This window comes from Tachysurus vachellii, chromosome 15, assembly GCF_030014155.1.
Source record: "Tachysurus vachellii isolate PV-2020 chromosome 15, HZAU_Pvac_v1, whole genome shotgun sequence".
In the NCBI taxonomy this organism is placed as follows: Eukaryota; Metazoa; Chordata; class Actinopteri; order Siluriformes; family Bagridae; genus Tachysurus; species Tachysurus vachellii.
The window spans coordinates 15658972-15945709 of NC_083474.1; the positions used below are offsets into that span (position 1 = coordinate 15658972).

Consider the following 286738-nt stretch of genomic DNA (forward strand, 5'->3'; position numbering starts at 1 on the left):
AAGATTTCTTGACTGCATGGGTCATAAGTGCAATATATCAAATCCAAAATAGTCTGACCCTTTAAAGCTTGGCTTACAAATCCTGGCCTTTTATCACACATTCCCCTTTTCCAAACAAATCTGTTCCATGGGCTAATTTAGCATAACAGTGGAAATGAATACAGGGCAAACATGGTTTACCATCAAAACCAATTGAGACAGAGTCAGCAAACTTGGCAACACACATTGACATTTTGAGTTTTGGCTGTGGTTAGAGGTCTGACAACAATAGAAGCGGTTTCCATTATACTGACAGGAAGCTGGTTCTGAAACTAGCAGAAAACAAGCTGTCAATGCAGTGCTGTATAAGATGTGACAATGTAGTGGAGAATACACATTAGAAATTTGGCAAATTCTGCTTTCTGGATTGAGGAGAGGTGGTTGCGTTCAGGGAAACGCTTTCGCTCCTTGAAAGCAAACACAGAGAGAATGAGGAGAAGCTTCTTCCCGCAGGCCATTCGGAGTTTAAACCAGGAAACACCAAGATCTAGTACTGGACCTCTCCTTCCATCTTTTTTTTCTGCACAAACTTTTTATGTATATACATTATTTTTCATTTATTTTCACATATATCTTCACACTTTCATATTTTATATAGGTTTTATATAGTTCATTCATTCATTCATCTTCTACCGCTTATCCGAACTACCTCGGGTCACGGGGAGCCTGTGCCTATCTCAGGCGTCATCGGGCATCAAGGCAGGAGTTTTATATAGTTTATACTTTTTATTTATCTATCTCCTTTTGGTTATATTTTTTATCCCAAATTGCATTCCTTTTATGTTTGAATACCGGACAGATGCAAAAAGCATTTCACTGCATATTGTACTCTGTATGTGTGTATGTGACAAATAAAATTTGATGTGATTTAATTTAATGACATGGGTTATTAACATAGTGAAATTTTGGTGTAAAAATACATTTCACAGGAAGTATAAATAGGAAGTGAACCTGACTAAAATAAAAAAAGGACTTGAGCACTCTAGACAACAGCGACAGCATTTCACTGCTGAGAGGTAAGTCACCAGTTTTGCATTTTAAAAATTGCACTTAGTTTACATAAAAAAATATATTTACTCTCTTCTACATACACGAAACATGTCAGAAATAAAGTGCAGTCTATCTGAAATGCTAAATAATAATAAATGAGAGAATCATATTTTCAGGTACATAAGAGACTAAGATGTCATTTAGTTGCTGGTTGTTGTGCATCTATTCCCTCTGGCTTAAAGGTGGGTCATGTAAATTCTTATGTATATTTTTGAGAAACTACAATAAAAAACATTTATTTTCATTGTAATTTATTGCTTGAACCTGGTGGCATGTATTTAACATTAATGTGCATCTGATTAGCTTCAGCATGATGTTTATGTGCCTCTCAGAAATAAAACTAGTTTAACTGTTAATAATTAAGTGTTATAAAAATTTATTTTGTCTTTGTAAAGTGAATAAGTAATAAGAAAATATATGTAAATATGTTAGTTTTATTTACATATTAATATTAATGTATCAAAAAAAAAGATTTATTACTTACATTTATTATTATTTTTATATATATTTATTAATTTATATTTATTATGTAATAATATTAATGTCTAATTCCATGCTATTGTTTGTAAATAAGGGTAAATTTGTAAATGTAAATCTTTGTAAATTTGGCTAGCAAATATTTCATCACAGGATTTGTGGCTCTATGTTTGTGTGTTTTTGACCAAGAATAATTTTCTGGTTATTGTTTATTATTGTTATTATTAATAGTAGTATTATTATTAGTAGGATTATGATGTACTTTTTCCTCAGTGTTGCATTCTTAATTGCCGTAAATTAATTCCTCATGTTAGGGTGGGCAATCAGTGCAAACTCATTTTGGTCCAAAAACCTTCTTGTATCCTGTTAAGACCATTTTAGCACCTAAAACAAAGCGATACTTTAATATTCTAAAATATTTCAGAAGAGAGTTGCGGAGATAAAAACATGAATCCAAAGTCACCTGAGGATTACGGGCTGTCTTTGTCAGAGTCTGGGTCTAAAAACAATTCACAAATAGTAACACTGGAAAACTGTTCTTTACTCATACTTTGCCACTGCAGTATCTCCAGCTGAGAGCAAGTCATGGGATGCTGAGGTTCCTCAATCTGTGATTGGCCTTGAGGGCTCATGTGTAGTGATTCCCTGCCTGTTTAATTACCCTGGTACAGACAGGCAAGCTTCACAATTCACAGGAATCTGGTCCACAGTATCTAATGAAAATGTCTACCATTCCACTGCCTCCAAAATTAGCAAAACATTTGAGCATCGCACGAGCCTCTTGGGCAACTTAAACCAACGAAACTGCTCTCTGAAAATCGACCATTTGCGTCATGCTGACAGCGGCCAATTAATGTTCCGGGTTGAGATTGCAGATTTCGACAAATACTCATTCCATCAAAGTAAAGTGTCTATTACAATAAAAGGTGAGTGTTATACTTTAAAAATGTGCTTGCATATATGAATTTGTAAACTTACCTTGTACATATAACTGCAATAAATGTAAATAAAACTCCTGAGAGGAGCATTTAAATACATGCAAATCAAACTAATGAATGAAATATATGAATATATGACACACTGTTTCAAATGATTCATCATGATATTATTGTATATTTACAAATGAAACATTATTATATGTTCAAAATATTTCTGCATGAGATTCAATAGGTTTTTGTGGCATTTTGCTATAAATTCTGTTTGATACTTCAACTGCAGATTCTCCAGGTCAACCTACTCTATCCATCCCAGAAGAAATTAGTTCACGGAAAAGGGTGACTGCCAGCTGTATAGTGTATCACTCATGTCCCTCTAATCCACCCAACTTTACCTGGAGCCACAAAGGAACAGTTAGCACCCAATCGCTGCAGCAAACCAATGGCCAGTGGAAAATGACATCGTCTCTGAACTTTATACCCTCAAAAACAGACCACAAGAAAGCTCTCAGCTGCACAGCTGTTTTTCAGGGAGGCAAGAAAGGTACCGACATGACAACTCTAGAAGTAAAATGTAAGTGAAAAAAAAATTTATATATATATATATATATATATATATATATATATATATATATATATATATATATATATATATATATATTTACAAAAAGTATGCTGGTAGATGAGATTTGTGTATTTGGCAGATGCCCTTATCCAGAGCGATGCACAGAATGCTCTGTCAAAGAATACATTAACACTGATTCACTGGGTTAGTGACTTTGGATGCCATCAACCTAAAACTCTGTTCAGGGTTTTTGCTTTTTCAAACTATGCACATAAAACAAACAACTAGTTTAATCTAGTCTAAGTGTTTCAGGAAGAAGTAGAAACCAGTGTAGCTACTTGTCATTGATGGCAAGTCTTAAGAGAAAGACTTGACTTGACTTGAAACCATGACTTGAGTTTAGGTCTTGCCTTGAGAATGGGTCCAGTTTTGGTGGGATGTTTTGAGTAGTGTCTATCTATCCATGTACAAGCATATTCAATCTCAAAAGCCAGTTAAATATTGTTAAAAAACACTGTCTCTGTGTAGCTGAATCATACTAGATTTTAGATTTAAAAAAAATAGTATAGAGTAAAGGAAAAAATTCCTTTAATTGGTGTGGCGTATATAAGCTATTTTTTATTCTTTACTGGTAGAAATGTTAAACCCCTGGGCTTTGAACAAACACAGTTTATTTTCTTTGAACACTACTAGAGGCCTGCAATGCTTCATTAAGCATCATTTCCCCAGTAGAAACCACTATTGAGTCTCTGGGTTATTTAGTATTTAGTTTTATTCTGTGCAGAGAGCTAATCCAGATTACAAACAAGGAAATACATCATGTGATTGAGTTTATGTGATTACCTTTTTTTTTCATGTGATTACATTTTTTTTAATATTATTTACCGTCACCTTTCTTCTGTGAGTGTTCATGTTCTATGAGCACAGGGTGGTTCTAACCACTGAACCCCCAATGATGGAAATGTGCAGCAAACATGCTAACCACTAAGCCAGCAAACACTCCACAAAAGTACATAATAGATGAACTCTGACATTAATAATACTTCATTTATTTAGTACTACTGTTTAGCACCATGTATCATAGCTCTATTGTTTTATCCTGTTATATTATTAGATAGAGGGCTAAATAATAAATGTTAACAGTCATCTATTTCAAACACATAAGCAACATGATTTAAAAAATTTAAAAACCATTAATTACTTTAAAATACCTTGCTTTACATCGAGTAAATAACGATACATATAAATATCACCATCTCAGTCACAAACTAATTTTCCAGTTATTCAAGGCATGTCTAATACAAATTCTGAGCTATTTCTCGGTACTTTATTAAAGTGTGAGTTATTAACAGGTGTGTGTTTATGATAGATCCTCCAGAAAATGTTTCCGTCATTTCAAAGGACTCAGTGGCCGAGGGCAGCACAGCGAACATGACCTGCTCCAGTGACAGTAATCCTGCTCCTCACACATACCACTGGTTTAGTGAGGCTGGGATCTTGCTGTCAGAAGGACACACATTCATACTGAAGAATGTGTCCAGACACATAGGAACCATCTATTGTGCAGCCATTAACACAGAGGGACACACTAACTCCAGTCCAACACAGCTCAATGTATTGTGTAAGTAAACTTACAGATATAATGGATAAACTGTATGTACCACGGAGCTGGAAATGCTGAAAATGCTGCATAAAGGTATATCGTATCTTATACAGTTCTCCCAAGTGATCTAAATGTAGAAGTTCTGTAAATGTTTCTTCTCAGATCCTCCTGAGATTAAAGCTGGCTTATCTTGTACTTTGGGAGCCTCAGGAATGACGTGTCAGTTTGCAATAGATTCTCATCCTGCCAGTGAAATCAAGTTGTGGGGTGCAGATCCGTCATCAGAGCTCCAAACCCGCGAAGAAAAACACGGCACTCTGACTATAGTGACCCTACAGGTGGCGCTAGGCTTCTCTGACACTGTGCACTGCCAAGCCACTAACAGCCAAGGGAACTACACCCTGAATTTACAAGTGCCATACAACCCTGAGCCAAACAACAGTGAGAAACATTATTAAAAAATATATTGTTTCAACAATGTGAATATTCTGTGAATGATATTTAAACCTGATGTTCATGTTAAAATGTCCCATTTTACTACAAGTGGATGAAGTGTCATCCAGTTGGGCAGTGTAGAAAAGCAGAGCAATGCAGTAAACCAACATGCTCTTAAAATTAGATTATGATATAGTATCTCACCCCTCACATTTTTGTAAATATTTTATTATAACTTTTCTTGTGACAACACTGAAGAACATTTCACTTAGGTGTGTACTCACTTTTGTGGCCAGCGGTTTAGACATTAATGTCTGTGTGTTGAGTTATTTTGAGGGGACAGCAAATTTACACTGTTATACAAGCTGTACACTCACTACTTTACACTGTAGCAAAGTGTCATTTCTTCAGTGTTGTCACATGAATAGATATTTCAGTCAGGACCACTTTGTCAAAAGAAGATTTATTGAGCGATATGCATACAGTTAGTGTTGGCGGTATGGTTCTGTTCTGGGCGAATTTTCCCGCGCGCCTTCCGTGCGCATGCATGGACGGAGCGGGGAGAGCGGCGGCTGGAGAATCGAAGAGACCCCCCGGAGCAACAGAAACAGAACCATTGTTTCTGATTGAAAAGTTGAAAAGTAATTGAAAAGTTTTTTTTTGTTTTTTTTTTGCTTGCAGTTGGAAAAGCATAGATTGGTGAATAGAATAGGGGAGAGAGGGGGAAGAGGGGAAAGGGGAATGGAGAAGGAGAAGGGAAAGAGACGCGAATACGTGAAGGTAACTTAATGGACTGAATGACGGGTTCTGGCTGGGAGGAGTCGGGGTTGGAGGGGGGGTTAGAAATGCAGCAGCAGCAGTGCGTGAGAGCGGCTCGAGAGAAGGGAATTTAAAGGGTCGTAAATTACAGAAGTCGTACCTGATTGGGCGCACCGGAATGATTAGCTGATTAGCAGCTGATGCACTTAACTCCGAGGCCTGCCTGAACTAACGCGAAGCTTAATAATAAAATATTTACAAAAATGTGAGGGGTGTACTCACTTCTGTGAGATACTGCATATTTGCCATTTTTAAATCAAATTTTAAAATGATATTACTATAAAATACACCATAAAACTGATTTTGTGTTTTATCAGGCATGCTACTGTACATATCATACGCTGCCACTTCCATTTTTGTGATGATCATGATCGTGGGCTTCTCTGTGTGGATAATAAAACGCTGGTAAGCATGCATGATGATGAATGACATTCAGACATATTGTGTAAATATCTAATATATAAAAGAGAGAGAAAAAGAGACATATTTTTTCATTCAAAGTAGGAGGACTGAAGCTCCCTTAACACTACAGCCAAAGATGGAAATGAATGCGAGCAGCCAGTATGAGCCAAAAAGGTATTTCTGTTCTTGTTTTTACACTTGTTCTAACTACATTTGAGTGTGCATGTGTCACCATAGACCATAGAATATACCCTAGGGAGTTGACTTTTCAGCTATTTTCGGGAGTTAAATCTAAACTACGGTGGAGTTAAAATTCTACTAACATATAGAGTAAAAATTCACTCCTAGTTTATTTAAATAATAACAATTTCACAGTCTTAAAATATCTAAAACACTAAAATGGTTTCAGGTACTATTAATTACAAAAAAAAAAAAACACACACACATAAATGTTCAACCTTTGGTAGACATCCAGAATGAATTACATTTATTCAACTAACCAATTGAGGGTCAAGGGCCATGCTCAGGGCCACAGGAAAGGCAGCTTGGTGGACATGGGATTTAAACTCACAACCTTCTAATTAGTAGTCCAACACCTTATCCACTGAGCTACTACTTCCAAACAAGTGCTGTGTTCCCTGAAATCCCTCACAGCATAAAAATAGTTTAATAAACTAAAATGGCACTATTCATATAATGGAAGTCTAAGATAATGCAGCTGGGTCAGGAAAAGATGTAGACCAAACAACAAAAGATGGAGTTGAAACGGGCTCCTCAACATCCAGTGTATGAACACCAAAATATTATACCACTTTAGAGTACCCTTCAACACAGGCTGTTAAAAAAAGTTAGAAAATAACTCACAGCTCCCAATAAGTTTCAAACTCCCAACTCTTACACAAATCTATGTCTAATTCCAGAATATTCAACTCCAGAAATTTGCTGTGTAGTAGCATTAGTATAAACATAAGTATTTTAGCAACTGTACATGAATGTAGTTAAATTACATGTCATTCTATCTGCAGGAAATGTACAGATCTGAACCCAAGCTATGACGGAAGTGAGCATGTGTACGGCAACATGGCAGTAGGTTCACTGCAGCTTTTCCCTTTTTGCAGTCTTCCGTTAAGTACATAAAATATAAATCAATGGGATTCATAATGTTATTTATTGTTTAATAAATACCTTTTGATTAGATATAAAAATAAGGAATATGGATTACTGCTTTTGTTTTTGACAGTGAGTAAGCATAAACACGTTAATATGCAAAATGTCTCTGTATATACTTAAAATATGTTATGCATAAAATGATTGCACATAGTACAATGTCTGGAAGCTTGTTTCCACCTCATTTTGAAAAATAATAAAAGATAATTGTGACTTTATATCTCAGAATTCTGACTTTACATCTTAGAATTCTGACTTTGTATCTCAGAATTCTGACTTTTCCATGAAGTTCTTGTATTGCATAGACTTAGACGACCTCACAACCTAAGGTCCACACTTTGTCCATCTAAAAGTCTCATTAATTGGCAGACAGTTTCTCTGTCTGTAATAACCCCAGACATCCAACATTTCTGGTGCATCCACAGATAATCAGAATCAGATTTATTGGCCAAGTGTGTTGACACACACAAGGAATTTGGTTCCAGCAGTTTGTGAATCTCAGTGTTACAGACATAAATAACACTATACTATACAAGAAAACAATGCAGACGATGAGATACAATAAAGACAGAATGAGTATAAAATATGGATATAGAATGAATAAAATATATAAAATATGAATATAGAATATGAACGATCAGTAATGTGCATAAAGTGTGGGAGTGCAAATAACAATATTGTGCAATATGCTTTTTGTGCAATATATAGCAGCAGTAGTGTGTGTAATATATACAGATGATTTGATGATTGACAGTCCTGATAATGCAGTACTTATGATAAGAAGCAGTGAATACAATTATGGTGAGTTGTTGATCAGGGTGATTGCCTGGGGAAAAAAACTGGTCCTGTGTCTGGCAGTTTTAGTAAGCAAAGTCCTGTAGCACCTGCCAGAAGGGAGGAGCTGAAAGAGGTTATGTCCAGGGTGCGAAGGGTCAGTAGTGATTTTCCCTGCCCGGTTTCTGGTTCTTGTATCGTACAAGTCCTGGAGAGTGGGAAGCGGGGTGCCAATTATTTTTTCTGCTGTTCTAACCATGCCTTGTAGTCTGTTTCTGTCCTGTTTTGTTGCTGCACCAAACCAGATGGTGATGGATGTGCACAGGACAGATTCTATGACTGCAGTGTAGAACAGCATCAACAGCTCCTGTGGCAGACCATACCTCCTTAATTGACGTAGAAAGTACATCGTCTGCTGGGCCTTTTTGATGATAGAGTTTATGTTGCACTCCCATTTCAGGTCTTGGGAAATGGTAGTGCCCAAAAACTTGAAGGCTTCCACAGATGACACCGGGCTGTTGGAAATTGTGAGGGGGAGTAGTGTTGAGGGGTCTTTCCTAAAGTCCACTATCATCTCCACAGTTTTGAGGGTGCTCCAGACTATTCTGATTGCACCATAGCACCAGCCACTTTACCTCCTGTTGGTATGCAGATTCATCGCCATCTTGGATGAGACAGATGAGCGTAGTATCATCTGCAAACTTCAGGAGTTTAACAGTTGGGTCACTTGAAGTGCAGTCATTAGTGTATAGGGAAAATAGCAGTGGGGAGAGGACACATCCCTGTGGAGCGCCAGTGCTGATTGTCCGAATGCTGGTGATCCACTGACAGATGGAAGGGGGTATAGTGAGCCTTAGGAGTTTGGAGTGAAGAATTTCCAGAATTATAGTATTAAAAGCCGAACTAAAGTCAACAAACAGAATCCGGGCGTATGTCCCTGGGCAGTCCAGGTGTTGCAAAATGTAGTGCAGTCCAATGTTGACTGCGGCGTCCACTGACCTGTTTGCACGGTAGGCAAACTGTAGGGGATCCAGCATCTGTTCTGTGACAAACTTTAGGTGGGCCAATATCAGCTGTTCAAAGGTCTTCATGACAACAGATGTCAGAGCGACAGGCCTGTAGTCATTTAGTCCAGTGATGGAGGGTCCAGTGATAATCATGTTGACGTTCTAATGCCTGAAGCTGTTGGTGTATAAAATATACCACTTCTGCATCATCTGGTTTTTTGGGTCTATGACACAACAGATTCCTATGTAATGTTCTTTCAAGAGTCCAAAGAAGACTTGCAAGAAAAAAAATCAGAATTCTGAGATATAAAGTTGCAATTCTTAGATATAAAGTAATACATTATTTTTTTTAAAAACAAGGTGGAAACAAGCTTCCATAACAATGTATACACTGTAATGTATATAATATAATCCTAATCTTTATTCACCCTTTTCAGCTTGATGATCCATATGCAGAGGAGTATCCCTATGAATATGCTAGTGAATACGAAGAAACGTATGCTAATGTGTGAACGCCAAAGAATTTTGTTCGGTGAAGGAGTAAAAGATGATATGATGAATTTTTTTAAAGTATAAATTTTTTAATTATAAGTAAGTATTTGAATTTATCCTTGAACATAATATAATTTATTAGATTACAATAACATAATATATATTATACATTCATTCATTCATTCATTCATCTTCTACCGCTTATCCGAACTACCTCGGGTCACGGGGAGCCTCAGGCGTCATTGGGCATCAAGGCAGGATACACCCTGGACGGAGTGCCAACCCATCGCAGGGCATATATTATACAGTAACAATCTAATTATAGTACAGGTTCAATAAATAATTTTTTAAAAAACAAATCTTACAAATACAGTTTTCATATAGTCTGCTTTTAAATTCTGCATATCCTCACTGTTAGGCGGAATCCTCGTATCTCCAAAACTGTTATTTTTCAGGAAATTAAAAAAACACCCGTACACACGTACCTTATCTGCAGTGCACAGGGTTTAGTCCGCGTTGCAGTGGATTGTCTTGCGCTAAATTCCTGTCTTCAGACGAGCACCAGAACTAGCGGGGGGTCAAGATTTTTTTTTCTTTGAGCCCAGTGTTTTGAAGACATTTACCTCAAAAGACGTGTTGATTCGTTGTGACTTTTATTTAGGAGAAATATGCCGCGAAGCTCTCCCGCGGAGTGAGGAAGAGGTGGACAGTTGAAGTGGAGATTTGCGCTCAAGCTATTTTCAAGACTTTAGATTGGTTAATAACTTGTAAAAATAACAGACCCACGTGGGGACTGACCAATAGCATCGATATGTGAAAAAATATGAAATTGACCAAATTTGGACATACGAGGTTTCCGCCCGACAGCGACGATATATACTTTTTTGTATTTCAAGTCTTATAGTAAATTATTTCAATATGATTATTTTTTGTTTGCATGAATTTAACCATAATTTTGCCATAACTAATCTAATGGTTAATTGCATTTAATGTTCTGAATGACTAAAACAGGATTATTAAGAATGCATTGCTAAGAAGACATTGCACATTTCTAAAATAAATACTTAAATAGAGAAGAATTGTTGTTTTTTTCATATTTACTGTCAGGAGGCACATCAATAAGGAAACATCAAGCATAAACCGTTGTTTGGGCAACAGCTTAAGTTTAATACAGTATAACACTTTTTAGGGTTTTTTCCCGATGCACTGACCAACATAAAAGCATTATTTAACATAAAGACCTTCTTTTTGAATGCCTTGTTTATCCTGTGATCTGACCTCTTTCTTCAGTAACAACAATTACAAAGAAGGTGTTTACAGAGAGAAAACAATTTAATAAAAAATAACACATAGCATAGTTTCCATTTTCCAAAAGCAGAGTTCATTATCATTATATGTGAATTTCCATTTCAGGGTAATTTGTTGCAAAACACTGGTTTGTACTTAATGTTTTTTTAGAACATGACATTTTGCAACATAGAAAGAGAAAGAGGAAATCAAATGCAGAACCTGATAGATCAGAAAAAAAAATTGTTATATATATAGTAATAATACTAAATGTGAATGTAATATAAATAATACAACACAAAATTGCTTTAGCTTTTATTTCCTGATGAACATTTAACAGTCATCTAATAAAAATTTAATGCATATGCTGATTTCTCAGTATCATATTCATAATTTTCTTTTGCAGCTAATAAATAAACCATTTAAAATAGCATGTTTTTCATGACTTTATACGTACCTTAGAGATGTGAGGGAAAGGCTAATGCAATTCAGTTACATTCCATGATTCATTTAAGCTGTACATAAAGAATAATATATTTATAATATCAAGTCTTTCAACAAATGATGTGATGATACTGCCATGATCTTAATGTATGATCGTTTGTGTCCTACTGCTGCGTATCATAGCCAACATTACAGTAGATATTTTCAGTTCGATCACCAGCCACATTTGGCTCCACAGAACATTTACCCTGTAGGGTAAAAAAGCAGAAGAAAAAGCTCAGGAATAACAGTAGTTCACTGGCTAATCATGTGCATACATTACAGGAATTACATTCACATAAAGAAACTTTAGTGATTCATATACAGAACGTGGTAATAGTGTGCCTCTCACTTTGTGATTATCTGTACTACAGCTTAAAGAGAAAGTTATCAGAACATTCAAGTATACAGTATGTACTGTATATGACAAGTTCTAAGAAGCTAGAGGTAAATCATTTGCTTGGATCTTATAATAATACTAATAAATGTTTTAGTTTTTTCTTAGAATGATACTTGCACAACATTCCCAGTTATACAAATTAGAAAACAAGAAATTATAGCTGGGATACAAATATGATGATATTATTTTTAACTTCATATTTTATTGCACTGTATTGCACATCATTACATTAATGTAGTGCACATCATTACATTAATGTAGTTCCTAAAGCCATTCTGGAAGCCTTTATTTTTATCCAGGGAAGCAGTGACAGATTGAATAAGTCTTCAGTGAAGAGTATTATTAAACAATAAAATAAAAGAACATTATGATAAACACAGAGAACTGAGCAGAATCAATTAAATATTTTTTATTTGTCTGTGCAATAGCTACACTACCTGGACGTTGATGTATATTGGCTCCTCTTTAGTTGTTAAAGGTGGCTTTGATCCATAGTCGTCCTTTTCCTTTTCTTTTGGTTTGTACCTGTATAAAAATGGCAGTGTAATAATTCTCATAATTGGTGTTTTTTGCTTGTAGTGGTGATAACATTTAGATAAGTCCCAGCAGAGTGATATCCAGCATAGGCAGTGTTTGTGGGTTTTTTAAGTTACATTTTTAGTGTAATCTGCATCATGTCTAGCAGTGTTCATTAATGTCCAAATGACTGAGATGGCGAATCAAACTGAAGAAGGCAGGATTTAGTGTTCACAGAAGACAGAACAACGCTTCAGCTACAACTGTAAATGAGTATTTAGTTTAAACTACCAATATTTAAACTACCAACATGTAATGTAATGTATTATTGTTAACACAATGAGCCATTTAAAGATTACTTTTGTGTTGCTAGCTAACACTCATGGTTTGTAGACAAAAGTGAAGTTGCAAAAAGATAATTTCGCAAGTTCAGGATATGTTACAAGCTACAGTTACTTTGAGTTCAGAGGTTCGGGATGTGGTCATCAGTATGTTTTTCAGTGTCTGAGTCTGAATCTGTTGTATCAAAGACATGTCTTACACATTATGATCCACTTCCATAGACACATTTCCAGCATTTCCATAGAAGATTGACTCCTGATGTAAACAACCCCGTCCCCTGTAAGTCAGTTTTTATTTCTGTAAACACCCATCTGTTCTTTTGTACTCAAATGCAGCAACATTATATAAAAAATATATTAGAAAATATAAAAAATAAAACATTCATGACATGAATTAAAATACAAACCTATAACGGTTTTTATATTAAAAGTAATATCAAGTTCTGTATTATTTACATTCTGAAATCTTAACATGTAATAATAACAGTTCTCTTACTGAGGTGAACATGAACAAGGGGGACTCAAAAATTCTGATAATACAGTCTGGTAAGTCAGTCTACAAAGTGATGTCATACCTTGTGGAGGATACATGTGTGGTGTTTGTGTCATTTTCTTTCTATGGTCCTGCTCAAAAATGTAATGATTTTTGTTTTTTAACCCCATGGCAGATGTTAAAGAGTAATGAGTTTGTTTGCAAATGTAATTTGCAAATGTTGCTTGATAAAACTTTATGCTTCTACAAGATTCTTCAAAATCAAAAGAAGCACGTCAGCCCAAGACAATGTAGATCTTCTTTATGTTAACAGACTTGTTCATGGATTAGTTCCCCAGGACAAATTGTTCATCAGCTAGTTTACATCGAAGCTTAGGCATTTATAGGAAAACTTAAGGAAAAATATCCCATGGTTATGCAGGAGCAAAAACAATTGACAAGGAGTGAGAACTGGAGAATATGGTGGATGTGAATTGCTACACATTGATTTAGTGTAGTTTATGCAGGCGCGTTATAACAGTGCAAGATCAAGATCATAACATTGTCTTGATATGCTGTTTTAGGACACAGTATGCAGTGCTTTTGAAACGTTTTCCTTAGCATAGTCCCTGCTTCGGCAGCAAAAAAATACAATTTCAGAAAAATCCTTTGCTCTTTAACATCTGCCATGGGAATTAAATAACAAAAAATGTCACATTTATATATACAAGCTTAGAAAAAAACACAAATACCATGTGTATGACACCCCTTAGGAGAGAGTAAGCACATATTAGCAAAACCTGCAACTATAGCAAATTATTGGGTCCCCCTCATAGTTAGATAGTTAGTTAGTTAGCTGGTTGGTTGATTGGTTGATCGTTAGATTAATTAGTTTAACAAAAAATCAGCCATCAAATTAATATTGCACAAAACAGTCCAAATAAAACTCACCTTTTTCGTCTGTAGATAAACACTAGCACTATTGTAATAATAGCTGCTAGCAGGACAACAGCTAATGGAATGCAAATGCTAATGTATGTGATTTGTGTGGAAGTCACTGTTTAAGAGAAAAAACAAAGAAAATAATTGGTAACAAGTTAAATTAAGAATCATGTGGTATTGCCTAACTTACAGTATTATTTGACATATCAGTGTAAAGTTTTCTATTAATTGCAGTCTTTTGCTAAGCAAGGAAGTAAATGGTTCTCCTTGTTTTAAGGAACATTTATGTGCTGTCTCTAAATTAGAATGCATTTAAAAGAAAGCCCTATTTTCAGGTATTAAGCAGTGCAAGCTTTGTTTTATCAAGGTACAGTGGGACATTTTTTTATACAACTGAGCAATTGATGGTTAAGGGCTTTGCTCAGGGGCCCATCAGTGGTACTGTAGCTTGGTGGACCTGGGATTTGAAATCACAAGTTCTCGATTGGTGAACCAATACCTTAACCGTTAGGCTACCAAATCAACTTTGGCAGCTACATTGCTCAACTTTACATCAACTTTTATTGCTCGCTTGATGCTGATCACATCCTGTTTGAAATGGCAATCTTGACAAACTTGCAAGCAGGCATCAGTAAACATCTTTGTTATCTTCATCTTCTTTTTATTCTTCCTCTTTTTATTCTTCTTCTTTAGAGACACAAAACAACTTTGGACTTGCTGTACCATTTTTTTTTTGCCTTGTCACAGAAAGTACTCTCAAAGTATTTATGGTTTATAGGATACATTTTCTGTCTTCACCCTGCCAAGTTTTTTCAAATTTCCTTTTTACATGATAAAATTTCATTTTTGTGCTAGTTCTCTGGTAGCAAGTACCACAAGTAATAAGTACCACCAGCAGAACACTCTGACTATGCAGGGTCAAAAATGTGAATAATTATTGATATTTATTGTCAATTTTTCTAGCACTATCTATATCTATATTTTATTTATTTATTCAATTTAATCTTTTTTTTTGCGGTGGCCTGTGACATTAGCACAATAAGCAGATCTATCTATTTATCCATCCATTTTCTACATTGCTTATTGTACACATGGTCACAGAGAACCTGGAGCTTATCCCAGGGGACTCAGGGCACAGTGTGTGGGACACCCTGAACACAATCACACACACAATCGACTTAGTGTGTCTCAAACTCTGCACGCACAGAATTATAAGATTATGAGGCAAATGTGCTAAAAACTAAGTAAGCAAATTCCTTTATCTACAATTAACTGTCTTTCCTCTTTGATACTTACAGCCTGTATTTGTTGGTTCAGTGGTTCCTGTAATAAAGAAACATAAACATTACTAACTACTTTTTAAATAGCTGTATTATATTCTGATAGATTTTCCTTATACTTAGCCCCATACTGCTGAGAATACTAAGAATTGCTCATGTACAGTGTACATGATATAATGATGTAAATAATGAGGGATATGATGACACAAACCATTAACAGTATCTGCTGAAACAGAAGTATCACCTACAACTACAAAAAAAAACAGGGTAAGGTTTTCGAATTTTTAAAAGCATTTCAAAGCAACATATTAGCATGTTCACGTATGGAGACACGTATGGAGTGGAGAAAGATTGACCTTTTTGCTTTATGACATAAACATGAAAAAACACAAATGCATACACAATGAAGTTAATCTGAGAGGGACTTTTACCTGATCTGACAAGTACAGGACAGTGAAACTGTCTAAAACTGCTGAATTTCTCAAAGAAGCAAATGTCTAAGAGAATTATTCAGTACAGTGACCAGACTTTATTCTAAAATAAAAAAATATTTTCAGAAGTTTCCATGAAATTCTGTGAAACTGTATGATGCCTTCACAAGTTACCCACACAATTCTGTTTCAATCTCAAGGTGTCATTGCACACACGTTTTTTTAGAGCACATATTCAGAATTTCATATTAAATCATGTTTAAATTGTTTGTCTTCTACAAAAATGTCTACCAGGCAGAATTCCTGTGCAATAAGCTTGTAATCTTAAAGATCCAGTCTCCCCTCTCTAGGGTAGTATTTACCAATACCATATACTGTAGATAAAGATAGAGAGAGAGAGTGTGTGTGTGTCTGTGTGTGTGTGTGTGTGTGTGTGTGTGTGTGTGTGTGTGTGTGTGTGTGTGTGTGAGAGAGAGAGAGAGAGAGAGAGAGAGATTAGTGAACTAAAAATTTGAAATTAGAGAACTGTCACCTTAACTGATACAGTTAAGCAGTTTCTTTTTTGTTAGTCTGCAATCCCAAATGAGTCATCATGAAGCAAAATAAGTATTTCTTATCTTGAAAGTCTATTTTCAGTTGGCCTTCTAGAGCTTATCAGTAAGCCTTAATGCATCATCTCTTACTGTTTCAGTAAGAGATGTTACTGTTACTGTTTACATAATAGTTTTATGTACATTATTATTATTATTATTATTATTATTATTATTATAATTATTATTATTATTATTATTATCGTTGTTGTTGTTGTTGTTGTTGTTGTTGCTGCTGTTCTACAAATTCAAACTTAAAACGTGTTTCATAATTAAGTTCATTCATTCATTCATTTTCTACCGCTTATCCGAACTACCTCGGGTCATGGGGAGCCTGTGCCTATCTCAGGCGTCATCGGGCATCAAGGCAGAATACACCCAGGACGGAGTGCCAACCCATCGCAGGGCACACACACACTCTCATTCACTCACGCAATCACACACTACGGACAATTTTCCAGAGATGCCAATCAACCTACCATGCATGTCTTTGGACCGGGGAGGAAACCGGAGTACCCGGAGGAAACCCCAGAGGCACGGGGAGAACATTCAAACTCCACACACACAAGGCGGAGGTGGGAATCGAACCCCCAACCCTGGAGGTGTGAGGCAAATGTGCTAACCACTAAGCCACCGTGCCCCCCCATAATTAAGTTATTAATATTAAATATTTTTATACCACAGTGCTGATGAATGTTTACATGCTGGATAGCCGCAGCATAAATGGCTGTCCACTGCTCCGTGTGTGTGTTCACTGCTGTGTGTGTGAATTTGGATGGGTTAAATGTGGAGAAGAAATTCTGAGTATGGGTCACCATACTTAGCCGTATGTCACGTCACTTTTATATATAGTATTAATGTTCACAGGGACATGCATGGTTACTTTTAATGACTTTAAGCAATTTCTGAAGAAGTCTGCAGTTTTCTGACATGTGTTACAAATGCATATTTGTCATATTAACTTCAGCAAAGAAAAAAGGATAATTTGTTAAAGGAATGACTTTATAATGACTGAGATTATTTCATAGCATTTGGTAAATTGTTGTGGTATAAAAGAAATAAAACATTTTAATTACAGTAAAGAAATTAATTTCAGAGTTTTAACCATAACATTTCTTAGTGTCTGGCCACATAACACAATGGTGCATTGTGATTTAGTTTTTATTTAATATTATATGTAAATTGTCTTACCTGTACTGGTGACTTCGGAGTACATACAACATATGCTAATAATCGTTATCCACAGTGAAAGTGCCATCTAAGGACAATAAAAAATAAAATAAATAAGGACATTAAAAAAATAAAATAATTTTAAAAAATGAGATGAGTGATAATATATAAAATAATTTCAGGAAAACATGAACCCTGGCTGCTTTCTAATATTCAAACACTCTTTATACTGCTGTTGGTGTCTATTTAAAACTTTCAGAGGTGCATGCAGAAATATTAGATGTTAGTAATAAATGACAATATGAATAATATACTTTATTTATGGTTAAATTAGAAACTCACACTGAAGAGATGTCCAAAGCTGAGCAGACACAAGCCCTGTATATTGCAAGATTTACTTGAAAAGGTTTTTCTGTCTTTTCTTGCTGTAAACTTCCTGTTTCTCCATAACCACATGGGTTAAGAAACACCCAGGAAGCGTTTGTTAGTGTAGAAGTGTAAAATAAAAATCACTAAAATGTTAAGATTTCACATCACATGTAGCTGAACCTGCTCACAAGAAGCAAATAGTGTTTGTGTGATGATGCATGAAACATACATTCCACACATCTCTTCTTCATTATATGTGGCACAACAGTGAGACAGATTTATGACATGCAGCTTGACGAGGAAATGCTAGCTTACTCTTAGAGAGGAGTGAAAGGCCCCATCACATGTGACATTTGCTCCCTCAAAGCACTGGTTTTAAGCAGCGGATAAAAGTTTGCAACAGAGAGCATTGTTTTTGGACAGAAAATAGGTAAGTCACAACTTTAAAATAGTCCTATATACATATAACTTAGATTAAACATGTATCTTAGCAACTGGGTTTTCAAATCTAAATTATGTTAAGCTCATTGTTTAGATGAATGACACTGAAGCAAACATGTACTGTATTTGTGTATTCACAGTTAAAGTTGTGTTTGAGTGTGACTTGTCTGCAGTTAGGAGATAGCACATTCTGCTGTACTTTAGCTAATAAACTAGTGCTCAAAGGTGTGAGGTAGATAAGTGACACAGACAAACAACTGAAACCTATAATATATTTAAACCTTAAGTGAAACTTTTGCTTAATGTAAAACTTTGTCATTTATATTTTGCTTAGAATCATGCATTACAGCACCTAGGCTACTCTTATTCAGTATTAAATATGGGTAAATATGTAAAGGCTTCATCAAAGTAAAAGTATGATAAGCTGATGTAATGTTTATTATTTGCATATTGTTCGACAGTTGTTTTATTGCAGTTATGACCTCAACATAAATGTGTGATTTTTATTTCTAATGTGTGCCAACCAGAATTTGCAGAAAATTATCTCACATGTAGTCAAAGAGCAAGATGTTATAATGCAACATGATAATAAGATGATGTTGACTCTTCTTCCGTTTAGGAAGAGATGTTACCTAATGAGTTCCTTTTTGCTCTAATCCATCTTTCAGGTAACATGTTTGACTATATTTGAAGTTTTAAATACAATATTGCTCTATAAGTTTGTAACAGCTGATTTACAAAAACAGCGTACAAATTTTACATGAAGGATGAAATGTGTATGCTGAAATGTGTATTAGAGGATCACATGAAAAATAAAAATAGGGCAGACGTGAAAAATTCTATATTTTTAAATATATTTAAAGATATGAATTATCTGGAAAAATTAAAATGCACTACATATGAAAAAGATCAGATGAGAGTATAATCATTATGTGGGTAAATAATGATTGACAGCTTACTATATAAAGCTTAGTTTGCTAAGAGGAAATGCTAACAATAAGCATACCTAAAGAGTCAGAAAGTTGAAAATTATTTATTTAATTACTTGAAATATTTTTTTAAATGACAGTTCTTGCACTCTGTGCCCATCTACAGCATTTGTCAGTAGTCACATATATGTGGAACAGCAACCAGCCTCTGTACATCTCTCTGAAGGGGAAAATGTTACCCTGTCATGTCACATGCGTGCAGATGAAGACATGAAAATTTCTCATTTCACTGTAGAGTGGCACAGGGGAGATGAGCACAGACAACACAAGGTCAAAAACATTTCCCAGCTCAGAGGACGGTTGCAAGAGATCACTAATATAAACCAGCACAGTGCAAGCCTTTCACTCTCCATGCTCAAGCTAAATGACACTAGCAAGTACTTCTGCATTTTCTTCATCCGGATTGATCAGAAAGTATTGCAGCATTATACGAACGGCACAAACCTTGTTGTCCAAGAGGAGTTGACTACAGCAATGTCCATCCTCAGTACCACAGTTAATACTAATAATAACACTGGTAACAATACTGGTAAGTTATACCGTATTATTTATTTTATTATAATTAGGAGTCAAATACACAAGGTGATGGAATCTTCAGTTTTTCATATTCTTATTTTTCTCTCATACATTAATTCTACACTGTAAACCATAAGCTGTAGACAAAGAGCACTTGGTTAGTGGACAATACTCCCTCCTGCAAAAGATAGTAGATAGTTCTCTTTCTTCAAAGACCAGCAGCATCTGTTCCTTAAGAATACAAACAGAAACATTTGTCACTAACATGGACATCACCTGCCAAACAGCTCTAGCCAATTAATGGCAATATATTCTTAATTTACTGAAAAAGCTATACTTTATTCTGAGGTGATGTACAAGGTCAGGGAGTTTCTCAAGATTAGTTACATTTAATTAAAATTGTTGTACTGCATCTTTGCACTAAACGGTTTAAAAGAAAAAAAGACCAATGTCAGCCAATCAGCAGGAGTTTTACTTGGTTGCATTGAGTTAAGAACACAAAGCTTGATAATTCTGTACATTATATCTATCTGTACTCTGTCTATATTTTTGTAACTGTGCAACAACTTGGCATTTTGAACACTACTTACACTCCATTTAAGCCATCCCTAGTTATTACTACATCCTTTTATTATTATTATTATTATTATTATTATTATTATTATTATTATCATTATTATTATGCTTTCAATTTTCAGATGCTGATACTGAATACGAGAATGTGAATATCCTTCACACTTTTCTAATTTTTCTTCCATTATCATTAAAGTTTGTGTCAGCTATGTTTATATGCTTTTATACTTTGTTTTCCTATACATCCGTTATTATTTTCTGTCCTGGTTAGGTTTACCTAAAACTGTAACATGACATGTTGCTAAACATCTTAAAACGTCTCCTATTTTTTTGTGGGATGTGGTAGCCTAGTGATTAATTTGTTGGGCTACCAATCGGAATGTTGTAAGTTTGATTCATATGTCTACCAAGCTGCCACTGCTGGGCCCCTGAGCAAGGCCCTTAACCCTCAATTGCTCAGTTGTATAAAAAATGTATATAAAAATGTAAAAAGATAAAATTTAAATTGCTCTGGATAAGGGTGTCTGTTAAATGCTGAAAATGTATTTTTCACTTAACCTAAGTGACTCTTATGACTCATAAACACCCACAGATAATTACTACAAAAAGTCCGTTCATGCATATATTATATAATTATGACAATGTGTGATGTTTTTTCAACGTGTGACTTTTCTAACATGCCCTCAATTGTAAAAAAAAATAAAATAAATAAAAATAAAAACAAAAGGTGTCAAGTGTGTGTCAGTGCATGAAGGTGGCTATAGGCAGAGGAATTATTCATTCATTCATTCATTCATTCATTTTCTACTGCTTATACAACTAGCAGAGGAATTATTTCTTATTAAAAAAAGAATGCATTAGTAGTCAATTTGGATAGGACTGGAACTGTTATTTTAACTCCCAGGACATCACCAAGAGCGTGAAGATGCGTCAAGATGAAGATGTTTAAGCCATTAGGAAGGCTCGACAGATAGAAGATTCTTTACTTCATAAATAGTTGAGTCTGTTTTACATTTTTAAATGCTGTGATGTTTTTGACAGTGTCTCAGAAAAATGCTGATATTGTCTCTATGTGAGATTATTGATACTAACAATAAACCTTATTGCTTTTTAAGAATATAATCAAACTGTATTTAAAAGAAGAGTATAGAGTAAATAAAATGAATTTAGACTTTGATTTGATTTGCCAATGATTTTTTATGCTCACTTTTTTGTTTCTGTATTTTTATTCAGGACTGTGAATGTAAAATCACTGAGTAAAACACTGAATGGTTAAATTAAGGAAATAATCAAATGTCAATTATTTAAATCTTCAAGAATCAAAATATACAAGATACATACAGTGGGTTCTCCCACTCTCTCTCTCTCTCATTTTCTACCGCTTATCCGAACTACCTCGGGTCACGGGGAGCCTGTGCCTATCTCAGGCGTCATCGGGCATCAAGGCAGGATACACCCTGGACGGAGTGCCAACCCATCGCAGGGCACACACACACTCTCATTCACTCACACAATCACTCACTATGGACAATTTTTCCAGAGATGCCAATCAACCTACCATGCATGTCTTTGGACCGGGGGAGGAAACCGGAGTACCCGGAGGAAACCCCCGAGGCACGTGGAGAACATGGAAACTCCACACACACACAAGGCGGAGGCGGGACTCGAACCCCCAACCCTGGAGGTGTGAGGCGAATGTGCTAACCACTAAGCCACCGTGCCCCCAGTTCTCCCACTTCAACAGACAAAATGAGAAAAAAAAAATCCAGAAAATCACGTCTGATTTTTAAAGAATTTATTTTAAAATTATGGTGGAAAATAAGTATTTGGTCAATTACAAAAGTTCATCTCAATACTTTGTTATATACCCTTTGTTGGCAATGACAGAGGTCCAACATTTTCTGAAAGTCTTCACATTTTTTTTTACACACTGTTGCTGGTAGTTTGGCCCACTCCTCCATGCAGATCTCCTCTAGAGCAGTGATGTTTTGGGGCTGTTGCTGGGCAACATGGATTTTCAACTCCATCCAAAGAGTTTCTATGGGGTTGAGATCTGGAGACTGGCTAGGCCACTCCAGGACCTTGAAGTGCTTCTTATAAAGCCACTCCTTCGTTGCCAGGGCGGTGTGTTTGGGATCATTGTCATGCTGAAAGACCTAGCCATGTTTCATCTTCAATGCCCTTGCTGATGGAAGGAGGTTTTCACTCAAAATCTCACGATACATGGCCCCATTCATTCTTTCCCATCCTTTCTTCTTCTTCTTCTTCTTCTTCTTCTTCTTCTTCTTCTTCTTCTTCTTATTATTATTATTATTATTATTATTATTATTATGCTTTCAATTTTCAGATGCTGATACTGAGAACAAGACAGAAAATATCCTTCACACTTTCCTAATTTCTTTTCCATTATCATTAAAGTTTTTGTCAGCTGTTTCAATTCAATTCAATTCAAGTTTAATTGACATTGTCTCAAAGCAGCTTTACAGAACATAAACATAGAACAAAATGTTAATATAAAGAATAATATAAAGATTAATAGAATACAAAATTCAAGATTAATATTAGATATATTTAGTTCAAAATGTGTATGTATTTATCCCCTATGAGCAAGTCTGAGGTGACTCAGGCAGCAGTGGCAAGGAAAAACTCCCTTAGATGTTAAAGGAAGAAACCTTGAGAGGAATCAGATTCAAAGGAGAACCTGATCCTCATATGGGTGACACTGCTAGTAACAGTACATCCCTCTAAATTGAGGTTGAATTGTGAGAGTTTCTGTGTAATGGTTTTTGGACTGATAAGTATTATTTCTGTCTTATTGGAGTTTACTCACTCTCTCTCTCTCTCTCTCTCATTTTCTACCGCTTATCCAAACTACAAACTCAGGTCACGGGGAGCCTGTGCCTACTGTATCTCAGGCGTCATCGGGCATCAAGGCAGGATACACCCTGGACGGAGTGCCAACCCATCGCAGGACACACACACACACTCATTCACTCACGCAATCACACATTACGGACAATTTTTCCAGAGATGCCAATGCCTACCATGCATGTCTTTGGAACGGGGGAGGAAAGTACCCGGAGTACCCGGAGGAAACCCCCGAGGCACGAGGAGAACATGCAAACTCCACACACACAAGGCGGAGGCGGGAATCGAACCACCAACCCTGGAGGTGTGAGGCAAACGTGCTAACCACTAAGCCATTGTGCCCCTATCAGAGTTTAACAACAGAAAATTACAGCTCATCCAATCTTTTATCTCTCTAACGCACTCAGTTAATTTGGACAATTTAGCTATTTCATCTGATTTTGATGAGATATATAACTGTGTATATCGTCAGCATAACAGTGGAAACTAATACCATGTCTTCAAATAATGTTCCCTAATGGTAGCATGTATATCGAGAAAAGCAGAGGTCCTAGGACTGATCCTTAAGTGACCCCATAATTAAATGGCAATAAACTGGAGGATTCACCATTTAATTCTACAAAATTGGTATCTAAACCAACTTAAAGCCTGTCCATGAATACCTGTGTAATTTTGTAAGCGATCTAGGAGAATGTTGTGATCTATAGTGTCAAATACAGCACTATGGTCAAGTAGAACTAATAGGGACATACAGTCTTGGTCGGAAGCTAGGAACAAGTCATTTGTAACTTTCACAATTGCAGTTTCTGTGCTATGATGGGGGCTGAAACCTGACTGAAACTCTTGAAAGATATTGTTCTCCTGTAAGAAGGAGCTCAGTTGAACAGACACAACCTTTTCTAGTATTTTAGACATAAACGGCAGATGTGAAATAGGTCTGTAATTTGATAGTTCATTAGGATCTAATTTCTGTTTCTTAATGAGTGGCCTAATAACTGCCAACTTGAAAGATTTAGGGACGTAACCTAAAGATAGTGAGGAGTTAATAATATTAAGAAGAGGCTCACCAGCTTTATGTAACACTTCTTTCAGTAATTTAGTTGGAATGGGGTCTAGAGAACAAGTTGTTGGTTTAGCTGTAGTAATAAGCTTATCTAGCTCTTCTTGTCCTGTACTTGTAAAGCACTGTAGTTGTGAGTGTAGAGCTTTAGATGAGACTGGGTCACTAGGTGCCCTCACATGTTGAACATCAACTATATTGTTCCTGATGCTTTCCATTTTATCAGTGAAGAATCTCATAGTCAATCTCAAGTCCTCACTATTGAACTGTGATGGAATAGTGTGTTCAGATTTCTGGATTTTTATTAATCTAGCCACTGTGCTAAATAAAAATCTGAGATTGTTCTGGTTATTTTCTGTGAGTTTGGTCAGGTGCTCAGCCCTAGCAGTTTTTAGAGCCTGTCTATAGCTGGACATACTGTCCTTATACGCAATTCTAAAAACCTCTAATTTAGTTTTTCTCTACTTTCACTCGAGGTTACTGGTTTCTCTCTTCAGGGTGTGAGTATGACTATTATACCACAGTGCAGGTGTTTTGTCTCTAACTTTCTTTAATCGGATGGGGTCAACAGTGTCTAATGTGCTAGTGAATATAGCGCCTATGCTGTTGGTCATTACATCTAGATTGTTGTGTTAAAGGTACAGTAAGAAGTCCAGACAGATCAGGTAGGTTATTTGTGAATCTCTCTGTGTTTATATTCTTTTCTATTTTGTTTTCCTATTAATCCGTTATTATTTTCTGTCCTGGTTAGGTTTACCTAAAACTGTAACATGACATCTTGTTAAACGTCTTAAAATGTCTCCTATTTTTCACTTAACCTAAGTGACTCTTATGACTCATAAACACCCACAGATAATTATTACTAAAAGTCATTTCATGCATATATTTTATAATTATGACAATGTGTGATGTTTGTTCAGTGTGTGACTTTTCTAACATGGCCTCAATTGTGTAAAAAAAAAAAGTGTGTTTCAGTGCAAGAAGGTGCCTATAGGCAGAGGAATTTTTTCTTATTAAAAAAAAGAATGCATTAGTATTAAATTTAAATAGGACTGGAACTGTTATTTTAACTCATGAAGAGCGTGAAGATGTGTCATGATAAAGATGTTTAAGCCATTGGAAAGACACAGCAGATAGAAGATTCTTTACTTCATAAAAATTTGAGTCTGTTTTACATTTTTAAATGCTGTGATGTTTATGACAGTGTCTCAGAAAAATGCTGATATTGTCTCTATGTGAGATTATTGATACTAACAATAAACCTTATTGATTTTTAACAATATAATGTGTATCAAACTGAATTTAAAAAAGAGTTTAGAGTAAATTAAATGAATTTAGACTTTATTTGATTTGAAATGACAATTATTGGATATTTTTATGCTCACTTTTCTGTATTTTTATTCAGGACTGTGATTGCAAAATCACTGAGTAAAACACTGAATGGTTAAATTAAATATGAATGCGTGTTTTCCTACACATTGAAAAGCAACAGACATTTATCACCCACTTATGAGTCATTGTCTCCATCATCCTTGTTGACCACTTAAAAGGAAAATTACTGTTAAGCAGCATCATTCACTACTAAATTCATCTCTGAATTCACCTCTCTGTACAGAAAGCTCACTACAATTCAGTTTGTTAAAAAAACCCATTCCATGTACCATAAATATATCTATCAAAAATAAACTCTAAAAACTACTGTCAAATGTTATGTTGTAGTTTGTATTTCTATTACTATTACAAATACTTTGGCAAACAAAGAGATGTTTATTGACAGGATTAATTCTTGTCTGTTAAGTGTTAATTTAAGAGATTCCCACCCTGCCCCCCTCTACCAATTACAAAAAATTTTAATAACAGACAATAAAGATGTATAAAAAAGATGATTCTTAGCTTTTTTTTGCTAATGGTTTTCTGCTATACACTGAAAACCTTCTTTGTATGCTAGATTCAGCCCCATGAAGGCATGAGAACTTATGCCAGCACAACTTATGTTTGCAAAATTGCATCTGAACAAACCACAGAAATTCTGGAGCAATATCCTTTAAATATGTTTGGTTTATTGGGTGATACATTTGAAAAATGGGTCAAGTACACCAGCAAATCAACATCTACTGTAGGCCAAGGAATAAAAAATGAAGCTGATGGCCACTTGGTGCCCAAGTCAATGTCCAGGCCCCAATCCCACTGAGATGCCGTGATGGGATCTTAAGAAAGCTGTGTATAAATGAATGCTCTAAGACATCGATGAACTGAAGCAATGTTATGAAGAAGAGTGGGCCAAAATGTCTACAGTGTGATGCATCAAGCGTTATTACTTATTCACTGCTCCAGAGTCCTGAGTTTAATCCTGACCCCAGGTTGCCATCTGTGTAGTTTCTTTGGATGGTCTTCCCATATCCGTGTGGATTAATGTACATTCTCAGGTTTTCTCCTGTCACATGCAAGCGGTTGGATCTATTATGCCAAAATAATATGAATAATATTAATAATAATAATAATAATAATAATAATAAATTAAAAAAAGTGTTCCTAAGAGTGACCAACTGATAGTGTATTCTGGCCTCATATCTAGTGTTAAATTAATAAAATAGTGCACTAGCCTCACAGATACATGTCACATATATTCTTACATTAGTATGAAGATGAGAGAGACAGAGAGTGTAGGGTTAATGGTGTGGTACTGGATTGGCCGATGATCATATGAGCACCACACCTCAGGCTAAATACAGTACAAATAAAAGATCTCACCAGTAGAGGGGGTGCCATTGTTTTTCTAATGAGACTCTGAGCTCGGAACACTGGGGAGATCACAGTTTTGGTGTCATGTGACAGGAGGAGTGCAGAGTTTACTTTACTGTGCCAGGGGATCAGCACTGTTATAGCTTTAAATATTATGCTGATTTGACCATGCATGTGACTAAAGACTCTGTATGCCGGTTATTTTAATGAGCTTCCCTTCTGTTAGGACCTGTTCGGACTGCATATGGAGTGCACGGGTTCAAACACGGTCAACTTACCCCTTTATGCGTCTCCGCTTGTGGGGGAAATTACCTTCGGCTCCGCGTGGGAAGAAAACACAGACAGAGTAAGTTGCATTTCTCAGATTGGGAAGTCACTGCCAACTGACAGCGAGATGCCTCACGTGTCACGTGTCGCCCCTGTGACGTCACCCACGTCCGCTTCCCAGCGCGTGAATCTGCCCGGTGTTATGGACGCAGAGGGGAGAGTGGACGAGACCAGACTGCGGATGTACATATTTAAAAATGGTAACATTGGACCAGTGATCATGTGTTCTATTGTTGAATTCTCTTTATTTCCTATTTCCTAAAAACTAGTAGTTATAATCACAGTCCCAATGCAAACTGATCACCTCATCAGGAAGCAATGACCTAATAAAAGCATATATAACATCTAGTAATATTTATTTATATCTAAATCATTGTATCAGACTCAATACTAAATCTACTCTCACTAACATTTTTTTATCATATATATCTTTTGCCAGGTCAAAATCTCCTTAAGATCCAACAATTAGCACCATATCATAAATATGTTTCTTCATCTTCTTCTTGCAGATTGTGTAAATTAAATGAATACACAAAGTACCTTATTAATTCAGGCCTAAGTTTCTCTTCCAGCAGCTGAAAGTATTAAAAGTGTTCCATTATCTGAGATCATTAGTTTTCATCTCAAGAAAATATTTCACAGTCACATGACAGATGTTTGGCCTTTGATGGATGGTGTGTACTCCAGTGAAATGCTAAATTTGTGCCTTCATAAAGGTGTGCTAGTATGACTGCTGTGCCCATACACGAGTATAGTCTACAACACGTGTCACTTTGGCACATGCACAAACTTATTGAAGAAATTTGTCAGCATGCTGACCACAGAACCAGTTATTAACAGATTGGTTTGTACCCACCACGCACGCTGTCCTCCGTATTGCAAACTCACATTAGTAATACTGGACATAGTAATGTTAAAGCAAGATGTCCAGTATTACTAATGTGAGTTTGCAATACGGTGTTAATCACTGCTGTGCTGTGTTTGCAATACGGTGTTAATCACTGCTGTGCTGTGTTAATCACAGCATACACTACCTCATATAATTTAGGGCAAATCCAGTCATTTAAACATGACTGCAATGAATATTGCCCAGAATAATTGTCAAATAAAAAGTGAAATGAAGAGTCATAATTATACAACTGACAACATTCAACATGGACTTTGTGCAGTATGTTTATCTTTAAACTGCTAAAAGGGCTCACAGTGCACTTTATGAAGGAACGCTTGTTTTGCTTTAAATCTGCTCATTACACTGTAGTGGCATTTTCCTAAAAAAAAAAAAAAAAAAACTAAATAAATCAGTGAAATGCTGACTCAGATCAAAGTCTCTATAAAGACTGAAATGATCAATATGTTTATTCATAAAAAAAAATCTCTATGCTGCATGTGCACTTGAACATTTCAACCCAGTATTAACAGCATTTTATATATTTTAGTTTGTATTCATTAATCTAATGTGACTGTGTCCATTTTTTCTATATATCTTTAATGAATTAATCTGATATTATTATTGCTTTCTATTTTCCATTAATTAACTGCATTAATTAAGGAGCAGTTTGTAATCTTTAGATCCCTTACACAATACATGAGGTCAGTTTTAGTGGCAATGAAAACTTTCACAAACCTTTGTGGTTACCTACAATATTAAAAACTTCCTCTGGTGAAACTATGTATGCCTCATGAGCTGTGTTCTTGGGTGCTTTAGCTGTAGCTGGTTCTGGTTCTGGTCCAGAAAACAAAAGTCACAAAAAATCTAGCTAAATCTACAATGTTGGAACATTGAAATATTGGTATATGTTTTGACTTTATGATAAAAAACTTTTATAAACACTTTTAAAAATGACAAATTATCTTATTTACAGATGCACTTATTATTTATTTACCTTTTTTCACCTATAGTCAAATTTCTTACTTTAGTAAGTTCAGTACTTCACGTTGTCATTAAGAATTCCCTGTAACACTGGCAAAGCCAAATGCTCTAAATCTAAATCTAAGACCAAACCGGCACAGGAATTGCACTAGAGGCATATAAAAACTGCTCAGTGTGTTTAGGTGGTGTTAACCCGGAAGAGCGAGGCCTGGTATGGCGCTTCTTGTTTGGAATGTATCCTTGTAGCTCTACAACTCTGGAGCGCACCCTGCTGCTGGAAGAGATGTCAGTACGTTACCATGTTATGAAGAAGAAGTGGCAACATCTGCTTCCTGGAGCTGTTCGTCTGTGCCTTAATGGCACTGATGGTAAACCTTGTTCTAATCAAAATGCCACTTTGCAATTATTGTGAGGGACTAACTGAGTCTTTTTACATAACTCGATAGCCCTTTCAGGTGTAACCATTTCCTCTGGGTTTTTTCTTTCTCCTCTTTTTCTCAGCTGAGCTGGTGGCAGCAGTTCAGTATTTTGAGAAGAGACAAGAGAGAGTAAGAGAAACACATCAGTACCAGTACAAGTCGAAAGAGGTCAAAGAAAGAATTTCCTTCCTAGAGCTTCAGGCACAGGTACAACTAATATCCCCTGCAAGCTAAACTCTAAAGCATCCATATTTTTATGTTAACGAAACAGAAAGTAAAGACTCAAACAGAAAGCTTACATATATATCTTTTGTGATAAAAATATCTTTATTTTTGTGACATCTGTGTTACAAAGCAGTCACTGAAGATTCTTCCACAATTTACTAACAGAAATCTTTACACAATTACAAAAAATGCACATTATTTTTAAATGTGTTTATACAAAGTAAGCTTTTAAATGTGATCACTATATAAAGAATTCAATTCCAATTTCTGTGGAATAAGATCAGATATATAATTGACATGATCTCCTAGGCCCTTTAAATGTGACAATGCAATTTATATTACTTACAAATATAAAGTTTTACTCAATTTATAATGTCATTGTCACATGTTATGAGATTTACCACCTGTGTTATGACTGCTTTATGTTTGTCTTTCATAGCAGCTTTAATAAACACATTTTTTAGAGTTTTGGGTGAAAAAGAAAGCTAAAATATAAAAACCACAGTGACCAACCCTGAAGCTTACAGTAATCACAGATGTTACTTCTTTTATTAACACATTTGTTCATAACACATTTTCCACAGTGTGTGAAAGAAGAACTGATACTTCCTGTGTCGGAGTTGCTGAAACTGTAAACTGTTTGTTACAGCAGATCAAAACAGAAGAAAAACTGTTTGTGGAGAATTGCTCTGTGATGCATCTTAATTTAGTTGCATACTTTTTCTACATTGGTACCCTAAAACCAATTTAAAAAAAGCATTAAACTCAATTATATACTATTGATAAATCTTAAAGCATTCTGCACAATTTAGATTTGCTAAAACTTTAAGAACTTTAATGGTTGAGACTGGAACTGAGACACTTTTAGTTCATTTCTCTAGTAATGTCCTGTTTGTGGGGGGCATGGTGGCTTAGTGGTTAGCACGTTCTCCTCACACCTCCACGATTTGGGGTTCGATTCCTGCCTCTGCCTTGTGTGTGTGGAGTTTGCATGTTCTCCCCGTGCCTCTGGGGTTTCCTCCGGGTACTCCTGTTTTCTCCCCCGGTCCAAAGACATGCATGGTTGGTTGATTGGCATCTCTGGAAAATTGTCCGTAGTGTGTGATTGCATGAGTGAATGAGTGTGTGTGCGCCCTGCGATGGGTTGGCACTCCGTCCAGGGTGTATCCTGCCTTGATGCCCGATGACGCCTGAGATAGGCACAGGCTCCCCGTGACCCGAGGTAGTTCGGATAAGCGGTAGAAAATGAGTGAATGAGTGAGTGTCCTGTTTGTATCGTTCTTACTTCTTCCACTTTTAGTACCACACATGAGAGTTTAAAACATGATAAGACTTTTTTTTTTAAATTTACTTTTACTCTATTTTCATATTTTTATTTTTAGGTCCTGTTTGAACGGGTGACTTTTGACCTGGAAGAACTTCAAGAGGCAATACGCATCATTGACAAAGATGTTCCGAGAACTGATAGAGTTCTGGCCTACTACACGTATGCTATATCAATAATTCTTTTTTTTTTTATTTTTCAATTCAATTCAATTCAAGTTTATTTGTATAGCGCTTTTTACAATGGACATTGTCACAAAGCAGCTTTACAGAACATAAACATAGAACAAAAGATAAACATAAGGAGAAGTATAAGGAATTAGTATAATAAAAATTCTAGATATATACAGATCACAGTGTGTATGTATGCATGTATGAATTTATGTATGTGTGTATATGTATTTGTCCCCAATGAATTGTCCCCATAGTTTTTAAAGACTATGTTGTGCCTTAATGACAGATTTATGTTCTGCATGAGTTCACTGGTGACTCTCACTGAAGAAGGCACAAAGCCTCTGCTATCAGCAAATGTATTAGAGCATCTGCACTTTGTTCTGAAATACAAAATAAGAGTTTCCATATTGAGTTAAAAGTCCATAATGACTACAGAGATAAAACAAACTTTCTCTATTTTGTGAACATTGGGGAAATAAAAAAGGTTACCAGCCTCGCATATAGGCAAGAAAGTTTTCCCAACCATATCAATGACCCAAAATACTGCCATGAAAGAGTTTTTGAATTAGTTTTTTTTTACTAATTATATACAGAAACATTAATTATATACAGATATTTAGGAAAGCCACAAAAGATTATTTTATAAAAGATAAACTTTTTTATTATGGTTTAACCAGTTGAACCATAATATTGTATGTTTACATTTTGCCAAGTAATAGGATGACATCTAGTGGTAAAATCTTGACTTTCTGTCCTTTGATATAAGTTATAAAAAAGTGTGTACAATAATGGTATCTAGAAACATGCAAGATAATACATTACACCTGACAAAAGCCAGTGAAAAGGAAATGGAGAAAAAAACTGCACAAAGGAGAATAAATAAATAAAAACATTTACAGTTATATACACTATGTCTTTGGTCTGCTTGGGTTGCTTGTCATCTTTAAGGATGAATTTTAATTCCTGTATTTGTATCATATTATGTAATGCCAAATATCTGAGCCTCGACGGAGAATTTCTTAAATTAAAGAATGGACTGTCTATACACATATGTTTATGTAAAATAATACTACGAATTATTGTCTTAGTTATGTGTGTGTTTTTTTTCATAGGGATGAAGGCCTGGGTAATCTTCTGGTGCTGAGAGATATTCTGATCACATATGCTGCTTTCCACCCAGGCAAGAACAAACATCTCAAACACTGGCCCTACTTTTATTTAGTCAGGAATAATGTGCAGATTTCTGACCTCTTTCATTTTATGTAGACTGTTTGTTTTTTGTTGAAATGTTGATGAATGTGAATGTTTCTTTTGTTTTTTCTTTTGCTCTGTCTCTCTCTCTCTCACTCTCTCCCTCTCTCTCTCTCTCTCTCTCGCTCTCTCTCGCTCTCTATCTCTCTCTCACTCAGATGTCAGTTATGCCCAGGGTATGAATGATCTGTGCAGTCGGTTCCTGGAGGTCCTAGACTCAGAGGTGGACACATACTGGAGCTTTTGCTGTTATATGGAAAAATTTTCGCGAGACTTCTGTGCTGATGGACTGTATCGTAAAATTGGTGGGTTTTGTTTAGAGGATCTTCATTCTTATAGCGTAATATGATGGTTTTTTTTTTTTTGTATAACTGTACTATAATATAACTGATTGGTCAGAAAATGGTGATTATCTTTCAGGAGTAGTTTTAATATATAAATAAAACACTGGCTTTAAATGTGGAGTGACAGCATAAAGTGATGTATTAAAATGTGTAATTATTTATATGATGAAGTTTTCTGTACAGAGACATGTATTAGCATTTTTGGCAAGTTTTCTCTTGTAACAGTCACAGACATTGGAAAGTCTTCAGGAGGGAGGATTTTGTGCTTCGTGGCTAGATATTTGCTGTTGTGTAAGACCAGTAAAACACATTGTGAGTTTCTATATAATAAAATAAATCTAAGAAAATAATCAACTTTAAGGTGGTAAAACTAACTCTGAGTCCTGTTTGTCTACATCACACCACCCCATTATTGATCATTTTTCTATAATGGACCACCCTGAGGAGCTTAATGCCCTGCTTATAAAATAATAAAACTTTTACCTGTGAACCTGCATAATATATTTCAGAATTAGAGGCAGCTCTGCTAAAGGAGTTGGACCCTCATCTTCATGCTCATCTTGTAACCGACAATACAGACAGACTGACATTCTGTCACAGGTGCAGTATATATATTGGCTTTTCTCCCTCTTCTGTCTCATTTTTGTTTTATTCTGTCTTACTAGCACTTCCTTCACAAGCATGCATAGTGACACTTTATTATCTGTACCTGGATCACTCTCTGTTTATCTCCTTTTTCTTAAACGTGCTGTCCATCTCTGTGGTTGTGTTGTTTTACAGGTGGCTGCTGCTGGGTTTCCAGCGCGAGTTTGAACATGGTGATGCTCTCCGGTTGTTTGAGATTCTCAGTTGTGATCATCTGGAGCTAATTTCCCAGCAGGTGGATCGGGCACTCTATCAGGAGAGACTGGCCTACAAACACAGACTTTGTAAGAGCTTTCAAGTGCTTGGTAGAAGTTTTTCCTTTTGATAGTTTTGATTTACGAATTTTCGTTGAGTTTCATCATATGTAATAAATAAAATTTTGTGTCAGTCCATCCCCATCCATCAGCGGGCAGGGACCTCAATAATAAACAACAGGCTATTCTTTATCTTTATCTCATTGGTGGCTCATTAGTCATTAGCATTCTTAGTATAAAATACTGCAATGGTTGTGTGTATGTCTGTGCATAGGATGGTTTATCACAGCAGTGTAACTTGACTTTCAAAAAAACATCTACAGCCAAAAAACCTACACTGATGCAGGGTAGAGGATGATTAACATAAATTATACACACAGTTGAGCTCTTATTTCTTCCTATATGCTTACAAGTGATAAGGTACCTGTGTCTACTAAGGTACTCATTAGGCATAATATTAGTGGCCATCATATAATACTTAAGAGTAAGAAAATTAAAATACAAAGCGTACAAAGCAATGAAAATGTGTTGAGGTTAGAAAATAATAATGCATACCATTAAAACAATCTAGTGATTTGTTCCACATAGAATTTTCCTTATTCTACTTGTTCACACTAAGAACCTATAATTTTAATGACCATTATTTTTTTTTATTTTTTTTTGGATCAAACATAAAAGTATAAAATTAGCTGGTTAAATCCTGCATAATGCTGTATAATCCTTGCAGATGATGAACCGGTAACAGAACCTCCATCTGTTAACAGAGAGTTCACATTTGAACTCTTCATCTGTGCCACCATTCTGCTGGAGAACAGAGATTCACTGCTCAGCTGCAGAAATGAGGTCCAGCTATTGCAATTCACAAACAGGTGCTTATTCTCGTCTTTGTGACGTCTGACATCTGACAAATAAACCTTAAATCTTAAATCTTTGTTTTATTATTTAAAATGAGGTAGGTAAATCATTGTAAGCTACTCCATATAATTCATGTTTGCTAATGTACCATCCATTCAAAGCAAGCAGTCCAACGTGACAAACTCATCCTAGTCGTTTTATTCCTTTTTGATTCTTGTTTACTTTGAATTTTCAAGCAGGAACAAACTGTAACACACACAGTATGGAACAATGATCAAAAACTATTGTTCAGTCACTTGCTGCACAACTAGACAGATATGACGACTTGATCACCTCATCAGGAAGCAATGACCTAATAAAAGCATATATAATGATAGTATAAGCATTCTTAATATTTATAAAAATGCAATAAATAATCATTTAACAACACTCCAGTTTTCTTATATTTACACTTGTATTATGACGCAAAAACATTTGTTTAATCAGCTATTTTAGTACTATATACTTTATGTACTCATAATTGTGATACACTACTGACCTTAATGACCTCTTGGGTACATGTAAATGAGGTCTGCAATTGCTTATTTTTGGACTGATGGATTGCTTTTACTAATTGCACTACTTTATTGATTTTAATAGTTATTGCAAACAGTTTTTAATAATAACAATAATAAAAAATAATGACCATGGTGTTTGGCATATTTGAATTATTATACTCTATACTTTTTTAAAATTTATACTTTTAACATATAGGGCTTACATTTCAGTCCTTATCTCTGTGTTGTTTTATGTAACTCTGTGTTTCTATGTAGCACCAGGGTCCTGAAGGAAGGTTTTTCATTTCACTATGTACTGCATCAGCTACATATAACTGAAATGACAATAAAAGTCTTGACCTTACTTCCAGCCTGCAGGGGACTCTGGATTTGAACAGCAGTCTGAAGAAAGCTGAGGAGCTTTTCTACAACTATTGTAAACGTTCAGCCAAGGATTGTCTCAGTGATCGCTACCAAAAACACAAGAGCAAAGAGGAGCCTTTCCTGTACCTGCTGCGCAACCTGTTCTCCTGAGCTAAAGACTTTCTGGATATTTCTGGATGATATGTCTAAATTCAGATGACTGATAAGTAAAAGGTTGTTTTTTATGTTTTATCATATTCTGGGCAATTCTGAGGAAAGAAGTTTGTTGTACTCCACAAAAAATGTTCACATGGCTTTAGACTAATTAGAATAATGCTGCTTACATAACTGACTGGTTTATGGAGATGCTGATTGTTCATGTTTTCTGTACTATAAGGAATATTTAAATGAACAGCTCATTTTCTTGTTGAAAATGTGTATGCATTAGTCCAAAAAAGTGACCCCTAATCCCTGTCCTGGTTAGTCCCCAGAATTAAATGAACACATACAGTTAATTTAACACTGGAATTTAACTGTGACTAGCAGAGCATTCAGTATGCTCTAACACATTACACATTAGGGCACACAAAACAAAAAAGACTTTTATGGTCCAAACACTAAAGACCTGGTGTGTATAATGTAAGAAAAATAATTTGTGATTACAAATATTCTGTTATTAAGGTTTGTATTTTACAAATTGTTAACTAGCTATTTAAAGTTGTCAGTGAAATCTAATTAAATGGAGCATTTGATCAGTTTCTAGATAGGGGACTACTGGACAAAATCACACTAACCTGGATAAACTTTGGATAAACTTTTTACATTTATTTATTTATTTATTTATTTGTTACTAAAATAGCACAGAGTTTAATATAAATTTGAATAGCAAAATTTTAATATTCAATTGATTAATGAAAAATCTTTTTTAAAAATAAGGTCATGTTGAGTGTTACTCTTGTAAAGGCATTTTGTTTTCTTTATTATCGTATACTGCGTATAACAGTAATTTTAAAAACAGATGTCTGTATTACTATAAAAAATGTCATATGATATATGATCATGTCCATATATGCTGCTGATTAATAGAACATCCATTGCTAAATATAAAATGTATTCTATTTGTTTTATGATTGTTTTGAAGAATATATGCTATACAGATTTGATGTGAAGGTTTTTGCCAGACCCCTCTGGCTATATTAGAGTTTGGTACTGAAAATATACAGCTGCTTGACTTCTAAGTTAGATTAGATCAGTATCCAATAATAGAAACATTTGTACATTGAGCTGATGTTGTACTCATGTGTAAGTTGACCACTGCACTGCTCCTTCTAGAAAAGCCTCTGTGACGAATCACAGTCAATAGTTAGCAATGCTCAAGTGTCAGTGTGTCAGAAATGGACACCCACTGGGACTTTGTCTTATTTTGGAAGGTGTGTCCTGCTAATGCAAACTACAGCTCAACTTGACATCAAGGAAATTGGAAAATTCTCAAATGTTCTGGAAGGATCTTTTTTTAAAATAATATCCAAAACATACATTATTGTACACAAAGGGTTTTTGTGTGACTGTGCTGTTGGTGTTGTGAGGGAATGGGGAACTATTTGTGATTTATTTTAAGATTGCTGTGGTTTTCAAGTAACCTTGTGAGTCATGTGAGTCAAGGAATCATTGAACAGAGTCCTCTTAGTGTAAGCTGCTCTGCTTTTCTGTTCTGGAATTAATAAACTGTTTGTGTAATGTAATATTTATTTTATATCTGATCCTCTTTTTCCTTTTTTCCTTTGAAGTTCAGATAATTTTAAGTTTTAGATTTTCAGTGGTTCAGAGCTTATCAATTCTGAGCAAGACTTTATCTAGCCTCCTGCAGCTGAGCTAGACAAGTATACTAAATGATCATGCTTAAAAGAAGATTTTAAAATGTCATAACAACTGCATCCGTACATGTTATTAAAAAACATTTAACAAGAGATATCTGGTCAAAAACATTTAGTGCATTATTCTTTCATAGCAGTGAGTTGTGCAGTGTGAATGTGTTTCAGACAGTTGGCCTGAGGTACACACACATGAGCAATGCAGTCTGGAACTTTCTGTGTGTGGGGGGATCAGGTGACGCTGGAATCTCTCTGGCTGCTGTGGCTATATACACAGAAGCGTCTGGATCCTCTGTCTCTGATTCCAGCGGGACAAGAGTGTGAACAGGCCAGCAGTGTTCAAACAGGTCTAAAGCCACCCAAATACTCCATACAATTATCTCTGAAGCTACCAGGAAAGGTAAAAGTTTTTCTCGGAAGTGTTGCAAACAGCCAGCAAACGTGGCTTTGATTTATGTTTTAGTCTGTTATGTCCTTTTGTTTTTAGTTTGATACTGCTGTTTTTGGCTGTTGGCTTCTGCTTTGCCACCTGCAGAATTTCAGCGTTCTTTATGCCTTACCGTTCTATGCTTGTACTAAGTGTTTAATAAAAATTATGCATAAAATGAACAATACTCACAATATTAATGTATTTGATTCATGTAGTTCATTGTTTACCCATGTAAATGAATAACATGGATTATATGTAACTGTCAAACCAATATGTATTGTTCTATATTTATTACCATAATATCTCTCTCTCTCTCTCTCTCTCTCTCTCTCTCTCATTTGTCCATCCTGTTGGAATACTCCTTTTACACTAAAGAGCAAAGATAACAGGCTTTGGTACAATGAGAAATGAGAAATGATCAGTAGAAACCATAATAATAAACCAGGATAATACCAGATTAGACCGGTGTGAAATTGACTTACTATGGCAGTTATATATTACATTTAAATTAATGTAGTTTCCTACATGAAGTTCGTAGGTTATAATGGTTAATCTGTAAATTGGCTAATAACAGTCCAATACAATCTAATACAATCTCGCAATTATCTCTCCCCTACTCCCTTTTAAACATTTACATTTAGTATATTTAATTTTATTAGTCTTTTTAATGTGCTGAAAAAGCATGAAGCTGTTGATCATGTATAAATTTATTACAGCATTGCAGTTTTTATTAAACAGTCTTCAGAGGCTGGTATCAAGTTGAAGAAAGAGAATAATATATCAGTTTTCTGCAGTGCTCACTTATTGCTTTAGGCTGCTCTGGGAAAATAACCTGCTGCTGAATTTTTATCAGATAAATTTCTTTCCCTAAAAATATCCCAAGACTGTTCTAGGTCTATCTTATGTTTAGAGTACAGCAAAAGATCAGCATATGGTTTCTGTATGTTGAGACTGGAAAGCTTTCTAAGATCATAAACAGTAGTTCATGAAATAGGCAACTTCGGTGGGTATAGCAGCATATATGGACATAATGGATAGACACATTAATATGGTTATTCCTACTACATAGTCAAATACTATTACGCAGGTGCTCACTAGCACTTTCTAAATCTGTTGACATCTTTAGGCAGTGTGCCCATTTTGTGTCCTATTTTTAGACTACAGCTGGACCTGAGTTCTCTCTTTCTCTCTCTATTCCAGAAATAATGTCTAAAGGTCCAGCAGTAGGCATTGACTTGGGTACCACCTACTCATGCGTTGGCATTTTTCAGCATGGTAAGGTGGAGATCATAGCCAATGATCAAGGAAACAGAACTACGCCCAGTTATGTTGCCTTTACAGACACAGAGAGACTGATTGGAGATGCTGCCAAGAACCAAGTGGCTATGAACCCTAACAACACTGTGTTTGGTAAGACTGTGTACACTGCAGTTAACCATCATGGTAACGAAAATATATAGCCTCTATTGAATATCTCAGGCAGCCAGGAAAACAAGATAATGTATAGTGTGTACCTGGCAAAATAAAAAATGCTAAACGTAATTACATATTTTAAAGTCCTGATTTGCTGTAAATATATTGATTACCATCTAAAATGTTTAGATGCTGTAAACCTCTTCACTGCAATAGCTCTCAATGTACCACATTTTTTATCATCACATTGTTTCTGCCAAGATGCCAAGCGTTTGATTGGTCGGCGATTTGACGACAATGTGGTGCAGTCAGATATGAAGCACTGGCCTTTTAAGGTGGTGAGTGATGGAGGCAAACCCAAGATGGAGGTGGAGTACAAGGGAGAGATAAAGACCTTTTTTCCTGAAGAGGTGTCCTCTATGGTCCTCACTAAGATGAAGGAGATTTCTGAGGCTTATCTGGGCAAAGTAAGATGAATCACAGAAGCTGTTTATTTCATTTTTCTTTAATATTTACATATTAAAACCACCAAAATTAAAGTAAGAAAAAGGGAAAAAAGGGTGCAATTATAATATAGTAATAGAATGCAGTGTGAGGGACCACAAAATATTACACAGTTACAATATGTGGAGAGAACTGAGAACTACTGTACTGAATTTTTGCAGATGTCACAATAATGCCCACAGAACAGTCTCAGTGAATATAAGCCTATCCACATTCCTTCATTACTCCTCACTTTCTTGACTCTTTAGACTGTAACAAATGCTGTTATCACAGTGCCTGCCTACTTCAATGACTCCCAAAGGCAAGCCACAAAAGATGCTGGCACCATTGCTGGCCTGAATGTCCTTCGCATCATCAATGAGCCAACAGCAGCAGCCATTGCCTATGGGCTGGACAAAAAGGTATACTGATATTTTAACAGCTGTCCAGGTGAAGAATTTGAATAATAGCATTATGTTTAAAAGACCATTTCCACTGCTAAATGTGTTAAAGAATTTATGTTCTGAATGAATTCATCTGAACATTGATTACCACATGTGCAAAGAATAAATTGTTGTCCATTCCCCAAGGTTGGTTCTGAGCGTAATGTCCTTATTTTTGACCTGGGTGGTGGCACCTTTGATGTGTCCATTCTGACCATTGAGGATGGCATCTTTGAGGTCAAGGCGACAGCCGGTGACACTCATCTTGGGGGTGAAGATTTTGACAACCGCATGGTCAACCACTTCATCACTGAATTTAAACGTAAATTCAAAAAGGACATAACAGGAAATAAACGTGCAGTGCGTCGTTTGAGGACAGCTTGTGAACGTGCCAAGCGTACACTGTCCTCCAGCACACAGGCCAGCATTGAGATTGATTCACTTTATGAGGGTGCCGACTTCTACACCTCCATAACAAGGGCACGCTTTGAGGAGCTCAATGCCGACCTGTTCCGTGGCACTCTAGAGCCTGTTGAGAAGGCCTTGCATGATGCCAAGATGGACAAGACCCAGATTCATGACATTGTCCTTGTTGGAGGGTCCACTCGCATTCCCAAGATTCAGAAACTTCTGCAAGACTTTTTCAATGGTCGTGAGCTCAATAAGAGCATTAACCCTGATGAAGCAGTTGCCTATGGAGCAGGTATTTGAATCTCATTCTCAAGTTGTCTAAGTAGTATATATTCATTGATGAAATCAATCTCAAGTTTTCTCAATTTTTCCACAATTATTCCTTTCCATACAGCTGTCCAGGCAGCAATCTTGTCAGGTGATAAGTCAGAAAATGTCCAAGATCTTCTTCTGCTGGATGTAACACCTTTGTCCCTGGGGATTGAGACCGCTGGAGGTGTCATGACTGTGCTCATTAAAAGGAATACAACCATCCCTACCAAACAAACCCAGACATTTACAACCTACTCAGACAACCAGCCTGGTGTGCTAATCCAGGTAAACCCTTCTTGTTGCCGATGGTATCCTAACTATAAGTCAGTCAAAACTTTACTTATCTGATGTCTGATTTTAGCTGGTCACCCTTTATCATGTATTCTACTATAATAAAGTGTACTTTGTTGGGCAGGTATTTGAAGGAGAACGAGCCATGACAAAGGACAACAACATTCTGGGCAAATTTGAGTTGACAGGAATTCCCCCTGCCCCCCGAGGTGTGCCACAGATTGAAGTGACCTTTGACATTGATGCCAATGGCATTCTCAATGTGTCTGCAGTGGACAAGAGCACTGGCAAGGAGAACAAGATAACTATCACTAATGACAAAGGTATCAATGTGAGCATCAGAAATACAGCTAGACTTTGTTTTTCTCCCACTCTAATGACCTCTGGTTCTTTCAGGCCGTCTATCCAAGGAGGACATTGAGCGAATGGTGCAGGAGGCTGAAAGATACCGTGCAGAGGATGATGCTCAGAAAGATAAGGTCACAGCTAAGAACACTCTTGAGTCTCTGGCCTTTAATATGAAGAGCACAGTGGAGGATGAGAAGCTCAAAGATAAGATCAGTCCTGAAGACAAAAAGACAATTTTGGATAAGTGCAATGAGATTATTGCTTGGTTGGATAGGAACCAGGTAAATAAACCAAACCAAAATTCATTTTACAAATTCTGATGTCTGTGAATTTTAATAAGGTATAGGTGTCTTGTGATTTGCAAAAAAAAAAAAAAAAAAAACCTAGGTTCTGTGTTGAGAATATTTTTCTATTTTTTTTATATTTCCTGAGAACCAGCCTCAAAAAAATCTTTTATACTTTAAATTTCATTAGTGGTTCAATAAATGAAAGAGATTTACTTAACACATAAATATTTTATTTGTTTTCTCTCTTTTTGTCTCTGATCTTCTGCCAAAGACTGCAGAAAAGGAAGAGTACGAGCACCAGCAGAAAGATCTGGAGAAAGTGTGCAATCCCATAATCACCAAGCTTTACCAAGGGACTGGGGGTATGCCTGGTGGGATGCCTGGTGGCCCTGGTGGGTTCCCTGGAGGTGCAGGTGGTGGTTCTTCCTCCGGCCCCACCATTGAGGAGGTTGACTAAACTTAAAACTTCACCAGGATAAGAGAGAGAAATCCATGCATCAGCCTCGTACAAATAGGAATTCTTTTCTCCAACAAGTTTCACACTACACTCTTATTAGAAGTTATTAGACCAACATATGTGTTTGGTAAGACAACTGAGACCAACATATAGCCTGTGACCAAATCTGGTACTCCTGTGAACATATGAAGCTTAACATGCTTTTTTTGTCAATAAACTTAAGTGCGTCTTCTAATAATGGGTCATAATATATTCTTTAGTTTGGGCGAGATTGTGTCATTACTTACATGTTTGTTACCATACAGATTAACTACTTCTTTCTCAGTTCTCAACAGTTCTTTGGTTGCACTTCAATAAAATACAATGGATTCTCTTCATCATTGTATGTGTGTGTGTGTCTGCCAAATGCTAGAAATGGAATTTGTGTGTGTGTGTGTGTGTGTGTGTGTGTGTGTGTGTGCGCGTGTGTGTGTGTGTGCGCTCTCTTTGGGCCTGAAAACACTTAAATCATAAAACATGAAATAGAAACAATCAATACAAATTATCTGTATTGTTATCTTTTCTCCAAAATATTCTAAAGTTCTTTACATGCAAAAGACAAAAAGTAAGTTAGCAGGTAAGATTTATTTAAAACAAACTTAAAACAAGTCTCATTCGCCAAAGAGTTGCACATTGAATTGGCAAATAATTCTAAAATAAAGTAATAAAAGTAAAATCAAATATAGAAAAATATATCTAAAACATACAGTATGTGTCAGACTAACACCTATCATTGCAACCAGGCAGAAGATTTCTACATTAAAGATAAACAGGACAATAAGGACTGATTGACTCCTCTGTAATATAAGATGCTATAAGATTAGATTGAAGCATAAACATTGAACATTTGAGCTTGGCAATCGTTGTGATGAGGTGAAGCCTCATTCTTTTATATGTAGAGTAGATAGACAAGAAACCTTGCAATGTATCCTCTCAAAATAGGCATTTTCTTTCAGAGGTAGCTTTGGACTTTTGTTTGGGGACATTTTCCTTTTGGAATATGAATCATTTGGGAAAAAATGTTTGTGATCCAGTGACAGGACCCTATGCTTTCATTGCTGCAGCCCAGATTTGCGGGCAGGGAACCAACCCAGCCAATGAGGGGTTCACTCTCAGTTCTGGTCCATCTGGCATAAAACCTGTGCCAAATCAAATATGCAGAGGCAACCCCGAACAGGAAGGAAGCCGAAGGACAACAAAATTTGTATATAAATAATTTAGAACTATTAAATCTATTTCTATTAAAAAATGTTGAAATATATTACATATATTGTGTATTGAATATTTAAATTTACATTTATTCATTTTTAGTACTTCTTTAACCCTCACAAGTCTGTATGGATCCTAAGTTTTGGATGAAAAAAATCTAAATATCAAGCAAATATTTTGGATCACACATGAACAGATGTTCCACATCCTGACTGATAATTTGTGGTGTATTTATTCTATAGAGTCTATGAGTTATAAATATACCAATGTTGTGGGATTTCTACAGGTGAGCTGGAGCACATGGACATTTTCCCAGCTATATCAGCTTCTACAAGTACTATAAATCCAGTATCAGGTACTCTGGGGAACCATAGTAGTATATCGAGTGCACAATGCTGTGGATCATTAGTTGCCTTGCACTTGTGGCTTCCACATTAGGCAAGTTTCCTGTGAGCTACTCAGCTGTTAAAAATATAAACATACAAATACGCCTCAAATACGCAAGCTCTCAACTTCACTTGTGTGTTTCTGTTTATTTTTCTCACAGGATGTGGAGTGCCAGCAATTAAGCCTCAAGTTAGTGGCTACAACAAGATTGTGAACGGTGAGAATGCAGTGTCTGGATCATGGCCCTGGCAGGTGTCACTTCAGGTAACATGTTGTTTCAGGAATTAAATAATATCAAATTTTTTCAAATGTTATTTTAGTTCATTAGTTTCAATAAGTATCAGTTTTGTATTAGATAATTTTATCCATTTATAAATGTTATTATTGAAGATTATGAGTAATGTGTAACTTTTCAAACTAGGATTCAACAGGCTTCCATTTCTGTGGAGGATCTCTCATCAACCAGTACTGGGTCGTCACTGCTGCCCACTGCCGTGTGACGTAAAATACATGGACCTTATTACAGTAGTAAATGATGTACCACATTTTAATATGCTGTACTTTCTTTAACTTCATTCTTACCTCTTTATGTAGACCTTCAAGGCACGTTGTTGTCCTTGGTGAGCATAATCGTGCATCTAATGCTGAGCAGATTCAGACCAAATACATTTCCAAGGTATTAATTTTTATGTTTTTGTGACTTTATTACATATACAAACTTTTTGGAACATTAAAAGCATTTATTCTTTAAAGAAAAAAAGTTTCTTATACTCAGTTACTTGAGATTTCTGATCTTTTGTGATTTACTGTCCAAATCCCTAATTTATGCCTGTTTGTTGTATTTCAAACATTCGTAGGCTATCACCCACCCCTACTACAACGGTCAGAACTTCAACAATGATATCACCTTGCTGAAGCTGTCCACTCCAGCTCAGCTGAACAGCCGTGTATCTCCTGTGTGCTTGGCTACTTCTAGTACCAATGTCCCTTCTGGTACACGCTGTGTAACCACCGGCTGGGGCAAAACCGGGTTCACATGTGAGTGCATTGCATGGCTTGAAGGTTATAGAGATCTAAAATAAAACCACTTATTTGTAGGAGAATCTGAATGGTGGTGATATCTGGTTATGGCTGGAGTTTTAGACACACCAACAGATAGATCCATACTACATTTTAGACTAATTATTCCTGTGTGTATTAGAATAGATTTTTACTGTATGTAAGACATTACTGTATACTGTGCATTGCCAACAAAGAGGAAAACTGATCAAGGTGCTGTCATATCAATGTTCACCAAATGTCTAGAGTTTCACAACAACATGCATTACAAAATGCAGCTTTACAAAAATTCCAGATAATCAACAGTTGTTTCGGTCAAATTATGAATGCCTACTTTAACAATTCAACAATTTTTTTCTAGAACCTAAGAGAATTGATTTAATTCTGCAATCACCCTTCTAATGTACTGTGTGAGCCAATATGACTACCTTTTCATAATTTATCAGTTATGAGCCTGTAAATTAGTTCCCTTGTCGTCCAGTGTCATAAATCATTTGCTTACAGTTCCGCAGCTTGGGTTTGATTCCACTGGGGAGGTGTTGCTCAAGTCAGTGAGCTCACAGTGCTGGTCCCAAGCTAGTATCTGGTGTAAAACGTGTGCCAAACCAAATTTACAGCTCAATTATTTGGTTAGAAAGGGAGCAGCCAAAAAAGAAACATGAGACTATGAAAAATTTACAATTAAAATAAAATAATTAATTTAAAACAATTGTATGTACTTTCTGAATAGTCTACAGTTAGACTGACATTTCCTGCATCACCATTGGCCACCTACTCAGACTAGTCATATTACCTGGTTGTGCTGAGACAGCAGGAAGAAAAGTAGGATGTGACAGGCTCAATAGAAATTATAAGTATTTTCTATTACTCCAATTCCTGCACATGCTTTGATGATTTCTTATACATACTCTCTGTATTTGTGCCTTTGTTTAGCAAGCCCCAGTATTCTGCAGCAAACTGCCCTACCTATACTAAGCTTAGCACAATGCCAGCAGTATTGGGGCAACAGGATCTTCGATTCTATGATTTGTGCTGGAGCTTCTGGTGTCTCTTCTTGCCAGGTGAGCTGAATTGGACTTACAGATTTTGAAACATATTGATCAGCTAGAAAACTTGGGAACCTTTGTAATAATGTGATTTGTAACTCAACATATATTACCACAGAATTACTTTAGTATGGAAGAGAATTGATTCTGTAAGACTATTCAATGTTTTTGTTTCTCAGTATTACTGTATTGTATTGCCATATAATTCATATGCTGTATGAAATATAGCAATGCCACTTCTTCATACATCTGATGTTCGCTTTGGGTGATATCTGTAGGGTGATTCTGGTGGCCCTCTGGTCTGTCAGAGTGGTGGTGTCTGGCATCAGGTTGGAATTGTGTCTTGGGGAACTACCAATTGCAATGTCCGTGCCCCTGCAGTCTATTCACGTGTCTCGTACCTGCGTAACTGGATTGACCAGATCGTTGCCTCTAACTAGAATGCCAGCAGCATCATGTGAACCTGGAGGATCTCATTGGCTCATACATGGTCTTGTCAACAACCCAGTTTACTTTCCAACGGTAAACAAATTCCTAATAAAAGTTTAAGAGGCAATCCATTCCAGACTTGTCTTTTTTTTTAGGCACTAATAAACATACTGTATACTACATACTGAAACTATCAAAATTTAATCAAATTTAATCAAAGTTTATTGGGTCCTATATAATTTAACCATAAATATATGTGTGATGTGAAGCTCATAGCACCTCAGACAGCTGTGCTAGTGCTTGTTAATGCTAACAGTTATGTTAACTTAGATCATTTAAAATCTTTCTAAGAAAAAGCTATTTTTGAAAAAAGTAACTTGCAGATTGCAGTCTATGCTCTGAAATATTTGACAGACTAATGATAAAAAAATACTATAAAAAAAACTTAGGATTCATAGGTTATAAGATATATAAGTAAACAAGCAACAGCAACATATGTTGGGCAACATCAAAAAAATGTGGCGTTTGAGTTTTATTTTTGGTGCAAGACAAATTAATATATAGTATATATAGGAGAATTTATATATATACAGTATATATATATATATATATATATATATATATATATATATATATATATATAAATATATATATATATATACAGTATATATATATATATATATATACAGTATATATATATATATACATACAGTATATATATATATATATACATACAGTATATATATATATATATATATATATATATATATATATATATATGTGTATATATGTGTGTGTGTGTGTGTGTGTGTGTGTGTAGAATAGTTAATAACTGGAAGTGTGCACCTCTGTGAAAAGCCCTTAGCTTGCTTTACAACAGTGCTGCTGCACTACACATACTTCTTTATTGCACTGTTTGAATGTTAAATGATATTATGGACCATCTATTGTAGTATCAGTTGATTTAATCTTCACAAAACCATTTAAGTTTTTATTGAGGTAATGCAACAGGTGCTGTGGATATACTACCTAAAATTATATTATGCATATAATATAAATTTATATTTTAGGTTTGAGAGGTGTACGTTATGATTCATTTTGTTATAAAAATTCTGTTTATAGGAATTAAGATGCAAGTAAGTAGAATAAAAACATGTGTAGGCAGTTGAGAAGGAAATATAAAATTATATTGGAAATTTACAAAATATTTTTTGGTCAAATGCATTGGTACAACTGGTTTGAGTGTAAAATCCACAAACTGTTAAAAACAAACAGAACAAACAATTTGTCTAGAAAGAAAGATTTAAAAGGTACATATTTAAACCTGCATGGAAAATGTTTATTTTGTTCACAAAATATTTTTTTTTGTGGTTTCAAAACTGCAGAACAAACATGCATTTGTCAGACTCTACTGACCTGCATCAAAAAGACAAAAAGTGAAAATGCACCACAGCTGATCTTTTGCTACTGGAGTGCAGGCCATAATAAAATCATTAAATTTACTAAATATTTGATTATTAACAAATATTAAAATAACACATGCAGGCAACTACACACTTATCAGTTCATTCTTCTGTCCAAAACTCTGCTTAAGCTTCATTTCTATGAAGTTGCATAATGGAGGTTTAAATCTGTCTCCTGATGCAGGGGATGCTAACGCTCGTACATCTCTTTCAGGATTTTAATGCTTTCACTGTAGCGCAGCTGGTTCTTATTGGAAGCCTCTTTCCACCTAAAAGGAAACATACAATATACCTTTAAAATCATCTAATATTTCTTAAAGTTAGTATAAAAACATAAAGCAATTTATTAAAGCTAGAGTTTTCAAGGCTCAAGTCTCTTACTTCTGTCTAATTTTCTTCCAGCGTTTCATGTGATTGAACATGAGAGTAGTTGCTCCTGATGCAGTGTCTGTGGACTAAAGAAAAAAGGAATTAAACACATGACGTATGTTGTTAATGGAAGAAAACAAAACCAACAGGGGTGATGTGATGCGGCCCAACAAAACAAAAGCGGAAGGCTGTTATATAAACCTTTGTCATGTTACAGAGAATCTGCAAACCATCGTTTTTTTTCTTGTAAAACCTTTAGACAAGTTACAGGTTTAAAAATCATGGACAATGGAAACTCCTCTCATTAATGTTAAGTAAATGTCTCCACACACCATATTAGTGATTTTAGTGAAATGTGTTCTTGTGAATAACAATGTTAAGCATGACATGCCGAAGAGGTGATCAGCCTTGTAACCTCACTTGGCTTATGGTGGGTTTCTCTGAGGGTGGAATCCTTACGTTGACTGGATCACCAGATTCATTAACAGGACAAGAACTAGGAAGAGGAAGGTGATATATATTTTGAACTTTGCCATTCAGCATGTCTGGCACCTAAAGAAACAGCAGAAACAATCCAATTAGCACTGCATTCTCTCTGAGACATGAATAAACAAGCTTGCACACTCAGAATGTTCATGACACTTTTTTTATGACCTTGTTCACCTTTTGTCTCCACATTTTAGATGTTGAATTAACTAAAATTTCATTGATGTATATGCAAGTTTAAATTACTTTCACTTCTGTCTCTGAGAAAGTCTATTTTGCCTTACACTTGTCATTACTGCTATGTGAGCTTTGCCTCTTATGAAATGTGGGCATCACTAAATGCAGATCAGCTACATCACTTATCACAACATCGGTATGAAAACCAGCTGTTTTTCAGCATTTTTCACTTCGTTTGGCTTACACAAACATTTACAGACTACTTTCCTAATAGACTGATTAATAAAGTCTGGTGGTTGTACATCTATCCTACAGAGAAAATGGCGACAGAAGCATTATGTTGATCTGACCTCCTCCTCTGCCATGCTGTGAGGTGGACTGGATATTGTTCTCTCTCGTACTGCAGGGTTGTTCCTCATCCACGATCTGCAGATGGGGTACAGTGGAGTGTTGCTACTGAACTGTGCCAAATCTACACTGCGATCAAACAGCTTGATGATGTAGGAATCTGATGAAAACAATCAAACGCATGTTAAGTTTAAAACCACAGCCACAAATTAAGGTTAACTTGTCAAAAGATAATGTTACAGACTACTTGTATGTATATATATATATATATATATATATATATATATATATATATATATATATATATATATATATATATATATATATATACATATACATTCATTCATTCATCTTCTACCGCTTATCCGAACTACCTCGGGTCACGGGGAGCCTGTGCCTATCTCGGGCGTCATCGGGCATCAAGGCAGGATTTTATATATATATATATATATATATATATATATATATATATATATATATATATATATATATATATATATATATATATATTCGTGTGTGTGTGAGTGTGTTTTCTGGAGGAATTTTAAGTAAACGCTCCAATTAAATACATTTAAATTTATTAATTAAAATTAATTAAATTAAAATTACATTTATTGACAGATGATTTTTTATTTTCTTCTGTTGTCCTGCAAAATTCACCTTAATATATTACATTATAATAGAAGGGAATAGCAGATGCAATTTCTACTCAAATAGCTTTTTTAAAAACTATAATTCTTACTTTGTTTATGCTGGTTAGTGTCAGTTAAACCATCCTCCATCTCTTTGCGCTTCTTTCTCCGATGTTGCGCAAAGCGTGAAGATGGTCTGTGGTACAAAAAGAAAAAGAGAACACCATCTTCAGTCACCAAAATTCATACATTGATAAATTGAATTTGATTCCTTAACACAGAGGGACTGTAGCCTCCAGGCACATATTTAACATACAGCACACAAGAATCAACGGTTTTCCCAAAAAAACCTTTCAATGGTTCATTTTCACTGGTGGTACCTTACTATTTGACAGACCTCTGGAAGTAAACCTTGAATGTCAGATTACAAATACTGAAGATAGCAACATCAGTTTAATATGTAACTGAGAAAACGACAAAAAGGATATAATAGCATGGACTATTTGTTTTTTTGCAAATAGTCCATGCTATTATATCCTTTTTTGACACAGTGAGGAATTTCTTACCTTTTCCCAAGAGAGGAAGGAGATAAGTCCCTATTAAGAAAAGAAGCCATAAATAAATAGTATTTAAAGTTCTACTAATATTTAATACTTTTCTCTTTAGGAAACAAGGCTCAAATTCTTGGCAAATAATAATTTAACTATAATTTACTATAACTATAATTTAAATAGTAATTTGGACAATGCTAGAACACGCAATTGTGTACAGATGCACAGTAAGAAAAAGAGGGGAAAAAGTGGTGCAGAAGACCTAAGGCGATTTTTCATCCTTTTCCACCAGGGGGTCCTATAAGGACACAGTAAAACATGCTGGAAGGTAGTTTATATTTAAAAAAAAAATAACTAAATAAAAAAAAGGTTACTGCATGGCAAAACACCATCTTGACAAAACTGTACAGACTAGTTGATAGATTAGCTAGAAGATAGATTAGATTTAATATATTCAAAATGCAGCATTGTTGATTTATATAGAAATGCTCAATCCATCTTAAAAGCACCCTGAAATTGTTTATATTAAGTTAGAAATACAATGAAGGCATATTACCACCAACTGTAGCAGTACATTAAATAATAACCCAATCTCCTTGGATAATATTTACAGTCTTGCTACTTGTGAAAGACTGAAAATTCAAAATTCTGATAATTTGAGGCTCTGGGGCAAAATAATTCATTTTAACTGAGCAGTGCATGAAAACAGCATGACTGGCTAAGCAGTGTCATGACATGCATGTTGAATGGTGCCTTCTGTCTCAATATCATTATAACTTCATTTTATTACAATTGTTGTACAAGAATTCCCCATTATATAGGACATTTTAGATATGTTTTAAGTCAACATCAGGATAATATAAATGTTGCAGTTATATTTTCCGCATTGTGAAATGTTTGAAATAAACCACTTGATTGTTTTGCTGGTGTAACAGAAGAAGCAGGAGGACATACTTGCTCAAGGAATCTGCAACCATTTTTCCAGACTCATCCTCATTCTGATCTCTTCACAGAAGGAAAAGAGAACAAAGATGATCAGACAGCTGGTATGACAGTCAAAATGCATGTTTGCTTCCAACCATACTCTGTAGTAATGACATTACATTATACATGCAAGGCAGAAAACCTCATCATATACACTGCTGACATGTAATAATACCATAAAAATGGAGAACAAATATCCTTATCTTAGCTGCTTTTCACCCTGGTCATGATGTTACTTTTTTCCTTAGCAATTAAAAGTTATCTATTGTGTGACTCTACAAAATTGTCACAGAGTATATCCATGTTTGCAAAGCAAATTTACAACCTTTGATGGAGTAAATATTCTAAGTGCAGTGCAATCAGCAAATGTTTACATGGTCAGTACATAAACCTCCTGATGATATGTGAATAATACACTCGCTGCTACAGAGTGATCCCAATCAAGTCATGGTATGTAGTTACTCTCAAACTGACCTCTCACTGTCGCTTTTCTCCACCAGTCCTTGCAGCACTGCATCAAGACGATTCCGTGCAACACCACCCTCAGTATCTATAACATTAAACAACATACAACAGATGTGTTAATGTGATAATATAAAACCATACAACATTTGTGTTACACACAATTTGTTTGCTTTCTGTACTCAACAATATCTGAGATCAGAATTAGTATTTCCAAAATCGTTGTACATTGAAATTAGTATCCAACTGATACCCAGAACGTTTACTATTTACTTTTTTAAAATAGTGGATCCGTGCAACCCTTTTTGGCTAATATTGGCCATTACCGCTTGAGAAAGGGAGGAGCCTTGTGTCCATTTGCATTGTATGATTTTTAGATACTTTTTAGAGATGTTCAAATGAACTATGGAACAATAAATCAGTGTAATGGAAATTAAATTCTATAGTAGAAATTATATATGTATTAATAATGAAAAGCTGAAATACAACAAGGAGATGCTTCTAGTGACAGTGTGTGAAACTAGGCAACTTTTGCTACACTTTTTTCTTTGCACAAAAACCATTACACAATTTAAAGTCATAAATTTCAATTCATAACTGGGAAGCAGCAAATGTATTAAACACATGAGAAAGAACTGATTAGTCATTCTAATATTACCTGGTTTCTCAAGCTTAACTTTCATATTAAGCATTTTTGGTTGCAGACTTGTCCTTATTCAAAAAACACTCAACTCTGCAAATCCATTAACCAATCCTGCAATAAAAAAATCATGATGGTCAAATAGGAGCATGGATTAACTCAGGTGCACTAACACAGATCTTTCTGATCACATTAATAGGATTTAGACTGTATGTTTATACGTTTTTACTGCTATCATATGCCATGATAAATAATACTCTTTCTACATGATTAAAAATATTAAATTATATGAATTATCTGAGTTACAATAACTCAATGAATAAACATATTGAAAATTACGTTATTGTTTTTCTTGATCAACATACCAGATCATTTAGTTTATATTCCAAACATTAATAATGTTATGTTTAACAAACTGTGGCTTGCACATCACATTGTTTAAAAGAATGAAAGCTTTCCAGTTAAGTAAGATTTTAAACTGTTTAATGCTTAGTTGATTGCAACTCAAGATATCTAACTATCAAGAAAATAAAATGAATTAAATGGCTATAAATAAATCAGTCAACACACCTACATAGCCACAGATTACATTATTAATGGCTGATTACATTATTCTGTCTATAATATCTAATGAGCTTAAATGATTTAAAAACAATTCGAAAGCTTAGATACGCCTGATCACTAGCTTATACATACTGTATGTACATCACCTGCTAGCTAGCAGCTAACTAGCTTATACATACTGTATGTACATCACCTGCTAGCTAACAGCTAACGAACAGCTAACTAGCTTATACATACTGTATGTACATCACCTGCTAGCTAACAGCTAACGAACAGCTAACTAGCTTATACATACTGTATGTACATCACCTGCTAGCTAACAGCTAACGAACAGCTAACTAGCCTATACATACTGTATGTGAATCACCTGCTAGCTAGCAGCTAACCAAACAGCTAACTAGCTTATTCATTCTGTATGTACATCACCTGCTAGCTAACAGCTAACGAACAGCTAACTAGCTTATACATACTGTATGTGCATCACCTGCTAGCTAACAGCTAACCAAACAGCTAACTAGCTTATACATACTGTATGTGCATCACCTGCTAGCTAACAGCTAACGTTCGCTAGCTATTTAGCTATCGCTATATTCAATGATATAGTCATACAAATATGATTGCTAAATTTCATTAAATGCATTAGAAATGTAAAACATACTGGATGCATTTTGTCGAATATTAAATGTTTTAAGCCACTTACTTTATTTAACAAAATAAAAGACAGACAGAATTGTTATAGCATTTAGCTCTATCGGCTATAGTCTATTTACAGTTCACTTGACTTTCCTCTTCCGCGCGCTACTGAATTTCCTTCATCTCATTGGTCAGTATAGTTAACTGCACTTTATGTTATTGGGTGAAATATCCATCCGTCATTCGCTACAACACCTGATTGGTTGCTAGAAGGCCACTAACATGGTGTAAACAGATTTCAAGATGCAGGAAAAGGTTAACAGTTTTTGTTGAATATCAATTTTATTAAAGTATAGTTGAATAAATGAAAAGATAAAATATGTTTTATCGCTGATATTTGACGTGTAGTTTTCTTCGGACTTGTCGGTTTTTGACTGTTTTGTAACACCAGATACTTGATACATGAAGCTCAATGTAATAAGAACATTAAGCACTGTTTGTTTACACTGTTCTCTTTCTACTCAACTAAAAGTTTTAATGATTTATATCTACTATGTAACTCTTTTGCACATGCAGAAAGCCTAAGACGTCAATCTTAAACCTGGATCATGAAATCAAGGTGAGATACAAATAAACCTCTGTTTGTTATCTGTTTCTTGGGGATAAAATGTCAAGGAGTTTAAAATCTGATCAGTAACCAAAGTTTTATTTTAGTGAGGCTGTTTTCACCAAGAAGAATCCCTTTCCTCCTGAACCCCGACAAACTAAAAGCCATTATAGTCCAACTAGATCAAAGAAGATCCCCAAACAACAGAAAAAGCTGGTGAGAGAACTTATTTGAAGAAAAGCAGAAAGGGAAATGATCTGCTGTTATCAAGGATTAAAATTATAATTTGATGTGATCTAAATGTTGTGTCCAGGCACTGAGCCCTGTCCGGTTTATCCAATCAGCCAGTCCTCCAGAGTCTCCTCCTCTCAGCCCAGAGGACCAGCACTTTCTTCAAGGTTCACACAATGTCCTTCTCTGTCCTCCATCTGTAAAGGGGCAGCAGGACTTCTCAGAATCCTGGCCCTCTACCGATCAGAGCTCTTCTCCTGCCAGCACAGACATTCAACATCCACAACATACAGTGACCAGTCAAACACAGGAGCCTTCCGTGCTGGCAAAGTACGAGATATGATGTGAAAACACTGCTTTACAAATATGAATTTGAGTCATTTAAATTTTAGAAAGTATAACAGGTTATTTGTCAACAGGTCAATTGTTGAATATCAATAGCATTGCTAATAACACAAGCACATAATGCAACATTAGTTCATTTCTACTTCAGAAGATAAGTTTTTGAAGAAAGAGTGTTATTTGAAAATTTATGCTAGGTACATTGAGCGTTTCCGTTATGGAAGGCCACAAAGTCGTGGAGAAAGACAAAAGTTGACAGCTGATGGAGAAGATGATCAGCCGTTTTGGTGGATGTCCTCAAATCCATCACAGCCATCCAGCTCAACTCCAACTCGAACATCTAAGGAACGCTTTGGAGGTAAGATATAGTGAATTGCACAGGTTAATCCCAAACAACATGCTAATGTAGATTCCATATAACCAAATAAAAGGTTATATTGTGAAAATATTTCACAATCAATGCGTTTTTTTGGCATATAATGCTAACTTGTTTGTTATGTAATTGTGTGCACTAGTCTATGCAAAATTCTTTTTGTATATATAAATTAAGCAAAAAAAATATAAAAGGAACCACAATAAAGAAAAAACTACAATCCATCCTTAGCAACACAGTTTAAAGCTATCTTAATCTCCAGGGATTTCATTTACTTTGAAGCTGTTGGGTTTGGATCTGAGTTTGTTTACTGGATTTCTTTACTGTTGTCACAGGATCATCTGAATATAGAAATGATGGCACAGGCAGCACGCAACACCAGCTCAGACATCAAGCAGACACTTCGCTTTATCCCTCCAGAGACCTGCTGGACCTGAGTTCACTTGTAAGATCTTTACAGAATCTTTCAAATTGTTAAGTTGATAATTGTTATGTAGTGATAAGTGGTAAACACTTAAAATATTTTTGTAGTTGAGTACTTGAATGCAAAGAGTAATCATATTTACTTGATTTAGATATTTAATTTAAACAATGTCTTAAAAATTTGTGTTACAGCTGTCCTCTTGGCTGAAGGTCAAAAACTTTTCAGAAACAGAATAAAGAAATGTAATGTCTGAATGAATTAGTTCACTATTGAGCCTCTAAAGTTACACTGTCACAGTCAGAACAAACGTTTCCATAACACTGTGGATTTCTATCTTTATAAAATATAGGTTTTATAAATGTTCATTTTGTTAAAGAAAGCCAAGAGGAATTGTCCTCGTTGTATCATAATTGTAATTTATTTGTTTTTGGTCACAGATAATAATGATTATTTTAATGATGTTTAATCTCAACAAAAACTATCCACATAAACATTTTAAAACCTTAATGGTACCTTAATTACTGAATTCTGAATTAATTATGGCTTCATGTTATCTGTGTGCTCACTACATAAATATTCATAAATATCAAAGCAACAGCGTCTCTTATCATACACACATTTACATACAGCTTGCACTCAACGTTCTGTCGATTATCTTTACAATTAAAGTATTGGCATTGTTTGAATAACTCATTTCTGATGTGTCTCATGTGCAGCATTTTACTGTGTGAAGTAGACATGCAACAGCACTGTGCCATGGATTCACATTTTATTTGAAAATAAAATGTATATTTTAAGTATAACTACACTGATCAGCAAGTGCCTTAATCAACTGGTGAGGCCTAATAATAATAATAATAATAATAATAATAATAATAATAATAGCAAGCCTATCTAAATATTTTTCACTGCAATATACAGTTTTAGGCATTTTTGTATGTTTATTAACATCTGTATAAAGTAAACATCTATACTCAGCTGGTTGCTTATAAGAGCAAACCTTTCTGCGGATTGTCATTCCTCTGTTTGCTTGGATGTTCTTGTCAGCAATTTTGGCAGCTCAGTAGCTGTGTCTTTGAAATTAGAGATACTCTTTGGACTGCACATTCAAAGGCTTTTTAGTCATCATTTAATATACGTTGTATTCTCTGCAACTGATTTTTTTAAATTAATATTAATAAATTGCATGCATGTTTTGATGAGGCTGGTGGCTAAATGTTGCCTCTTAGTGGTCCTTATCTGAAACACATCTGCCATACATGTCCTTTGTTTATAGAACCTAAAATGGTTTGGCACACACAGTGTTTAAATGTCAGTTCTCTGTAGTTTATCGGGTTAAATGCCTTGGCATTAAAGGAAGAAGAGCTTCTCTCCTCGGCTTGCTGTGCTTGCCCCTCGTACTGTCGTTGTTCAGTGTCATGTTGTATATTTACGAATTCTTCATAAGCAGAACTGAATTGCAGCCAGTTGCACAATGTAGGATTGTTGTTCTAGTGCCTTTGTGCTTGTCTTGTTTGGGAAAGTGAGGCTACTGTTTGCTAATTTAAAACATTCATTTTGGAAGTAAAAATGCATGCAGAAGGATCTGGTCTTGGGAGAAGACTCATAAAGAGAAATTGTTTTTAATCTTAATGTTAAAATCTTAGTGTTCTTAGTGTTTCTTTGTATCAATCAGCAATGCATTAGCTGATAGCTAAGTCCAGCTAAGCATGTGAAATCATGTGCATGAGAGTACTAAGACAAATGCATGCTTGCAAAAGGCTTCTAGAAAATATCTACTCTATTGTTGTGCTTGCTGTGTTCCAGGCTTTATCTGATTCCTCACACTGTGAGCAACCAGAGCCAGAAATCCTTCATCTTCAGGAAAGAGCCAGAAAACTTCTGCAGAAGAGGTACTTACTGAGTCTTACTGACTTAACACAGCAGCCTGCAGCTTACAGAGCTGAGTCATATAAATCATCAAATAAATATATAAATGGCATACAATTCTGCATCGATCTATTTACATACTGAAGACTTTTAGATAAACTTTTGCTGAATTGATGAATAATTGTGATTTACAAAAAAGTGACTGAAAACACTGTTTCCATCCCAGTGTAGTCTACATATATGAAATGTTAATTTGTTTGTTTCAGGATCTACTATGATATTACTACAGTATATCTACTAGTAATAGTGTAAGATGCGGTGCTTTGTGTTTTTTCAGTGAGCACACACTGAGCAGTGGCTCCAGTGGTTTACCCATCAGTTCTGAAGGCCTGGGCAGCTCTGATTTCTCTGATCCCCTGAGTGTTGATGAGCCGATCCGAAAGCCCACATTTCCCAGCTTGATAGACACAGCCAACTGTAAGTACATGCCACACACCAGCACTTATTCACACAATTTTAGTGTTCACTGTGTGGTTTTTAGTTTTCTTACTTAATAACAGCTGCCTAATATTTGAGGACTGCACAAATTATAGAGGTGAACTTGTGCCATGTTTGTAAATGAACCCTTTTGGGTGAATTTAAATCTCACAAATAAGTTGTATCTAGATGTTCTGTTTTATTCACAGAATATTTCAAATTGATCATATTTAATAAATACTTGAGATCAATGAAAAGCCAATGTACGATGAATAATGTCCATTTAAAGTGCATTTTTTTCACTGTACCCATTCTGTGCTTCCACTAGTGATAACACCCAAAGACACCGCTGCCACCGCTCCAGAATCTGTAGGATCACGACCTCGGCCTGAGGATGACATCCTGTTTCAGTGGAGACTTAGGAGGAAGATGGAGCAGGCCAGACAGTGGACTCACACTTCTTCCCATAGTTCATCTCTTCATCAGCCATTACTCAGAAGGCTGGCCTTGCAAGTAAATAAAAAAAAGATTAATTCAGTTAGGATATTATAATTGTGCTGTGCTTGCTACAATAACGTTTTTTTCCCCTACAAAAGACACAGCCTGGACTCATGCCTGGACCCATGATGGTGACTGGCAGAGTAAGCACTCCTGCCTCCTGTCTAGTCTCTGAGCCAGTGCTGCCTTTCTCCAGCCAAGTCCACCCTGCATCCTGCATCAACACCAAGGCTGAGTCTATCCCTCAGAGCCACATGGTATCAGTTCCTCACTGTGATGGAGAGATGGGCCCTAAACAGCCTCAGACTGCTCATTACTTTACTCAGCCCTGTCTCAGAGGACAGGTCTGCTCTTCAGAAAGCTCAGGAGAGCTGTACAGTAAGCCACAGTACTCTTCTTCTCCATCTCCATTTCCACAGCCTGTTGAAAACCCAGAGGAAGCTGGCTGCCAAGGAAGAGCAAGCACGCAAACCAGTGGCAGAGTTGAGGGGAAGAAAAAAACAGTGTCATGTACACGAAAGAAGAAATCAGATAGGTAGACTTCCTGGATTGGTTTTTCTTTTTTCAGCTTATATTTTTAAGAAAGGTTATATCACATTTCATACACATTATCACAATATTTGAAGACACTTCCACACAATATTAGCTGGGTATATATATTTGCTGACAAACTTTCTGCAAAACAATAAATCACATTTAGAATAAAGCTTTTCAATGAGCTTGACACTTTTTTGCCTTCTAGTTCTGGTTGTACTGCGCAAGCTGATGTGGAGAGTTTTCTTTCTGCAGGTATGTTAGGAACAGAGATGTGGTTGAAAGGAATCAGTGCAATGTCAAGGCCAAAGGGGGTCAAGAAAAGGTCCGCACTAAAAACAAAGAGAATGCAGGACACAGAGAGAGTCAGAGTTCGACACGAGGCGTTCGTCCCCGAGATTCTCCGTCACCAATACACAACACTCTTGGCCAGGTCAGTGTGTGCTATTCATCATCAGAGGATTAATGGATATATTTTTATATATATTTTATAGACTATGATATGTCATGTTATAAAATAGTGTATATATATAATTATATTTATAATTATATATTGAATATAATTAAAAAATATTCAGAAGAAACGTATATATATATATAATTTCATTTTGATGTGTTTAAACAGAAAAAAAGTTGATTAGACGTTTCTTCTGAATATTTTTTAATTATATTCAATAATTATATTCAGGTTCAATCACTAAATCATTTTAATTTGTACTGTAGATATCGATCATACACATCTATGTATATACATATATTTTCACATATATTTTCATATACAGTATTTTATATAGTTTATACTTTTATTTATCTACCTTCTTTTGGTTTTATTTATATCCTTAATCCCATTCCTTTTTTATGCTTGAATACCGGACAGACGTAAAAAAAAAAAGCATTTCACTGCATGTCGCACACTGTATGTATGTGTATGTGACAAATAAAATTTGATTTGATTTGAATGTTTCTGTAATTTAAGAAATGTCCTTTGTTTTTTTATTGTCCTTTTTATCTACAAGGTTGTTTCTGAAGTATTGTTTCCCAGTGCTGATTCACCAGTCCAGCCTAGAACCTCAATCTCCTCCACCTCACCCATATTCACCCCTCCAGCACCTTCTCATTCCCCTTCACCTCCCCCTCAAAGCTCATCCCATTCAAGTGAGGTCATAGGTCAGCTGATGCAGGAAGCAGAAGGTGAGAAATTTCTGATCGTGAACTCTCAGCTCCTCTTAGTTTCGTGACGTGATGTGCGTGTAAGGTCAACAGTGAGCACATTTTAACCGTTTTAGCTTCCACCTGTTACAGCAGACAGCATCGTTCTTTAAATAGCTGTTTTGCAATGCACCTACCTTTCGCTGTTATTGTGTTGCTATGATGGATATGCACATACTCTAGTACATAACACAGTTTATAGATTATAGTTCTAAATAAATGGCTCCATGTTTGGTCATTCTCATCTGATCTCTCTCAGCAGCAAAGGGGCTTCAGCCTGCAGATTTTTAAACTCTAAAGACTGTTGTTGTGTTTGAAAATCTTAGAAGATCAGCAATTTATAAAATACTCAAACCAGACCATTTGGTCTGGACTAAAGTCACACAGATCATTCATTCATTCATCTTCTACCGCTTATCCGAACTACCTCGGGTCACGGGGAGCCTGTGCCTATCTCAGGCGTCATTGGGCATCAAGGCAGGATACACCCTGGACGGCGTGCCAACCCATCGCAGGGCACACACACACTCTCATTCACTCATGCAATCACAGACTATGGACAATTTTCCAGAGATGCCAATCAACCTACCATGCATGTCTTTGGACTGGGGGAGGAAACCGGAGTACCCGGAGTAAACCCCCGAGGCACAGGGAGAACATGCAAACTCCACACACACAAGGTGGAGGCGGGAATCGAACCCCGCCAGAGGTCCAGTGGATCTGGAGCTTATGCCAGGAAACACTTGGTGTATATCAATCCTGAATGAGACACCAGTCTATCAAAGGGCATCATGTACTCCAATTCATTCACATCTAGGGTGCAATTTACAGTCGTCTGATTTGGCCTGATTTTGGGAGGTGGGAGGAAACCAGAGAACCTGGAGGAAACCAACACATACACAACGGCTACATGCAACACCACTCAGGATCCAACTGGGGACTTCGAAGTTGTGATGCAGCGACTCTACCTTTGTGATGCCCAGAACTTTAAGCGGCTTTAAATTATATTGAGGAAATGAAAAGAATAACCATGTACAACCTACAGTACAACAATAATACTATATCACAACTAGCTTAATAGCAGGGTAAACTTTATTAGATTTTCAAATCTCTTTTCAGGTAAACAAATGTATTGTTTCTTTGAATTACTATAATACAGGTATTATAGTGCAACCCCTATTTTACCCCATTTTTAAAAGCAAGGGCTATCTGAGTTTGTTAGAAGAATCAATATATTTTCCTAATACAGAGTCTGATGGGCTGGAATTTGAAGACGATCCCTTACTTTTAGTTCTGCGGCAGCAGAGAAAGTGGGTGAAAGAGCAACTCTGGTGAGAATATATTTGATCCCTTATATAGTAATGAATATTTTCATAAACTGTGTGTTAGATCTAGGCCTCTGTGCCATTTAAAATGTATTTATGTGGTTATTTAAATATGTTTTTCTTTTTTCAGTGAGGTGGACAGGATGCTGGATAAATTTCACAAAGACTGACGATGCACTTAGGCACACAATCGTGTTTATTATTGCAAACCAATACAGTGTGTATTTATTTTGTGTTTGCAAATGGATGTGAATGTGTTTACACTATAAATAAATCATTTTGGAAAAATAATTCATGATGACGCAGCAGTTAAATTAGCTCATAGAATATTATAACTCGTACTTAACGCTTACAAAACAAAGTTATTAAAGAATATGTACAGTCATGAACTCACAATAACAATATCTGATATGTGCAACTGTTTTTAAACACAAATATTAGAATGTTTAGAACATGCTGGAAAATTCGAGCTGGATTCTGAATTCAGATCAGGTGTTTTCAGTATGCCTGGAAGTTTAATATTATTAAAATGCTAAAGAAAAAGGATTAATGATGTGGTGTTTGGCTTGGTATCAAGTATGTTTGGAATTGGCATTTGGAAATAGTACCCACTAGCTTTCATGCAAGAGGAAATCTGGTCTGTTTCTCCTTATGCTCATCCTTTTTAAGAGTGATTGAAACACATCTTGGGACAAGATTAAATAAATAGTAGAAGGTCCAACTTGTTGCTTGTCTTGTTGTCCAAACCTGTTGAGTGTCTTTACACTCCTGGTCCAGGGTGTGTAGATGATTTGGCATTTTCAGTCTTCAGCAAAGGGGCAGAAATTACAAGCATTCCCTCTGGTGACACTGCACACTCCAGTTTCATGCCGTCCACTTCATTTGGGATGCGGTACCTTCGGTTAAACTGCCGGGTCACTAATCCAGATCCATCCTACAGCCAAGTAACATTATATCACATGTTTAACAAAGGTAAGGATTTGCTTTTAAACCATGCATGGCTAATTTTACACTAAAAAAGATGAACAGCCAAGCTGACCAGTTTTGAGAGTTATAACTGACCTTTCTCTGTTCGTGTTTTCCTTCTACCACAACATAGTTGCCTGTGACTTTGACCATAAGCTCCTCAGGGCTGAAGTGTTTCACATCAAGCTGCACAGTAAATCCATTTTGGTCACAAACAACCTGCATATAAAGATGTGATGAAATTCAATGGTTTACGATCAATACCCCTGACATTGTAGCTTTTGCTCTGTATACGTTTTAAATTTGTTTAAGGCTTGTAATAATATCAGATGTCCCAAAATTTAAAAAAAGAAAAAAAAAGAATGGGAATTATTGTATGGCAAAATATTACATCCCTACATGTTACTCTACATCTCTACTAATACCAACAGTAATATGTCTCAAAAAATATTGCTCTGTATTGTTCCTTTTTTAGGAAAGCACCATCAACAGTACACATTTGTACCATTAGTGTCCTTTACATAATATAAACCAAATCTACCATAATTCATTTTAGAGTAATGCTTTTGAAGGTGCACTATATACAGAGACAATGTAGTACCCTTTTTTCCTATGTATACAGAGGGGAACTCATTAGGGGAAAAAGTTATTTGTGGGTTTCTTTGGCATAGCAGTTGTTCTAAGGATGTTAAATACGTAGTGAAAGGGAAATATTTATCCGTCCATTTTCTGTACCAAGGTTGTGGGGAGCCTGGAGTCTACAAGGCAGGAAACACCCTGGATAGGGTTCCAAAAGCACACACACTCAATACGGACAGTTTATAGATGCTTATAGATGCCGAATCAGCCTACAATACCTACGATACATGTCTTTTGACTGGGGGAGGAAACTAAAGAAAACCCATGAAGCACAGGGAGAACATGCAAACTTCATGCACACAGGGCAGAGACAGGAATCAAACCCCAACGCTGGAGGCACGAGGCAAAGAAAGGGGAACGTGTAGCATGCATGCACCTTTTTTCTTACAGTATACAAACTGAGAGGTTTGGTTTCAAACTACAAGGCATGTCATAAGCCCAATTCATATTCACCTTTCCCACCTGTGCGGCTCCAGTGTGCTCTTTAACCGGAATCAGTAGCTCAGCTGGGGTCCATGCGTAAGATCCAAAAGTGCCCCCGAGGCGAGGCAGCATGGGAGGCAGAACTCTTTCCCAGGGGATCCCGCTCACAGGTATGGTGGGAGGCAGGTCGAAATCCATCCTTCAACAAAAGAAAAATGAGAAAATGTGTATCCCGAAAGCCTTTTTCTACGAGCTATTTAAAAAGGGGACACAATTTTACTGCGCGCAATAACCGGTGCGCTTTTATCACCCACTGCGCGCAGTAAAATTGAGTCCCCTTTTTAAATAGCTCTCCAACTCTCAACCCCACCACAAACACGTCTTCCAGATATTCCTCTTAGTCATTTTTATTCATAGAGCGACTTCAGACAAATTCATGTCTTTTCCATTCAATATGCATCAGGTTTGAACTTACCTGTTAAATATCACTGCTCTTGTGTGATCTTATTATTAATATTATTAATATTCTGAGTCTTGGAGAGACAGAATTTACTCCTCTCTCTTCTCCTCCCTGTGTCTCTCTCCCACATTGCACCCCTTATGTAGCCTGTCATGTGTCGGGATTATGTAAGCAGATTGATCTGGTAACAGGTTTATGAAGTTTGTAGGCTTTATTATGGATTTTAAGCATTCCCAGTACACAACTCATGTTTATAACTATGTATGTTATTGTTTTTCTATGTATCCTAAAAAGACATGAAGGAAATGTGCTTGTTAAAAATTGATCTTTAAATCCTCAATTAAAAAAAGCAGAAAATGTTTATGACTTTGATTCATATCCTGACTTTTTTATATAAACCTATAAGATAAAACATTAATCCAACAGAAGTCATACTATATGTTGTGGTGCATAGCAGATGCACTCAGTGAAACGGTCAACAGTTACAAGTAGATAACACTTTAGTGCTGTTGTCAGACGTTATTGGGATTTTTGTGGTTATTATACCAATGACCATCAGTGAACAAATATAATGTCAATCTAGTGCAGTGAAGTTGATGTTAAACAATTTTTTTTATTATTTTTTATCATGGATCATACAGTAGCTGTAGCTTTTTAGGAGGAATTAGTTTGGCTGAGTTAATTACACACCTGTGCAAAGTGACAACAGGCCACTTTGCCTTTCTGGACTTTAGCTCTGGACTATTAATAAATTATAAGCATTGGTAACAACACAGTGTACTGTTCCACAAGTACATAACCTCCTACATGGACAAGCACACGTGACCAGGAAATGTTCCCATCCGTTCTTCCTCTTTAGATCTTCCGTTATACGTGAGAGACTCCAGACGGGAAAGATTTCTGTAGGTCTGTAACTTTCCGCTACTTGGTGCTGGTTATATAATTATTGGAATATTGCCTATAGTTAAGGGCATCTTCCTGGCTTGATATAAGCAGGTGATATAAAGGGAACTGGAAGGTACACATGCTGACATTTAAAAGCATATTTGAACTCCCTTGTAGTTTATTAGAGGAACATCAATCCTGGTTATATTGCTGCAAGCAAACAGATTTGATTAGAACAAAAATTTATTCATAACATCATAGGTCTGTTACCAGAAACACAGGTATATGATTTTAGAGACACAAGATAATTATTTTAATCAACAACAATGGTTTTCATTGCCATGACCAGTAAACAAAACTCTGTGGTCCACTGAGAGTCAGAAACATGTTTCAATTATTCAGTTTTGGCCAGCATTCTGAGAAAGGAACAAAAGTACTACGCTGACATTATCACATTGCACACTCAACATTAGGAGTGTCCTAACTATAAACTGTACTGACTCTATTCAGGATCATGAACATTATGAACTGTCACATAATGATTACTGGCTGGTCATATTATGGAAAACGTAGTTTGGATGTCTGACTTCAGAGCTCATAAATCTTTTTTTATTTGTAAGGATGCCAAGTACTGATGCAGGGAAACATATTTTGCCTGCCGTCAACACTGACTGCAAGCTACTAAAAACAGCATCCAGTGAGATCCTGGCAGGAAGGGGGCTTAGAATTTGCCCGAAAGTGAGATAGGGTTTCATAACAGGCGCCAGTTATGAGTTACACATCAGAGAGGCTTCATTTGTGGATATTAGAGAGTCTGGTATGCCGGTCCTGTTGGGATTATAAGATTATTAGATTATGATCTTCTATGTAAATGAGGAAGAGTGTGTACGACTGGCGTTTGTCACTCACTTCTTAACACGTTGCTCAGACTCACTTTCATTCTGTCATGTTTCATTCTTTCACAACAAGTCAAAATAATGACATATGTTTATCGCACAGTTTAAAAGATTGAAAAGAAATAGAAAAAGAAAACTCCAGAAGCCTTCGAAGTAATTAACAGGTAGGTAAGTGTCTCTTTATGGTGTGCCAAGAGGAATGGTGAAGGAGAGATAATCAGCCACTTCACCCCACCGTGCTCGGTAATGCTGGAATATGGTGATCCACGTCGTGAGCACGGCCACCCACAGAAATAATCCCAGCGCTGACCGCTTCACATCTGTATAAAGAACATTGTCATAATTTACCCACAAACAAGGACATATTTAACAAAACATATAGGATGTCTGTGCTATCATAGCTTGTAGGATTTAAATGTGTAATTAAGCTCATAAAGTAAATTTTATCATGAGTGTTTTATTATTAATCAAATTTCTATCATGAGCACTTTGTCACAGTTGAGTTAGCTTAACTTTGAGATACATTAAAACAGAGCCTGTGTAAACAGGCAATATATAGATGGAACCTTTATACATTTTAGTCGCATATCTATATTTGGAATCAGTTTCTACTGTAAAATAATTAGGAACAAGGATTGTCTCACAACTCAGAACATGAACAAGCTTGTGGTTCTGTAATGTCTCATCGTCTTTAAGAAGTGTGAAGAGCTGCTTGATGTTTTACTCACAGATTTTGATCTGTGGTTGTTCTGTGTAGGCGGGTTTTACAAAGGCCTCTTTAAAAAACCACACAACGTTCACCAGCCAGAGGAAAGGGAGGAAGGCAAAGCCACCTAAATCAGACAAGAATAAAAAAAGAACAAAGTTTTCGTTTGCTTGTTTACTATAAATATGTCCCTAGCACGGGGATGTTAGATACAAACATGTATATGATGCATATATATCGTATAGAATATACATACAATATACAAAAGTTAATATCACACCTGTGCAACAAACAGGTCACTTACACACTTCTAATGTACATCAAGTTCAAAGGTGCTTTTACTAGATCGTTTATTAAACGCTGTACATGACGTAAGGACAGGTACCAAACCCTACAATGCTTTATTATTTAATTATATCAGACTTAAAATGTTAAGGGGTTGTACAATCTGTGCTCATTTGCATAAACCAAATTCCATTTTTTCTCTTTATTTATTTTTTTTTAAAGAATAAAAATATTCTGATGACGGACAGCATTTCTGACAAAATGACAGCCAGAATTAAAGGCCTGTAAATCAGTTTGATTGAAATAGAAATCATTCTATACTGCCAAAAGTATTTGGACACCCATTAACATAAATCCCCACATCCACACTCCAAAACCTAGAGAAAGGCCTTCTCAAAAGGATGGAGGATATTATAGTAGTAAAGGGAGACTAGATCCAGAACTGGAGGTTCAGCAAGTAAACATCATGTTGGATCGTCACGTGTCAACAAACCTTTGGCTGTAAACTGTTTGTGTCAGTAACTGCTTTAGATCTTAAGATGATAAATGTATACGAAGGACAAACGTGTGATAAATATAAAGTCAGTCCTCTATACAATGTCAGAAAGTGTTGTTTTTCTAGCATGACTTCCTACCATGTCAAATAAGGAAATGTTTATACATGGACTGTTTATTATGCTGTTTGCCGAAAACATTTTCAGATCCACCTGTTGAACTCGTCCATAAAAATGAAAACAAACAAATAAATGACATTCATTCAAGGAATGTTGTGACAAAGACATACCCAAATAATATTTTCTGCAAAGATTCAGTTTCTCCTCGTTAGAAACGCGCTCCAAGTTCATGATTTCTGCAAAACATTATGAATATTAAAATAAATCCACCTGGAATAAGACATTAGGTTAAACATTCTCAGCAGCACTGTGAAGATGCTGCCCCCTTGTGGCGCGCAGCAGAACAACACAAATACACTCTAACAATAAGGCCTACAAATCAACATTAACACATATGTGTTCAAAATATTAAAAGTATAACAGGAAAAAATACGATAATGATATACATGCTGTGTACTACACGCAGTGTAATTATAAAATGTGTTAATTTCTCTGTTTAAAGCTTTTGTATTAACGCCTTTTGTATGAAACACAACAGTTTACCAAATAAGAGCTAATAACATGCTAGCTAACGGTAGCATTTTTGCTAAAACAGCGTTTTTTAAGAATTTACACTGCGGTGCGAAAACTGAAGCTGTACCTTGTGGTTTAAAAAAATTAATACCTTTGTTAGAAGCACAAATCTGTAAGGAGTTAATCACAAAACGCAAGTTTGAAGTCGAAAATGGCTTTTGATGCGGAAAAAAGAACTAACATCCGCTTCCGCATTAAGAGTGTCACGTGATGACGGATTCTGGTTTGAATTTTGGGAAATGTAGTTTTTAAGAGAAGCAAAGTAGTAGGACGTCAAAGACCGTGTTTTTCACAGTGACACAATGTGTGTGTGTGTGTGTGAGTGCGTGTGTGTGAGAGAGAGAGAGAGAGAGAGAGAGAGAGAGTGTGTATGTGTGTGTGTGTGTGTGTGTGTGTGTGAGAGTGAGAGAGAGAGAGAGAGAGAGAGTGTGTGTGTGTGTGTGTGTGTGAGAGAGAGTGAGAGAGAGAGAGAGAGAGAGAGAGTGTGTGTGTGTGTGTGTGTGTGTGTGTGTGTGTGTGTGAGTTCAGATAAATGTAGCTTTAATTCATTTAAAAATCAGAGACCACAGTGTCTGGTAGGCTACACATCTTGTTTAAAAACACACAAAAAATACAATTAAATATTTAAATAATAATAATAACATACATACAATAAAATATATTTTTATTTTATTACATGTTATTATTACATATTTATGACATATACATTATCGTTAAAACGATACAACTCATTAATGAAGAGGAATATGTTTTTACATCTTATTGCTTTTTTTATTTTATATATAATTTATATATAAACTAAACTGTATATAAGCTAATTTAGTGTTATGTTTTTTTTTTTATTACCCTGGATTATGTGCGCCTTCATTTCCCAGAATGCCTTGCTCCCTCCCCCTCCCAATCAGGCGCTTTCCCTCTCCCCTGAACTCGGAGCTAGTCTGTAATTCGGTGTTGTTAAAGCTAACGATGGCAGCGGCGGCGGGTTGCGGCTCGGCGGCCGCGGCTGCTGGTGGGGCGGCAGGTGGCGTAGCCGCGGCGCGGGGGCGCTTTCCCGGGCGGCCCTGGTCGTCGCGGAGCCGCCTGCGCTCGGAGAAGCGGTGGCAGCTCGGTCGCTCGGGCACGGAGCAGGACGACACTGGCGGCGGAGGCCCGAGGCCCGCAGGCTGCCTGGCGCTTGCGTGCGGTGACGATCCGTCTCACCTGCGCCTGCTAGGGATCCAGGCGAGCTATAAGAGCCTGGGGGAGGCCGGCTACAGCTCCAGTGGAAGCGAACAGGTCAGTAGCCACATTTATTCCTGTAAATGCAAATGATAGCCAAAGGATCTCGGGCCTGCTAACAAACACGGAGCTGAAGTTCAGCTGGAGAAAAGCTTGTTAGCATCAATGAAACAAAATGGACATGAACGGAGCTGAAAGCTAAAGTGATTAGCTGCCTGCTTTCGGTTAACGGCTACAGAACATAGAGTAAAGTTAGACTAGGAGTAAAGATGTGTGTGTGTGTGTGTGTGATCTCAGGAACATAACGCTACATTTTACACTGTGATTAGAAACAATGTTACTGCGCTCACAGCAGTGTGTGTGTGTGTGTGTGTGTGTGTGTGTGTGTCGCGGAGGGGGAGGGGGTGAGTTACTGTAGCATAAAAGCTAACGCCACTAGACCTGTGTGTGTGAGTGTGAACTAAGGCCCATATGACTGCTTTGTAGATTGCAGCTTTATAAATTCATCGTTTCATATCTCATGTTCAGCCTCCTTCTGTGTTGTTGAGGAAGTTGATGTGGGTTCAGTAACAGTGTGTGTTGCCTGAGTGAAAAGAGGCAACGCTACAGTTCACTCACTCACATACATACATACATACATACATACATACACACGCACACAGACGTGGGTGAGAAGCAGCACTGCAGAACGATATCCGTAATAAAACATAAACAGATTCTGCATTAGAGTTAAGTGGACGATGCTCTCATGTTTTTTGTTAACATCTTAAATGCATGCACATTTACAGCATTTTAGCAGACTCCTCTTTATCCAGGGCGACTTACATTATCTCATTTTTTGTATACAACTGAGCAATAGAGGGTAGCTCAGGGGTGCAACAGTAGCAGCTTGGTGGACCTGGGATTCAAACTCACAACCTTCTGATTGGCAGCCCAACACCTTAACCACTATCCTTCCACACGCCCTACTGCACATCTAACAGAGTTGCATATAGCGTCCATAATTAACCTAAAGTTTTGTGATCTTCGGATCTGTTCAGACTGGATTAGTTTTTCACAGAGGGGGTAATGTCATTGTGAATCATTTCAGTATCTCTGGGATTTTTTAGATTATCCAAATCTCTCATCACATGTATGCATACACACATACGTGTGGAACGATTCTGGTGTAGTTTACTATACAACACTATAATAATATATATGACTACTTATATAATCTCATTTAATATACATATATACGTTTGGTAAACATTATGTCCTTTGGGAAAAGAGATTTGTAGATTTTTTTCCATTCTTAACTCACCCATGGATGCTGTTTCTATCATCTGCACAAATCCTCCTAAATTAAAATGTAGAACAGTACAATACAGGCAGCTTTTCAAAGGACTTGTCAAAGAAGCGATGCTTCTGGGAATTTTAAGTACGAGTTACTAGTACGGGTATAGCATACATGCATGTTATGGTCATGTGATAACAGGCAATTTATACTTATTTGTATTATGTGTGTGTTTGGTATACATGAACTTTATAGTGCAACAGCCTTTCGTACATCATAACGACACACTCTTCTCTCTGATTCACCCAGTCATCAACTTATCCTGTACAAATCAACCATAATCATTCCAGGCATCCTCCAGCTACATTACTATTATACCATTACTAGTATTAGTATTTGCATTATTTCCAGGAACCGTATTCACTCAGAATAATATTTTAGTTTTGTCAAGCTCTGTCTGGGCTGTCAAAATGCTGCTTTACAGTACACGCATCCAAGAAAATGTCAGTCATATGTTGCAGCAGGTGATCGATGTAAAGACAGGTGGAGATGACAGTTGCGAACTGGTGCTGATTATCAAAATTTCCTATGACAAAAACCATGTCATGGCTTTGCATATTTTATTTATGTCAGTTTGATGTGGCTGCTAGGCAAATGTAAACATAAGCCTCATGACAAAAAAGCAGTTTAAAAAAACAACAATATTTTTAAATTAGGCCTTAAACTTGGGGAAAGATTAAAAATTCACTGACGCAACTTTTGTTTAATTTTTGATACAGCAGAGTTTTGAGTATCAACCACTACCTGATACTGAGCTGTCATTTTAGTAACCATGTTGACTTTCTACATGATTACATTATTTAGCCTTGCAGATGTATTAGCAGCATGGTTTCATTTGTTGGTCAGGGAAAAAAGGGGGACAGAAAATGGTCAAACAATCCAAATTGTGTGTTGCTTCCAGTGTTTTATTTTCTGTATTAGTTAGACCAAATGCACATTATTGCTATTGCTACTGCCCTGTGGCACAGTTTAGCCTCTCAGATCTACCAAAATAATGACTAAATACAAACCCAAAATTCACAGTACTTTCAGGTCGTTTCCTGCAGTCACACAGTGTTAGCACTTCTTTTCCTCACCTTCATAAATAAATTGCACCAAGGGGTAAAATATCAACGTTTGATTCAGATGCATGAGCAAAAATGCCCTAAGTTTACTTTTAATTTGTACTGTGCATTTAGAGTTTTCTACATCACAGGCAAGATCTGTTGGATTATTTCATATACAAATATCATGATTCACTTCAGTTTTGGTTCAGAATCAGCTTTGAGACCAGTACTGAGTAGTGAATAATTTTTGTGTTAGACCACTGATAGTGATAATATCTGTAACCATTAGAAGACATGGCTGTGATGCTTCTGTTTACGGTGAACAAAATCATACTGAGCATCTGTCCTATTCTGTCAATGGCTGAAGTTAAGAAGGTTCAGATGAGGCTTTCATAATCAGTATTTTAATTGCGTTCGTTGTCATGATAGCATTTTCCATTTTGTGTGTTTGTATTTTGTCTCGTAACTTGGACATAAAGCATGTTTAGTAATTCAGAGTGAGGGCTAATCCACTTGCATTTGGCTGATACTTTTATTCAGCATGACACACTTAAGACGCCTGAACAGTTTAGGGTCTTTGAGCAAGACTCTTAACCCTTAAAAGGCAGCTCGGTGGTGCAGAGATTTGAACTCGTGGTTAAGAGTGAAACGACGCATGGTGACATGGTGCATCATGGAACTGAGCATTCGAGTAGTTATACATCTGATTCAGTTGCACAGTTTGAAAACCAGAGGTCTCAATCTGCACATCTCGTAGAGTTAAAATCTTTAAAGAGCATGCATCTGCACTTGTGAAGTGACTGATAACTCCAGATCAAATCACCAACATGTTTGTCACACATTATAAGTTATATAGTTACACAGCCACGCTATAGCCATTAATAAGAGCTCTTCTTCAGCGTTCAAACCACAACAGCCCTGCGCTGTTTAGAGCAAGAGAAAGGCATCAGAAGTCATGCATTTTAGCTGATTTTAGAACTCTGTCTTCAATGAAATTTCAAATTCTCCAAATCAATTCATGACTGGAGTGTATCGTCACACCCCTACTTACGGCCTTATGATCAGCAGCCACATGTGGTTCCTGTTTTTTGATGCTCAGACTTTAAAGATGCAGAATTATTAAAAGTATTAAGGTCACATATTTTCCTTCTGTAAGCATACATCAGCCACATTCAAGCTTCTGATTGTCAGGCATCCATCTGTGCACAGTGTGTGTCTCTCAGTTCCTGTCTCTTAATGGAAATCATTTCTCAGTACAGTTGCCACTATCATTGTAGTGTATGTTACACTACACATGTATCGACGTGTATCAGACACGCCTCAGTTTTACTGCTAGGTTGCAGTAAACAGTCTGGTGTTAAAAAAAAAATGACAGGCATGTCAGTCTTTCTGGGTTGGTGCACCTTGTAGGATAAAAGAACGGGCAGTCAGTTTATAGTTAAAAACACTGCTGTGCGTAACTCGCTTATAATGCATTATAATGTCAGTGCTGTTCTGAAAACTTCCCAAAATAATTTTTTTTAGTATTGATCGGAAGAGTTTGGCACCTGGTGTATGTCACTCAAATAATTAACAAGATGTATTCAGAAAAATTTAACACAGGCATAATACATGAGAAATATTTCTAACCTCTACCTTTGTTGTTTCAGGGATCTGAATTTAAAGGTTTTGAGGCTGAAAATGAAAGTAACTTTGTTCTTGAACAGTCCAGAAGAAATCGTCGCAAACGTAAGTAAAAGATTAAACACACAGCCTACAACCTTGATAAGATAATGAAGATAATCTTAAACACTTATTACCCGGTACTTTATTTTTCTTTTAGGTATAAATGGAAACCCTGTTAATGCGTTTTAATATTTATTTTTGCAGGATGTTTGAGGGTTCTTAATGTCTTAATTTGTCAAAATGATTATTATTATTATGGGCACAGATGTATTAAATTGAATCTCACACCTGAGATTTTCAGCTAGTATTCATCTCATGGTAGTGATTATTCTACTGCATTTGTCAATTTCATCCTCATTTAGAAGCTCAAATGACAGAAATTTCTCTATTTTAAATCTTATTTTGTTCTCCCAGGTAATCGGGCGTCAACAAATTCGTCAAAAAGAGTGCGTCGGAGACCAGCTCCTGCAACAGCCCCAGCTGTAGAGAAGGGTCAAGCACCTCAGATTGATTCTGGATCTGTGCAGGAGCTTCACAGCAAAGCAGAGTCTTGTAATGATGTTTTGACTGAAGATACTATTTCTAGCTCAGATAAGCTAACAAAACGAAGACGAAAAAGAGGCTCTGTGAAAGACGATGCTTCATCTGCTCCAAGGATCACTATCAAGTTAGTGACTAAGAGGAGAGTTAAGGTAGATGCATCCCAGCAGTCTAAAACTAAGGAAAATCAATGTGCCATAGTCTCATCTGCACAAGTGAAATTAAAGAGAGGTGCAAAAGCCCCAGAAAGTAGTTCAACTGAGGTGAAGGAAGAGGTCATTACAAGAAGGCGAGGGCGATCCGCATCCATTCCCCAGAGTGTGCCAGATGCAAAGGTCGATGACCAAAAAGTAGAGGAAAAGTCGAGGAAGCCAACCCGCAAGACTCGTTCAACATCATGTGGTGACGCTGTAGAGCTAAACACTGGTGCAAAGAAGACAGAACCAACAGACAGCGTGTCAGAAGAAAGCACAGAAGTTAAAAAGCTTGTGATTCGGAGACGGAACAGATTAGACTCAAGCCAAGTTGAGCAATTCGGAGACCACAAAGATGAGGCCACGTTGTCTGAGTCGATTTTAGAGGTGTCAACAGTTGAGGAGCCTAAACCACCTTCTAGGAAGAAAAAGAAAAAACGGAAGAAGAGAAATCGGAAAGACAAAATTTCAGAAAAGAGTGAAGAGAACTTTGATGCTTTGTCTCGGCAAGCAACAGGAGACTCCATAGAGAACAACTTTGTGGGAATCCCAGGCTTAAAACTGACACGAATACGAAACCCGAAAGCCAGGTTTCGTAAGAAATGCAGCAAGTTTATTTGGACCTTAACACTGGTAAAGTGCAAAAGCAAAACTGTTAGTCCACCAACCCAAGAAAATCTAAGCAAAGCACCAGAAAGCCTTAGCAAAGAGACAGAATGTCCCTCAAAATGTGCAAAAGACCTAGATGTTTCAGCAGAATCTACATCTAGTCCAGCTGACACTTCAGAGATTAACACTCTGCAAGAGCCAGAAAGTAAGGAATTGTTAAAAACTGTTAATGTTACCAGCGGCTTAGAAAATACAGACATCATAGAGAAAGATGATGAGATCTCAAGAAAGGCTGAGGTGACCTCTGAAAAATGTGAGAAGGAGACCCCAAGAAAGGATAACAATGAGAGAGAGTCAAGAAATTGCGGTGAGGGGAGCTCAGGAATGACTGCTGGGACAAGTTTGAGAAATGAAGATGAGGTGACCTTAAGAAAAGATGGGAAGGAGCCCCAGGTGTCTGTTGCAGTTGAGGTTGTTAAAGAAATACATCCAGAGGCGTCCATAGAGATGGATGAAGAGCTGACGGGTAAGGATTTTGTTCGTTCCCTACAGAAAAAGGTTGTTTCCTCACCAGGAAAACTTAGCTTAAAACAGTCTTTTTCAGTCCAGCAAGCCACAGCTACACCTAAACCGACAGAGGTTTTGAATGAACCTGGTTGTCAGACTTCCGCAGAAATAGAGAACCAGGTAGAAACTAAAGCTCCTCCACTCATACCTAAGGCTAGGCATAGATTGAGTCTCAACTCTCCTCGAAAGAAGCGTGTAAGGCATAAACCTTGGACAACCTGCAAGAGGAAATCTAAGTGTGTTCCTTCTGCTGATGACCCCAATTCTAAAATGATTGCTGAAACCGAGAGTTCTGTCACTGAGACGGTGTCTCCAGCTGCAGTGGAGGAAGCTCCGGCCACTAGGACGGAAGCTCCGGCCACTGCGACGGAAGCTCCGGCCACTGCGACGGAAGCTCCGGCCACTGCGACGGAAGCTCCGGCCACTGCGACGGAAGCTCCGGCCCCTGCGACGGAAGCTCCGGCCCCTGCGACGGAAGCTCCGGCCCCTGCGACGGAAGCTCCGGCCCCTGCGACGGAAGCTCCGGCCCCTGCGACGGAAGCTCCGGCCCCTGCGACGGAAGCTCCGGCCACTGCGACGGAAGCTCCGGCCACTGAAGCTGAACCCAAGTTAGGGGAATTACCAGAGTTACATGAAAAGCCTAACCCAAGGAAGTGCTCTGTTCAGGATTCTGGTCAAGCAAAAGTCGCTCTCTCAAGATTTGAAGCACCAATGTCTGAGGTAACTAAGCCTACAAATGTCAATTGTGCTGCAATTCCACCTCAACCAGCAACTGAAACACAGCCCGAGGTTAAGACTCAGAAGGCGCCAACAACTGAAGTCTTGGTTTTAGAGCCTCAAATGCCCCTCTCTGTTCAAGCAGATCCTCCTTGTCATGTTCAGAAACCAATCAAGCAAAGCAAGAAAAGGCGCAGATCTTTCATAGGGCATCGGTTAAAAGCTCGAAGAAAAAGGTTGCCTCAAAGACAGTTAACGGAAGAAGCGTCCGATGGTTGCCCAGCAGTTGTAACTTCTGAGCCAGCACGGTCCAAGCTAGTTGGCATACTGAAAACGAAGTACAGAAACAGGCACGTTTCATCAAGTCTTCCTTACACTCTTGAAGACAAAAAAAGGAGAGCAAAGCTTTTTGCACTGCAAGTGGAGCGTGAGCTTTGTGTTCATAGAAATGAGGAACAAGAAAAAGCTGCTGTTCATGAAAAATCAGACTCAGATTCTGTTGAAGTCCAACCTGGTAAAACGAAATTTGTTAAAAACATTAAGCATTTTATAATGCCTGTTGTCAGTGCCCGGTCTTCACGGGTAATAAAAACACCAAAGAGATTTATGGATGATGCTGACATGTCAGATCTACCACGGAGGAGTGCGCAGAAAAAAGGGCACCAGTTGGGGTTGAATCCAAAATCAAAGAAACAAGATGATGGCGAAGAGAGAGATGAGCATTCCTCTATTCTATCACAGGACGAGGAAGATCTTCTGTCTGAACTACCCGAAGCTCAGTTAGATCTTGATTTGTCTTCTGCTGAAGAATCTAAGCTGGAGCCAGTAAATGACTTGGAAAACCTAGGTGAAGAAAAGTTCCCCGGCAAGAGGAAATCACTACTCCGAGACCCAGGTTTTAATTGGCAAGTACTAGAGCCTGCAGGTACAGAGATCTACAACTTTGACCAAGATCTTGAAAAGGAGTATGAGGCCTTGTTGTCTGCAGAAGATTTCTCGCTTGATTCGCTAATAGATCCACCTCAGAAAAAGAAACCGAGCATGAAATTCAAGAAACCACAATCGCACCTAAAGCTCTATAAGAAACTCAAGGATGAACTAAACTTTGGTTCCACCAAGAAAAAACTGAAAAAGCTCCCATCAGCTGACACAGGGAAAACTGTTTTACCCCCTGCTGAGGTACCAAAGGTGGAGTTGGAGAACGAAACCAGTTTAATTAAGTCTCTTTCTGATGTTAAGACAGAAAAGGCTAAACTGAAGATTGAGGATCTTGACAGTCCAGGAGTTGTTCGTAAAGTATCCATCTGTGTACGGGCCCTTAGCAACAAGTTTTTGGGACAACATCAGGACGAGCAGGTGGATGACATGCAAGATGAATTCTCCATCCATACAGACATTTCACTTCCTAAGAAATCCATGGGTAAGGCTTTTATGTCTGTTTCTGTGTGTATGTGTGTGTATATATAAAATATTGTTTATATAATTATATAATACATTTATATTATATAATGCTGAAGGCATGTCAGAAAAGATGAGAACGAGCATAGCATTTTCATACAAACAATTTTTCAGTAACTTACGGGTCTTTGATCTTTTTATTATTAGACATTGAGAACATGTTTCGAGCTGAATCAAGAGCTCAGAAGTCAGAACGAGGCTTTGATCAAAAGAGCAAGGATGTCATTGAGTCAAGGGAGAAAAGTGCTGTTCAGCGTCCTCACCTCTCTGGGGCCAACAAGCGCATGTTCAACCTCCTGAAGAAGGCCAAGGTTCAGCTTATCAAGATTGATCAGCAGAAACATCTCAAGTCATCAGGGGTATGAATAAAAATTTTTTAAAACCTTCTAGTTTTTGTACCAGCAGATGTCACTCTTTTGCATACATGAGTTCAAACGTGATTGAAACTCTCGCAACAATAGATAGGAATTGCTTTTATGTTACACCACTTCAGGCGAAGAATTATGCTAGTTAAACTTTTTAATCAATGACGTTCTGATGTCTGTAATAAAGCATTTTCATGTCTTCTCTGTCATCAAGATGGCTATGAATTCACATGTGATCAGTACGTTTCAAGCAAAACTATGAACTCACTGTATCACTGTCAAAAAAAAAAAAGTCATGACTTTTAAACTCCAGACTTATGGCTTTTATTTGTTGTGTGTGCATGCACACATGCACTTACGTTTGACTTAAAGCTTGCTCATACTTTGACTTTATAGCTCCTGTCTGAAGGCCGAATCACAGCTGGGAAGAGGCAGATTCGAAAACCGATTACACAACTGAATGTTTCCTGTCCCGACAAGACCGTTGCCTCTACTGAGCAGGTAATGCTGCGATCCTCATGTCGCTGAACAGTGAATGAAGCTGTGGCACTCTAATATATGCTCATAGGACTTAACCCCACATCCCTGTTTCTCAGCTTGTCTATGGTTTTGTCTATTAGGAGCCGGCCAGAGGAGGTCCACGCATTAAGCATGTTTGCCGAGCAGCAGCTGTGGTTCTGGGGCAGCCTCGTGCCATCATTCCAGACGATATCCCCAGACTGAGCGCTCTTCCACTACATGAAAGATCAGGCATTTCTCCATCACCTGCTACTAAAGGTAACCATACAGTTAAAATGGAAAAATGATCACAGTTCACCATATATTTGACTGCAACATATCAGTAAGTCATTTACAAAAACTGTTTTATAACCCTGTTGTAACAGCTGTAGTTTGCTTGTAGCGCTAGTTCTAAAAGCTAATTTATTTTCAGATGGTTAGAATCTGTCCGTTCTGTCCTGATAAGTAATTATGTACTGTGCTACATTTACAGATGTGGAGTCACATTCTGACCCAGACAGCCCCGTAGTGCAAGAGCAGAGGACGCCCAAGTTCCGCAAAGCCCGAGCACACGCACGCCGATGTGGCCAGTGTAAAGGCTGCCTCCATGAAGAGGACTGTGGCAAGTGCATTAACTGCCTAGACAAGCCCAAATTTGGTGGCCCTAACACCAAAAGACAGTGCTGTGTGTAAGTGTCCATTGCAGTCAAATGCATCAGCTTCTTTTAGTTTAATACTTTAATATACAGCAATAAAAACATCTAGGAAAAGCCAATGTATACACTCGTATCATGCATCCTATCATACTTCAACACTGAACAGCATACAACTACAAAACTAAATATATATTCTGCATTATTAAATTGCCCAACTTGATACTTTTGTCTTAAAGGTTTAAGAGATGTGATGAGGTTGAAGAAAGGAAGGCTATGAGACTATGTGGCAAGCTCTATAAAGGTTGGTTTTTGTGCAATTTTCTAATTGCATTCATATTTTCTCAAGAGTGTTCACAAGTCATTTACTTGTCTGGCATTTCATTTTAAAAATACATGTTAAAATGATGTTCTTTCTGTGGTTCAGTCAGGTTTGGAAACATTTCTGCATCACATCATGACTACTTTGTATTGACTATTGTTGCTTTGGGAACTGTAAATTTAACCAAAAGTCACAAGAGAGCTGTAAATACTCTCACAAATTAAATCTTTTCTTAACTCCAAGGTTGATTCTCCTGGCTCTAAGCCTCCCTGTAATGCTAACACTTAAAATCTCTCTCTCTCTCTCTCTCTCTCTCTCTCTCTCTCTCTCTCTCTCTCTCTGTGTGTGTGCAGGACAAATGAAGAGGCGTCGCTCATTAGTCAGTGCTGGTCACTCAAGTAATGAGGACTGTGAAGGGACAGAGGCAACTTCTATAGGAGGAGACAGTCAGAGCCCGTCATTACGAAAACAACCCAAGCGCACTGTTAAACCACGCTACTACTGCGATTTGCTGGAATATGACTCTGACCTCGACCCAGACATGAACAGGACACCACACTCCACCTCACCAGCCCGGAGGAGAGCACCTGGACCACGCAACAATGGTAAACACATTAAGGCATTAAGAAGGAGGTTTAAAGCAATATTTGCATCCATTTGTTTTTACATTTATGCTTGAGGTTATGCGACAAAATTTTGTGGCTATGGTGTTTTCTTGTGTTCTCTGCTGATTGGTTGGATTGATGATAATCAGTTGAAGGGTGACACTTGGTTTCTGCTGCTTTGTTCTCATTTTGGTAATCCCAGTGCATGTGGCTTTTGTGGTGCGTGTACAACTCTCTGGATGCATTGCGAAGTGTTCTGAGCAGCGCTGTTGGCATAGCAATGCAGACTGTGTGAGCCTTGGCATTGTCACCCGTTAATGGCACTGTGACCAGCTGCCTCTCTGTGATCTATTTATGTGCATTTTATTATTGTTTTACTTTGTCTTTTTTATGGTTATGACAATGATCTGTCTAAATTGTTGTTGTTTTTTCGGTGTGTGTGTGTGTGTGTGTGTGTGTGTGACTTATTCACAGACTTTTTGTCACTGGACGACTTTGTCGGCGATGGCCTCGAAGAGGGAATACGACATCGCAGACATGGATTTAACAGAGTTCCAACCATTAGGCGGAAACCTGAGAAGGTAAATCAGCTGTGGAACTCGTTCATTTACAGTACAATTCAAAAGTCTAAGTCCACAGTTTGATTTATTTGATTATTTGTTCTTAGATTTAGCGAGTTCTGACTTGCGAGTCAAAGCAAAACTGAAATTCACAATATCCACGTTATTGCACATTAAGCATATTGCTGATGGCTGCGAAAACATATCGGAACCGTTCAAAATCGAACAGTCTGTTGTATTAATGAGGGGCATCTGAACAAAATCCTCTTAACAGTCTCTGTTTAAATACTGGTGGCAGTGAAGATGAGAACATGCTGGGAATATAGTGATCTTTGCTAACAGATGTGGCCTTCCACAAATAGAGTACCTGCTTTTCATATTAATTTGCCTGCACAATTGCTGTTTCTAAAGAGGTTTTCAGATCTATTTACTAAAACACCAACCTGTATTTTGCATATTTAAGTAGGAATACTCCTAGTTTTACATCACTCTCACACAGTCAGGTCTTAGGATGTTTGCACATTATAAATCAATTCTTGGTATCCACAATCAAATTTCCATAACAACAGTGGAGTTGGTGAAGCAGACCATGCCTGGGGTTCATTCTTGGTGTACTAGGAAATGTCCTGTTTTTAACATTATTCAGTTACATCATCATTGCTGTAGTATATTATTTATTGTTCTGTAACCTTTTTGATAAAACATTAGATATTTTGTTTGCATGACTAGATGATGTAACGTACAAAATAAAATAAAAAATCAATATAAACATTTTGTTTATAGAGTCCCCAGGAGCAAACACCACCCAGTGTCCTGGCAGCGCTGGCTAACGGTTTTTCAGAGAGAGCAAGCGAACCCTCTGAGCCCACATACAAAATCTGTGTCGACTTTAAGGTAGGATGGAAAACATAAGCACAGGCTAACTATCAGAGATGGGGGACTCGAGTCATATGACTTGACTCGAGTCGGACTTAAGTCGCAAATTTGAGACTTGAGACTTGCTGGACAAATATTAAAAAAAGACTCGACTTGACATTCATGACTTGAGACTTGACTCGGACTTGAGTTAAATGACTCGAAATAACTTGTTTTTTGTTTTATCTTTTTTGTCCATTTTGTTTTTAAATCTGTTTTTAAAACGCACACAAGAGCGTAATCTAACCAAGTGACACAGCAGGAAAGCAAAGGGAGCGCGTGCACGAGCCAATAAACCTTAACAGTCGTGACGAAACATGAAAGGCGCTACACCAAAAATAATTAAGTTCGGGTACCGGGATTTTGTGCAAGATGAGAAGAGAAGAACAGCAGGATGCGACCACATCGCTCACAATTGAATGACAAAGTTCTATCAAATTAATTTTTTGCAAGCGCAATGTAGTGTAAATGGTTACTGTTCATGTGGAAATGTCAGCTTTTTTGCAATAGCACTTATAATTGGTCTTCAGTGTTAGGCTTTGAGTGAAAAGCGTATGGATCGTTTATGGGGATGCACATTATTTTTATATATATATATATATATATATATATATATATATATATATATATATATATATATATATATATATATATATAAAAACATAAATATAAAAATAAAAAACTTGAGTTGCAAGCACAGCCATATTCTTGTCTCGCATGCACACGCACACACATTCAATTTAAAGGGGTAGTTCACCCAAAAAAAAAAATCTTTCATAATTTCCTCACCCTCATGTTACAAACCTGTATAAATTTCTTTGTTCTGATGAACACAGAGGAAGATATTTTAAGGAATGTTTGTAACCAAACCATTCATGAGCCCCATTCACTTCCATAGTATTCTTTTTTCTCCACTATGGAAGTGAATGGGGCTCATGAATGGTTTGGTCACAAACAGTCCTCAAAATATCTACATGTGTGTTCATCAAAACAAAGAAATTTATACAGGTTTGAAACATCATGAGGCTGAGAAAATGATAACAGAATTTTCATTTTTAGGTGAACTATCCCTTTAATTAATAAATTTCTCTCTCTCTCCCTCTCCCCCCCCCCTCCTCTCTCTCTCTCTCTCTCCCCCTCTATCTAAGGATCTAATTTAAGGATGTGTTCATGTCCCATTAAAAGGGAATGCCTGTTCAAAAAATGCCGTTTGGTTGCAAAGTAACCATTGTACTTTTTTTTATATATATACTTTTCCATGGTCTTCTGCCATGTTTGAGGCATCTTGAAACTTTGCATGCTTTTATCTTGGCCTTATTTCAGTTACATTTACATCTTATTCTTTGTAGTTTTGATTTGTATTCATTTTTAGATTTTTATTGTATTTACAACTCACCTGTATGTGGACACCTTTTAAAAATAAATGCATATAATCATTTTTGTTGCAAATAAAACTCTCATAGTCCATAAATACTGTAGATTTAACTTTGTTTAATATATACATTTAGTTAAATCATCAAACATATGTATGACTTGCCAGTGACTTGCTTGACTCAAGCTACGACTTGACAAGTCAAGACAAGTCAAGTCAAGAAGCTTTTATTGTCATTTCAACCATATATAGCTGTTGCAGTACATAGTGAAATGAGACAACGTTTCTCCAGGATCAAGGTGCTACATAGAAACAAAGACAGGGCTAAAGACTTGTAAGTAGTCTTAGCCACATAAAGTGCAACTGTGCAACCTGGTGCAAACAGTGCAGGACAAGACAAACAAGACAGACAAGACAGTGCAGGACAAAAGACAGTGCAGGACTAAAGACAGTGCAGGACCAGACAGTGCAGGACAAGACAGTGCAGGACAATGACAGTGCAGACACAAGTTACAAGACAATACAAAAAGTACAAAAAATGCAGTACACAAAAGACAATAAATGACTTGACTTGACTCTCACAAAAAATGACTCGGACTTGCTTGAGACTTGAAGGTTAAGACTTGAGACTTACTTGTGACTTGCACATGTGTGACTATGTATTCGATTTAAGTTTGAACAGTTTTGCGTGCTTTTGTAAACACTGATCAAGTCAAGCTGTTATAGTCAAACTAAGTGATTTTATAGTTATAAAATCACTCAGTTTTGTAATGACTGAATGCAGTTCTGTGTATTAGAATGATTATTACAACGTGCTTTAAAATGCATTGAATAATCATAATAATGTAATGGGTTTAATTGCTTATTGAAAAAAAAAATACAAGAGTGACATCATGGGTGGCAAAAGGACAGATATAATTAAGATTTTTAGATATGTACCCTTTTTCCCTAGTTACCTGATTGTGCTCTGAAATCTTATCTTACACACATTTATTTATTTATTTATTTATTTTTCTTGTGTGCTTCTGAATTTAACGTGACCCTAATTTGGGCCGTCCAAAAATACAGTTAAATATGGTGCATGCCTGTCCCTGTCCTTTCCTCTACAGGAGGACTGCAACTTGCAGAGTGTTTGGTCGACCGGTGGCTTGAGCATCCTAACCTCTGTGCCTCTGATGCCTTCGTCTGTGTGTCTGCTTTGTGCCAGCAAAGGACAACATGAGGTATGGACTGAGATTATAGATAATCGACAGTTGCACATATAGTTGCACATGCCCAAAAAGAATCAATAAGTACTGTTGATATTTATATTATGTCTAAAAATTAAATTCCACACACTGTGAGTGTTGTGTGTCTTTGACATACATTTTAAAGTCGATTAAATTTTGGACAGAAATGAAAACATTGCCAAAGAACGTTGTTTATCTGCTCCAGATGTTGTTCTGTCAAGTGTGTTGCGAACCTTTCCATTACTTCTGCTTGGAGCCGTCAGAGCGCCCGGTGAAGGAGAATAAGGAGAACTGGTGCTGTCGCCGCTGCAAGTTCTGCCGTGTATGCGGTCGCAAGAACAGACATTCTAAAGTTGGTTGAACTTTCACAAATTTACCATCAGTTTTATATTGAATGTGAAATATAACAAGGAACCTTTTGTTATAAAGTTTTGGGACTGAACTCATTTTCACTTCTGCATATGCCTGACATCAGGTTAGTGTTTGTAAACCTTGGTTTATGTCTCCACATAGCCTCTGCTCGAGTGTGAACGATGCCAGAACTGTTATCATCCTGCCTGTCTAGGGCCAAACTATCCCAAGCCCAGCAAGCGCAAGAGGCCATGGGTGAGTAAACCCCAGATTTTTCTGTATGACCTGGCATCAGTGCTGATAATTTACAGGGTCCTTCAATTAACAGCAAGCTTTTATAATTCTGAAATTGTATACGTTCCATAGTTAGAATACAATAATTCAGTCTTTGTGTCAGATGTACATTGTTTTAGCTAACTTCCCATCAGAAAGAATATGAACTATAATTCTTTTAGAAAGCTCACAGACCGAGTAGCAGGCTTATATGAAATCAGATACATGATTTATGTGGGATTTTTGTAATCTAGTCTAAATCAAGGTTTCATATGTATACCATGGGAAAATATTTAAAATAAAGAAATTAAAAATAAAGAACCATTTGAATACTTTTTCTTTTCATTAAACACCCAGTGAACATCCGATGACCTGTTTTGTGCTGGTTGTGTTTTCTCCACAGGTCTGTATGACGTGCATCAGGTGTAAGAGTTGTGGCGTGACTCCTGGGAAGAGCTGGGACACGGAGTGGAACCACGATAAGGGCTTCTGTCCTGACTGTTCTCAGCTGTATGATCACGGTGGGAGCACTAAACATATTGCAGTTATATTGAAGATGTCTAAAAGTGTTTTATGTTTATCTGTTTATTAAATTAAAAGAGCAATTCTAAGAATCTTTAGTTAATGGCTCATAAATGGAAGGGGCATGGCAAATCCTGCTGGGAAATTATTTAAAGATTTGTTTTTATTGAGAAAAAATTATAATCTGCTAGCCTGTGAATATGCACCCGTTGTTTATATGTACATATTACTTCAGTTTTATACATTGTTAAGTTACAGCTAATAACTCCTTAGGCTTTTTTATACTCCCAACTTCAGTGATGCAAGCGTTTACTGGCCATGTTATCAGGTGATTGACTAAAAGACTATTCTAGCAACTACAGCTGAACTTTAACCAGCTTCCTTGTGGGTTTTTGTTCATTTGTGAACTTTTTTAATTGATAAAATGCTTTTCTCCCTTTAAAAAAAACTATGAAATCATGCTTTTTATAAATACAAGTAATCTATGAACAGGCTCTGATTTATTTTGTTAAGTGTAGAATATATGATCCCAAAGGTTCACCATCACAACTTTTCCTTATTACTGTTAAAGACTACGCAAGCCAAATGTCCTGATTTCTGTCTGCTGTATTGCTATTCTAGGTAACTACTGCACAATGTGCTTCAAGTGCTATGAGGACAATGATTATGAGAGCCAGATGATGCAGTGCTCAGTATGTAATCACTGGGTCCATGCCAAGTGCGAGGGATTGACTGGTGAGCCTGACTCCTGAAAACCACATGAATGCTGAAAAGCTGTGACTCATCTCATATCTCACATCTCATGCTGTAGAGCTGCAGATTTGTTACTAGTTGCAGCCATGTAATTATGGTCAGCACTTAACTGGAGTCTCTGGACACCAGTTTGTCCAGCAGTTTTTTTTTTTTCCTTCCATGGTGTCTGCCGTTCCTCTTATCAGCTGGTGTTAGTCAAATTGAGGGGTGAATGTGAGAGTAGTAATGTGGACATGTGGGATTCTGAGAATCTGTTTTCAAAACAAGATTTAGGAGGAAAAAAGTGTCTTAATTAAATTATCAATCACTATTGTTGATTTGGTTAAGGTAGTTAAACTCCAGATGATTATTAATTTGCTGATTATGTAAGTAGAGTATAATTATTAATTAGTGTACCAAAAAGAATATTAAACATATTTATCTTTTTGACCACACTTACCTGTAGAACCTATTATAAAGAGTTAGCTAGGTGTTTTTGCTGAGTGTTTTTATCATTTTGACCACACATTCCGGTGTCAGCGCCCTCTGTAGTCCAGATCCACAGCTGTTAGTCAGAGCATGTTTTTCATTAGGAACTACTAGTTATTTCACCTAGTTGTGTGCCTTAAATTTGGATATCAAAAAATTTTATTCCGCAGGTAAAGAATTTTATTTTTATCTTGAGCAGAGATCTTCTCATGCCTCACTTCTGTTCTCCGTTGTTCTTCCAGATGACCTGTATGAGATCCTGTCGAGTTTGCCGGAGAGTGTCGTGTACGCTTGTCAGCCCTGTACTCAAACACAGCCTGGTGTCATTCAGGAGAGCGTGGAGGGAGGAGGATGGAGGGAGCTCCTGCTCCTGGAGCTCCGAGCCGGTGTGGAGAAGGTGCTGGCCTGCCTGCTGAGCTCTACTCTCACTCAGCACCTGGTCACATGCAGTGAGGTGTGGTTCACATTCCACTATTAAATAGATTCCTAGTAAAAAAAAACCCATGTAATTTTTGACAATGTTAGAACTTTGCGCATTCAACTCGTCTTGTGTTCTTATTAGTGTGCAGCTCTGGATGAAATTGGAAATAGAGGTGATGATGAGCTTTCTGTGTGTGATCTGCGTGCCGTAGGGAAAAAGTTTGACAAAGGTCTTTATACAACATTGGTGAGTAGTTAGAAAATTAGGTGAAAACAGAATTTCACCTAATCTCACATATTTTTTAAAAATATGTCTTGTATATATGAAAATAGAAGGGAATGTTTACTTTCAGCTATATCCTGGATTCTGTAAAATAATTCACTTAGCATTTATCGTCTTTAGACAATTTGATAAATTTCCTGGTTGTGTCTCTGTACAGAAATCTTTCCATGAGGATGTGGTGAGAGTGATTCGCAAAAGGCTAGAGGAAGAAGAAACCTTTCCAGACGACCAAAAGCCAACTGCTCTGGCTCGCTCTTACTATCTGAAGGTCAGATTCAGTTTGTACTCTGTTTATAGCTGTGTAAAAAGAGTAATACCATAAGTGTCCACCACCATAAGTGTCTCACATAATTCATCTGCCAGCATTTTACTCAGTATTTAATTCAATTCAAGTTTATTTGTATAGCGCTTTTTACAATGGACATTGTCTCAAAGCAGCTTTACAGAACATAAACATAGAACAGAAGGTAAACATAAGGAGAAGTATAAAGAATTAATATAATAAAAATTCAAGATGTATATAGTTCACAGTATGTATGTATGTATGTATATGTGTTTATCCCCAATGAGCAAGTCTGAGGTGACTCAGGCAGCAGTGGCAAGGAAAAACTCCCTTAAATTGGTAAGGAAGAAACCTTGAGAGGAACCAGACTCAAAGGGGAGCCCATCCTCATATGGGTGACACTAGAGGGTGTGATTACAAATATACAGTCAAACAAATGCTGTATTGGTGTAAGGATCACATGGAGTTCAGATCTCCTCTTAGTATCACAGAGTCCAACTGGAGCTGGTAGATCTGTAGATGTCTCAGGATTCTCACAGAGTCGGCCTCATCTCAGTGGAGGTCCGAGATCTTCATCGCACGGAAGACGATCGGAGCTGGTACAATGTCTGGATGCCGCGGGATGGGTAGAAAGAGAGAAGCAGTGTAGAGGGATTAACATATCTGCTGTTCATAAAAATGTGCAAGTCTAATGTAATTTAATAAAACTAATGTTTGGCATCTTAATCATGTGGTGGTCAAGTCAAGAAGCACATGGTGCTTAGATTGATCTGTGTTTTCCAGCCGAAGAATTGTATCTGTATTGATAGTAAAGGATTATATATTTTAACATTATTTTTTTTTTTTTCTTACCAATTTCTCATTCAGCTCATGGAAGAGGTTTTCAGCTGGTTCAACAGTCAAGATCCTAAAGTATGGGATCCACGCTCTAAACATTTGCAAGTGTGAGTGTTTTTATATACTGTACCCTTTTGTACTGTACCCCTATTGTACATTACTTCTGTACACATCTATTTAATTTATATACGGTCATTATTCAGTTTGATGAGGAAAAAAATACAGAATTTTTATAACTGTTTTTATTTTTAAAACTTAAATACAATTGACCAGGATATTTGGTATGAATCTCAGAGGACGGTGTAATTCATGCAGAGCTCTGGGCTCATGTTTATGTACACCACACTTTTCAGCACACTTGGTGTGATATATTAAATAAAAGAATAACTGAAAAGTGTTCTAAAGGAGGTTGCAGCTTTTGTTCTGTTTAAGTTCTCTTTGCTGTTTGTGTGTTTTGCACATTCTGACAGTTTGTTCACAAACACACACTCTGATTACAGCTATCACTGAAAGCCCAAATTAGCTGAATTATGTAGACTGGCCTTTAAAATACATAAGTGTTACCTTCCAGTTCAACCCACCTCCTCTCTGTCTGCAGCTTACATTGAAAACACCTGAACTGCAACAATAAATTTTATAAAGCCAAGAGACATGTTATACATGTTTCTGCTTTTTTTTGTTTGTTTGTTGTTCTGTTATTTCTTTAGTGGAATGCTCTCGAATGCTGTAATACCACCAACAACGGAGCATGTATTTGCCCAATGGCGGGAACAAGAGGAGAAGAGCAGGACTGTGAATACCAAGCAAGCAGGAGGTCTTACAGAGGTCAAAAGGGAAGATGGAGCAGATATTGCTACCCCTGTGTCTCGCAGGCCTGTCAGTGGCCAATATAGAGACTTGAGCATGAGACTCAGACTAACAGGTAATTGCACATATCAGTGTTTTTTTTTTTGTTTTGTTTTTTTTTTTGTCTCTCTTTTTTTTAAATGACTAATATATTTAGCAAACTCCACAAAGAACAAATTTGTTGTATTTTAATTTTTTTTTTTTTGTTTTGTTTTTTTGGTGCTGTGGCAGGGAAAAAATCACGACCATCAAGAGATCTGGACACTGGGTGGTCAAAAGAAGATGAGCGGCAGTGTGTCTTGTGTCAGAAATATGGCGATGCAAAATCTAGTGTAAGCAAGCCATGTTCACACCCAATAACAATTCGTTTTCAAACAGCTATGCTTGTAAAAATCTGTGTATTTACCCAAAGTAAAATTCGAGAAGATAAAACCCCACCAACAGTCTCATGAACCGTGTTTAAAAAGGGTGGGTTTTTTTTAATCAACAGGATGCTGGTCGTCTGCTGTATCTTGGACAAAATGAGTGGGCTCATGTCAACTGCGCAATGTGGTCAGCTGAGGTGTTCGAGGAGGATAACGGCTGCTTGATGCATGTGCATAGTGCAGTTGCTAGAGGTCGCCTTATGGTATGTTGCTTTATCTTCCCCAAAGCACTTATTTTAAAATGCTGCACAAAATGAAAAGGCTAAAGATATGTTGTTATATTACATGCAGTATCAAGGACTGGTTGTGATTGATTAAGAGTGACAACTTGTGAAAAAATAAAATGGCAGGTCTATTACACTCGGTTAGCCGCAAGTCTATTGCCAGCTGAAAAATCTGCTTTTTAATCTGCATGGTTTGTCTTTTGGTCGAAAAAAGAAACCAAAACAACAAAAAACCCAGAAGTAGGCGCATAGTCATTAAGCATCATTAGTGTCTACACACCTATACAAACAATGTTAATTAACTTAAGTTAGCCTAGTTAATGATCAAGTATTATGTGATTTCAATTAAGAATACCTAGCTTGTAGTCTCTCCATGAGGCTAATGAACAGTTGTAAACAAGGTTGTTAGGAAGCTAGCCGACATTAGGATAATTAATATTTAATTACAGCAGTTGTTTATATTGGCTAGTTAGCTAATATTAGGTTAACCATTATATTGCATAAAGCTAATAATGTTAAGTGCTGTGCATTTTAAAACTATAAGACAGATTTGTATGCAAATTAGCTGACATTAAGCTATCAACTGTATTGTGTAATCCGATATCCAGATTTACTAGTGAGCATCTTAATACTCCCAAATTCTGTAATGGATGAAAACAAAAAATAAAGCTAGGAGTAATGAATTTCTGGTGTCTGTCCAATTAATTACTATTAAAATTGACTCTGCGTTGTTTTGCTGCATGTTTTAGCTCAGTATTTTCGAATTTGCTAAACTGTTTTTAATATATTACAATATCCTTTTGGAGAATCTTTTCCTCATTTCTCACATATCAAAATATTCCACAGCGTTGTGAACGATGTAACCAGACTGGGGCAACAGTGGGCTGCTGCCTTACCTCCTGCCAAAGCAACTACCACTTTATGTGTGCCCGTTCTCGCAGCTGTGTCTTCCAGGATGACAAGAAAGTCTTCTGCTACAAGCATCGTGATCTCATCAGTGGAAAAGTATTGCTTTCTGCTTTTTTTAAAACATGTTTTATTTTAATTAACCTCATGCATTTACAATAGAAATGGTTTTGAATGTTCTCTCAATTTCTGATGTTCCAGATCATTTCTGGACAAGGGTTTGAAGTTCTTCGGAGGGTTTACGTGGACTTTGAGGGAATCAGCCTTCGCAGGAAGTTTTTGACAGGATTAGAACCAGAATATATTAATATGATGATCGGTAAGCACCTCAAGGCCACCGAGAAAGTGTTCATTTGATCAGTATTTGTTTTTTGTTGTTGTCCTCGGCTCTGTGCAGTTACCTTGTTTTTCTAATGTTTAGGCTCACTTGAAGTCAGAAAACTTGGGAAGCTAAATGAATTGTCGGCTGCTCAAGGAAAACTTGTTCCAGTTGGTTATGAGTAAGTGATTTTTAAATCTCACCATTGGTCATTTGAACTTGTATGAAAGTATGAACAAGTGAAAAACTGAGATTTTAGTGCTTTAGATGGAAACGATGTAATTTTGTCTGCATATTTCATTGCCTTTAATTACATTACGTTTAATTTTAATACAACAGACATTTATACTGACTATAAAGATTGTATTGTAGTTTAATTTTTAATAGTCACAGTGGTTTGTAACTTTTAATTTTTCCTTAGATGAAGCCTTTACTACAGTCCTAATCTTAGAAAATGACTGTCTGAAACATCTTTATAAATATTCATCAGCAGTGAAATTGACAATCAATTTTTGCTGACTCTGCAATTCACTTAATATGTTGCTCTACTCATGGGTGTATGTAACTGTTCATGTGTAATATTTTAATCAGATGTTCTCGGTGGTACTGGAGCACACTAAATCCACGTCGCCGCTGTAAGTACACATGCCGGGTCATGGAGGTACGACCACCAGTTCAGGAGAAGCCAGCAGAAGAGCTGGCTGACCAGGGAGAAAATCGCACAATTGCACACAGTCCATGTCCTCAACCAGGTCTGTTTTAAAATACATAAGCACATGTTTCTGTGATGTAATACTATGATGTAACTTTCTATTTAATTCTCAAATAATATATTTCTTTATTAGAATCTGAAACTATGGAGGGAGTTGTGACACCAGCGAACCCATGTTTAGTATCTCCCTTTGCTAAGCCAGACTCTGGTACGCGACCCAAAAATTCAGCCTACCCCCTGAACAGAAGACCAGCTGGAGGACTATCTAGACCTCTACCATCTCCAGGTAACCTAGATTTGTGTATATTTCACTTGGAATTACTGCAAAATGATGCCCTGTTTGGTGCTCTCAAAGAAAAAATATAAATAAGCAAGTAGTTTTTTTTTATTTTTCAGGAGCAGCCCCTTCCAAGTCCCATCATATTTTGACTATTAGCGATTTTGATGACACCCGCAGACTACGGCGACATACACCACAGAATACAGGCATTCGTGGGCACAATGCTTGCCCCTCCTTGGGATCTCCGACTAGCTCAAGTAATCTTCGACCTGGGGGTTCCCAACACTCTAAAACCTCCCAGCCTACCTCCCCAATTTTCCCGATTGGTGCTACTGAAAACTTGTTGACCTCCTCGTCAGCCCGCCCTGTCAGTCGAAGCGCTTCCTCTGCCCGGGGTGCTGGAATTTTGGCATCCCATTCTACCTCAGGACTCTTTCCAGAGCCCATGTGGCATGGTGGCACTGGCAGCACCCCACCCTCTAACCGATCCCTTTCTTCACCTACCCACCTTTCAACAAAACCAAGGTTGCCTTTTGACCTTAATCAGTTGGATTCTGCAGAACTGCCACACAATTTCATGGCATCACCAAAAGAACTGCATGCAGAAAATGGAACCTCACCTTTAGGAGACACAGTGGATCCACAAAGGGGTAGTCACCTAGTCACTGATAAGGAATTTCCCTTTACCCCCTTTCAGTTGGACACGGACCTAACTGTGGTTTCAGAACTGAAAACAGAGCTTGAAATTGAAGCAACTGTACTAAATGAGGGAGTTGCCATGAACTGTAGTGAACAGATTGTTGTTGAAGGTGAAGAGGATCAAGATGAGTTTTGGGGTCCAGATGCAGAGGGGTCTACCCGAAGATTACCTCATACTACAGAGGATTGGGGTAACAGTTCCTCCGATGATGATATGGGGAATTATTTCGACTTTTCACGCACTATAGTAACTTGCAAAGTCCCAAGAGAAGCCTCAAAGACACCCCCTTCTGCCTCTATAAAATCAATTTCACAACTAGATGGTGTAGATGATGGAACTGAGAGTGACGCAAGCGTAACAAACAGTAATACTCAAAATCTGAAGAACCCAAGTCAGGTTCAGAAACCATCTCAGACTCTTGATGGTCAGCATCAAAAACAGTGGAATAGTAACGGGCTATGTATGGAACAACCGTTAGCCAAACCATTTGGCTCTCTATCCTTAGTTAGTACTGCTGATCAAAGTTCAAACAGCCCAACACACTCCAAGATTCCACAAGAGACTAGGGGTTACACAAAGTCAGGTTTCCAAGATACATATCAGAACACTGATTTTATTGATCAGGCATTTCAGTCAAGTCCCGTAGTACCCCCTCAGGAGACCTTAACTAATTTTGTTGTGCCAAAGGAAACATTTTCAGCTTTCAATGAAGACATTTCAGGATTCAGTTTGCCTACAGAACTGGGATTACCTATAATGATGGACAGATGTGACCCTCCCTCACCCAACACCTGTTTTACTGAGCTGGTTCCCGTTAAGGAAGATTCTCAAATAGACATACAAGAATCCACCGAGTCAAAAGAAGTGTACTTGGATCATAACAGTGGTCACTTTGTTTCCTCCATTGATGGTTCTACGATTTGCCCAAATAATTTGTCAGAGGGTTCAACAGAAGCGTCCTTCACAAAGACAGCAAATAAAAGTGTACAACCGGTGGCTGCGTTATCTACAGAAACAAGCATTTCTACAGTTCAGACTGTTTCGTATTCACAGGCTACTTTCATGTCATTTGCTAATTCGTCACCATCTTCAAATATTACGTTACACCCTGTACACCCTGAAAATAAGACAATCCTCCCACCAATGGAGAGTTTTCGTAACAAACCATCACCTTCCGACATAAGCCAACAATCAGTCCCAAGGGGAGGGATTTCTGCTGATTTGCCTACTCAGCCTGATTCAGTCCTTCATGTTCAATCAGGTACTAGTGTAGCCCTTGCATCTCTTAGGGCAGTGCCACCTCCCGTGTACCCCACTTACACACAACCCGTGGGTTCAGCAACAGTCAGCATTGCCCCATCTGTAAACTCCCAAACATCTGTCCAGTGCCATCCAATATCCTCCATTATTCAAACAGCATCATGCCCACTTGTTGTTAATGGCTATAGTTCTATGCCTATGCAAAGGGAAGCTGCCCCAGGACGTACAATTTCCATAAACTTTTCAACTCCAAGACCAACATTAGAGCCTCAACAAACGATGACTCAAGCATTACCAGGACATGCAATTCTCACTGTGAAGGAGGTGGGTGGACCCAATGTGGATCCAACCCCTCATGTTTTACTTGTTAATCGTCTTGGACAAATTTTTGTCAAAAATCCTGAAAGCAACACTTTCCAGCTTCCCAGTCCCACCTCGCCTTCCTATAACTGTGTTACACAGATTGCCAGCCTTCTGCAAAGCAATGCACTCTCTGCTACTCTGGCAGCTGCGGGAAACTTGCCTGCAGTTGCAGGAGCAGCCATCACAGCCCAAGTTCCCAGAATGGTAACACCAGTGATTCAAAACTCCAATACAATCACACAGCTTCTCGCAACTAATAGCAAAGGAATAGCTGCACCATCGGAAGCCCAGGAAACAAAGCAAAACTCTAAAGAATCTGCTGATGGCTCTTTACCTGGAACAAAGAAGCCACGGAAAAAGAAGGAACCTGCAACACCTCGGAAAGCAAAGTCAACAACTGTACCCGGGGCATCAGGCAAGCCAGCAGACAATCATTCTGAGAGTGCTCAAGCTATTATTAACCAGGCTATGGCCAGCTATTACGACCCAAGTCGGAAGGCTAGCCTAATTCTGAGTCCTTCACCAGTTTGTAACACCAGTGCTGGTGGCAGAGCCCAGTCACCAAGTTCCATAGTTCTACCACCAGTCCTCCTCGTTAAACCAGAGTCCACAAATTCTCCACCATCTACCCCAAGCTCTGCATCTTCTCGACCAAAGCAGGTTCGAATGAAAAGGGTGTCATCTCTTTCTGATCGCATTGCCACCAAAAAATCGAAGTCTGACTTTTTAGAGCCAGAACATTCCAGTGGTCCAGAAGAGCAACGCAAATTAAATTCAGCTGCTGCCAGGTATGACCTATGATGTGAAATGTATTTCTTTATTTTTAAAGTATCACCCATAAATTTCATAAAGAGTTCTGAAATGTTATTACAGTTGCTATTTTCTGTTTTTAATGCATTCACCCAGCATCTACAAAAATATCCAGTATGTAATCTGTCTTTTGATGTTTGTGCCTTGTGGCAGATCTAAAATAACGTTAATGGCTTGACTTGTACTCGTCTTAAATGCTTCCAATCTAAACTCATTTGGTAAAACCACGTAGACTTAGGATCATACTAGTATTGTTCCAGGACACAATTTTAATATGAATTTCTATGTGGTAGGTGTTGGGGAGTTCGCATTAAAACTCCAACTGTCAAAGGTATCCTAGATTTGGACAAAATCAATGAGGAGCAAAGTAGTGATTCTGAGAGTGCAAGGTAAGTAATAATTCTCAATGATTTTTGACATTTGATTATGGTTTTGAGATAATAAATTGTCCTTTCTTTTTATTGCTGTTTGATTGAAGGCCAGGGCTCTGGGATCGTTTCTCTGTTTTCCGAGGTTGTGACAGCAGTAAACCACAGGCCTTGGACACCGCATGGTGCAGTTCACTGTCTGACTGGAACAAATACTCAGGTATACATCTGTACTTTTACACGCCGTGGTAATTTGGAGTCTGTACTGGCACAGAACACCTATATATGCCAAATTTGTGCCAGTCATTTGCCAGATAGCTATTATTTGTTTCTAATAACAGCTATCTATAATTTAACATATCTGGCAATCATTGGCTAGCAAGGAGTTAAGAGTTGCTGAAATGATGTTCATGTTGGTCTCATGTACGAGTCAATCTCTCAGATGAAACCTGCATATTGTACTGTAATACTGTATGTTTTACAACATACATTGCTACAGTACATGTTTACATATTTTATTTGTGTATAGTGGAAATTTTCACATTAGATATCAAATATCTGTTTTATTGTGCAAATATTAAATTGACTGCTTAGTTGCAAGCGTATGTCCTGTGCTTTGTAAAACTTTACAATTTGTCAAAAATATGATTGTACAGTATACAAAAGCAGAAATGATGCCTAATATTTGCATGCATTTACTGTATACTAAATACTTTTACTTTGTATTCTTCTGTCCTGAAAAATGTATTATTAGGGATGCTGTCAGGCTCAGAGGATGAGATACCTCCGGAAAGTGCAGAGACGTACTCACCCAGAGGAGACCAGCCATGCCTTCGTGTTGAAATCTCTAGTGATGATGGCTTTAGTGTGGAGGCAGACAGCATTGAAGGTAAAATATATGGTTTCTCTGACCTTATATGCTATTTCTCAGATAGTTTCCCTTTACATTTTATTCGAAACTTTTAAGTTTGTTAAACTTGTCTTGTCTTGTTTTTATCCTTTAAGATTAAAAAAAATCATGTCATACAGTCTCATGAATAATTTTGTTTTTGCTATTCATTGAACACATTTGGGTTTGTGATCAAAACATGACTGAGATGATAAGTTAAACAACTTGGAACATGGCACCAGTGGTGGCAGACCACCCATTTTTTGGTTTAGTAAAAATAGACACATAGTCTTGATGCTTTATATATGGTTGCATATACCTGGTTTGCAGTACATGCATCAATACTTTTACTCCCTGACATAAGAAAACTGATGCATTCTTCTTTTGTGTGGAATTTACCACAGCTTCTATTAATTGTTGATTATTTTAGGGGGTTTCTCACTTTGATTTTCCCTCTTGAATGAAATGAAAGGTGAAATTCAGAAACATCACCTCACATTCATCTTGGAGATAAAATACAGATGTCTTTAGTGCACAAACTAAAGAATTGGAATTTTTCCTATTGACACTGAACATGTATAATGAAATATGTACTCTAACAGCATAAACACTGTTTGAGGAATGAAGAGAAGTAGTGTTACCAGTCCAGTGTGTCTGGACAAACAGGATATTATGTCATCTGTGTGGCTATATAAAATATATATGATGTGTGATTCATCAGACTGATAAAACACTAATCGTCGATGACTAAACAATCAGATATTTGTCCATTCCACCACATAAACTTAAACTTAAGATGCAAGAATACATATAGGTCATATGAAAGCTGTCCTGAGGACCTGGTAGCGTACCGTGATGGTGACACTTTCCAAGTACTAAAACCTGCTTATGTGGTTTAGACAAGGACTGCATCATTATTTTCCATACCACATGTACAATGAATGGCAGGGACACCTTGTTGTGGGCACAGAAGACATGAGCTCCATACATGTATTTGTCCATTCCACCACATAAATTTAAACTAAAGATGCAAGAATACTCATCTTGTTGTCACTCATTAAATATGAGTGACACTCAAAATATATGACTATTTTGTGTTTTCTCCTAATGTAGTTTGTCCTGTTAATGAGTAGATAGCATATGATCTAAATATATTTCATGTTAATGATAAATCAGAGCAGACTGCAAACTGTGGTCTGGAAATATCATCAGGAGGAGCTACAGATTTTTCTTTCAATAGTTTGTAAAAGTGTCTGAGTGCACAGGGAAGGGTCATTAAAATGAGAGCTCCATTCTCTATTAAAAATATTTAAAACTCAGCAGGTGGAGTTTATTTCCAATTAAAGATTTTGACGGTAAAGTTATCCGTATCAATGACAACCCAAAACTATGTACTCTGGTCTGGTGGGAAACTCTGGTCTGGTCTGGTACTCTGGTCTGGTGGGAAACGTATATATGCATGCTTATTTTTTGCATGGTGAGAAATCCCCTGTCAAACCACCTAGTTTATTTTTAACTCCTCCTCTCTCACTCTTGTCTCGTTTCCTCCTAAACACATGCAGTGGCATGGAGGGCTGTGATTGATGGGGTGCAGGAGGCTCGTGCTGTTGCCAAGCTGAGACAGCTTTCCTTGACTGCCATGACTGGAGCGCGTATGATGGGTTTGCTCCATGATGCTGTGGTTTACCTGGTGGAACAGCTACAGGGAGCCAAGAGTTGTCATCGCCATACTTTCCGCTTCCATAAGCAGCCTAGCCAGGAGGATGACTTGCCTATTAACCCCAGTGGCTGTGCTCGCTCTGAGGTCTACCTGAGGTGAGTTGGATCTTTCTTGCTGTATTTGCAGCAGTCAAGAGTTTTCACATTGACACTTTAGTCCGAAATGAGGAAGTGCACCTTGATAGTGAAACTCACACAGTACTAAAACCTGCTTCTGTGGTTTAGACTGTTACTGCGTCATTATTTTTCATATCACTCTTACAATTAATGGAAGGGGAACCTTATTGTGGGACACAGAAGACATGAGTGAATGCAAATGTAAAAGGGTTTTATTTATTCATGTGAAGCTGAGACCAGACCAACTTAGGGGGTGCAGCGGAACAATAACCCTCGAATTGCTCAGTCATCAAGTGCTCAATCAAATACTCAACATAAAAACCACTTAACTCATTTAGAACTTTCAATATAGGTGGTTAGGCTGCAAGAGTGTAGTGACAAAATGGCAAAATATGTATGTTTGTCCCATGCATCATATCTCGCGTCTCAAAAATAAGTTCGTTGTAGATCTTTCTCTTTTTAATCATTTTCCACTGCATCTATCCTGACAGGAAATCTACCTTCGACATGTTTAACTTCCTGGCTTCCCAGCATAGACAGCTTCCTGATACTGATCTCTGTGATGAAGAGGAGGATGAAGTTCTTCTGAAATCTAGCAGGTTTGAGTATATCAGAGAATATTTAAACCTCATTTATTTCCTGCTTATATTTTTCTAATGCATTTTTGAAATTGTTGTATCAGTCAGAATTTGTACATATTGTTTACTACAAGTTTTTCTAGATCTAAATGCCATTTATTTAACATGGGAAGTTGCACTGATTCTGTTTTTCTGGTTTAAGTCAGCAGAGTTTGACTTTTTTTTTTTATATATATATATTAGTTGCAGTTATAAGAAGGCTTATTTTCATTTTAAGCAAATAAATTTCAATTATTTTATCACAAACATCCACACTCTTATAAATGTTCTGTGGTTAACCAGACTAATGATTTGTGACTGATTTGAATCTTTAAAATAAAAATAGACCTCCTTTTCTCACTTGGTGACTTTTTGCCCAACAGGCGAGCAACAAGTTTGGAGCTTCCCATGGCAATGCGCTTCAGACATCTAGAAAGGACATCCAAAGAAGCTGTTGGTGTTTACAGGTAGGTGGGAAGGTGTTCCAAAGACTGGAACTGCTTTCTGTTAAAAAAACATTTCAGTTAAAGGAAGCACCTGAGTGTTTTGACATGAGTCACCATGATGGATGATATGCATTGTGAAGCTCTGGAGTTAGCTCAGATACACTGGCATTTATAAATCTATTGTAGTGTATAATTTGTTAACAAGGGACATTGTTTTCATCTTGTTGTGCATGGTGTGTCTACAAGACAAGGTTCATGTTTGAAGGATATTATTTAACGTTATTATTTTCTGAAGTAAACCATTTTTTAAATCAAAAATCTCAGGTCTGCTATTCACGGACGAGGGCTATTCTGTAAGAGAAACATTGAAGCTGGTGAAATGGTCATTGAGTACTCCGGCATTGTCATTCGTTCCGTTCTGACAGACAAGCGGGAGAAATACTACGATGGGAAGGTAAGAGAAACCAAATTCTATGCTCATTTTATTTACCAGACATACTGAATGATCCAAGTGGACTTAAATAAAGGGGCACAGTCTGACCTCTTTTATACATCTTTTTTTTAGTAATTCAATATTATACAACATCGCTGATGAATTCTTGTTATGTGAAAAGTTTGGGAAGACTGTTTATAGTCACATTTAATCTTGTGGAATAGCCACAGGACAAGCTAGTTTTTGTTACCACTATATGTAATGGCTGCTATTAACAGCTAAGTGTCTTTTATCAATAAATCAGGGCATTGTTGCAGGGTCCTCTTCTTTGTTATATCCTAGCTCATTCAGGGATTGTTTCTTTGTAAGTGCAAACGCTGTTGTGTTCTTACGTACTTCATCCAGGCTCCTGAAAGGTTTTGTTGTTAGCACATCACCTCATTGTGAGTTTCAATTAATGTCCCAGGTGCCCAAGATACTGTAACTGACCAACACTGATCATTACAGTATTACTAGCTAGGCATCTGTTTGTGGATACAAGTGCACTCAGCTGCTCTATGGTGAAAAGATGCAGATAGCTGTAGATCTCAGTAGAACGATGTTTGATAGCTGCTGTCTGACTAGCATGGGAATGGTCAGTGTCACAAAATGTACCCTAGATGCCTTGTCTGTATGTACAAATGATCTATGATCTTTATCGTCTCCAGGGCATTGGATGCTACATGTTCCGCATCGACGACTTTGACGTGGTCGATGCAACCATGCATGGCAATGCGGCACGATTTATCAACCACTCGTGCGAGCCCAACTGCTATTCCCGTGTCATCAACGTGGAGGGCCAGAAGCACATCGTCATTTTCGCCTTACGCAAGATCTACCGTGGCGAAGAACTCACCTACGATTACAAGTTCCCCATTGAGGATGCCAGCAACAAGCTCAGCTGCAACTGTGGAGCCAAGCGCTGCCGCCGCTTTCTAAACTGAATGGACCCTTTAGAAGATCCCGAAGAGCGCAGGGAGGAAAGCATATAGGCAATAAACCAGAGGCACAGCGGACTGTGGAAAGCACAGAGTTCATGAAAAGTCCAAGAATCCTCACTAGCAGTGTTTTTAATGTTGTCTTACAAATTGGGAATATACCCACCGGAAATCCACTGGACAGATCCAGACACGATTGTAGGGATGTACAAGCTTGATTCACAAGCTCTCCAACTAAAGCGGAATGGTTTTAGAAACACCTGCTTTACAGTCTGAGCATTTTTATTTCAGTCCACAAACAAAAAGAGCTCTGCTTAATGCTTCCCTTTTTACAACACAGAGGTCATGCCGACTAATGATGTTCTAGATGCAGCACACTCCTCCAATTGCTAATACGTGTCAAATTGTTGCTGCTGAAAAACTACTTTGGCTCATGTAGAGAACCTGTATAAGGTGTTCCAGGTGTGTTTGTTTTTTTTTTTCTGTTTGTTTGTTTTTGTTTTGTTTTTTGAGCTTGTGCACGAGCAACAAGTACAGTGATTGTCTGGCTAATCAAAATCTAAGTGGTTGGTGCAACAGTTTTAGCTATTAAAATAGTTCTGCTAAATGGATCGTCCTGACCTCCTGCAGTCCGTGGCCTCTAAAAATTTGACTTCAGCTTTCTCCTGCACTTAGAAAGAAGTGCAAATAGATGTACAGGAGTTTTGTGGCAGTGAGAATATACTGTACCTGAATGAATATATGACTAATCAAGAGATATATCTATATATACTTTTAACTGAGATGTTTATCTGTGATGCTCATGCTAGAACATAGTATAGGACTTGATGTTTAGGAGAAGAAAAGGCTTTATTCTGCTCAGGAAGATGCTGTGAACCCCTGCAATACGCCATCACCATCCATTCCGTTTGTAAAAATCATTTAGTAACACAACTTTTTTTAATAGTAAGTCTCAAATCAGCCTTTAAGCTCTTCTACAGAAGCCACTGCTGTAAAATCTCATTAGCAAACTCCCTCTAGGCCTGTGTATATTATTTATTCTTTTACCGTGTTTTTTTTTTTTTTTTTTTTTTTTCCCAGTTTATAACTATGATTAATCATTATTTAATCATGGAGAAAATTCTGTCTCCCATCTTGGGACCCTGCTGTTGTTTTTTTTTTTGTTTGTTTTTTTTCTCTCTGCTAATTTTGCCCATTTTCGTAACCTTTGAATTCTTTATGGTGCTAAACTTAACAAAAGTCTTGAAATTTAAGTGGGAAGTCGCACATTTCATCATTTTCATCTTTGTTCTTTTTTGCATTGTAATACACTTCATTGTGAATTGCTCAAGTACTTGACAGAAAAAAGGTAGAGTGCCGACGATATTTTTTAGAGGTGTCACAATGTATGGATAAAGACGACGACAATTTACCTTTTTCCCTCTGCTGTCTGCATTAAACACTACTTGAGCTAACTAGGGATAGTCACTTTGAAACTTAAGAGTTCTTGTGTTGTTTTTTCCTTCTCATTTATGTGACCGTTACGCATAAATCTACACAATGTACATCCATACAAATCATGATCCCAAACAATTACTGAAGAAAATCTCTTAGAAACAATTTTTTTTTTTTTTTTTTTTTTTTTTTTTTTAAATCTCAGTTTTCCTTTAGCAGTGATTTAAGAATTACTGATCGGTCTTTCAGCTAGCAGTCACCAAGCACTCAGCACCTTGACATCGCTTTATTTTAAGACATTTCTGATTCCTTCATCATGAGGAAAAAGAGAGAACTGATACCAATAGTAGTGTCTTTGAAAGACAAGATTGCTGAAGCTTTATGGCGTATTTATTTTTGTTTGTGTTTAGATTATGGGAGTAAATGTGCTTTCTCCATGGCCAAGGTCCTTTCTTTTGTTTACATAGTTATTTTTTCTTGACTTGAACATTCTTCGAGGAGGAGTTCTTGCAGTGCAGCCTTTTTAAGGTCGAGTTTTGAGCCAGAGGTTCTTTTATAGTGTGTGTGATTTTAGTTCTTGTTTTAACTTGTAAATTGTGGCAACATGCTTTAGGGAAACTGCTTCCCTTTTCTCTCCCTCCACTTCCACTTTGTCTGCCCAGAACAGCTTCCAGTGCTTGTCATTGCTTCTTTCATGTTTTTATGGTAGGTGGCTTTCTAACAGCCCTCAAAGTCGTTTGGTGTGGTCATCCTCTGCCTTGTGTGGCCCTCCTTGTTTTGGATAATATCACAAAACTGAATTTCACCCTTTTATTTTCGTTTGTTTGTTTTTCTTCACTGAACTTGCAAGGATTCTACCTCAGGCTGTTCAGAATGACTGTCAAAGAATACTAATGCAAAACCTAGATGACGATATGATATCACTTGGTCTTAAATGTCCTGTAGAGATGGCCTGTGTGCAATGAAGGATGCAAAGCACTAGTCAAGACCTTCTGTGACGATCTGTCTCCCAGAGTTGTGTGGAAAAACTGTATGTTCCTAAGTAGGGTTGTTTTAAAAAAAAATGTGTTGAGAAAAGACTTCAAAATGACAATGTGTCTTTACTACCTTGTATAAAGTACCCTAAGTCTGTAAATAATTGTATACATATTTCTAAACCTGTTTAATTTTTCTATGCACTTTTTTATTTATAATGTTATTTGCTTAATAAAGATGTTACAATGTTTGAACAAAAATTGATTTGTCCTTTTTTTTTGTACTTGATGTTTGTACAAATTAGTGGAAGGAAAATCTAGAATACCAACATAAATACAATAGTGTTCAGTGTGACATTTGTGTTTATTTATTATGCTGCACTTATTCCACTGTTAGGAATTTGAACAAAAATGTACAGTCTCATAAAAAAACCTCAAAGAAATCTGAGATGTCAGTTTATAGTTTAAGTTCCAAGTTTATAGATTGAAATCTGAAGAGAAATAAAACTAAATTAAATACTTAGTTCCTTTCAATGTATTTAATATATTACAACTTGATAGACGCAGTACATCCGCAGCACTCTCGAATTCTCTCATCTTATTAATCAGGTGGTGTTTGTTTTCTTAAACAGCTCTGACAATACTGAGTCATTTTTATGTTATTGTTTCTATAGTAACATCTACAGATTGTATGGCTGTAGTTGCTTGGTTGCAAGTTAACAAAGAGAGAAAGAATCTAATCCTACCATTGACCTGGTGAAGCAGGTCACCAGGAAAGAATTGTGCGACAAAGGACTTCCATTTTGTAAGTAATTTTGCATTGTCTGAAGGGGAAAGTCATGCTGTTTGAATAGTTTACAGTTGTTATCCTTCAGATGCTCAATGTTCAGGGTCACCAAACTGGATCATCCGATTCACATATTTTGAGTTTGGCACAGTTTTTACACCAGATGCCCTCTTGCTTTTATCTGGGCTTGAGACACAGCATTGAGAGTTAACCCCTTTGGTGGCTGGGTTTGTTCCCTGCCCAGGATTTAAACCAAGAACATGGCAGTGTCCTGACACAGGGCTACCAGGCAGCTGCAGACTAATTTATGGTAGTTAGTACATAATAAAGGGGCTATTAGGAATAACAAGTGCTATGAGGTACTTTGTGAACATAGTATCTGTCACTTGTTTCACTATGTACTGCGTTAGCTATATATGGTTGAAATGACATTAAAAGCTACTTGACTTGACACCCTGCACTGCACCACACTCCCTCTGATCCTCCAGTACTGCTCTCCCGCTTTCACCATCTCTCAGGATCGTCTAGACACCTACCTCTTCCGAAAATACTACTATAGCATTTCTTGCTATATTACCTCCCAACAGAGTTTTTAGACTGACTTTAATTCTTAATCCTTGACCTAGTGAACCAGTATCAACATATCTGTTGTTAGAGACTTCTGTTAGTTCTGATGAATTTGAATTAAAAAGATTATGTTGAATTCCATTCAAAGGGATTGGAAACTCACCATGTCTCATATTGCCATGGCAATTTATTTTGCATATTTTTGTTTTTTAAACTAATACTGATTTACTGGAGCTTTTACTTCATCACCAGAGGGAGCCAAATCTTACTTTGTGCCCTGGATCCCTGGATCGAGCTTTTCCCTTAGCACTTTGCCTGTAAGATCTTGTGGTCTTTTTCTTATTTAATTGATATATTCCCTGTAAGCTTGTTATGTCTGCTGTCCAAGCAGCTAGCTTGCTACAAGAAAACATGCAAGAAATGTCTAGCTAATTAGTTTATCCATCTGTACACTGCATAACTGGACAGCTAGATAATTTGACATAGCTTACAATGTTTAGCAGCAACATTGTAACTGTAACACAGTCTGGCCTTTTTTGTACAATAATAAGCGACTACATTACTAGCTAGCATTCTAATACATGAGCCTGGAGTACTCAAAATGTATACGGACTGCTAATTTAATCAAAGTCACAAATAAAATATTGGTATTTCATGAATTTAAAAGCAAACAGTGATAGTTAGACAACAAACAACACACCTTCAGAGCTCTTGTGGTGTGAGTGACTTGTGAGTGACCTGACAGGTCAGGTATAACTTATATATATATACATATACAGACAGCGGGGGCACAGTGGCTTAGTGGTTAGCACGTTCGCCTCACACCTCCAGGGTCGGGGTTTGATTCCCGCCTCTGCCTTGTGTGTGGAGTTTGCATGTTTTCCGCGTGCCTCGGGGGTTTCCTCCAGGTACTCCGGTCCAAAGACATGCATGGTAGGTTGATTGGCATCTCTGAAAAATTGTCCGTAGTGTGTGATTGTGTGAGTGAATGAGAGTGTGTGTGTGTGCCCTGCCTTGATGCCCGATGACGCCTGAGATAGGCACAGGCTCCCCGTGACCCGAGGTAGTTTGGATAAGCGGTAGAAGATGAATGAATGAATGAATGAATATACAGACAGCCTTAGTGTATGGGAGGTTTCTACTAAACAGTACTGTAATCCTTGCTTGTGTTCTTCCTGAATCTTACTGTAGAAGATGTTTTTCTGTGTCCGAGAACTGCACAGCAATTTGCACCACCAAACCTCAAGTCTGCATATGAACTGCTCTCTGATTTTCTGTAGTCATATTGTATTGGTTACCTGCTATTAAGAAACATTAAGAATCAATCAATCATACAGCATGTATACAGCAAAATTTTTTTCAGGAAGCAAAAAAAGTCTTTATGCATTGTTCCAGTTCATCTAGTCCTAATACTTTTCAGTGGGAATGTCATACAGGTATTTATGTATAAATACTCTATATATCTATAATATAGAATTGACCATGCCTTAAAAGATTCAAATACAACCTTTATGTTCCTTGCTGTTCTTACTGCTGACTGGCATCCACTCAAACACAAAACAAACTCTTTTTATTATTCTCAGTTAGATTTCTAGCTTCCACTTACTTTGTAGCTAGCCTCCTCTTTTCTCCTTTTCCTGTAGTTTTTGAATTGCTTTATTTTCTTATTTGCTTTACAAAACACTTTTTTCAGTGTTTCTCTTTTTCAAGGCCTGTTTTCTCAGTTTATCTGCATGTCCATTATCTTCTGTCCAAATATTTTGCTGGTATCCAAAGGAGTCCTGAAGATCTTCCTAAACTGCCACAAGCTCAGCAGAAAACAAATCTCATACGTCTACAAATGTAAGTAAAACATTTTTTGTGCATGCTCATCAAAAATACATCTGGTTACTCCTTTCGCTTCCTTTTTGTTTTGCAGAGATGTAAATAAAAAAAAAAAGAAAAAAAAGTGAAAGCAGTTGTTTGTATTTTGTGGCCATTTTTTAGTCTTGTTTTTTTTTTTTATTGAAATGAAATAATTTCTTGAATTTATATTATGTATCTGTCTATTGCTGTAGTAAATATTATGATTTATGCAAATAATGGTAATATTAATTAAAAATAATGCATGCAAATAAAATAATTTTTTTTTTTTTTTTCATTTATTTATTTATTTATTTATTTTTAATTTTTTTTTTTTTTTTTTTTTAAGATCATTTTTTCAGTACAGTTAACTAAATGTGTAATGCTAAGAAGATTTGATTAGAAGAGCTGACAGTTCTTTTTCTCCGTCAGAGTTTAATATTTGAATTTGATTCCGAGCTATCCTGAATCTCACAACATTCATCCCTGGCACCCAGGCATGTTGTGGTGTATTGCACGTAAAGCAACCACAGTTGGCAGAATGACAGGGTCAACATCCAAACAGCCTGCAAGAGCTGTTGTCAATTAAAGTTATTAATTAAATTGTTTGAAATAAACAAAACTGGTTGTTGCTTACAAAATATCGAGTTGAAAGGTGAATTGCAACACAGCATGTACATCCTCCTGCGTTCACCTTTATTTAATGTTAATCATTGAAAGCAAATACATGGCATGTTTCTAAAGCTTTTTATAGACACAAAGCTGACTTTCATCAAACGCTGCGGGTAGACTTCCATTATGAACAGATGTCAGCTCATGCACTCTGTACAAAGGTACATACAGGTGCTGTTTCTACAGATATAGTGTAAAAATGGAGCTACGGGACATTTCAGTATTCATTTTTGACGCAATCCTTAGCTTACTACATGTTCTGTATAAGTGTGTGTTTCCAAATGTGTGGCAACAGCTTGAAGAAGGCCCACAGGTTTTAAACTATAATGCTGCTTATCTCAACAGCTTCCCAGGTCATCATAGCTAAATGCTGTTGAGATGACATTTTAGCTTGACTAAATAATAGTAAATAATTAACCTGTAAATCATTTGTTTTTCTCTCAGATTTTAGATGACAGTTTTTGCAGTTCTTCTTGACTACAATGTTTGAGGAGTAAAGATTGAGTATGACGTGCAGTTCTTTATACATTTATATAATCTTGCTAATTAATAATCCATAAAATCAGCCTAACCTTATACCTAAAACAAAATGTAACATGGACGTGCTGCGGGTTCTGGTGGTTTGTAGTTTTATGCTGGGAGTGAATTATATTCTTGCATGTGATTTATTTCTACCATATGATTTAGAGCAAACAACACTGTCTCTTGAGGCATAAGAATAAATCTCTGCACTCATTAATCATTCTCTCTCTCTCTCTCTCTCTCTCTCTCTCTCTCTCTCTCTCTCTCTCTCTCTCTCTCTCAAATCTGTTGCCAGTTGAAGTTAGACCCATGACTGTTAATCTTTTGTTTGCTAACTTGGTTAACAGATTAAAGTAAACAATGCTGAGTTTGCAATAAACTTAACTCCAGATTTGATTCCAATTTTATCAAGCCATATTAAGATTAATCTTCAGTTGACTTCTTCAGTTTTGACTTTCATTCTGTAGCTGCTACTGCTCTCCTATTTGCACTTAATGTTATACAGATGATTCAGTTAAGTGTGCGAAACTATAGATGTGCAGATAACGGACGTTTTCTCAACTGCACCTTTCTAGAGTAAAAGTCAAACCGCCAGAAAAGGCCAATCGAAAAGGCCAACATGATATTCTAATTGGGATGTTTTACTCATATAGTGCATGTGGTATTGTTTATAAAATCAAAAAGTACAAATCCTCTGAGCACGTTTTATATATGTATAGTGCAGTAAATAATAAATGGACATTATCTTATTGATTGATCAAGCCTCCTTTAGGACCAGCAGCAGGATCATTGCCGTGGCCTAGGTTCGGCGAGGGAGCTTAATCAGCCATTGAATAGCTAAATCTCAGTGCTGGACACAAGCCTGGATAAAACAGGAGGGTTGTGTCAGGAAGAACATCCGGCACAAAAATTGCACCTAATCAAAAATATAGACTAGATGATCTGCTGTTGCGGACCCGAACAGGGAGCAGCCAAAAGAACAACTTATTTATTGATCACAATCAGATCAATATTATAGATATATAGTGGGGAGTGTGTTTACAAACAGATTATCTAATATTTGTACTCAAATCAATATTCCCTGTTTAAATTTCAAAATAATGTTGACACAGTGTAAATATAAACTTTTACTTAATTAGGAAAAAAAACCAGCACGAAACTGGCAAATAAAAATTTCAAATGTCATATATTTTTTTATAGTATAGCAAAAAATGATTGTGTACAATAGACCAAACAGGATCATTAGCAATTATTTACATGATTAACCACTTAAACTCTCAGGAGTTTATAATAAAGAGTGCTATATAATAACTCTCAAAGTTGCATCTAGTCCTATCTCTTTTACATCTATTTCTGAATAATATTTTATGATTTTAAGTCCTGGCCTCCTATTAAGATCCTGAGAATTTAAAGGGTTAAATGATTGCAGGCATTGTCCCTAGAGGTGAATGAACTCTAAAATGTATTTAAGACCATGCTGATATCGGACAGTGTCAGTCAGCAGTAAGGGATCACCGTACCTGTCTTGGATGTGCATGAACACTCTCTGAGCTGAAGATATGGTTCTTTTCAAATTATTAGGTATAGTTTATGCACTGGCACAAGTCCTCCTACCATGCCTTCCTCCAGTTCCTTTATCCAGTGAAGTCCTAACTACTGACCAGGTGAGAAACAGTGGGTGTCTTTCCTTCAATATTGAATCAAATTATAGCATGATTATATGATCATTACATCTCTTAAGAGTTTCAATTGAGTTTAAAGCTTTGGTGTTGAGAGGTAATGGCAACAAACACACCGGCTAAGTGGAAAGTCCCTTTACATCGTTTGACCATATAAACCTTGATAAAAAGATTACATGATATCTTTAGCCCTTAATAAAATAACTGACATTAATTGTATATCTTTTAGCTTATATTTGTTCTTCATGGTAGCTGTGTGATAATTTGTATGTATGTATGTATTTGTATATACACACACACACACAAACACCATATTAATGATTTTTATCACCTTTTTCCAATTCAGTATTTAGGAAAGTGGTATTTCGTTGGAGTGGCGTCATGGGATGATGAGGACATTGAAAGCTTTAAGCCATTGGATAATTCAGTTACCGAACTGAAGAAAGGTGAAAACAACACTCTGGTTATGGTTGGAGCATTGCAAAAGTGAGTAACAAACATCTGAGCCACTTGATCCATAGCATAAGTAACTAGCACAATAGGGACTTTCCAAAACAATTATCCTTTTCATAAAGCCTATGATTCATTCACACCTTGGTTTACACCCAAATACCAACACGCTCTGAGATCATTATTTTTTCTTTATTTCTTTATCATATTCAAAAACTAAGTTACAATAGGTATTACTGAATGAAACTGTGTTATTGCAGCAAGGATCAGTGTTTAAACCAGGCCTGGACTTACCATATCAACCCAGATTTGGATCCACTCATGACAGAAGGTCCAGGTAAGCTGCTAGATGACTTTACAGTATATACAGCAGATTCAGTGAGTGATCTTTGCATATGTGTTTGTTTGAAAGTGTTCCAATGCTCGAAACTGTGTTCTTACTGTTTTTCTTTTCATCCACTTTCAGCTGAAAATCTCGGAGTGTTCTTGGATGGAAAATGGATAAAATGCTCCTCCTGTCTGCTTATCGCCAAGCTTCATCCCAACAATGGCTTTCTAAGAATCATGTTATTTGGTCAGTCGGTTTTAACAGTTCAGTTTTAAGTTACTCAAAATAATACTTTAGTTGCACAGTATGAAGTTGGTGATTTATATTTTATGTATAATGATTGAGCTTTTGCATGTTTTATTCAAATCATTGCATCAAATAAAATTTTACAAGCAGGAATTAAAATACTCTTGGTTTGTCTTTACAGCACGCACTGAGAAAACACCAGACGACTTGGTGCAAAACTTTATGTCAAAAATGGAATGTTTTTCTGTTATCGATAAGTTTGTAATAACTCCACGGACAAAAGGTGCGTGAAAATTTGTTCTTTCCACTTGTGCTCCTGTTAACTCATTGCAGATTACAGAGAATGGAGAAATTCACCTACTCAGAAAAATGCCAGTGCATTGTTACTGTATGTACTGATTCTATCTTTACATGTTTAATGGACAATCCCCATGACTGTCTAAATATCTATCTCATGTTTCAGCGTTTTGTAAGCTGGAAGAAACAAACTGAGCAGGTAATGATGTGTCTAATCCTACCTGAAAATGTATTTATACAGCTTCATTCTTAGCACTGTTATAGCTGTAATAGCTATTATTATAGCTAATAGCTATAAAATTCTAACATTCTATTCAACTGCTGAAATAATAATAATCTAGTAATATATCTTTAGAAGAATTATGTATACTTACTTATAGTGTATTAAAAATATCCATATTTTTTACAGTGGCTGACCTGTGATGAAGAGACTTCAGTATGTACAAGATGAAGATCCTCTCCAGGAGAACCTGAGCTGTCTACATTTTGATTAGTTTGACAATTTAGAGCTGTTAGATGTACAGTATATGCCTGATATATACATCAGTCAATTAAAGTCTGTGATTTTGTGTTGATTTTGTAGTTTTTAGACTTGGAATTTTTTTTCCAGACCTTCTTTAACATGTACAATTTATGTAAATAAAATGATAAATCTGTTTATCCCTAAATCCATTTCAGGGCCACACTTCCAAGGTTTATCATTCTAACCTATTTAATATTTAAGATTCAATTAATTATAATAAATATACTTTCATGGGCTGAGTTTAAAATTTATTAGTATTACTGTACATGTGCCCAAAAAGTGTGCCTTAGGAGCCTGGGACAGTACATTATGAGCAGTGAAGACTATTTTTGATATTAAATGGTAGGATAAAATCTAATATCATGGTATCATGGCACTATTTGGTTTAAGAAACACATTATATCACAAGGTCTCATTGAAGGCATCATAAGAACAATGCTATTACACACTTAAAGGAGGATAAGCAGCAGAGTTCATCATTTATCCTTTTATTTTTTTTTTTTATGTGTTCATGCTGTGTTTTGCCCGAATGACAACCAATATTAACAAAAAATGTCTAGCCCTTTCATTCAAACAAACAAAAAAACAAACAGTAAAATTACAGTTCTGCCATATGTCCTGTAATTCTAATTTTTGAATCTCCATAAAGACTAAATAATCTTATTACACAAATTACTTACGCGTACCAACATAATTCACATGTATCCACTTAATCACTGCTGATACGTTACAGATGAGTCAGCGTAAATTACTTCATCAAATTCAAAGTTTATTTGTCACATACACAACCACAGACAGTATAGCATGCGGTGAAATGCAAGAATCCTGAGAGAATAACAATAGACTAAGAAGAGAATTACAATATGAATAGAGTATATCTATAGTAGGAAGATGAAAAGGGAACAATATATAGACAAAACAAAAATCATGATTATAATAATGAATACAGAATGGTGGCAGAACGGTTTGACTATTATGAATAAAGTGTAGATGTGTGCAGTTTTAGTGCAATTCTAATTTCAGTTATGAAAATCAAAGCTAGCACGTATTTTAATTGCTGTAATGACAGTCACTGATAGGCTGCAGGAATCTACAGTCTGAATTAGAAAGAAAGAAATAAAGCCTTGTATATTTTCTGTGCTATTCTGTGTATTTATTTAGCTTAACTTCAATTTTCAGATGTTATCATACTGTCAGATCAGGTGTGCGAAGAAGTAGGCCAAAGCATAGCGGGGAATTCAGCCAGTGTTTCTTGACTGTGTAGGTAACCACAAGAGGAATGTCACTTTATTTGGTCTTTGGATATGAATGGAACATCAGTGCTGTTTTTAACATATCAACTTTTATGTTTCTCATTCCCTCTGTTTCGCTTTCTGTTTTTCCTCCAACACAAATGAAAACGGAAAGACATTTGCCTGAGGCTTTAGAGGCCAACATGGGAAAAAAATCGTGTTATTCTGCAAAAGTTTTTCCCACACAAACACTGCCTACCCACATGCTGGTTTTAATTTCAGCCTTTCTCTGAACTGTATTCTTCCTTCTTGATAAGTGCTGAATGGTTGTTCTTTGGAAGCCTTGATAATAATAATATTATTATGTCTTTATTTATATATATTTGCATTATTTAATCCAAGGTTGACAAATATAAACCTTCTATTTACATGCTCTTGAAAGTCTAAATTGCAAATCTATATCACAGACAGAATGTAAGAAAAGAAGCAAAAGTAACCAACCAGTTGGTAACTGGACACCAAGGAGTACTACTGCATTTTTTAATCTGCAGAAATACAGTTGATTGTTTGTTATAACTGTGTGAGTTTCATGATTCAGGGACAGCACCAGTATGAGTGTGTGTTTATATCTTGTGGGTGGGGTATGTTGTCGCATGGGTGTCTCTGTGTCTTTGCAGGAAAGTACAAGTGGCTAACCTGGGTCTGTCCCATACTGTATATTGTGCACCACTGAATTAGTCTTTAGTATTACCACTATATATTTTTCTTTATCATTTTTTTTTTTAAATAAATGGCCTTGGTGTACTATGAACACTTAATTTTTATTTCATAGTATCTAAATAAGATTGTAAACAATTCTAAAAAGCCAAGTATATAAAATATATTGGAGAATAGTTTTTGAAATCAAATTAGAATCTGAATCAAAGAATCACATTTTGAAAAAGTGATGCATTATTAATATCCTAAGATACTTGACTTGTTACCTAAACCAAACCTATCTAATGTATTTTGTCATGTTTCCCTGAGAGTATACAAACTTTCACTCTCAGCTGTATAAAGATTCAGTACAGTATTCAACACTGGACTGAATACAACATAAATAAATGTATTACAAAATATTTAAATCTTTATGAGTCATCATATTATGTGCTTACTTCCTGAAATATTTACTTTTACTGGCCACCTTTTTCTGGTCAGAGTCATGTGGATCTGAGCCAATCGCAGGAACTGTATTTGTGAGGCAGACACCCAGGATGGGAAGAATAAACCTGATAGTGACAGTGTGATAACAATATAAAGTCTGACACGTAATCTAAGCTAAATAAACACACAGAAACTCAGAGAACTCAGATCAAACCGGGGACCATGGAATTGTGAGGTGTCGACACTAAATGCTGCATCACCATGCACCTAATGAGAAATTGTCTAAATGAATAAATTATATAATTTGATTGATCCTTATTGAGCTTTAACCCCATTTCATGTGATACAAACCAGATTATAATATAGTAAAACTAAATGTAATATAGATGCACTGAATGTAAAGCAGTCAAAAGATACCTAGTACATTTTAATGAGTCAAAAGCTGATTTACTTTAGAAAACATATTTTGCTATCCAACATTACTTGAAACATTTATATAAGTCAAGGTCATCATGTGATTTAATGGCGCTGGGAAATGATAACTCGAGGTCTGCTTTCTCTACATATACAAGAAAAAGATGTCCACATTGCTTGAGTTTCTTTTCCAACCACAGAGTAAGTGAGAGAGTGAATCTCTGTATGAAGATAGATCAAGCTAGGGGAAATCCTGTGGGCAGTGTTGATGTATGTGACTGGAACAAACACATATTGGTTCATTGGCCTTTACACTACATGAGGTGAGTACAGTCTCTCTTAACTGATTCATACAAATATTATTTCTATACCATATAATACCAATTTATTCAGCAATTTAAATGTACAGAGGTATTAGTTAAATTCACTTGCTACCCCTGGGACAGGTTTATTCATATGTGCTTTAATTAGTGACAGAAAAGATCTCATATATGTATAAGAATTTTTAGAATGACTACATCTATGCATAGAGGATGAAATAATTATAATGTGCAGAGTAATGTAATGTTTGTGGCATTAAGTATAATACATTAATTAATTGAATATGTTAAGAAATAGGGGACTTAATAGTGATGTAATACTGATATGCAAAAGGATATATGGCCATATATGCTGATAATGTGTCAAGGAATTGAAACGCGGTGTGTGTGTGTGTGTGTGTGTGTGTGTGTGTGTGTGTGTGTGTGTGTGTGTGAGAGAGAGAGAGAGAGAGAGAGAGAGAGAGAGAGAGAGAGAGGGAGAGTGGATCAAATTTACCATGATTCACCATGTATGTTTCCTGTTCCAAGGATACCATATGCAAAGCATCTGTGTACAATTAAATTGGATATGACACCCACACTGTAAAAGAAATCAGTCTTTGTGAAGAATTCCCTGTGATCTAGAAACTTTACCACATGCCAAGTTGTCTGACCAATGTAGGACTTAATGTTTCACTCACCTGTGGGTGAATTCTGTGTGTGGGCTAAAGGGGAAAACACCTTGAAAAGGTGAAAACCCACTGTTTTGTCACATCACTCAGCACTGTTTTAGCTCCACTTGAAACAACACACACACAAACACACACACACACCACAGATGTGCTGAGCACCCTACAGTTCAGCAGCCTCTTTAATCTTAACAATAACAAATATTTCTAACTGAGCAACTCTATGACTTGTGGCATTACTATTGATTGAGTGGTTTCTCTCTGAACCACTATTTTCTCTGATTCTTTTAGTAAGCGATGCACAACCACAGCTACAAGTTCAGCTTCTTGGTTGGCTGGTGTTGCCTGCTATCCATCTCAGTTGTGATTATGGTCGCAGTGATTGCTAAAGGGAGCAATCAGGTACAAATCTTAAATAATTGTGTAGCTATAAGCTCAACTAAACTCAAACAATATTCAAAAACAACCCTAATCCTGACTGATTTTTATAATAATTATTCACATACAGTGGAAAGAAACACCATCAGAAGGGGTGGCTCCTGAAGGTAGGCTTGATTTTGTTTTTATTATATATTTGTTATGTTCTTTTAAATATAGATGTACATTTATTTTCATTCGTAGTTTGAAGCTGTGTTTGAGATGATACGTGATTTACACCAAGTAAATTTGTTCACTTTTTATTGAACTTATGTTGAATGAAATCAGATTTTAATTAGGTATCTTTCTTTTAGTAGATAACGCACATATTGAGAAAACCTATGCAGGTAAGAAATGTGATGTTTTTACTATATTTTTACTATTGAAGCAAATGCCTTTATGCAAAACATTTGTGACTTGCAGTAATCCACAATTATTTGTTTTCACTCTTATGCTTAGATGTCTGTTAATACCTACAGTAAAAAAAAATACAAGCTCTTAAATAGATCATGACCCACTTCTATGAAAAACTGCATAGCAAACAATTTCACAGGCAAATCTATGAATAAGATGTTGGGCGAGCATGGTTATAATGTAGGCCACTTGCTTTGTATGGCACAAATGCATCACATGCTTCCTTAGTTTTACATAGTAACTGTAAATGGTTACAGATTTCGTATACAGTATGTATTGCATGATGAAGACATTAGTGATGTCCAAATCCCTATAGTTTATGTCTAACATTATATGATCTGGATAAAGACTACTGAATAACTTGCAATATTTAATTGCATTGGTCTATGAATCTCTGGTTGTTAAGTAAGTGTGAACATTGTTTATTTTTTTAAGATCCTGGACAGAGCTCAGTAAACCACATCCATCTTGTGTGGGGTAAGCAAGAGGACTATTTCCCTTTTTCTCTCTCAATAAAAAAATACTCAGGGACTTTCAGTCACCAGATGATGATTATTTTGTTCTTTTTCTCTGTTTTATTGAGGAAGTGTCACGCATGCTCTTATTTTGGATGAAGTAATCATTGGTTGACTAAATTAAGCTAACAGTTTTGGACATTAGTACAGAAACACAAACTACTTCTTTAATGCTCTTATTGTATGCATTAATGATCAAGATATTTCAGTAAAGAAAGAACTCAGTCATGTTTAAAAAGATGCAATTTCATTATTCTCTTTTTAATAATGAAAGCACTTGTGATTATGGAACCTCCTACTTACTGACCACAAATGCATGAGGTCTTTTTTTTTTTACAGTTTGCAATCATGTACCCGAAACCCCTGCATTAGCCAGTGTTCAAGACTTGAATTAATGATTAAACCAAAAGGAAAATTCTGAAATAAAAACTGAAATCGTGGGTGCATGGAAAAGCAGATAACATCGGGGAAGGGGTCTAATATCCGTTGCTGTTCGGAGTGGGTGTTCGTACGTCTAAATGTGGTCAGGTTTATGGCTAGGGCCTACACATACGGAATAAATTTATCTGACTAAAATCTAATGTACAATGGTGTCAACTTTACTCACAACTAATGCAAAAATCTGACACTGCACATTAAATTAGACCTTTCCTCCTCTGGATGGCAATGCAGAATTTCTCACACAAGTTTAATACATACTACTCTTTAATGCAGTACTTTACTTTCTGTATCTATATCTAGGAACCAGCCAGATTTAAGATATTTTGCATCATTATATAGCCTTAACTGGCCTTCACATGGTCAAAATCTGACTTTTATATATATTCTTTTTCTTTTTATATATATAAAAAGAAAAAGACAGGTTTTTCTGAACTGAAACATGTTTCCATTTTGCACAAACACACACACTATCCAATTTAGCTCAAGTAAAGTTCACCTGAAACATCAGCATGAAGAAAAGGTGTAATCTGTTTGACTATAACAATGACATGATTGTTGATGCCAGATGGGCTGGTTTGGGTATTTAAGAAAGTGATTTTAACACAAAATAGTCTCTAGAGTTTTAATAGAATATGATAGAAAACCAAAAACATACTCTGAGCAGAGAGGCTGAAATAACATTTTGAAAAGAGAGATCAGAGGACAATGACCAGACTTGTCTGAGGTAACAGGAAGTTTACTGTAACTCGGTGTAAGTGTGGAGAGCAGACAAGCATAACATCATCTCAATGTGGATGACCTACAGTGAAATCCCACATCACTTTTGATTCTACAGTAAACTCTACAGAGCGTTGTGTAATAAAGAAAAACAGGAGATCACTATTTTCTGAAATACTCAAACCACTACATCCCATGCTAACAACCATGCCATGGTTAGTCACAGAGATCACATTTTTTCCACATTATAATTTTGAAATAAATATTATTTGCATGATGTTTGCATTGAATTGTTGCTACATCACACACACACACAGACACACACACACACACAATAGGAATGAAATTCACAATATTCACAGTGCCTACACCATCTTTATAGTAATAAATACAGTAAATTGACTTTTCTTTTAATTTTTTAATGTGTTCATTGATGTTTGGTATAACAGGAAATGAAACATCACCATGGAGACACAGCTCTTTATGTTTCTGCTCTAACACCACCCTCCTCCTCCAAAAAGACTTAGTCATAATTTCAACCGAAGGATTTTACTACACGTACGCCCAGGTCACCTTCATGGAAGCACACAAGGGAACAATGACTTTGGTTGCAAACGAGAATGTCCCTGGCAAAGCAGTCCGGAAACTGAGTGAGGCTGATGGAGGCGGCACGGTGTCTATGTCAACGGTGATCCTTCTGAGAAATGGTGACAGTCTGAAACTGAACATCTTGCCGCAGTCTTTAATACTAAGGGATACTTCAAAAACATACTGGGGTCTCTATCGGCTTCCTGAACAAAAGGACAAATAAATACATGACAAGCTCCTAATTGCTCCTCAGGAATTATAATACTGAATCAGACAGATCTTATATCTGTGTGTCTTTAGCAGCACTTTAGTTGAATGTTCTAGTAAGGCTTGAGTAACCTCTATATATCCTAAGGCTTCTGTGTTTTATGCTAGCTAGGTCAGAGTTATAATGAGTGTTCACTCTCTTACGCAAACTCTCACTGACCTCATCTATAGGTTACTAGAAGCAGATGTCACACTTGCTCAAGGAATGTATTCAGTAATGAAAAATTGCTGAAGATACTGAAGATTCTGGATCTCAGTAGTTTCCAGTGTCTATCTGACAATAACGCATGTATATTTAATACACAATGTGCAGATCCAGCCATTTTAAGTATCCAAATTGTGATTACTGTGTCATTGAGGCACATCTCATTGAGACAATCCTCTGTATTGTCCTGTGTTTTTTTGTTTGTTTGTTTGTTTTTCATTTTTTTGCTCTTGTGATTCCAGCATTTGATTCCTTGACTGTTCTCAGCCCTTTGTGGTACTATAAAATCTACACTGAATGCTGTTTGCTTTGCTTGTATGAAGTGTCAAAATACTTTTTTAGGAAGATTTTTTTTTTATGTATACTTAAGATGTTTTAAGTGTAAATGATAAATTGGTTATTTATGAGGGTTATTTAAATGAATTAAGCTCCAGCATCTGTAAAGTACTGTGTTAGTCTGACATAATTCATGTAATATGTGTGTTACACAATACACATGGTCACAATTCAAAACTACTTTCCTCTTGGCAATAAATCGCTTTTCAAAAAAAAAAAATCTAAATGTATAAATACTTCTTTTATTAAATTAAAAACTACCTTGTTCATTCAACATATAGTCCAATCCTTACCACACGGTGGCGCTAGTGAACCACGAGCTACATATGTTACCCTACACTAGACTGCTTTATCATTTATTACAAAAACATATGCATTCATGTAAACGAGTTAAAATGAAAGTTTATTAATCACATAAATAAATAATGCTTATCAATATAAGGTTTTAACACACTACAGCCTTTAAAGATTGGTTCATAATTTAGATTTTTGTATCCTTTCAATCTTTCTCAAACAAAACGAATGCTACAAAATGAAATATAATGTGCATTTCTGTAAATTTAGCTATGACAGTTATTGTTAAAGAGCAGAAATTGTGCTGAATTTTTCTGAATTTCAGTTTTGGATTCAGATTTTAATTTGTGACTTTATATTGTGGCCTATATTTTGATTAATAAACACAATCAGTTTGTTTGCCCTTAAGCCAGAATTGTTCTTTGTGCTTTACATGCTCTTCTATAGGTCTGAGCATGTCGGAAGCAGGAAGTCCAAATTTGGTCTATACACTAGATCATGTACATTTTGTGGTGTAAACGCTAAGAATAACCCAGGCAACAATCCACTACATCTGTTCTCCTTCTTCAGTTTTACCAATCAGAGAACAAATCATTTTACACAACAAAACACTTTATCTGACTTTAAACCTGTCTTTATTCTCATGACACTGTGCATGGAAATGATTCTCCGGGTCTTATGACCAAGCAGGGATTTTCTTTTCTATCTCAGGATCTTCAGTGTGTACAATTAGAGCAAAAGTATTTCCCTGATAAAGATAAACCATGGGTCATCAGTGAAACATCAGTGATAAGCTTCATCAGTGAAACATGCTCGAATAATCTTAAATCAATGGTTACTTAACAATCCTAACAGTAAAACAATAAAAGCTGTTTGAGAATAATAAAAGGGGGAGATTACTTGCATAAAACAAAGTGTGTGCGTTAAGAGATTATTGCTGTGTCCATAATATAATGCTTCAGACATTTACTTGACATTTCTTTGCTTGTTTGTTTGTTTGCCTTGTCATTTCCTGTGAGCTGGTGGTTTTAATGTGCATGTACACAGGAAACCGAACACCCCTGCTTGACTCTGCAGATTACACTGTTTAACAGTGCACTATATTCTAAAGTGCTTTAGTGAGTATGACTCACTCTGTTGGTCTCTTCTGCAGTGCAATTTTTCTTCAAACTTTAAATCTCCATCAGGTTATTTCATTACTGATTGCAGTATTTAAAAAACCTTAACTATAAAAAGTCCCACTTTGCTTGGTAATCTTATATTTATGACAAATTACATACCCTTTATCCCTTAAAGCTATAATTATATGAGCTGTCTTTAGGCTAATACGGGACAGACAAAAAGAAGTTTGAAACTGATCTAAAAAGTATTGACTGCTATTGTCTTTTGTATTTTGATTTCTATAACAGAAGAATGTGGGATTGGAAAATAATTGCCAGTATCATGGTACACACAGCCTTCACTTAGTCAAATATGTAACATTACATTTGCTTAGTGGTGCCAATGGAGCTTCCATTCCCCGAACCCATACAGCAACTGATATGAATATGAATTCCAGTGCTGTATCCCTCAGTTTTAGTGGCTGATTCACATTTTTAAGCTGTTATTCTTTTGAGTTCAGAGAAAACATTTAGAATTTTTTTACATTACTCCCTTTTTTCAGATGTTAAAATACTTATATATATAAATATAAAGGAGGCATGAGGAATTGGTACATGGTAAAGCCTAAGTTTTGCAGTCTTAAACATTTTGTCTACTCATTTTAAACCTTTCCAGGGTATGCATGTATGTATGTATGTATGTAGAAATAAAGAAATAAATCAACCATAGACAACATTACAATTTTGTTTGTTATCTATACAGTTTACAGCACAATAGGCAAATATGAACCGTAGATATTTATTTCGAAATATTATTATTATTATTATTATTATTATTATTATTAGTAGTAGTAGTAGTAGTAGTAGTAGTAGTAGTAGTATTTTAAAGAAGAAGAAGAAATATATGCAATATATTATTAGAAATGCTAGATTATTGAGTATTAATTAAAGCCAGATCTACTGAAAGTATTGTGATGTTCAATTCAAAGATTGTGATGTTAATTTCTAGACGTTTACAGTGTTAGCATGTGGGAACATTCAGTAAGTTGCCTCGTTGGGAATCTTCAGGACAGCAGACTTTTTGGTTTCTCTGTAACACTAAAAGCTGCTCACAGACTTAAGATACTAAAAAGTCTACTCTATTTAATTTAACCTCAAATAACCTCATCTGGTGATCTGCGTTCTTGCCTGTTCTCAATAGTATAGCCTACACATATGAGGTGAAAGGTGTTGGCTGCATGTAGATTAGTTTGAGGTGGTGGAAAGGCTTGGTTAGAATGTCAGCAGGGGATTCAGATAAAATCCCCTGTAATGGGGTAATGGAGGATGATCTCGGAAAGGAAGGAAACAGGGATGGTTTCAGGCACAAAACTGAAACGGAAAGATGCCGTGTAGGTTAAAGCACACACTACATCGAGAGCTGTGGGCCAGACACTTAGCAAAGAGGCTAGACGGAAAGTGGGCAGAGAAGGTGATCCACATATTCACCAAGCCTTGGTGTATTCTAACCACACTGATTTAACCTCAATTCCTGCCTATACTCCTGTTAAAGGTTAACCGCTTGTACACCTAACATCTTAAGTGGTTGTATGTTCATGTTTATGTTATTTTGATAGGCGCCCCAATGTTAAATGACTCATCTGACATTAAAATAAATGACATTTGGATGCATTGTGTACTAGCATAATTGCCATAAAGCATTGAAAATAAATCCCAAGACTTTATGAAGCTTAAAAATGAGAATGTTGAAGCAATTAGGAGAATTTCATAGTTATGACAGTAATTTAATATAATTGCCAATTACAGCAACTGTACCAGTTGAGGCCAAAATTATTAGCCCCCTTATGAAATTAGACAAAGCTCTTGATTTCTCCATGGAAATGACCATTAACAACAAGTGTTTTATAGTGTATTTGTTTCCAAAATAACAAAGACAAAACGTCCACTAAGTTTGAGTAGGATATTTAATTGAAATAGTGAGTTGAAACAAGAAAGGGCAAAAATGAAATGTCCAAAATTATTAGCCCCCGGTCATTAATAGTCAATAGTGTACCCTTTCTGAGCCACAACTGACAACAACCTCTTAGAGTAGTTCTTTACTAGGTTGGCACAGGTCTCCTGAGGGACTTTAGCCCATTCTTTCATTGCAAATTGCTCCAGCTGGTCCAAATTACGTGGTTTCCGAGCATGTAGTGGATCATTGAGGTCTGGGCTCTGTGCGGGCCACCCCAGGACCTTGGTTTTGGTATCCTTCAGGAACTGTTGGACCAATTTCGATGTATGCTTTGGGTCATTGTCTTGTTGGAAGACCCAGCGAAGACCTAAGGCTAGACTACGAGCAGATTTCTGCATATTATCCCTCAAAATGTCAACATAATTTTCTTTTTTCATGATGCCATGCACCCGAACAAGGCTCCCTGTGCCCGAAGCTGCAAAACAGCCCCACAGCATGATGCTCCCACCACCATGTTTAACTATGGGATCTGTGTTCTTAGGGTTGAAGGCCTCACCCTTTCTTCGCCAAACATAAGCAACATCCATGTGCCCAAACAGTTCCAGTTTACACTCATCAGACCAAAGCACAGACTCCCAAAACTCATCTTTACCTTTCAAATGTTCATGGGCAAACCTCAGTCTGGCTGTGATGTGCCGCTGTTTGAGTAAAGGGGTTCTTCTGGGACGATGGCCCTGAAGCCCACCATGATGAAGCGCCCTCACAACTGTGTTCCTGAGTTCCTTCCTCCAGAAGAGGCCAGGTCAGCAACAATCATCTTGGCAGATGTCAAGGGCATCTTGCTGACATCTCTGACTATTTTCCTCTCCAGAGTTCTTGAAATCTTGCGCTTACGACCACGCCCAGGTTTGTTTCTTACAGAATTTGTCTCCTTGTACTTGGCAATGATGCAACGTGGCAATGATGCAACGTACAGCGGTTCTAGACACTGTGAAATGCTTGGAAATGGCAGTATAGCCTTCCCCCTTATCATGAGCCTCCACTATCTTCTTTCTGAGCTCAAGACTGATATCCTTTGTCTTCCTGTCTTTGGAATGGTGTGTAAAAGTAGTCTGTCCCAATAATGTGTTCAAGTGCCCTGTTCCTTGGAGTCCTTTTATGCTGATTGAATGCTCAGGTGTTGTTAGGAAGACAATTGACTGCACTGGTGTTGTTTGAAATCTGATTGATTAATTAGGTGTGTTTTGAAAGCAAAAATTCACATGGGGCTAATATTTTTGACCACCCCATTTTCACTATATTTGATATAAAGCAAGCCTAAAAATGTATTTTATATTCCAAAATGTACCAAAAGCTACTAAATAGCACTGGTGAATGTTTGATTATATTAAGTTTTATCAATGCTGCAAACATCGGAAAGATCTTTAGGAAATGTTCCAAAATTCCTGGGGGGCTAATCATTTTGGCCTCAACTGTATATGGAGGCACACTGCATTACATCACTTCCTGTTAAAGGGATAAACACCCCTCGTGTAGTTACAGGAACATACATTAGCCCTTCATCTCCAAAATGGAACATACGTCAGGTTTCTATTTTATAGTGAAAACGTGACTATATGTGACTATAATAAAGTTAGAAAAGATAGTTTAAAATAGTATAAAAGTTGTATTAGATACAAAAGGAAATATGTTAGCAACACGTAAAAACAAACTGTAACCCACTGTAAAATGTATCATATAGGAGTAATAAGTCAAAGAAATAATGTAAACATCACTAAGTTAAAGGAGTGATTGGAAAAATAGAGGGAAAAACTTTACATCAGCAAAATGTTTTAAAGTTTAGAAAAGGATGCTATGAGACACTGGTTACTGTGGTATCATACATCATTTCCTTTATTAATAAGCTTTTATTAGACTGGGGATTTTCATAAGAGTGTGAGTTTAAGGTTTATAAATAAACTAGATACACTTGATTAAAAAGATTCCTTTCTATATGATTGTATGCAAAAAAAAACTGTTCACTTAAACTTACATGCAGAATATTTGCTGACTAAAAGATAAATTGTTAAATTTTACTAACACACTACACATTTGAGTAAGCTAAAAATAAAATTTTGCCCATCCCTGATTCATTAACTAACCTCAAAAACAGTCAGCTTTGGCCAACATCAATGAACTAGAAGTAAAATACTCCTCCATAACAGACCAGTGTGCATGAGAGGTTTATGATTTCATAACTTCTTATTGAGCTTTGAATCTTTGAATCTAAAGTTTTTTTAGATTCAAAGATTCAAAGCTCAATAAGAAGTTAATAACAATATTAATTTAAGTTAATATCAATAACAACTTTTTAGATGTCTTTCTATGCTATAGCATTACAATTTCCCTTCATAGGAGCTAAGAAGCCTAAACCTGTTCCAGCATGGCAATGACACTGTTCACAAATTTAGGTCCATGAGGCCATGGTTTACCATGTGGTAGAATAAGTGGTTGTAAAATAGGTAGGATAAATAGGTGTCTTTTTAAAATTATATATGATCTAATCATTTTGAGAGAGAAACAAAAAAGAAAAATGTGAAGCAGAAACAATAATAAGGGGATACTTGTGTGCAAATCCGCATAGTATTTCAGGTTTTAGGTATGTCTTGCCTGCAGGCCAAAGTGGACCAGTCACTGTTTAAATGAGGGGAATGTGATTGATGATTGAAGGCTAATTGGTAACAAAAACCACTAAGTACTGAGTTTTGCTTTCGTGGAACACTACAACAGACAATTGAGTCACATGATCTTGAGTGGAAACCCCAAAATCAACCACTAGATCACACCAGAGTTACCTGGACACCAGCATATGAAAGCATCCTTTGTGCTCACTTGTTTTGGAGATATAATCTTATCAGATATAATTATTCATTTCATCATCTTGTGTAGGGAGGGGCCTTAAAAGACTCAGGAGATCTGATGCTGAAACCTTAGAAAACCCATTTCAGAAAGGTTGTAATAAGCTCATGAACCACTAGAGAGTCATTATCCACAGTGCTGTAACAAGCCACACTGGCTGGTATATACACATTTAGTGTAGATGGGGACTCACCACTGTACCTGTAAATGGCAAAGTTAGTATTTTGAAAATAGGGCAGTGCATCATAATTAATCAATGATGCTATCCAGAACAGATTCCAGTTATGGGTGGACAAGGAGTGGTATGGGAAGAATCAGCGGTACAGCTGGCAAACTGTACAATCAATAGCTGGGACAGTGTTGGGTCAGTGAATCCTGTTCTCACAGGCCAACCCAATGTGCTATGGAGAATCACAATCAACAGAAAAAATTTGGCTAGATAAATCAGTGAGGCTAGCTGTGGATGGACTCACCTGAAGAGCTGCTATGTATTGCAAAGAGAGTCTTTAGAATTTTTATTGAATTGATGATTGATGTATCTCAAATTCACAACATTAGTGCTGGTTGATGTGATCTGATCTCAAACTTGGGACCCCCTGTGGCACCTCACTGTTAAATGTAAAATTAGACAAAATCTTTTCCTTCATCTGAACAAGAAAATATATATTGAGTAAAACGATTTGTTCTGAACTCTGGCTATATTGGTCTCATGAATCTGAAATGTGGTACTGACTTTTCTGGGGCCTCTTAGATAGCAGCTCCATAAAAGAAATGCTACTTGTGTGGATTTCTCACTGCTATGAGAGTCTCAGACTGCTCTATAATCTGATAACTAAATTGATTCTGTTGAAGGCATGACTTATATAAATAACTGAGTATAAGTACACATACATGGGATTTCAAGAGTATATTTATATGTTGTATATCGGAAAATAACACTGTAAGGGTCATGTGTCTGTTTTTAATGATCTGCTGCTACTTCTCCATTTCTTTCTTCATCTTCCTTTTTCTGTTAGAGGAAAAAAGGCAAAACTGTTTTCACATCAGCACAAAAGTATAGATTTTACCTAGCCTCTTGCAATCTTTTTTCAGCCAGGGAGAAGTAGGTGGCTTTCAATTCCTAAAGGTCATGGAAGCTAGACAAGAACAAAGAACCCGTCATTGCATCCTCCCGGAGAAGTACTTCACCTTAAATGTCCTGATTTACCACAAGAATTACAATGTAGCTTAATTTATAACAATAACAACGACAACAATAAAACATTTTACAATAATAATAATCATCATAATCATAATAATTCTATTATTTTCTGTAGTATTTTTTACACACACACTCTTGACTACCATGGGGAAGTAGGGTATATATATATATATATATATATATATATATATATATATATATATATATATATATATATATATATATATATACATACGTATAACGAGAAAACGAGAGCGAGAGTGAGAGTGAGACAGATCCTCTATACTTCCCCATGATAGTCGAGAGTGATTAAGTGATTAAATGAGCGTGAGTAAAGTTTTTTTTCATACAGGGGTAATCAATCATATCAATTAGAGTAATACTTTCTAGGAAGGCTTTATTGTTAAACAAATACTAAACCACTGGAGGATGAAAAGGTTATAAATCAGGTCATGTTGTGACATTCAGGACCTGGCAAATCCAGAAACCTCAGGAGGTTTCAATAATAACTAAAGCTGGTGATGTAATAGGTTGAAACATTTAACCACACTCGTACTGGTGGGGCAATCTGTTTACAGGCTATACAATTACAGACAAAGATTACAGATTATATTGATGATGTAATAAATTTTCCTGATCCAACCTCAGCAGCTGGAGCAATGCCAAATTCCACTTTATCCTTCACAGCTTTTTTCGTTTTCAGAACAGTACAAACACATATGTGTATCTATCAGGTTAGCTAATTCTGCGTTATTTACTGGTGATCATCATACCATTAAGAACAACCGTAAGTGTATGAAAAACGAGAGGGACAGAATGAGGAAGAGAAAGTGAAGTAAAAAGGGAAACAGAAACAAAGAAAAAGCACACAAATAATCAGTGATAGCTAGAAACTTAATTCCACTGTCTCATAAAGACCGGTGGGGAGGGGGGGGGGTTATTTGGTGTTGGAATCTCCACTGGAACGCGTTACTGCTTGTATGACCACATGTGCGGAAGTTGATGATGAAATGAACTGAAAACTGAAACTGGTCCTGAACTTTAATTTAATTTTCCATAGATACAACTTTTAAAATATTTGAACTGCTGAATCAACCACTCACAAAAAATATGGAGTGAATTATTTTGTCTGCTATACAACCACATAAGAGTTTTATCGAACTTAAAAGGCAGGTCACGTGGGTTGAGGTAGGGAATCTTTGGCTCATGTGAGGGATTGCCTCACCAGGAAATGAAAGCCAGCAAGCTAAAGACTGTTGGCGTCTGGCCAAGATGTTGTAAAACAATGTGCCTAAGCGTTTCCTGATGTATTTCCATTTTGCATTTCAGTTTCAAATATTCCTGAATTTATATTATCTGTAACTTTAATAATGTATATTTTTATATTCATATATACATATACATATGTGTGAGAGAGAGTGAAAATATATTTATATATATTTTTCATCTTTACAAAAATGTTTCTTTTCTGTTTGACCATCTTCCCACATCTGTTCTACTTAACTAATAAAATCCCTTTACATGATTTTATAAACACTCCTGTATTGCCATCGCTGGGCTAAATTTCCTGGGGTAATTCCAAACTTAGAGGCCTAATATTTTCTGTGAAGACATTTTAGTTTTGTTAGACAGATTTATTGTTTGAAATATATTAGCATCATAAAGGCATATAATGCATCCAGTAACTAGCCTCTTGTCATCACAGGTGAATGATCATTTATGCATTGAGCTCTGGATAATGCCCAGTATACTGACTTCACCTTTACATTATTATTAATTATTATTATTATTATTATTATTATTATTATTATTATTATTATTATTATTATCTATGCACTTCTGGTTAGATGCTAACTGCATTTCATTGGCTCTGTACATGTACCTTGCACAATGACAATAAAGTTGAATCTAATATAATATAATCTAATTATCTTAGTTTTCTTGCACTCTTTAACAATTAAAGAAATATGCATTTCCTGGTTCCAGTAATATTTTACATGTTTAAGTAAAAACCTAATTGTTTATATGATACAAATATCTTTAGTAATGACACTTAAGACAGTAATCCCAAGTTGCAACATTACTCAGTAATGTCGGCACAGTAGGCGGTATAAGAAAACACAATACAAAAACATGTTTAAGGGCAGTGAGATTACTAACCCTGTTTCCACTGAATTTATGAAAGAAATCTGGCTAGTCAGGAAAATGGATTACTTAGAGCAGGTTGGTTTCGGGTTGCAAAAGGGTGGGAACTGGAACTGTAAATAGCTTGATGATCAACGCTTGTTAAGATACACTTAACTATCATTCAAAACTCAAACAGTTCTCATTGTTCAGGTCATTCATCTCATCAGGTCTCTTGTTAGGTGGTCATCCTTGAGTTCACCTTTTAACCTGGTTATAGCAAGTGATCTGTGATACTAGTCTCATTTTTCCACCATGTTCATCCATTTGGGAAAATGTGGGATGTGGTAGCCTAGTGGTTAAGGTGTTGGATTACTGATCAGAAGGTCATGAGTTTGAATCCCAGGTCCACCAAGCTGTCACTGCAGGGGCCCTGAGCAAGGCCTTTAACCCTCAGTTGAATAAATTGTAAGTCAATCTGGATAAGGGTGGCTGCTAAATGATGTAAATGTATTCACCAACAAAAACTGTATTTGTTTAGGATTTATAGTATCATTCAATGAAACACCTGGAAACTATACAGAATTGCTATTAATAACATCAGAAGCCAGTCGTAACTTGCAGGTATAGCTGTGATGTGTTAACTGTGAATAAATGCATTTCACTGTCAGTTAAAGTAACACGCAGCATTATTAAGCAGGAAATCCTGTACTTTGTTCTGAAAGCAAACTACATTTAAAACTTATATCTTTTGTAGGTAACCATTTTAATATATTTTAGAATTTGATTAGACAAATTTGGACAGCTTATGAAAAATAACCTTAAAGGAATATGTGTGTACATTGTTTTAGTCCCTGAGTCTAATGGTCTAAGAGTCTGTGTAGTCTGCATAGACAAAAGCCCCTCTTGTCTATCTTGTAACATAGCTTTGTTCTGGCATAACGTCAGAGGATTTTATTTCAACAGCTCGAATTCTACTAAATTAGTGGAAAAATGAGACATGAATGTACAGGCTTTAATAGCTTTGGTGTGCCCAGATTTTTAGACATGGGGTAGAAAAGGAGGTGAGCATGAGCACTCTGAGGTATGCCAAAACCTATGTAAAGAGACACACATAATGACTACTGTATAGTCATATAGTCTGACTAAACTCAGTAATTTGGCAAAAATACCTTCAATTGCTACAAAGACTCTGTAAGAATTGCACAGCAGTAAGAGAGCATGATTCATGAGTCTCAGGGCATCATTTGGGGTCCAATTTGGTTTGGTGTTTACTTTTGTTTCACAGATGCCAAACACTATGTGGCCATGCCCCTGACAACAAATTACGTGTCTTTCGACCTAATTACAAGAAAATTTTAGTCAATAATTTGGTCATTGGCAATTCCTACCCTGTAGGTAGATCCCATCTCACTACATACAGTACACCACCTGGGGAGACATCTGAGAGATAACATTACTAACATTAAATTAAATTAATTAAAGTCATCTCAAGATCACTAATGAATTTTAATACTTTTGGGAATGCTGTTCACTGTATTATTAAACATGTTAAATGATTTGTCAGTTTAAAAGTAATTATTTTGTTAATCAATATAAATGATGCAAAATTCTGGAAATATACTCATATAAGACTAGAACTATCTGACTTAAAGGCTTAATGATTGACTTCCTGTAGCAACTGCCTTTGTACTAGGCATCATAGGATATCAGGATTGTGGGATTTCCACACATGTAATGCTTGATACATTTTATACATTTCGAGACAAGGAAAAATATTCCTTAAAATAATGAATGTATCTGGATTTTATTCATTTGTTACATTAATGGTTGCATATATGTTTGAATAATGACACTCACCAAACCTGTTTGCATGTAGATGAGCAACAGTGACTCTCTCTCTCTATTCAACTGTGCGTGTGTGTATGTGTGTGTGTGTGTGTGGGCGGAGTGGAGGTTGTGAGAGTGTTGGTGTGCCTGTGAACAAAATTGTTCTTTCCCTTTTCAGACCAACTTCTGCTCCCCTGACATCATTGGACTTTCCCCTTATTTCTCCTATATATTAGTGAAGTCTGCTCCATGAACCCATTCAGTACATCACAATTCCCTTCAGATATAGCCTTGACCAGGTTTTGGGTCTATAAAAAGACTGGTGTCATTATAAAAATTACACTGAAGGCGATACTAAGAGACCAAGTACAGGATGGAGAACTACAAGGTGACAGCAGCCGATATAGAAGCCGCTATGGGACATGTTTACCAACCTACTGTGGAAGCCGTGAAGCCATCCAGATCTTGGATATGGACAATAGTTGGGGTTACGGTCTTTCTTTCCCTCGCTGCTGTAGCATCTTTCTGTTTTGCATGGCATTTCATGGTAAGTCAGAAGCCATATTAGAGACATTTCAGTTTAAACAACTGAGAGTTTTGAAAGTGAGATTTGTTAAACTGGGATGAGGCTAAGTAAAATTCTTTTGATGATTTTTCCACAGAATAAGCATCAAGTGGAGCCTATAATGGATCATCAAAGCACCACAAGCACAGGTAAGAAACTGAGAAATGATTCATTGAAACAATCTAAATGATGTAGCCATAGACTTTCAAGGTTCATGGGCTAGGAAGATGAACAAAGCCTCTCTCTGTGTTCTAGATACACCAAGTCATCAGAAAATGCTAACAAAGATCGCCAAAAGTACAAAGGCAGCCATTCACCTCCATGGTAAGTTACAAGACCTATTTATCAAGGGTATTTACTTTAAGTAAGATAGCATCAGTGCCAGACTGAATAGCTCTAACAGGATCTGATAGCAAATGTGGTAGCATTTGTAAGGAAGTGATTAAAGTCAAATAGCAAATGATTAATAACATAAGGAACATAAATGTATAAATATTAAAAGGTTCAGCTGCACATGTTAATCATAGGACCAGGCAGAATGATTGTTAAAATTTGGATCAACAGTCATTCCCAGGCTTAAGCCACTGAAAATGAAAACTTCAATCAGGATCCTTTCCCATTATATAGATAACATTTCTACCTGGTGCTAAATCCTGCATGTCTAACAGGACATCTGAATGTCCTCAAAAATTACAAGTAAACAATATCGGATTTCCTTCAAGCACATTATTATTTCAACACATCAACATATCATCCTTTGGCTACTATAGAAAAGTTATTAATATAGAACTTAAATTAACATATAGAACCTCTGACCCTATTGAAGACTGGAATGAGAGGATAAAAACATGGAACAATGCTTATTTATGCTGCTTACTCAAAAAACCCTTTCTATCATTCTAGGTTCTGGTCATGACAAGAAAAGTTCTCCACAGTGGGTGAGTGGAGTGGACCAGTCATTCACTAAAGGAGGCCTCAAGCTGAAAAACAACAATATCCTCATTCCCCATGATGGCCTGTACTTTGTCTACAGCCAGGCATCGTTCAAACTCATCTGCAAGTCAAGCGAGGAAGATAATGGGAGTAGCAACATCCCTCTGAGCTACAGTATTCGGTGGTCATCTCTCACATCACCATCCAAAATTAAACCCTATCTGCTCAGTGGAGTCAAAACCGTGTGCCAAACCAAAACAGAGGAGCAGAGGAATGGACCTACTGTCTATGATTCCATCTATCTTGGTGCTGTCTTTCAGCTTTATGAGGGGGACGAACTGTCAACAGAGGCCAACCATCTTAATGACATCAATGAACATAGCTCCAAAACCTATTTTGGGGTGTTTGAGCTGTAAGAATGTCAAGGTTCCTTCCTGAGAAGGATACCTGCTGACCAATGTGAAGAAATTTTGTTTTATGTTAAAACACTGATATATTATTTCTCAGGGTGGTTTGTGAAAATGAATCACACGAGGAATGTGAAATGATTTATTTTCCTAAGCATAAAAGCTGTAAATGTGATACAGTGTATCAAAGTGCTGCAAAGTTCTCAAATGTACCTGCTAAATTATGGTGTAATACCTAGGAATGAGAAGGCTACTGAACTGAGAAATAGGGGAGCACTTCCTCTTTGTACTCTTCTCAGACCAGCATGTTAAGCTTTTATGTTAAAACTGAAAAACTGTAGCTCACTACAGAAACTGCTCGTGTACAAACTGAATGTTGTAATGAATGCACTTTTTTTTTGGTTTAATGTATTAACTTATTTAAAACAAGCATTTTTATTTTTTATTGTATTTTTGAGATTTAGGTTATGTATTTATTCATTCACACTTGCCTATTTATTATGATTATTGTATTTATTAAATGGATGTGATCAAATCTACTGCAGCAGATTTTAAGCATAATCTCTGTCCACATCTTTACAGACAGAATTTTTGTGCACCAAGAAAAGAATGGAAAAACTGTTTACTCCTAAATAACTTATAATGAACGTCTAAGAAGAAAGTGTTGCAGTCAATAAAGATTTGTATCTCTCATGAACTTTTTAGTCAGAGGCATTTTTTAAAGTTCTAAACTTCCCTTCTGAGATGGAGGTACTTTTTCAGAAGGAAAGATTTCCTAATGGCTACATCATACCTCAAAATCGTATGGGGACATAAAAAACCAACAAAAACAGATGGCTGCACATTGTCCTTCAGGATTTTTTGGTAGACAGCAGAATTTATGGTTCCATTTATAAGTCTTCCAGGTCTTGAAGCAGCAAAACAGCCCCAGACCCTCACACTACCACCACCATATTTTACTGTTGGCATGATGTTCTTTTTCTGAAATGCAGTGTAACTTTTATGCCACATGTAATGGGACACAAACCTTCCAAAGAGTTCAACTTTTGTCCTGTCAGTCCACAGAGTATTTTCCCAAATGTTTTCATGTTCTTTCTTTATCATGTGCTCAGCAGCAGTTTTCGTCTTGGAACTCCGTTTTTGCCAATACTCTTTATTATGATGGAGTCATGAACACTGATCTTAACTAGGGCAAGTGAGGCCTGCAGTTCTTTAGATGTTGTTGTGGGGGTCTTTTGTGACATCTTGGATGAGTCATCGCTGTGCTCTTGGGGTAATTTTGGTCAGAAGGTTCACCACTGTTCCAAGGGGCAAACACTTTTTCACACAGGGCCATGTGGGTTTGGATTTTGTTTACCCTTAATATTTAAATATTAAATATAATTAAACTAATATTTAAATATGTTTGCAAAAAAAAAAAAATCAGGAAGGGGCAAAAACATTTTCACATCACTGTACACTAATGCTACATGTACTGTACTGTAACTCCTATTCTAAATTCGAGTTCTAGTTCATTAACTACACATTAGAAGATAAACACTAATAAAGCTTGCAGTAAGATCAGTTTTGTGATACAGTCTATAGTCAAGATCACTTGAATAGTCAGTGTATGTTGCATATGACATATCACACTCGTATTAAGAATAAATACAAGAGTTTATTAATAAAGTCTCGTTTACGTATCTCTAATTTGGGCATTGATAAATTGAACATAATTAACACTGAAAATGTGTTGCCACTACACATTTGGTAACATGAGATTCGTTTCAAAGTTTTTATAGTATGGATTTATTCCAAGCCTTATAGTTTTTGTTTTAATATAATTAGAGTTACATCACTGAGGTATTTACTGTAACGTTGATGTAAGCTCATGACCTGTACTGACCATAAAGCCACTGATGAATAAATTCTTTGATCCACAATTTCACACATTTATCCTTTCAAATCTACCATGATTATCTTTGAGCAGATGTAGTTAAAGTATGCTTGTAAGGCCCTCTATAGGACACACTAAAACATGCTCTATAGCAAAGTCCTCATGTAGTCCAGAAGTTTTGCATTTCATTATTTTTCGTGTAACTAACATGCAAATATACACAAATAGAAAGGACTGCACCCAGAGGGAAAGACTTTCACTGAAGAAATAAACAAGCAAGAGGTCACTACTACTATTACTACTAATAATAATAATATGAATACGAATTACTGGAAAGTCCTACAAATACAAAACAATGTTTTGAACAAATACATAAATCAGTCATTAGTCATGTTTTAGATACAACAGAGAATCTATTTTAGATTTTATAAAAATTTTTCATTTATAGTAATTTCACATATTAACTAGTTTACTAAAACCATGTCAAGACAACATTTATAGTCAGTGCAAAATAATGGGTTTTATTGAACTATAAAGTTTGCATATAGATAAAAGATTATTGTATTTACAATACATATATTAATTACAAATAAATTACCAAAAATTAAATAGGGCTTGGATTATTAATTTATATATGGAATGATTCTGAGTATGTCTAACTTGTAATATAGTGCACACATCTGGTAAATAAACATTTATTATACATAAAGTGATAGTATAATTACATACCCTGAGCTAAATTAATGAATATAATGTTTACATGCTGTAGGAACATTTGCTATGTCGTGCTGTGTTTAAATACGTTCAGCTAAGCAATTATACAAAGAAACATAACACATTTTCTGAGTGAGCTTCCAACAATACAACAGTAATGTAACACATGAACAACCCAAAGCGTGAGAAATGGTCAATAGCACTGTGCAAACATAAAGCTCAGTATCGTCTTATCATGGAAAAGACACAAATGCTGATTATTGAATTATTGCACACGATGTAATATTGTTTCTGAATATCATTCCAACTCAGCAGAATAAGTGAATTATTTATATTTTCTCTTGAAATAACACTACCTTGCAGACACAGACATACTGTATCTACACTAAAAGTGCAGAGTAAAGGGTTTGGGTAAGGCGTATTGTTAGTGCTGTATCTAAAATGGAATGCAACTGGATTTCTTTATGGCAACATTGAACTTCAAAAAAATATATATAAGTGGAACAATTTCACCATTAGTTGTGCACTGTGCTCTCATTATGTGCGAAGAATGCTTGTAGTACATGATTTAGTCCTACAGGTGTGCCTTTGCGAGTCATAATAATTAACCACAACTCTGTAAAAATAAAACATGAAGTTAAAATAACAACACAGACCAACTTACCTGTGCCGAATGAGATAATATACAAAAGTTTTACAACTTACTGAACCAAAATAAAGCAAAGGACAAAAAAACCGACCTTATTTTTTTTAGGAGTTTTTCTTCTAATCCTTACTTAGGTGAATTTTGGAAAGCAAGGTAATGTAAAATAAAGCTGTAAAAGAAATCTACATTGAGGGTAGACCCCTTCCTAAAGACTCGCCAAAACTAATTCACCCTAAATAACCCCCTGTCTGCTCATTTCCCTTTTATCATTACTAAAAAGCAGACATGGTATGAAAAGTTTATTTATGTCTATAGAGAATAACAATTGGAAGACTTAGACATTTCAGGAAGCAATGGAACAGTCACCCAAACCCTTTTTTGTTTTTGCAGTAAATGATGGGCTTGGCTTTTTTTGATTAAAAAAAAAAAAAAAAACTGGAGACTGGAGTGCTTTAAATATCAATTTCACTTCTGCAAACACGGGCCCTCCCCTACCTACTGGATACTGCTCTTATTCCCCCAAGGGATTCCCCCAATAAAGAGGATTATATGGATGGACGAAAGAGTGACATTTTGTATTGAGAATCATGTTTCACTTCTTAAATGTGCATTTGTTCCAATCTCTCGCTCTCTCTCTCTCTCTCTCTCTCTCTCTATACATATATATATATATACATATATATATATATATATATATATATATATATATATATATATATATATATATATATACATACAGTATAGGCATTCCCTTTAGAGAATTTTCCTGTTTAATTTGGTTATTTACCAAAGGCTACTTAGTATTTGTGCTTTCTTGAAACAAGTAGGTACAGCAAAGTAGTAAACTGTAAAACAATACAAACTCCATTAATATACATTGATACACAGTAGAATATTAATATTAATGTTGATACAGTGGTGACACATAAGATGGAACAGCACTATACTTAAGCACATATTGGCAGACTTTACTTTGAAAAAGAAAAAAGGCTGGAGTGAAAGAGTAAGATTAAATCCCAAGGTGTTGAACTACACTGTGTTAACTCACATGAACTCAACAACACACAGCCTGTATATTTCATGTTCTGCCAGACTCATTTGTAGAGAAGAGGCAGTCGGCTGTTGTGGCAGTGATTCCGGCTGAGCTTCCCTTCTCCCTGGTAAAGGGTGGAGTTGTTGGAGAAGGAGGGAGGCACAGAGTGTTGCTCTGAGCCAGGCGAGTAGCCCGGAGGCTCAGATGAAGCCGTAGGGGGAACGCTGTGGTTCTGGTTTTGGTTCTGACAAGACACTGGTTTCCGAGCACGGAGAGCCTGACGTTCTGCTAATTGGTGTCGTAGTTCTGTTACACGTTCCTCTTTCTGTAGCAAATAAAAATAAAAGTCCAATATACAATTTATATTCAAATACACTCAAAATGACATAGGCTACTGAATTATAAATGATCATTGATAGTCTGTGTATGAGAAGTTATGACTATCATAAAGAGACTGTAAGTTTGAATCCCAGCGATAGCACAACCATCCAAGTCAAGAGAGCACAATTAGCTATGCTCTTAGAAATGAGATTGGGTGCGCTCTCTTATTCCGAAACAACAATCTATTATGTCTGTGAACTCATGCATGCAGTATAAGGCAGATAGCATTTTCCTTTGAGTGTGCTGTGCTGCCCTGTTTTGGAGATGAGGAGGGTGTCTTAGAGGAAGCATGTGCTTACCAAACCTTCCCTAGCTGGTAGATGCTGTGATCGGGAACAGCTAGCTAGTGGGTTTGGATTGGAAAACAAATTGGGAAGTTTATAAGGGAATCTACAAAAAAAAAAACACTTCAAGCCTCAATCAGGTGGGATGATATGAGAGCCTTGTAATTTTAATTTGGTTTAAATTCACCTCACAAGTAGCAGAGTACCCCTTTTTACCTGAATCAAATGTTCATTCAGCAGGCCTTCATAATTATTGAATTATATTTTATATGTAATATATATTTTATACATTACATGTACATTAGCATAGTTTAGTAGGATAGAAATGCAAAAAGACATGATAGACATGCCTCTTGAATGATCTTCTGGAGTTCTCGATTCTCTCTCTCAAGCTGCCGGGATTTTTCTTCATCATTGTTATTGGTAGACGATCCCGTCTTCAGTGTGTCCTGCTGCTCAGACTGCCACTCCCCACGCATGATCAATCGCCGCATCTACATCAGGGAAAATCCTTAGTCAAAGTCATAACAAAACTACAAAAGCATGTGAAGTTTTCCATATGAGGAACATACAAAGCAATACCACTTGTAAAGAGAACAATAAGACAAGCAACATAAAAGGGAAACTGAAAGTGTTTAAAAGCTAAAATAACACAAAATAAATATGTTTTATAAACTGTTATGATTTACACACCTTAGGCACAAACAGTACCACCAAAGTGATGTAGACTGAGAACACTATAGCCAAAGAGGCAAAGGCAAATGAGGCATCCTGCTGAGAGGAGAGAATCATCGTCACAGGAGCTGTGATCATACAGAGCACCTAGAGAGAGAGAGAGAGAGAGAGAGAGAGAGAGAGAGAGAGAGAGAGACTCTACATAGTTAGACCTACATTATGTCATTTTTGTCTTTGTAAACATGCGTAACAAGGTGAGAGATATTATTATAAGTAGAACACGCTTACACCACCACCATACAATTTATTACTTGTATTGAAAGCATCCTCTAACAACATTGTATTTTTATGGCACGTCAACCACAATCAACACAACTACCGCTAATGAGACACAGACTTGATAAATAAACATGAAATATGATATTAGTTCAAAAATAATTGTGCAAGTTTGAGCCACTTCTGCGATATGTCAAGGATGAAAATATACAAACCAAACAAATGTGGACACTTGACCAATCATATTCTTGTCAGCTTGTTGTGAGGTCAGGAACTGATAGTTTGAGGAGGTTTGGTATGTATTTTGTGTTCCAGTTCATCTCAAAGGTGTTGAGGTCAGGGTTCTATAAAAGGATTTTTCACTCCGACTTTGGAAACCCATGTCTTCATTAAGCTTTGTGCAGGAGCATGTTGGTGCCTCTTAGCTCCTGTGAAGTGAAATCTTAAAGCTACAATATACCAAGGCATCCTATACAACTGTGTGCTTCTAACTTTGCAACCGCAGTTTGGGGAAGAACCACACATGGGTGTGATGGTCAGGTGTCCACATACTGTTGTCAAGTAGATGTGTTGTATTGTAGATCTATACAAAAATAAAAACTCAGTGCAGATAATTCACCAGACTTCATGACAAACTATTCGTATTTTAAGCAGTAGTGTGAAAAAATGATCGCTGCTTACAAACTGCAGGTAAAGTCTAGGTATAAAGAATTTCAGAATAGAAAGTTACTGAATGCTGAGAAATGGTTAACTTATTGTCTAGAAGGAAATAGCAGTTGTTTAATTTTAAAAGCACCTAAAGAAGGACACGTGAGTAGCAGACCACACATCTAGAGAACATTTGGCATCTAATTTTTGTTTGTAACCTCAGGAAATTGCATTTACTTGCACCATCATACTGTATTACAATTTTAGTGAAGTCTATACTAGTCTATTCTATTATAGTTTAATAGTCTATATCAGACTATTCCTTTTAATTTAAAAAGGAATATCCTCACAGCCAGAAAAACTACATTTTCTTCGGAAGTAAGAGAAACTACAAAGATATAAAATGTTTTCTGATGAAACTGAAATCTTCTGCAGGTGGTAAAGGCTGTAACCTCCCTCATGTTTCAGTCAAATGTTTTCTTGTTTTCTCATTAAACCCATTTTAGAGGGAGGGGATTTGGAGAAATGGTTTCAATTATGCAAATCATCCTTCAAAGCACTTGCAGTTATTACGGGAACTGGTTTCAAGCAGCCAAGCAAGAGAGCACAGCATTCAAGGCTAGAAATCTCGGCTTCATTTAAAAGAAGACTTTCATACAATTTAAAAGAATCTCTGTTTATAGAATTTCATTTTGGAACAAATCAGCATGAGACCAAGCTTTGTGTATTATGAGCTGTATTGTTGAAACCTCAAAAACAAGGTATCTTGGAGACCACACTACTTCTGAGACTTGAATTGTAGTACTTTTAAATTTGTAATCTGTAATAAAAAAAAATCTAAACCCATAACAATTATATATTTCAGAAAAATATTTTTGGGTTTTCCATAAACTGAATCGTACTAGATTCATTTTTGGAGACTTCTATTATTTTCTAATCTACAAATGACAGAATTAGAAGAATTAGAAGAAGAAGAAGAAGAAGAAGAAGAAGAAGAAGAAGAAGAAGAAGAAGAAGAAGAAGAGGAAGAAGAAGAAGAAGAAGAAGCTCCACCTCTTTTCTCTTCTCCACCTTACCAAACAGTGCAAAGTACATTTCAATGTACAATTCTGTTCTGAATGAAGTAATCCAACGGATATTAAACACATGGATTTTTATTTTATTGGATTTATTTTTTACACTTTTTTTGCTATAGTTCAATAATTATTATTGCTACAGAACAAACAAAATAATTGTTATTAAAATGGATATAGTAATTAAAAAAGTATAGACACAACTCAGCAGAACACATTAACTGCTCACTCTTAACCCTTGAATCTTAACTGTCAAGTCTTTTATTAGATTAGTCAGGACGCTGTTGTGTTTCTGTGTGAAAAGTATCATGTGTTTAGCTGCTGGTGAGCAGGGCAAAGGTAAAGGAAGTGGGAAAACTATTCACACCTCTCCATAAGAACACTGTGACAGAGATCAAATAGACAGCACAGCAAGCTTTTTTTGATAGCAAAACAATGTATGCTGTATAACAGCCACAATACATGGCACCCCAATACAGCCGTGAATACTAATTGGCCTCTGGTAAAAAATGTTCAACTGTCCTGCGACAGTGATTTATTAAAGGCAATAGATAAAAGACATAGTCTGCGCTAGTATGAACTCTACAACATAAATATAATGCGCCTAACTAAAGACTTTGGCCTTTTTTGATTAGATTAGATCTAGATTGTTCCAATTAAATTATGTAATTTCTAACTGTCGCTGACTCAGTACATTAACCATACAATTTTTAGATTCACTAATATCGGTTTCTGGATTGGAAATTTTACATAGGCTTTACAATATAAGGATAGTTAAACTAAATTTCAATGTAGTGTGTTCAAATATTTCTAACCGTCAGTGCCAATCTAGTACATCAAGGCATCACTATTTATTTTTTGCACTGTGTCCAGTTTGCAAATGACATGCTACCGAAAGCTGTTGAAAGAAGGCAGGAAATCATTAGTAGTGCTGTGAATGACAGCAACCAGCAATCACACTCACAGCCACGTTGTAGATAGCCATGCCTACAGCTCGGTGGTCATTAATCTTCTCAGTAGAGATTGATTTGGTCTCATAGGCTAGGAAGATACCCAGCAGCAGGAGCAGTCCTTTATAGCCATACACCACTCCTAAGGAGAAAAGGATGAGAATTAAGCATCTCTTTTTTGTGTTTTGGCAACACAAGTAGAAAAATAGTGTTAATAATTACTCTGTGTGATGAGGATTATGACATGAATTAATACATCTCTTCATGAATAAATGATAATGATACCTCACATTGTATTTCTTCTCTACAGTGGGGATCTAAAAAAGTCCAGCTTATAGAATCAGCAATAAATAAATGTAGTAAAGCTATATCAAATTTAGTAAAGTAGTAAAGCTCTGCAGCATATTTAACACACTCTCCTACCTGGATACAAGCCATGACTATACATGATAAAGAATAGGTCAAATTATATGAGTTATACTCAGATAGAGGTGCTATAACCCCTAATGGGGTTGTGTGTTCACCGTGTTTTTATAAGACGCTTCTACACAAATAGTCCACTCTTGCAGTATAACCTGCTTTGAAAGTGGAAAGTTTATGACAGATCTATGCTTATGAGTTATGACCCAATATCATTTCTCAGTATGGGAAAACCCATGGAAGTTAAGTTAGCAGTCAAGCTTAACATAGAAACAGTAATTTTAGTTGTACAGAAAGTTGTCTTGGTAATTTACCTAAATATTTGTGGAAAACTTTGCTATTTCTGACAGTTTTGTTTGTCTGTTTGTTTCCACAGTCTCTGTACCTTAATGTCATCTATGCTCCACAACTAAAACATTAGCTAGCTAAGAATACATTATAATAGTTAAGTGACCATCATTAAACGAAAATATGAGTCACTGATAAATTGCATACGGCAATGATAACTAACCAGTATAGACAATTACTGTAATATATGGCATGGCTAAAGCAAGATAAAAAATACTTATTATTTTAAATGCTATGTTTTTTTAAAAGTAATAGATAAATTTATGAACAAACAAATACAGACAAGAGGAGATCAAAGTGTGGAATCAAAATAAATCAAATCTGAGAGAAAAAACCACAATGGATAAAGGACATACATTTGCTAACTTTTACAAATAGTTAAAAAGTATTTTCCTTTTTCTGTTCAGCGTTGTGTTGTTTTCTTTAATCATTCTCTACCAAAATATATATAAATAAGGTATAACCCCGTGAAAAGTACCTTTGAGAATTATTTATGTCCTAGGAAGTACAATAGTAAAATGTGTTGGTTCTGTGGTTAAGGTTCACTGCTAGCTGAGTTGTAAACTTAAAGAACGTGTAAACATGTGAATATTAAACATGTCTGGAGTGAGACATCTATATTGTTTTAGTCATGATTTCCTCTCAACTTTTATTTGAGCAATTTGTTACTTCAACATTCGTTGTTGACTGCAGCTCTGCTGTCCTCTGCTGAAATTGTGAGAAACTTCCACACTACTGAGACTGAATGTTTCAGTGAATCAGATCAAGCATGAGAGGAAAATAAGGTGCCAATTAACTGGTTGTAATTACAAGGTGTCATTTTATTACTTTGGCAATGGAAACATCATTGATGTTGATGATGAAGTTTTAAGAGCTACACAACTCTTTACAAAGCAGTATAGAAAAACACCTTCACTGTTTTTTCTATTTTTGACATGATATATTGAGCAATATTCACATAATCTGTCGCATAGCTGACATTTATTTGATTTTTTTTTGTCTGCTTTCCCTCAGTAAAGACTCTCTTTTACCATAGGTTAGTGCCTCCATATATTTTCTTGATAAGTATGAGTTTGGCCTTTGTATCTTATTGAACTAGGCCATTCTCCCCATAGCACCTTCACGATTTATAGATTTTTCTTCCCACAAAGGCTTTCTTCCCACAAAGGTTTTGTGTACACACACAGAGAATTTATAGCAAAGACATGACCATATAATTGCTATTTATCTATATTTTATCAATATGTAAGTCCTAAGTACAAAGTTTATTTGTCTTCACAATTTGTCTTAATACTTGTCACTGATTCCTCAATAAATGACATCTCTCTTTTATTTTATTTTTTTTTGTGGAACATCCAGTTTTGTTTCCAAGACATTTGACCCACATCATTAAATCCAAAACTGTGATGCTCAGATGGAAAAAGACTAAGAAATAAGCAGAAAATATAAAGGAGAATGAAAGAAAAAGCATAGAATTACAAACCAATATTAAAATAAAATGAGTATGAAATAGAAAAGGAAATAAGATGAAAGAGAGAAAGATGAAGGATATAGTACCAAGCCATGTGTTCATCTTCTCTGAGCTACAGTGTTCCAGTACAGGCTGAATCAAAAAATCCAAATCTCCTTTAGGATCTTCTTTAGTGAACGTCTGCTCAGACAGATACACAGAGGAGACAGTGGGGGAGGATGTGAGAGAGATAGAGAGAGAGTGAGACAGAGAGAGTAAGAGAGAGAGAAAGTGAGAGTGAGAGAAAGAGAAACAGGTGGGTGAAAGGTGGGTGATCTTCACTGTTTCTTTTCACATGCTTATCTTTAGAAAAACATGTAACTAGCTAAATAAGAGAGGCAGCTGAAATGCTGTAAATACTTTATGCGGCTGTACGAACAATAAAAGTTTAGAACAAAATATGGCACTTAATAATAGACTAATCCCTAATCATGAACCATTAATTAAACTCAAAAATCGTTCTTAATTGCTTACTATCCAAGACTTTACTACCCATGTGCATGTGAACACAAGCATTGATCATGATTAGAGAACACCTTCAACAAATCTGGGTGAGTTGAGTTGATTTAGCAGGGTTTCCACATCATATCTGTTAATAATAAATGAGGTGTGCACATGTGTAGGTACACAATTACTTTGATTAGCTGTATCACTGGTGGATGTATGAAATATTAATCTGTACAGTAATTACTTTGGTAGTTAAATTTCCATTATTAATTAAAAGTAATGACTCAAATGTCTGTGTAAGTATACACAGACTTGCTGTAATACTTTAATACTAAATATATTATTAATTGCTTCTCACAATAATAGTACAGAGATTTTCTGTATAATTTTGCATTTTGGTATTAGAACTGAAGCACCTCTAAGGTAAGGCGCAGAGGGTCTACAATCTGCCAGACCATCAGAGACAGGACGTCAATGGCCAGTAAAACTCCTACTGTTGCATAGAGCTTCCAGGGTTCCAAATGCTGTGAGAAAGAGAAACACCATAAACGTTGGTCATCTATTCAAGGCAAATCGTAGTTGTGCTCTAATAGAGACAACATATTAAAAAAGTCATTAACTCTGTAAAGTCCCAGCTGATTATTCAGTTGTTCATCTTAAACCATATGAATCAGCTTCTAATATGCATTATTCAGTGAATCCAACAGGAAAGATGAATATTTACGAGTGAGGAATGTAAATCTAAACACGCCTGTGGGTTTTAGAAGAGCTTATGATAAACATTTTAAAGGATTCTTCTTGATTTTCTGGTTGAATTTTATTGAATCTGTTGGAAGTGTATACCAGCTATCAACCAACTTGGAGAAAATCAAATGTTCTAAAATGCAGGGTAATGACTGCTTCACCCTCCATTAATCCAGCGCTGCTAGCTTCCTCCAGGCCATCACACTGCTTTAACAGCATTCTACAGAGCAGTGTTACACATGCTCTTTCCTCCCAGTGTACATGCAGTGCACCAAATGACTATTTTAGCCCCATTTTAACATCCTTGCTGAACATGTGACTTACTCATTCATTTCTAAAATGACTCTAGAATTCCCCACTGCTGTAGCATGAACCTCAAGAGAGTTGAGAGTAAATCTGCTTTGTCGTGGCAAAAGCTTACACAAAGAAGCCCTAAAAGGTTGGATATCCACAAAAACATTTATTATCCCTTCACAAAAGCATTGATTATATATAAATATAACAAAATATATAAATACCTATCTATATATTCCTTTTTGTTTTTCTCTTACATCATAGAAATCACATGCTGATGACAGCACTGTATTCTGTGTGTGTGTGTGTGTGTGTGTGTGCGTACGTGTGTGTTTTGAGAGGAGAGGCAGTGAATGAAAGTGTGAAGTGTAATGTACTGTAATTAAGTGAGAGCATGCTAAACTAAAAAAAAAACTTGTTAAGAGTGCTGTGATATGAGAGCGATATTACACTGGCATTCATGAGCTATGAGAGAAAAATCAGTGAATATTCTTATATTTAAACATACGTCTCATACATTTTTTCCCTCGTAACTGTTTGTAGATTTTATGTAATTCTATTTACAAATGATCTACACTTATACACTGCTTTTCGCCAAAGTTACTGAAGATTTGTATCCCGCCCACATTCCACCACTTACCTTCCTCTTCTCTTTTTTCTCAACCTTCTTAGTGAACACTGTATGAACCCACCAAATCTTAGTGAACATGCTGCCATAAGCCAAACTGAACCCCAGCCCCAGCAGCCACAGACGGAACTAGAGGAACAGAAAACACGTGGATGCAAAAAGGGTAAAGTAATGCATTACTTAGAAGCATATATAACTGGGTATAAACAACACAACACCAAGAGCCTGTCTAAGCATAAACCTGTCTAAGACAGGTTGGAGAGTAAAACTGCAATAGATTTATCCCATTACCTGACACACTACAGGAAACCGAGATCTGTGTACATGAAGCCCGTCAATGCCCAATGGAAAAACAGCAGCCAGGGCAAGTACACAACCCACAGCTGTAATGTTATTCAAGTACGGCTGAGAGTTCTGGATGTACCTGTTAACATAAATGCTGCATTTTAATGACTTTTTTTTGCCAAAAAAACAAAACAACACTACACTATATCAACTACACATAATATGAAGGCTCTATTTGACACATTCAAAACATTACACAGAAGCACTTTATAAGGAATTTATATAAGATCGCTAAACAAACAAATTGTTGTATGTATCATTTCCTTTCTAATACATTTCCCTTGCATCAATTCAGTCATGTAAGAGAAAGTTCCAGTTCATTTTAACCCCCTAGGTGCACAATGTGTGGTTTCTATTTCAGGGTTATTTCGATTTCACACTATTTTACTAGTTGCACTAATTAATTCCAATGAAAAGTTTTTCCCAATGCTTATAGACGACCAACATGTTATGATTTTGCCAACATTTAGTCAAAGGGCTAACTGCAGTCAGAGGATAAATATTTCATTCCTTCACTTGACTGGTGACCTCTTGCTTTAACAAATGCATCAATGTTCTTTTGCCATTGTATTTTGCACTACACTGTATCTCCACATATTATGTATACACCTCAGGATCTGGCCAACAATTGACAGTCTAGTTTTATGCAGCTCTGTTCAACCTTTAGATAAATAAAGCACTGTCATTGCTGGATGTGGCTATTTTTTGTCAAGATGGTTCATGTTTAAATCAACATTGACAGAGTATTCATGTTTTACATGACATGTACATAATCTAACTGTGAACACAAAATAAAACTTCATATACTGCGTATATTATTTTCAATTAATTTTTCATTCATGAATTGTATTTCATGTTACTTTATGGACAGAATATTAGCTATCAGCAGTCATTTAGCATTAATAAAGCCTCAAACAATTAAGGATAAAACCTCAGGATTCTACATGGCACAAACCAATTTCAATAGCAATGATTTGACATATAACAGGATCTGCTGCAATGCAATATGATTTCATTTAACAGCCTTCAACTGATATGTGACCCATGTTGTTTTGATTACGATTATCTTTTTGCTAATCGATATGTAATGAATTAAAATTAGAATGACTTTACAAAATGTTACTCATGCAGCCTTTGTAGATACTGAAATATTGCATGACTTATGGTGAATTAAAGGTAGAATAAAAATAGCTCCAAATATCTGGCATTTCATGCCAGCTTTATAAGAATTTTGTTCTTTAATTCAATTATCTAAAGAAATAAGCCCATAATTATGCCATGTAAATTATGACGAATCCATTAATGCTGATATACACAGCACAGGATATGAGCAGTTTGAAAGAGTTACTGGGAAGTTTCAGTATACCTACAGAATAAATAGCCTGAGCTCAGAATCTAAACTGAGTTGAATTCATTTATATCCTGAGCTCTGAGATTAAACAGAACCTAATTACACAACACACATCAGTACTGAGAGGTTACCGAATGTTGCTGTTGTAGATATTGAATGTGAGACAAACAATGCCCAGGATGATTCCCAGGCCAGCAAACACAGATACAGAAACAAACAGCTTCTGGGAAAGAAAGCGAACTTCTTCTAACACCACCGTCTGATCTCTTGGAGGGTCTCCGCCTGCAAAGTGCAGATAAATAGGTCAGGGTGGAAAATAAGGATATACTCAAAGTGAAAGAGTACAGAACAAAATGATGCAAATGCATTTACGATAAAAAGTTCAAAAGTCAAAACACAGGTTCGTAAAGACCAGCACTCAAAATTAGCCAGTAGAAGCGCATGAGAGAGGAAATAACGTTGTGTGGCACCATGAAAGAAATCGGGAAGTAGTAGTAGGAGACGATTTGTAGCGTTCAGGTATGAAGTGTTAAATTTTAAGTCAAATTACTCTAGATGTGCAGGATACAATTACCCCATTATTCAGTACATATGATATGTATGAGATGAAGCAATAGGCTTAATGTGATGAAGCAACAATATGACATACTGTATATCTGTGATTAAGCATATGGTGTATACCAGTGATATGTCCTTCAGAAGCTAAACACAATGTCCCACCTTTTGAATGAGTGAATGACAGAAGCTCATAAATATTTGACTGGTTATTTGAAGTATAGTCATCTGCTCATGTTGTAATACTTTATCGTTTTTTTACAGTAACAATCAATTCACATTAACCAGTATTGTGGGTGCTTAGATAAACAACATCTAACTTTACGGGTTCTAACAAATTACAACTTTTCTAGGATGGGATGCCAACAAGAGAATCTCTGTTTTCAATATTTATTGAAGAGTCTCCAGTTTTAGAGTTTTTAACAGTCCATTTTTTCCAATGCAGGAAAGTCTTCAGCACAGAAACAACACAAATCTTTGTCTCATTTACTTCAAGCCAAAAAGAAAGAACAGAAAAGGTTTCTATGAGTACTACTACTGTATTTAGTGCTATACAGTAGCTGCAGCAAGGACAGACCTTTTTCAACAACACTGTAACTATACACCTATTAAAATATGCTAAAGTGTTGGTTTTTATAAATATGTGTAATTGTGGGCAGAACAATACACTTAGAAGTGTACAGTTAGGAAAACAATCAACTAATGTAGGTCATTTATTCACATCCATTAAGTTTATTATATATCCAGTGTCAGGCTCCAGGATTGGATAACAGTAGCACTGTATAGTTTAGTTTAGTCTCATTTAATACACCCGATTCCACTCATTATCATCTTCCCAAAGCTTCCTGGGCAGCATTTAGTTTATTAGAAGAGGTCAGTACAAATCTCTATAAGGAAATAGTCCTCTGGGATCTGAGACACATTAAAATTATAAGCATTGTGCTTCCACTAATAAATTTAAGCCGCAATGGGTGAAAAATCTAACTCAGTAAAACAAACATCCTTTTTTTTCCAAAATAGCATGAGTCGTTATGGAGAACCGAGCACACAGCAAGAGGGCCATGTGTCCCTTTTAGATCCCAGGCACCATGGAGTGTCATGACATCCACGTTCATTAGGGCCTGAGCACCGAATGGTGCGAAGCCCTATTGTTTTTCCTCGGGAGTATTATTTTTTTTTTTTTTTTTTTTTTTTTTTTTTTTTAACACACATTGGCCAATTGGGGTCCCTTAACATGCTCGAAAACTCTTGAAATTTGGCACACACGTCAGAGTCGCGCGACACTAGGATTGGACAAAGGTTGGAATACGGGCGTGGCAGGGGGGCTCTGTAGCGCCCCCTGTAATGCAAAAACAAACATTGGTGCACAGATCGGGCAATTATGTACGCACATGTACGAGAGTTGGTACGCATATAGATCTCATCGACCCGAACAACTTTCGCGCTCTAAACTATGAGCTCCGCCCAACAGGAAGTCGGCCATTTTGGATTGTTTTATAAGTGCATGCGGTGAACTTTTAAATACTCCTCCTAGGGAATTCATGCGATTGACATCAAACGTTGTGAACATGATGCCAAGACATTGCACTTGCTAAATTGCGAAGGGATTTTTGATATCTCGAACGGTGCTGCCATGGCGAGGCGACAAAGTTATGGCGAATTCAGAGAAACAGGAAGTGTCTAATATCTAAAGCAAAAAATGTCTTATTGGGATGACACGCGGTGTGTATGTTCGGCCAAGGATTCCGATCGCATCGATGTGCTTATTGTGAATCTCGGACATAGCGCCACCAACAGGCGCCAGGAAGTGTGTCAGTCACAACAGTTGCATGTGGTGAACTTTTAAATACTCCTCCTAGGGAATTCATGCGATTGACACCAAAAGTGGTGAACATGATGCCAAGACATTGCACTTGCTAAATTGCGAAGGGATTTTTGATATCTCGAACGGTGCTGCCATGGCGAGGCGACAAAGTTATGGCGAATTCAGAGAAACAGAAAGTGTCTAATATCTAAAGCAAAAAATGTCTTATTGTGATGACACGCGGTGTGTATGTTCGGCCAAGGATTCCGATCGCATCGATGTGCTTATTGTGAGTCCCGGGTATAGCGCCACCAACAGGCCCCAGGAAGTGTGTCAGTCACAAAGGTGGATTTTTTCACAGTTGCATGCAATGAACTTTTAAATACTCCTCCTAGAGGATTCATGCGATTGACACCAAAAGTGGTGAACATGATGCCGAGACATTGCACTTGCTAAATTGCGAAGTGAGTTTCGATATCTCGAACGGTGCTGCCATGGCGAGGCGACAATTTATGGCGAATTCAGAGAAACAGAAAGTGTCTAATATCTAAAGCAAAAAATGTCTTATTGTGATGACACGCGGTGTGTATGTTCGGCCAAGGATTCCGATCGCATCTATGTGCTTATTGTGAGTCCCAGGTATAGCGCCACCAACAGGCCCCAGGAAGTGTGTCAGTCACAAAGGTGGATTTTTTGTCAGCTTCATGCAGTAAACTTTTAAATACTCCTCCTAGGGGATTCATGCAATTGAGACCAGACTTGGCCAACATGGTGCAGAGATATTGCAGATGCGAAATTGCGAACGGATTTTTGATATCTCAAACACTGTTCTCATGGTAACGTGTCAAACTTTACTTTCTTTTTCAGGCATATTTAAGTCTTTTGGCGTGCTTAGATTAACTTGAAATTTGACACATACATCACATTTGTCGGCTGTTAAGTGTGGACAAAAAGGTCAGACAAAGGTGTGTCTCTTAAGTGGCTCACTAGCGCCCCCGTTTGTCTAAAATGTGGGGTTTCATTTACCTACAGTCCCCAAATGGGTCAGTAACAACATAAAATAGTCCACTGATATTTACCCACTTGATGCACTTGCCCACCGTGCATTGTTTTCTGGAAGGCACCGTATAGCGATGAACAAACGTGCGAAGGCCCGTCATCGCTGCTTGCAGCTATATTTTTGATTCTTTTCTTAATATCAGGGTGCAGATGGATCCACACTGACTTCCTGTCACTGTGCTCACCAATGCAAGCCCAATGCTGCTCAGTTTGCATGTGTGTGTGTGTATGTGTGTGTGTGTGCGTGCATGTACATTTAGCCCTCAGTGAGTACCAAAAAGGACCAATTGACAGGGAATTTGTCAAATGTCCTTACAAAATGGGTGTCTTCGTTTTTATTTTGTTTGAAACTGAAACCGAAGGCTTGGAACTGAGGTGTCAATCATCGCATTAATTACAGTATCTACAGTACTCGTTATGTTAATGAAACGTCCTCACAATGATAGATAAAAGGGGGGGGCATGTATTAAAAACGACGAGTGTGGGTGTCAGCTCAAGAGTGCTGTCATTTGATGCATTTACACACTAAAACCTTCCTTCGTTCTTGATCTAAGAATCGGGACGGCTTGTTGCCATGGAGACCCCACTTCACAACAGTTGCCAAAGCTATTTGGAAAGGAAAGACATGCTCGAGCGGTTGTCAGGGGCTACCGTGCAGGAGCTAAGAGAGCATGAGCGGGCAATATGTTGCAGAAACACACAGAAAAATTCTAAATGAGTTCATTTCATACTATTAAGTTTGGGATCAATTGTAATATTTTATCCTCTTTAAAAAGTTAGCAGGCAAAGATTAACTCAAGAATAGCACAATCAGCCTAATGCTAATTAAATCCTAAAGCCTCTATTAAGAGACAGAGAACCCTGAGAGTTTCTGGGTTATTTGTATTCTGTCTCTGTTTTGCATTTTTTAGCAAGAGCATGGACTGATTTTGTAGGCGTGAAGAAAGTGAGCTGCAAATAAATTGGTCACACATCAGGATAAAGATTACTGCAATTACATGCAATTGGTGGGCAACAAAAAGTTTCCCAAAATAGCGTGCATCAAACGTTGCCTAAAGTTGGAGCTGCTATTTGCTATTTGCTGCTATGCACTTCAGCATCATCTTATTTTAATCTCATGGCTAAGAAATTGTTTGCAGAATATAGTAATTACTAAAATTCTAAACATAGACATTTAATAAGTCTATTTGTCCTTCCTAATATAATAAAATGAAATAAAAATACATACAAAAAATATAAACTACCCATAATGTAATTGAAGAATCTTATTAGAGCTGTTTTTATTTTAGAATTCTTACTGGCCTTAATCCTGACAATCTGAAGTGTATTCTCCGCTCACTTTCCTCCTCTGATACCAAGCAATGTCAGCTCACTAACATCATGCTGCCAAAACCTTCTTCCTCAATGAGACCAGGGCATGGAGGATTGATTAGAGCTTCAATCGAGTTTGACTCATGGGGGTGGTTTAGCATGTAAATAGCATCCTAAGTATATGGAGGAAGAAGTAGTTCAGAAATACACATGGGGCATTTAAATCAGCTTTCAACAGTCAAGGCAATTTGAGATGTAATTGGAAGGTTATTAAGGTTTAATCATTATTTAATATTCAGTAATTTAGCATTTTGCTGTGGTAGTTTACAATCCAGTCATGGCATTTATGAATCATGTGTCAGAAATATGCAAGAGGGCTTTCCAGCTTTAGGGGGTATCAGTGACATACAAAATGAAATGCAAATATGTTTACATAATGCAAAAATCTCTGAGTTATACTCATTGTAAAAAAAAATGCTCACTACTGCTGATTTCTTCCAAATGAATATACAGTTTTTCAGTATTTTATTAGAAATAAACATGTTTTTTCCCTTTTAGGTCTCTTGCACCTTTCCTGGTAAGAAAAAAAAAAAGACTTTCCAGACCAACCCAGACCAAGACTTTCTATGTTTATTTTTGACTACATAAAAAAATATTTCCAAGAAATATCCTCCTTTATAGCAGGACAATGGAGATTGATGCTGATTTGCTCAAGCATAGCTCAGGCAACTATAATCGCTATAATCCAGAAAACAAGGCTCAGACATACTTAACATTGATTTTTAAAAACACAAAATGTCAATTCAGTGTTCAGTTCACTAACAGCTCACAGGTAGGACACTATAGATTACACCTTGTGCATTTTAGCTTTCTCTCTGCATTTAAAACCACAGAAGGCACAAAAAGCAGTTATGTCCTTGTGACATATTAAACAGTGAAACAGCAGCTAAAAAAAATCAATAGCAGTAATCTTCAATCATGATGAATATAAGCGAATGGACAGGAAGAGTGAATGAATTGAACAAAGCTGGCGACAGTTGTCTAGACTGAGGAGAAAAGGATCAATCTGTCTCACCTATCCACTTGTCATTTCCGTACCACGAAAGATTGCCTTTTGTGCTGTCATAGTATCCAATCTTCTTGTAACTCCCACCTTTAAATTTAAACAGTGAAGCTGGTAAAGACTCAGATAAGAGGTCTCAAAGGGCAGAAAAGAAAATACTTAGTTTGGCCCCTAAGTCATCCTATTAGTCATTGTGGGTGGCATGAAATAAAGCTCTTCTTTATGTAGCCTTTAATTTATCTAAGAAAAAGAGATAATCCTCTACAATACATTCATTTACAAAATAGTCATTTACAAAAATAATGAGGCTTAAATCCAGAGTCAATGCATTTGAAAACAAAAGATAATTATGGAAATGAAGCAATGGGACAAATATGCATATAATCCTTATTACAGCTGCTTAATAAATGCTAGCTAAATTGTCATGCTGTAGGATGATGCAATTTAATGAAGTAATTTAATGAATTATATTTTTATTATTATTGAAGGTTATTTTGACATAATAGACAGAACTGACAACAATATAATACCTTGCAGTTGTTCTATGAGTGTCCAAGCCATTCTGGATCCCTGAGCATCAAAGACTACATGGCCCTGAGAAAAACATGGATATGAGCATTTACAATCAAAGTGAAGCTACATCACTAGACCTGCCAATATATTGGTACATATTTTACAGATTTGTATTATGCACCACTTTTATTACAAAAACATTTATATTATTTCCGACAACTTTGAAATATTTTTCTGTTTGTAATGCTGCCATATTTCACTCACTGATACTCCTTCAAATGAGCTGGTATTAAGAGCACGATATATCTCTGCTGTGATGTCCTTGTTGTTGTAATTAAAGTCCTCCAGTCTTCTTCCTTTAGCTCGTAGCGGTGCAACCGTCTTATTAAGAGCCAAAGCAAGAGCCCACACTGCATCATATGCCAAGGGAGCTTCTTGAAAACCCCCTGTCTCCTCAGGGTTCTTCCCACCGAGACGAGACATGAGCTGAGCCAGAAACTCCTGGGAAGTCTAAATAGGTATCAAGGACTGGATTTAAGTATCAGTGGTTGTGAGTGGAACAGAGCAATAATCAGAAGCTCAACAGCAGGGATACTTGGCGCAATAATTTAACCAAAGTTACTATAAGTACTGACGATATAGAAGTGGTTGGTACTTCAGATTTGGGCCTTAACTGGATGGAAAGGCAGACTGGACTAAACTCATGTAGAAGCTAGTAATAAGCCAGATAATAAGTTAAATTAAATTTAAGCTAGTTATCATCAGTTATTATCAGCAATAATTTGTAAAATGTTGTACATCATGAAATAAATCGCATGCACAATCTGTATTGAATATATACACGTATGACTTATTAATATATACATGACTGTGTTGGAAGCAAATGTAACAATGACACCTGAGTACATTTACCATTTAAAACACTGGCTCAAGCTTTCAATGGTTCCTTCATTAAACACAGTAATATCTTATTCCCCCAAGATACAAACATGAAAATGTACCTTCAGGAGTATAACATCCTTATAGAGTAGGTACCTTTATTATATTCTACTGTATTTAAGCTATATTTACCAGGATTTAATACGTTAATAAAAAAAATTAATAATTTTTTTTTTTCAATTCCCACACTTCTTTAGTTACTTTGCATTTGGCTGTTTGGCACCCACTTAATTCTACATATAACAGTGTTTATATTATTTCACCCACCAGGTTGGAAGCACCACGGACAGTCTCAGGGTTCAGCATGACAATCTCTGTAGTGACGTGTCCTTCTACAGCCTCTGTCATCTGCTCCATAGTACAGTTAATGGCTGGGTCTTTGATTTTAAACCAATTGTCTGCATACCAGCCAATAAGGAACCAAACATACTTCTTTCCGTAGAGTTTCTCCTTATACACCTGCAGAAAGAGAGAGTGAAAGAGAGAGAGAGAGAGAGAGAGAGAGAGAGAGAGAGAATGAGAACAGAAAATGACCTCATTTTCCTCAAATGTTAGACTAATCATCCATGTGTGGTCAATGATATTAATGTGTGACAACTACGTTTCTATAGAGAAGCATTACAATGATGTGCGCTTAAATGAAACATTAGTACACAGGAATAACTCTAGTATTGTTTATAACAGCTAAACAAAAAAAATTAATACATATAATAAACCCAAACTGACTACATGTTGAAAGAATTATGACAGGAGCTTTAGAAATACATGAAGCAATATATTATGCTATTATGAGTAATTGGTACAATCTGCTAATGTACTTTACTAAATACTGTATAGCACAATATGAGGATGTGCCATATACAGTACATGTTTCTATAATGCTGGGATATACTGTAAACATATTTATACCACAGCAATATTAAATTCTCTAATTTGATTGGCTAAAAATCACAGGTTTGTATTGAATGAGCTCATTTTAATTAAGTACTGTTTCTATAGTAACAGCTAATTCATAATATATAATTCATAATACTGAATTAGTTTTTATGAATATTTATGAAAATGTTTATAACTTGCCTCACAAAAGACTTTTCTTGCTTCGGTCTCATAGAAAAGGCCAACAATGATCCTGGCATCTTGACGCTAGACAATAAAATAAGAATGAATCTTTTAAAAAAAAAAAGACATATATATATATATATATATATATATATATATATATATATATATATATATATATATATATATATATACATATATATATAATCTCTCAGGGTTTCATCTTTATATACACTGTGTTTGTGAATGATTATAGAATACTAAATAATATTTACACACTGCAAATTTCCATCACATGAAAAAAATATTATGGTCTTTTCTCACTCTTATTTCTGACAGAAGTATTTAACTTATTGCGCTGTGTAATGTACAGTGCTGCTGAAATGGAGGCATGCTTACACCTTATTGGGAAGGAGTGTAAATCTCATGGGGTTCTTATGTAATAACAGTGCTGCAATAAAAGGGTGTGTACTGATCATCTCCTGTCAGTTTAGACCCGGACCACAGATACAACATGCGAGCTGTCACTTGATCTGAGGCTCCTGAGATTCTGAAAGTGTTGATTTATTTCACATAATGTTTTCATGTGCTCCATCATCTTCAGGCTGGTTAACTGCACAGCACACCATGAGGAAGTGAAGGCTGCTAAATTTTTCATCAAAGTACCTTCAAGTTCTTGACAGCCACGGCGGGATCGGTGAGGAAACTCTGTCTCACGCTTATCTCTATTCCAGCTTCCTTCACCCTCTGCTCCAGATCATCCAATGTCTGAGAGAGGACAGAGTTAACAGGGAAGGAGAGAGAAGAGTGAGTAGTAAAGTACTATAAAATTTGGAGATCAAGTTAATATAAAATAGCAGCCAGGGATGTCCAGTATGGAAAATATGAGAGGTAGAGGCAAAACGCTTTATCATGAGGTAGGATTTAGTGAAAAAATGGGCTGAAAAGCAAGAAGAGCTAACAGGAAAAATGTATGACAGCCTAATGTAAGAGGAGGAAAGTGAAAAAAAAAATATTAAAAAATAATAAAGGTGTACGAAGGAGAGAGATGGGAGAATTAGAACAGTGCTGGAAAGATTTATGACTCAGGTAATATTCACAACCAACATTCTGACGAATGATCCTCCATCGGCCCTGTGGCCCCTGGACACTCTTTAAAATAGAAACAGAATGCTACCGGCTTTTTAAAAGTACTTTTTCCTCAAATGCAGGAGTGGACAAATCAATAACCCTGGCTCCTGTTCCAAGCATATGTGCCCACCCTATTAATTTTATTTTTATTCTATCACTGCTTGGTGGAAAAGTGACTAAATTATGCTGTTAATATTCAGGTCTCTAGCATTGTTTTCTCCTGTCCACCAACCAGAGAAGAACATCTGCTAAATAATATTTCTTGAAGAACTATTTTTATTGCTAGAATAGGCACTTAATCTGGCAAATATTTTATTAAATTACATCAATCCTGGAAATTACAACTCCTGCCCATCAGAGGTCACTCTCATCTGAGTTTTAGCCTAGCTGCTAGCTTACAACTTCTGTGATACGTCCTAGTACTTCATTATATAAATGCACTACACTATACTGTATGCCAATATATTTTAAACCTTGTGAAATCTATGCTGTTGCCCTTTGTATTCCCTGCTGATTAGTCTTCTAGATTTGCTCTCTGGATGATACAGAAATATTGTGCATTTTCTATATTTGAACACTGCCTGATTAATGGCTTTTGGTTTATTTTGGCACTGTTAATAAAACCTTCTGCACATGGACACTCACCCATCAATGCTGTCTATACTGATATTAGTATAGCTATAAATACATTAGTATATATATATAATTACATTAGCCATTTTGCCTAGTTAATGCTGCAAGAAAGCTAGCAAGCTAATAAAACATAAAGCCAACTTCTTTTCCTTGCTAAATGTTTTGCTCTCAAGACCTGCTTGCAGATCCTGAATTCTTAGTCTTGTAAACACCTTATGCTTTTACTTCACTAAATAAACTATAGCAGTTACTGAAAAAATGTAAATTACTGAATGCTTTGCTTTGAAGGTACATTATGAATGAAAAGTCGTGTGTGTGTGTGTGTGTGTGTGTGTGTTCAATGTCCAAATGATTTCTGAATTCTTACTAGAAATTAAATGCCTAAAATAAGGAAAATTATCAATCAACAGAATATTTCAAACATCAAATTAATTAAATGCAGTATTTCCTAATAATATAGCATCAGTTTCATGGTAATCTTGTAAATGATACATTTTCCTAAATACAAGATGTTTGCACTTGCTAAGATTAACATGTTGGAGTGTGGCTCTGATTGATGCCAGAGAAATGGAGTAGGGTTAGGAATATATTTTATAAAAAATAAATGTTTTCTGTCTTTAGTGGCTGACCGAAGTGAAGACTTCTGTTGTTTGCTGGATCGTAGCGATCTTGTTCCAATTCCACTTTTGGAAGAGGCGCACACGTGTGGGGTTATGCAGCGTCGCAGAGGGATGTGTGCGGAAGAATGTTGGAAACCGCTGCCTGTTGGACAGTGCTGGAGAGCTGGAGCCATAGGAGAACTAGACAAATAGAAATACACCGGGTAAGGCATAGTGTATTTCAGATTTGGATTACAGGGCTTCAACATTACAGCCATATTCCTTTTCAGTAAGAACTTTATTCAAGTGGATTAAGAGCTTATCATAGGAATATTTGACACAAGGCAAGAAAATTCACCACAGATGGCACCATGTACATATACATTCACACACATTCATAATTATGGGCAATTTAGCAAAGTAAATTTGCCTGCAAGACCAGGGAAGGAAAGGAAACCTCAGAGACAATAATCCTGTATCTGTATATGGTGTCCCTCTTTCAACATACTGTAAGAGTTGATTAATGTCAACTCAGAGTGACCAGATGTTTTCTCATGCCTTAATAAATAATTCACTGCCTGACTACTTTGTCTGGCATACAGTACACCGATACTCGCTCGCCACAAGATGTGGGTTTGACGTTAATTATATTCTACGGGGAACTGTATCCGAGTTGTGAATTTTAAAAGCCAGTGTATCAGCAGCAGAAAAAGCGAGACACTCTGCTGTCACCGTTTCAAAACTACACGCTTGGCTCTTCTATTGCCTGAATAATGCATGAGCAAAACTTTCATTGATAAAAATGTGACAAACTCATTCAAACTAATGCCTTAATAAATAATTCACTTTGCAACTTCATTGTTTAGCATACAGTACACCGATACTCGCTCACCACAGCATGTTGGTTTGACGCTAATTATATTCCTTGGGGAACTGTAACTGAGTTAAGAATTTTAAAAGTCAATGTATCAGCAGCACAGAAGCTGAGACAGTGCTGTCACCTGGATGCCTCAGATGCCTTGCTTTTGTATTGCCTCAGTTTAACTTTTGCTAATAATAATTTGACAAACTAATTCACTGAGGAGAAATCTCCAATATTATGTATATGAGGCATCTTTAAGACCTAAAAAGATGCGAGGCATTAATGAGAAAATTCATAGCATATTTCTATGCTGCACCACTAAAATAGATTTGAGGAAATTACTTGAAAATGATTTACTAATTCAAAACTCAGTCGGTGCCCACAGAGAGAAAGCAATTACATTCAAGTTAATCTCTTTCGCACTTCTCAATCTCTACAATTTAGTCTTCAACATCCTCTGCTTGTTCTCTTGTCAATATATTTTTGGTCTACAGTGTAAAGAAATAAACATAAGAAACTGTATCAGTTTTTGGGATCCCTATATCCAACACTACTAGACCAACATATTTTTCACATTTAAATAAGCCCTGACAATGTTATAACTTATATAAATAGCATTATATATTCACAACAGATACAGAAAGGAACTGTAAACAAACCCAGCCATTAAAAATTATTACTGGTTGACTAGTTGATCAAGAAATCAACTTTTGCCGAGATCTTTTTACAGATAAAGAGTGTAATCTACTTTACAATGAGTCTTAGCATGGTCTAGAGAAACAGAGCTTATAAAGTGAAACTCACCACTATGAGGTTCCACATGCGAGCCGCTTCAGCGACTAGTGTAGAAACAGAGCTGCATCCTGGCATCAGGACGATTTTTAACGGCTCTGTGTAAAGGAGGTCATACAGGAGCTTCGTGGCCTCCCCAGGGTCACACTGAAAATAAACAAAAAGATATAGTAAAAACAATGATACAGGTAAACATGCTGTATTTGTAATTTTTTTTTTTTAATTTGGGTATAGTGGTTCTGGCCAGTTAAGTTTATGTCCAAACTAAATCTCATCACATCTTCCCTTACACACTGTATAGTTTTTGGTTTAGATGCTTGGAGACCAGTACAGTTAGGTGATTTAGCATCTCTTACAATACTATACCTACAATACTAGTTTGAAAACTGGTAAGGATATTTATCAAACTGTCCTAGCCTCCAGACATGAACTATTACCTACTGCTCTCAAGGACGCTGATGAAGAAAAATAAAACTTCATGCAAAAATAAATATTTTTTTCAGGAACTGTTGACCCTGGAATGTATTTTTCATTCATCCCATCATTTGGGCTGGAAACAAACTTCTGAAAACTTCTGAAATATTTTGGTTTGGTTTCAGTATATGTTTATTACCAAAAAACGAAGCATATTTTGTTGTTCAAACAAAATGATTACACACTTTGAGAAAGATGCCGTTTTTGATCAACTAATCGCTAATCAACGATACTTGGCCAATAAAATAATTGAACTATTTGATTTAAAAAATACCACTCACTATTGTGAAATGTATAGTTAAGCCAAAAGATTTGATCCTGCAACTTGAACAACCGTTTCTTAAATGTGTTCATTTCCTCACAACAGCAGTGCCAACACCTGCTTCAATTTCCCCTGGTCATAGGTAGAAAGCTACTTTTTCAGAAAATGACTTTTTAGGACAGTTTCCCCAGAAGAGCTTTTCCGACCTGCTAGAGATTTCAGCAATCTGTTGGTGTAGAAACATAACACAGCCTTTAAGGGTTTGGCTCAAGGGCCCAACAGTGGCTCTGACTCACACTGAATAATAAGGTGGTTAAGATAAGATATCTGAGGACAGCAAAAACATATTATTACAGATCAGAATGGTGATTATTAAGAATCTTGATTCACAGTGTTTAATTCTTAACACTAATTTTGTTTCTTTTCTTTCATGTGTCCATGTCAGAAATGTTATATCCTGTTTCCTTTGAGTCCACAGTAAAAATTACGCAATTCATTGACTCATATTTGGTCTTCTGTTTTTCCTGATCACCAGAGAGAGACGACCCAATTTAACAATTTCAAAATGATACCGATATCAGAGTTCTGTGTATACATTGACACTGATCCAATATCATCCTCACAGCATCCAAGCTGACGCTTTCCTAGCCTCTCTTGCCAAGTGTTACAAAACATCAAAGATGTGACATCAATGTGTTTTGTGTTCTCTGTGTCCTTTCATACAAGATCTACATTGTGTCAATCAATATAACACAGAAGCACTGAATAAAACATCAACAGAGAGTATTAGGACATTTTAATTCATATCACATCTTTATTACTGTTTTTCAGCATCTGTCATACTTTTTTCACAATAACTTTGTAGAGTAGTGAAAAACATAACACTCTTTCCCCACATCCCAATTCTCTCGAGAGCAGACTTTTTATCCAGCACACAGTCTAAGCCCAGTCATAGTCTACAGACTGAGCAGCAAACAGCTGTGTTCTGGCTCAGTCGTCGCCACTGCTACGTGACACCTCCTATTTATAATGCAGGTTTGTAATGACATGCATTAATTTAATCTGATAATGAGGAGGTAATAAATATTTAAATAGCCTCTCAAATGCTCTAAATAAGGTTGTTTAGGTTGACTATAAATGTAGCATTAAATCACAGTTTGGCTTATATTCCAATTTCAACCACAAAGCAGAGACACGTGTACATGAACCAAGACTTTTACAATTACATTTCCAGCAGATATCATAAGACCATTTAGAGAACTATGTAACTTAGATCACAGGTTCTCACTTTTTTCATTTGTGACCCCTTTAAAATTAAATATCACAAGATTTATGTCATGAATATTATTTAACTGTGTAACATAATATTCTGTCTATTTTCCACCAACATAACACACTGGTCCAAACCAACATTATTTAAAACTTTCTTGTTTATGAGTTGTGAAGGTTTGGATTAAAACTTTCACAACGTGAATTATATATGTGTCTATAGCATCTTTGCTGTCAACTCCATGCATTGGTTTGTTATTTCTGTGCTTTGATACTTAGCAGAAAACACTGATGTGTATGAATAAAGCATTTATTTGGATATGGTAATGCTACCCAATGCAATCTGGGAACAACAGCTGCCAATTAAAACACACAGAAGCTCTGAAGCACCTCTTCATGTCTATCTTTCTCTCTTTCTCTGTCTCTACCTATACTCCTGTCTCTTTTCATCCCAGTTAATAATTGATCAAAGTGTGAGATTTGATAGAAGCATGACAGCTGGGAGGGAGAGAGAGAGAGAGAGAGAGAGAGAGAGAGAGACTACTAATACATTGCTAATCAATATCATTCCATTGTAAACCTTAAATCCAATTCCTTATAGTTTTTAGGACTTCTGTTATTTGTTACTTTTCCTATAATACATATTTCATCTGAATGATCAAGTTCATAAATATAATTTTTAGGATTAGGATGTTAGGAATGAACAAAATATTGTGTGTGTGTGTGTGTGTGTGTGTGTGTGTGTGTGTGTGTGTGTGTGTGTGTGTGTGTGTGAAGAGATAGATAGATACTGTAGATAGATAGATAGATAGATAGATAGATAGATAGATAGATAGATAGATAGATAGATACTGTAGATAGAACAAGCAGGTGGCTTTTATTTTCATGCAGGTGAGTGATCACATGAAGTGATCTTGGGCATGAGAAAGAAGTCCTGGAGAGGTAGAAGCAAATAAATTCTTTATAAAATGAGCAATTACAAATTACAACAGTCACACACATGCCTCTATTCCAAAAAAAAGTTTAAATCTGAGTTATAAATAGTGCACTTCCTAGCCCAGCAAAATTGTTATGCCAGAGTTTGGCAGGACTATAACCCAATAAACATGATAAAGTAAATCAAGACTTGGATTATGTTTGTTTTTGACAAATGAAAATTAGTTTATAACACTTAACTAGACAGCTTAGTGGATAACAAAATGATATGATGCACAGCCAGGTTTTTTATTCATGTATCCCAAACAACATATTATTCTACACAGAATGTTGTTTTCTACTAAATATTGTTTAAACTGTTAGTATTATGCATTAATTAAAATGTCATGCTCTGTACTTTAAACACATTTGCTTATTTCCATCTTAATGAGAAATGTGTTTTGAAATGTAGTACATTTGCACTAATCTACATTACCACAGAACAAATCTGAGCATTTCAGTGAACAATCATCAAACACAAACTGTCAAAACAGGTTTTGACTGCTTGGAGCAGTTACAATTGTCTATAGACTATAACCATTTTAATAGAGACTGAGCAATCTGTTTTACTGAGCCTTTGGTGTAAAGAATTAAACATGCAAAAGGTGTAATCTATTGGTGAAGGTGAAACACATTTGCAAGAAGCAAAGCAATATATTAGTCGAATATCTATGTTTTTACTTTAAGATTTTAAGCTCATCATCCAAGACTCAACAATAATCAAATGTCATATTAAATTGACAAACTAGAGAAAAGGTAATGCTCTATGGAAACATTGCTATGCGTGATAATTACTTGTTTGAAAAGGATTAAGCAAATCAACTCACGTATCATGAGTACTTTGAAGAATAATTAAAAGCAAGCCACAAATCAAATCTGATTTTTCTGTTTGTAATTACTGTTCTGGCACCAAAAGCTATTTAGATTGTGATCTTGTTTCAGTATGCAGCAGTCCCCTGTCTAGCCTCTCAAATCATATAATACCAAAATGCATTTAAATGTCACTGGCCTAATGCATTCTGAAGTTGCAAATTTAAACATGGTTTAATATAATTTTTTTCTTATTTAAATTTGAGTGTGCAGGCTGATCTAACTGTGAACACTGACACCCAAGTGAACTTGATTTCAAAAGAAGGAATTGAAAATGTCATTGGGAAATGAATTAAACATGACAGCTGAATGTTCTTAAGTCACAAAAAAAATACATCCTTTTATCCAAATGTAAATTTGCATATAATATACATTGTTGCGTAAGTAAACAATGCATAATCAGGGGAAATAATGCGTGTCTGGGGACGTTTCCTATTTTTATATTTGCACAAGGAAGAGACACATGAAAAACTTTTTTTTTTTGTCAGCAAATTGCATCATTTTCTAAATAATCTTGATTTCATTAAATGTGCTTAAGTGGGGTCTAGAAAAAATGTAGGTTTTTCATTTGAGTCACCCACATATAATCTGAATTTCATAAGGGTAATTTTTTTCCATTTGTTTTGTTTCTTGACATTTTTAACATACCTATAATCTAGGCACTGTAACTTTAAATAATAAAGATACACATATATAAATTCAGCAACTATCTTTGTATAAAGCTAGCTGTTACTATAAAAGTAAATTTGGTGCATATTACGCACATTTGCTAATTTCTGAATTGTGCATTTAAAGTATGTTTTAAACCATTTGTTTCTGTGGTTATGTGTCACCAGTTTAGCTGCAGGATAAGGATTTATTATTATCTACATGTTAAAGAAATACATCAGTTATAACATTCAAGTGTATCAAGTATCATTAGGTTTATATGATATGTAAACTGCTCGTTATGTAGAGTTTCAGAAGGGAACAGTAATCAGAGTGGTTAAAGTATTGTGCTTGTGATTGGCAAGTTATGAATTTAAATTCAATCCTCTTAGAGAGGCACTGCTGGTCTCTTAAACAAGACTTTTAAGCCTTAACTGTTCCATGCTTCATGCTTGGATTGTAATCCAGCTCGCTTGTAATTCAGTAAATCAGTGTAGTGTGTAAATTTAAATGAAAGAATTTCTCCCTTCTCCAGAATTCAGAGCCCACACTTTGCAGTTTGTTCTGAAATGTGAATGTATAGGCTTTTGCCTGTCACCACACACTAAACTGCCAAAGTATCTCCTCATATTATCGATGTAAGATTTACAAAAATGCACTTCTATGTGCAAAGCGCTTTCATTGGTGCCTGTTGCCATGCCAACTTTCCTTTCCTTTCCCTCGCTCTTCATTACTGAGTGTGATTCCAGTGCAGACCTGCTTCATTCCCACTCCAAAACAGCTCCCTCTTTGTTTACTGCCCTAAAGAGATATTAATGTGCTGTTTTCTAAAGTTTGCAGTAAACACTTCTTGTTACAATATTAAGGTTGCTCACTTGGGTTTTCGTTTGGTTCCTGATTTTTTCTTTCTTTTTTTCCTCCCTCAGCACGATCAATTGATGCAGTCACACAACCACAAAAGATGTGTTTATCATGGTGAAATGGAAAAATGGAAAAAACATCACCTGGTTTAATCTATATGTTTCTCAGAAAAAATAATCACATATGCTGTAGTATGTTGATAGTAACTGAAGGTTTATTATTCTATGTAGAGTCTGATTGGTATTCCCCAAAATCTTTTTGGTAAAAAGTGATAATTGGGTTTAAAAACCCCTGAAGGAAAATAACACACAGTGCAGTTGAATTCTCGAATCTAATTCATTTTCTGTAAACGCAGTTCTGACAACAAAGGTTTATATTAATGCGCTTGTTTTAATATTAATGTATCTACGTGTTCCTATTGAACCACAGAAAACTATCATCATTAATATGATGTAGCTTTATGATGGTTATGATGGTTATGTACAGAAGCAGTCTTGGGTGTCAGTTTTTCCAAAACTGGAGAGTAGCATTTCCTGGTAGCATGACAAGCTGTTTTATGGATTATAATGTTATTTAGAAAGAGAGAAAGAAGAAGATACTGATAAGGGAATGACTACACTACTGTCTCGACACTCCGCTCTTTAATTAATAAAAGAAAAGTAAACAAATGGCAAATTTCCACTGGATGTGCTGTTATAGGAAAAGAATCAACGGTAAAGCATCAGACCACCCTACTGTTGATCATCTCCCATAACAGCACAGCCTGCTGTGTTTTATTTCTCAGGAATTAATTATAAAAGTCACAGGAAGGGCAGAGATTTTAGGTCATTGATAATCCATTTTGGATTACATATAATGACATGTAAACATGCCCAGACAGAATGAATAAACATTTAGGTTGAATCGCACTGGATTACACACACCTGGCCCCTTTTTTAAACTTTTACTCTCTGGCCGAGGCTAAAAAGCATTAAGCACCACGACGTCCAACAAAGGAACGGTTTCTTACACCAGGCCATTCAACTGATGAACAACTGCCTCTGATAAAAAAACACATCGAACACATAAGATCCAGCACAAATAGCCAATAATAATAGTGCTTTATTGCCAAGTATGCTCACACATACAAGATATTTTAGGGTGCTTGTGTTGCTATACTGTACATATTTTTACACACAAGTGCAATATTGTAATATCTCATGTACATTTCACTTCAACTCAATACTGAACACACAATTCACACTTCCTATTTATAGCTACTTACACCTATTTATGTTTTTTGCTGTTTATATTTAATGTTTATGTTCTGTGTCTTTCTGTGTGTGTCTTTCTCCTGCACCATAAAAAAAATCCTTGTATGTGTGAGCATACTTGGTAATAAAGCACATTCTAGCTGTAGTTTATTTTCCATATTGTGTCATATGCTTAGTTTATCTACACGTCTAACATACATGAATAATATTTACAAATACTGACAGAACAGGAGAAGCAATTAATTACCTGCATGTCACCCATGTAATTATTAAAGCATCACCAGTAAACTGTAAAGAATCATGTATTTTAAGTATTTATTGATTGCCTTTACTTCCACTGTAAGCTGGATTTGAGTTAATGGGTTTTCTCATCATTTCTCACTACAAGGAAATTACTGTAATCTGTAAAGCATGACAGATGTGGTGGGCAGACTGGATGTTTCTTTTATTATGATAGAGTATGTTCACTAATGTTCACTAAAATGTTCACTAATATCCACCAAGAGCACCAGGGTCTGGGTTTTGATAGTGAAAAACAAGAAACTTTTCATCTAACACTACAACGCTTGAAAGACCAATGGATTTTAATTGATGCTTTTTTAAAGAGTGCTTTAATTAAGGTTTTGTCCTTACCATGCTGTCGTAATAGATGAGCTCGAGTTCGTAGTCGGGCAGGATGTCAGTGCGGTTGTTGACGAGCTCCAGTGCCATCTGTGCGGCAGGCAGACATGCTTGTCCCCCAGGCCATCCTCCGCTCATGGGGAACAGCGCACCGATGTACAGCTTCTTCTTCCCTGCAACCGCACACGACCAGGACAGCAGTAATATAAACCAACACAGCACAATTCTCATCCACAGGCTCCTGAAATCACCCGGGTTCTCCATGGATGCTACCGAATTTTAAATTCCCACGAGATGAAGTGCGCAAACGCGTCAAGGTTTTACCAGTAAACTACAACACAAACTGATCGGCGCACGTTAACGCAAAGCGCAGCACGGCGTGTCGTGTCCTACTGCGTCCTAATTCAACCTCTATCATAATGATTTATAGACCGAAAGTCACATGTGCCTTGTTTCATACCACGGTTCTATACATAGACCTAACATATGCATTCATTCGTTAAAGGGAAAACGCGTAAAGTGAAGTTATCGCCATGTGCGTAAATAACCTAAACCAACAAGCGCGTAATTACCCAAAACATATCAGGGCAAAGCATCATCTGGATCCAATCAGCGGCACTCTGAGCAATATTTAATTATTACTGTAATAAATCACTAAATCACTCGGTAGTCTAATCTAAATCTGCGAGACGAGATGATCGAGTCTGAACTCAACAGCGTGTTATTCGGTGGTTTGATCAAAATACTGGAAAGAAAACGCAACTCGTTGTAATCCCTTAATCCGATAGAAACGGAGATGAAAAAGAAAACAGCAAGCACCAAGCTCTGAGCAGCAAGCAGCATTAGAGAGGTACAGCACTGTTGAAGGAGAGCATCGCTATATATATATATTGAAAGAGAGAGAGAGAGAGAGAGAGAGAGAGAGAGAGAGAGAGAGAGAGAGAGAGAGAGAGATGAGTCCACATTTTAGGTCATAATTTTCCCTTGTATGAGGAAAGTGATCCCAGTGTCTCTGTATGCTTGTACATATGTTAAATAAACTCCACTTTGAAACACCTTAAATATTTATAATGAAATATGTGTTTGGAAATCTGGTGCCTGTTCCCTGATACTCACTTTCAGTTATCCGAGGACTGGATCTGAACCCTATCCAGGGATAACAGAGTGTGAGGTAGGGATACAGGTTGAGACACTGGTCCATCACATGGCACCGTGCACACATATATTCACTCACACCTAGGTGCAATTTTTCTTAGTCAAGGCACCTGCTGGCATGTTTTTTGGAGTTGGGAGAAAACCTGAAAACCCATAGAAAACGTAGAAACACACAAACTACAGTACACTCAAGCTCAGGATGAAACCTGGGACCCTGGAGCTGTGAGGCGGAAACACTAGACAGTGCACCACTGTGCAGTCTTTTAATAATTCCTGTGAGGCATTAGAGATGGCTCCTGTTCTTGGTCACAGGGGAAATTGCTAGGCATTTAATAGGAGAAACACTGAATCAATCTCAGACATGAGGGATAACAGTACTGTTGGTTCTCTCCTATTAACTTGTAAACAAAAGAGCAAGATATTCTTTTCTTCTTTACCATATTTCAGCAACATTCAAGGTCATATTAATGTGAAATATGACATAGAAGTGGGAACAAAAAGTTGGACTCAATGTTCAGAGACTTGCCAGGACTAATTAGTGATCTCTGAGATGACAAGCACAATGCCACTGACAGTGGAAAGAAAAGGCAAGCATAAGCCTGTCTTTTTTTATTTTTCCTTTCCTTTAGTGGTTGTCTCAACAAACAAGGTTGCTCATACCTCAACATCAGGACTACTGAAAATAATTAATATTAAAAAAGCTGTGATTCATTTAAAATAATTTCCAAAATAGTTCTTCCACCTAGGTCCCAAAATGGTGTCATATTATTACACATATCGTCATAAATAAAATACACTTACATCACACATTCACACAACATCCTTTTACCGTTAATACAATTCACTGTATACACCATTTCCACTGTTATTTACTACAGGCTAACAATAACCCCAAAGTACACGTATGTGTAAGAGCCTTAGCATTAACAGGAAATAACCATAAAAGCCTACAGTAATTGTACTGACTATGAGCAGTTCATACAGCACAGGAAATTTTGCTGTTTACCTGAATGGAACAGCTAGAACGTTTGTGTAAAATCCTGTTTTAGCACAGGCCATATATTAGTTTGCAGAAGCATCAATATTTTATGTTTTATACGCAACCTTAGAACAGTTTGAAAAATTCAATTCAACTCAGAAAAGTTCAGAAGTGTATTGCATAATCAGTCAATACCACCTTTTCCCTTTCTTTTTGCCTGTCTATGTCACTCAGACACACACACACTTGCGAACAAAACCAAACTTACTCAGATAAACAATCAATCTCTCATGCCATTACCAGCAGCACCTCACAGCATGCTACTCTCCAATAAATCAAGCAGCAGCCTACATGATCTCTGTCAAATAACTGATATTGACGGAATAATGTAGGCTCATTTCCCATAGGGTTTTGTGTTCATGTCTGGAAGCCACTACAGCATAAAGTCACAAACAGCTAATGCATTTTCTTTCTGCTCTTTTGCTCTCAGCTTAGGCTTGTGGGACAGAATTGCTGTTCGTTCAGGTATTGTAACTGACAGACACCTGTCAGCATTAGAGGACTAGAGAAAACAAACTCTATGCAAACATAGGCTACTGTATCATATAATAGGATATTATGACACAGGAAATCCACTGATAAGACACATACTCTACAGCAAAGAACAAGACTACGATAGGTTTTGTGCAAATTGACAGACTGGGATGTCTGTATTTATGTATGTTTACTACTGACAAGAAATTCTACACATTTCTCTGTACAAGGAAACAAACATAAAAGCTGTTCACTCAACGTCTCGGGGCTGCTGCTGAAGCAGTAAACAAACATTAATATAGAATGCTATAATTCAGGGGCTCTCAAACTTTTTTGTAACCAGTAGTATAAATTCCAAGGACTCTACCAGCACAGGTTCATTTCAAGAACATTATATTAAACGTGTACAGTAATATTATCTCTTTATTAGATTCATAAAGCATTTTATTCCTGAACTTTCCACCACCAGAAAATCAGCTCAAAGTGACAATACTATTTGAAAGGCTAACTTGTTTAGAGATTTAGAGAATTCAAGGTCTAATCACTGAAACAGCTCAAAAATAAATAGAATTTTGTACAATTCGATAATGGTAAGTTTTGATACCACAGATGTCTGAGGGTAAATGAACACCAATTGGAGAATCACTCCCACTCACTTTCAGTAACCGCTTTATCTTAATCAGGGTCCTGGTGGATCCAGAACCTATCCCAGGAAAAAAATGGGTATGAGGCAGGAATAAATCCCTAGACAGAAAATCAATATATCACAGTGCTGAATACACACATATTCACACACTTGTTCACACCTATGGAAAAGTCATCTCAGTCGATCCACCTAATGAAATACCTTTGGGAAGTGAGAGTAAACTGAAGATGCCAACCAGAGACAGGGAGAACATGCACAGAAACGCCACACCTGAACTCAAGGTTGAACCCGAGGATTCTGGAGCTGAGAAATAGCAAAGATTGCCACTGCCTTAAGAAATTCTGCATCAGGTATTTTGTATACTTAATCCTTTCAAAAATGAGACTACTTTTCAGGGTAACTCTTTACTATTTTTTACTGTATTGCTCCACTGTTGAAGCAGTGTCTTTATCCTGCTTTATTCTATTACTAAAGGGATACGGTTTTAATTAGATAGTCATCATTTTTTTACAAAGTTGAATAACTGGCTGAAAAATATGACAAACTTTGTGAGTTGTCTGTTCTTTTTGTTTACTTTTTTATTAGATCTAAATGGAAGTGTAACATATGTGATATGTTTATAATTAATCTAACGTATGCAAATCACACAGGTGCTACAGATGCCATAGACAAAGATTACTATTAAGTATAATTCATTTAATCTCAGTTGTATTTATTGAACATGTAGTGGATTTTTCCATATCTTGTATCTAATCCTCTAGGTCTAACATCTGACTTATTAGCACACACAAGAGAGCACAAGGTTTACTCTAACGGGTGGGCTGCCCTTTAAAGGTGACCGTAGCCCTTCCTGAGCTCCTTTGGTGACATTTGGTGCAGTGTGCTCTCTCTCTCTCTCTCTCTCTCTCTCTCTCTCTCTCTCTCTCCATGTGTCTGAGCTTAATTCCAATTTCTCCACATGCCAGTCATGAATTATTTACTCCTGATCTTTAGTTGATATTTAATGAAAGAACACCAAGTGACATCTACCACGAAGCTAGATAATTACTAAGAGCCAAGATATCTCACTTTGCCCAACCTACAGTCAGCTCCCTTCATTAAAATGGCCAAAAAATATGGAATAAAATAAACATTACACATAATCATAGAATAGTTCCATTCAGACAATTGGAAAATCTACCCTTTTCACTAACAAAAAAGTATGTACTCGCAAGAAGTGCTTCTTTAAACAATATTTTATCTCAAAAGCATATACGGCATAATTATTAAGAACGACTAAGTTAAACAATTAATAAGTTAGACAAATTGTTTACATTTAAGAAACATAGTTGAAATAAATTGCTTTTAATTGCTCTAGGTAAAACTAAACTCTGTTTAATTCCAATCTGATCCAATTCTAACAAATCTGAGATATACTAGCAGCCTGTAGCAGCAATTAATTTTAATTTAAAAATGAGTTTTAATGCTAAAAATAAAAATTCTATACATGACATTTAACAGCATGACAAGGGCCCTGTGCACAAAGCAAGCTTTATAAAGATGTTGTTTGCAACAACAGTTTGTTCAATTCCTCTGAACAGGAACACCAACTGCACACCAGGCCTCCTCCTTGTCATCAAGCTGACCTCACTAATGCTCCTGTAGCTAAATGGGCACAAATCCCCACAGCCACACTCCAAAACCTAGTGGAAAACTTTCCCATTAGAGAGGAGCTTATTGTAACAACAAAAAGAACTAAATCTGAAATTAGAGACCATCAAAACAAGCACATTTTGATGGTTAGGTTATACAAATGGTGTATTTCAGAACAGAAACATAATTATTTTCACTTTATATCAAAGCACAATTGAATTCTCTAAATAATTCTCTATAACAACATTTTAGAATATATGGTATTTTTTACATATTTTAAAAGTAAAAACAAGCAAATACATTTTAAAAAATGGTTGGTATGGTAAAGATTTCTATTAGAAGTTGTACAGAAAATTGTGTGTATGTCAGTGAAGAAAGTAACATACATAACAGACCACTTTTTAGACGAAAAACATACCTGAATTTTTTTTTACCTGAAAATACATAAGGAAGTGCAGAAGTCTTATATTTACTTATATTATATGGAATTAAAAAGAACATTGATATTGATTTTGTTTTAGTTTTAAAGCACTGCCTATTGTGCTTTAATAATAATAATAATTTCATTATTTCTGAAGGCATCTTTGCTTTCAGCATTCCTTTAAGACTTCTTTCTTGCCAAAGACTTTTGCACAGTACTTAATATTTAATATTTATGGAAGTAGTCTCCAGTGTCAGCGCTCTGCAAAGGTCAGCCATAAAGACAGAGGACTTTGCACTTTCCAGTTTCTCAGGAACATGGCAAGCTGCACTTTTTTTATCAAATTAAAATCAAAGGACAGAGACAAGAGGCTGGTCAGGAAACATCTGGTTATAGCTGCTATAAGTGATAATAGGAACTAACTTCATAGTCTCATAGACATTCCCTGGTATTCCTCATACTAACACTCATACTGTTGTTCCGTAATAAATATAAAAAATGCAATTGTTAACAATTTGCAGTGGTATAAGAGGAATACTTCAAGCCAAGCTGTTATAGGAATATAATCCAGGAACTTCAGGAAGCATCACACCACTGCACTGTGGAACATATTCTTATAACAGTATGTCCTATCTTGTTTGATGCCTTCAATGCTGTACGCTTGCATTGTGTAGAGTTATCTGCACACACTCAACATTTATATCTGTACTGATATTACACATTAGGACTCACTGGCCAAACAACATACAACAACATCCAAATAAGATTGTCGAATTGTGAGAGGACGTATATGCTTGAATATTAAGCATCTCTTACTAAATGCACAGATAATTGTGCTCAGTCCCAAGGGTGCTAGACACCAAGCATCTGATTAGACATTACAATTTTTTAAAACTTTGAATAATTTCATCTGCAGAAAAAAAAATATAAAAAAAAATGCAGCAGCTAATTTTTTTGCTAAAAATCTGACACAAACACTATTTTCACTGTGCAACAAACATAAATACATAAAAAAACATAAAAAAAACAGCTACTGAACTAGAAATCCTTAAAAATCCTTAAAAAGGGTCTTGCTATCTATTATAAATCACATGCGACTGCCTCTCGATCAGTAGCAGAAACTCCAGGTGGTAAAGTTGGAGACTTTTCCCCACAAAGCCAGAAAGACATGCACAGAATCTACAAATTTTTAATAATATGTTGAAAACTTGTTCAGTCAGACATCTGGAGATTAACCTCTCCCTTTAGATAAAGGATTCAGATCTGAAGGCTTGTAGAGAAACAAGGTGAACTGGATGCTGGTGTTGCCATCCTGTCACTTTGACGCATTCATTCAAGTCTGCTGATGATGTTGTGGAGGGAATCAAGATGTCTCACGGTGCCCTCATGCCTGTGCTGCCTTCTGCCTCTCCCTTTTAGTTAAGCTGTTATATCGAGGCATGCCCGACTCTCAGCTTGCACTATGATTATCATATACACCATATGTCAAGTACCGTTGAACAATCTTGCTAAGCTCTGCATCCTGTTACCTGAGATAATGTGAGTGCAGAATCCTGAGGTGCTGCTACTACTTCCTGCACTCAGGACCATTGCAGATCCAGCAGGGTGCACCATCCACCCTCCTGACTGCACAGAGACCACACAGAGTGTCATCATCTCCCATTTAAATTCCTTCTATGTTGTAATTTGCCAATTAGCTCCACATTAGCTTATCTGATAATCCCTGCATTACAAATTAGGCTTTTCTGGAATGTTTATGTTGCTTTCTCTCATAAGCTTATATTCATTTAACACCTCTGTTTTCTGTTTAGACTGCTGTAATTCCTCTATCTGTTACTGACCATAGAGGTCTGACACCCAATTTTTGAGTCCAAGTTCATCTCAAGGTTTCCTCCTAGTTTTTTGGTGCAACATTTGCCTTCAGTTTGCTCATTAGGGATTCTTATTTCGCTAAAGCTTCCTCGTGAGACAGACTGTTGTTACATGTGCTATCAAATAAATTGAAATTTAAATCGAAATACTCGTGCACACACACACACACACACACACACACACACACACACACACACACACACACACACACACACTAAAAGTTAATCCTCTTCCCGCTGAGACTGCACTAAAGTAAATATGCAGATATCTCTCTGGGTGATTTAACAGTGGTATGAACACAGTCAGGAAGCAATGAAGGAAAGAAAGGAGGAGGAAAACAGGATGGATGTGTGGATGGATGGATGGATGGATGGATGGATGGAAGGATGGATGGATGGATAGAAGAGTGGATAGATGGATGGATGGATGGATGGATGGATGGATATATGAACTGATAACTAGCCAGAATGAATTGAAGGATGAATCCCAGAGCATTGTATTAAATATGAAAAGATGGAATTGCATAATCTTACAAAATCATCATGATTTTATGTCCTACTATAAACAAATAAACAAAAACAAATTGTTATTCATGCACAAGTAAAATACAAAAGACTGTACTTAATCCTTTTACCATGCCTCGAGCTCTAACCCACCACTGCTGAATCAGTTTGGTTTACATCTTCCACTGCAGAATGTTTTCTGACTCTTGGTAAAAGACCGCTCTCTTGAGTTCAATAGAAGCATTACAACCGAGGCTTGCACTTCACCATTACAATCACTTATAACCAGTTACAAAAGCTTTGCAGCATATATGACACCATAGATCATATTTCCATAGATTGAATCCATCTACTCTTCTTATTATTAACCAAATGTAATGATAAATGTATTAACCCCAGCTCTTACCTGTATAATTTATGTCATCTGAGTGCAGATATGGAGAGAAAACAGAATGCAAGTTAAAGACATGTAAAGCATTAACAAAACAGTAAAGCAAAACAGCTTTGTGTGTAAGGACTGCATCTCCCCGGAGGTAAAGAATACAGTGAAATAATGATTGTTACAAGGGTAATACCAGGAGGCACTCCACTGTTACAACCCATATTTTTACAATGTTTATGCATTTGAATACAGCAAAAACAATATTACTGACATTCTCTCATAAGCGAAATAAGCAGTATTGTACTAGAGGTCACATAAAGCTCAGAATGTTTTTCTTTCTTTTTTTTTTTTTTTACAGTTAATCATCTTTAGATGCTTTGGAAAGCCTCATTTTAACTGTAAATCAAGTTATTTCTTGAAAACGCCAGACACAATAATAGTTTCTTTAAAAAGGAAGTCAACCTCATGGACAATCACATGCCTCAAAGAACATTCTTAATCCAGATTAAATATGATTACTATTATATACATAGATTGATTAACACTTGTGCATTACATCCTAAAACAATCTTGTAAACTTTCTACTATACATATAAATTTATGAATTTGCTTATACCCTATTCTCTGTATATTAATTAATGATTGGAAGGAATTACTTCAGTGCTGCCAATTATAGTTTTATATATAGTTATGTATTCATACATGGGCGATAAAACTGAATCCTAATCTCATATTTTATATGCACTGTGCTCCGATAAAGTCTACAATAACTCACAAATACACAGTGGTTTGGGTGAGTCCCAGTTGCCCTGCTTGGTGCAGTGGGAAATGTTTCTGCCCTCTAACAGGAAGCCAGCATGACAGCTGTAATGGAGCACAGTGCCTTCTACTGGAGGTCCAGAGGGTTGCAGTGTCACTCTGCCATTGTCCAAAGATGTCCACGTGTGAGGACACAGAAACACTGAGGAGTAGTGAGACATTGGTGTGTTTTAAAATGATAAAGTTCTTTTCCCAATTTAGTTACATTGTAATGCAAACTAAATAATGTGTAATACAAAAGTAGTGATTGCAGTGAGAGGCTGAATGCTTACAGCATCTGCTCTGCTGATCCATATCTGTCCATGTGCCATCAGGGAGACACTTCCGCACCTTCGGCCCAACAATCGCTCTGTTCCCGCGGCAGATATATTCAATCTCATAGTCTACAGGCAAAATCTGCACACTCCGAATCTGCAGAGACAATGAGATCAGAGGAATGAGTATGAGATCGGAAATGAGATTGCTTTCTTTATTATCACAAGATCTTCTCTTGGCTGAGGCTGCTGTGTAGAGCTAATAATGCTATAGTACACTTTACCTGCTCCTGAGTCAGTCCCCTGTAACGAATCCCTCCATCTCTAGGAGGGCGAATGATGGCGCATCCTGATAAAAAGACACACACAGAGAAAAAGAAAGAGACAGAGAGGGCAGAAGAAGCCAGTGTGCAGACAGAATTAACAAAATGTCCTTTTATATATGCTCTTTTAACTCCATATATGTCCTATTAGTTTCAACATTGAATAATAAATCTTGGGGTTATTGAGGTATTTCTGATGAGTATTTTTAAGACTACATCCCTCAGCAAAAAAATCTATTTTTAAATGATCTGTTCCTCTACTGTATACATGTACACACTAAAACACTAAATATAGGTTTAAACACAGGTAGGTTGATAAGATAAGTAAGACAAGCCTGTCGACAAACAACAAAGACAGGACCACAAGAACGGTAGATGTTCAAAGGTACACTTTCTCCACATTAGTTACCTTTTTCTTAGCTGTGCTCATTTTGCAATTGCCTCAAAAACATTGACAAGCCTTCCCTTCCCCCAAAAGACTATAAAACTTCTCTATAACATCAAAAGTTATGCCTCATATGCAGTATATTAACTCCTGGGGAAAAAAATCAGTGAAATTAGAAAAGTATTAAATATTTTAAATCCTTTTTGTGCATCGTACAAAGCTGTTTCTTTAACACATAGACAACAGAAATCTGCCCTTTACCTCTGTTTTCAGATGTTGTACACCACTCAAAACAATGTCTCCTCAAAACATTGTCTCCTCAAAACAATGTCTCCTCAAACAAATGTTTAGCTCCGCAGAAATAGGTGCTGTTTCTCATTTAGACTAAGTGTAGTGTAAGACATTTAAAACAAGACATCATAAAACTCCATTATTTACTATAATAACAATATAATACATCTAATGTTATATAGCCTATAGAGTTATATTATTATTATTATTATTATTATTATTATTATTATTATTATTATTATTATTATTATTATTTAGTCCAGCTATTTTTTTTGTAATTGTTTGCAAATTAAAATAATGTGATATGTATTGTAATTGTGAGGTGACTTCATGTATGTTGAAATGATTTGATTTTTTTTTTTTTTTTGCCAACTTGGTCTCTTCACTTTATCAGCATTGGCTATTAAGTCTACAGTATAGTCTACAATAAGGAAATAATAGGAACATTATGCATTTTCAAGTATACATTCACCAGCCAATTTATTAGGAACACCATATTAACATTCAGTAGGATTTGCTTTGCTCTCAGAACAGAAGTCTTTCTGACATGAATTTCACAAGATTTCAGAAAAAAAAATCATTTGAGATTCTGGCTTGTGTCCCTGTGACTGTGTCATATAATTGCTGCAGATTTGTGATCTGCATGTTCTTGGTGAGTCTAAAGTCTAAAATCATCATCATGTTCATGTAACCAGTAGAAGATTCCACACCAGTGTTTCAGTGTGTATATACAAGGTAAGTTGGGTCTATCTGAATGCCACTGCAGAAACAGACATTCATTAGATCAGGCAATTTTTTTTCTATCTTCAGCTGTATTTAGTTTCAGTATGCTTGTTTCTACTGTAACCTCAGATTTCTATTTTTGTTTGTGATGTAGTCTTTAGTCACCCAACCTCCTCAAGGTTCAACACGATGTGTGTTCTCAGATTCTTTTCTGCTTACCACTGTTAGTGATAGATAAATAAAGAGTTGCTTGAGTTACCATAGCATTATGGTGAGCTGTACAACTCTCTGCACTTCTGTTGCAATTTTTGCACGGAACTTATGCTACGTCCTGCTAATAATGTGCCTTTATTTTTGCACATTAGTTCTGTTTTGTAGTACCACAGTCCTGGAGGAACGTAGTTTCATTTCAGTGCATTTTCAGTGCAGAACATGAAATGACAATAAAAGCATCGCTAACCAGTCAGGCAATTTTGTGTTTTCATTATAAACTCCTGATTGTACTAAACTACCGTTGTGAGTGAAACTGATAGAAGATCAGTAGATTTCTGAATATTCAAAGTAGTTTGTCTGTTCCAACAACCTTGTTATGGTCAGATTCAGAGATCAGAGTCATTACCCAACATTGTTGGATTATCTAAAGCAGTTGACCTGTATTTGAATTTCTAAATTGTGCCGTTTTGTGGCACATCATTAGCTGATTGGATAATGACTTAATAAGAATGTGTACCAGTGTTCCTAATAAAGTGAACTAATCAAGTTTAAGAACCATCTCTCTCTCTCTCTCTCTCTCTCTCTCTCTCTCTCTCTCTATCCCCAAGACAGACACACAGACACACACACACAAACACACATTACCTTCAGTTGTTGAATTATGCATGGATGCAATAAGTGTGGGAAGCACGTTGGAAATTACAAGAAACAACAGCTGCAGCATTTCTGCATCTAATAAAAGATAAAAGAGAGATCTGGATTAAAATAACTAACATTGTCCAACCAATTAAGCTCTCATTTGCATCAACTCATTTGTAGTGGATCTATATTTATACAGAAGCATAACAAACATGTGTGGAGTTTCTGTTCTCACTATTTTGCTGGCTAAACATTTCATAAGCAAGTGAAAAGGAGCTGGGGCAAGATATCTCAAGTCAAGCACACAGAAATACAGACAGACAGACAGACAGACAGACAGACAGACATAAATACAGACAGAACAACAGAAAGAAAGAAAGAAAGAAAGAAAGAAAGAAAGAAAGAAAGAAAGAAAGAAAGAAAGAAACAAACAAACAAACAAACAAACAAACAAACAAACAAACAAACAAAACAAAGAGAGAGAGAGAGAGAGAGAGAGAGAGAGAGAGAGAGAGAGAGATGAAGTGCATCACTCCAGGCTGACAGTGGGAACAGAGGGAGATTCTGCAGTAAGGATCAGAGGACACTGTAAAACTTTGAACATGTCCTCGGTGTCTCTAAATAAATTTTCACACTGCACCTATGAGGCAAAAATACACACAACTATACACACAGACATCTATACATGTTTACCTATACACATATTCTATGTTTAATATGCATGGAGAGGCATCAGCACAATTTCAATCATCAGGCTGAAAAAAATATTACTGAATTAAATTGTAGGACGTTATCCTGAGTGGCTTTGGAGCCCTGTATAACCTACATATGGATAGTATTGGTGACACAGAAGCAGTGTCACCTCACAGCTCCAGGATCCCGGGTTTGATCATGACATTCTGTATACACAGGGGTTCTGTGCATGTTCTCCACATGCACATATGGGTCTCCTCTAAGATCTCTGTTTTCCTTCCACCACCTAAGACATGCTAGTTGTGTGTGTATAGTGCATTGTGAAGGGCTGATTTCCCATCCATGCTATATTCCCTCCTGACTCACGAGATACACCACAACCCTGACCAGGATAAATTGCTAACTGAAAGCGAGTGAAATCTCAGAAAATTTTATATTCATCTGAAAAATACAATTTAATAAAATTCATAATAACTTGTATACCTTATTAATTGATAATGTAATGAAAATTAATGTTAGACAGGAAGCATGTGTATGTTTTTCGTTGGCTGGACTCCCATCATATCTTAAGCTTTAACTTGGAGAGAAATTGGATAAGCACTTGGACTGCACAAGGCCTTCCAGAGAAGTCAAACAGTTTGATCCAGTCATTTGAACTGAATTGTAGTCATGTACTGCTTTAAAATATATGCACAGAAAAGCATAAATAAATGATCAAATATTCATGCATTATTGTCCTTAATGAAGCCTCTTGGTGTCTATTTGTGAAGTTTGATGTAAACCTTGTTAACAGTTGGTACTGAAACAGCTACACAAATCTTCTGTAGCTACTAAACAACAACAAACAAACTCCCCAGTGACAGGACAGTAGAATTAAATGGAATTAAAATGGAATTAAATGCACATCAGGAAGAATACAATTAGAGAAGAAAAAGCAAACTGATTTACTCACAAATGTTGACAGGCCTGGTGCAAAAAAAAAAAAAAAAAAAAAAAAAAAACCACAAACGTCCTTCAGTATAATTTCCGTGTAGTGGGTGTTTACATGCACACAAATTGCAGTGATTTATTAGTGCAAATCCAGCGTCGTTGCATAGGCTGTCATATGGATGGCTTGTAGCAGCTCACTGCGTGTATTGCTTTGCAAAATAAATTTCCATCTGAGATCCTAATTATAGAGTTATAATAATCTATTTACAAATAAAAATACAAATACACCCCATATAAATGTTTCACGCTCGATATTGTACGTCCATCCTTCCTCTCCTCCTCCTCCCTTCTTTTTTTCCACTCTTCTCCATCTCTTTTTTTATCTCCCTTCTTAATCCCACCCGTACTGCTACAAACACCGCCCACTAGGTCAGCACTGGTTTATAGCTCATACACGGACGTCGATTGTGTGCTTATGTTGAAGGACGCGTCCTCGGTCCAATCAGCGAGTTCTGTTTTTAAAAAGAGGCGGGGTTATCAGGATACGGGTGGGGAATGAAAAACCCATCTCACTTGCGACGTCACGTAAGGACGTGGTGTGCGTAGCTTTCCTTCAGCACCGACGCGCTTGGTAAATTTTCTGCCAGCTGGTAAATGGTCATTAGACTGAAATGCGGTTGAATATCTTACACGTTTTGGACTCTACTAGCTTTCTTGTCTCCAAGTGTCATCAGTGGTCCATGTTCAGCTCAGCTCCTTCCTCTTTATCTTCCTCATCTCATCATCTATTTAAAAGGCTGATGAATTATTAAGGATAGAAGATATGATTCTGCTCCCAAATCCAGATTTTAATGATCAAGTGCAGTGTTCATACAGGGAATTATTTTACATCCAACAAAACAGATATGTGGTTTTGAGGAACATGTTTATCGTGTAACTCAAATCTTTCAGCTTTGGGTTTTTGAGATATAATCTGCACGTTTATTTGTTTTTTTGTTTGTTTTGTTTTGTTTTTACAAATGAGCAGCTGTGTTTATATAAACTGTGTTAATTTTACATCAAGAAGATTTGGTCCCAAACCAACATGGATGTGGTCACATTTGTGGAACCAGTGGAAGCTGCCTGCCAATGTCATTTTGTAGACATTCATTTTGTCCTAAGAAACAAATCGGTTATTCTGCATGACATTGTCTTGTACATAACCAGATGAGCCCCTGGCCTTGATCACCCCATGTGTAAAAAATCTGGACAGACACCAGAGCATCACACATGCAGAGCAGCTCTGAACTCAGGCTTAAACGTTTTGTTAAATTCCAAGATACACTAAAAATAAGAACACTAAAAATAAAAGTGCCAGAAAATGTTCTTCAGATCTTTTTTTTTTTGTTTTTTTAGTGAATATTTCAATCCATGATTCTCTGAGACTGACTTATTTATTTATTTATGCCTTTAAAATAAGAATGTTTTCCATTGTATAAATCCTTCCACAAAAATGTGGCACTTGTAATGAGGGGTTTATATTTAGTTCTCTGTTGGAGCTTAAACAGTTATAGATCCATCAATCAAAAGGCTCTTAGAGAACGTTTTTTTCTCTAGCACTATAACAAAAAAACATTTTGGATACGCTTATTCTGCATATGCTGAAATCACGCCATCAACCAGTCTCTCCCTAAGATGAAACAGCCCTCTTTATCTCAGACTGAATGAAGGCTACATTCACGTTCCCTCTGAGAAGACATCCATCAGCATTTTCATCTTTATTTCAGCTCAGCTCTACATATTGCATCTTTCTCTCACTCTCAGAGGACACACAAGGAGTCATGAGAGAGAAGAGTGAGATGTGCGAGATAGGACATTGTCATTGTACATCTTGTTCAGGCACAAAGCTCGACTCAGGAGGAGCATCACATGACCACTGACAAAAACGTATCTTTCTCTGCATTAGGGTCATCTGAAGGACAGAGATGGGGTGGGGAATGCAGGCTTTACTGGGGAGATCTTTTTAATCAACAATCTGAAACTACAGATTTCAAAACAAAACGTCAACAGAATATGTGAGGAAAATGATCAGGAACCATGTGTCAATAGTCTCGTTAGCTGCTTTCACACCTGAGCTTCATAAATCCTTATGTATGCACTGGCTAATCATTTTACCCAACTCAATTCTCATTATTACTGTATGTAACTAAACATTTTTATTAACACGTTTATCTGATCTATACGATACGATCATGTAGCACATTCGATTAAATGTGTTCATATGTCTTGAGGAAAAGGAGAAAGTCAATACAGCTAAGAACTGTTGCATTGAAAATATGATTACACACATGAACAACAGAGAGGAAGCTATAACTCGATTGCATGAAACTTCTGTTATACATAGAATATATGTATAATGCAATAAACGTATTGTTCTGTCAGACATTGCAGCTTTCATCTTCTTGAAGAACAATCTTTACAAGCATGAAACAAAACCTAGAAACGCTATTCAAGAAACCAGCATTAATCTAGCATCAAGAAATACTTATTTAACATAGTCATAGCTATGTAACATAGAAAAATGTTATTATTGATCAAAAGTAAGATTTATCATATCACATAAGTTATAACAAGAATTCCTGCTTAATATTTTACATGATACATCAAAACTTGCCAACATTTGTTGTTGAATAAAAATAAATAAACATTGAATGCAATAGAAAAACTAAACATAATAAAGCAAGGACAATTTTTGCAATCTACTGAGCAGCACGTCTTATAGATCCTCACAAACTATGAAATATCTATTAAGCTTCAACCTGATAATCAACCGATTTACAAGTTCACAACTATTGAATAATATACAGTCTAAGATAAAAATAAATAAAGAGGGTTGGTGATCAATTAAGGCTAATTTTTATTCTGACTTTAAGGGCAGTGTGAGGAAGGGTTCCTGGAAGAATCCACAAAAACAGGACGAAGATAATCAGGTGAATGTAGTAGACCGCGAGTATGTATTGCTTTGGTGTGAAATTACTGAGGGTTTGTTTACTATGCAGTAGATTCAGTAGATTGTTTGTAGATTCAGCTGCATCATCAAATATCGAATCAGTGTCTTATGAACTGAACTCATATCATGCTATAGCAGATTCAGTGGAATCATCAGACCACTGCGTTAAAAATCTAATGCCTAAGGTTCACATACCTAATAAATATGTCTTCAGTGATTGTTCTCAGGAAATGTTAACGTTTGTAAATTGGAAGTAAAACTCACACACACACAATTCCAAGGTTTTGGGTTCTGCAGCTGGTGGAAAATGGAAAAATATTTTACAGCTTCATGACCTTAAGCTTGTCTGGGTTAAAGAGGTGTAAATTGACTTCAGTGGTAATTACTGAGGCAGCTGTTTATTGCTGTTTAGCAGCTGACAGTTAAAGTGTTTGTCTAGCCTGGTTTTGCAGTCAGGTCCAACTTCCAATCATAATAATGTCTTTTTAATCCTATTTTATTAAAAAAAAAAATGTCTAAATACACTCAACTCCAAGGATAATTGACAAATGCTATTTTAATACCAGATTTAACTTATTAATATTTTTAAGCTAGGGTTTAGAATGTCATAAACGGCTTGAGCATATAAAATGCATTTGAATAATAATAATAATGCAAAATTCAATTAAATTAAAATAACTGCAGTTTGGTCAATTTAAATATTAAGTATAAGTATGATCAAGATTTTTGTCTGAGAACAGATTCATTTTGTTTTTTCATCTTACTGACTGACAGTTTTGTGTTTTATGCACATTACCTGTATTGTGTCTCCTCTTAAAGTAAAGGCTCTGTGTGATATCCTAAAGCAGTAATGTTTTTCTAGGTTTAATTTGCTTTCATGCATTAATTTACAAGTTTTGCTGTTACTCTCAGCACCAACAACATCCTCTGCATCCCAGGGGGTCTTTTAACATCTCACCTTTCACAATATATTGCAAAATGAGTGTGCTTGCCACTGCATTCTAATTACCTGCTGATCTGTTACACAAAATTATACTGGATTTGGTTTCATTAGACTAGAGCTGGGTTTAATTCTATCTCTCAACATTCATCAAAGTTATTCACAAAAAGCCCATTTCTTTCTAATCCCTTTCCCGGTGCAAAGTCCAATTATAGAGACAATGTTCTCACAGATGGGAAAAAGAGGGACAGTATAGGGTCAAATCCAACTTAAAAGAAATATACGCAGTGCAACAACCTTGATAACTATTTCAAATGTACATTATTCCTCATGCTGCTAGATTCTAATCAGACATATTGTGGCCATAGACACTGAGACTAAACTGCACCATAGTTTTCCTAGTTGTTTTAAACTAGCGTTAGACGGTTGTCTCTTGTTTGTCCGTTTGTAACAAAAGACCGGACATTATAAGAATATGATAATATAATATTGTAAACTGATGATTTACAATGTTTTTGGTCATCGTTTGTCATACTTTCAGAAAAGCATAATGTGATACTGTTGCTCACAGGGACAAGTAACTGATTAGACATTCCCCCTCCTGCAAAAAAAAAATCTCTCATGATAACCTGGTATTGGTGTGAAGAGTTTGTGTGTGTGTGTGTGTGTGTGTGTGTGTGTGTGTATACATGGTCTCCTGTGATGCTCTCCTTTCCATCCAGGGTGTGCTCCTGCTTTGTACTGATCCTCTGCAACCCTTTCCAGGATAAAGCAGCTACCGAAGACAAAGTTTTTCATTGTTTCTTCATTCCTATGTTACATTATTTTGCACTTTAAAAGAACATTAAAACCATTGTTTGCATTGGTTCATTTTGTTAAAATTTGAGTACCATTTAGATTCATATTGTGCACTATGGAAATGTCTTCAAGTATCAGCAAATTGCTCACTCCTACTCGAATGTTCCCCTTCATGTGAGCCTGAGGCATGCCTTACTCACAAACTCACACTCCTGTGATGCTGCTTGTTGAGCTGCTCTTGTTTCTCAATGTCTGTGAACTCCAACTTTTTATCATCCCTTTCTTTCCCCCTTTCCTCCTCTTCTCCAGAAAGACTAACCGAGTCACTCAGCTGGCCGAGATGCTCAACAGAGTCACACTTCTCCAAATCAGAAGCAATGGTTTTAAAACTAAAAACAGAGGTTGAGTCCGAGCCCACTCCAGATGTTGGCCTCTGTTTATCTCCCTCCCACCAGCCAGACTCCCTATGTCTCTCCACCCACTCTTGTGTCTTAGTCCCTTGACCGTCCACCCATTCACTTGACTTATCGCGGCCTCCATAATGTCCACCTTCAGTCCTCATCGGGACTACCGCCTCGGCTCCTATAGGAGGACTCCGTGTTTTGAAGGATGTTCTAGATCCGTTCTCAGAATGGTGCGGTCCTCTCTGGGCATGGATCTCCTCGCTAATTTTCTCCAAGCGCTGCAGAGTGTAGGAGTAATGCTTCTTCACTTCACTCACACGCTCTTCTAACAGAGTTACCTTCAATTTGTGCTCCTGCAAACATGATACAACAAGTCTCAGTACAGTCGGCTTGACTCGCCCAAATACGAGGGGGGAGATGAGCAAAGACAAAGACAAATGTTTATGCAGCAAAACAGAATATGTTTACCAAAATAATCAAGTCACAAACTTTATCATCTCTGCACTGAAGAAGACTGTGGTTTAAATATAGTTACTTAATTTTATTATCAAAAGTCTGCTATTCCCAGCATAACTGCATACATCTTAAATTTACATAATGCATATAATCATCTGATTTATTCCCATTTACTAATTGATTCTATGCATAGATTCATTGTATTCTAGACACTGCGTGTAATATGCAAATCTGTTCTACTCAATATTACATAATCATACATAATCTTAGTTTATACTGGTAACACAATAACACAAGTGTCTGTTACTTTTCACTGACACGTCAGGGATTTTCTCTGCTATATTCTATACGGCACACTACTGCTGCGGTCAGATTGAGGTTTGAATGTTTTTTCTATTCCCGTTACTATGTATAGCGATGATAATTTTTACGTGGCTTTAAAACAGAATTAAACTACGTGGCCAAAAGTTTGTGGACCCCTTACTGTTTCTAACACTACTATGATTTTTAGAAATAAGTTCTGTATATGAATCTCATTGTCGTTCTCAATAACCACTTTGTCCTATTCAGGGTCTTGATCTGTAAATGAATCTCCCATGCAAATACTGTTTGATCGTGTTGCAAGCAAAGTGCAGCTGGATATCTAACTGACCTCCAATATGGAGTTAAATTGGACTTTGAGTTCGAAGTAAGGCTTCGATTTGACAATGGTCCTCTTGAGGGATTTCTGTAGGGTCTGTACACGAGCTTCTGCTGCCTGACACAGCTGAGTGACACGCATGTGCTCTCGTTCGCTCCGTAGCCGCTCGTCCTCGGCCTCGTTTACCTATTTAAAAGTGAAAACAGACGAGCTTCATTTTACTGAACAGGGGTGTAAAAGCAATTCTTATACAGCAAGAACAGCCATGTTAAAGCTGAGACATCCAGAAACATTGGCCTAAACCATGCGCTGACATATTTTCAGTAATCCAATCATGATCATATAGCTTTTTACCACAGGAAGAAACCGTCAGCCTATTTTTATCTAGCAGCATGACAGTGGAGGTGACAGTGATGAGCAAATGTAGGTCTATGCTGCCATTTATTATCATTGTCATGGTTACATTTCAAAAGCTTACACAGACACTACAGCAGTCACCGATCCTGTGATTCTTACAAGCTGGCTGCCACTTTTCAGTAAAATATTTGTGATTTTTGCATTGCATTAAGTGTTGTTTTTTCTCCCCCACGTCAATTTCAGTTCAAAATATGCTCATGAAAAGAATAAGAGAGCCCTAAATTATGCACGCACAGCCCCATTTCAACAGGAATTAAACATCTTTGGTAATCCAATCATGCTTGGACCAAATTTGGTGCAAAACCCACAGAACATGCATTGAATTTAGAATGCAATAAACCGTAATCGGATCAGCTCCAAAAGGTTTTGTCTACAGCACGACAGAGAAGGCAAAAGTGATGTCTAGAAAATTGTCATGGTTAGATTGCGTCACGCTTACGCTGTGTTAACCGCATTGTTTTACAGCAGCGATTATTTATGAGTGCTTTACTGATTATGAAAGGCTAACAGCTTATCAGAAGAAAACATGATCAGTGGTATAAAAATAAATTCCCACTCATGCCATGCTGACAGTTGGCAGACTTCCCACACTCCACCAAGCTTATTTGCATTTCACTCAAGAGAAAGGTCCAATTTCAATGTGTAAAGCTAGGATCTTTCCTTAAACAACCGCTAATATACTTTTCCGTCACCTGTTAAAGCAGCCGTTTTCAAATTCACACTTCGTGCAGCTAAGAAAAATAAATAAAATAAATATAAACATGGTTAATGTATAATCTATGGGCAGATCTGGACTTTGGGCAAAATAACAAGGGTATATAATAGGGCTGAGCATTATGACGATTATAATATCTCTCACAATATATTTCTGATATTCAATCAGTTATAATACCAAGTATAAATTCATCTGATTGGAAGCAACTGAATACAAATTTGAATGATACAAGATTTTCACTTTGGTTTTAGTATTAAACAAATTGGTTTTGTAGACATAAATAGTTTTTAATAAAACATTACAGTTTTGCTGGCAATACGAAATGGTGCCATCAAGTATCATATATACATTAGTGTACTCTAATAAAAGGTGGTGTAGTTTGTAAGGTAGATACTTTGGCAGTGGCATGATTGAGCATCTCTTGCCAGGTTTGATCCAGAGTCTTATCTGCTCCAAGGCCCTGCTCAGCCACGTACACCATCTCCCGTGCAGCCGTGTGCATGGAAACAGCTCGCTCGTATCTAAGCGCAGCCTTCTGGGTCTCCTGCTGGGCCTAAGAGGTACATAACAAAATCAGAAAGCATTAAGAGAAACAGGGCCAAGCTGAGTAGGAGTAATCAAATGATACAGCAAGAATGTGTCCTGGAAATTCTTTTACCGTTATGCTTAAATATTCTAAATATTAAAGCTGGTTCACACAGACGCATTCATTCTGTAAGACATCTTTAAGAATAAAAGTACCTCTTTAGCTAATCTCCGTGCCTCATAATAAGGTCTGGATTTCTCAATGCAAGATCCCAGTTGAGAGCTCAGTGCATTGAGCTTCCTGGCTGAATCAGTAAATATTTTCCTGTAGCTTGACCTCTCTTCCTAAAGGGGTAAAATATAAATATACAAGTCATATATTAATGCATAAACAAGCATTATGTTTGAGCATTATGTGAGATGTTTGATCTGTGTCCTGTTTCAACAGTGCGCTCAATATATACTGCATCAGAAGTTTCTGTCATGGAAAAATTAACACATAACATCAATAGCACATGCAAAGGGTGATGTTTTGTGTTTAAACATATGTTGGTTTCCACAATATGCTTTTTGTAGCACATTCACACACATAATACCCAGTGAAGACTCCCTTGGAGAGAATAACAGCAAAGCATCTCATTCTCTAATACCTAAAATATTCAAAACATTCTCATATAATCTTGCACCTTTGAGCTAAAAAAACAACATTTTAATTTTTAAAATACGCTTAGTTTTGCGGATGTGGACTGCCGACAGGTTTTCAGTAACGTTCAACTACAAAGAATGAAATGGTCATCCCTTTTCAGAAATATACGCAATCACAAGCATGTAATTAGGAACACTTGTACACCTACTCATTCATGCAATTATCTAATCCACCAATCGTGTAGCAGAAGGGCACTGCATAAAATCATGCAGATACGAGTCAGCATCCTCAGTAACGTTCACGTCAACCATCAGAATGGGGGTTAAATATGATCTCATTTGTGCCATCTGGGCCAATCTGAGTTTTTTTTAATATACTGCTGTGTATTTCAATAACTGCAGATCTCTTGATATTTTTAGAAACAACTGTCTCTAGAGTCTCCAGCCTTGTTCAATCTGATAGAAAGGACTCATAGCACCTCAAATAACCTCTCTGTACAATTGAATAGAGAAAAAAAAAATCTATGTATTGATTTGGATGCGCTACAACAGCAAAACAACCTGTCAGACCAAGCGCAGAAAGCTGAGGCTCGATCCTGACCCAGCCTACTTTGAATCAACAGTCCAGGCAGTCGGAGGTGGTGTAATGGTGTGGAGGAATGCTTTCTTGGCACACTTTGGACCCGTTAATACCAACCAATCATCAGTTAAATGCCACAAACTATTTGAGTATTGTTTCTGACCAAGTGCATCCCCTAATGGCCACATTTTACCATCTTCTAATGGCTACTTCCGGCATGATAATGCACCGTCACAAAGCAAAAGTCGTCTCATACTGGTTTCATGAACGAGGAGTTCAGGGTTCTTTAGGGAGCTTCCCAGATATCAAATCTAAATCCAATAAAATACATTTAGGATAAGATAGAACGGGAGATTCACAGCATGAAAGTGAAACACAAACACAGGAAACGAAATAAACCAAGGAATGTTTAACATCTTGTACATCCATGCCATAATAATTGTGTGCGTGTGTGTGTGTGTGCTCGCGCGTACGTGCAAGAAAATAAAAAGGATGAGGGCAAAGATCTAAACGAAGAAGACGACATTTATTCCAGCATAGCAGTGACAAAATGCATGAAGTACTTCGGGTTCATTAGAGTCAAGAAGAACGCAGGACAAATCCTGCTCAAACATTTTATACTGTTTTTCCTCTTTGTAGTTAAATGAGGTTTTCGCTTTAAATGAGTAAAAAAAAAATAATTCATTGTCAGTGTCTGTGTGTCATTCGGCACATGCTTTTGAGAGAAAAAATAATCACAAAAGATTCTGTTAGTGAAAAGTGGCTTCAAATCATTATTTTATATGATTATTTTGCTTTATCTATCAAAGGGTGCGAACAGTTAACTTTTAATGGAGATAACCTTTGCTCCAGCGTGAACTAACACTTTACAGTTTATGACATTTTATAGATATGTGAAATGGACAGATTATGGCACTGATGTTACCTCTAGTTGCAGCTCCAGCTGGTTGATCTCCTCACTGGCTTCATTCAAATGCTCCAGCTCCTCCTTGATGGAGCAAAACAGTTTCAGTTATCCAGTAAAATATTCATCCAGTGTCTTTCTGACTCTGAACAATCTCAGACCCTAGGAGTTATTTCTCTTGTACCTGAATCCTGGGGTCCAGCAGCTCCTCTTCAGGCTGTTTCTTAAGCACATCTGTCTCCTGCACCTCATGATGTTGTTGTTGCACTTCACAATTTTCAGTCTTGTCCCTTTCCACAGACTCGCCATCAACGGTCCTGTCTTTACATTGTAAACCACAATCTTGTATTCTTTCTCCAAGACTTTTTTCACAGTTTTCCTTTTTCTTAACAGCCACAGAACCTTGAGGATTCTCTCTCAAGCCAGACTGCGCGATCTCCATGTTCTTGTGCAGTCTGTGACCAGAAAACAACACAAATCGATATGTAACTCTTAAGCTAACGAGCTAAAAACGACTAGACTACAACTACAGCACACAGATGCGATGCTAATACATGTTTGTTTACATTAGCACAGCTAGCTGTCCGGTGCTAGCCAGCTGACTTACAAACATCTTTTATAAATCCGACGACCATAATTCAGTGTTTTACAATGCTGTTGAACTATCTACATAATAAACATCTTGAAAATCACACAATTAAGAACGTTTTTATAACAACATCTGCACGCTGTCGGGTAAAAAAAAAACCGCTAGCTCAAAAGAGGAGTGAAAAGTAACATTAAATACGAAAACGCGTGGGTGTGCGTGGGTCGCTCGGCTTCCGTAGACCGATGACGAACGACGACGCTTTTCGAAACGTGTCACGAATTTATAAAAGCTTGCTCAAGCGTGTGGTCCATATATGAGTCAGAGAGCTTTATTTATGCACTTAGATCACATGTAAATTATGCAAAGAAGGAAACACGTAGTGGATTTTGTTTCCAACCTGAACTTTATTTTTATTTACTTTTTTCCATACTACAGTTTGCTAAGGATCCTCTTTTTTATCAACATAATCAATACCTTCACAAGTATTAAACAAGTTAACAAGCAGATATAAAACATTCATTCCCTTTCTTCTTTTTCTCTTGAAGCAGAAAGACAAACTAATGAAACACAGCACAAGCTGATGGAGATGCTATATTCTTTCCAGCTTCCTTATCATCTAACTAAACGAATCAATACATTCTATTATATGGGAGCATATTGGGTTTTATGATGAACACATTTGCCTCACACCTCTGGGGTTGGAGATTAGACTCTTGTATCTGTCATGTGGGGAGTTTCCTTCTGATACTACAGTTTCCTCCCAACAGTCTTAAGACGTGTTGTTGGCTGATAGGCATCTCTAAATTACCCCTGGTGTGTGAATGGGTGTGTGTTCTGATGGCTCGATATACCCCGAGTCCCCTGAACCCATGCGGACCTGTTTAAGATAATTGATACAGAAAATAGATAGATGACTTATGGCAATGTTATTTTCTTAGATTATATTTTCACCACAATTGTTTGGAAGCTGTTATTATTTAGTAACATTTACCAGCTGGAAAAGATAGTCTTCCAGTTTGACCAGCTCCACCTGTGTCTTTGGAGCTGGTAGGTGGTGGACTAAACTTTCTCTGGATGTCCGAGCAGCTGTCACTGGCTATCTTTAAACGAAGGGTGGAGACGTGCCACTTCCTGATATACTGAAACTAGGTCTTGTTTGTTTTATGTGTATATTTATATATAACAACCCTTAAGAGTTTTAGGTTGATGGTATCCTAAGTCTGTAACCTAGTGAACCAGTGTTAATGTATTCATTGGTTCATTTGAGACTTCAAAGCACTTTTGTACGTCTCTCTAGATGGGATAAGGGCGTCTGCCAAATGCTGTAAATGTAGCTGGTCAGACCAAGTGCAGGAAGCCTTCATACTTGCAGACTTTCCAACTATCCAAGTACTTACTATTATAAAGCGCAATAACCATCTCATTCTCATTCTCACAACACCAGGTATTCTGACATTCTAGTGTCTATCTTATTTCTGGTAAGCAACGTTGTTGGGGTTTTAACCAATGCTTTCATCAGTCACTTAGTCGAGGCACCTTGTAGAAGCACAATTAGAGACCAGCTCTTTCTGCTATTTAAAGTTGTGTGCTTTAGGCTTTTACTAGTTTAACATTCTGACTTCTGCTGGTTTGATATTTTTGTTATTGTTTTTAAACCAGCAGTGACACTGTTACACACATATCGCTGCCCCCAAATAGTATCTGCAATAATCCTTTAGCTAAAACCCAAACTAAAGGCTGCTGTACCTGATAAAGTTTTCATAAGATACAAGTCACAGAGGTTTTGGTTCTTCTTGCTCTGTACAGGAAAACTTCTCCATGTCCTGTTGTTGCAGTGCATTAAACTTTGTGCTTTCATAAACATAGTTTCAATTTCTGTTCATTTTGTAGTTAAGATCCAGCTTCAGTTTAATTTTTTTTTCTACATCAGGTGAAAAAAGAAACAGATTTCTTTGTGAAGGTATTTTTATGAATAATAACATGAAATAGGAGTTATTTTCTGTAGGAGTTATTTACTTCAGAATCAGAATCAGAATCAAGGTTATTGGCCGAGTGTGTTGACACACACAAGCAGTTTTAGGCTAAACCTATTAATGATACACAGAGGCTGTCAGTTACAATATGATAAATGTTTGCTTTATTTTCCCCCACATATTCACATATTAAACCCCAAAATTTGCAAAGACTGTGATCAAAGCAACCATTTGATGTTCTCCAACAAATATAGATTTAAAAGCCACATCTTTTACCAAAAACAACACATAACATCCACCACCACTTAGACATAATCATTTCACATATAATAATTTAAACAAAGCTATCAAAGTTTGAAGGCACTTTAAAGAGATTTCAGACTGCAAAGTGACTGGAGAAGAACAAATATTTGCATCAAGCCTCTGTCATGTCTGATGATTATCTGTCATATTTAAAAAAAAATAAATCATTATAAATCACATTTAATGGCAACTTGGTGTGACTCCAATCAATCAATCTACACAACAATGAAGATATATATTTGTCTCTCTTCATTAACAAATGTTAACATTGACCTGAGATATGGAAATGAACTACTCTACGATATACTCTTTGGTCTTGTGTCATTTTTAGCCTTTGCATTTCCAAACTGTTGCTTAAGTTTATGCTTGAAGCTTCTCTGTTATAATCTGCACAGTGAATTTCCAAATATAAGCCAGATAAATCCAACTTATTTATGCATGGATGCTAAACACATTTGCACCATGACAAATCACTTTGGAACAGTTTTACAGTAATTCCATTGTATTGACTACATAGTTGTTTTTCCATCTCAACTCCAGCTTGGATTATATTTTTTCCAACCAACAGGTGGCGCTATATAGAGCCGCTTTCCTTGTGAAAAGAAGCTGACAACACCTCGATACCCATCTCGTGGCACTCCAGACTTCAAGTCATCCATGAGTCCAAACTTTTGTGCAAGTATTTTAAAACTCTGCGAGCTGGAATACTGCAGCCGAAACGGGCCTTTTCCAGATAGCTTCCCATTGTCCAGTTCTTCCACTGTTACCATAGGAGCATTGTAAACCTCCTTTTCAAAAGCTTCATCATATTTCTTCTGCTCCAAATAAGACAAATCTATATTTGTAAAAGGCACAAATTCGGTGTTGAGTTTAATAAAGCGGAGATACTTGTCATAGAACTGACCCAAACTCACACCCTTACGACCAAACGTCAAAGTTCTAGAGATTTCCGGACGGATACATGACCGGTCTTTGCGCTGATCGGGATGCCGCATCCAGTCATCCCAAAACGAGGCTGGCCATTTTGGTTCAAGTTCATCCCAGACTTCCTTCAGCAGCATCCACCCGAGCCCTGGGAAGAAGTCTGTCCTGTACAAGAGGCTTGATTTCGTAGGATCTACGTATCCTTCCCTGCCGTTGTCATTCCAGGCAGACACACACCACAGAGTTGGGTCATATTTCAGTATAGGGTAAAGGCCTTTAAAGTACTCAAAGAAGTCTGGGGCCACCTGAAAGAGAGAATGAGAAGAACCTGATCAGATACAAAGCAAACTGAAGACAGCATTCTGAAAGACAAATCTGACCAATTTATTTCACCACCAGAGCCCAGATGATATAACAGCTGTCCAATAAAATCAGACTATATCAAGGTTAAACAAACAGCAGTACCTGCGTCAGGTATGCAGATAAAACACTGACAATGTCCCTAAAAATATTCTATAGTAAATATTAAAAAGAGGCAAATAACCCACATTCAGGTCAAGAATTGCTTGGAATATCAAATAATAACTTTTTGATGTCATATGTTCATTATGATTGGTTGATCAGGGACCAATCAGAGATGAGGTATTAGTCATATTATCAAACCAAATCATTTTCATAATCAAGATGTTTTTGCCCACTGTTCTATGTTTCTTCGCACCATTTTGTGTAAAAACTCCAGGAGACCACCAGCATCTAAAATACTCATACTAAAGTAGTCTTGTGTAGCCTGTACTTCAGATTGGTCTGACATTTTGGCTGGACAGAAGGTATAAACTCTATAGCAAGTAGTTGTAAAAGAGTCATTTGTTAAAATAGCCTCAAGGTAGCCCAGTGCCTTATTCTGAGTTAGCAGTGTTCTGGTTACTGTGTAAACAACTGCTTGTTACAGAGACCGTAGTTCCTGCAAAATAAGCAATTCTCTCTGAGTGAAGCTACCTTAAGTAGCTGATTTTAGAAAATGTACAAAGTGTACAATGCTGCACCTGAGACACAGACAGACAAAGAATTTTAAATATATATATATATATACATACATATGTCTGAACACTTTTCTTGCCCCTGCCTAATAAAAGTGTTATTTCATAGGTAATATCTCTACTATTATATTAAGTAGTAGAAAAAAGCAACCCTTCCATGAGTAGCTTTGTCCAAGCTGTGACAGGTAATGTATGATTTAAGGCAGGTTACATTAAAGGTAATTCTTTCTTTATGTGAGTTAAAGAATGTTATTTTCTTTGCTGTATCTAAACAGCTTTTTTGACGTAAATGACCGATGATGTGTAACACGTTTGTAAAAGCACAGCGGGAGGGAGTATAAGTAACAACAGAAATTAAATTTGGTTTGTCCAATCAGAAATGTATTCATGGATTTAATTAATCAATTTATTTCTTAAGCTTCTGAATTTCAGTTTTATACATAATACTTTTATTTTGGGAATAATTCTTAAGTAAAGTATTGTTTTATTGAATCTTTGATCATATAAAAATATCTATGATTCTAATGTGCCTTCAATTGCACATTGCATCATCTTACACTGTACTCAGATGCAATCAATCTTATGCACGTTAAATAATGGGTTGTTAAATAACAGCTTTTATGCTTATAGATTTGATGTTAAACAAGAGAAAGTATACCTCCAAATCATCTTCCACAATGATGACAGCAGAGTATGAGAAAGTGTTGAACACCTGGTTTAAAGCCCAACGGTAATGTCTTGAGATTTTGTAGTAACCCTGGAACTTATTATGTCCTGCTGGCACTGAGATCTCTGACAAATCAGGCTGCTTAATGTGAGTCAGTTTACTGCCGTATGCGGCGATCACATTGGCGGTCTCCGTGTGTCCACAGTCCTGGCTCACAATGATGGGGAAGAGTTCAGCCGATGGCCGGTACTCGAGGAGTTTGTCTAAGCAACGTCTCACTGTCACTCGGTTACACGCCATGACTAAGATGGGAATAACCACACGGGATGGCAGGAATTTACTGCTCACATTTGTGAAATTACTTCTGTTCCCTAATATATTCCTGAAAGCTGTGTGGTTTTTTTTTTTGGGAAGTTCTTCCCAAAGTGACTTATGGCTCTGGATCTGGAGAAGGATTTTATTCTGGGACTCAAGTTCTGTTTCAAATGAACTGATTAACTGAAGTAATTTCTCCACAATGTCACCCTTTTGCAGATCTTTTTCCGAAATAGACTCGCCTCCTTCGTATCCAGGAAACCGTCCCAAGAAAAAAAATAAAAGAACGGCATTCCAAGCAACAAAGAAAACAGCACCACAGATAATTACGTAACCTTTCTTGCGGAACATGGTTAAAGTTGAGCTTTGGGTGTCGGGACAGCAGAAGTGTATGTTATGGTAAACAGGGTATCGGGGAGGTACAACTTCTCACCAAGCAAAGCATAAGGCAGGAAGTGGAATATAATGTATACATAAATATATTTATATCCTTGGCTATGAGAATGGGTAAAATGTCTGACAGATGTCAACAGAAATGAGGCTGTAATTAAGGTGGAAGGTAAAGAAGTGCATGTTCACTGTTCTTAAATAGGGTCAGTGGTGCTTTGGTGACCCAGTGAATTCCAAGCCAAACTCCAAGGACTCAGAGGAGACTGTAAGAAGGAAACAATGTGTTATTAAAACCTAATTAAGTATGCCTTATCAATATTATTACTAATATCAACAGACGTAGTAGTAGTATTGACGATACCCAATGCACAGAAACATTTTCCATTAGTACTTTTATAACATTAAGCACACACATGACAAGCTGCTAGACAAGTTATTTTCTTTATCTTCTTTATTTATCTTTATTTATTTCTAAAGACATAGAAAAACTACTCTCTGAAAGCTACTTTGTTTGAATAAACGGAAGGTCTATACGTTTATAATGAGAAGAACCAGTGTATTGTTTCCGATCAAGTTGTTGTTTTTGTTTTTTCAGAATGTCAATAAAAAAATCAATACTCTATAACCTGTAGCTATCACCAAGCTTTAACATACTTATACCATAAACAAATCTCTACCTTTTCTGTTAATAAAGTGATAATCAGTGTCTGTTTATCATCATCGCTCACATGCCTTAACATGAACGCAAATGTATAACCTAATATATAACCTAATATATATTCTAATGTATAACCTGATATATAACCTGATGTATAATCTAATGTATAACCTAATGTATATCTTAATGTATAACCTAATGTATAACCTAATGTATAACATAATGTATAACCTAATATATAACCTAATGTATAACCTGATATATAACCTAATATATATCCTAATATATATCCTGATATATAACCTGCTGTATAACCTAATGTATATCTGAATATCTAACCTATTGTATAACCTAATGTATATGTCCTGATATATAACCTAATATATATTCTGATATATAACCTAATGTATATCCTAATATATAACCTGCTATAAAACCTGATATATAACCTAATATGTAACCTAATGTATAACCTGATATACAGTACTGTGCAAAAGTTTCAGGCAGGTGTGAAAAAATGCTGTAAACAAAGAATGCTTTCAAAAATGGAAGTGTTAAACATTTATTTTCATAAATGAACAAAATGCAGTGAATAAACAAAAGAGAAATCTAAATCAAATCAATATTTGGTGTGACCACCCTTTTCCTTCAAAACAGCAGCAATTCTTCTAGGTACACTTGCTCACAGTTTTTGAAAGAACTTGGCTGGTAGGTTGTTCCAAACATCTTGGAGAACTAACCACAGATTTTCTGTGGATGTAGGCTTTCTCACATCCTTCTGTCTCTTCATGTAATCCCAGACACACTCAATGATGATGGGCCATGCCATCACTTCCAGTTCTTCTTTACACTGAAGATAGTTCTTAATGACTTTGGCTGTATGTTTGGGGTCGTTGTCCTGCTGCAGAACAAATTTGGGGCCAATCATACGCCTCCCTGATGGTATTGCATGATGGATAAGTATCTGCCTGTATTTCTCAGCATTGAGAACACCATTAATCCTGACCAAATCTCCAACTCAATTTGCAGAAATGCAGCCCCAAATGTTCAAGGAACCTCCACCATGCTTCACTGTTGCCTGCAGACACTCATTATTGTATCGCTCTCCAGCACTTCGACAAACAAACTGCATTCTGTTACAGCCAAATATTTAAAACTTTGACTCATCAGTCCAGAGCACCTGCTGCCATTTTTCTGCACCCGAGTTCCTATGTTTTCGTGCATACTGGAGTCGCTTGGCCTTGTTCCCACGTCAGAGGTATGGCTTTTTGGCTGAAACTCTTCTATGAAGACCACTTCTGGCCAGACTTCTCCAGACAGTAGATGGGTGTACCTGGGTCCCACTGGTTCCTACCAGTTCTGAGCACTGCTGGACATCTTCCGATTTCGAAAGGGTAATAAGCTTGATGTGTCTTTCATCTGCTACACTAAGTTTCCTTGGTCGACCACTGCGTCTATGATCTCGACGTTGCCCGTTTCTTTGTGCTTCTTCAAAAGAGCTTGAACAGCACATCTTGAAACCCCAGTCTGCTTTGAAATCTTTGTCTGGGAATCTCTTGTTGCAGTATAACAACCTTGTGTCTTGTTGCTGTGCTCAATCTTGCCATGATATGAAACTGTCTTTCACAACCTCACCTCGGTAGCAGAGTTTGGCTGTTCCTCACCCAGTTTTAAGCCTCCTACACAGCTGTTTCTGTTTCAGTTCATGACTGGCTTTCAACCTACGTGTGACCTTGATGATCATTAGCACCTGTTTGGTATAATTGGTTGATCATACACCTGATTATAAGCCTACACAATCCCTGACTGTGCAAGTGTACCAATAAGAATCGATGCTGGTTTGAAGACAAAAGGTAGTAACATCGAATATTGATTTGATTTAGATTTTTCTTTTGTTTGCTCACTTTGCATTTTGTAAATTGACAGAAATAAACACTCATTATTTATATTTCTGAAAGTATTCTTTGTTTACAGCATTTTTTCACACCTGCCTGGAACTTTTGCACAGTACTGTATAACCTGATATATAACCTGATATATAACCTAATGTATAACCTGATATATAACCTAATGTATAACCTAATATATAACCTAATATATAACCTGATATATAACCTGATATATAACCTGATGTATATATATCCTAATGTATTATAACCTGATATATAACCTGATGTATAACCTATAACCTGATATATAACCTGATATATAACCTAATGTATAACCTGATATATAACCTAATGTATAACCTAATATATAACCTAATATATAACCTGATATATAACCTGATATATAACCTGATGTGTATATATATCCTAATGTATTATAACCTGATATATAACCTGATGTATAACCTATAACCTGATATATAACCTAATCTATAACCTGATGTATAACCTGATGTATATATATCCTAATGTATTATAACCTGATGTATAACCTGATGTATAACCTGATGTATATATATCCTAATGTATTATAACCTGATGTATAACCTGATGTATAACCTGATGTATATATCCTAATGTATTAAAACCTGATGTATAACCTGATGTATAACCTGATGTATAACCTGATATATAACCTGATGTATAACCTAATATATAACCTGATGTATAACCTGATATATAACCTGATATATAACCTAATGTATAACCTGATATATAACCTGATGTATAACCTGATGTGTATATATATCCTAATGTATTATAACCTGATATATAACCTGATGTATAACCTATAACCTGATGTATAACCTAATGTATAACCTGATATATAACCTGATATATAACCTGATATATAACCTAATGTATAACCTGATATATAACCTGATGTGTATATATATCCTAATGTATTATAACCTGATATATAACCTGATGTATAACCTATAACCTGATGTATAACCTAATGTATAACCTGATATATAACCTGATGTATAACCTGATATATAACCTGATGTATAACCTGATGTATAACCTGATGTATAACCTGATGTATAACCTGATGTATAACCTGATGTATAACCTGATGTATAACCTGATGTGTATATATATCCTAATGTATTATAACCTGATATATAACCTGATGTATAACCTATAACCTGATGTATAACCTAATGTATAACCTGATATATAACCTGATATATAACCTAATGTATAACCTGATATATAACCTGATGTGTATATATATCCTAATGTATTATAACCTGATATATAACCTGATGTATAACCTATAACCTGATGTATAACCTAATGTATAACCTGATATATAACCTGATATATAACCTGATATATAACCTAATGTATAACCTGATATATAACCTGATGTGTATATATATCCTAATGTATTATAACCTGATATATAACCTGATGTATAACCTATAACCTGATGTATAACCTAATGTATAACCTGATATATAACCTGATATATAACCTGATATATAACCTGATGTATAACCTGATATATAACCTGATGTATAACCTGATGTATAACCTGATGTGTATATATATATCCTAATGTATTATAACCTGATATATAACCTGATGTATAACCTATAACCTGATATATAACCTATAACCTGATATATAACCTGATGTATAACCTGATGTATAACCTGATGTATAACCTGATGTATAACCTGATATATAACCTGATGTATAACCTGATATATAACCTGATGTATAACCTGATGTATAACCTGATGTGTATATATATCCTAATGTATTATAACCTGATGTATAACCTGATGTATAACCTGATGTATATATCCTAATGTATTAAAACCTGATATATAACCTGATGTATAACCTGATATATAACCTGATATATAACCTGATGTATAACCTGATGTGTATATATATATCCTAATGTATTATAACCTGATATATAACCTGATGTATAACCTATAACCTGATATATAACCTGATGTATAACCTGATGTATAACCTGATATATAACCTGATATATAACCTGATATATAACCTGATATATATCCTAATGTATTATAACCTGATATATAACCTGATGTATAACCTATAACCTGATATATAACCTGATATATAAACACATTCACTTACCTGATGAAAAGAGTCGACTCTTATTTTTCTCCATTTCTCACTGAAGGTCCGGATAATAAATGAGAAGTAAACTGAATTTTTAAAAGATGTCGTGGGGCAACGTTCCTTAGTTACTGCTTCAGTAGTTTCTGTTTGTTTGTTTTGGTTTGTTTTTGTTTTTGTTTTTTAGTTTTTAATACATCAGACCAGATTCTCGCTTCACGTACCAGTTGGTTTACTTCCTGATTTTAAAGTACATGCAGGAAGTCCCGCCCACTTCCACCTAACCCGATTGTATGCGCGTGTCATGTGTAAAAAAAAGTTGTAAACACCTTTAATAGACTTCTTCCTAGAATTTCAGAACAAAAGTCCATAAAGCCACAAAGACCAAGATAAAAAATAAATTGAAACCTTATACTTGTTCTTAAATTAAGCATTTTTGACTGGTCAGTTGATCCAAGAACCTTTTTTTTAAAGCTACAAGTCATGAAATCATACACACCAGCTAGCAATACACAAATCCATAATCCATAATCCAAATCATTATCCACTTACTTAGAAAATTCTATGTACAGCAGTGGACTGAACTAGAGGTGTTGATTCTTTTGATCCATTCTGTTGATTCTTTCGATCCATTCTATTTTGTTTATAACTCACACGTGGCACGTGGGCGACAACTGATCTCTTGAAATACAATGGTGCATGTTGTTGAGATATTTTTTAACTTGACTGTTAATAAAATATTTGGCTATATCATTGGTATTAGTAATATTTTGTATTTTGTTTCAGTTCCTCCAAACTACGTGATTCACCACCTCAACTAGAATCCTTGGGCCTCAGTGTCTATGTTGACCTGCACTAAACCAGAACGTCTCGAGTTCTCGGCCCATTAACAATTTTATTAACTTTATAAGTATATATCTTATATCTATACTATATATTAGGTCATACTATGTTATTCTAAACAACTGTTTTATACCTGTGTTTTTTACCTTCTTGGCACAGGCACAGAAACATCACTGAAGGCAATCTGCAGGATTTATAAACTATAAGCATATGCAATCATTATACCAGATTTATTAAACTGTGATCATTTATCTGCATGAGCATTAGTGGTGTTGGGTGAGGAGGTCTGGGGTCCAGTTAGCATCTCGTTCATCCCAAAGGTGTTCAGTGGGGTTGAGGCCATGGCTCTGTGCAGGACATTCAATTTCTTCCACTCCAAACATGGTACAGCATGTCTTTATAAACCAGGTTTTGTGTTCAGGATCATTGTCATGCTGGAACAGGTTTGGGCTCCTTATTTCCAGTAAAGGGAACTTAATGCTGCAGCATACAATACAATTGTGTGCTTCTAACTTTGTGGCAAATGTCTTGGGAAGAACCACATATGGGTGTAATGATCAAGGATGCAAAAACCTTTAGTCGTATAGTATATGTTGATGTGTGTTATCACTTATGTTAATACAGCATTTTCACATTATCGTTGTGTTTGTGTTGAATCAGCAAATTACAAGTATGAAGAATCAAGGAGAACAGTTTATAAATGATTTCGTCATTACACAGACATAAGAATCCTTTACAGCCAAAATGAGAATTTTTTTTAATTGGCAAATGTTTACTAAAGTATTTATCTTCAGTAATTGCTATAACTTCATCAGAACAACAGATGGGAAAATTTACCCCAGATGGTTTCCCTTCTCCATATTGGCCATTATAAAATAAAAAAATAAATAAATAAATAAAAATCTCAATACCCTGAATTTACATTAATGGTCAAAGAATTGGACTCAAACACTTGTTTGGTATTTGTTTAATAATAATGTCAAAGATCAGGTTAAGAAATGCCCTCACCTTTTTTTTTTGAAAAGCAGTTTTGAAGGAAAAGGGCAAACACATCCACCCAGTAAATGGTTAAAGATAAAGGTATAGGTGTGTAACCTTGTAAACAGTCTCACACACTCGAAATATACTCATTCTGAAACGCCTTGACTGAAGTAACATATACACCAAATGTCCACAAATGCTCCCTTATTAAAAGATCTTGTCAGTCAGTCAGTATGTATGAATTTCTTGGTTGCTGCCTGGTCAAGTCACATGTTTTATATATATCTTAATAAAAATTAAGACCCAGTGCTGGACTTCATCTCATTTTGGAAACCGAACATATATTTGGTTTATTTTATTCCAGTTGCTATTAACAGATCTAACTTATACTGTATGTCTAAGCTAACCTGTATAAATGTTAGTTACAGAGTGTGTACTATTACAGAAAACATTGCATTCCCCATTCATAAGAGAGATGTTTATGAGGCATGTGTGATGAGGGACCTCCAAGTGAGCTAATGCTTAATCATAATTTAGTACTTAGGCTGAAAAAGGCCATACATAAATGTCACTAAAAGTAAAGATGTGGTGGTTAACATGCTGTCCTGGCTAGGGTTTAATAGACGTCAAAGATCAGATTGCTGTTACTTGATCTTCAGGACCTGTGGGATGTCCTAAATAACAGCTTTAGGAGACATTCTGCATCATCTGATTGTTAACTTCTAGTAGAGTCATTGGCGGCCATTATGCCTTGGCGACAGAGCACATATTCAGTCAGAGGTTATGATTAGTTCTGGTACTGAAGGACCAAAAGACAAGTGTTTTTAATGTACACAATTTTGCTTTAAATTATTATTTTATATCCAACAGCATTTCCATTTTTTCCCCCAGCAGTGCCAACACTTCCTTGTAACATTGCTGAAAATACTCTGAAAGATTAACGATACAATAAATTTAGGTTTGTTCCTGAATGCTCTGCAGTGACATCTATGAACAGGGGACAGAAAATAAAAGCACATTGTCATAATCGGCAACAAGAAAGTTAAGACATGTAAATGTACAGCTACACCTCAGTCATGTATACTGTGTGAAACTTAAGACAGGTTGGAGGGACACAGGGTTTTCATAGTTTTTTCACTTTAGTAACTATAATAATAGTTACATAGTGTATATTTATAGCACTTATATAGTGAACATTTCTATTTAGATACAACAGACGGTTCTTCACAAAAGGTCTACATTATGCAGTGCATCATGGCTTTCTGTATTAGGCCACTGATACAAAAGGATGATCCCACTACCCTTGAGTCATGTTGTCGTTGTCATTGCCCTGTGAAGGTCTCCTTCCAAGAATCACATTAGGCATCACCACAAAGGTCAAAATTCCAACAATTACTAGAGCCACCGCGACCACAATGATGGAGACCACAACAGTGTAGTAGCAATTATTGGACCGGAACAACCTTCTCACGCGACCTCTCACTCTGCTCGGAGGTCTGCCCACGTTTACAGCTGTATTCGATGCGAGACCTTCCTCTATGGTCCTAACTGGCAGAACTGTGCTCTTCTTCCTGAAGCAGTTTGTTAGATGACTGTTCTTGATGACCAGTTTGCCTTTACTGCGTTCAAAGCGCACAGACTGTGCCTGCTGCATCTGTGGAGGAAGCTTGCGGAAAATGTTCTCGTTGTTGCCGAGTTGTGGCAAGTCTCGGCCATGACGGATTTCTGTCAGCTCCCGGCACACAGGGCACGATAGCTTCTTGATCTCAGTAGACAAGACGTTGATGCGGGCCAGACACTCCAGGCAAAATGTGTGGCCACAAGCGAGCAACTTAGGAGTCTTAAAGACATTGTCATAGCTGCAGAAGCAGATGGGACATTCTGTTTCCTCTAGGTTGTCCTGGTGATATTTTTTAATGCCTCTGCCACTGTTGCTTCTCTTCGAGCCACGTCTGGATTCTTCACTCCTACCACGCTCCCTCTTACTCCCATGTTCCTGTGCTCGCTCCCTCCGTCTTCCCCGTCGTTCCGAGTCACTGCTATGACTCCGCTGACGGGGTACTTCACATTTTTCTGGCTTCTCTGTTGCCTTCTGTTGGTTACTGTCTTTCTGGTCATACTGAGGTTTTGTGTTTTGTTTGAGCTTCTGCTGGTCTCCTGCTCCACTTGCTTGGTCGTCAGTCATGTCACAGAACTACAGAGGTTTAGAATGGAAGAGTAAAATACTCAGGGACGCAGCCGCCCTATAGGAACAAAAAAAGTGATATGTTGTCAAAAATTCATAATACATACAAATACTGTCATTGGTAACATGACTCTAAAGTGAAGGTCTAATATTTGCAAGCATGTATATAGAAAAAAAGACAGTGACAAATGCTAGTCACTGGGGTGATACGATCACGACACCTTTTGTACCTTTAGTAGATGCATTAGTAAAGAAAGTATCTAGCTTTACAGACCTCAGTGAAATTAACCCATATGAACAATACCAAAATAAAACAATTTACATTTATTTGTACCATAGAAATGGTTTGTTTATTAGCTGTTATAGCACTGTGAAGTGAATATGCAGTGCATAGATTCAGTTTTGTGTTTAAACCAGCAGAAGCTTTTTGGCTTGGACTATAGACTTGCATTAAAATATAACAATACTGATGTCTTAGAAACCAAACCAACACAAAGCATGGTTATTTCTTTTTCTATTTTGTACCAATTAAAATGAAGCATAGCACCTTTATTTCTGACAGTGTTTAAAGTATAATAGGTGTGTTGCATCATATTACATGAAAAATGACTGTAAGTATTGACATTCAGCGGGGACATTCCAGCCACCATCATAAATGTTAGAAAATGTATTGGCTGTAAACAATGACCAAAAAACGACCACTTAGGAATAACTAACCTTCTGTTACCCTTACATGCATGAGCCAGATACAAACAGACAATTCAAGCTGTGTTTTAGATTCGTTAGAATGTTATATTTAAAAAGTGTTTAAACTTATGATGAATTATTATTAAGGGAAAAAATACACTTCATTCCTAGAGTTGTTATTCGCAAAAACCGTCCCATGAAAAAAGGAACAATTCATGAGCAATTTGAATGCGTACAGTACAATATAAATAACTAAAAATCATACAAGCAAAGCCTACAGTTCCCTCTTTGTTGAGATATATAACCTGTGCATAAAACATTATCAGGTCAATTTCTGGGAACCAGGAAAGCACACAAATGTATAGTGTGTTCTTGTTTTAAAAAGCATGTAAGAACGTTTTTATTCCAAGTCAAAACCAGAGCCTGCTTTATATTTGCGTTCTTGTACAAAGATCATTTATAATGCACTTTTTATATGTATTGCAGATCTGCACATACTAATGCTCTAAAAAAAAAATTGAGATTTCTTATTTGAGATTATTTATAAAAATCTTTTTTTTTAAACTGCATTAAAACATTAGTACTGTTTTTAGTAGAATTTAAAACAGGAGCATTTGTTTTATAAGCTTTTATAAAATGTTTTAATATACAAGAAATTTATGAAGATTATAAGATTTGTATTGTCATTTAGTAACATTATCTGGCCTCAAAACACACTGCACAAGGCATGAACATGAAATCTGAGCAGCCATAATCGTGATGAATAGACTGTAAGGAAATAATGCTGAATAAAACTTAATGAGATAAAGGGTCCAATGTGACTTTGTTTCCTGGTGCATGTATGTTATCTACCTGTGAGTAGCCTACAGAATGTGTGTTACACGGCATACGTGTTTAATCAAGATGCACAACCCAAGTGGTTGAATCCAAGATCCAAACCACATACTGTATCTCAACCTACTGTATTGCATCGAATTTAATGTTACTTTGTCTCTAGCTGGTGCCAAGATGAGTTTATAATGCTCTTACACTACTTTAAAATGGTTTACAGTTCCAAATTGACCTTTGGAAATAAAATAAAAGAAAGCAGGCGTATATAAATAGCGCCTTTACTGGATGATGACGGATCTAAACAGCTCAGATATCAACAGAGTAAGTGAATTAGTCAGAGTTACTGAGTGCAAAAGTGATTCAGAGAGATACTAGTAAGCCTTTATTCTTACCTCAAGAGGCTTCGATCCTCAGATCTGGTCAAAGCTTGCCTGGCTCAAACAACATGCAATCCAGGTTAGTTACTCTGTTCACCTTCATCTCAATTCACAATCCCTGAAGTCTGTAATCATTCTGTGCTGTTCTCTTTCTGACTTGATGTTATTCCTATTTCACCTACTCGCCTAATCATCACTCACCCTCCCCTCCAGGTCAGACCTGTTTAACTGGTCCAGGTAGAATTTGAACTTTTAGAACAACACAACAGCACAAAGCTACTTAACACAAGAACAGCACAGTGTGTTTGTATGTATTGTGTTCAGGCTGTTGCACCCTATACCATAGATCCCATTTTGTAATCCTATAAGTATTTACTTTAGGTCTCGCTCACACACTTCCACTGAATTAAAAATATTTAAATTCAGATGCATTAATTAACAGTCTAGGAGTAAACATTCCAAAGCAAGTATCATCCTGGAAATGTTAATCAACCTTGCTGTGACGTCTTCTGTATAGACTACAAAGATAGCGTGAATAATTAAATACAAGGATGCAGAAAATCTTTTCAATGATAGCGATCATTTTCCAAGATCAGTTGAGAATATAAATGATATTCCAGTGCATTTAGTCAAAGATAAAGGCAGCTCACAAGAAGATGCACACTACTATTCCCATCACAAATGTGGTATAAAGTCAATACATACAGACACTAATTCTAAATCTCTGCAGGAAGTTAAATGGCATACAAAGTGATAAGATCTGAGCACAGGCTGTTGTTACATGGACTGCAAAAAAAGGCACTAAACTTCTGCGGTCAAGCAGAAACGCACAGTAATTTGCTTGAATTTACCAGAAATCATACTATAAACCACTATGGTCCCTATTCAAGTTTAGCTATTTCCTGATCAGTGTAATGTGTGATTTGTTCAACATCACCTGTAGTGGTAGGGTAATTATCAACAAAGGAGTGAAATATTAAACCAGAGTTGTACTTGATTTATCAGCCAATGCAACGAAATTTTTTCCCATTTGTGTAAGAAAAATTTTATAAACGTTAGGGTTAAAAAAAATCATCACACTTCACCTTAATTTTTAAGTGTGGTCAAGGAAAAAAAATAAAATAAACTAGGGGCTTGTATTTAAAAAATATATTTATCATCATCAAACATCAGTAAAGAAGATTCATAAACTTCAACAAACTAATTGTTGCTTTGGACATCTACACATTTCACCCATATGCAGAATGCAGCTGTACTGTCGAGTAACAAATAACTTGGTACACACCCTCTGTGTGTGATGGTTAAATCTGGAACAAGCTAGTTTAGAGCAACAGCGTCAAGAGAGCATGCCGGTCATACCTTTGATGGGTCGGCAATATTGCTCATGAATATGAAAAAACATTTCCATCACAGTAATAAAACAATATGTTTACCAAACAGAAAAGTAGAAGAATCTGGTAGAGATTTGCTGTCAAAAACAAGCTTTAAAAACTGCTCATTCTGCAGTCCTTCTTGTGGTCATTATTCCTTGCTGTTTTTATTTTAACGCTGCCGTTAGAGCAAACGTTTAATACTATCACAATCATATCAGCAATATTGCTAATAGCGTCAAAAGGAAGTTAGACCGCACAGCTCTGAACAGCATTCGTTCTCAGTCTCTCCTTCTTTCAGTCTCTTTTGGGCCAGATGACCTGCATAAGAAACGACAGAGGATGGACTGTTCTCCAAATTCAGCCAAGCTCCTCCCGTGCTTTGCCCTGTTTGCGAGGCATTTTCTTGCTGCTGCTGTCTTCCAGCTCTTTGCCCTTATAATAGTGAGGAGCCACCTCCAAGAGCCAGCCGCTGTCGATCTCAATCACCTGAAAAAAAAAACAGGAAAGAACGAACACAAACATTTGTTAAACAAGCTTAAAGAAGAGTTAAGATGACAAATATAAATAAGAGTAAAAACAATTGATCCCTGATGGGAAAAAAAGTGACTTGGCTTCTACAAACATCCCCTTGGTTTTAATTCGAGTGTGTGTGTGTGTGAGGGTGCCCTGCAATAAACTGGCATCCTTCGCAGGGTGTATTCCCACTGCCATGACCCTTATTTTTTACACCAAATTGTACAAACTTTTTATTGGATTTGCCATTATTGAGGGTGAAAACTCTTCACGCAGTTACTATGTTCGGTATATGAAATGGTGGTGGATCCAGACCCTATCCCTGGAACACTGGCCACAAAGCAAGAATATACCCTGGTTGTGACACCAGTTCATCACAAGCACACACACTCATTCACACACAGGGACAGTTGTATCCACCAATCCTCTAAGTAGCATGATTTTGAGAAACCCACTTGGATGCATAGGACATGAAAAAGCCCATATAGACAATATCCCGAGCTCGGGATTAATCCGTGGACCCTGGAGTTGTGAGGAATGCTGCCCACGATACAACTAAATAGCTCATTATCTTAAAGTCACAGAATTGTCAAGAGAGAAGCTTGTGATTCTGCATCAAAGTTGAATCAGGGCAGCATTAGGGAAACTATTCAGAAAAGAAACCACATGAAGTACACTCTAATTTCACAATCACTAAGAGAGCAACTAGATGTCAAGCGTTAATAATAAAAGTACACAAGATGAGTTAATCATCCAGCAGTGTGACTACCTCCATAAACGCTTTTGGCAGCTTGTTCTTGTTGTGTTGTGTAGCACTGAACTGCTAACCAGTCTGGGAAGGGTTACATATAACAAAAGTGACAGGATGTTAGTAGAATAGAAAGAAATACTGACCTGTCTCATGAACTCCTTGGTGGTGAAGACGAGCTCATGGTAGATGAGCCAGCGTGGCTGTTCCTCAAACAGTGAGCTGTTAGGGTGCACATACACCGTCTGCTGGTGCTTCACAGTTTTGTAGCCTCCCTTACTGAGACGAGCCGTGTGGTAGAAATAACCAGCGGTCACTGCCTACAAGATATGCAAACAGTATGTCATTTATTAAAAAAAAAAATAATACTAATGTCAAATTACTACAAATGTTACATGAACAGAATCTGATGAAGCTTTGGCTTCACTCCCATCCATATTAGCTACTCTTGAACTAAAAAGAGCACAAAAATGTACTGTATGTTGAAAATCAAACATTGAAGTATTTTACTATATGACTTATTTTCCAGTAATATAATTACTCAGTACTGTGTGCAGTATTTTAGTGGGTTAATGTTATAAAAATATAAACCATTACTACATCTATGAAGTGATGTATTATACAGTAAAATCTATTAATTTATACAATTTGTTTCCTTGTTTCTCTCAAGGCACGTTTCACCCGAACCAGCTTGATTATGATCGAGTTCCTTACCAAGGCCTGAGGAAGTGCACTAACATTCTAATAAAGTTTACAACTTATCTGATGGCGATATGCAGCTGAATGACTTATTTCTATAATTGCATCAATTCTTTATTCACCTCCTTTTTTGTTTTTGTCTTGTTTAGACCGTATTTTGCTTAGCTCCTGTCAGCATTCTTATGTTTGACCAATAATTTGGTGAAAAACTTCCATTGTTCGATTAAAAAAAAGAAACAAAAAAAAAACAAAAAAAAAAACAGTAGAAATCAAAATTCTTTGGACATGTTCAGGTTCAATCCTTCAGCTGAATGTGTGCACAAAGTCCTTTCTTTGTTTATGCACAAGTGTTATTACATAGAAATGAACTTTGAATATGTGAACTTAAGAGTGTAATTAAAGGCAATGCACTCTTGGCACGTGTGTGTGTGTGTGTGTGTGTGTGTGTGTGTGTGTGTGTGTAAACATGAAATATGATCACAATGGAAAAGTCCGGAGGAAAACAATTGTTATGGTCTGAGTAAAAGATGAGAATACAGATAAAAGAGAAGATTTTATACAGGTGGACATGTAAATATGACAGTGTGGAAAAAGAGCATGAATAATTATGTTATAGGTCACACAAACTTAAGAAATAATTATATTCCAATTCTGGAATGGATTTTTCGAAAATTCTTTGGTTATTCAAAGCCTATAGAATGAAGGAATGAACTGATATAATCCCCAAGATGTGCTACAAGACGTAGTATAAAGGAGAAGGAGGTATGCATATTTATTATTAATTACTTTTGCAAAATATAAAATAAATAAAAGTGATTAAATGTGACTGGATTAGAATAGACACTGTAGTTCATCAAGGTACAAGAAACTAATAGACGATGAATGGAAAAATACAGCAGCGTCGTGTTTACTACAAATTCTCTAGCTACCGGTTATGTACGTGGAATAGGATGATATTACAGCCACATAAATGTCAGATATAATGTATGTTTATGTATGCGTTGTGTTTGGAGATATGATTTAAGTTACAGTGACAGAAAAAAAAAAACAACTTAGTTGGTGATAGAAGATTTTTCACTGTGCATGGTTCAGAGGTAGGATGAAAGGAAAGGGGATGAGCACTACCTTGCGGATGCACATGTTGTCACCGTTAGCGCTGCATAATTCCACCTCAATTCTGTCCATTAGACCTTCCAACTGCTCCCTCACGTCACGGGCACGCCTCATCGAGCGAAACTGGATAAAGTTTTCAAAACACCACTGTGTGGAATAACCGCTCTCTACCCACTGCAAGAGAAAGAGAGATTTGGAGAGACAGTTAAATAAAGTGGAGCTCATAATTTACCTCAATCTATTCTGTGTCTGTAATTCAGCATTTTATCTTCACGTGACTGTAATATCAACGGCCAATATCGTACTGATTATTCTAAAATATTAACATGCATTATATAATATACAAGAAACTAATCTGAAAATGACATTCTATGGCAATTCAGTAAGCTCTGTAGTTTAAATGAATTACACAAACTTTACATTAGTCTGCACATTTGTGAGAATTTTTATATGCAAGTAGGTCAAAACAGTGTGACGGGCTGTGAGAACTTTGGAGTTATGCTTGGCCTACATGGAAGAAAGCTGACGAAGTGGAAGGAAAAAAAACCACAGTGTGAAGCTTTGGCCAGGATTTTCTTGCAACATACACAATAAATGAAGATTATACCGTTGTTAACCGTTGTTACTATCACATCACAAAAGATTCTGATTTCTCTCTATTATTTATAAATTAGTTTGTAAAATTGAAGTGAAAATATGTGTCAAGTCTAATCTATGATTTACGATCATTTTCCAGTTTATAAAAATTTTACTAAATTTATAACTCAGTGTCCAACATAATACATACCAAGCCGGAATCTTGGAAATTATGACTGCATGTCCTCAAGGAACAAGAAAGGAATAAATGGCAAATGGAAAAATACAATGGTTTATTAGATGTGTCCCTATTATCATGTGTCCTGTAGCTATGTGGTAAAATGTAGAGGACTATAATATTGTAGTCAATATTTATATATGGACATATTTGTATGTCCAGTTAAGTTGGCTTTAGAGAAAGAAAGACTTGAAGTGAAAATTTTTTGAAGTCGTTGCTTGAACTTTCTGCATTATGACACAGAAGTAAACAAAGGTCTATAGTTCCTACTTCAACAAGTTAAACCAGTTCCATCAAGTGCACAACAATTTCAGGTAAAAGGAAGTCAGAATCTTCTGCACATTAATCATACCTGAGAGTAAACATTCAGGAGCATTAGATGATCTCCTCCTGGCACTACAAAGTTCATTCGTGCGTTGTCCGCATGCACCACTTTATCTTTAGGCCTGTAGAAGATGGAGTTGTTGACTGACAACATGGCGGCAATTGTCAACACCTCCTCTGAGCACTTATACCTGCAGGCGCACAAACAAACGATTACACACACTGCCCAATTAAAGATAAACACAGACGGAAATTTTTAATAGAAATGACTGTCATTTTTTAATTGGTGCTACTGGAAATGTCAGTGTAGAGACTTACTGTTCAGATGCCAAGATCATTTTACTCAGCATGGGATCGACAGGCAGCTCAGCCATCCTCCTCCCCAACTAACACAAAGCAACACAACCAAGTTGGTAACTTTATACACGTCACATCTACCAATCTGAGAAGTACAGTTATCAATTGATATAGTTTTCAGAAAGTGTTATGGCTGTAAACACCAGTTTTCGGCGCTAGGTTAGGTTTCATGGTCAACCAGATTCGTTACTATGGTTGATTCACTATAAACAAGCCACTTGTGTAACATTTATGTTCTTGGGTCGCCTTCTTTTACATATCTTATGGTTTCAATAAGTCACCATATAAAATCACACTGGGTGAGCTGTTAGAAAGAAACGTCAACGCTGGGGTGGTGTAGTGTGATGCAGCCTTATGTGAAGTGGCCTGAACTTGGTTATACCAGTAACAGCACATCCCAAAGTATTTTACTCTTCTTATGGCTGAGCAATTTGCAAATGATTTGTAATTTGTCATTCATTGACAAAAAATTGTGTCATTCACAATTTGTCATTCAGTAAAGAACACATTTTTATCCATTTATTGTTAAGTTTTTGTGGAACATCCATGAGAGAAGTTAATTCCCTCAACAGCCTCACTGGTTTCTCGCTCTCGAACACTTCACACAAATCGTCTTGTGTCTTTCAAAGCACGAACACTGGAAACATTAAACAAACATTTTCCCTCATAAAGCTATACATCAACAATTATACATACAGTGGATATAAAAGTATCTACACATCCCTCTTGAAATGGCATGTTTTTGTAATGTAAAATAAAATCAGACCAAGATTAATCGCGTCAGCCTTTTCCAAAAATCATTTTACGGGGAAAAAAGACAATAACCTGGTTACACAAGTGTGCACACCTTTTTATAATTAGGAATGGTTAATTCGAAACGCAGACACAATCACATTCAAACTCATGCGAAATACTAAATATAAAATACCTTCTATCAATTAAATATCTATCAATTAAACATCCTGCAGTTTGACATTTATACATGTCCATGTACTGTTTCCTTTTATGTCTGTACACATGCACATCACTACCTCAGTTCTGAGCCATGCGAGGGGCGAGAAAAAAGGGAAGCCAGCCCTGGTGCCTTATCTTTATTCAATTATTTTGTTCTTTTCTCTACTATTGGCTTTTTTTTGTTATGGCAGTCGTACAAAGCATTTCACTACATGTCGCACTGTGTATGTGACAAATAAAATTTTAATTTGAAAAGAATTGACTGATTAACGTGAATAATCTTGGTTGTATCTGACTGGAAAAGCCACAAAGAGCTTAAAACCAGTATGGGATCTCATTGTTGAAAAATATCAATTAGGGCTACACAAAAAACATACAAGACATTGAGTATACCATATATATATATACATATATACATATGACATGGAACTAAGGCATTATAATAAAAATAGCCTGGCTAAGTTTGCAAAGAAGATGTATCCAATCTCCAAACACTGTTGGAATCTGATGAAACCAAAGTTGAACGTTTTGCCCATAAAACACAACAATTCCCATGTTGATGCATGGAGGTGGCAGCATCAAGATTCAAGGCAGTTTTTCTTGAGCTAAAAGTGGCTTTAATCAGGGTGGAGGGAATAATGAGTAGCTCCAAATACGTCATTTTTGGTGCAAAACCTTAAGGCTTGTACAAAAATACTTAAGAGAAATTACACCTTCCAGCGAAGCTTCACCAAAACAAGATCAAGGTTTTAGAAAGGCAAAGCCAGAGTCCAGATACAATCAAAAATATATGGGATGACCTAAAGAGGGCTGTGCACAGGAGATGCCCCACCAATTTCACAGAGGTTTTGGAGGGAAGAATGGCAAAATATTGATAAGCCAAGACTTTTACCCGAAAAAGATTGAACGCTATTATAAAATACTACTGTAAATATATTCTTTTTAACATTTTTTTCTGAGAGAAGGTTGAAAGAGACGAATGAACGCTAACGTACCTTAGTGAGTTCTCCGAGGTGGTTAAGAGCACCCAGGGCATAGAGCTGCTCAAGAGCCAGCACCAGGGTTTCGTGTGGAGGAGGGTCCATGAAGTCAAAATGAATCAGATCATTTATGCCTGTCAGACATTCAAACAGACCATACAATTAGTTTAGGTTAAAATAAAACCAATGGGTAGAAAAATACACACTAATCCATGTCTGTCGGTCTATGCAGAACTACTAAAATATGCTCTTATTGACCTTATAACATTACATCATTCGTGTACGATGATACACCTTCAATTTGTTTAAAAAAAAAAAAACAAAAAAAAAAAAAACAATAATAACTATATATATAAATAATAAAATATAATAATTATATATTCTTTGGCAAGAAACGTTTTGCCAAACATGAAAAATGGCATGTTAATGCTAAATGTTTAGAAGTAAACAATGCTCCCAGTCGAGTTCAGCATCGATTTCAAAAATAGCCACAGCGCTTCCAAATTAAGCCTGGTCTAAATAGCTGCATGACTTGCAAAACATAGACAATCGGTACATACATGAAGGAATGCAAGCAACGTGCTTCTTCGTGGTATGAAAGAATGAGTGTGTTGAACCAACAGCAGGAAAAACTAGACGTGAGCAGACATGACTCAGCAAACAATAGTAAACAATATCTGCTAATCGTCTGCTAGTGAACTGATTAATGTAGATTTTTCTGGTAGTTACTGTACGACATTTTGGCAAACAATGTAATTTAAAGGCAAACTAATCAGACAAAATGTAAGTGATTTATTAAACCACTCCTTAAAAAAAAATATATTTTTTGTGAAATATTTTCATAAGCCATACCCAGACTCTTCAGGAGCAGGACCACATTGCCCAGGTTGGTCCTCTGGATTTCAGGAACTGTGGTTTCCTCCATCTCGTGTTTGAAAGCCCAGGCTGTGTAGAGCCTGAAGCATTTGCCTGCAGCTACCCGACCTGCTCGTCCTGCACGCTGATTGGCTGAGGCCTGCCAGAAAAATTGAGCTTTAATGGCACAATTCAGAATAAAGAAGTGTGAATAAATGCACGGTATTTAGAAAAAGAAGTTCAACCAACAATGCAGTCCAGCAGCCTTATTTGGTTTCCAAAATCTGTGGCTAGAGAAACTAGGTTAATATAGCTAAAAAGTGCGATTACAGTTTAGTGCCATACAAACCGTCTGTCTGGACTGTTTTTAATATATTATAACATCATTAAAGAAAATAATTAAGAAGAAGAAAATAATAAATAAAGTAGATGTGGAATAAAATAGCTGCTAACATTTTGGCCGTGTATACACACACATCACTAGGCTATTATTATACTATACAATGAGTTATACAGGAAAGACAATTTATTCATAGAGTACGAGAAAGCTTGAGGTGTGGTTTAAGGATGTGTGGGTGAGAAGAAGAAAGCTTGAGTTAACCCTGGCATGTGAACAGAGTAACCACAGCAACAATTAATGCTCAATACAGAGAAGTTGTATAACCATGTCAGTGCCACTACTTTGTTTGTTTTGTTTTTTTTAAAGAGAGGAAATTTGTTTAACACAAAAAGTCTAAAAATAAAAAAACATTAAAAAAATCCTTTACCCGTGAGCATGGCGTAACAATCAGAGACTCCATCCCTGTTCGGGCATTGTAGCTCTTCTGTTTGCAGAAGCCAGGGTCAATCACGTAGATGATGCCATCAATGGTGAGCGAGGTTTCTGCTATGTTTGTGGCCACTACAACCTGAGGAAAATATCATGAATGAAATCGTTTGCAATATGATATGCAATCAATGTGTAATTATTTTTCTGATGCTGACTGCCATGTCATCAGGCAAATTGACTTGTCTAACTGTTTTTTTTTTTTCATTTTCAACACACAATTAATGTATTAATGCATCATATTCTTTATTTACATAATCACACTGTATATATTTGAGATCAGGGAAAAGCTGAGAGTCTGAACGAAGTGACAAAAATGTAATTATCAAAATAAACGTGATTGGTCAACATTGTTTAAGTGTTTATGAAATGGCTTATCTCCTGGAATTTTCACAAACAAAAGGTCTAAAGTTTACACAGAATGGTGTAAAAAGCAAATAAAATGGCATAAAGTGGTAGGTCAGTTAGAGGAAACTCCTTGCTGATGAGAGAGCTGACAGGGTTTGAGCTGACAGGAAGGAGAAGGTAAGTCAATCACTTTGCAAGAATGGTGAGAAGAAAAGTAAGAGAATACACAAGATGTTGAACCTTGAGGCAGATAGGTTACAACGAAAGTAATCTGAAACTCAGTAAGCAATGAAATTTGGCAGGTGACCATTCTTTTTGTATCTTCTAATCAAAAGTGGAAGATGTTTTTTTCCCCCAATCCTGAACTGTCCTGTTGGGGTGAAGCTTTCGACATTGTAGTCTGAGATCTGCATATGTGGATTCATTTAAATATATACAGATATGTACGGGTGTTCCTAATAAAATGACCAGCAAATGTGTAATCATCATATCCGGGTTTGACCTAATAAGCAGGGGTTGAATTAACCTGGTCAACATTTAGACTATCCAAAACAACGCTACCTGTTAGTTTACATAACTGGAGCAAAAGCATGACTGTTTGAGTCAACTGTGATCTGTAATCAGGATCAAAAGTTCTCTTGGTGACAAACACTAAACAATAGAGGAAGTAACAGGGAAAATACCTTGCGAGCTCCAGGTGGCGTGGGGTTAAATATCTTAGCTTGCATGTCTGAGGGCAGGTTGGCATAGATAGGCAGGACAATAAGCTCAGAAATCTTTGAGCCAAGCCTCCTACACCTCTCCTGAAGCAGCTCACAGCAAGCCTCGATCTCTTCCTATAATACACAAGAGCAGCTTTTCAAAACGAGACGAACGTACAGTGAAGCGCAAGACATACTTCAGGACGTCTGTGCTGTAGTGTTCGTCCTGACGGACTGACCTGTCCTGTGAGGAACACAAGGACGTCTCCAGGAGCCTGCGTCACATGAATCTGTAGTACAGATACCACACATGCCTCCAGATAATCAGCCTCAGGAGCCTAGGCACAAATATCGATTGGTAAACATTTATTTCAATTCTAAGCCATGAAAAAGTCTCTTTATAAAGCTAGTAGCATGTACAGAAAGTTGAGCAAATGAGTGCTGTCAGTGAATAGCTCCTGCCTTGGTGTAGTAGATATCGACAGGAAACCTGCGGCCCGGGATCCTGAACACAGGAGCGTCATCAAAGAAACAGGAGAAACGCTCTGTGTCCAGAGTAGCGCTAGCCACCAGAACCTTTAGATCTGGCCGGAAGCGTGCGATGTCTTTGATCAGACCAAACAGTATGTCTGTGTGTAACGTCCTCTCGTGAGCCTCGTCAATAAGGATCACACTAAAGACAAGAGCAAATGTATACGGATTAATCAATGCGAAGTTCAGGACTCAGATTCACACCACAGTAACGTTACCATGAAAGATTCTGATACGGTGGTAAAAAAATGAGCAGAGATTACAATTAAATTATTAAATAATCTATCAAAGTCATCACACTATGGCAGTCTAACATTACTTAGATTACACTAATGAGTGTAAATAGTCATGTACAGTGTACAGTTAAAACACTGGTATTAAGTTTCATAGACTGTTTGCATCAGGTTTCAGCAAAATACACAAAAGGCAACCGATACATTTGCCTTAAAATATAAAACCAAACAAAACAGATTTATTCATAGCTAAAGGCTAAAAACAATTCTGACTGCTTTACATTCACAGCATTTAGCACATGTTCAGAGTTCTCAAAGACTATGGGTTCAGGTGTAAACTATAGAAACTAAATCCTTATTTTGTCTCTACCTATAACTAGCCAAGTCGGGCTCGGTGAGGAACTCTCTCAGCAACATGCCATCGGTCATGTACTTCAGCACGGTGCGTTCTGAAGTGCAGTCCTCAAAGCGAATACTGTAACCCACCTAAGGAAAAAAACCACAATATTCAATCCTTAGCAAAGAGATGAAGCAAGTCAATGACAAAGTACAGGAAAATTCACAAAGCCGGTGCTGCATATTCATCACCAACATTCTCACCTCGTTCCCCAGCTTCACTGCCATTTCCTGAGCCACTCTGGCTGATACAGACATAGCTGCTACTCTACGAGGCTGGGTGCAGCCCACTTTCAAGCCTCCGCTGGTATAGCCCTGAGATAAAACACACAATGACAAAAAAACACAAACTGAAACTATTTCAAACTGAAAATATAGAAAAGAGATGGTCAACTCTTTAATTACACACAAAAAAAAAGCAGGTCACAATTCACTAAATGGTCAAAACTTACATCTTCCATGAGGTACTGAGGAATCTGAGTCGTCTTGCCCGAACCGGTCTCACCCTCGATAACCAGGATCTGGTGGTCTCTAATGGCAGCGAGGAGATCCTCTCTGTAGGGAAATATGGGAAGGCTACGTCTCACTTCCTGGATGGACTGCTTCTGTTTTTCAGCCTGAGAGAGCTCAGGTTCATTATCCTGTCAGCAATCAGAGAGAGAGCAAATATGAATAAAAAAACAAAACAAAAAGTCAATAACAAGACCAAGGAGAATAACAGGACAGTACTTGAACAACTACAACTAGGTACAAAATAAAATTCCTTTCACAAGGAAGAACTGAAATAATTTTATATACCGACCTTTTCAGAGAGCGTTCCTTTCATGGTGATAGCAGTGCTCACAAAGTTAATCATCTCGTCCTCTTCGAGCACTAGCTGGTATTTCTCTTTCTCCTCCTTTATCCGCCGCTCTCGCTCCTCTCTGGCTCCGAACTGCAGTGTGGCTGTAGCGACCCGTGCTTCCTCCCATCGCCCCTGCTCACCTCCACCCTCTTTGGGGCCCTCATCAAACTCCAACTCCATGTCCCTCTGAGGAATATTCTAAGGGCAAAGATCATCAAATACAGACATGTTAATCAGCCAAAGTTTCTCTGATTAAATACATGGCATCTTTTATCCAAAAGAATCTACTCTACATGGAATTTAGGGCACAATTAAGTTTCTGTGCTCAAACTGCTCTACGTTACTTTATTGCGTATCTCCTCTGGCATGTAGTAACGGTTCTTCCTCTCTTCTTTTTCCTTTGCGCCGGCTTTCTTGTAGTCTCGTGCCAGGTCTCGGACCTGCTTCTTGTATTCCAGGTCTTTCTTTTCAAGCTCAGTGAGACGATCACCAGAAAAAAGGTATTCCTCATCTACAATCTCTGCCTCCAAGTCCTCCAGCTTCTCCTGCTCACGCTTGGTCAGGTAGTCACGCCGGGACTGTTTCCGCAGCTCAGGCAGCTGTGACAAATTGTGGAGATAAAAAAAAAATATGTTGATGTTATTTAGTATGTAATAATAACAAAAAAAATGTCGAAAAGGTGATTTTTTTAAGGGACAATACAGGCAAATATTGTCACACGGCACACAAACAAACAAAGAAAAGTTAATCATTCATAGCTGAACTGTGTGTACATGCAATACAGTGTGAAAGTATCTAACCATTTTCTTCTGATCTTCTTCAGCCATCTTCAGTCTCTTCTGTGCCTCCTCATATGCCTAAACAGGAGAAAGGTTGAGATACTTCTGTATCATCATTCTCACCTTGATATTATTGGGAAAGTTTAACTAATTATCTTTTTTTTTTGCTTGTCTACCTTTTTGTCATTTCGCTCGAGGATGTGCCTGGTCTTGTCTTTATCCTTCTGCTTCACTCGTTCCGCAAAGGCGTCCCTCTCCTCCAAATCCTGTAATCTTTCCCTCTCCTCCTTCTCCCACTCCTCTTCCTCGTCTTCTTTCGGGGCTTTCTCTGCCTCGTGTGAGGATGTTTTGCTGGAGTGAAAAGTAGGAAGATTAAACGAATAAATGGGAAATCTGTAACTGTGTTTATTCAATAAACATTCCACCCGGAAGGTAAACTATAAGATCCATGCATTATAATTAGCAAAATAGTTACCACTGAAGGGTTAGTGTGTTGCTCACTGATAGGGACTGATGTACCAATCCACTAGTAAGCTGAGAAAAGCTTTAAAAAATGTAGGATATGTATCAGATCAGGGCCTCAGTCTTTGTAGATTCCCTACCAATAGTCTACTGTAAAATATCCATGACATCCATCAGATTTAAGATTTAAGAGAATTTGGTTCTTCAATTATTCCTGAGAACTGAGTTTGAGCTGGATTGTAGTTTGACATAAATACAATCAGTGAGTCAACAAATGATCAATGCTAAAGATAGTAAACTTCCCGAGGTCATTAACAAATCGCATTTTTGTGTGTTAACGTATACCGATATTCAGTAACGTCACTAAACACAGTTAGTGCTTGACTTTTAAAGTCTCTTAAAAGCTTTTTTCAGTTCGAAGTAGATCATGACAACAATCACAACAACAGCAGAATTTTTCCAAGAGAAATGAAGCTTGATGTTCCGTTTAACGTCGCTGTGCATGAAATTGCTAAAAGATTACATTCTGGCTTGGAAACCAGATGAACAGGGACATTATGGCTCTGACATGCCATCTAGTGAATGAAACATTTAAACCATCAGATGTATTAAGATTTACGTGAGTGAGTACGTGAACAATGCGGATAAGGTATAAGTTGTGTGTGCATAAATGCACAGAGAAAGACGAGCATATACTCACCTTATGTCTTTAGTGAGGTTTTGACCTACTGTTATTAAAATCATTCACATATAGCAGTGGTGTCCAACCAGTCAGAGACCAAGAGCCACATTTTTAACTGTGTTACCACAAAGAGCCACATCATACACATGGGCACACATGAACATCACCTTTTTTCCCCTGCCATTTTGAGAGCAAACTTGACACAATTTGTTTACTCAAATGATCTTCCTCATACTGGGAAACTTTGAGGTATTTTCATCCCACTCACATGTGCGTTTGACAAAAATACTGTATTAAACTCAAGCGAAGCGAACACACATTAAAAAGACACAAATACAAACTTTGATATGAACGTAAGCGCTGCATGAAACCGGGCAAAGAGCCGCATGCGGCTCGGCCACCCCTGCCCTATAGTACACTCTCATAGAGCAACACATTCTCCATTCTCAAGCAAAACTATAAAGAACCCACCTCTTCTTTCCATCATCCTCACTCGACAATGGACTTTCTTCTCTTTTTTGCCTGAAGTGCTTCCTCTTCTTTCCTCTGTCCTTTTCTCGGCTCTTCTTCTGTTTCTCTCCTTCTCTGGAAGCCTCTCCATCGCTGTCACTGTCCTCCAGCAGAGTGTAGGTCCTGTTCTTTCGCTCCATCTCGATCACCTGCCGTTCCAAGGCTCTTGATGGTTTTTCAACAACCTGTTTCTTTGGAACCTGGAACAGGAAAAGAAAAAAAACAGAGTAACCAAAATGATGACTCACTAACAGTGTAAATCAGCTTCTCTGATTGTTAAGAAATCCTGTACCTTGTTGTATAACTCTTGAGCAAATGCAGTTACTCTCTGGTCAACGTCAATGGTCCCGGTCTCTTCCAGACGCGCCACAAAGTCCTCGGGGGCTGAAGATTTCCGTGCAAGGCCAATCATAAACTGGGACACGTATCTGTCACTTAAGCCCAGGATGTCATGGAGCCTGTCGCTGACCCACTGCTCCAAACTGGCCATGATGAACACTGCAATATCAACAACAACAATTTTACTAATTTGTTACCAATCCAGTCACATCTTTATAAAAACAATCAATTTGAATTAAAATACGTAATATCTTGCAGTAATACGGTTCCATTGATTTGTTAGCACTTTGTTAGCAAAACCTGAAGGACAGTAAATATGGCAATACATATCGTGCACTGTACACCGTGAAAATATCCTTAAGTATCGCGATATTTCATCGATATCATCATCTAATACAAACCCATTCATGACTGTTGTAGGGGGAAAAACGCCTTGAATGTAATTATTCAAATGACTGCAATATTTACAGCATTTTTAATAAAAAAAAACACAACGTTTCAACACCAAACAAACAAAATAAAACAAATGCAAAAGTAATTTTCACCTTTTTACTTTGGCTCAAGTTATTATTGTGATTAGCATTTAGCATCCAGCTAAAATTTATTTAAGCTTGCAAACTTATTTACATGTAAAGAGCGGTCACGATAAGCAATTACACCTGAGATAATATTAAAGTAATATCAACACCATTTACTAAAAAACAGTATTAAATATTAAACAGTAACATAGGAAAGAAAAAACTTCCTCCATGTCACATTAGCCTTTGCTACTCACGCTTTAACCGTCGTCAGGGATATTTACTTCCGGGTTAAAATTGGTCCTGGTGACCACCCGCCAAAATAAAGGTTTCGATAATAGGTCACTATAAACAGCCCACAATGAATGATCCGTGGAGTGAAGAGTAAACAGAATAAAATGAATTAAACCAAGAAATCACATAATATTCCTGGGTTTTACAAATACTTTACAAAGTCATTTATCACAAGCAACACATTAACACATTTTAGTCATTAAAATATTTTGGTTTCATATATCTAACTGAGTTGGCACGGTGGCTTAGTGGTTAGTTTGCATGTTCTCTCCGTGCCTCAGGGGTTTCCTCCCCCGGTCCAAAGACATGCATGGTAGGTAGGTTGATTGGCATCTCTGGAAAATTGTCCGTAGTGTGTGATTGTGTGAGTGAATGAGAGTGTGTGTGTGTGCCCTGCGATGGGTTGGCACTCCGTCCAGGGTGTATCCTGCCTTGATGCCCGATGACGCCTGAGATAGGCACAGGCTCCCCGTGACCCGAGATAGTTCGGATAAGCGGTAGAAAATGAATGAATGAATAACTGAATGTATTATAAATTATAAACGTATTAGAATTAAACCTGCCTTCATTCATTAAAAAAAATAAATGTTCCATTTATTGGTCCTTGTTTTTTGGATTTTGCAAAACTCTTTTATAACAACTTGTTTTTATGTTTATACAGTGACTGTTGTATTTAATTTACAAACATTCATGCAAATGCAAACACAGATTTTTTTAAACACATTGCTTTCTTTGCAGAATAAAAAAAGCAGAATAAAAAAGTCCTAGATTTATGGCATAAAAAACTGATCTTTAACAAAAAAAAAAGGGAAGTGATGTTTAATTCTAACCTGCACCTTTAGAAAAGTAGAAGAGAAACCAAGCAGCTTCAGACACCATTTAGATCTGCCTACAATCTGAAACCACAATTATTCACCAGGGTCTGTGTCTGGACCTACCTGTGATTCCTGCCTTTATTCTTCATTAAAGGTGCAAGAAAGAAAAGAATTGAACTTTAATAAGTCAGGTCACATTGCAGGAAGTCTAATGAGGGGGGAAAACTGTAATTTAGTGCAGTGTGTGGTTGTTTTAAGTGTTCTGTTTGTGATTGTGAATGGATATCGACCCGTTATTATAGTTCATGGATTATTTGATGGGCCAAGACAGTTCATCAACCTCACCAACTTTATCAGTAAGGTAAGAAAATGAAGTAATTAATGAACCTGGCACTTGTGCTCACACACCTGAATATTGATCTGTGAGCTTAATTAGGTCAAACCTTGAACTTGAGATATATATATATATATATATATATATATATATATATATATATATATATATATATATATATATATATATATAAAATGTAATAATTAGATTAAATTGTATATATAATTTGGGAATCAGTTTATCTTTTTATAGCGTCTCCTTCACGGTGATGGGAGACACTTTGTTGCTCCCTATAAAGAAAAGTTTGTTCCCAAAGAAGCAGCTATTGTTTAAACAACTGAAACAAAGTCAGACGATTTCTACATGATTACAATTAAGGCCTTGAAGCCTTTGTAGCCTTTTTGAGCTGGGTAATGTGACATATTACATCATTACTATAATATATTTTTTATAACATGAAGGGCAAAGAAAATGCAAAACTAGGTATAAAAACTGTGTTTGTTACATCTCATCTGTTCTGTTTTCTCATCAGTTCTGTTTTCTCATCTTTCAGTTCTGAATGAAACCGTACATCTTCCCATTTTAACTGTTTTTCAGACTCACCCAGGTACCATTGTGACTACAGTCAACATGTACGATGACATGAACAGCCTGAAACCTCTGTGGGACCAAGTTAATGGTTTCATAAAGGCAATTGGGCCCATCATGGAGAAGGCCAAAGATGGCATCCATCTCATCTGTTTCTCACAAGGTCTGTTACTAGCATTGCTTCATCACCTCTATTGCCTAATCCTCTCCTGGTTAGTCAATTTATTTTCTTTAATGTGTAAAGCATTAAAGAAACATATCCCAATTTTTTGATTATTGATTATTTTATCCCACTTGTTTATTACTTAAAGTAACATGCATAGATTCTCCATTTGTAGAATACAACCAGTAAAATAGGATAAAACTGTGTAACTGAAACCTTCCAGTACCAAAAAAGTTAATATTCAGTTCTAAAGAATTAAATCTTAATGAACAAAATGACTGACACAAAAATAAAAAAAATTTAATTGGGATTTGTAGCAGTAAATTTATCTTTTATTTTAAATACTTTCTCTTTAAAACAGTTGTTTTCTTTAGAATTGACTGTCCATAAGAGTGGACACTGTATGAAATGGTTAATCGGTGTGTCTGTGGGTCCTTAAACTGTCTGTTTGTTTGAACTGTTTCTGAAATTGACATATTATAATATTTTATGTATTAATGACATTAATAAGTGTTAAATAGTTTACTTGAATTCAAATTTATATTGCCTTAGATTTTAGGCTACCTGTGTTCCTGACCTTGTGGGGGATTATTTCTTAATATACAGCTGAATCTGGTTTGAAACCTAAAACATCATTTCAAAACAATATAATATAGACTCACATGCCTGAGGCAGGGGAATGTATTGTATTCAAGGTAACATTAGCAACATGTTTTTGAGTTAGCATTCAGACACAGGACTGTTTTGGGGAAAAAAAAAAAATTTGTAAATTCAGTAAAAAAAATAAGTGACATTTAATCTCTCACTGGAAACTTACTCGCTCTTTATTGCTTAAAGTTCAATAAAACTGTGCTATGTAATATATTTATAATATTACAAAACTTGGTCTTAACTTTATACTTCAAATGGCTTTAAAAAAGTTCTAAGATATTTACTAGTTACAGTGAGGATGCATTCACCCTGTTGTTGATGATTGTCTTCAGAATGTCTGACTCTAAGCTCTATTTTTATATGGAACACTTATGCAGGAGGTCTGGTATGCCGAGGGATTATTGCCACGCTTCCTCAACACAATGTCCACTCCTTGATTTTTCTGTCATCACCGCTCTCTGGCCAGTATGGAAGTTAGTAAAGGACCTCATTATACACAATATTTTACAACCTGTCTCTTATAATGCAGTATACTGACATTCTCTCTCTCTCTCTCTCTCTCTCTCTCTCTCTCTCTCTCTCTCTCTCTCTCTATGTTTAAAGTAACAGCATACATGAGGCATGCCTTCGCAAAATGCATTAAGCAAGTCGTTTATCAACTGTGCTATAACTTCTTGGGACAAAAGATCTCGATCTGCAACTTCTGGAATGGTAAAACTTTCAGATTAGGCATTTTGTCTGAAAACTAATTTAAACAGTTTTATACATGTTTAATTTGTATACATCCAGTGATTTCATACACATGCCCATTTTCTACCTTACAATGTTCACCTTTTTTTGGTCTATTCCTACACTTTAGATCCACACCATAGAGAGAGGTACTTGAAGAGCAACAAGTATCTTGCCCTATTGAATGGCGAGATCAAGCACCATAAAATAAAAGGTACAACTTGACACTGTTTAAACTTGCACGCGTCATTGGCTTACAGCCACATTCTCAAAATCTTGGCCTTATTTTTAGAGTGGCGAGAACGCTTCATGGCTGTTAAAAATTTAGTACTGATTGGAGGACCAGATGATGGCGTTATTACACCCTGGCAATCGAGGTACTGAGTATTTTTTGAGTTTTTTTTTTTACAGCATTTTATAGAAATAATGAAAGAAAACCAATAGCATATTCCTTGGTGTAGTGTAAAATATAAAACCTTTGACATATTTGTGATTGATATTTGTAATAAATAAAAAAAACTAGGTCACATGAACTGTTCTGTAATGTCCAGGTTATCAGAGGTAAAAGGTTAAGCTGGATTGGAACTTAAGCTCAGTAAAGCTTTTTGACAACATGTATAAAACCACAGAAAATGTTGAAATGTTCGTGGTTATAATCAAAATATGTTGTTGTCTATTTTTTCTCTTAACAGTCACTTTGGATTCTATAACAGCAATGAAACTGTGGTTGAAATGAAACAACAGGATGTGAGCGGGAGCACACATTTACAATTAAGCTTTTGAAAAATGAGTGTAGAATTAAGTCATATATTGATAATATTTTTTGTTCTTTCTTCAGTGGTATCTGGAAGATGTTTTTGGACTGAAAACTCTAGATGATAGAGGAGCACTGGTCAAGTGTGTTTTCCCGGATGTCGAACACACCAGCTGGCATTCGAACTTCACTGTGTACAAACAATGCATAGAGAAGTGGCTCACATAAGTAACTGACATCTTGACGCACACGTATGAACCATGACAAACCTTCACAGGCCTGTCCTGAGATTTAAAGAAAAATATCTATGTAAAAGAAAAACAATTTATCTATGACACACGTGCATATTGTTTTCCATGCTGGGCTGTTTTAAACTTGTTATAAAAATGTGCAAATACTTATTGTCCTGTATATTCTTTTACTTGTTTTAAACCGTTCCTTACATGTCAGAATATTTTAGGTTTATTTTTATTACTTGTACCTGCAGGGAACAAAACATCTTGATCTACAACTTCTGGAATGGAAAGTTGTTGGGCTTGTTCACGCTGAGCTAAACACGTATGTTGTTGCCAATGTGAAGATAAAGGATGTATATAAATGTTGAGCAGTCATTTTAGAGTACCATCGAAAGTTAATTTGAGATCCAATGATTATATCCTGTAACGTTTATATTATTTATAATAATTCATGCCCGTTTATGGACGTTTTCTTTTTAAGTTGAGCTATTTGCCCAAATGTTTATTCACACCTGATTATCCCACCCATATATATGTGCCTACTGCAGCTGAGTTCAGTCCACAAAGTTGCAAATAAACAATTGTACTGAATGTCTTTGTTTGCTGTAGCATTATAATATCTACAGCATACACAGTGATCCAAGGGACCCAAACCTGTTCTAGCATGACAGCGTTTCTGTGCACAAAGGCGCTTCAGGACATGGGACATGATGGGTGGATACTGAGTGACCCCAATGGGATGAATTTGAATGCCAGTTGCACCCCAGATCTTCTCACATGTCATGACTGAGATGTGGTAGCCTAGTGGTTAAGGTGTTGGGCTACCAATTGGAAGGTTGTGAGTTCGATTCCTACACCCACCAAGCTGCCACTGCTGGGCCCCTGAGCAAGGCCCTTAACCCTCAATTTGCTCAGTTGTATAAAAATTAGATAAAATGTAAGTTGCTCTGGATAAGGGCGTCTGTTAAATGCTGACAATGAATGAATAGGTATCAAGCATTTAGTCAATATTAGGATCTTTCTTCTTGCCATTAAGGAGACAAAAAAAATAAATAAATAAATCACAGCAGCTTTCAGTGTCCCCAAAATGTTTAACATGATCTAACAACACACGTTTTACATTTCATGACTTTGTTCAGTCAGAATTAAGTTTAAATCGTTTCAGTAATGATGTGCTGACATGAGCTGGTTATTATAAGGTCTCGCCTCCAGGTGAACGGGGCGTGGCAGCTGCAGGTATTGACGCCATGACGTCAGCAGGTCAGGTAGAGCGCAGAGGTGTTCAATCAGGTTCGCGGCGCGTGTACAAGCTCCTCGAGAAGGATTTTTATTATCAAGGCGCTCGAGCTCTTTAACCTGTAAGTTCACCTGTTTGTCAAACATTAAACTTAGTTAACTTTATTCGGGTTGTTTGTTGTATTGTTCCTCAGGGTTCTGATCATTTAAACCAGCTCGAGGTTTGTTGTCAGCTGCTGTTTAATTTTCGCTTTAGGTTTTTCCTTCTAGCTGGTTGCCAGGTTTTTATCAGTTTGTCACTAAAATCCACACTATGAATGTTTATGTTTTCACTTTTATATTATTGTGCTTGATATTTGAACCTTGCTTTAGGCGTGCTGTCATGTGAAAGTTTTTCGCTTTAAAGTTGAGTCAAGTTCATAGAATTCAGACATGTTGCCAGATTGGGCATTTTTCCTCTGGATAGGGCTGTGACTATTATATGATCGGTACAAAAACATGTATTGTAATGGAAAGTGCCTTTTTTTAAAATTCTCTTAAGATCTGAGAAATAGTTTAATGAACTGGACACGTTATAAAGCGTGATTGGAAAAAGGTAATAATCCCGACCTGGCAACACAAGGTCGACGTGTCCAGCTCCACTCTGTAAACATCAGGGTTGTTTGGACAGAGTGGGAGAGGTGTCATCTACACTGACTGCTTTCATTACACGTTACACTACATGTGCTGTTTAGTTCAAGCATTCATTTTTCATTCAAAATACTGGTATCACATTTTCCAAGAGCTCTTCATGTTACTTGAAATCCCCAAAGCTAGTGATCTATCTGATTTCCCTTAGGCATAACACATATTTAGGCTTTTGTCTCAACCATATCATTAATATATATATTAAAATCTTCTGCAGGACCTTCTTACAGCAGGATGACTAGTAGGGGGAGGACTGAAGGATGTCGTTTATGTGGTGGGAGTCTACAGGGCAACCAACGCCGGTGGCTTTTTGCGGCACATAATAGGAAAGGGGCCCAGAATCAGAGTCCAACACGGTCACTTTGCAAAGAGTCTGCCTATCTTCTGTCACCGACCAGGTCTGCCCAGAGCAGCCCATGGGGTATGAAGAATACACATACACATATAAACAAAATTCTACCTTGATGTGACTAGATTTAGACTGATCAATCTCAGAAGGGTGGTTGCTGGGGCAGTAGAGAAAGATTCATGCAGTTGTTTTATAGAACACATAGAGAAATGAATAATTCACAAATATTTCTGCAGAATTTATGTTTTCCAAGACAGAGTTTGTTTTTGCGGTTATACAGTACATTACCAATGCAAATATGTGTCTGGGAATTAATTGGGAGATAATAATCACAGTTTTATTTATAATTTATTTTCACAGTTAGCAAATGTTTTAGCACACAAGTACTTTAAAACATGTATGTTTTAAGAAGCCTAAAATATGTTTAAATAATACTATGTACTTTTTATACTGCAGGTCAATACAATACTTTATGGAGTAACACTTTTTATAGTGTTAGTTATATTTTTGAATTGTCTGTATTCAGTATATTTGTTTTTATTTTGCTAACAGTTAAACGGAGTTTAGCCACTGCTCATAGATGTCAAATTTTCAGTTTTTCAATTTCAGTTTTCTATTTTTTTTTTTTTTTAGTAAAAGGAAACAGCTCAGAATTATTTTTTGTGGTAATTCCCCATACACTAAAAATGCATTAGATAGAGACAAGATTGATAAAACATGGAACTTGTTTTTCTGCAGTACACTTGGGTTTATATATGTGGTAAAGGTTAAAAGCAGTCATAGAAAGTTTTCTGTTCTTAATGATTAAATTACTTGCATTTTTATTTCTTTCAGGCAGTACATTATCTCTTGGCTCCTCAAATTCATTGTACAAATCTCATACCCTTCCTACCCCTAATAAAGGAATGGACCTACTTGCTGTGCTGACACACATATTAGGGCAGACTGTAACACGGGGAAATGGGAAAGAGGAGTTTGTATGTGGCAAATGTGTGTCTGTGCTTGAACGAGTGTTTAAGTTTGACACAGTCATAGCCAGAGTACAAGTTTTGTCCAGGGAGAGGCTTCAGAAACTAACTCAGGAAAGGGATAGGTTAAGACTGTGGGTGCGAAGTCGTTATAGACAGCGCCATCCATCTGACCTGAAGAGCAGAGGAAGCTCTAGTGAAGATGATTTTGAGCTGGGAGAAAACGACTCAGGGAAAGCTTACCGAGAGATGCTGAGTGATAACATGGCTCTCGCCGCGTATGAATGTTGGTCTGAGAAAGCTGAGTCGTGTCCACATTTTAAGAGAACTGGTAAACGATGCAGCAAATTGAAAAATTGTGAGTGTTGTGACTCCTTAAGGGTGTCAGATTATAACTATGAATTTATTTGTGGAGTTCCTCGCCACCTACCATCAGAAGCCCTGTCTCCGTTTAGCCTATCTCGGGACAAGTCCCAGAGTATGCCTCTGCACTGGTCCAAAGCTCCGTCACTCCACTCTAGTCCTGCCTCCTTATCTGGTTCCTGCCATTCACTTAAAGCGCGATCACTTGACTCTGTAGATGGTCATGATCCATTTGATTGGTCAGATGAGAATTCGCTCATCTTGGACTCAATCCTCCATAAGCTGAAAAGTATAGAGGGCAAACCAGTCAGGTCTCCAACAGGAAGCCGCATCCCAGTGTTAGTGAAGGGACCAAATGGCATTTTAGTAGATGGATCACCTCCAATCAAGGTCACACGGGTGCTGAGCTTTGGACAGGGAGATGAACAAGAGGAGGAAGATTTGAATGGGGAGAGTGAGGATGTGCTGACTGAACTGAGGGATGAATTTCTGACATTGCATAGAGAGGTAAGGAAACTGGTCATACTGGTATTACATTCTGGCAGTTTTTCTGTTGAAATGCGTGTCATAGTATTGCTTTAACATTTGCAAATTGAATACATCAAACAGTAATGTTTTTAAGACATTGAGTCTATATATTATGGTATTTATTACTCGTAATGAAATATACAAGTATATCTGACAAACATTTTGGCCTTGAGGTGCTTACTGTGGCTTTCGCAACAAGGTATTCACCTGATTCAAAATATGTGATTTTTTTCTAAATGATGCCGGCCTGCCAGCAATTTAAATGAATTTCACAGTTGCCAAAGGTGGATTTAATGTTTATTCAGGATACCATTTCAAAGGCAAATAATAAAATAGTGTGTTTACTATAGTGTTGATCCACCATGAGTCATCAGTTCAGCTTCAGTGCACCTTGAAGAGGTGGAGAGCATTGTTTTTAACCTTGCTTCAAAACCACTCAGTTATTCAGTTGAGTTGAGATGTGTTGACTGTGAAGGACATGATATGTGATTGACATAAGGTTTAGACTCTTCAAACCATTCAGTGAGCCTCAATCATGTTCCCTGGGCTTTCTGAAAGAGACCACTCTAATCAGGATACACATTTTGTCATAGGATAAAGCTGACCAGTGACCCTTCTCACTAAGGGGACAACTGGACCTGAACCATGGCAGCAAAAAGCAGCAGAACAACCAAGCCGCTGTTTATCCTGTAAATTATTTAATTATATTGTAAAATATTATTAACTGCTACAAAAAATATTTTGTCTCATTACATTTTGATTGTCACTGATCCTCTTCTCAGCATAAACAGTCTGACAATAGCAGTGGAATAAAAGGTTAAAGAAAATGTTTCTTCATCTCATTTATAATCCTGATTTATAAACACATGCAGGATTGGTGCACGCTGGCAACATTAAACTGCCTTTCACAGCACAGACATGATCTATGTCTAACGCTACTGCTGGCGGTTGAGTACCTTTATGTTCAGCCACAATTTCTTCTTCTTTTATGTTTTTCATAAATATGATGATGAATTAATCATGATCAACAAATACACATGACACTCATAACACATAATACATGTGTCCTAAAACTGTTTTATACAAAACGTTATTAAACTGCAAACCAAATTTTTTGTGTGTGTCCTGGACGGGAAAGAGAGGTACAAAGAGATTGAGTGGGTAAGAAAGAAGTCACATAGGGTCTAGGACAAAATAACTGCAAATGTAGTTTTTAAGTGATGTATATTTGCAATATGGTATTTGTCCATATATTTACCCTCCATTTTATATTGTTTTATTGCAGGGCACTACGGCCAGAGTGCATCTTGTAGTTAAGCAGTTACAAGAGCAGCTGGATCAAGCACAGGCTCGTATCAGGACATTAGAGGCGGGGCTTCAGAACAGCACACTTTCAGTCCCCAATAAGACCCATCAGTCAAAGGAGTCACTATCAGTGGTAAGAAAACCTCAAGTTTGTCACATATATGATATTCAGTGTGCTAGGATAAGTTATGAGAAATTAATTTGCATGTTTCACAGATAGATATTTATCTGGACTGAAAGAGGAGCTGTTATATTGTGAGCTGTGTACATCATTACATTGTATTTGCTTTTGTAATAAGGGCAAAGATAAAAGCCTTGTAAAACAGCCAAGAAAAGTAAAGTGATGTTATGGCTTAACACTAAGATTGATGTGGTGGTCAAAAATGCATAATAAATGAAATTTAAACCAGCAAATAAAATCATCAAAGGCATGTTGTGTAACCCAACACTGTGAGAATATCTCACTACTAAAAATCTGTTACTTTAAAATCTCCATGCTGTTTCTTTGATTCCAGATAATTGTCAAGTTTCCATTCATAATGCTTTTTGGATCTTTGAGCCAAGAATTTTGTTTATTTTATTCAGATATCACATTAATTCACAAGATGGGAGTTTAATAGGTACACCTAGTACTTTGTCATTGTCATAGACATAGTCTGTCATAGACATTTGTCATTATTGTACGAAATGACTGACACTTGGGTGCTTAACAAATGCTGTAGGTATGCTGCGAACATGTGATCTATCAAATGTAGAACTGGTTTTGTCTGTCCTGTCGCCTGTTTTTTCTCCGTACTGTTGAAATTTCCAATATATTTCTATTACTGTTTTCATGATGTATATAAGAACTACAGTCACACGTTGTTATTCTGATGGTATGTAGTTAACTTACCTCAAATTACCGCTGTGTACACATTTTACACTAAATGAGTTGCGTAAGGTGCAAAAGGCATGTATGGGTGTGTATTAATGCTGTGGGTGTGGTGTCAAATGAAGTATTGCTCAAATGCAGGTACACAAAACAAAAACATTTACACACACACACCACACACTCTTGTTTCTGGAATCTACCTCAGTAGGTTGTGTTTGCTCTGAGCCTAAGCTATGCTCATTAATCATTAACCAGCTTTTCAGCTGCCATATAACATGTGAACCATGTGTTTTGTCTAATAACTATTAAGTGTGCATATTTGTTTTTGTGATAATGAAGTGCTCATGTATTATATAGGAACTGACTGAATCGTGCTGTTGCCTGTGAATGTGTGCACATAATTATGACTTGCCCTTCAGGAATGCATTCACAGGAACATTCGTTATAAGGGATTTCTTCTATTGTTTTTTTTTGTTATGAATAAATGATGACAATGAACTCTCCTGGTTTTTTGCAGCATCCAAGTGGCAGCTCAGGGGATGAAAACGGCCTGATCCAGAATCTTAGCCATTCACTGCAAAGCAGAGACAAAGTTATACAGGTCAACTCTCAAACTTGCTGCATAACCATGAAGTTACAGTACACACTAGAATCTCACCTCAAGTAAATGACTTGTGACTGATTTAGAGCTCTCCTCTTGACAGGAATGTATGACTTTGATCCGAAAGCTGTGTGTGGACCTTGGTTCAGGGTTAGAGGAGGCTGATAAGCTCATCGGCAGAGTGACTGTCACTCTGACTGATACACGTTCAGAGCGAGAGGTGAGAGAGACATGCTGTTTCCTTAAGCGTTCTGTAGCTTGAATGTACAGATTTACTGTCTCCTGCATACATTGATTTCAAGCATGTTTTATTTGCATCAAAGCATTAATATCAGGTCATTATTTACAAAAGTGATTTTAAAAAATATTTTTCTATTCTGGCATATTTTAGCTAAGCTGTTGAAATTAGATTCAATATATTTAAAGATCCAAGATTTGTTAGCCAAATGTAAGGTTATGTAAGGTTACATATCATTTACACATGTAAATAGGTACATGACTTTTACATAGACCACAAAGTAAAATGATTAAAATAAGCCACAGATATTACTTTCCACGTTTGTTTCATTTATGTTTTAAAAAATTGTAATGCAGGCTGTTTTTCCTGACAATTCTTCACTTAAGTCCCTTAGACAAAACACACACTATACACCTTTTAAAGAACACTTTATGTAATATTTTTGCACTTTAATAATATTTTGTAATGGGACAGTTTTTGGGGAATCAAGAAACTCATTTTCCCTTTGACTGTTCATCTGTTTCAGGAGGCCTTGGAATCTGAGCTCAATGAACTGAATGAGAGAGAAATAAGTCTGCAGAAAGAGCTGCAGGTGCTTCAGGAGGCAAGCAGAGGGCAGGAGAGAGATCTCCTCACTCTCAACAGTGTGCTCCAGTGTAACCAGGATGTCATCAATGTAAGGCAAACACTGGGCTTCGGTCAAACGAACACATGCAATCTCAATGCTGGGTGTTGACTGAAGATCATTTAAACTATGTCTTCATTCAGAAGGTCAATCTCTCCTCTTTTGGCTTTAGCATTTGCAAGTAGAACTGGCTGAGAAGACTCAATCACTGCAGGACATGCTGAAAGAGAGGGAGTTATGGAAAGAGCGGCACTCTGCCCTGGAAAAGGTGCTACAGGAAAAAGAAGCTCTCATTACTCGACTGCAGCAGGGACTAGAGAGCTCCCACAATGATGTTCAGGTTGACAGCCAGTTAATTTCCTGTTTACTTACTGTTCTGCTTTGATCTTTGAGATGACCTTGATATTGAATATCTGGATAATATCAGATTGTTCTTATGAAATTCTAGTTGTTTATGCCCCATTCAATGGAAATACAACACCAGGTTTAAGTGACTTAAATTATGTTGGTGGTTTGTAGGCCCTCTCAGATTCTCTGATTGGTCGTGGATTGCCAGGAGGTGGAACTGATGGGGCTTTGGCCAGTCAGGTGCGAGAGCAGGAGTCCTTGCTTTCTGTCTGCCTCAAAGATTGGGAAGCACACACTGCTACCACAAGGCAGGAAGTCTCAAAACTCTGTACAGCTTTAGAACAAGCTGAGGCTGTAATACAGGTATGGGTAAAGAATGATGATCATATTACTTCTTTCTTTTGTTTATTTTTTAATCACTCCAACACACAAATAAATAATAAACAAATAGTATACTTTTGTTTCTCCATGTGTGATATCCTCATTTTAACTGAGTATCCGATTGAGTAACATTTACATCTAACTTCTCTCTGAGTCATTCAGAAGCCTCAACATGTAGAGAGATGCATTACATGCCTGTTACTGAGATTCTTCAAGTCAGGTAGCCTACAGGCAGCGTGAGGTGGAGAGTATTCATTGATTCATAGCCAAACTCTTGGAACAAACTGTATTTTGCTATTGAATATTTTTCTAGTTACTGGAAAGTTTCATTTCGTCTTGTACAGCCCTGAACTGAATGCATTTTCCCCACACATACATTTACTAGGTAATCTCTCCATCTAGTGGTAGATTCAGGGAATTTACAGACTGCTGATTACATGTATCTCTGTGTTTACTCATCTACTGTGGACTACATGTACATGTCTACATCACTCTTCAATCTATTATGCATTTGATTTATTTTGTATTGATTTTTCTGACACCTTCACACCTTTTCTAGAACCAAAGTCAAAGTCACAAACAGGCCATCACAGAACTATCAGAGCAGCTGAGAGACTCTCGAAAGGAGCTTAGGGAGATGATCAAAGACACCAAGCTGGCAGAACAAGCCTGGAAGTCTGAAAGGGCAAAGAGAGATTTAGAAGAAGGGCGACTAAGAGAAAGTTTACAGAAAAGAGATAAGCTCGTTGAGGTATGTGTTCTCTCTCTTTCTTTCTTATTACACACTGATGCTGCACTGTACAGCTGAATGTCTTCCTGATTATAGCAACGTTTTAAATGGGTGATATGTGTCCATTATTATCTATGATTACAGATTGATACAACGTGATCTTTATTGTTTCTTCTTTTTTATTACCAGCAAGTGCTCTTGGATGCAGAGAAGAGAGATGGCATGCTAATAGAACTGCATCAGGACATCTTCAGTAAGGTTGAACCAAGGGTCGGCCTCAAACACACACTATGATGTGTGTTAAGGAGAATGACAAATGTACACTGGAATGTATATATGGTGCATATATGTTGAACTTAGACGACCATATCTTTGTAATAACACTGCCACAGATCGATAAAGGCCCCTAATTTAGTCTCAACTACCAAATGCCTTACTGCTTTTTATTAAGTCAATGTTTTTGTTTGTTTGTTTTTGTTTTTAAAGTAATTCTTTGCCTTCAACTGTATTCCGTTGACTGCAGTTTTCTCCATTCAGTTAATTGTAAACTTATTGACTTTGTGTTTTTCAAGACATGGTGTGATGGTTTTAATTTATTTCTCAGCAAAACATAATACTCTACACAAAATCCTTTATTATTGATTCCTTTCCAGTACCAAAGTGCACATGCTATTTTCCAAAAATGTAATATTTTTTATTTTTGTATTTCTGGGATTAAGTGAGGGGGCCATTTTGAGTTGTTTTTGCCTATAAACCATTACTTTCTTCCAGGCCAGGGAGAGAGAAATTATGTTTGTGTGCCATTCTTTATTTTTTTTTAATTTATATTTTTATTTTCTTATTGAGTAGTGCAGTGGTGCAATGGGTTACTTTGTTTTTAGCTTTCTTTGTTTAATAATTTATTAGGGAATACAGCCAAGTGTAACTTGATAATCCCTTTTTTGTCTACTGTCTCCTTTATATGTAGGCCGAGAGCCTTTAATCTGACATTTGACATTTGGTTGAGGTTATGCATGTGCCAAGTGATTGTGCTTTCTTGAGAGCAATAACAATAAACTCCATTATCATATTATTAATCAAATGAGCTCAAGATATTTCATTATTAAGAATCCTATTCGAAGGTTCACAGATCGCATTTTTACTGCCATGTGCTAAAAGGGAATGTGATAGTAGCTGATCGAGTTGCAGAATTACCTTGTTCTTGTCTGACCTCGTTTACTAAATGGTTTTATGTTCTGTACCATATTAAACAATGTGACTTAATACATTGACATTAGTGGTTTTGGAAATATTGTCTTTTTTTCTCTACCATTTTTGCCATCTGTATTCATTTTGATGACCATAATTTTGAATATTGGCTTATAAATATTGCTAATACTGTAATACCTGGCACATCAGCCCTTTGATGTAGTCGGTGGCTTAGTGGTTAGCACGTTCGCCTCACACCTCCAGGGTTGGGGGTTCGATTCCCGCCTCCGCCTTGTGTGTGTGGAGTTTGCATGTTCTCCCCGTGCCTCGGGGGTTTCCTCCGGGTACTCCGGTTTCCTCCTGCATGTTTCCTCCCCCGGTCCAAAGACATTTGGAAAATTGTCCGTAGTGTGTGAGTGCCTGAGTGAATGAGAGTGTGTGTGTGTGCCCTGCGATGCTTTGGCACTCCGTCCAGGGTGTATCCTGCCTTGATGCCCGATGACGCCTGAGATAGGCACAGGCTCCCCGTGACCCGAGGTAGTTCGGATAAGCGGTAGAAAGTGAGTGAGACTAAGTTAGGCAGCAGCTTGTGGTAACTGGTGGATGGGTGGAAGATGTGCACTGTATAACTTGCCTGGTAGCAACAGTTTCAGCGTTTCAGCCTGTATTTACAAAGTTATTAAAATTCAGATTCTTCTTTACAGGAATGTCAGAGTTTTTTGTTGTGTTTTTTTTTTTTTTTACAAGAAAACACAAGCTTTGTCTTTTAATTAAAAGTGTTAACGTTTAAATGCGTTTGTTTTCATTGAAGTTAGCTGGTGCCTTTATTCGGAATGACTTGCAGGAGTAGTTTGTCTCCCTAAAAAAAATCGTCATGCCAACTGCAAATAGATAAAAGTCTATTAGTCATATAAGTTCAGGTTTTGTTTAGTGGACATGTAGATCTATCACCTGCATATTTAGGATGGTTGTATGAGGTCTCATGTGACACTCAAGCCCAACGTGGCGTGCGCCATTGCCGTTGCTCTGGAAACGGCTCAACACGCTTCTTCTCTTAGGGCAACAGAGTCATTTTTACTTACCTTCGTACGCCTAAACATGCAGAATCTGATCTGAGTTAGTCTATCGTTTTAACCGTGATGAAAGGTGTCGTTAGATCAGCTCCGTGTACCGCGGTCAGGCTCGGAGTTCAGGGTCGGTGGGATGAGACGTTGCGCTCCATACGGCGCGCCGAGCACTTGGTGCTCCAGTCCCATGTGCACACGCTGGATTCCGCCACGCGCTTTCGGACACCACCGTTTTTATCCAAGCTCCCGGATTTAACGCTTTTGGCTCACAGTGTGATCCTAAATCACCGTGACGATGGTATTAAAACCAGACCTAAATCCTCCGGCATTATGGTAAGCATAACAGTCTGCGTATATGCGCTTTGTACTTAGATTATTAATGACTGTATCCTATCTGTTGCTATGCGCAATACACCGTATCCATGAAAATCACCACTGCTGGACAGATCTTATTTGGGTAAAGTGTCTAAAAAGTGTACATGTTTAAATATACACTTGTGCAGAATATTTGCAGGCTACGTACCAGCACAGACATGATGTGATTGGAGATATATGAGTCTTTTACCATTGATAAATGATTAAATGGGAGGCTGACACAGATAGGCTACACTCAGTAATTGTATAACTAAGAACAGTGTGTGTACCTACAACCTGTAACTAGAGACAGCTAATGAGGGGCAACTGAGTATAACAAACATCTTTGTACTTTTCACTGAAGTTGCATTCATTGGGCATGAGCGGCCCGTTCCCATCACCTGCACTGCGCGAACAAAGTGCAGGCCTCAGCACAGCAGTGGCTGCTGAATACACCCGTGCTGTACGGCAAGTGGAAGGGTGTTTACGAAGACAGGCAGGGAGGATCACTGAGGAAGCCACTAGACTGGATCATCAGAAAGAGAAACTGGAGAAACTTTTGCGAAGTGTCAGGACGGCATTGCGCATCAACCAGAACACGACAGACGAGCGCGCACGAAGACCAGCCACTGAGACAGTGAGTGAGGAGGGATCAGGTTTAGCTCTTACAGAGTCTGGTATGTTTTGTCCACTTGTTTTCACAGCATGAGGAAATATGACTGACACATGGTAACCACAAGAACTTAACCTATAAAAGAAATCTCATTTTCTAACCACTTTATGTACCCCACCTAAAACTCTCAAAACATTTTATTCTTTTTTTATAGACAAGACATGATGCTGTTAATTTTTTTTGAATCAGTGATCAAAGTAAGTATAAGTTAAATGCTCATTGCATCACAGTGTTTAAACAGTGTGCTTTCCTGTTTAAAAGCAGTTTCAGTAGATCTACTCAGATTTCTACCTTCTGCATCTAGAGAGTCATGGCCAAAAGCATGCACAAAAGGTATTTGGGAAACTGAACACTAAGAGTTTGAGGATAAGGCAGGACAAAATGTAATGATTATAAAGCAAGACATTTCTTATGCAGTTAAAATAATCTGTGATACAAATTGAATATAAAATGTATCATTTTCAGAAGGGATTATAGATTAATTAAATCACATAAAATTATATATTTTTTATATTTTTCAGAGGATCTGGCTATTTTCCTAATTACGACAGTACTTCCAGTTGAAGCAGAGCTTAATTTCCTGGCAGATGCAGACACATCTAATGTTTTTATACCAAATTCAGCTTTCCCTCACAGGCACTCGATGCCCCTAAAATCACTAACTGCTGCTTTAAGGACTTTGTCTTAAAGTTGCTGTGTCAATATGTGCAAGGTTCGAGATAAAAATGTTTCCTTGTTTTTCTCTGAAGGAAAAAGATGGAGCTGATCATCTGCTCTGCCATGAGAAAAAATGCCTAAGTGAGCAGAAGCAGAAACTGGAGATTCTGCTGAGAGATACTTTAAATCAGCTGCAGGTAAAAACAAGACTATAAAAGGATGTTACAAGGAAAAAGGCATGTATTTCTAATGTGGCCTTTGCATCTCTGTGCCTTTAAGTCTTTAGCTCAGAGCAGCAGAAGGCTACTGGACTGTGCCTTGGAAAGGTCCAGGGTAACTGAGCTGCTTCCTCAACATGGATCACCATCAGCAGCTGGGAATCTCTCATTTTCTCCTCTCTCTCTGAAACCTGACCCCTCTGGTCCATTTACACCAGGTACTGACATCAGCACTTTTATGAAATACACTGTCTATTAAATTGAGATGCTATTTTCTTTCACATCAGTAAAAATGTAATCTGTAAAAGTAAGGTGAGATTTTGTTTAATACGTGTTTGCGTCATCTCCCAAGTCATCTCCCAAATTTACACACACAGAGTGTAAAGAGGCAATGGATTCATCCGCAACTGTGCTGCAGATGTCTCAGCAGCTCAACAAGAGCATTGAACAGGTCATGTGCGACGCCATCATTAAACAGACAACTTTACATCGCACAGTCAATGAGGGCCTTTTAAAGAAAATCGCAGAAACCCAGAATCTACAGGTGAGATGAAAATCAATGCTAAAATGACTTTTTCCCCACAATTGTGTTTTTGTTTCCCCACAAAAGTTTGGACATAAATATTTTATAACATGTAGGACCAATTTGGATTTAAAAATAGTAGTGTTCACATTGAATTATGTGAGGTTCTGAACAGTGAATTAAGACTTTACTACCTTGCAAAAAACATGGTACTGTATACTCAACTGTATTGTGTAAGAATCTATTAGCTAGTATGTGATTTGAGACACAACTAATGTTTTCATAGCAACTGCAATTCACCACAAAGGCAGCAGAGGGCTCTAGAAATTAAAACTCCACATAGCTGAATATATTTTTCTGTACTGTATATTGTAATTTCCAAGCAACTACTGGCCTTTAGACTTTCACACTTGTGTCTATAATCTGCATGCTCATACCCTTCCGCTATCCCACACAGCTAGCCATTTTGCTAACTTCTACTAGTCTACTAGTTACATACACAAGCAGTATTTCATTCTCTAATATTTAATTATCTGCAGTATTTTTTCATCTCAATTTATATTACACTAACAAAACCTATCAAAGGTACTGTTTCAATCAGAGCTTTATCGTGTTCATTATAGTTTAAGTTTCCTAGCTAATCTTGTGTATTAGCATCTTAATAGTCAATGCTGTGGCTCATATTCTGCAACAACACAAACTGACTTTATACCTAACACTAAATGTTTTTTAATCTGTGGTAACAATTTAAATATGATTTCCTCTTGACCCACTAGAAATGTACCCACAATTGCACATATTATTTAATACTTCAGACTGGCTAAATCCTTCTTTCTTAGCAACGTCTAATGCTGAGCTCAGCAGCCACTAGACAGGCCATCTACCGTAAACAGAGACAGATGCAGTGTGCCAGCTACAGCCATGGCAGAGCTTTGGTATGTTTTTTTTTTATAAAGTTCTTTATATCAGGGAAATCTCACCACTTGCTGTAAATTGTTAGACATGTTGTAATACTAGACTAGTTAACCAAGTATTTATGAGACAAATAATCAGATTTAATGCACTCTGTCTTTTTTGCTGTAGGGTCCAGTTTCCTCTGATGATTTCTTCTGCAGAGAGAGAAACAATAGGCCTGTTGTGCAGGTGTATGATAGACACCCAAATTTTGTGTTGCCTGAGTCCAGACTTCTGACACAGGTAGTGTAATCAATATGATATCATATCAACAGTCACCAGTCACATATCTGCACATGATTCTAATTCACTTATGATCTATAGCTATTAATTCCAGACCAACCACAGTATCTTTAATGCTTAAAAGTGGTTTGGATATCGCTGAATGATTAACAGACATGTAGGAATATATAAATGTTTGTACTTGATTTTTGTCACTTAGTTTTTTGACACTCTATGATCTTGAAAATGTACTATATTGTGTCTGGCTTTAGGGAAGTGTTGCACTGAAACAACATTTGGATTGTGGAGAGAAAGCCATAGAAGAGCTGCAGGTTGCACATTTGCAGCTGGAGGATGACTCGTGTGCAAAACAAGTGGCAGCGAGTGTGGACTCCGCTATAATCCGGCTTCGAAGAAGAAGTATTCCTCGCATGTTTGTCCAGTCAGCAAGCACATAAAATTATAATCTATGGCAGCACTATCAAACTCATATGTACATCTTTGAGGCCAGTATTAAACAGTGCTGAGCATGTGAGTATATTATGAATGTATTGAAATTAGTTTTAAACAGATTAGAACAGATTAACTTACTCAAATTTACCTCTTTATCAGTAATAATGTTACTAATTGCATTGATGATGATTGACAGACATCTTTATACAGAGTGACTTACATTTATAAGACTTAGGGTTAAGGGCCTTGCTCAGGTGCCTAGGAGTGGAAGCTTGGTGGACCTGGGATTTGAACTCACAACCTCCCAATCAGTAGGCTAACTCCTTAACCACTCAGCTACCACTATACTTATCATGGATACTGTCAGTGATTTTACTGTGTTTCTTGTCATTACCGATCTGATTAGTGTCTGTGTGAAGTTCCAGTGTATGTTGCCTACAAGGGTTTCCTTCCACCTCCTAAAAACACGCCAGTAGGTGGAATGGCTACGATAAATTTGCTGTGCATTCAGATTAATCACTATTAACCTCTATTAACCATTGCATTTAATACTTAGTTATTTTAAAAAGTCACACCTACATTTTGAATGAATTAAGGCTTACCTTGCTAGGTAGAAAATAGCAGTTTATTGCAGTTATAAACCAGTCCAATATATATGAGACGTATTGTACTTAAACATTCACCTAGACGAGGTTACACACTCAGTGGCACTTGGAACTCACTGATGTACCATGTAAAACACTGTTCCTTCATTAGAGATTTTATTTTAAAGTAATCAAGTAACCTGTAATACTAAATAATACACAAGCATTTGCAAATAAAATTGATATGTTCAAAAGAGAATATGTGTGTCATACAAAGTGCCATGCTAACTAAACTAATTCAAAACAATATTTTTTAAAATTATATAAACTTCTGATATCCTTTTGTTCTTGGAATGTCAGTTTACAACAATGTGATAAGATTTAATTACAGTATTTAAAGAAAAGCAATTTAAGTCTAAACTGTAACTGAGTTCCATGCAATCGCAGTACGATTTTGTTTAGCTGTTTGTAAAAGCTCATGATCAGTAAGTCCTCTAGGTGATAATTCATTAAATGGGCCTCTACTGAGTTCCCCTACTATCTGGACAGGGATTCACAATGTCCTCCACCTCAATGATTTCCACCACCAGATCTCGGATTGCCTTCACGCAGTCTAGTGGCTCATCTGCTTCTTGATCCTCAGTGATAGAGTCTCGTTGTGGATCTGCAGTGCCTTCAGGCTCTATCTTTTCAGACTGTGCAGGCATGTCACTTCCTGCTGAAAGATCAGGAATAATAGCGAGTCCGTTTGTGTCGGTAGTGCTGGAGCTCTCCATCATGCTCTCTGCTGCCGTCTCACTGATAGCAATGTCATCTTTCAGGGGAGATGAATCACAGGAAAGTGTTTCGGTCTGAGTGTAATCTGTGTCTTTAGTCTGGGAAACTGAAGGATTTTCAGCATTTATTGTATAAGGCTGGACTGTTCCGCTGTGTGGCTCTTCAGGGGGTGCAGACTCAACATCACAGATCTCAGAATGAGACTTATTTGCAGTGTCAACCTCTGTCTCTTCTAAAGCACAGACACTCTGATTTTCTTTCATGGATGCTGGAGGAATAGGACTTTCTGTGTTCACCTCAACTGGTACGTTAACAGAAATCGGCTCAGGTTCTGACACAATAATTACAGGAGAAATCAAAGTCGATGTCATAGCTTGGCTCTGAGCTTTAGCATCAACAGAAATCTCACATATTGGCTCAGAGGAATCAGACACAGATATTGAAGGGATCTTCGATAGATCTGTGGACACTGCAGAAACACAAGATGGGATACTGGGTACTGATGAAAGTTCACTGGCTTTAGATGGTTGGGCATCATTTGTTTGAGATGATTCATCTGCAAGATCTTGTTTCTTCTTCTCTGGTTGCTTCTCTGTACTGCCATTTTCCACCAATACAGAACTGGAAATTTGCTCAGGTTTTTGTGCCAAAACTGCAGACTGCACTTTAGCTGGACTGGAGGGGGCTGAGCGAGGCGGAGTGCGGCTGTCTGTCAGACTGCTCTGACTAAGACATTGCAACTCGGTGCTATCTACAAACAAGTTGTGCTTCTTCAGAGTGGCTGCTTCTTTCACCACTGCATGGAATAAAAGATACGGTAAGATTGGCAAAGAGGACATTCTTATGAAATAAGCTAGAAAACGAAGAGTTTAGTATTTTTCACCAAGAGAGCATGACAATTACACTCTCCTTGGACTTGAACATTCTACGATTCAGACTCATAATCTCCAGATGTAGTAATTTGCACCACCCAGGAGCTCAAGTATCAGGATACACTCACAATCCAGTTTAAGGAAAACCTGCTCATTCGTGTTGTCGATTATTTGGCATCAACACAACGCATAAAATCATGCAGATCCAGTTTAAAATCTTATAGAAATTTTCACATCAATCATCAAAATGGGAAAAATATGTGATCTCTAAATAACTGTATGACTGTGCAACTATACAGATGTTCCTAATAAAGAGGAAAGCGAGTGTCTTTTTAATGTTAGCCTCTAACGAGAATTATACATTATATACCTTTGTTCACTTCATTAATCAGGGCGTTCATCATGATATCCTCATAGACGTTCTCCACTTGGATGAAGTTTGTGTAATCAGCGAAGATGTACTGCTCATAATTCTGCAGCTCCTACAGGAAAACAACATGGGAAATCTCATTCAGTATAGACAAAGACAAAAATCAGTAATGAGGAAAAAGCCAGGCCTAACATGTCAGACATGGCTGTGACCATCCTTACTAATTGATAACTAATAGCTTTTTAACAGTGTTATTTAACAATCTGAAGTAATTTATAATCAAAGCCAATAGGTAAGTATATGAGGTTGATTATTATAAGTGAGAATAATAAAAATAGCAATACACTGTACACAAAAAAAAAAAAATATCAGTAATGAGATTTTAGTATCAACTAAATCTAATTTGTAAACGTGAAACAGATGGACAGCGATGGATCTTTATCTGCTTGTTATATAATATCATTTTGTGTCAATACTAAACCTTGTCATATGAGTTTTTAATGATTTTGGTCATCTGTTTTTAGTCTTTAATTCACTAATTTCGTTGATTCTTTAATATGAATTAAGGAATTGTTTAGTTTGTTTATCAGGAATGAATGTTGGCTCATCTATGTTTATGAATTAGGCTCCACTTCTATCTGACCTCAGTAAGGTTGGCTTTGTCAAACATCTGCATTGTAAAGAAATGAGCAGTGGTTAATGCAGTCAAATTTTAAAACTCATTTCAAGTCCATGTTTAAAAGATCATGCTCTGTTTTTTTGTCCATTCAAGTAGATAGGAGCTGGATCTTGTACATGATTGAAAATTGAAACTGCCCAGGAGAGTTGCCAAAAGAACAGACTTTAACACATGCCAACAAATCTATAACAAATCTATTTTCTATCTAATTTTATTTCAACAGTAATCGCTGTTTATCAGATTCAGGTTTGCTTTCATAGGCTTTTCATTTTTTATACTACGTTCCCAGGGACATGAGATGATATATTATGTCTCACATTTTGCTGTAGTGTGTGTGTGTGTGTGTGTGTGTGCCAGTAATTACAGTTTTACAGCTGGGTGCCAGGTTTCTCCTGATGGCTGGCAGTGTGATGTCCACCAGAGCTTCCTGGAAAATCCTCTTCCTCACTGTGCTGCTATCATAGTCATATTGCTGAAAATGATAAATAGGACTTTAATCTGATATTCACAAGCTAATAGTTATTATATAACCCTATTATAGACTAGTTTAGGGAAAACTGAAAATTAAGATACTGTATGGTCACCTTAAGCACGCGGAGCTTGGCTTTTTCCATGAATGTGGCCAGTTTCTCAGGTTCATCCCTCATGGCTGCCTGAAGCAGCAACTCAAATGTGTACACAGCATTTTCCATCAGCTAAAATAAGAAAAGCACCCATAACACAAGCATGCTTAGAACAGCTGACACAGGTTCTTAGCTTTTAAAGACATATTATGGCAATAAAGTATTTAAATGCTAACCATAACTGATTATTTGTAGAATATTCTTGTGCTACTAAGACAGAGTTAAAAACCACAAAGACAGGCATTGTAGTGAATCAGTGAGAGTGAATGTTCTGCAAATGATGATCCCTAGAACAGAGCTGTACTGTAAGGCCTACCTGCTGCATATGGCTCTGTGTCTTGTGCACCACCAACGTGGAGTTGGAGAACCTGAAGCGGCTTCGCAACTCTTGCAGCTGTTCCTTAAGTACAGTGACATGCTGATAACAGTCCTCCATGTGGGCATGAGACACCTCCTCTAAAGCCTTGTGATACAGAGACCAACATTCACCATCACATAGCAACAATAATTCACCAACAAACACTGACATTTTCTGTGAAAAAATATTCACAATCACCAACATACCTGATCAAACATTTTGAATCAAAAAACAACATTCATAAACACTCAGATCACTCGCAAAAATTAATATTTTTTAAATTCATTTGTTGTGGATTTTTAAAACCTATATAGCTTTTTTTTTTACTTACAAAGTATCTCCTATAACCCTCTATAAACCTGTTTTTGGTAGAACATAATGTACTACTGAAGATGTTGGGGGCAGCAACATCAATACTTTCCATCAAACACCAACATTCAGTAAGCAACATCCTCATTTTCTTTCACAGAGTAATATCTACCATAATACACATTCAAATACCAACATTCATCAACTAGAGATGTACCATACACACATTTTTTCCATAATGAATCTTATAATGAATCATCTTATACCCAGTCTAGGAATAACTAAACTAACAAGTATTAGATGCTGTGATGTGGTACAATGTCTATAGTAATTGGTCACAGTGAATAAGGGGGATTAGTAAAAGTTGCCCACATTCAAATGCTTGATGAGAAATGGACAAAGATTGTGATTTTATTATGACAAATATCAACTCATTCAACTCTTTTCCTGAGTCTCACTTTAGTAAGTTCTTCATAAGTTCCTCCCGGCTGAAAGTCTTTGCTGATTCGGTTCAGCTCCGCCTCCAAACGCTGCCTCACGGCCTGAAAGCCTGAACTCACCGGACCCATCAGTTCCTCCAGAATGGAGGCCAGATATGGAGATACACTCTCAGAGCAGAACTTCATCACTGGCTCTGAAACAAGGCCTGAGAAACACGCAAATACAGTATAAATACCCCAACACGGACAAAACTCTCTATGGCTTTCAAAGCATGTCCGATTGGTAGTGCTGTTCCATATAACGAGTCACGGACACACCTGCATTTACGTGGAACTAAATAGGTATTATATATCTGATATTTAATTTCAGAATGTATTAGTATCTTGGCAATCAGGACTTTTGCAAAATAAAAAATGCATTCTATGTAATTACATTTCCTCCAAATTAGGGCTGAGGATCTCAAGGTATTTCATGAATTATGATGCATTTAATAATCTATCATTTTTCACCTTGTAGTTTGGACTTCAGGAAATTGCTGGAGTTGATGATCTGGTCCATGTCAGAACGAATGAGGGTTTCTTGCTGTTTGGCGATCTCCCTGCATTCCTCCTTCAGTCTCTGCAGTCCCTCTCTCAGCTGCTCCTGCACCAGCTCATACGTCACCTGCACCGTCTGGAAAAGGTAAGTAAGCAAGTTTATCCACAATTTTATTCTTTTGTTTATTTATTAAGTACATTTAAACCAAAGTGATGTATATAAAGTCATGTTACGTTCACTTCAAATTGACACATAATTTCTTTTGACTTTACACTTATAAATAGGAATAAAAAAGATTTATTAATATGTATAAACAAAGATATGTTTAAATATTTCTATTCCATCATCTCTGTATAAACCTCATGCAAAACCCCTTGGCTAAAAAAAAAGATGCACAGAAATCAGAACTCTTTTGGGACAATATATTCTGGACAGCAATATATTGGGACATATAACAGGAGAATTTCTTCTTATCTTATCGACCAAGAAACTGTGTCAGGGGAGAAAGATGGATGTTTCAACAACTAAACAAACCCAACCATACAGCCAAAATAACTCTAGAAGACCTTTTATCTCCTGATGATTTATCTCTATCTCACTAAAAAAATTATGATTCATGGTGACGTCCATCAGAGGGACGCTCGTAAATTTTGGGAATTGAAGATGATTTAGCAATGAAATGGGACAAAACTGAACCGCAAAGCTGACAAAACTATATGTTTGTCTACTTATGGCAATTGTTTCAATTTTGCTTAACCATATACATCCTTATTAGTTCATGTTTGTAAATAGTCAAAAGACGTGTAAATTATTGAATTATTTAATTATGTGTACATTTTAGCTTGATATTATCCTAAGTCTGTAACCTAGTGAACCAATATTAATGTATTCATTGACAGAGACTTAAGAGCATATTTGTATACCGCTCTGGATAAATTTGAAGTGGATATAACAAAAAAACAATTTAAACCCACAATACAACAAACATAAAAGAAACCATAAAGACACACAGTAGACACAAGCATCCAAAACAAGAATAACCAACCAATACACTCATGACCTGAATCTATATCCCACTCCCTCACATAAATAATAGATAGTAATATTATACAGATACAGATAATAATATTATAATAAACCTCTTGTTTTGAGTAGTTTGAGGAAAACACTGATTAATCCAATTTACAGTAAGCAGATGAGAAAAACAAACAAAAAATATTACTGAGGGATATGTGGGAAGGAGTATGGCTGATAACTGTATTCACACAAGTCTGCCTGGCAGAAGCGTCATCATCTCTTACAGAAAATAAGATTAGTTTAGGATCCTGTTTGTGGGATATGACTTTACTTGTTTTCTGATGAAATTTCAGTGGTGCACTTCATTCAGCTGAAGTAAAAAGTGATTGAGAATATTGTGTATGAAAATGTGTGTCATGCTGCTGCTGATTAAAGACTTTCTGCAGCTTGTCATGGCTGTCTATATGAAGCAACTCACCGTGAACCATACTTTCTTTCTTTCAGCCTTCTTCCCCTTCAGCCTGGGCAATAGCTCTGTCTGCAAAGATGGCAAAAGTTCCTCCATCACCAGGTTGGCCAACACCTGCTCCAACACACACATACATACAGTCAGTTTGCGGAACTCAACAAAAATTGTGTCAGTTCTAAAAATAAATCCTTACCCAATACCCTTTAAGTAATGATTCTTGAAGGGTTTTACTCTGAACATGGACACTTTTAATTGCACATGTTTGCAGTCTGTGTGAAAAAGACTATTCCTAACTCTGAGAACCTTCACCTATGTACACACAAGACCAGTTTGCCTAACAGTCAGACCAGACATAACAATTACCTTGTCATATTGTACGTCACAAAATTGCATATATTTTGTATATGCATATATAATTTGTATATGCATATATAAGTGTATATAAAGCCGAACTAACAGCTAAACACAACAAGCAGTCAGCAAATGAACAGACCTCATTAACAAATCTATAGATATAAGAAATGATGCAGTTAACGACCCGAGACAAAGCATCTTACATACATTTTAAAAACAAGGAAATTGGTTATATAAATACAAATAAATAATTTGTCCTCATGATTATCTTCACTTGAAAAGGTGACAATTTAGTTTTTTTTAATATAAACACATACTCTTCAAATTTTATAATATTGATTATGAATACACTATAATATTAATTACACTATAATACTGATTATGGTTCTTTAATTCTCAAATGCATCTGACTTTTATCCTGATCCAAACTGTACACATGGGGACACTACTGCACTACATTGATCAATTTCTATAAACATCAGGTATTAATAAACTACAATAGAGAAGAGAAATGACAAATATTTCAATATTTAAATCTTGAATGCAAACTTGTGCTGTACATAACTTAGGATCTCTAGACCAAGCTTTTGCATTTTTTTTTTTTTTTTGAAAAAGTAAAATTCCAGTCACATATATGATGTAAAATCTATTTTCTGCTCATCACCTGCTTTACATAACAAGTCGATATGTTTTTTGTGAGATAAAGATAAACTACAGGGACAAAGATTCTGTATCCAACACCGAAAAGGAAAGCGGAGGTGTTTCCTTCACAGCTACTGGACTTCCTGTGGTTCAGCCTGCAGTATTTCAATCCCCAATATGGTATGAGATAACATTGGATATGAAGGATAATAATAGCACTATTATTATGGTCCAAATCTCTCAATGCACTATTATGTTCCAAATCAGAAGATGATGAAATATTCAGATGATCTTTTCGACAGAGCACAAAAATATCTTATGATCCTTCACACATCCCAAGAGAAATACGTTGAATAAATAAATCAATGAAAGTAAATATGAAAGTCAATATGCGTCTATGTAGATGGATTTGTAATGCATACTCAGTTGCTCTGCTAGTCTAAAACGTGTACAGTTGTTATTCCAGGGCGTCTCAAGAGAATTAATGATTAGCGATAACCACAGTTAGTGATGAACTAAATTAAATTTCAGAACCATTTTATTTTTTACCAAATATTACTCAATGTATTAGGAATGTTTGGTTAAAGAACCATACATTCAACACCACATCTCAGACAGAGAGGAAAATGCAGATGATAGATTCGTAGCTACTTGAATTCCCATTAGCAAATTCTCTGTAATTTACCGAGAAGTAAGCACTTTATGTACATAACTGATCGTTCATATTCTATATTCATATTTAATACTCATTCTGTCTATATTGTATCTCATCGTCTGCAATGTCTTGTATAGTTTGTATAGTATAGTGATATTTATGTCTGTACTTTTGAGAGTCACAAACAGCTGGAACCAAATTCCTTGTGTGCGTCAACATACTTGGCCAATAAACCTGATTCTGATTCAGATGGTTATAAGGCTAAAGGGCAAGACCATTAACCACTGTGACGGTAGAATTATTCTTGTATTTTTTAGCTTTAAAACCAAAAGTAAACTTTGCAGAGGCAAAAAGAAAACTTTTCCCTTGTGGTCATGGCAGTTAAACGAAGCTGTGACTCAGATACGCCTGTCTGACAGCTGAGGACACCGCCTCTCTCTCCACACACACAGACACACACACACACACACCTTCCTCTATTTACAGACACACACCCTTTCTACAGAGACACCCATCTCTCTCCCCACACTCCAGAGACACCCATCTCTCCAGATCCACAAATTTCAATTTACACACACCACCTCTGTGCACAGTTATGATGTGCTGTAGTGTTTTGCAGTTTTTTTTAGGTCAATATTATTAATAATAGACTAAAAACTTGATAAAGATGCTCACTTGACATTCTGTGCCCACTAACATCTCCCATGATTCATAATGTCCTTTCTCCTGTCTGTAGAAATGAATGGCCTTAAGGAAGGCTTGGACTTCACATGTCGTCTTCTTCAGAGTGTCTGAATGTAGACAGAGGAGGAAACAGATATTAATGATTCATCAGTCTGAAATGCTGGATTGGTATTGTGTATCAGAAAAAATGTGACCCATTTGCCTGTGCAAACCACCGATGTGTTTTCATACATGGCATATGTGTGGTAATGTGTAACACATATCCTGCACATGGATGAACTAAAAAAGTATTTTTCTGTTTAAGAGGCCAAACTTCATATTGTATATGTTTTTTAAAATAATATTGAAATAATATAGTCAAAAGTGTATGGTCATCAGACCGTTACACCCATATGTGCTTTTTAAACAACTCATTCTAGATTTAATCTCCCTTTGCTGTTAGAATAACCTCTAGGCTTTCCGCTAGATTTTGGAATGTGGCTGTGGGGATTTTTGCATGAGATCAGGCGCTGATGTTGGCTGAGGAGGCTTGGGTGCAGTCAGCATTCCAGCTCATCCCAAAGGTGTACAGTAGGGTTGAGGTCAAGGCTCTGTGCAGGACACTCATGTTCTTCTACACCAAATAATGAAGCTCTTTTTGTGCATCTGGGACACTGTCAAGCTGGATCAGGCTTGGGCCCTTTAGTTCCAGTAAAGGGAAATCTTAACGCTACAGACAACTGCATGCTTTGGCATATGGGTCTGATAGTCTGGAGTCTGAACATTTGGCCATGTAGTGCACATTAAATAGAACTAAAAGAAGGATATTCATTACATTGTCTTAAATCATACCAGTGAAATCTTGATAAATATGGCAACAGACACATAAGCTTTCTGGGAAATAATACATATAAACTATTTCTTTATTGTTAGTTAAAAGAAATAATTACAAAAGGTCATTACAGCAAAACCTTTTAAACCTTTGGCAAAATGTCAGTATCAGTTTTCAGCTGACTCAGATCTCTGGTTTCTGGCACAGGTGCAACTCTAATAAAAATGTATATATTTTATATTTATATAAATTTGTTCACATGACGAACTTGTGAGAAACTTCTCCCTTGTGGTCAGTACGATACCAAAAGCAAGACAAAGGGAAGGATAAACTGATGAAACTGAAAAAACGCTTTAATTAGAAACTGGGTTAAGAAATAGCTCTTCCAACATGCAATGCTCATCACTTACACAACAAGTGCTAGTAACCTGGATAAGGAATTTCTTAAATTATTATTTCTATAAGTGATGCACAAGCACCTTGCTTCAATTCAGTGGTGATAAGTTACACCTGGCTTCTGATCAGTCAGTTAATCATCATCATGTATAATGTGTAATTTTGTGTATCCTTTGACAGGATCGGTCACTTTCCATGAATTGACAGCATGTGTTATTTAAGTAATATGAAACACACACAGCGGGTATTAAAGCAGCAGGTGTTGAAGCAGCACAACAGCAGCACAATCCACGCCTGTTGCTACAGAATGTGTAACCATGCTCTGCAGAGGAGAGAAAACCGCTAAAACCACTGAATGTCAAGTCATCGAGACCGTCTTTCCTCCAGCGCAGGAAGAGCAGCTTCTGTACATGTGATATTATTAGTGTTACCAAGGCCACCACAAAAAAACAACAGCATCGACCTTACAGTTTTAAGGAGGCAAGACGTCTTTAAGCTCTTTCTCCTCCTACTCTATTTATCTGTCTACTGACAAAAATGTTTTTAAATGTTTTTTCACACTGAACATTTTAAAGGCCCCCACGTGAGGAGAAAGTGAAGAACCATTTAAGGTTGTTAGAAGGAAAATATTTCCTATCTATCTATCTATCTATCTATCTATCTATCTATCTATCTATCTATCTATCTATCTATCTATATAAATTATAGTAGCTTTATTTGTGTGAACGAGTGCGATTAAGGTGCATGTGTCTGACTGTGATTATGTGTGTGATTGAATGTAATGTTGGTGAATGTGTTTGTGTCTGTTAGTCAGACAGCTGAGTGAAATTGGTTTAAGGTGTTAGAAGTAGTATTTTATAGAAGTAGAAGGATGTCTGCTGGTCTGCAGTACTGAATTTACTCTGTGTGTGTGTAGGTGTGTATGAGAGAGACAGATAGCTCTCAATGAGTGTGTGAGATGTGCCATATGTTTTCTGGTAACATCTTAACCAACAAGGAGATGTTGAAAGGGTGATACATGCCATACGTAATACAGCCTCTGTTGTTGAGTGTCAGGTGCTTCCCCATTCAGATTCTAAACAGTGGCCTGTCTCTACTACATACCTCACAGCACTCACCGTGGTTTTGATGGCGGATGCAGTCAGAGAGAATAGAGACAAAGCGAATCTGTTTGTCCTCCTCTTTGAAACTGAAGTAGGCATCTCTCCTATATGGGAGTTTCAGGAAGACAGGAAACGGACCTGGAATGGTCACCATGGGTGTAGCGACCTCCTCTTTCGAGCCTAAAGGGTAAGGAGTAGGGTAAAAGGAGAGGGTGTCAAAGATCTGTTTGTTTTGGGTGGCTTGTTTGTGGGTTTTTTTTTTGTGGAAAGAAATTTGAAAATCATCACTGTTATACACAGTTCACACAGCCGGGCAAATCTAGTTTATTTTTAAATACTGTTCCAAGTGAGCAAATCTGATTTGTGTGTCTACATTTTTCTCTTGCTTGAATGCCAAAAATACTTGCATTAAGACAAACATTTGAGTCCCAATAAGGCTTAAGACATCTGAAACAACAGAACAACTCACTGTTCAGGTCAGGGAAAGCCTTGTCCACTAGAGCACAATATTTCTCCTCCGAGGTCAGCACCGTACCCCCTGTGAGCTGAAGTGTTTGACGTGCAGGAGTTCCTTTTGCAAAAGCCTGCATATTATAAAACATTCATAAACAGTGCACTATGAACGATCGCAACAATCAAATAATACTTTAAAGATTTGCTTGCATGTAAACACAAACATATTTCCAAATAATTATGAAGGTACATCATGCTATAGTGAAGGTACATCATGAAAGTACATCATGCTATACTTGCATATATACTGCTATGACTGTAAATTGTTTGGATGTCCTATAATTTTTAGTGATTCATTTTTCTAATAATAAGTTGCATTATTGGGTTGTTGTGGTACCTCCTGGCTGTCATGAAGCTCCACACTGTAGTCTGCCCTCACCGTCGCAAACCTCTCCTTCCATTTCTTACTGTCATCAAAGTACAGAATGCTGTCCTTATACACCAAATCAGAGGCCTGTTGTGGCTCCTTCACACACACACACACACACACACACACACACACACACACACACACACAGTTTAATAATATACAATGATAACTGTGTAAAGGTGTAAATGTTGCTCCTTGCTACAACTGTACAATACCCTGTAGCTTGGAAATTGTTAGCTGTTAACTAACCTTCAAAAGAATATATTTGAGTCTATATTTGCATTCTTTAGTTTATTTAACAGTAGCCAAAACCTGCCAAATTATACACTATATATCCAAAGGTTTAAGGAGACCTGACCCTCAAACCCACATGTTGGCATTCCACACCCAAACTATTGCCACAGTGTTGTATATTGTTTGTGTGCTGTAGCATTGCAGTATCCATTCACTGGAACTAAAGAGCCCACACTGGTTTCAGCATGACAACACCCCTGTAAAAGACTCATTATTGTAATTGGGTTGGTTGTAATGGGTAAAGTACCTTCTGTTTAAGGAGCTGTGTGTGAACTGTCTGCTGCTGCTCCACTTCATCCTGTAGCTGTGAGAAAAATGCCACACAATACTGCCTCTTATAGTGAGGGCTGAAGTTGTTCAGCTCAGCCTCACTCCGTCCTGCACACACAAACAAACACACACATATAGGTTTAATATATACAAGTTGTATATTCATTCCACATACACAGTGGCAATTGAAAAATGGACCACAAAATGCAGATATAATGAAAAAAGGTGTGCCGCCTTTCCCAGCTTAGTAGAAGTTACGAGAGTAGCTGCTGTTAGAGTTGTTTTTCCGTTATTAATATATTAATTTAACATTTTTAAATTATTAATTTTAATAATTGATTACGAAGGATAAACTCTGAAACTAAACATACTGTAGGTTTTATAAATGAAATATCTTTATTTTGTAATAGAGGTGTACAAATATTGTACAAATGCACTGCTATTGGAATGACTTCAGTAGTGAATCTTTAAAAAAATATCTAAAAACAATCCTAAAACAAATGAGAGACTAAGAATGTTGCTATAACTTGGTCATTAATGTGTTTTTAATCATGGACATTATGTAAATTTGTTTATTGTATATTATGGCTGCAACATTTAAGTGGTATACCCCATTTTGTATGATCTTGTGTCTTAAAAATCCATTAAATCCACACAGTCTGGTCTGGATTTTTTTTAGATGTTGCATTTGTTAGAGGAAAAACAGATCTACAGTCAGAGCCAACTCTATGATGCATTATGGAGAAATTTGAACTGAAACTTAACGCTTCACTGCTCTGCCAAAATAACATGGCACAATGATGCAGAGTCTGCATTTCCTCCTATTTCCACTCTCGAGTCCAATGACTTTCTCCATTTTGTATAAATCTCCTTATTTTCAGAGAAAAACTGCCTGAGAGAGAAAGAGAATAATGTGTTTTCCTCCATTCATTATGATAAGTGAGATAATAGGTTTTCCTGTCTCTCTGGTTTTGATGTCTAAATCATCAACATTTAATTTAATGAAGCCATGCGCTCACATTGTATTTTCTACACTACACTAATTGCCTATGTTATGGTTCATGACATTACATTTATATGTATTTTTAATATTATGGAGTAAAATTGTCTTTAAGGTCCTTTAATTTTGCAAAGGAATATATCCAACTCCAGAGGAAACTGAGGAAACAGGGAAGAGATGGGACACATGAAAGAGTCTTTGTATAATGATTAAATTAAATGTGTGCCTGATTCCTGTTATCCAATCAGCCTGCTCTTCATCTTGTGCTGATAAATGAATTAAGAGGCAGAGGGATGAGATAACGGTTTCCTGTGAGATTCCTAACTGGCAGATTGTGTGCTTTTCCTCTTTAAGGCGCATAGCAGGCACGCACACACACGCACGCATGCGCACACACACACACACACACACACACACACAAATGATGCCCTTATAAAATCCACTCAATCAATCCACTTTAGTGTTTATTATAACTCCCAACTTCAGTGACAATTCCGATACTCTCCAACTCATCCATTACAAAATCAACACTCAACAGTTCAGGAAGTAACTGTGCAATAATGTGGTAAAGTGTGTTGAAATATATACAGCCATGCAGAATAATATCCCTTTTTTGTGCCCAAGCTTTTGCAAAGGCAACAATAAGAACAAGTCCTCCCTGAACGACTTGCATATTAATCTGTTTGATTAACATATACTATTCAATACAGCATTTATTTTGACAGGTAGCGTAAGCTAGTCCACACAGGCAATACATTTTCTAGGGTTGTTTCCAACAACATTTAGATGAATTCATACTACAGTGACCCCTAAATTATTCAACACAATCATAATCATACATATTCCAGGTTTTGTTTGGGGAAAAATTAAATAATCACACTGTATAGCTGGATGCAGTATGCTATGAATGTTGCTTTGGGCATGCATTTGGAAATTGGCTTATGTGATACAGTATCGTAGTATCTTGCTATTTACATACTGGTTTTTAGCTTGAACATTAGGCATAGTACTCGCAGACCCTTTTTCAGTTTGCCAGAAGGCTTCAAGGGTTGTAGGTGTAATTGAATGTAATTGTGCCACCATTATAGCTACATATAATTGCAGGATGTTGATGAAGATAACACTGGAACATGCTGAGGCAGACAGGATTAAGCTAAATTCACAAAAGCAGCTGTTTTATAAGTGAAAATCATAAAAAGGTAATTCAGATAAATGTATAAAGTTTTTAAAAACACAAGCAGCAAACTAAGTAGCAAATACTTAAGTAAACACTGTGAGATTGTAATACTTGAGTTATAATATAATACACCAAATGGTCAAAGGTTTGTGGACCACTGACCATCATAGCCATATGTGGTCTCCGCTAAGCTGTTGCCACAAAGATGCACAAGAAGCACATAATTGTATGTGATGTGTTTGTATGATGTAGAATAAGATTTCCCCTAACTGGAACTAAGAAGCCCAAATATATATGCTTCTGTACACAAAACGAGCTTTGCCAGTGTTGATGTGGAAATGTCCTGTATACAGCCCTGACCTCAACCCCACTGAACACCTTTGGATTGAACTTGAACGCTGACTGCACCACAGACCTCCTCACACAACATCAGTAACTGACCTCACTAATGCTCTTGTGGCTAAAATCCCCACAGCCACATGAAAATCTAGAGAAAGTGAAAAGTGAGAGTTATATAATAGCAAAAGGAGAATTAATCTGAAATGGGATGTTCAACAAGCAAATAGGTGTGATGTTTAGGGTCCACAAACATTTGGCTATATAGTGTACATGCTTTAGGAAATAGTCAAATGTAAGTTCAGGGTTCCATTCACTTAATTAATCGGTGGTGTGTGAACGGACTTGCCTCCATTTCCACAATATTATCTGCTCCACAGTTTAGTGTGCTATGACCTGCAAATTAATGTGATACCTTTACTTTTTTTATTATTAAATTATAATGAAATATTATTTTAAATTAATATTCAGTTCATTTATTTTTTAATAGTTCTTTCAATGAGTTAGAAATGTTTGTGAACCAAAAGATGCACTTTCTGGCCAACGGTAGATATTATTTATTTATCATTTATTTATAACAAATATTTGCAATTTCCACTATGTCATTTAATCATTTAATGAACATGAACAACTAACAACAGTGGTGGAAAAGAGGGTGGAGCTTAAAAGCATTTACATAGATTTTGATATGTATAAAGAGTTGTGTATATGTATAAGATTTATGGTCAATAAAATATCTTGGCCAATCAGCTAGATTTGGGATCAGAGTCTTATTTTAGTCGAAACCTTTGCTTTAGGTTTAAAAGATTTACAATGGGTCTGAATTTACTCCATGTTCACTGTTCATGTATAATGCACTGTTTGGGACAACATTTTATAATGTTTTTACAAATGTCTGATTTCTCAGCAAACACATTATGTTCTATGAATGGTGAATTATTATCCACAGTGCATTATAAATCCAGTGCATGACCAATGTTCACTCCTTCACCACAGTGTGTAGAAATTACTTTCAGCTCAATTTTACTGGTCATGAGTTTCATATTTACATGATAATAAAAAAGTGTAATGACAACTAAAGCTGACATTTCAGTGGAAAATTTAATACAGTAAACAACTTTAAATACTTCTGTATTTTGTGGTCTTTATTTGCTTATAAAGTGTGTCAAATATTCAAAATATCTAATGGTGGTTTCACCTGTATTTTCCTTCCACTCACTGGAACAAATGTTGATGTAAATTTTGAAATGAGTCAGGTATTTCTTTTGTTAGTAGACAGTAACAAAATTAATACCTGACTCAATTCAAAATTTACGGGAATAGCACTGTCCGACTGTTCCAGAGTTGAAGTGGAAAGACAGTGAGCAGAAGACAGAGTAAGATCCAAAATCTATATGGAAGCAACTCAGATCTTTATAAATGTTAATGTTTTTATCTGAAGATTCTTTTTTAATTGAAGTCAGTATAACAGATCTACATGTGAAAAGCATGCAAAATTCATTGTCTTGATGCCTACAACAGATGCACAAGATTCGTGCAAGAGACTTTCAATGTAGGGGTAAACAAACACAGCTGAAAACTAGGTCTTTATACTGACATCTGGAGCAGTTTCAAACTGCCCTGCATCATGCAACACGCGAACACACAGCGCTTTTATATCTGGAAATCCTGCAGAGGAGGGTGTCTGGGGCTATGCTTTTGTTCATGCTTATAGCACTGATTCTTTCATCCAGCTGTCTGTGTACATGTGGGTCATGATGTGTATGCACACGAATGCAGTCTTAACCAGGTTTTCACAATATGATTACGTCATATTTCAAGACAAACTTATAACAGTGCAATAGTCTTCCCTCCCTCACACATCCTCTGTTAAACTTATGAATGAATTGTATTAGTTTTAAGGAAAACTATCAGAGCTGAGCTGCTCCATTATTGCAGAGGGTGGAGCTAAATCCAAGGCCAAAATAATATTAAACAAAAGCTAGAAATAAAGAAAGGAGTGAGACACCCTGAATCACGATATTGTGAATCAGTTATTTTATGGTTTATAAAAAAAAATCATTATTGGAAGTTTAGAAACACAGATTAGACCACCTTTAACTTCAACAACAATTTTATTATTTATTTTTCATATCTCAAAAAAAGGTCATGTATTCTATATTAAATATTTTTGCCTCAACCCAAAACTGACCCCATCTTGATCAAATATCTGTTGCCACATTGCCATGAGGCAAAAACAGTTACATTTCTGGAATAGAAAAATCCTTTTAAATTATATCCTGTCTTTCTCAAACTTACACTCAGGTCATAAAAAAAAACAAAGTGAACCAAACAGTGCTTTATGATCTGCTTTATGTCCTGCAGCTTTCAAAACCATGCATCTACGCTAACACCTTTTCTGCAGGGAGTCGGAACTTTATTTCTGCACAAGGTTTGAAGCATGAAGTAATTTCCTGTAGTGTGTCCCTCGTCGCACTTAAGCACCTGTGAGATGAAACTTTTAGTAAGAATAAAATGTTTACCTGATTTCATTTTAACAGTTACTGAAAACTAAAACATTTACATTTACAAAAAATCTTGTGTACGCCTTCTGTATCAAATGTATATATTTTAATCTTATTATAATATATAACAACAATTTCTTTAAAAATGAAAAAAAAATGTTGCTAAAAATGTTTCACAAACATTTCCCACTTTCTCCTTACCCCAAAGAACAGCTATATAAGCAACTATAAACTTCTCTTACTCGTTAGCTACGTTGCTCTTCCAACACAAAAATTAAGAAGCAAAGTTCAGTCCCCAAATATCACGGCTGGTTGACTACGTTTAGATGAAATGTGTACAGGATTGAGCTGAATCTGGACCCTATCCTAAGAACACGACATAAGATGTCGGAACCCACACAGAATGGGATGACAGTATATCAGAACAGGAACAATAAATTCAAATTCAAAATCAAATTATGTATAGTTAAAATACAAGTTTATATAAAATTTTATTTAATTACAGCATTCTAAAGCATTTTACATGTGGTGCCTTTGTGAAACCACTTTTTCTTTTCTTATTCCTTAATTTGCATTCGTGCTCAAAGCGGGAACCGCTACGGTGAAAAAAAAAGGAAATCTATTCATCTCTTATAGTTTATAAGTTTCTATCTATAATAGCTCTTCATCTATATCTATTTATAGATGATAAAATTGAAAAACATGTTCATTTTATAAAGCTAAAATGGGGTGGTTTTGCCTAGTAAACAAGGCACATGTACTCAAAGTAAAAGGTCAACATAGTGATGCATGTAGGGAAAACCCTGATACAACAACATGGAAGATAGCAGATGCTCACCAGTGGTAGATAGAAAAATGGTCTTCTATGCATCTGTGTTTCAATTTATGCATCACAATGAAACAAAAAATGAGTAATAAAGAAAGAGCAAGATTGTTGATAGGATGAAGTCATTCCATCTTCCTGTTATGAGGGGAGGTGCAGTAATAAAGACTATGTGGGAGATCAGGAAGTTGTGGAAACCAGTGAACGACAAAGTAACCAGAGGCATAAGGCAGGATAGGGCTTTAATGTGTACCAAAAAAATTGCTGAACACTATGTCTGTTCATAACAGTTTGTGGCAGTTGGAAAATAGTGTCAAGATGCTAGGCTAAGCAAGGAGTCTCTCTGTTGCATGTAACAGACGTGCATTGTGTGGTTGTGCTGAAATATTATTATCTGTATAGCAAAAATGAATACAATTAAGTCATTCATTCACTGAGGAAAATGTAACTGGTTTAGTGAGCACTTAATGTAGAATGGATGCTAGGAAAAAACACCTCAGATAAGACCTGTGATCCTGACCCTAGGAAATCTAACCTCATATCAAATTTATTTTCAGATCTGAACATCCTGAAAGAAATTGTGTGTCTATGTGAATGGTTAATTCACAACTAGTTTTTTTATTAACTGCCTCAGTATGTCATTTCTTTCTTGCTCTGTCAATATTGTTTGACGTTATGCTGATAACATGATGGCCACATCTTTTTGTAAAGCAGCAGATGTTTTCTGGACCTTTTGCTGGATATTACGCCTTATTCAGGAATACATTACACAAATACCTAGCGGAAATGATGGTTACTAGTCATAAATCTACTTTTTTATTCAGTGTCAAACTTAATATTTCAACATAAATTGATAGCATGGCTTGTTTAGCTGCATTTGTTGACTCATTCCACCAGAAAGATGTGAGAAATAAAGAGCTCCAGACGGACCACATCAGACTGTGAGATCTGCTTTCAGCTGGCCAACGTATAACATGGAAAAGGAACAGCTGGTGCAGAATGAGATTTGAGCAGAGGGAATATGTATGTAGGGCAGATTTATACTCATGTTTTTATAAATAAACAGTGTGGGTCAAATGTCTGTGGTCTATCAATTGGCTAATGACTCTCACTCACATTCCTCCTGATATTTTGTCAGTAAACACTGAAATGTACTGAACTTAGATGCTGTTAAAAGCTGCCAAGTGGAGGCACAAACACTTTATTCTGCCCTGATCCTCACTCACTCTCTCACTCTCACTCATTTTCTACCGCTTATCCGAACTACCTCGGGTCACGGGCAGCCTGTGCCTATCTTAGGCGTCATCGGGCATCAAGGCAGGATACACCCTGGACGGAGTGCCAACCCATCGCAGGGCACACACACACACTCTCATTCACTCACGCAATCACACACTACGGACAATTTTCCAGAGATGCCAATCAACCTACCATGCATGTCTTTGGACCGGGGGAGGAAACCGGAGTACCCGGAGGAAACCCCCGAGGCACGGGGAGAACATGCAAACTCCACACACACAAGGTGGAGGCGGGAATCGAACCCCCAACCCTGGAGGTGTGAGGCGAACGTGCTAACCACTAAGCCACCGTGCCACAAGGGGGTTGCCCTGATCCTCTGAACAGTAATACCTTGGGGAAAAAATAGGTTAAAATAAAGCTCCTTTCAAACCTGAAAAGCCAGATATAGAACGCTAATTGACTAATGGACAAATACATGAATCATCTATTTGTTTATCCCAAGACACATCACCTAACTAGTATTAGATGTTAGATGGGTGACATCAGCACAGTCTATATACTAGAGGTGTATAACTCTACTCAGAGAAACAAACCACTATGGCCGATATCCAAAGCTAGAGACATAAAGGTGCATCTGTAACATTTTAGCATGCCCACGTTGTTAGGTATCTAAACACTGCTGTGAATATTAACTGCAAATAGTGGAAAACTTCAACCCCCAAAAAAATCAGCAGAGCAAATGGAGAATGTGCCAGTTGTGGAAACACAAACATGTCACACGTGTGCTTCTCTCACAGGGAGGAGGCAGTGAGGGGAGTGAGTCTAAAATCAGAACGGCCTGTCAGAGAGTGCGAGTAATTTCCCCAGGCCCTAATGCAAGCCAGAAAAGAGGGCCTATCCTGAAGTGACCTTAAAACACGCACACTGAAATGCATGAGAATAAATACTGCCAACCGAAAAATAGGATGTGGCCGATTTGCAGGATGATAATAAGGAGCTGTTCAGGCCATAGAGACGCTTGGGTTAGCGATAGCATCCTAAATCATTCTGTGCTGAAACTCGCCTTCTTTTCCGAACATGACAGCTGGAAACAGTTTGGTCAGAGTCCATTCATAGATTCCTCTTTCTCTGTCTTTCCTTCTGGCTTATTCTCTGTCTCACTCTGTCTCTAGGAAACACACTGTCAACTTTGTAACAGAAGGGGAGCACATCAGGAGATTCTCTGAGTCACAGATTTCTTTCTCTGTGCTCATGGTGCGAGTGATTTCACCCAAACCCGAGCCCTGTACCATCTTTTAAACTCTTGAGAGGATACAGGCAGCCTGAAAGGCCTAAAACAGCTAGAGTTCAGATAAACAGACGTGTCATCTGAATTGCTTTACAAGCAGCTTTAATGGTAGAAAGTCACTACAGAGAAGCTTCAAAATACCTACCACTGACCCTGAGAAAACATAACGATTCACATCTGTAATAAATATCTGCATGACTCCATGATTTCAAAACTCTCACGTGTAAATATGAGCAATAAGGAGCAGCAACATTACTTTTCTAAGCATGTCAATTATAAGTAGAATCTTGAGGTTTGTAGCAAATGTAAAAATATCTATAGCAGTAACATGCTAACCGGCAGCCACTTCTTTAGTTCACCATTACATCTATGAGTCTAACATAGCTAACACATATGCAAACTACATGTCTAAAGCATGACACTAGCTGTAAAGGAAGGTGTTCCGTATCTCAAACAGGAGACCCTTTATGACTCTGCTTTTGCTGCTTGATTACAGTTTCTAGCTCAACCAAATGATCAACAGTGATGGTGTATTTCAATTTGCATGTAAATGTAAATAAAGCTACACATATCAGATGAAGCTAGTCATAAAAATGTTTACAAGGGCTTTAAAATGTGAAACAGACCAGCTCATGTCCGTGCCATGGATCTACTGTACCGAAAGACCCAAAAAATGGTCAAAATGTTCACAGAATACATCAAAACTTATGTGTTTTTTGCATCCAGTTTATTCTAAATTCTGTGACATTATCTATGTAAAAAAAAATATTACCACCTAGAATATTGTGTATTACATATAATTAAAAAACAAGCAGGTAAAAAAAAATCTGCACATTAAATCAATCCAAATCAATAAATCATGACATAATTTAGAAAACTGTAGTATTAGTAGAATTTAGTAACTCATTGCATTCATTTTTTTAAGCTGCTGTCACTGTGATTACTACCATATGATCCTCCAACTTACTCCAAGGTCTATTCTTTAGTTCAGGGTTTAATGCATGAAGCAATTTCCTGTAGTGAGGCCGTTGTCACACATAAGTAACTGTGAGATCAAACCACTTTTATCGAATGCTGCATTTTATCGAATGCTGCAGCTGCATCATCCTTCACTAATCACTTACTAAACACTGAAATAGAAATCTCCTCAATTTTGCCATTGCCATCAGCCGTGACAAGTGTGGTGTCTAATATATGCCTCTTTAGTTTGACAAACCCAGTGCAGCTAATAAGTAAACACACAGCCTCCAGTATTGTATCATGCAAACTACATAACTTAATCATCAGGGTGGTACTAATGTGAGCCATGCTCCATAGTTCGTTCCTGATTACATGCAACCACCTGCATAAGAGTAAAGAGATTAATAATTGTGAATTAGATTGTGATTAATAAAAAAAACTCAACACAGTTCGAAGTGAGTGTGTGATGATGTAAATATAATGTTGTACCAGTATCTACAAACTGCTCTTCCATCTCAGCCCCATTAGTCTTGCAGCTTCGGTACAAATCTATATATCATAAATAGATTTGGGTTTAGGTGAAAGTGTATGTGAAATCAATCAATCAATCAATCAATCTATCAATCTATCTATCTATCTATCTATCTATCTATCTATCTATCTATCTATCTATCTATCTATCTATCTATCTCATCCAGTATGCTTTTTCTGTGTCCTTCAAACCCATGAACTCTACTCTCACTTCTCTCTTTGTCCCATATCTCCCTATGTCCTTGTCTGTCTTTAAGTCACTTTCTTTCTGTTCTTCATTCACTTCATCTCTTTCATTCAACACTCTTTCCATTTCTACCTCTTTCTGTTCATTTCTCATGATTCTCTCTCTTCTCTTCTATTCAGTTCATCACTTTGAGGTCACTATGAGGAAGAGGTCACTGTTGCATCAAGATTGTTGCCTAACTTTACACCAAGCTGTGAAAAGTATGTAAGAAGGAAGTAAGTGCTCCAGTCCAACTGATCAAGCAGAACAATCCAGACGGGTGCAGAACAGAGCTGGTTTCCTCTTTTATCCGACACTTCCCCTAAATCAGCAAACAATCCTCTGGACCAGCTGCTCCCAAACACAGGAAGGAAACACGTTCTTCTCATCATGCTGAACCCCACATGACATAAAATCCTCTATGCCTCTAAGCCTAAAGAGTTGGACAGATGTAGCAGTGTTCTCAGAGTCCTGCTGAATCAATTTGTACGGCATTTAGTGCAGAATTTAACGCATACCATCCAAGTGAAATGGATGGTATGCAGCATGTGTGGTGCAGGGTAAGAGTTATACTGGAAATATGTAGACCAGTGATTATAAAAGTGGATTTTGGGGAATCCCAGAGAAATGTGATTCATAGCCATTGGATCATTAATTTCTTTCTTTTAAAGGGTCCATTAAATAGTCACAAATTTATTGTACACATTTAAATAATGACCATAATAATAATCTGGAATTTATCAATCCCTGACTACAAAAAGGTTTGAGAACCCTGAACCCCAATTTCACATTAATTACAATATGTACATTAATACTATACCATGTGCAATATCCCATTGTGTGCAACATCATAGTATGTGCCGTATGTTCTAGTTCCCTAGCACCTTTGTACGTTTGTACACATTTTGTATATATAGAATATATAATTTATATTTTATTTATATTTATTTCTCTTGTTATCTGAAGAAGTCCTGGCAAAAAAATCCTTTGGGATTAATAAAGTTCTATCTTATCCTATCTTGTCTTATCTTGTCTTGTCTTATCTTATCTTATCTTGTGATCCTGAGTTTCTGTGTGTGAGCTTCCTGTGTCTGGGTTCTCCAGTTCCACACACTTCCAAAAACATGCCAGAAGATGGCTAGGCTATGTTAAATTGCTTATTGGTGTCAATAAATGTGTAAATGTGTGTGTGGAGCCCTGTGTCCTGATCAGTGTGGGATTTTTTTGCCTCTTGTTCAGTATTTCCTGGATAATTCCCCAAAACTCTGACCAGGAAAAAGAAGCAACTGGAAATGAATAAATGAGTGAATGAATCTATTTCTGTTCCAACTGTTTAAACATTCTTCGTTAAATTATTTAATATCTTGAGAAGGTTTTGTAGTAAAAACTAAATATTCAAACATATCTAATATTATGATGATATTTTACCATGCCATCAAGCAGTGCAGGGAGTCCAAATATTAACTAAACTGAAAGGAAAGAAGTCAAAGTTAGCTGACCAACACATTTTTATTGTTTTCATACTAATAACATTGATATTAACCTACAATAGCCTCATCCAGGACATACTGCACTCTATAGACATCAAAACATCATACACATCCTGCCTAGAAATCAAATCAAGACGACAAAAAAGCCACAAAAAAAAGAATAATATTTTAAGATAGAGAGAATGCAGAGAAAAGCAAAACAACCCAAACTACACAGTTACTTTACACAAAGTAACGCAGAAAATAAAAGTAACAGTGGCTCCAATGAATCATTTAATGAATCAATTACAAATACTTTAAGATATCTCTTAAAACACTTCCTACCTCTGATGTAGTTACATTTACTTTCGTCTAAAAGACTGGAGGAAGAAACTCCCATGATGCAGAACGCTTTCTCTGTGTCCGTTAACTCAGTTTCTCAAATTCCGCACGTCTTCACTGTCAAGAGAAACAACCAAGGCTGACGCGTGAATCACAGACGAGTCGGATCTTCATAAGCGATTCTTTTAAACGAACCGATTCCCTAGAGCTTTGTTAGCTATGTTCAGTCCCTTCTCTGAAACTTTACACATTTTTCAAACTGTAGCGCCGCCTGTTCACCCTTTTCAGCAGTGACAATACATTACAGAAATAGTGGATTTTATTAGTTAATTGCCGTAAATTATTTTGTACTATATACCAAATAGGACAAAATGTAATAATAGAAGTAGTAGAAGGAGAATTACTATATACTGTATCTATCTACCTCGGGTCACAGGTGGCATCTCTGGAAAATTGTCCGTAGTGTGTGATGGTGTGAGTGAATGAGAGTGTGTGTGTGTGCCCTGCGATGGGTTGGCACTCCGTCCAGGGTGTATCCTGCCTTGATGCCCGATGACGCCTGAGATAGGCACAGGCTCCCCGTGACCCGAGGTAGTTCGGATAAGCGGTAGAATATGAGTGAGTGAGTGAGTGAGTGAGTGAGTGTATCTATCTATGTAGGGATGTGTCCTGAGCCCACTGCTATTCTCCCTCTATACCATAGGTCACTAACAGGCGGACCGCGGTCCGGGTCGGGACCCAGAAGCTGTCCAGTCCGGACCCGGACCTACAGCGAAAACAATAGGCTATGATTTAAAACTTGACGAAGCGCTATTTTATCGGCGCAGCTTTTACAATCTTTACGGTAACGGTAGTGGAAACGCACAGACCAATCAAGTCTGTGCATTCCTGAAGTAAACCCTGCGACTCAACAGTGCAAGACAGATGAGAGAGAATTAGAGTAAAATTACACATGAAAGAAAGATAGCGATACATGTAGAAAACAAAGGGAGAGAAACAGACGAGTGAGACGGGAGAAAGGGAGAGAAACACGTGAGTGAGACGGAGAAAGGGAGAGAAACAGACGAGTGAGACGGAGAAAGGGAGAGAAACAGACGAGTGAGACGGAGAAAGGGAGAGAAACAGACGATTGAGACGGAGAAAGGGAGAGAAACAGACGATTGAGACGGAGAAAGGGAGAGAAACAGACGAGTGAGACAGAAAGGGAGAGAAACAGACGAGTGAGACAGAGAAAGGGAGAGAAACAGACGAGTGAGACGGAGAAAGGGAGAGAAACAGACGAGTGAGACGGAGACTGATTTCTGTTCACACTAAACCAGTGTGTCTCATATTAAAAGTGGCAATTTTTTATTATGAGACAAAACATAAAGGTTTTGAACAAACATATCCACTCAAATCTGAAGACAACTTCCCTGAGACAGCTTTCCCAGGTCTGAGGAAAGTAGCCCTATACATCCTGACCATGTTTGGCTTTACATACAACTGCGAGGCAGCTTTCTTTACAATGAACATAATCTAAACTAAATATGGTTCCAGGCTCACTAATGAGCACCTCCACATGTGTATGAGAACGGCCCTGACTCCATTCAAGCCCAGGTTTAACATCCTGCCAAGCCAAGCTAGAGCTCAGTTCTCTCACTGAGATATAAAAGGGAAAGTTAAGCACTTTATTTAAACATACACAATTTTCACATTTTATTTATTTTCTCTTATTTTGAAATGTAGCTCTACTTTTATTTATGTAATGAGAGAATGTTATACATATCTACAATCATACATATGTTCAGTTCTATGTTACGTAACAATAAATATTGTCAAAAAGTTTTTGACTTGTACTGAATTTATTTGATTTGACAGACAGGTATTGATTGCGTGCAGATGTTCATACAACTACTGGGCTACTTAAATATATATATCACACTAACTAGTTAGACATTATGATCTTCCGGACCTTTGTTTCAAGAGATTTTCTCTTACTGGACCTCTTTAAATTTTAGTTGAATACCTCTGCTCTATACTAATGACTGCACTTCAAGTGACCCAACTGTTAAACTCCTGAAATTTGCAGATGATACTACGCTCATCTGTCTCATCCAGGATGGCGATGAGTCTGCATACCAGCAGGAGGTGAAGCGCCTGGTGCTATGGTGCAGTCAGAACAGTCTAGAGCTGAACACACTTAAAACTGTGGAGATGAGAAAGTGTACTTTAGGAAAGACCCCTCAACACTACCCTCCCTCACAATATACAACAGCCCTGTCATCTGTGGAGACCTTCAAGTTTCTTGGCACTACCATTTCCCAAGACCTGAAATGGGAGTGCAACATAAACTCCATTATCAGAAAGGCCCAGCAGAGGATGTACTTTCTACGTCAATTAATGAAAGTACGGTCTGCCACAGGAGCTGTTGATGCAGTTCTACACTGCAGTCATTGAATCTGTGCACATACATCCATCACCATCTGGTTTGGTGCAGCAACTAAACAGGACAGGAACAGACTGCAACGCACTGTAAAAACAGCAGAAAAAATAATTGGTGCTTCCCTGCCCACTCCCAGGATTTGTACCATACAAGAACCAGAAACCGGGCAGGAAAAATCACTTCTGAATCTTCACACCCTGGACACAACCTCTTTCAGCTCCTCCCTTCTCTCAGGCGCTACAGAACTTTGTTTACCAAAACTGCCAGATACAGGAACAGATTCTTTCCCTACACACCAGGTAATCACCCTGATTAACAACTCACCATAATTATATTTCCTGCTTCATATCTGTGGTTTCATATCTGGGGCATGTGAAAGCCTAGTGGTTAAGGTCGTTTCAAACGGCGGTTGAAGACCTACTTATTCAGGAAACGCTTCAATTAGCACTTCTTTCCCTATTTTTTGCATTTATCAAAAAACCTTTGAAACTTTTTCATTATAACTTTGCACAATGTTTTAAATTCATGGTATCTTAAGTATGTAACCTAGTGAACCAGCATTAATGTAACCAATGATAGAGATTTAAGCACTTATGTACGTCGCTCTGGATAAGGGCGTCTGCCAAATGCTGTAAATGTAAATGTCTTGGGCTGCCAATTGTAAGGCTATGAGTTCAATCCCAAGTCCACTAAGATGCCACAGTTAGGCCCATGAGTAAGGCCCTTTACCCTCAACTGCTGTATAAAAATTAAATAATGTAAGTTGCTCTGGATAAGGGGCGTCTGCCAAATGCTGGACATGTAAATATCTGTAAGTACTGCATTATCAGAACCATCATGTCACACACGCTGCTGAAAAAAGCACAATAAAAAAAAAAATACACAAAAAAAAAGCACAATATTGTTATTTGCACTTCTCACACTTTATGTACATAACTGATCTGTCATGTATTCTGTTTTCATATTTAACACTCGTACTGTCTATATTGTATCACATCGTCTGTATTGTCTCATATGGTCTGTATTGTCTTGTCTTGTATAGTATAGTGTTATGTCTGTACTGTTTTGTATAGTATAGTGTTATTTATGTCTGTATTGTATTGTCTTGTATAGTACAGTGTTATTTATGTCTGTATTGTCTTGTATAGCATAGTGTTAATTATGTCTGTATTGTCTTGTATAGTATAGTGTTAATTATTTCTGTATTGTCTTGTATAGTATAGTGTTATTTATGTCTGTATTGTCTTGTATAGTATAGTGTTATTTATGTCTGTACTGTCTTGTATAGTATAGTGTTAATTATGTTTGTATCGTCTTGTATAGTGTTATTTATGTCTGTATCGTCTTGTATAGTATAGTGTTATTTATGTCTGTATTGTCTTGTATAGTATAGTGTTATTTATGTTTGTATTGTCTTGTATAGTATAGTGTTATTTATGTCTGTATTGTCTTGTATAGTATAGTATTATTTATGTTTGTATTGTCTTGTATAGTGTTAATTATTTCTGTATTGTCTTGTATAGTATAGTGTTATTTATGTCTGTATTGTCTTGTATAGTATAGTGTTATTTATGTCTGTATTGTCTTGTATAGTATAGTGTTAATTATTTCTGTATTGTCTTGTATAGTATAGTATTATTTATGTTTGTATTGTCTTGTATAGTGTTATTTATGTCTGTATTGTCTTGTATAGTATAGTATTATTTATGTTTGTATTGTCTTGTATAGTGTTAATTATTTCTGTATTGTCTTGTATAGTATAGTGTTAATTATTTCTGTATTGTCTTGTATAGTATAGTGTTATTTATGTCTGTATTGTCTTGTATAGTATAGTGTTATTTATGTTTGTATTGTCTTGTATAGTATAGTGTTATTTATGTCTGTATTGTCTTGTATAGTATAGTATTATTTATGTTTGTATTGTCTTGTATAGTGTTAATTATTTCTGTATTGTCTTGTATAGTATAGTGTTATTTATGTCTGTATTGTCTTGTATAGTATAGTGTTATTTATGTCTGTATTGTCTTGTATAGTATAGTGTTAATTATTTCTGTATTGTCTTGTATAGTATAGTATTATTTATGTTTGTATTGTCTTGTATAGTGTTATTTATGTCTGTATTGTCTTGTATAGTATAGTATTATTTATGTTTGTATTGTCTTGTATAGTGTTATTTATGTCTGTATTGTCTTGTATAGTATAGTGTTAATTATTTCTGTATTGTCTTGTATAGTATAGTGTTATTTATGTCTGTATTGTCTTGTATAGTATAGTGTTAATTATTTCTGTATTGTCTTGTATAGTATAGTGTTATTTATGTCTGTATTATCTTGTATAGTATAGTATTATTTATGTCTGTACTTTTGAGAGTCACAAACAGCTGGAACCGAATTCCTTGTGTGTGTCAACCATGGCTGCCAACTCTCACGCATTCAGCGTGAGACTCACGCAATTGACCCGATTCTCACGCCACACCCCCATATTCTCACGCAGACTTGTGCAGCAGTGAGGAAAAACAAATCGCGCCGCATGATCTCGCAAAGCAACGCGCAGAGAGACCAGACAGACAGTGTAGTGAGTTTTTTGTGACAATTGTGAGGGAATTACACAATTTATTCCCATAAACTGTGTAGTCATCCGTTCTCCCTCCCATCTGCACCGTGTGAATTGTGAACGCAGGCAGGTCAGTGAGTTACAGGGCGCTCCGTGTCTCCGTCCAGTTTAGACTAAAATTGGCCGCATACTCACAGATTCGAGTTTCCCGAGTCAATAACTCCTGAGCTAAACGCTTTTTTTTTAATGTAGAGAGGCAGCTACAACCCAATTTTCCTCAATATCAGCTTTCCTCCGCGTTGGACAAAATACAGAAGTCTCTATGTGCGAACACCTAAGAGACAGATTCCAAGGGACCGTCTGCAAAGTGCAAAACCCGAAAAGCGAATACAAAAAACAGTCAATAACTTCACTGTAATACACTGTACTGTCACCAGGTCACACATCACTGATGTCCTAATAGTTACAGTGTATTACAGTGAAGTTATTGATTTTTTTTTAATGAAAAATCATAAAAATTATACAAAAAATCAATTCCCCCAAGTAAGTGTTGTAGTATAACTATCAGGACATCAGTGATGTGTGATCTGAGTTTGGTTACAGTACAGTGTATTACAGTGAAGTTACTAAATATAATTTCCATAATAGCCGTGTTATTGATTTTTCTTATTATGAAAAATCATAAAAAATTAAACAATTTTTAAACAAAAATTAACAAAAGACATTTCCGCCAGGTAAGTGTTGTAGTATCAGTGGTGACAGTACAGTGGCACATCAGTGATGTGTGACCTGGTGACAGTACAGTGTATTACAGTGAAGTTATTGACTGTTTTTTAGTATTCGCTTTTCGGGTTTTGCACTTTGCAGATGGTCCCTTGGAACTGTCTTTCAGTCGTCTGCACATAGAGACTTATGTAATTTGTCCACCAAGGAGGAAAGCACGCAGATTTTGAGGAAAATTGGGTTGTAGCTGCCTCTCTACATTACTACGATAGAAAAGAGGTGTTATTTGTGTAAAAAAGAGCGTTTAGCTCAGGGGTTATTGACTCGGGAAACTCCAATCTGTGAATATGCAGCCAAGTTTACTTAAGTCCAGTTTAGGCTAGTAACTAATAGGCCTATGCTGTTATATAGTTTATATAGAATTAAGTTAGCATTAGCAGAGTTGCTTGTTTTGCAGCACTGAGCAGTTATTTTACATAACTTTATCATAAAAACAGTACAAAAGCATTTCCAGATGACAAATATCTGGACATGCCCAGTAGTTAATGTTAATTATTGTTTTCTAAGAACAGAATGTCAAGTCAACGACATCCGAATCAATGATTAAGTCTGCAAAATCAGCCACCAGCACTTACAATAGAGCACATGTTAATCTGTGAACATGTTAATCACATGTTAATCCTATTTCTGTAAAATGTTTGTGAAAATTTAATGTAAATCTCCCAAGAAATTCTGTACAGATACCAAATACTTTGACAATCAATATATACTTAATACACTTATGCTAATGCAAGGATTTTGTGTTTGTATTTTTTCCACACCAAGCCACGCCCCTCCATAAGCCCCTCCCCCATAACCAGAGCCACGCCCCAATATCTCGCTCTAAGCTGAACTCAAAAGTTGGCAGCCATGGTGTCAACATCAACACACTTGTCCAATAAACCTGATTTTAATTCTAATTCTAATTCTGATGTATCTTATCTTTCTATTTACTTCGAAAATGAATAATAAGTGTATCTATTTTATTGACTACGGTCTAATCACAGAAATCTACAGAGAATCCGAATCAGAACGTGTACTTTTTAGCTCGTTCCGTTATTGCTACACTAGCAGTCCTACATTTCCCACAATCCTTTTCGGGGTCGTCATAAAATCCGCCATATTGAGATTTTCAGAACGCGCAGTGTCGAAGGGAAGAGTATCCACAACAGAAAAGGGTAAGTGTGTAAACAAGCTCTACTTACGATATATTTACACGTTTTAAAATGGTTATAAAGAGTCCGTTGTAAACAGCCAACGCGTTAGACTATTTACTGTACGATAACGGTGTAATCTAGCCTACAGAATCATGTTTATGTTGCTAATTAAAGCTACATCCTTAGCTGCATTAGCCAGTTGGTTCTTCGTCGTCGTTCCTAGGCTGCTATTTTTCCTGACAGCGCGAGACAAAACTATATATACACTATAATATGTAACGTTTGTACACGTTTGCAATTAGTTCATGGTCTAATGCACACGTTTATTGCTCGTGTTTGTCTGGTTTGTTGTTAGACCTTCCTACGTCTTCGCGCACAAAGAGTTGAGCTCCTTTAGCTAATAGCTGTAGCCCTTGTCTGTGTTTCCCTCAGTAATGTGATGCACATTATGGTTTTCTGCTTTATTACATCTGATTAAACCAGATCTGATATTATATGAGATTAGACAGAGTGTTGGAAATCACTTAAATGAGGAATAAGGGGTAAATTGTGTTGAAACACTGGCCTGTTTGACTACACTGTTATTAACATGATTATTTTACTACATTAATTGAGCCAGTTATTTCTCTAACATGTAAATAAAATTGAAGTGAAACGGTTCCATGAAATAATCTGGAATTTTACTATTACGTAGTAAACACTGTAGGTACTATAAGGATTTGACAGGTATTGAGAATGAATGTCATTATAGGTTTCAGCCTAGGATTGTTGGGAGAGTTATTATATGTAGGTGTGCTTCTTATGGCTGATCGTGATCCAGGGATATGAGAACGAATCCGTACCAAGGTAAACATGAGTCAGTGTTTTAATCAGTGTTCCTTCTGCTCACACTATCATAGACAATTCTAATCTACAACGATGACTCAGACGGTGCAGACGAACGGGGTTCAACCCCTGAGCAAGACCTGGGAGCTCAGCCTCTATGAGTTACAGAGAACTCCACAGGTGAGTGGTCTGGTTGGCAAAACATTATATGATATTGGCTAATAACGTAGTACGCTCATGTAACACTTAGTACTAGGCTTATCCCGTACTGCTCTTTCATTGAGCATTATTGACTTTTTTTTAGAAAAGATAGTTTACTATAGTTTACTATTTTTAGAAAAGATAGTTTACTTTAGATAGTGCACATAAAGGTTGGGGATTTCCCACAGTAAAAAGCTTAGGACCTTGGTCTCTGTTTCTGTGGAGTATAACATTTATATAACAAGATAAGCTAATTATTTTGTACGTGTGTATATACAAAAGATCCTTAACTAATGTGCTAATAATACTATAATCATGTTTGGTTAGGGTGCTACAAAGAGAAGATTTCATGTACAGGCTAAAAAAAAAATCAAATTATTACCAAATTTGGAATAATCTGATGAGCAATACAACTAACAGTACAGTAGTTATTACTGTAGCCATTACTCAGTCATTATCTTAGACTCCTGGTGTTAATCTCTGTGGTGGATGCTGTCCTTCAATCAGGAGGCCATCACAGATGGTCTGGAGATTGCCGTGTCCCCTCGGAGTCTACACAGTGAGCTGATGTGCCCCATCTGTCTGGACATGCTGAAGAACACCATGACCACCAAGGAGTGCCTGCACCGCTTCTGCGCAGACTGCATCATCACAGCGCTCAGATCCGGGTCAGTCATGCACTGTTTCCTACACAGCACATTAAAACATAAACAGCTCTCTATGTAGTTGTCTCTGCTACCACACCTACCCCTGCACATGTAAATGTATATGTGTTTCTTTCACTCAGTGCTGTAGATTGGAAGAGAAAAGTAAAACTCACATGTTAAATAATCTACAATTATGAAATCATAAATAAAACAAACAGAAATATCCAACAGCTAGGAATAGGTCAGGGTAAACAAAGTGCGTTTAAAGCAAGTTTAGCTACAGAAGCAGCAGTGTTTACAGTAAAGACAATTGGGTGTGCTGTAGGCAGTCTTGTACTTAATTTAAACTTTTGTAAGTGCTTATAATTATTTGAAAAGTAAGTTCTACTCAGGCATGATACAGAAAGAAGCAGTTCTTATAGAATAGTATGACTGTAAAAAGCATATAAATGATTGGATTGAACCACATAATACCTGTAAGTCAGGGAGGGGGTGGGGGGAAATACAGTAGTTCTTGAAAAGACCTAATTTGCAAGTGTTATTGGAATCGTATCGTGTGGTATTTTCTGTATCGGATGCCCTGAATGAGTTTTCAGAGATTCCGATGTTCTTAACAGCCGACAATTACGTGTCACTTAGTGCAAGCCTTATTACGAGTAACCTGTCATCCTCATTTGTGCAGGAATAAAGAGTGTCCGACATGCAGGAAGAAGCTGGTGTCAAAGCGCTCACTCCGTCCTGATCCAAACTTTGATGCCCTGATCAGCAAAATCTACCCGAGCAGAGACGAGTACGAGGCACACCAGGAACGAGTGCTGGCTCGCATTAGCAAACACAACAACCAGCAGGCTCTGAGCCACAGCATCGAGGAAGGCCTCAAGATTCAGGCCCTGAACAGGTCACTACAAACTCTTATGTTTATATGTGTGTATTAAAATTATGAATTATGGAACATGGTAGTTTTGGTTGAACTGTAAAAGTTTAGAAATTTCCTCTCCTATTTGTGCACTTTCACATATACATGTATATTTTCGCAGGTATGAGCACAGCAAGTTTTCGTACCAAAAGAGATCTGAAACAGCCTGCAAGTGATTTTGTTCCACAGCCAAATCCTAGTGCAGTTTGATTTAAGTGATGCAGTTATAGACCTGGACTACTAAAAGATTAGGGGGCAAAATCCTGAATTCAGCCAATATAAATGTTTCTCAGCTCCGAGTTCTCCATGTTTGTTGTTTTTGTGATTTATATATGTGCTTTTTTATTTAGAAGTACTCACTTTTCTTTTTTTTTTAGTCCCACCCTTTTTCAAAGTGTTGTCCCCAAAGTGTAAAGCTGTGCGATGTTAAATAACGTCTAAAGAAAGAGCAAATGAAGCAAAGGCCTCCATTCCACTGTGACGCACATTCACACATTACACCCACTGGCCTTGTTTGCAAGCAGTGTCGGGAAAAGGCAAATCAAGTCCAGCTGAGTAATAAGAAACTGCTTGGCAAGCAAACATCAGTTTTGGGACTTTGTTCTGTATGATGCCTGCATGCACTTATATCAAATTATTATTAAATGTGACACACGTGTTATTTCATCACAAAACAGTCATGTTCCAGTATCCAAATACAGATTTGGACACAATATAGAGATAAAAGCAGTTTCATTTTGCATAATTGTGGATTTTCTAATAAAAGTCTGTGTTTCTCTGACATCATCTAATTTTTTTGGTGGATCTGTCAATATCTGTCCATCCAGACTGCAGAGAGGGAAGAAACACCAGATCGAGAATGGCAGCGGGGCAGAAGACAATGGCGACAGCTCGCACTGCAGTAATGCCTCTGTCCACAGTAACCAGGAGGCAGGACCAAGCATCAAACGCACCAAGACCTCAGACGACTCGGGTCTGGACATGGACAACACCACAGAGAACGGAGGAGGGGACACAGCTCTGGATGGAGCCAGTGAGATCGAGCTCGTCTTCAGGCCTCATCCTACTCTTATGGAGAAGGAGGACGCTGCCCAAACCAGGTAACTGAACACTGATAAAATGTATTATTTCAAGCTATTACTTGTTTACATGTTTCAGTTCTATTTCAGCTCTTATTTTTATTTTCCATATCAGTCAACATGACTTTACGTTTCTTAAAGAATGGAAGAATACCACAGTATCTTTAATGATGACAAGAACCATTCTAGCAGTCGTATAGATGCTATGGCCAGGTCAAATTCCTGCTCTTTGTATACATTTGAGATAAAACAGAGAGATGCTGCCAGGAAGTTGGAAGCACACAGTTGTATACAATGTCCTTGTATACTGTAGCACTACATTTTCCCTTCATTGGATTTAAAAGGCCCAAACCTTTTACGGCATGACTCTGTAAAGACGTGGCTAAAAATGCCTTTGGAATAAATTGGAAATCCAGGGCCTTCTCTCCCAACATCTGTGTCTGACCTCATTAATGACCTTGTGACTGAATGAAAATAAAATCTCTACAGTTATACTCCAAAATCTAGTAGAAAGTCTTCCCTAAATAGGTGGACCAAATCTGGAAAAATGTTCACCATTTACATGTGTGAGGTGATGTTCAAGTGTCTACATACCTTTGGCTGTATAGTGTAAAACTGTTGGGCATTTATTGTGCATTAAATCTATTGATGTTTGAGCTTCTATAATAAAGTTGCTTTTGAATATTATTAGGTACATTAAGACCTCGGGAAACGCAACAGTCGATCACCTCTCAAAATACCTGGCTGTTAGACTCGCTCTGGAGGAACTGCGCAAGAACGGAGAGGCCAGTCCTATCAACGTGGAGGCTGCCAGCGAGAAACAGTACACCATCTACATTCCTACACCCAACAACCAGTTCACAGTGAGTGAATAATCATCATATGCAGGGGCAGTCTCACTGCAGTGATGCAGGATATTTATATCAACTGATCCACTACAAGCGTGTCATATGTCTCTCTGTTGCAGGTCCTCAATGGCTCCTTCTCCCTGGAGCTGGTGAGTGAGAAATACTGGAAGGTCAACAAACCCATGGAGCTCTACTTTGCCCCGACTAAGGAGCACAAATAAACCCAGCAGGATATGAAGCTCTAGGATGGACTGATTGATGTTCTTTTGTTCTCTCTTCTCCTTTCTCTCTCTATCTTTCTCTAGTCGTGGAGCCATTGCTCCGTAACAACTGTGGCTGCTTTTTTTTAACTGTCTTTTTGTAGGAAAACAGACCCATTGGATTAAAGATATTGGGGAGGGGAGACTTTGGGAGACATACTGGTATTTGATACTCTTTTCCTTTTCCCCTTTAAGTTGACACGATCAGTTTAGTGTCCCATGAGCAGCGTTCTGTTACGGACAGGAGTCTGATGAGGCCTTCACTAAAGTTCATATCTAAAATTACAATCACAGCACTATGTAAACGTGTGATTTCTTAGTGATTGCTTAGCTTCGGGAAATAATTAACCATCCATGGCAGCCGATGGCAATACCCTTACACCTTAGTATAAACCATTGCGGTCTCCCAAGCTTTAAGAAATCATAAGTGCATTTTAACGACCAATCGCTCTTCTATAAGCATTTACAAAAGCTGATTTGCCTTTTGTTCCACTGTGTTAAGGTTAATATGACGACTCAGTCTGGCCTGCAGTGTCCATGCCACATCACGCACAAAACATTATAATACTACTCTATATTTTCATCTGGCTGTATTGACCTTGTACATATGACCACTTCAGAATAAGGCATCTTGGAAACCTATCACAGTAAGAAACCATTTACTCGCAACACATCTGTAATTGTTGTACACCAACATGGAGCAGAGTTTTGAGATCATAAAAGAAACACCATTCATGACAAACTTTTTAGAGCATGAAGTATTTTTAGTTGGACACCATTTGCATAACTATAAGTTCATGTTGATGTTTTGGGGAAATCTGTATACCGCATTTGTTTGGAAAATAAAAGACAGTATGCAAGAGCTGCAGTGAGCTTTTGTACTAATGATGTGCTATGATGTGTTATTCCTTGAAGTCCAATATAAGCGAGTTATTAAAGACGTGTTTGCTGTCCAAAGTTTGCTTTATTAAATCTAATCTGCTTATTATACACAAATAATGGATGCATGAAGCTATCAGTTTAGCATCATATCTCAGTTTTGAGTAAAGTTTGATTCAATCATTTCATTTACATGTAGATTCCTAAAATTCCACATTATCATATGAATAATATTTTAACATATATTTTCGCTTTGTTCCAGACCTCATACACAAGTCATTTACCATCAGACCTATTGGTTGAAGAAGAGAAAAATGTGAGCTTTAAGATCTTGGTTTGTTTAGGGCAAATAATAGGGAAAGAGGGAGGGGAAAAATAGGGGTAATTCAATTCTGAGAGTAAAAAACAAATAACGCTCAATGGTAGGTAGAGATAGACCTAGAAACATCTGTGAAACCTTATAAATACAAAAAGTGTGGAGCAGACAGGTTTTTGATTGCTTGTAGCCAGTGCTGTTTTTCCTGGCCACTTTAATGAGAACTCTGCACTTTGGCTGTGTGTGTTAGAGGTGGAGCTGGAACAGCAGAAATCATTTTGGGAGTGCTTATTAGGAACACAATGTGCTGGGTCCAACCCCAGGCAAGTTGCTGCCCAAGGCCTGAGCCAGAACTTGTGTGTCTGTGTGTGTAGACTGGAAAAGCTGCACATACAGCAGAGGTTATTCTATCAGAGCAACAGAAACGGCATGAAAGTGAAACCGTGGAGTGTGGAACTGACATTGTGCTTTAAACACTGCTTTTGCATCCTATTCTGAAGCAGGGAATATATCTGATCCTGCACATGAACACATGGCACAGTAAATTTGTGCATTGTGCTTTACATAAACATCGAATGCTCAGGAGCTGCTTTGGTTACTGGGGCAGATGTTTGAGTATCAGGGATTGACTGATATGCAAAGTGTGAAGTGCAAAATATGACCAGAAATAAATCAATTAATCTTTATTTCTCTAGAATTTAGTATCAATATCAGACTAATGAGCTTTTATTTCAAACTTGCTCTTCGTTCATGCCAGCAGTCTGTCCAGAGCTGGCTGGCTTTTCTTCTCACAGCTGTCTGATTTGGTCCAAATCCAGCATGAAAGCATTATTTATGGCTGTTGACATTTTATTTTCATCTCAGCCCAACTTTTCATTCAGACAATTAACAATGCTAACTAATGTCTGAATTTAGAGACGCTTCTCGACTGAATCCACTAGTTCCCTCTCCATCCGAGTGTAAATCTACTTAGAACTACCTCATGAAGCGAGAGATCAAAACGATACTGGAGACGTTGCTTACTGATGAGAATCACAACCTGATGATATTTAAACATCAAAAAAAGTACACAAAGCCTCAAATATGACTGATTTAAATCAACAAAGCAAAGTCCAGTCCTTGAACTGGTGGCTGATCTGGATATGAGAATGTGTATACATATTGTATATAATACTTTATACTCCTATCCAGAAAACTGTGTCTGTGAAGATTCTGAGTCATTGAATCGAATCCAACAAGAAAGAAGTCCAGTTGCCATGACAGAACTTCCAGATTTATACTTCCTGGTTATTTGTTTATATTTATTTGACATGCAGCAAAATCGAACCAGAATAATCACTTAAGAAAAAAACAGATTTCATTTAATACAATTTTTATTGCTTGCAGATGGACAACACATTATAAAAAGAATGATTCATAAGGCAATTGGTAAACTGTTACGTTATATTCGCACTTGATCAAATGATTGATATGCAAAACACTAGAAACTCTCACACATGGCCATGTCAGTCTGTTCATCACATATGGCTTCACTGATTGACTACATAAAGACTACAATAAGAGCAATTCCCCAAATCCACACAATATAGAGGGAATGCAAGCACGCACACACACACATACCCTTGCTCGTTATGTTTGTGTTTAGCCTCTCAGAAAACAGCTTCTACACCCAAACGTGATCAAGATATACATAAACATGTTTCAGTACAATACTCAATGGATTTTATTTGATCAAATCTACATGCTGATGCTGAAGCAGTCTTTGGCTTGTCCTGTTGTTGATAAAATGAAATCCATGAGGAACAGGGTGTCTAATAAAATAAAGCCAAAATGAAAATGTTCAGCTATAACTCATGGTTGGAGCGGTATTGCAGGAAAACTGTACGAAGTTCATACGATCATCACGTGCATTTAATAAGTTTCAAAACGGGAAGTCGTTTATTTAATATGCTAAACGGTAAGTTTTATATACGGACAATATAAAGGTTTAGCGACTGTGGAATCAAGAATAAACTATCAAGAATATCACCTTTTTCCACAGATGTGATGTTGGATTTGTAAGAACTGACACCTAAAAAGAACTCTCACAGCACAGTGTCAAGTGCTATCTGAAACCCCACAGGCTCGGCTATGACGAGAAACGTCAATATTGTATCACATCTTGTGAACTCAGCTGTTACACCTGACATCTTTAAAGCTGGAAAGCTGTTTGCATGGGTGTTTCTTGTTAACAAGACCATATTTTAACACCACATAAACCACAAATGAGCTGCAGTTGCTGTTTGATGGTTCAGTTTTTCACTGTTGCATGTTGCCACTCCTAGCATTTAGTACTTTACTGTAGAGAAATGCAGTTTAAAACTTTTTAGGACTTTTCACACAAGGATATTTACACCTAGATAAGTGATGCATATCAGTACCCCGAAGCTCCGTGTACCTATTTTTTTTAAACACTATACCGTCCTACCACTAGTTTTAACCAAACACAGTCTTTATTTTGGATAATCCTTTAACATTAGTCAGATGCTTGCAAGATAAAGGCATAGTTTGTAAGTCAGTTTGTGACACACAAAAGTGCCAAAACACTGTATTCAGGCCCTGCAGATTTCCTAAGCACGCATGTATGCTATCCATGCCCTTATATGAGCTGATGAGCATTAGGTAACTGTTTGGTGAGAGACTGTATGACATTTCAGCTTACATAACAAAACATACAGGACAACAGTCTACGGCCATATCTGGAACACTCGTACGTTCCAGTATATATAATAATAATAATAATAATAATAATAATATACCAGAATTACATACATCTTAATTCATTTGAAGCTATTTTAACAGTTTCTTGGGGTGTAAGAGGTGGAGCAGATGGAGTTAAAGGAACATCTGCTTTTGTAAACATGTGAAGAACAGAGATCAGATCTGCAAATCCACTTAGGAATGCTGCTGCTCAGGTGATATACAGATCTGAGCTGTTGTGCTTTGTCGTCTCTGGACAAAACCCAGAACAGGAGCAATGTAATGAGAGTAGAAAATCACAGAAAAAAGAACAAGAAAGGAGAGCGAGAGGGAGAGAGAGAGAGAGAGAGAGAGAGAGGCTGACGTCCTCCACAGTGTAACGATGAGCCTGGCGCTGAGGTTGTGCCAGCCAATCCCTGTGCCAGCGCTGCCAAGGCATCTTGCTGGAGTGTGTTACACGGTTTTTCTAGCTGTGAGCACTCGCACAATGGAGCCCACACCACCTACAGAAAGTGCCTACATACACATACACACAAGACATTTAGATTCACACTCGCTGTATTAACGAGGCATCTCTCGGTCTTTCCATAAACAGCATCTAATCCTTTTAACGTGGTTTAAATTAACATAAAATATTGTCAGGACAAGTCGGTTTCTGTTTTATTCAAGGTTCTTTAAATAATGCACATCAGCTCTTTAAGACACCTCGTCCATCCTGTTGTGTTCTTTTATTCATCAGGTCTAATTTTACTGAGGTATAAGCACAAAGACTGGTTCAGACCACATATTTAATTAGTTAATAACATAATGTACAAGAGTATTCTATATTCATCTAGAAGGAATGGGGTACAAACTTTTGCACTCAAATGTATTTCATTGTAATTTAGCAAACTCAGCTTCTTCAGCATTCTAAATAAGCATACACACACACACACACACACCCCACCTCCACGCATGCACGCTCCCCCAAGCACGCACGCATGCGTGCGCACACACACACAAACACACACTCACTGTACCTTCTCATGCCACTGAAGCAGCACTGCACTGCTGTTCTCTGATGGCCGTTCAAATCCTTTATAGATGTACTTCATAAGCAGATCCACTTTAGACTTATCCAGTGACTGTACCGCTTTCTCGATATCGCTAGTCTTAAAGGCAGTGAGGACTTTCAGTACCAGACCCTCAGCTCGGTCCTACACACAAACAAACACACACATTAGAGAAAACATCTGGTATAAACATACCTATAACAATCCGTATCTCTTCATCTAATGTACTGAACACCAGAAGGTTATCTTTATATCTAGACATTAGGTTTAGAATTTTAACTGAATTTAAATATTTATGAACTAATAACTTCAGAGACATAGTGGACATATTGCAGAAGATCTACAGTGTGTGTTTATTTTACATAAACCATAGAGGGTGTGAGAATAATAAAATCACTTTGAAAAACAAATTACGAATCGACATCATGATAGACTTTACGGCAGGATTCATTTTCATTTATTTACCCATAATGATGTGTTCTTTCGGGGGATTTTTCCACTGAGATTACATTTTGTATTGTGGCTGAAAAACAGGGTCTTCATGTACATTTACAGCGTTTGACAGACGCCCATATCCAGAGCGACTCTAGCGAGTCTTGGAGGTAAGAAACCCTTCCTTTAGGCAAAATCCCAAATCATAAATGTTCCATTTTGTATTATATTATGAAAAAAGGGACCCTGATGAGTGTCATACCATTTTATATAAGAAAAGGATACATAATTATAAGCCAGAGCCCTTTTGCTACATCAAGACATAAGGGAAGTGGTAGTCTAGTGGTTAAGGTGTTGGACTACTGATGGGAAGGTCATGAGTTCAACTGAGTTCAGAAGGTCAACTGTTGGGCCCCTGAGCAAGGCCCTTAACCCTCAATTGCTCAGGTGTATAAAATAAAATAAAGTTGGAAGTCATTCTGGATAAAGGTGTCTGCAAAATGCCGTAAATGTAAATGCACAAGAGACCCGATCGGATTTTTGACTTTAAATAAATCACTGTGATGAAAATGTCTCCTATTTAAATAGTAATATTCATTTGTAAGGGAATAAAATTCTGTCTTTCCTGTTAAATGACTTTACAGGTTCTGGGGTTTGATGGAGCTCACCTTGACGTTCTGGTTCTTGGTGTTGATTGGTGGGTTCTTTAGTACGGCCTGCAGCGCCCCCATCGTGTTCCCTGTGCAGTGTGCTAAGGAAGAACCGACTCCAACATCACAAACATCACAATTACATTTATACTGAGGACCAGAAATAGCATCAAATAACCTTATCTGTATCACTTGTTTTCCATTCTCAATTTAGAAATAAACTTCACTGTAACATAAACTTCAATGTTTATGTCTATCCCTTCGTGATTTAACAATTTAAAGATATATTAATTGCAAAAATTAAATGTTTTCCTATTTTTCTCCTCTTACCCGAAATACAGATTGAGGCCGCGTCCTAAATACAATCCTTTTATACTACGTAGTGCACAGCCCAAGCGGTAGAACTCCCTTGTGACGTCACCTAAGTATTGCACTAGTCTATGGACTAAGGTGCTGTTTAGGATACAGCCGGCGTAAAGAATGAATGAGAGCTAACCACACCCATTAAATTAGCTCGCCGTCAACGCTGAAGCTTTTCAATAACCAGCGAGACATAAATACGAACTTAAAACATCGTATAGCTCTAAAAAGGAACCAAAATGCAGGTGTGAATATTAGATAAAAGGTTAAAACAGAAAGGATATTGTCTGATGAGGGACTCGACCTCGGCCTCGTCTGGACCCAGTTGATTCTCTCCGCCTTTTTCTTCTTCGTCCACAAACTGGTTCTCGTCATATTCGTCGACGTCAACCTTTCTGAAGCGGTCCGATACCGTGTTTTTCGACATGATTAAACGTCTTGTAAACTTATTATGTTACAGAAAGAGTAGCCAGAACCCCTGCTACTTTCAGGAAGCTAGTAATCCTTCCGCACTCACTTCCGCGTTAGAGCGCCCTCAAGCGGTTCATGACTTCCGGTTTCTATTTCAGTGTAATGCACAAAATAGACCACTAGGTGGCAATGTTTAACTTTTTATGCGAAAAACTGGATAGGAATGAATTTTGTTTTATAAATTGTAAAATAAACCATGCAGTAATAATTAATTAAGGAAACTCTTTCGTTAACATTTTTGCCGACTTCAGATAAATTTTTTCACTTGAACTCGTCAGTGCACAATTTTGACTATTGTCATCATGTGGAATCGATTCCAAGGGTCTCTCGAGGGTCGACTCTTTTTTTTGGCATCGATTCTTTGCCTTACTAAATGTTCACAGAGGCAGCAGTGTTCTGAAGTCACCTCAGTCCTCCTTTAAGCTTTTATTTGACATGGAGGTTTAATTAGAAACACATCGCATGGAAGAATAAAGACATTTAAAGACACTGTTCAGTTGTTGCTGTTTCTGTTTCTTTTAGCAATGTGTAGTGTACCTCACTTTATTACTGAAAACATTAATGCACA

The 286738-nt window shown here is 36.8% G+C and overlaps 24 protein-coding genes and 1 long non-coding RNA gene across 35 annotated transcripts; 14 read left to right on the forward strand and 11 right to left on the reverse strand.

Moving 5' to 3' along the window:
- Nucleotides 1-873: 873 nt before the first annotated feature.
- LOC132858144 (myelin-associated glycoprotein-like) lies at nt 874-10844 on the forward strand. 2 transcript variants are annotated; one of them, XM_060888366.1, is made up of 10 exons: nt 874-1055; nt 1206-1271; nt 2130-2492; nt 2785-3075; nt 4436-4687; nt 4832-5110; nt 6241-6328; nt 6425-6499; nt 7351-7411; nt 9711-10844. In XM_060888366.1, exons 2-10 carry the CDS (start codon nt 1223-1225, stop codon nt 9783-9785), a joined length of 1533 nt encoding a protein of 510 aa, XP_060744349.1. In that variant the 5' UTR covers nt 874-1055; nt 1206-1222; the 3' UTR covers nt 9786-10844. The 2 variants fall into 2 exon arrangements, with proteins under 2 accessions (XP_060744349.1, XP_060744350.1); XM_060888367.1 differs by having other exon boundaries at nt 2785-3045.
- Nucleotides 10845-10965: 121 nt separating this feature from the next.
- Nucleotides 10966-18276, reverse strand: LOC132858145 (uncharacterized). Its single transcript, XM_060888368.1, has 8 exons — nt 18020-18276; nt 17699-17765; nt 15698-15736; nt 15503-15529; nt 14216-14321; nt 12993-13070; nt 12373-12460; nt 10966-11744 (listed from the first exon to the last, which is right to left on the reverse strand). The coding sequence occupies exons 1-8, from the start codon at nt 18131-18133 to the stop codon at nt 11661-11663; spliced, it is 603 nt and encodes a 200-aa protein (XP_060744351.1). The 5' UTR covers nt 18134-18276; the 3' UTR covers nt 10966-11660.
- Nucleotides 18277-18345: 69 nt separating this feature from the next.
- Nucleotides 18346-21262, forward strand: LOC132858146 (uncharacterized). The gene is made up of 4 exons (XR_009649618.1): nt 18346-18476; nt 19107-19155; nt 19583-20005; nt 20691-21262. It is a non-coding gene; the product is annotated as an uncharacterized LOC132858146 (long non-coding RNA).
- Nucleotides 21263-27282: 6020 nt separating this feature from the next.
- si:dkey-238d18.4 (TBC1 domain family member 15) lies at nt 27283-37574 on the forward strand. Of its 2 annotated transcripts, none has more exons than XM_060887704.1 (10): nt 27283-27762; nt 29615-29800; nt 29934-30058; nt 31459-31562; nt 32686-32753; nt 32983-33129; nt 33678-33768; nt 33949-34097; nt 34795-34936; nt 35735-35998. In XM_060887704.1, exons 1-10 carry the CDS (start codon nt 27480-27482, stop codon nt 35850-35852), a joined length of 1413 nt encoding a protein of 470 aa, XP_060743687.1. In that variant the 5' UTR covers nt 27283-27479; the 3' UTR covers nt 35853-35998. The 2 variants fall into 2 exon arrangements, with proteins under 2 accessions (XP_060743687.1, XP_060743686.1); XM_060887703.1 differs by having other exon boundaries at nt 27284-27762; nt 35830-37574.
- A 376-nt stretch (nt 37575-37950) lies between these two features.
- Nucleotides 37951-42942, forward strand: hsc70 (heat shock cognate 70). Its single transcript, XM_060887702.1, has 9 exons — nt 37951-38092; nt 39323-39532; nt 39797-40002; nt 40288-40440; nt 40609-41164; nt 41267-41469; nt 41600-41798; nt 41872-42104; nt 42382-42942. Exons 2-9 carry the CDS (start codon nt 39328-39330, stop codon nt 42565-42567), a joined length of 1941 nt encoding a protein of 646 aa, XP_060743685.1. The 5' UTR covers nt 37951-38092; nt 39323-39327; the 3' UTR covers nt 42568-42942.
- A 1154-nt stretch (nt 42943-44096) lies between these two features.
- Nucleotides 44097-46867, forward strand: LOC132858351 (chymotrypsin-like protease CTRL-1). The gene is made up of 7 exons (XM_060888652.1): nt 44097-44253; nt 44363-44466; nt 44624-44703; nt 44797-44878; nt 45060-45240; nt 46195-46322; nt 46586-46867. The coding sequence occupies exons 1-7, from the start codon at nt 44208-44210 to the stop codon at nt 46745-46747; spliced, it is 783 nt and encodes a 260-aa protein (XP_060744635.1). The 5' UTR covers nt 44097-44207; the 3' UTR covers nt 46748-46867.
- A 1186-nt stretch (nt 46868-48053) lies between these two features.
- Nucleotides 48054-54239, reverse strand: lin37 (lin-37 DREAM MuvB core complex component). Its single transcript, XM_060887705.1, has 10 exons — nt 54113-54239; nt 52867-52962; nt 52221-52296; nt 51717-51767; nt 50778-50807; nt 50322-50407; nt 49582-49739; nt 48989-49120; nt 48581-48654; nt 48054-48468 (listed from the first exon to the last, which is right to left on the reverse strand). Exons 2-10 carry the CDS (start codon nt 52898-52900, stop codon nt 48390-48392), a joined length of 720 nt encoding a protein of 239 aa, XP_060743688.1. The 5' UTR covers nt 52901-52962; nt 54113-54239; the 3' UTR covers nt 48054-48389.
- On the forward strand, nt 51679-62655 carry proser3 (proline and serine rich 3). 3 transcript variants are annotated; one of them, XM_060887700.1, is made up of 14 exons: nt 51679-51798; nt 54619-54664; nt 54760-54868; nt 54966-55213; nt 55423-55583; nt 55934-56043; nt 57829-57914; nt 58229-58368; nt 58697-58881; nt 58965-59401; nt 59656-59833; nt 60417-60591; nt 61859-61940; nt 62065-62655. In XM_060887700.1, the coding sequence occupies exons 2-14, from the start codon at nt 54654-54656 to the stop codon at nt 62102-62104; spliced, it is 1962 nt and encodes a 653-aa protein (XP_060743683.1). In that variant the 5' UTR covers nt 51679-51798; nt 54619-54653; the 3' UTR covers nt 62105-62655. The 3 variants fall into 3 exon arrangements, with proteins under 3 accessions (XP_060743683.1, XP_060743682.1, XP_060743684.1); XM_060887699.1 differs by lacking the exon at nt 51679-51798 and adding an exon at nt 54273-54360 and having other exon boundaries at nt 54622-54664; XM_060887701.1 differs by lacking the exon at nt 51679-51798 and adding an exon at nt 54459-54519 and having other exon boundaries at nt 54622-54664.
- hspb6 (heat shock protein, alpha-crystallin-related, b6) lies at nt 62108-64580 on the reverse strand. 2 transcript variants are annotated; one of them, XM_060887708.1, is made up of 4 exons: nt 64438-64580; nt 64002-64161; nt 62997-63119; nt 62108-62868 (listed from the first exon to the last, which is right to left on the reverse strand). In XM_060887708.1, the coding sequence occupies exons 2-4, from the start codon at nt 64158-64160 to the stop codon at nt 62695-62697; spliced, it is 456 nt and encodes a 151-aa protein (XP_060743691.1). In that variant the 5' UTR covers nt 64161; nt 64438-64580; the 3' UTR covers nt 62108-62694. The 2 variants fall into 2 exon arrangements, with proteins under 2 accessions (XP_060743691.1, XP_060743690.1); XM_060887707.1 differs by having other exon boundaries at nt 63993-64161.
- Nucleotides 64581-65532: 952 nt separating this feature from the next.
- psenen (presenilin enhancer, gamma-secretase subunit) lies at nt 65533-68598 on the reverse strand. Its single transcript, XM_060888481.1, has 4 exons — nt 68473-68598; nt 67979-68044; nt 66932-67036; nt 65533-66523 (listed from the first exon to the last, which is right to left on the reverse strand). Exons 2-4 carry the CDS (start codon nt 68037-68039, stop codon nt 66384-66386), a joined length of 306 nt encoding a protein of 101 aa, XP_060744464.1. The 5' UTR covers nt 68040-68044; nt 68473-68598; the 3' UTR covers nt 65533-66383.
- Nucleotides 68599-69301: 703 nt separating this feature from the next.
- kmt2bb (lysine (K)-specific methyltransferase 2Bb) lies at nt 69302-103520 on the forward strand. Of its 2 annotated transcripts, XM_060888584.1 has the most exons (37): nt 69302-69656; nt 73631-73709; nt 74061-77693; nt 77879-78090; nt 78493-78597; nt 78717-78873; nt 79088-79283; nt 79487-79551; nt 79923-80174; nt 80649-80755; nt 81518-81628; nt 84131-84244; nt 84456-84602; nt 84764-84856; nt 85278-85395; nt 86018-86131; nt 86860-87071; nt 87180-87284; nt 87478-87588; nt 88471-88547; nt 89148-89362; nt 89518-89618; nt 89777-89914; nt 90782-90940; nt 91043-91160; nt 91263-91341; nt 91752-91912; nt 92006-92158; nt 92269-95263; nt 95579-95674; nt 95764-95873; nt 96408-96542; nt 98105-98357; nt 98870-98977; nt 99379-99462; nt 99766-99895; nt 100582-103520. In XM_060888584.1, exons 1-37 carry the CDS (start codon nt 69348-69350, stop codon nt 100855-100857), a joined length of 11628 nt encoding a protein of 3875 aa, XP_060744567.1. In that variant the 5' UTR covers nt 69302-69347; the 3' UTR covers nt 100858-103520. The 2 variants fall into 2 exon arrangements, with proteins under 2 accessions (XP_060744567.1, XP_060744568.1); XM_060888585.1 differs by lacking the exon at nt 86018-86131.
- A 5615-nt stretch (nt 103521-109135) lies between these two features.
- apom (apolipoprotein M) lies at nt 109136-111224 on the forward strand. The gene is made up of 7 exons (XM_060888830.1): nt 109136-109313; nt 109675-109814; nt 110039-110115; nt 110245-110352; nt 110534-110635; nt 110816-110848; nt 111059-111224. Exons 1-6 carry the CDS (start codon nt 109209-109211, stop codon nt 110842-110844), a joined length of 561 nt encoding a protein of 186 aa, XP_060744813.1. The 5' UTR covers nt 109136-109208; the 3' UTR covers nt 110845-110848; nt 111059-111224.
- A 3922-nt stretch (nt 111225-115146) lies between these two features.
- On the forward strand, nt 115147-118942 carry lta (lymphotoxin alpha (TNF superfamily, member 1)). Of its 2 annotated transcripts, none has more exons than XM_060888374.1 (5): nt 115147-115351; nt 115458-115494; nt 115681-115713; nt 116216-116257; nt 117903-118942. In XM_060888374.1, exons 1-5 carry the CDS (start codon nt 115247-115249, stop codon nt 118262-118264), a joined length of 579 nt encoding a protein of 192 aa, XP_060744357.1. In that variant the 5' UTR covers nt 115147-115246; the 3' UTR covers nt 118265-118942. The 2 variants fall into 2 exon arrangements, with proteins under 2 accessions (XP_060744357.1, XP_060744358.1); XM_060888375.1 differs by having other exon boundaries at nt 115684-115713.
- An 11491-nt stretch (nt 118943-130433) lies between these two features.
- Nucleotides 130434-132852, forward strand: tnfb (tumor necrosis factor b (TNF superfamily, member 2)). The gene is made up of 4 exons (XM_060888057.1): nt 130434-130797; nt 130913-130964; nt 131071-131139; nt 131719-132852. The coding sequence occupies exons 1-4, from the start codon at nt 130624-130626 to the stop codon at nt 132162-132164; spliced, it is 741 nt and encodes a 246-aa protein (XP_060744040.1). The 5' UTR covers nt 130434-130623; the 3' UTR covers nt 132165-132852.
- A 3285-nt stretch (nt 132853-136137) lies between these two features.
- gabbr1a (gamma-aminobutyric acid (GABA) B receptor, 1a) lies at nt 136138-180073 on the reverse strand. 2 transcript variants are annotated; one of them, XM_060888630.1, is made up of 24 exons: nt 179768-180073; nt 178129-178215; nt 175833-175897; nt 175567-175705; nt 175251-175436; nt 174500-174517; nt 166364-166524; nt 159131-159265; nt 157495-157665; nt 155768-155869; nt 155120-155185; nt 154310-154501; nt 153368-153613; nt 153121-153184; nt 152603-152680; nt 146930-147080; nt 145394-145526; nt 145115-145231; nt 143853-143960; nt 143037-143130; nt 140726-140853; nt 137783-137911; nt 137440-137583; nt 136138-136749 (listed from the first exon to the last, which is right to left on the reverse strand). In XM_060888630.1, the coding sequence occupies exons 2-24, from the start codon at nt 178205-178207 to the stop codon at nt 136486-136488; spliced, it is 2970 nt and encodes a 989-aa protein (XP_060744613.1). In that variant the 5' UTR covers nt 178208-178215; nt 179768-180073; the 3' UTR covers nt 136138-136485. The 2 variants fall into 2 exon arrangements, with proteins under 2 accessions (XP_060744613.1, XP_060744614.1); XM_060888631.1 differs by lacking the exon at nt 175251-175436.
- Nucleotides 180074-181925: 1852 nt separating this feature from the next.
- Nucleotides 181926-190548, reverse strand: sh3bp5la (SH3-binding domain protein 5-like, a). Its single transcript, XM_060888442.1, has 6 exons — nt 189943-190548; nt 189780-189842; nt 187846-187974; nt 187499-187657; nt 185985-186158; nt 181926-185229 (listed from the first exon to the last, which is right to left on the reverse strand). Exons 1-6 carry the CDS (start codon nt 190198-190200, stop codon nt 184669-184671), a joined length of 1344 nt encoding a protein of 447 aa, XP_060744425.1. The 5' UTR covers nt 190201-190548; the 3' UTR covers nt 181926-184668.
- A 1913-nt stretch (nt 190549-192461) lies between these two features.
- mgat1a (alpha-1,3-mannosyl-glycoprotein 2-beta-N-acetylglucosaminyltransferase a) lies at nt 192462-200938 on the reverse strand. The gene is made up of 3 exons (XM_060888369.1): nt 200691-200938; nt 195243-196219; nt 192462-193852 (listed from the first exon to the last, which is right to left on the reverse strand). Exons 2-3 carry the CDS (start codon nt 195915-195917, stop codon nt 193154-193156), a joined length of 1374 nt encoding a protein of 457 aa, XP_060744352.1. The 5' UTR covers nt 195918-196219; nt 200691-200938; the 3' UTR covers nt 192462-193153.
- A 1529-nt stretch (nt 200939-202467) lies between these two features.
- On the reverse strand, nt 202468-206951 carry rnf183 (ring finger protein 183). Its single transcript, XM_060888977.1, has 2 exons — nt 206592-206951; nt 202468-204739 (listed from the first exon to the last, which is right to left on the reverse strand). Exon 2 carries the CDS (start codon nt 204679-204681, stop codon nt 203794-203796), a length of 888 nt encoding a protein of 295 aa, XP_060744960.1. The 5' UTR covers nt 204682-204739; nt 206592-206951; the 3' UTR covers nt 202468-203793.
- Nucleotides 206952-207710: 759 nt separating this feature from the next.
- Nucleotides 207711-223821, reverse strand: dhx16 (DEAH (Asp-Glu-Ala-His) box polypeptide 16). 3 transcript variants are annotated; one of them, XM_060888976.1, is made up of 21 exons: nt 223708-223821; nt 221911-222116; nt 221580-221818; nt 220141-220315; nt 219986-220042; nt 219530-219784; nt 219144-219383; nt 218794-218982; nt 218546-218656; nt 218316-218431; nt 217644-217854; nt 217421-217519; nt 217164-217316; nt 216074-216214; nt 215304-215466; nt 214467-214585; nt 212479-212546; nt 212189-212351; nt 211035-211196; nt 209357-209530; nt 207711-208435 (listed from the first exon to the last, which is right to left on the reverse strand). In XM_060888976.1, exons 2-21 carry the CDS (start codon nt 222106-222108, stop codon nt 208307-208309), a joined length of 3162 nt encoding a protein of 1053 aa, XP_060744959.1. In that variant the 5' UTR covers nt 222109-222116; nt 223708-223821; the 3' UTR covers nt 207711-208306. The 3 variants fall into 3 exon arrangements, with proteins under 3 accessions (XP_060744959.1, XP_060744958.1, XP_060744957.1); XM_060888975.1 differs by lacking the exon at nt 223708-223821 and adding an exon at nt 222733-222792; XM_060888974.1 differs by lacking the exon at nt 223708-223821 and adding an exon at nt 222503-222716.
- ppt2a.2 (palmitoyl-protein thioesterase 2a, tandem duplicate 2) lies at nt 223612-227200 on the forward strand. The gene is made up of 8 exons (XM_060888978.1): nt 223612-223945; nt 224516-224669; nt 225698-225793; nt 225924-226031; nt 226180-226263; nt 226342-226426; nt 226742-226796; nt 226888-227200. Exons 1-8 carry the CDS (start codon nt 223796-223798, stop codon nt 227029-227031), a joined length of 876 nt encoding a protein of 291 aa, XP_060744961.1. The 5' UTR covers nt 223612-223795; the 3' UTR covers nt 227032-227200.
- A 1087-nt stretch (nt 227201-228287) lies between these two features.
- si:ch73-95l15.5 (uncharacterized) lies at nt 228288-237540 on the forward strand. Its single transcript, XM_060888308.1, has 11 exons — nt 228288-228397; nt 229180-229383; nt 230146-231149; nt 232456-232608; nt 233864-233947; nt 234051-234167; nt 234712-234861; nt 234983-235150; nt 235330-235521; nt 236099-236290; nt 236459-237540. Exons 2-11 carry the CDS (start codon nt 229197-229199, stop codon nt 236561-236563), a joined length of 2352 nt encoding a protein of 783 aa, XP_060744291.1. The 5' UTR covers nt 228288-228397; nt 229180-229196; the 3' UTR covers nt 236564-237540.
- Nucleotides 237541-238504: 964 nt separating this feature from the next.
- tektl1 (tektin like 1) lies at nt 238505-243198 on the forward strand. The gene is made up of 8 exons (XM_060888133.1): nt 238505-238857; nt 239243-239515; nt 240301-240405; nt 240488-240644; nt 240804-240970; nt 241789-241884; nt 242033-242146; nt 242398-243198. The coding sequence occupies exons 1-8, from the start codon at nt 238597-238599 to the stop codon at nt 242581-242583; spliced, it is 1359 nt and encodes a 452-aa protein (XP_060744116.1). The 5' UTR covers nt 238505-238596; the 3' UTR covers nt 242584-243198.
- On the reverse strand, nt 243186-267759 carry niban1b (niban apoptosis regulator 1b). The gene is made up of 14 exons (XM_060888132.1): nt 267605-267759; nt 255684-255814; nt 255110-255238; nt 254729-254843; nt 254275-254439; nt 251941-252056; nt 249624-249728; nt 248101-248263; nt 247609-247796; nt 246800-246946; nt 246445-246555; nt 246225-246332; nt 245182-245293; nt 243186-244735 (listed from the first exon to the last, which is right to left on the reverse strand). Exons 1-14 carry the CDS (start codon nt 267657-267659, stop codon nt 243684-243686), a joined length of 2697 nt encoding a protein of 898 aa, XP_060744115.1. The 5' UTR covers nt 267660-267759; the 3' UTR covers nt 243186-243683.
- A 6676-nt stretch (nt 267760-274435) lies between these two features.
- Nucleotides 274436-280133, forward strand: rnf2 (ring finger protein 2). The gene is made up of 7 exons (XM_060888116.1): nt 274436-274516; nt 275395-275500; nt 276029-276189; nt 276851-277066; nt 277912-278184; nt 278855-279026; nt 279131-280133. The coding sequence occupies exons 2-7, from the start codon at nt 275414-275416 to the stop codon at nt 279230-279232; spliced, it is 1011 nt and encodes a 336-aa protein (XP_060744099.1). The 5' UTR covers nt 274436-274516; nt 275395-275413; the 3' UTR covers nt 279233-280133.
- Nucleotides 280134-281821: 1688 nt separating this feature from the next.
- On the reverse strand, nt 281822-286238 carry arpc5a (actin related protein 2/3 complex, subunit 5A). The gene is made up of 4 exons (XM_060888624.1): nt 285983-286238; nt 285358-285429; nt 284225-284401; nt 281822-283721 (listed from the first exon to the last, which is right to left on the reverse strand). The coding sequence occupies exons 1-4, from the start codon at nt 286124-286126 to the stop codon at nt 283659-283661; spliced, it is 456 nt and encodes a 151-aa protein (XP_060744607.1). The 5' UTR covers nt 286127-286238; the 3' UTR covers nt 281822-283658.
- Nucleotides 286239-286738: the final 500 nt, after the last annotated feature.

Bases quoted from the DNA above. Each gene is read 5' to 3' on its own strand.
- dhx16 (XM_060888976.1), bottom strand. From the start codon at position 222,108: ATGGCCAGTTTGGAGCAGTGGGTCAGCGACAGGCTCCATGACATCCTG. The intron at 221,819-221,910 runs GTACAGGATTTC...TTCCTGTTCCAG, and splicing joins CTCAAGAGTTATACAACAAG to GTTCCAAAGAAACAGGTTGT. The intron at 215,467-216,073 runs GTAAAGGATTTT...TTTTTCTGGCAG, and splicing joins TTGTTACGCCATGCTCACGG to GCCTCAGCCAATCAGCGTGC.
- ppt2a.2 (XM_060888978.1), top strand. From the start codon at position 223,796: ATGAGGGGGGAAAACTGTAATTTAGTGCAGTGTGTGGTTGTTTTAAGT. The intron at 224,670-225,697 runs GTCTGTTACTAG...ACACTTATGCAG, and splicing joins TCTCATCTGTTTCTCACAAG to GAGGTCTGGTATGCCGAGGG. The intron at 225,794-225,923 runs GTTAGTAAAGGA...CTATGTTTAAAG, and splicing joins GCTCTCTGGCCAGTATGGAA to TAACAGCATACATGAGGCAT.
- si:ch73-95l15.5 (XM_060888308.1), top strand. From the start codon at position 229,197: ATGACTAGTAGGGGGAGGACTGAAGGATGTCGTTTATGTGGTGGGAGT. The intron at 232,609-233,863 runs GTAAGAAAACCT...GGTTTTTTGCAG, and splicing joins CAAAGGAGTCACTATCAGTG to CATCCAAGTGGCAGCTCAGG. The intron at 235,151-235,329 runs GTTGACAGCCAG...GGTGGTTTGTAG, and splicing joins GCTCCCACAATGATGTTCAG to GCCCTCTCAGATTCTCTGAT.
- rnf183 (XM_060888977.1), bottom strand. From the start codon at position 204,681: ATGACTGACGACCAAGCAAGTGGAGCAGGAGACCAGCAGAAGCTCAAA.
- tnfb (XM_060888057.1), top strand. From the start codon at position 130,624: ATGGAGAACTACAAGGTGACAGCAGCCGATATAGAAGCCGCTATGGGA. The intron at 130,798-130,912 runs GTAAGTCAGAAG...ATTTTTCCACAG, and splicing joins GTTTTGCATGGCATTTCATG to AATAAGCATCAAGTGGAGCC. The intron at 131,140-131,718 runs GTAAGTTACAAG...CTATCATTCTAG, and splicing joins GGCAGCCATTCACCTCCATG to GTTCTGGTCATGACAAGAAA.
- gabbr1a (XM_060888630.1), bottom strand. From the start codon at position 178,207: ATGCTGCAGCTGTTGTTTCTTGTAATTTCCAACGTGCTTCCCACACTT. The intron at 145,527-146,929 runs GTAACCTCTCAG...TTATGTTAACAG, and splicing joins ATCTACAACAGCAACATTCG to GTACATCCAGAACTCTCAGC. The intron at 137,584-137,782 runs GTGTGTAAATCA...TCCCTGATGTAG, and splicing joins TGGTACTGTTTGTGCCTAAG to ATGCGGCGATTGATCATGCG.
- lta (XM_060888374.1), top strand. From the start codon at position 115,247: ATGCACAACCACAGCTACAAGTTCAGCTTCTTGGTTGGCTGGTGTTGC. The intron at 115,495-115,680 runs GTAGGCTTGATT...TCTTTCTTTTAG, and splicing joins AGAAGGGGTGGCTCCTGAAG to TAGATAACGCACATATTGAG. The intron at 115,714-116,215 runs GTAAGAAATGTG...TATTTTTTTAAG, and splicing joins TATTGAGAAAACCTATGCAG to ATCCTGGACAGAGCTCAGTA.
- psenen (XM_060888481.1), bottom strand. From the start codon at position 68,039: ATGAACTTGGAGCGCGTTTCTAACGAGGAGAAACTGAATCTTTGCAGA. The intron at 67,037-67,978 runs GTATGTCTTTGT...TGTCTGATTTAG, and splicing joins TTGCAGAAAATATTATTTGG to GTGGCTTTGCCTTCCTCCCT. The intron at 66,524-66,931 runs GTGAGTAAAACA...TTCTTTATACAG, and splicing joins ACAACCACAGATCAAAATCT to ATGTGAAGCGGTCAGCGCTG.
- LOC132858351 (XM_060888652.1), top strand. From the start codon at position 44,208: ATGCTGTGGATCATTAGTTGCCTTGCACTTGTGGCTTCCACATTAG. The intron at 44,254-44,362 runs GCAAGTTTCCTG...TTTTTCTCACAG, and splicing joins ACTTGTGGCTTCCACATTAG to GATGTGGAGTGCCAGCAATT. The intron at 44,879-45,059 runs GTATTAATTTTT...AAACATTCGTAG, and splicing joins AGACCAAATACATTTCCAAG to GCTATCACCCACCCCTACTA.
- rnf2 (XM_060888116.1), top strand. From the start codon at position 275,414: ATGACTCAGACGGTGCAGACGAACGGGGTTCAACCCCTGAGCAAGACC. The intron at 276,190-276,850 runs GTCAGTCATGCA...TCATTTGTGCAG, and splicing joins ATCACAGCGCTCAGATCCGG to GAATAAAGAGTGTCCGACAT. The intron at 279,027-279,130 runs GTGAGTGAATAA...TCTCTGTTGCAG, and splicing joins CACCCAACAACCAGTTCACA to GTCCTCAATGGCTCCTTCTC.
- kmt2bb (XM_060888584.1), top strand. From the start codon at position 69,348: ATGGCAGCGGCGGCGGGTTGCGGCTCGGCGGCCGCGGCTGCTGGTGGG. The intron at 89,363-89,517 runs GTAATTGCACAT...GTGCTGTGGCAG, and splicing joins CATGAGACTCAGACTAACAG to GGAAAAAATCACGACCATCA. The intron at 99,896-100,581 runs GTAAGAGAAACC...TATCGTCTCCAG, and splicing joins AGAAATACTACGATGGGAAG to GGCATTGGATGCTACATGTT.
- LOC132858144 (XM_060888366.1), top strand. From the start codon at position 1,223: ATGTCATTTAGTTGCTGGTTGTTGTGCATCTATTCCCTCTGGCTTAAA. The intron at 1,272-2,129 runs GTGGGTCATGTA...TTGCCACTGCAG, and splicing joins CTATTCCCTCTGGCTTAAAG to TATCTCCAGCTGAGAGCAAG. The intron at 2,493-2,784 runs GTGAGTGTTATA...CTTCAACTGCAG, and splicing joins AGTGTCTATTACAATAAAAG to ATTCTCCAGGTCAACCTACT.
- lin37 (XM_060887705.1), bottom strand. From the start codon at position 52,900: ATGCTTAATATGAAAGTTAAGCTTGAGAAACCAG. The intron at 49,740-50,321 runs GTAAGAATTATA...TGTTTTCATCAG, and splicing joins CACTAACCAGCATAAACAAA to ATTCCTACATCATCAAGCTG. The intron at 48,469-48,580 runs GTAAGAGACTTG...GTTTCCTTTTAG, and splicing joins TGGAAGAAAATTAGACAGAA to GTGGAAAGAGGCTTCCAATA.
- hspb6 (XM_060887707.1), bottom strand. From the start codon at position 64,160: ATGGATTTCGACCTGCCTCCCACCATACCTGTGAGCGGGATCCCCTGG. The intron at 63,120-63,992 runs GTGAATATGAAT...CTTTATATGCAG, and splicing joins GAGCCGCACAGGTGGGAAAG to GTTGTTTGTGACCAAAATGG. The intron at 62,869-62,996 runs GTCAGTTATAAC...ACTTGGCTGTAG, and splicing joins GAAAACACGAACAGAGAAAG to GATGGATCTGGATTAGTGAC.
- proser3 (XM_060887700.1), top strand. The intron at 55,584-55,933 runs GTAAGATATAGT...CTGTTGTCACAG, and splicing joins ATCTAAGGAACGCTTTGGAG to GATCATCTGAATATAGAAAT. The intron at 56,044-57,828 runs GTAAGATCTTTA...GCTGTGTTCCAG, and splicing joins TGCTGGACCTGAGTTCACTT to GCTTTATCTGATTCCTCACA.
- apom (XM_060888830.1), top strand. From the start codon at position 109,209: ATGGTTCTTTTCAAATTATTAGGTATAGTTTATGCACTGGCACAAGTC. The intron at 109,314-109,674 runs GTGAGAAACAGT...TTTCCAATTCAG, and splicing joins AAGTCCTAACTACTGACCAG to TATTTAGGAAAGTGGTATTT. The intron at 110,636-110,815 runs GTGCGTGAAAAT...CTCATGTTTCAG, and splicing joins AATAACTCCACGGACAAAAG to CGTTTTGTAAGCTGGAAGAA.
- si:dkey-238d18.4 (XM_060887703.1), top strand. From the start codon at position 27,480: ATGGAGTGCACGGGTTCAAACACGGTCAACTTACCCCTTTATGCGTCT. The intron at 29,801-29,933 runs GTAAACCTTGTT...TCTTTTTCTCAG, and splicing joins GTGCCTTAATGGCACTGATG to CTGAGCTGGTGGCAGCAGTT. The intron at 33,130-33,677 runs GTGGGTTTTGTT...AATATATTTCAG, and splicing joins TGGACTGTATCGTAAAATTG to AATTAGAGGCAGCTCTGCTA.
- tektl1 (XM_060888133.1), top strand. From the start codon at position 238,597: ATGAAAGGTGTCGTTAGATCAGCTCCGTGTACCGCGGTCAGGCTCGGA. The intron at 238,858-239,242 runs GTAAGCATAACA...TTTTCACTGAAG, and splicing joins CTAAATCCTCCGGCATTATG to TTGCATTCATTGGGCATGAG. The intron at 240,645-240,803 runs GTACTGACATCA...TTACACACACAG, and splicing joins CTCTGGTCCATTTACACCAG to AGTGTAAAGAGGCAATGGAT.
- hsc70 (XM_060887702.1), top strand. From the start codon at position 39,328: ATGTCTAAAGGTCCAGCAGTAGGCATTGACTTGGGTACCACCTACTCA. The intron at 40,441-40,608 runs GTATACTGATAT...CCATTCCCCAAG, and splicing joins CCTATGGGCTGGACAAAAAG to GTTGGTTCTGAGCGTAATGT. The intron at 41,165-41,266 runs GTATTTGAATCT...CTTTCCATACAG, and splicing joins AGCAGTTGCCTATGGAGCAG to CTGTCCAGGCAGCAATCTTG.
- niban1b (XM_060888132.1), bottom strand. From the start codon at position 267,659: ATGGGAGTTTCTTCCTCCAGTCTTTTAGACGAAAGTAAATGTAACTAC. The intron at 254,844-255,109 runs GTACCACAACAA...TATAATATGCAG, and splicing joins AGCTTCATGACAGCCAGGAG to GCTTTTGCAAAAGGAACTCC. The intron at 248,264-249,623 runs GTGAGTTGCTTC...TACCTTTTCCAG, and splicing joins GAAAGAAAGTATGGTTCACG to ACGGTGCAGGTGACGTATGA.
- sh3bp5la (XM_060888442.1), bottom strand. From the start codon at position 190,200: ATGGAGATCGCGCAGTCTGGCTTGAGAGAGAATCCTCAAGGTTCTGTG. The intron at 186,159-187,498 runs GTATCTACCTTA...ACTTTTAAATAG, and splicing joins TCAATCATGCCACTGCCAAA to GTAAACGAGGCCGAGGACGA. The intron at 185,230-185,984 runs GTCAGTTAGATA...TCATGTTTGCAG, and splicing joins AATTTAACTCCATATTGGAG to GAGCACAAATTGAAGGTAAC.
- arpc5a (XM_060888624.1), bottom strand. From the start codon at position 286,126: ATGTCGAAAAACACGGTATCGGACCGCTTCAGAAAGGTTGACGTCGAC. The intron at 284,402-285,357 runs GTGAGCTCCATC...GTTTGTGTGTAG, and splicing joins CCAAGAACCAGAACGTCAAG to GACCGAGCTGAGGGTCTGGT. The intron at 283,722-284,224 runs GTACAGTGAGTG...ATGTGTATGTAG, and splicing joins TGCTTCAGTGGCATGAGAAG to GCACTTTCTGTAGGTGGTGT.
- LOC132858145 (XM_060888368.1), bottom strand. From the start codon at position 18,133: ATGTGGTTATGGAGAAACAGGAAGTTTACAGCAAGAAAAGACAGAAAA. The intron at 17,766-18,019 runs GTGAGTTTCTAA...TATTGTCCTTAG, and splicing joins GCTTTGGACATCTCTTCAGT to ATGGCACTTTCACTGTGGAT. The intron at 12,461-12,992 runs GTAAGACATGTC...ATTTTTATACAG, and splicing joins ATGGAAGTGGATCATAATGT to GTACAAACCAAAAGAAAAGG.
- mgat1a (XM_060888369.1), bottom strand. From the start codon at position 195,917: ATGTTCCGCAAGAAAGGTTACGTAATTATCTGTGGTGCTGTTTTCTTT. The intron at 193,853-195,242 runs GTATACTTTCTC...TCTCTCTTTCAG, and splicing joins TTGTGGAAGATGATTTGGAG to GTGGCCCCAGACTTCTTTGA.